Source organism: Mixophyes fleayi, chromosome 6 (genome assembly GCF_038048845.1).
Source record: "Mixophyes fleayi isolate aMixFle1 chromosome 6, aMixFle1.hap1, whole genome shotgun sequence".
Taxonomy (NCBI): Eukaryota; Metazoa; Chordata; class Amphibia; order Anura; family Limnodynastidae; genus Mixophyes; species Mixophyes fleayi.
In genome coordinates, this window is record NC_134407.1 from 28,440,740 (window position 1) to 28,729,097 (window position 288,358).

Here is a 288,358-nt window from a genome sequence, read left to right on the forward strand (position 1 = left end):
ATGTAGAGGTCACTAACAACAATTTCAGGTGGCTAAACCGTGCTTCTAAAGGTTTATATAGATATGTAGGCTATATTGGAATTAGTTGTACATTATAACCAACATTACCAAATCTCACATTACCATATGTTTAATTGTTTCTTTACTTAATGCATTGCTAATTGTGTAAATTATTATTAGTTTGTCATTAAAACATTTGCATCTGATCAGGTGAGAATACATTAAAGTAATATAGTCTTTATAGAAACGTTAGTGGATGTTATATATTTTTCTCTAATAAAAACAGAATTCAGTTTCTGCAAAAATCACTTAATTCTGAGGTTAGGTAATAGAATTAGTGATCTTTGCATCCCTTGTGTACAGTTTAGAACACACAATTTTTGGAAAATATTTAACAGAGGCACATGAACATTTTATAACATGTTGAAACAGCCAAGCAAATATTGACTGTGAGGGACTGTGAGGTTGCAGGACACCAAGATAAACACTTTTCCCCCCATGTTTTACAGAAATTCCTAAAACTGTTTAAGAATATTGTTGAAAGCATCAGTGTCTCCTACTAGTACATTGAGAACCCCCCTGGGCTTCTCTTTATAGTAGGAATATCTCCTATAGATGAAGATCGACTCGAGCCAAAGTAAAACAATATGGCTGCCGAAATCTGGAGTGTGAAGAAAAGAGGCGTTTCAATAAAATGATCATTTGAGTTCTCTGAAAATAGTGCATTCAGGACAAAATAAACCACAATATGTAGCTTATTTAATGCAATATTATAAGTAGAACATGTTCGGTAGATCAGAGCAACCAATCACATATAAAGTATTAGTCTGCACTAGACATCTTAAAGCGGATATCTTGTCATCAGTTGCTATTGATTACAGCCAGGGGCAGGCTGGGCTGGGTGGCAGTGAACATCTACCCCGGGCCGGTCCCATAGTGGGCTACTTTGGGCTGGGTCACTGGGCTACCTGCATTTTTTTTTATTTAAAATGGCTGCTGAGCCAAGTCTAGCCCCCTAGGCTTGCCAGCCCTCCCTTGATTATCGCACACCATTGCTCAAACCATGAAACTGGTTACTACTGCTGCATATAATAACAATATTTCTGCCTGTTTCCATCTTTTCAGAAGCCATTTGAATGAAATGAATAAAAAATGAATTCTAAACATGAAAGGGGACAATTGGAAAAAAAAAAATTGAATGATTATCTCTTTATTATTATTATTATTATTATCAGCCTTTATTTATAGGGTGCCGTACAGAGACAAACATAAGACCAAACAGGGTAGATACAGTACCAAACATTAAACAAATACTACCAGGACATCAAATACCCCAAACATAGCTTGTATAGTGACGTAGGAGCAGAAGAATAGGTAGAGAAACAAGAGGGAAGAGGGCCCTGCTCACAAGAGCTTACATTCTAGAGGGAGGGTAACAGACAGGAGGCTCAAAGGGAGTTAGAGGAGGGGATCAGCCACAAGAGAGGGGGAGAGAGAGGGTAAGGTAATCAAATATGGATAGAAAATTAGGTAGATGGCTGGTAGGCTTTGAGGAAAAAATGAGTTTTGAGTGCCCATTTGAAGGAGCCCAAATTAGGGGACAGTCAGATGGAGCGAGGGAGGTTGTTCCAATGAAGAGGGGCAGCCCGGGAGAAGTCTTGGATTCTGGAGTGGGATGCGGTGATCAAGGTGGAGGAGAGGTGACGGTCATTGGCCGACTGCAGGGAACGGGATGGAGTGTGAATGGAGAGGAGGTTAGAAATGTAAGGGCAGTGGAGTGGGAGGGAGCCTTGTAGGTGCGTAACACAATATCACATACAAAGCTGTCAGGATGCAACATGAACCTCTGCTCCAATGCTTTAACCTAAAAAGAATTGGCTTCCTCTGTTTTGTCACACGCTAACAAGAAACTGTCCGATGACAGTATGACAAAGGGTTTGGTTCAAAAACAGACGTTAAGGACTGTGCCACCTTTCCTGTAAATACTGCAATAAATGCACTTAAGACTTGGGCCTAAGGCAGCAGTGGGCAACAGATGGCCCACTGACCCCCTAACCAGCTGCTCTAGATCTTATTCTCCGCTTTGTTATAGCAGAGAACAGGGCAGACCGGGGAGGCCGGTTTCCACGTCATGTGACCTCCAGGGAGATCACACTGCATAATGGGGAAGGGAGTGCTGTACTCTTTCCTCCTTCCTGTCTGTGGCCATTTGTAAGGTTGGAGGACCGCAGATACAGACCTCGAAGAAGGAGATGTTGGCCTGTGAGAGAGGCAGGACCTTTTTGGGTGGCATTGTGTTGTCTTCTTGTGCGTTTTGCTGCGCAGCACTAAACGTGTGTGATGGAATTACTTGTGTGGCTTATAGCTAGGACCATTCTACCAGAGAATAATTTTCTTTCCATTTGTAGTATGAAGTGGACTCTACACAGTTGAAGCAGCCATTTATTTATATGAACCAGTATGCGGCCTATCTATCCATTGGCAACTAGTGACATCACTGAGGCATGAGAGAACCTGCTGAAATGATGGTCCCGACATTGGTTCATCCCACAGAATGGCTGGTTCCTTGGTTTGGAGGTTAAAGATGCACCTTAATATATAAGTGGACGTAGCAGATGCATATGTATACTCAACAGAGCTGGTGGAACCATTGTTTCTTATTTAATAAGCACAAATGAACTAGTGAAGAGCATTAATATATACTAAATGAAGTAATGAACGTACTTCAAATTTTGTTTGCCTGAATGACATGCATAACAAGCATCTCGTCCACAGGACTGCACATGAATGGAGTTTGTGTGCCCTCCTGGGGACCTGGTCCTCTGCCAAACACCTTCAAGCCACAGAATATGCTCCTAAATGCACAAATATGTTTTGGCAAACCCATCCTCCCTCTCTCTTGGAGTACACAGAGTGTCATATTTTCTCTCCCTGCGAAATTGCTGTGGGGGGTTTTTCGCAAAGGATGAGTCCGGGTTAAAGTGCAGGTTTTGATGTTATGCAAGTTTATTGAAGTGGGCTTCTATCCAGCCAGGACTGGCTGTAGTGGCAGCTTAAAACATAGGTCTTTTACCTTGTGCTGACGAAACTGTGTGTCTGCAGAACTGTATATAAGCCTCCCAGAAACTGTATTGCAGAGTTTCTTACATCTGGAGGCAGCAGGACACTGTGTACGTCAATCTACCTCTCTGGTAATTATTTCACTTGTAATAGCATATTGCACATACATTAGCAACAAATTTTACTTCTGGATTTTACAACATAGAATCATAATTTGAGATTAGTATTTTTAGACTTTGTTGGGAAAAAAATCATATACATAGTGATAAAAAAAAGTGTACCAAAATGTCAATTTCTCATTATTAGAAGTGGTATTATTTCAGCATACATTTTTAGGACACTTGTACAGTTATGGCTAAAAGTCAAACAGATTATATTATGCTTTTCCTTTTAACACAGTATTTAAATAGCTGTCTGTGTGCCGTTTGAAAGATGGACCTTAAGGTTTTTGGGCTTTTAATTGCCCTGTGCTACTGTGGGAGCTCCTTGGCATACAAATATCAGAGAGACTGCCGGGTGGACAACTTCAGAGTAATGCCAAATTTTGATAAATATCAGGTATGTGACACACTTTTATGACTCTTTAATTGGAACCTGCAACCTATTTATAAATCTGGCTGGATTTTATTTTTTTTACTAATTTTTTGTGAATATATAAGCATACGTTGTTCTGGAAAGAGAACCCCATTTCTCTGCATACGTGACATAACATTACTGCTTGCTTGGCTCAGGTTAGGTCAACATCCAGCGCCCCCTGTTGTCAAATTATCGTGAAAATGATAGAATGTTTGGCTGGCTTTATAAAGCACTAACTATTGAACCTAGTAATAATAAGCATGGTTTAGTATACTGTCTTTTTAATAATAATAATAATGTATTCTATGAAGGCACCTAGTGATGTCTAAAGTGTATTTAATAATTATATTTCATTAATTGTGTGACTATTCCACACAATGGGCTAGATTTACTAAACTGCGGGTTTGAAAAAGTGGAGATGTTGCCTATAGCAACCAATCAGATTCTAACTGTCATTTTGTAGAATGTACTAAACAAATAATAGCTAGAATCTGATTGGTTGCTATAGGCAACATCTCCACTTTTTCAAACCTGCAGTTTAGTAAATCTAGCCCAATATCTTGTTGCATTTTAGGAATTGCTTGTACACTTCCACTTGGTGAGATTATTCTGTTATAAGTGCTGAGCTTCTCCTGTACAGCATTCAATTATTGCCCCAATGTGGATTTCATAGGGGGGGCTAGAGTTTGTAATAATAGATTTTGTAAGGTACGCTATGCTCCCAATTTTTTCAATAAAGAATGAAATTGTTTTTGCATTTCCCTTTGGTAAAATAGCTACAAGACAATAACAACGGGTCTTAACTCCAGCATGATCACCATATGGTTCCTTTTGCCAATCAGAAAATGTTACACCAATGTTAGAAGTTCTTTTAAAAAAATGATTTCCACCAAAGATCTAATATGTTCTTTTATTGTTTACTATCTTTGGTAGAAGAAGTAAGGTGACTGTTCCCACTCACACTATGCTGTATAGAAATGAGGTTCACTGTGCAGAATAACTTGTGCTTCTAAGAGTCACTGAATATTTGTATAAAACAACCGGGGAGCTTTCTGAAAACTGGTGCAAAAACATTAACATTTATCTTATTAACTGTATTAGAAAAACAAGTCATATCGTTATGGGCAACAGTACTTTATTCCTGTGCACCAATTTGCAGAAAGGTCCACGATTTTGGGAATAAAAAATGCTTATTAAGAGGTAAATTTTGGGATCAGTTGTGTCCTCGGAAACTCCAGGTTTTAAATACAATAACCGTTAGGGTATATTACATCATTGCACAATGTATTGGTCAATCATCACCCTTCCTGGTTGAATATAAAGAGTAAAACTCCCATTAAGGTTTTCAATTCTGACTGGTGACAAGTAAACTGTTATTAAGATAATTTCAGTACCATATGCATGAATACACATCATCAGTGGACTCAGGGCCATCTTTTCCATTGGGCACAATGGGCAGCTGCCTGGGGGCCCCACGGGCAAGGGGGCCCCATAGGCATGGCTCTTAATGAGAATAAATAATCCTGCAAAAGAAAAAAACCTGCAAAGAAAACCTACAAGGGTCACTGAGCAAGTACATCTATCTATCTCTATATATCTATATCTGTATCTGTATACATCTATATATCTATATCTATATCTAGGGGCCCCGGTGCACTGCTTTGCCCGGGGGCCCATAATGTTGTTAAGATGGCCCTGAGTGGACTCCCCCAAATTTAATGACTACGGACCTGTTTGTTTCATTTATGCGTAGCTATAACTTTAGCTCATGGAAGAGTTGACTGAGTTTTGTGCACTAAAATTGTTGGAGACTCAAAATTCTTATTCAGCTTAAGCACAATGGGCCTGATTCATTAAAGAAAGGAAAGCAAAAAAATGAAACTTTGCACCTTGGCAAAACCATATTGCAATGCGAGGGGTGCAAATTAGTTTATTATTTTGCACATAAAGAAAATAATGGCTGTTTTTTCATGTAGGACACAAATACTTGATAGCTTTATTTTTACACTGACATTTGAAATTGATCAAGGACATGTCCTACCCCAACTAAAACTCTGTTCCCACATTTTAAATTGACCTCCCCCTCCAATGCAACATGGTTTTGCCAAGTTGAAAAGTTACTCATTTTTTTTTTACTTTCCTTTCTTTAATGAATCAGACCCAATGTTGGCAAAAAGTCTCTGTGATCAGATAAATCCTGGATTTGGTACATATACAGTTACAGTTCGACGTAAATAAAACATATGTTGAATTTCTTTTGATTATCAGTATGCTGGAACCTGGTACGCCGTAGCCAAGAAGGACCCAGAGGGACTCTTTCTCATTGACAACATTGTGGCTAAATTTTATGTTGATGAAAATGGAAAAATGACGGCAACTGCCAAAGGCAGAGTCGTAATCTTGACGTAAGAAACTTCTATTTTGTTAGCACAAATGTCTGCATAGAGCAAAACATAAGAATAACATAAGAATAATCTTGAATTTTCCTATAAACTCCTTTCATTCCAGTAGAGTTGAGCTAATATCCGTAGACACATTACACATGGACAAGTGGGAGCATGTATGTAACATATTCCTAGTACTTTAGCATGCACTAATTACACTACTCCCACTACACACATCTCGACTATGCACTGATAACTGTGCTGTGATTGGTAGTTATGGGGAAAGAGGGGAGGAGCTTGCAGCCTGCCTGTGAGGAATTATTAAGAGCTCCTTCTGCACTCATTCTCCCCTCTAGGAGGCCTGAAAAGTAAACATAAAGGTGTTTAATGCCCTCCAGAGATGGTGTTAGCCAGTGGCGGAACTACCATTGGTGTGCCAGGTGCCCATGGAGATAATAGGGCCAACTGCATGGCAGATGCAGAGGGTTGGGGGCCCCAGTTCCATCCTCCCCGTCTCCCTGCACTGGGGCCCACAGCTCACTAGTTCTGCCTCTGGCGTTAACTGCTACATAAATTGTCTGCCTTCGCTGTCCCCATAGAGTTCTAAGGAGACAGCGGTAATCTGCAATAACTGTGTCAACACCAGATCTGTCCGGCGTTAACCGTTTGATAAATTTAGTGAAGCACTCAGAGAGCCATTCCAGAGAAACATAGTTAAGGCTTAAAAACCAGAGATAAATAGACCCCTAAAATTATTTCTCCAGAAATGCCTCTTTAAGGGGCTGATTTATCCAAAGGCTAAAAGCCCTATTGCCCATGAAAACTGGATATAGGACTTTTTTTCGATTCACCCTATACATAAAAGGGTTATCGCTGCAGTTACACCAGAAAAAGCCTTGCCTTTGCACAGATAGTGATGACAGATTATAATCATTTAAAAAAAGCTTTATTCTTTGAATAAAGCATATTTCTAATGAATAGAGGTTTATGTTTTGTTTTTTTATAATTTTGTCTATTTTCAAACAACGCATTTTCCCCCACATTATTGGAACTGAAAGCCCAAATCTATGTGTCCAGTTCCACTGCGCATACATGAGGTGACAATCCAGTTCTTGCATGTGCATATATGCAGAGGGTGGCCCAGCGGAGCAGTAAGTTAATCCTTTCTGGTCTGGGCCGGTATCGTACAGCTGCCCTGATCATATTATTTTGCGGTGATAAGTGATTTTGTTTTTACTTACACAATATTCAGCTGTGAAAAGCTCAGGATATTTGAGTTAACGTCAAAAATTTAATTCTGTACCATAGCGCATTGTTCACTAGCAGAAAAAAATTATGCTCTTTTGGAAGACAACATTAATAGAAAATGACACAGTCTGGGCTTTCTCAAGGGCAAGTCAACTGTTGCAAATGCTGTTAAGAAATCACAGGAATTATGAGGTGATGTTGTAGTAGAACAATTTGGAGTTTATTGCAGTACATCACATATAATGATAGACAGAGCTCAACCACACTGGATTTGGCAGTAATCAAAAGGTAGACAGGTGATAACAGGTAATACAGGTGCAGCTCTCACACTCTTTTAGGAAATGCAGGAATAAAATAGTCCCTGAGGCAATACAGAAATATAACATTTAACATAATATAACATTTTTTATGATGCAATGCAGGAATATAACAAAGTCTCTGAGGCAATGCAGGAATATAACATATTTTCTGAGGCAATACAGGTGCAGATTTACACAGTCTTTTAGACAAAGCAGTAATATAACACATTGACTCTGAGGCAATGCTGGTGCAAATTTACAGAGTCTTCATGGAAATGCGGGACTACAACACAGTCCAGCAATCACTACGAAAGCCACAGAGCAAGCAATAGTTAATTACCGCAATCCATGCAGATTCAAAGACAGATATCAGGAGCCAGGAGAAAAGTGAAAGCAGAGCCAGGAACCAGCAAACTATAAGATGCATAGCCAAGTAAAAGGAACCAGGAAACAAACAAATGCAGACCCAGGGACTACTGATGCAAGGTCGGAAGCATACAGAACACTGATTCAGTAACCAGGAAGCTAGAGTGTAAAGCTATAACTGGCAATGAGTACATGACCGGTGAGAGCTTATAAAGTGTAGTCCTCAAATGAGCCGAGGGAGATACACCTGAATTGCATACCAGGTATGAGTAGAAACATAATAATTTCCCTCAGTTCAAAGGTGCTAAAGACCCCAAATAGCATATGAAGAGATTGTGAGAGAGGAAGTTCTGTATTATTTCCAGCTTGCTCACATTCACCTTGTTAGCAAGATGTTTCTATAAGCTCTTTATCAGAGCAGACTATTCGGTGGTTCACATACCCCCAAATGTCCCTTTTTTTTCAAAGTTCCCATAAGCAAAAAGATTGAGGACTGCCAACACAAAAAATTCCAGTGTCCAATTGGGAAGTGGCTGGGTAGATTAGGTGTGTACCTTTCTTGAAATGTTGGGTGGTACGGATGCACTGTAGATGTATTTCAGAGAGCAGAGGATCACCTGACTCGACCAGCAAATTGTTGAATGTTCTCCTTGGATACCCCTAGAGGTGGGCAGCTACCACATGGCAGTGTCAGACGTTTCCTATTTAGTTTTATTTATTAAATGCCTTCGACCATGGTCTACAACATTAATTCTTGCAAATTGAGGACACAGACAAAGAGAACATGCAGTGGGTGAAGGTTGAGCAACATGTAGTCAATGAGAACATTAGAATATTAACAGCAGCACATTCAGTTCAGCCAACTCTTGCTTGTCCATGTGGGTAGTGAACCATTATATAAGGAGCCTGTTATCACAATAACAATACCATAACAATTTGAATAACTAGTGAATATTGTAGAAAATATAATAATAATTATGCTACTTAGCTTTAGTATGTATCTAACCTCAGTAATGTGTGTGGTTCACCTTTAGTTCCATGGATATGTGCGCTGACATGGTGGGCACATTTCAAGAAACAGAGGACCCTGCTAAGATGAGGATGAAGTATCATGGTGTCATGTCCCTCCTTGAAAAAGGACGTAAGTAAAATATTTCCACACGCACATTTTCCTGAATGCTTTTAGAGTATAGAACCTCCTTACAATAGTCAACTCTACACAGCAGAGTTCATTCTCTATTGATTAACTGTTACAAGCTGAGGTTCCCGACTGCTCGCTCCTACCTGCGTCCTGGATGTCATGATAACAGCCAGGAAGTCACTTCCGGAACGCTGTTCTGATCAGCGCCGTGTCCAGGCAACGCTGGGCAGCCAGGCGCGTCCGCATTAGTTGTTAACGAGTCTGTGAGATAATTAAATAGCTGCTATTAATTATGCAGCCCCCTGGAGCTTATTATTAAACACCTCTCCCCTCTTCCCTTATTGGCCACCTTGTGTATTTGAGGCAGTGAGAGCTTAGCCTCCCTGCGGTTATAGCGTAGATTGTGTCTGTTGCTGACTTGCTCCTGTTCTGTTATCTGTGTTCCTGTGGATACTCTGCTTTTCTGCTGTTGGGCCTACCATTGTGACCCCTGGCCTGTTTCTGGATCCCGCTTATCTTCTGATTGCCCTGACCCTTTGTTTGTTATTCATATATCCCTGCTTGCTGTCAGCCCTGACCCTTTGGCCTGTCCCTGACAACTCTGCTCGCTTCAGACCCCTGACTTTGGCCTGCTTCTGACTACCCGCTACCATCCGGATTCCCTCTTCCTGCTTTTCCGCCGTGGTATTGTTTATAAACTTGCACTACATTAGAAATAAGACCTGGGGGCATTTAGGTACCTGTGAGCATGTCAAGCTCTACGGGAAAGGCGGCTGCTATAGGCAAAGCTAGTTCTGCAAGTTTATGAGAAGACCCGCCAGCCTAACATTAACTACCAAATGTGCGCTGACTCACAGCAAAATAATCAGACCTCTGTTTTCGTTGTCTAGCTTGTACTGTCATCAGCAACATTTATTTATGTAGCGCCAGCAAATTTCATAGCGGTTTACAAATGAGAACTAACACAGTCATAAAGCAATACTGGGTAATACAGTCAGAGAGATAAGAAGGGCCATTTTCGCAAGCTTGCAATCTAAAGCTGGGTACACACTACAGAATTTTCCACCAACTTTTTATGCCGATCGATTTTACATGCGATCGATGTTCCGATCGCTCGGTCCATGGACTGCATACACACTAGCCTTGTTTAGGAGGATAAAGGGAAGAGCGGACGTCCCTTTAGCGACTTTTCACAGCCATGTTGTCGTGAGCAATGACTGTAATTTCGTACTCACTGTTGTGGATCGGTCGGAAGTTTATACACACTACACAGCGGAAACGAGATTGTAACGAAAATATTAAATGGTACGACCAACCAAATGAGGCGATAATCGTCCATTTGGGCAGACTTTCGACCATCGTGTCACTGCACACACTGACCCGACTTTTAAACGAGCGGTCGTATGTCGGCTGATTTAACCGATTATTGGATGAAAACCGTGTAGTGTGTACCCAGCTTTAGGGACTATCTTGTAAAAGTTCATTGCTGCTAGATACTGTGGTTTGTATCTAAATCAGAGGTGTCCAAACTCGGTCCTCCAAGGCTACCAACAGTTCATGTTTTCAGGATTTCTTTAATTATGCACAGGTGAGTTTAATCTATTTGTCTGGATCAGCAATTATCCCACCTACAGACAGAAATCCTGAAAATATGACCTGTCGGTAGCCCTTGAGGACTGAACTTGGGCACCTCTGATCTAAATGCAATGTTAGTAAATAAGTGATTTTCTTTTTACCAGTAAATAAGTGATTCTTTTTACCAGTTACCTATGTGCAGCGAGGGCTTTCATGAGTAGCAAGCTAATAATTCCCTTTCAAACAGTGATATCACTGAGGAATAAGGACCAAAGTATCATCCTAATGTATTGACCGCCCCTTTTCTTAGGAACATTGGTCCAGCCCACAAAATGTGTATCGAGTGTAGGCGACGAATACACTTTAATGTGAAAATGAAGCGATGTCCAGAACATTGACATGAAGAGTAATTTATGACCAATATAAAGCGCAGGACAAATTACTTTATCTTACCCTCAAAGTACTACAGTTGTTAAATTAATCATTTATATTTAATGTGGTGTAATAAACATAGCTATAGCACTCAGTATTTAGATCCTTGTAACATTAACACTACTTTAATATATTGATGGACTAGGCATTATTGTATTGTGCACCCATTGTTACCCTCTAACTGTCTGTAAATCACATATGAACTCTTGTGTTTGCAGTGGATAATCATTGGGTGGTGGATACTGATTACGTCAACTACGCCATCCATTACTCGTGCCGCACGCAGAATGAAGATGGCACATGTAAAGACGGCTACTCCTTTATTTTCTCCCGCCATCTTGAAGGACTTACCCCAGAGACACAACGAATTGTGAGGAGGAGACAGGAAGAGCTCTGCTTGGACAGACAATACAGAGTCGTGGTCCACGATGGTAAGAATGGAACTTTACACGGGCTGGATTTTGAGTTGCTCGTATGTTAACTTTAGATCTAATATATAGATACTTTTGATGCAAAAAATGCATCCGTCATCATCATCAACTTAGAAACTTGCAACAGGCCTATGGGGTGCCTAAAGGTGTATTTTTAAGATACACGTATGTTAAAATCGGATGCATTGCTACTGGGCATGATTGACATGCGCCTACACTGTACTGAACTTACATGTGAACACCCCCGATCTGCCGCTTCAAGCACAATGGACGGCAGTTATAAGATACGCTTTACGTAAAATATGACGTAATTTGTTTCACGTCCAACTCTAAATCCAGGCAAGAGGTGCAACAAAGTTTATCTAATATGTTAAACAGCGCCTGTGGCTACACACAGTGGAGGCAGCCATTTTGTGACTGAACCAATGTTCATGGGAATGTAGTCTATGAATTCAGTACAACTTATGACATCACTAAGGCACTTTTTGTTTAATGGTTATTACCAGGGAAAACCAAATAAAGTTTCTAACATTGTTTAATGATACATTGGCAGCTGGGGTACTGTTCCACCGGATTCTGTTCATAATATTTTATTTTATTAATGTAAGTAATATGGCAACACCCAAACAGTAAATATTATAAATATACAGGAAAAAGGGGTTTCTGTGCAGATATATTTATCTGCTCTCTCCTTAATAAGAAAGCAAAATTAAAATAAATAATGCTTACAAACAATATATAATTTGCAGTTGTTTCATGCTTCCCAGAATGCATCTACCTGTCACCCACATGCAGAGGAGGCGGCCATTTTGTGCGCTGAATCAATATTCATTTGAATACAGCTTATCAGTACACCAAGAGCCAGTGGCATCAATGAGGCAGTTCATAGCTAACACTAAGGAGGTCAGGCATGGTTGCCTAGTGATGACTTAGTCTGCCGTCTACAGACTATATCAATAAATATTTATATAAACCACAAAATGGCTGCCTCTGCAATGTGTAGATGACAAGTGCATGTTACCTACACGGTCTGTATTTATTCACATTTCATCTTTTACCTTGTTTGGCAAGTATATTGGTGGAAAAATAACAAACCATCAAATCCAAACATCTCTGCCCCTGTTGTGGTAAACATGCTTTGTTGAACCAGGAGTTTCCCAACATGACCCAGTATGTACTTACCTACATTTTCTACCTCCCATCCGGGAAACCGCAGAGGGGTCTCCAAGGGGCAAGTGTGGAGATGTGATGATGCGATTCACGTCAATATGGCTATGCTTCCTGCTGTGATATGCTGCAAATTGTGTAATCGGGGTGGAGCCGTGATTCGCCAGAAGATTAGGTGGGATCCGGGAAAGTAGTCTACTCTTTCGGGAATCTGAGAGAACTCACAAAAGGTTTGGAGTCTCCCATACATTCCAGGAGAGTAGGCAATGCAGTAATATGACCCATTCCAATATCTGACAAAAAATTCCACCTTCTACTTGTAATCAGCTTCTTATCACACAAACATTACAATAGCATATGCCATTAATCTTATTTCCAACAAAACTGTCAATTTCACAGTCTTTGAAAGATAAGTTTAACATGTTCTTGAATCCCTAAAGGACTACTAAAAAAAAAGTTGTGCTTTTATAACAGAACATGGTAAAAATGTACTAAAAATAGATTCATGGGGATTGTTTAATACCTCGCACGCCGCACTTCCTGCGGACTCTATGATTAACCTGCTGGTCTTGTCTGTTTACAGGGCGCTGTGGTTAGTCCCACACAATATATACAAGCAGCCTGTTGATTTCCAGTTTACAAGAAGATCGATCACGCCACCTTCTGCATATTATTTTTTGCAAATTAATCCTTAATAAATGCTATTGGAATGATTATAGCACTAATGTACATATTTTATACTATGTTTAATTATATGTTTATAGCACTTCAGAAATAAGCTGTTTGATGCATTCTGTAGATCTATTTCCTTACATTTTTGATTAACATTTTGAGGAGTGAAGCAATAAACATTCATTTCTAATGTAACGAAACAAGCCTTTGTGATTACATTTATTTCATGTTGATCCAATATTATTATACACTACATATAGTATATTAACATTTGTTTGGCCTTTACATATTAGAACAGCAAACAAAAGAACTTTATTGTTTAGCTTGTTTACCTATGGCAACTTATGTGACCAGCTGTGGAAGCATATGAGAGCCTATGGTATCTTATGTGACTGGCTGTTGTAGCATATGTGAGAATGTGGCAACTTGTGTGACTGACAAGCTGCACCAACATACATCTCCTCTCTTGTCTCAAAATATCTCCCAACTCGGCAACTCCGTTCTGCACAAGATCTGTGTCTCTCATCCACCCTCATTACATTCTCCCATTCCCGGTTACAGGACTTTTTTTGGGCTGCACCCACTCTATGGAATTCTCTCCCTCGCACAATAAGACTCTCCTCTGGTCTACAAACTTTCAAACGTTCTCTGAAAACCCACCTCTTCAGACAAGCTTATAATATTCCTCAACCACCCTCTTAACCGCACTACATTACCCTATCACCATCAATTACACAATTTCACACAAGACAACTTCCCCCTGACCAGCGTTGTTGTGTGACAGGATCATTTAGCCTATGAGTCACTTTTACCTTTGCAGTCTGGCTGGGCCAAAATGCAAAATGTAGACTTAACCTCATGTGTCAAACTTCCATTGTCCCATAGATTGTAAGCTTGCGAGCAGGGCCTTCTCACCTCACCTCACCTTTGTCTGTTTTACCCAGTTTGCTTATTAGTTTACTGTGTTTGTCCCCAATTGTAGAGCGCTACGGAATATGTTGGCGCTATATAAATAAATGATGATGATTGTGGTAGCATATGGGAGCCTGCGACAACTTGTGTGACTGGCTGTGGTGGTCTATCTAAGGTGACAGACAATGCAAATTTGTGGATCTGTGTGCATCTGTGTACCTGTAGCCGTGCACATGTCTGTGTATATGTCTATTTTATGTGTGGGGCTGAATGCAAATTCATCTATGCGAGTGTATTAATTCCCAAATTCTGACCGGTTGATTGACCGTGTCATTGCCCCAGCCCTTCTGAATTTCCCATAACCCATAGCAACCATCAGATGATAGATTTCATGTACTATATAAATGGTGGCTATAATTTGACTATACTTGATCCTCGAAATTGTAAATTGCTCCATTTACAAATGTTAACTTTGTAACAAAATCGTGCACCATAAATAAGCATATACATACATACAATAAAAATAAACAGTAGACCTTTATAACAAAGAAAGAGTGTTATATCCTAGCAAGCCATTCCAAGGTGATTTTTCTTTACACAAACTTTTTTATTTGAACATTTAAAGAGATACAGAAGCAATAAGGGGACTTGGGGGAAATCAAAATCAAGTTGGTATTACAATGCCATACCCCCACAAAATAAAATACATCCATATTTACAGTTTTGACAGAACAGAAGATATAAGTACTCCAAAAAGATAAATGAGACATATTAAATATAGACATTAATGTATTGCAAGAACTATAAATCTTAAATAAAAAGTAACTTCTTCAAACCTTAGGTAACAAAGAAGGGTAGAGAAATAACAGCTAGATGTCAAACATTGAGTAAAACAGATAAGTGAGGTATGCACGTTATTGTTTGAGTGTTTATTGTGGGCATATAATGGTCACTGACTTGCAAGGCACCACAGTGCTCTACAGCGCCATACAGTGGGGAAAACAGGACATACATATAAAAGATGGGTGGGTATGGAGTGCCCCGCTCACAAGAGAGATATAGTCTAAGTGGAAGAGGGCACAGCTGAAACCAGAGCAGCGAGTGTGGCTCAGAGAGACTGGGACTGTTGTGTTGAAATAGTTTGTGGACTATTTTGTATTCAGACTTGTAGAATACTTTTCCTGGTTGAAGCTGAAATAATAGGCAAAAATTATTTTTTTTTAAGCCACTTCTGGATCACCTAGCTGTGGTAGTCAAAATCCCCAATAATGCCCTTTCAGCTGATAATGGTACATAGTTCAAGATGCTTTGTATGGTATATTTTTTTCGCCTAAAACCTTTGGGGGCAATCCCATAGGCAATAATAAAGGAAAGCATAGTCTGAATGACCTATACAAGGCCATGGACCTGGCTATACACAAGATGCATTACCTGATCATACACGTAATAGAACTATTTCCTGAGATACCACTAGTATTATTTAAATCAGGTATATAGTATAAGCGATGGCACCAAAACAAGATGTAGACTTGCAATAAATAGATATTCAATGCTAGGGAAGGGAAACGACAAACACTTATAATACTTTGAAAGGTATCATGTAATGGTCTTTGTGAATTGTGATTTTAAAAGAAAAACTTCCTGTGTTTCCAGAAGTGTTTGACACAATAGGAAGAATATTATTCAGTTTGGCTTTTTAAAACAATTTAATTGAAATATAGATTCTCTGAAGTAAATGAACTACTCAGTAGCATTACACAAATGTGCTTAGAGTGATGCAATATTGCACCTTGGCAAAACCTTATTGCCCAGCAGGACGGGGCGGAGATGTGCGGAGAGATTAGTAAGGGAGTAAAAATAAAGTTGCACAATATTTATCTACCGCATGCAAAAGTAGGCAGTATGTTCCCTATATGCAAATTGCATTTGCACCCTTACATCCCAACATGGTTTGTCCAAGTGCACCCTTTAGAGCAGTGGTGGGCCTGGCGAGCCATCGCCTGTGCCACCCAGCCTGCTGCTCACTATCCAACTTATTTTCTGCTTTATTTTAAAGCAGAGAATAAGACTAAATGGGAGTGGCCAACTCCAGGGTCACACCCATTTAGTCTCCTCTGCACAATACAGGGAGGCCATATAACGGGAGGGGGGGGGGGGGAGGGTGCAATGTGCTCCTTGCTTTGCAGGCTCCACCAATAAAAGTAAGTAACAGTGGGCGAGGAGGGAGACTCATTTTGGGGGATGTGTGAGAACAGGGGAGGGCTGGCAAGTTTCAGCCAGAGGGGCAAGACTCAACTCAGCAGCCTATTAGGAATATTTTAAAGGGGAAAAAATGAAGGTGCCCCAGCCCAAGGAAGCCCACTATGGGACTAGTCCGGGGGGCACATGCCCCTCTACCCCCCAGTCCAGCCTGTCCCTGTGTGAGAAGCATGTGTGTGTGTGAAGTCTGATGGGCATGTGGTGGATGTCTGGGGAGTATGTGAGGAGGTCTGTGTAGCATGTAAGGGGAGTGTTTTGAGTACATGTGGGATCTGAGAGCTTGTGGGTGCATTATGTGGCAAGTGGGGGCCTGAGGGCATGTGGGGCTATTTTGGAGCAAGTGGGAGGTCTGAGTGGCATGTGGCAGAATTTTGAAACAAGTGAGGGGCACATGGGGGTATTTTAGGATGAGTGAGGTATGAGTGTCCAGAACGTTTCCGAACTTTTTTCCATTCTTGAAATTAAGGGTAATGTGCGGCCCTTGAAGTATATCAGGTTGATCATGACTGCTTTAGATCGATTTGTCCTAACCCTAAATGTGTGTCAATTAGACTTATATAAAATTGGTAATGAGATGTTATTAATGCCGGTATAATGAGCATATTCATATTTATTTGTTATTTTATTAACTATCTATCGGGTGTTAACATTAATGGTGCACTTTGGCACAAACAAATGTTTATAACGGTGCAAAGTTAAAACAGCAAATAAAACACATGAAAAGAAATGTTTATTTGTTTGTAACTGGCTCAAAACAGTTTGTTGTTAGAGTAACAATTTAAAGGAGAACTGCATCAAAAGGAATAAGGTCTCCCTTCATCGACGCCAAAGTCTTGCCAATACCACCAGTCACATTACTCTATAGGCCATAGGCCCTAAGATTTTAGACTGTCAGTAAGTCTGAAGGCAGAAAGACGAGAGAGAATCTGATTGGATGACCTGCGGCGGCATCACCATAGTTTTCTCTTTTATATATACTGTGCTGCCTTAAAATACTAACTTTGCCGGTGTTCTCCCATAAAGGTTTAGAAATCCGTTAACTTAAGAGAAAGTTCCACTATTTATTGTCCAAGGAACCAGTTTGATTGTTATTCCGGTTGTTTGTTGTGTCTGTATCCACATTCTCCTCAGGGCTGCAACAGAAAACAATCCGCCACCATTTCTGCCTGAATAAATTGATATTGTACAAAATCGGATTGACGATGGAATTTGAAAACGTAAACACTAAAATCCAGAAGAAGACGGTCGGTGATAGAATGAAGTCCTTATCTAGGTTCTGAAGAAGGAGTAGAAGCACGATGATGAAGACAGGAGTCCACATGACAAAGAAAGAGATCATAAGAATGAAGAGGGTTCTGAAGAGTTTGTAGTCCCGTTGGGAGACACGGAGTTGGTGGATTTCTGAATAAGCCGTACTGGTGATCATCCGTTCCCTCATTTCTTTTGTGATCTGCAAATATCAAATTAAACAGGTTGGTTACATTGTACAATAGAGCATATTTCAAACAGTGGCGACAACCACTTTGGGTGCTAAACCAATATTAATTAATATACAGACTACCCCTTCACTGGGTCATAACTGACAATGGGTACTAATTAGCAAGCTATACACCATGCGGAAACAAGCCTAACGCAAAAGAAATTACAGATATCTCCTGCATTAGGCAAATTACTGCACAATACCGCAGTCCCCATAATACTCAATGGGGACTGCAGTGTGGGCTAATTAGTAAAATTAGTATAGGATCCAGGTCAGAACCCGGAATGTCTTTAGAAAAAAGTCATTGCCGGGACAGCCTCATACCAGACATACTTTTAATAGTAAATTGCACTATTAATTCATCTGTCATCGTTGCGATCACAGATAATTAAGGGGGCAAAAGTGCAAATAATAGTAAATAGGCCACATAAACTGGTAAAGGCCTCCATTATATGGTAGCAGGATGACCACGGACAGTGACGTAACCCTTTGATTCATGTCTGTTGCACTACATTGCATGCAAGTGCAGTCTTATTTGTACTGATAAAACTCTAACCTCACTTGATCTAAGAGACTTTTCACTATGAATTCGGGAGAATGCGGCCTATCAATTAATTTGGAACCAGTAACATCACTGTGGCAACCGTTGACTGGCTCCTTATGAATTAGAAGGCAGCCTTCTCATGTATATTGGTTGAGGCCACAATATGGCTGCCTCTAATGTGTGTAGTTGACAACTATACATTAATATTGTGGGTTAAATTATGGCAATAAGGGACTTTTTTATTGCTGCGATTAACAAAAAAATCAGTCTTATTGCCATGACCAGGGCTCTATTGATAAATAAAACCCTTCTACACATGCAGCAAACATCTGTTTTCCGACAAACGGGTGCTCATTTGTTCTAAATGCACATCTGTGAAGGGGACCTTAGTTGTAAAAACTGAACCATGGGAATTAGCTACATAAAAATTAGCTATATAAAAAATATTAAATCCACAAAACACAATAGTAGGTTAATCAGCTTCAGATGAAATTAATCCTAGTCTGTGTGTTCATATAGTGAGGCTGGGTACACACTGGAGCGTTTTCAACCAATAATCGGGCAAATCAGCCAACATACGACCGCCCGGTCGGAAGTCGGGTTAGTGTGTATAGTGACACAAAGGTTAAAAGTCATTCCAAAGTGTCAATTGTCGGCTCATTTTGTTGGTCGTACTGTTTAATATTTTCTGACCAATCATGTAGTGTGTATGCACTGATGCCCACGATCTCCATAGAGTTTACAGTGTTGGGCTCTTTTCAGCCGATACTAGCAATGAATGTCCCGGTGATTAAATGTAGAGAGTGCTGAAGAAGGAATAAATAATTTTTCCGTTCTGAAACGGAATGTTTCATTTCAGAGTCACAGAAGCCAACAAAATCCGTTAGGACATGTGGATAGCTATAACAAGGCGGTTTTAATCAGTGTGACAACGTGACAATAATGAATAAATTAATATTGTGCTGTCATTCTCTGAAGACTGTAGGACCAGATGAAGGACCAGATGAAGAGCACAGATCTGAAGGTAAATCATGTCAGTGTGTATGCAGGAATCGCCACACTGATCGGACTTTCAGTCGTAGGTAGAATCGTTGGAGATAACACTTTGGTCAGAAAATTCTTCAGTGTGTACCTAGCCTAAGGAGTAGAGGATCCACAAGGCAATAAACCAATCAATAATAGCAGAGATAAGGCAAATAAATCCTAGTTCCATTATTTAAATGATTGTCTACTTTTAGACAACCGATTCTCTTTCCATAGTGTCCCCTGGCAGTCTTATTGAAGTTGCTGGTACCGTAAGGAGGAGATGAAAACTTTCATAGCTGTGGACAAGCCTGTATGGGTAATTTAAACCTGTCTAGGCTAAGGACAATCCAGTTGCCACATTCATTACACACCCGTGGAGACCATGACAAAGAGGCACTTATTTACAAAATTCTATCTAAACATAAAAATAACAAGATTAAAGCTGCACTATCACCTAACTAATTTTCCTCCATCCTCACATCCCCTTGGTTTTTGGCCGGGGCTGTGAGAAGAGCCACAAGAGCCCCAGGAAAAGCGGTTGCATAGAGCAGCTCCCAGATCTATGACCAGGTCATGGAGAAGCTTAGTAAACTTTACATAATAAATTGGTTCTGCAGCTTTAAATATATAAATATACACACAGTATAAGTACACAAACTAAAAGTTCGGAAGTTGCATTTACCTGGAAGATTTTGGTGTAGCTGACTATAATGCTTAAACCAGGTATAAAAAAATCCAATATGATAAATGAAATGTCCCATACGATTTCTTCCGGAAGACCGGGCCACTGAAGAGTGCAAATCTGGACTTCCTGATGGGTAGAAATGAGAACGTGAATAAATGCAAAAAATACAAATTTAGAAAATAGTTTCACAGCAAATTAAAAAGAAGTGGCATAATAATAGAACTTGCATTTACACAATTTGTTCTGAAATATATCCTGTTTATTTTTATACCCTCCTTTAGCTAGAGTAGTACTTTGTACCTAACCTAAGACCCTTGCCCGTTTGCTCACTTCAGCAAGGTTGCGGTATTTACAATTAGCGGGGTGCTCTGCCGGCCCACATCCGGTATCATTCATAAGCATTGATGGAGGAAGCAATCTGACCCTGGACCACAAATGGCAGCCGACTTTGTGCCATGGTTTCAGGAGTTGGCTATCGCTTCTTGCAGTTTGTTGGATGGGCAGAAGTACTAACAAATGGGAGACTTGAGACAAGGGAGAGGGATAAGACTGGAACTTAAGAAAAACTTAGATCAGAAACTGACTCATTCAAAGAACAAACACAAAAGCTGCTTATTATGTCAACTGTAATGAAATCCTGAAAACATGTCCTGCTGGGAACACTTAAGATCAAGTTTGTTAATCAATTATCTACACATAAGCATAGCAAATTATAGGTTTCATGGGGCCACCAATGCATATGTGACAGGAACAACAACACTTTATCCAAAAGTATATTTTTTTTAGATGATCTTCCCCTTTTATAGCTTAGCAATAGCCTTCCAACAGTTTGAATTATTGCAATAATATTTATGTCATTTTATGTCTCGCTAGTTCTGATCATTGCTGACTGGGAACTAGGGGAAGAGCATGTTAAATCTGATAATGAGATTACAGCAAGGCAGCCGAAAAGTGGGCTGATCTCTAGGCTCAGTACAGACATTGAGACTTGTGGTTACAGACGTGTTTGGCCATTACTATTGTTTTGTTTCAGAGCTATTTAAAGGTGCTTTAAACCATTACGTCCACAGTTCTCCTATAATGAAACTTGTCTGAGGATAAATGAAACCATATGACTCAATCTGAACTCACCATAGTAAGAACCCTGTGCTAATGACTTGGTTTCCTTCCTCATTTGTCAGTTACTATTTTTAAAATGATCCCTCGGAACGCTGTATGAACAATGAAGACAGATTTTAATTAGATTTGTCTAAACAGACCTGACCTTCCAACCGTTAAACTTAATTTTGATACAACACAAATCTACTGTCGGACAACTCATGTATAAAATGTAAAAGTCATGATGCTACATCATTTAATGTTGTGTGACCATTCTTTGTTTGCATTTCAACACAAAGCATATTTATTATTATGTTTCAAATGGTACAGATGTGCAGCAACACAGAGCTATAATTAATCTAGTGCATCCTAGAAATCTATTAGGACATTGCTGTAGAATGCTGTTCTAAGGGTTTATAGGTTTGTGGTGCAAGATTGCGGCATTTGCGGAGGAGCAGAGTTGAGGTGTTGGTTGGATAAAGGCGTCCTAGCAAAGCACCGTTTTGCAGAGCAGCGCAGAAATCAGATTTCATTTCGTAGAGAGATTATTGCAGTGGGTGTCTAAAAAGGGCCCTGGTCAAGCACCTTGGTCTGTTTAGTTAGAAAGATTATCTATATTCCCCAATGCAAATTCATCCTCAGTGGCCAAATTATTGTGAGTAATAGTATAACTCTTGTATAACGTCATCATGCTGCAGACATTTCTCACATACAGGAATACCCATGTTTTTACTTGGCACACAAAGTCATGCAAAAGTAAATATAATGTTAAAAACTTCCAGAACAGCAAGTAAATTTTAATGGCTAGTTCTTAAACCAGGAGTACTTATCCTGTGTCTCCAGTCCTAAATAATGTGCCCAGTGTCTTCTGTGGTGGGTGTCCATTTTCTAGAAAACTATTGTGCACCACCATGTAATAAATGAATTATTGCTCATATACAATATCATCTTCCTCAAGCAACTAATTCACTATTACACTTAAATTAAACATTATATTCACCTTCAGGTCAACACTAAAGTAATTAAAAAATAATAATTTATTAATTTAAAACTAAATTGTGAGTTCTGAAGATGACAATCACACTTAACTAGCGACAATTAACATGAACCTGCCTTAGGCTGAGTACACACTACAGTGTTTTCAGCTGATTATCGGGCCAATCAAACGATAAACGACCGTTCAACCCAATATCACATTAGTGTGTACACTCCAACGATGAACGATTATCGTTCCACAGCACATCGTATCGTTTGATTCAATTTTTAAAGTTGACTTAAAAATTTTGTTCAACGATAGAACAATGTTGTTCCAATCCTGCAGTGTGTACGCACTCAGGACCGGCAGTGTCCATAGATCTGTATGGAGTGTGCAGAGACACAATCTTTTCAGCCAATGGTTATGACAGATGAAGAGCACAGATCTTTAATTGTTGGTAAAATCGTTCACTGTATTGCATTGGGAGAAATTTCCCATAGTGTGCAGCCAGCTTTAGACTGATACTGCACATAGAAAAACAATAGTCACCTTCTGTGACATAAGACAAATATTGCAATTGGGTGAAATGTAAAATCCAAATCTACTTGGATAAACGTTCATTGAGAGTGGGAGCATCTGACGACGTGCGTTACTTGTAACTCTTGAGCTTCCATCCCACGTCCCAGTGTGATATCCAGCACAGATAGGTCACCTGCAGATCCCAAAAAGACCTGTTCCAATTGCTGCTGACTTATCAGAGCCTGATATGGTGAAGATGAAACACAAGCAGTATAGAAGATGCCACAGTGTGATCACGACCAGGCTCAAAATGGGGGACTGAGCTGAGGGAGCCCTGAATTCTCCTTCAGAGAAGTGAGTACTGATTGCCTGGGGATCCCAGAGGGATCAAGGAGAGGCATGTCTTGCTCCTCAGGTATTGCTAATTAAGCAGGGCACTCATGGTATGAAAGAGGTGCTACTGTATCTTGAACTGTAATTATTTTAAGTAGCTGCAGTTGACTCACACTGATTGGACAGTTCGGTCCCTCATCATCGGTTTAAATTTACATCCTTGGACCAACTTCTTATAGATCTCACAGTGACTAAATGCACCTCTCTCTTTTATGTTCTTATGAGATAGCATAACAGGCAAATGTAGACATTTGCTACATGGAAGAGAGATGTACCTGGTTTTAGCAAAGAAAGTGTGATGGACATAGAAGGAGGGGTAATCTCTTCTAGGGATTCTGTACTGCAAGCTAAATATTAGTATTACACAGAGGCGTCTAAGGGGAGATATGATTACTATGTACAAATACATTAGGGGTCAATACAGAGAACTTTCATGGGAACTTTTTACTCCAAGGACTATACAAAGGACACGTGGTCAGGGCTGCCAAGAGGAATTCAGGGCCCGGGTACAACAAATTCATGGGGCCCCCCTCATAGTCGACTAAGCGCAAAAAAATTCGGGGGTGTGGTCATACATTTAGGGGCGTGTCAATGTGCCGTTGGGGCGTGGCTAGCCTACCGACGGCGCAAAATTTTTCGGAGGTGTGTTCATGCATTTGGGGGCGTGGTAAATGCGCCATTGGGGCGTGGCTAGCATCAAAATCACTAGGCTCTCAATTCGCTGGAGCGTCACATATGTCCAAGCACTCCTGACTTTCAGGACATCTAGCACCACAGTGTAGTATACAAAGAATGCAGTGTGTACACAAACAGTTCAGTCTTGGCCTGCACCTTACATTGGGCACAACACTCACCAAAAATTGGTATTGTCCCTACTAGAATCACAACATTTCACACACTGTGCTGCTCTCTCCTACCTGTTCTTCTCACTTTCTCCACCTGTGGCTGCTGCTTTCTTTTGTTGCGGCTTGTCCGGATCCTGCAATGTTGAAGGGCCTATTTGGAAAAAATGGCTACATTTAGAAAATTACAGCCAGCCCCGGCGTTAAATCAATAGCACCCACAATTGATAATTAGGTCTTCCTCCAGCCCCAACATTAAAATAATAGTATTCACATTTAATAAATAAACCTATTTCCCTTCCTGCAAACAGCCCCAGCAATACCTATTTCCTGCAACCATCACTGCCATTAAATAATTCATAGTCACATTTAATAAATAGACCTCATTCTCCCTAAACTCACCCCAACATTCAATAGCCCCCAAACCTCCCCATCTTAAATTAATAGTCCCCACTATTAAATTGCCTCATCATCACCCTACAAACAAAATAGCACCTATTAATTAGCCACCACCTACCTCACACACTACATTGCAACAAGCCCCCTGTGCCATCACACACATTACTGTGCCCCTTCATTACAACTACACTGTGCCCCCTTATGCTCACACTGTGCCCTCCATGCTGCTCTCCCCCCTTCTTTTTCCCTCTGTGCCTTTCTCCCCCTTTTTTTCACTCTGCGCCTCTCTCCCCCTATTTTTTTTCTTTGTGCCTCTCTTCCCATTTTATTTTCCTCTGTGCCTCTCTTTCCCTTTTATTTTCCTTTGTGCCTCTCTTTCCATTTTATTTTCCTCTGTGCCTCACTTCCCCTTTTATTTTCCTCTGTGCCTCTCTTCCCATTTTATTTTCCTTTGTGCTTCTCTTCCCCTTTTATTTTCCTTTGTGCCTCTTCCCATTTTATTTTCCTCTGTGCCTCTCTTCCCATTTTATTTTCCTCTGTGCCTCTCTTCCCCTTTTATTTTCCTTTGTGCCTCTTCCCATTTTATTTTCCTCTGTGCCTCTCTTCCCATTTTATTTTCCTCTGTGCCTCTCTTCCCATTTTATTTTCCTCTGTGCCTCTCTTCCCATTTTATTTTCCTCTGTGCCTCTCTTCCCCTTTTATTTTCCTTTGTGCCTCTCTTCCCCTTTTATTTTCCTTTGTGCCTCTCTTCCCCTTTTATTTTCCTTTGTGCCTCTCTTCCCCTTTTATTTTCCTTTGTGGCTCTCTTCCCATTTTATTTTCCTTTGTGCCTCTCTTCCCATTTTATTTTCCTCTGTGCCTCTCTTCCCCTTCTTTATAGTACTGTCCCTTTCTGTTCTTTCCTCCTCTTGCCTCTCCATTTCTTTGCTTACCTTTGTCAGCTTCTTTCTTTTCTTCTCTTCTCTTCTGTCTTCATGCTGCTTTCTTCATGCTGGCTGCGGCGCTCCTCACTGACTGACGGGCGTGACTTGATGACATCACGCCCGACAGTCAGTGTGAATGGTGCAGAGAAGAACGAGGAGGGACGCGGCGCCGATCACGTGAGTATTAATTTTTTTTGGTTTGTTTTTTTTGTCCCAGCTCCCCCCACCAACGATCTTGCCGGACCGACCCCCGCCCCCCCCCCCTCCCCCTCCCGCGGAAAAAAAAAAATTAAAATGAAAAGACGGAAGATGAAAAAAAAAACCAACAAAAAAAAACCAAACAAATTTGCAGCGAAGGCCCGGTCCGGGCCCCCTGGCAAGCCCGGGCCCGGGTAAAATGTACCCGCTCCCCCCCCCTCTCGGCGGCCCTGCACGTGGTCACCCTCTAAGGTTAGAGGAGAGGAAATTTCACAACCAGCAAAGGAAGGGGTTCTTTACAGTAAGGGCAGTCAAGATATGGAATTCATTGCCAAAGAAGGTTGTGATAGCAGATTCAATAGATATGTTTAAGAAAGGGTTAGACAAATTTTTAGCGGAAAGGTGTATCCAGGGATACGACCATTAATTAAAATGTAGGATAGTAGTGGAAATAGGGTAAAAATAGGACCTAGAGAGGAACTTCCTGAGACTATTTCTCTTGTATATTGACTGTGTCACTAATACTGTGTTACCCTGTGTAAATTCACGTTATAATTAGTGGTTGCCCAGCCAAGGATTTAGTTGTTATGAGTCATTACCGTGCTATATGTGATAATATCTCTGAGTGGCGAGTTTTCGATTTACATATCTATACGCAATGGAGTGGTCACCTCAGATCTCTGTGCCTGTATTGAGGTGCTCGTCTTCTGTAGCCCTTGTGGTTTACACTGGTTCCTGCATTATCCTATATCCGGTTAATGCGATTCTTCCTTGGATGTTGCAATAAAATTCACTAAAATGTGTAAATGTCTTCATGTGAATGGGGAATTTAAGGGAAGTTTATATTTTCTAATGTTGTTCTTTATTCTTTTTCAAAAAAAAAATCAATAAAACAAACATTTCCTTTCAAGATTGCTCAGACACAGTTATGCAGCTTGAAAACTGAAAGTAACAATATTTTAAAGGAGAATAGAAAAAAATACATCCTGCTGTATGCTGGAGAAATATTCAGCCAGAGTTCCAACACCAACAGAGAGTAAGCAGGAAACAGTCACTTCAAAAATGTCTCTGGATGAATAACATGCTTCCATCCTCAGCTGGGTCTTTCTCGCGTCCGGCCCCTCGCGGAGCATCTGCTGTCCTTTGATCTGCGCACAGGACTGGCGCCCCAGCTGACATCAGCAGGCTCCAGGTTCAAAAGTGCACTCACGGCACAACACTGCACAACAGGATTCATTGCTACTTGTGCTAAATTTTGTGGCAACTTTGTGATCTCCTATAACTGGCCTGGCCTGACAATGAGGCTCATTTTTCAGCTTGTCCTCAACTTCATTGTCTTGTTCCTTGGTGCTTCCTAGGGTTAGCCTTGGGGTCCAATGCCCATTGGTGTCGGTCCTTGGTGAAGACTGGACATCCATTAGACTCCAAACCTCAGACACGCGACATAACCCATAGTCTGTGACACCGACAACCCTTACCTGATGTCACTGACTTTATTTTCCAAGTGCTTAACCTCATTCATTTACAGGAAGATGGATTCACATTAATTGCACAAATGAAAATTAAGAGCAGACATAAAGGGCTTGATTCATTAAGGAAAGTTAAGTTAAAAAAAAAAAATGAGCAACTTTGCTCCTTGGCAAAACCATGTTGTATTGGAGGGGGAGACAAATTTAAAATGTGATGCCAGATTTATAGTTGGGGTAGGACATGTTCTAGATCAACTTTAAATTTCAGTGTATGAATATATCTTTTAAGTATTTGTATGCTACATGAAAAAACAGCCAGTATTTATCTTATGTGCAAAATAATAAACTAATTTGCACCCTTTGCATTGTAACATGGTTTTGTCCAAGAACAAAAAATTACTTATTTTTTTGCCTTACTTAATGAATCAGGCCTAATATGACCAATAAAATCAAAATATAAAATAATGCCAGTGGCTAATGGTTTACAATCAAGCTGTGTTCACACAACACAATCAGTCACATGTACCTGAATGAGGAATTGTTTGTGTAGCCCTAACCTTATCTTGGCCTTATCTCTTCTGAGATCTGCTTAAGTGACAATTTTATTGTTCTATAATACACAAGGGATGTTAACCCATGTGTATAAACTTCTATAAACAATGTCTGTATAAACAGTAAGCTGTGATGTCATCATATTAGAGTTCATTAGAAAAACTGGTGAATTGTAAGAAACATCTCAATATAATGTAATTAATCATAGATACACTGTTTATAGCCTTGTGCTTTGATAAGCTTACAGAAGTGCCCACTGACTTCATGTTCTAATATTCTTATCTGTGGGTAGTGTGTATGCGCTCCCCTTTGAGGTCTAAAGATGTCTAATATTAAAGAACAATTATTTTTTTCAATTGATTTCCTTGGTTTATAAGCAAATCATGGTTATCCTTTGCTGGTGTTTTACAGCTGAAAATCAATGGCCAGTTTGGTTCTTTTAAACCACATTTGCCACAAATTGCTGCATGTTTGGGCTCAAAAGATTAGTAACCAATGTTGAACATCTGGGGGTGAATGGATCAAGCTGAGAGTTTTCCAACTGGTTTACCAAAAGAAAAGTTCTAAGTCTGCAAAAGAAAAAGTTATTTAGCAAAGGTAGAAGACTTTTGGAGTGGTTTCATAAAGACAAAGGTGAGTACAGAGGAGGACTGGCAAATTATAGCCTGGGACACGGGGGAAGGGATGACAACACTCAACTCATTCATTTCAAAGGGGGAAAAAAAGCAGGTAAAAAAAGTAGGTGACCCAGCCCAATGTAGCCCAATATGAGACCAGCCCGGGGGGCAGATGCCCACCTGCCCCTGGGTGAGTATCAGTTTCAGCAACCCGGTTTTCAATCTGACCTTGGACACAGAAAAGTGTGAATATGAGAGAAAGGTGATTATCTAGTTAGCGCATTCATGTGCGGTCTTAGTGGTTAGCACTTCTACCTTACAGCACTGGGGCCATGAGTTCAATTACCGACCATGGCCTTACCTGTGTGGAGTTTGTATGTTCTCCCGATGTTTGCGTGGGTTTTCTCAGAGTGCTCCCATTTCTTCCCACACTCCAAAAACATACTGGTAGGCTAATTGACTGCTAACAGATTGGCTCTAGTGTGTGTGTGTCTATATGTTAGGGAATTTAGACTGTAAGCTCCAATGGGGCAGGGACTCATGTGAGCGAGTTCTCTGTACAGTGCGGAATTAGAGGCGCTAAATAAATAAATGATTATCTTTATAATCCTGCATATGTCCAGGTGATAACTGTTAGATCATACTTGCCAACTCTCCCGGAAAGTCCGGGAGACTCCCGAAATTTGGGTCAGTCTCCCGGGCTCTCACGAGAGCTGGCATTTCTTCCGCATCCCAGGAATTCACAGAGAATCACGTCAAATGATGCGATTCTCTGTGAATCGTGCCAAAAATGACACGCCCCCTCCCTCCAGTCACGCCCTCCGGGAGTAGGTAAGTATGTGTTAGATATTGTGATCTGGCTCTGCCAGATCCACATAGCTGCTCATGCCTGCAATACCATGTTTATACCATGTTTCTGTGCTGTTTTACAGTGTCATTTTGCAGCCTGCTGTTAAACATGTTACTTTATGTTTTGTTCTTCAGTTTAGTAAAAACTGGTCTCACAGCTCCGTCTTCTGCACAGACACTAAAAAAATTCCTATGTTATATAACATTTGTCACTGAGATAAACGGTGATACTCCCAGGGCTGTTAGATGCAATATTTAAATAACACTTAAACCCCCAAAAAAGCATAAAGGTAAAATGCACACAGACATTTTCTGCAGTTAAAAGTGCAATGGAGTTTTTCCACCCCTCTACCATAAACAATGTGACGAAATGTAGCATATCTAATGACTGATTGTTATTTTTTTATAGAATCTATGTATAACACCGTGAATATTTTATTTAACTGTTCAAAGTGTATTTGGTTGACTGACCCAAGTCTGTAGTAGGCAAGTGCCAATTGTCTTTTGAATGTAGCCAGGCCCAGAGACAGATATCTGAGTAGTTTATGTATCCAGAGGAGTTAGGCTTCAGAGGTGAGAGATCAGAGGTGAGAGATTCTCTCAGATACCCAAACATCTATCTTAGTGATAGATAATTTACTTCGGGAAAACTCATCACACAAAATGTGTCATTTTTTTAATAAATCTGAGTTAATTGAAAGTGTAAATTAAATTCCTAAGGGGGCGGTTAAGAGCCTGTAAGAAGGGTTTAAAATCTTCTTCTTTAGACAATAAGGTGTTCTTTTATTTGAGTCTGTCAAGACTGAAATGTGTCATTCTTCTCAATGTGTATTCCTCACATGCCAATTCCTGAACTTGTAAGTAGGGATTCTGGTTTTATTTCCTATTTTATTTTCTGAAACTTATGTGCAACCCATTGTATGTATGTTTTTTACCTTTTTGTAAATAAGCCTTGGAAATATTTTTCAGATTAAACATATTTAATCTAGCATATTTATTAGAGATGAGCGGGCTCGGATTCCGCTAATCCGAGCCCACCCGAACAGTGCGGATCCGAACGGGATCCAAGCACTGTTCGGATATTTCCGGCGGGCAAAAAAATTGAAAACGAGGCCCTGTCGTCCAAGTCTCGCGTTGAATCTCGCGAGGGGTAGGAGGGAGGGCCCAGAACAATTCCTCTTTTTTGGCATTATGTGCTCAAGCTACCTCGGTGCAACCTTTTGGCCTAAAAACAATATTGTGAGGTGTTCAGAATAGACTGGAAATTAGTGGAAATGATTGTTATTGAATGTTATTGAGGTTAATAATAGCGTAGGAGTGAAAAAAAAACAAAACACTTTAGCACTTTTTATGCTTTTTTAAAAATAAAATCAGAACCAAAACCTTTCGTCGGATGTTTTGGCAAAACAAATCAGAACCCAAAACCTCAAGCTAATCAGAACCCAAAACCCAAAACACTAAAAGTGGCCGGTGCGCACCCTTAATATTTATCCATGATTCTTTGTGAATTTTACGAAGCCCAGGGATGCTCATGCTACATATGTATGTGATTTAAGTGTGAAACATTAATAAGTGGTTCTGGTGAACGTAAGGACACCATAATAAATCCTTTGTGGTGGCAGAAAAGGTGTATTCATTGCTAAGTGACTAAGGTGACACCAGTCACGGCCAGCTGTTCAGATTGCTGCATCTGGGACAGGCTGGGTGTTCATGACAAATAGCAATGCCAACATCTCAGACTAGTTTGACAATGGCTAGATGAAAATTCTGACAAAAGCAAAGTATAACATGTCTTTATCTGTCCAAGATCGTCATGGCCTGTATGTGAATCCACCAATATTTACAGATCATTTTTGTTAACAAGGAAACTGCAAACTTACGTTACAGCGTCTACAATGCCCAGGGGTGTTGCAGAACAGAGACACTTTCCCTTACTAAACAGTTTATTAAAAATTATTGCAAAAAGAAGCAGAAGGGATGGGATACATTTAGTTACACAACAGTTCTGTTATGGAACTTTCTTATTGTATAAATTGTAACACCATAATACTAAAGCTTGATATCAAAGACCTTAGAAGAAAGCACATTTGTTTTGTAAGATCAAATAAACCCTCTAAGTATATTAAACACAGATATGTCTCTGATATCTACCTCTCACTTCCACTACCCACTAGTGGAATTCCTCACCACATTCAAATCCTCTCTGATTACCCATCGCCCACCTATACTACCCACACTAATACATAACCACAACTGTCCTACTCTCCACTCTGAGCTACATTCACTCACCTAGTATCAGCTGAGCCCTTTTCCTATTATACCCCATTCATACTGCACCAAAATCCCGGGTTTTTTGCCGGGGCGAGCTCAAACGACCCGGGTCTTGGTGCAGTATGAATGGTACAACTCAAAAATCCAGGGTCTAAAAACCCGGGTCTTCAACCCGGGATTTATCGAGGGGCAATTCCCGGGTCAGACCCGGGTGGCCTGCACTATGAATGGTGCAACCCGGGTTTTTCAACCCGGGTTGCACAGAAAACAAGCTGATTGGCTGTCTGCCTGTCTCTGGAGGATGATGTCATCGGTGGGAGCCCGTGGAAGATTCGAGAAGGAGTTTAGGAGAAATGGTGGATGGTGGAGTGCAGATCAAGCTGAAGCAGAATCGGAGTTTGTTGGAGAAAATTGCTTTTATTTCACTGAAATCACCACCCACTTTTGCATCATCTTTATGCGTCAAAAAACCAGTCACCTTTCAATGACATCACCATTTTTCAGCCAATGAAAACTGCTCTGGTGATGACTCCCACAAATTGCCAGGGCACAGACTTGTGCAGTATGAATGGGGTCAACCCGGGAAATTCCCGGGTCCGAGGTGCAGTATGAATGGTGTTTCTGAGCTGGGACGCTCCGAGCCCCGGCAAAAACCCGGCTTGAAAAACCCGGGATATTGCCGGGGCGGCAGTATGAAAGCCGTATTAGATTATAAGCTCTCTCATTACCAGGGCCCTCCCTATCTACATTTAATTCTGTCTGCCTTGTAAGTCCCTGTTTTGTGCGTGTCCTGCTCTCCCCTCTATCCAACATTGTGGCATTTTCCAAATCAACAACTGTAATAATATATGTTGGGGAGATACCTTAAAAGTGCATTCCTAATTAAATGTTAACTGAGCTGCTTCATCCCCTTAGTGGAACCCCAGGAACTGCACACGCTGAAGCACTAATTCCTGGTGCTCCTCAATTTCTGCAAAACAGTTCCTGGCTTATTCAGCTGGATAAAACACAGGGGTTTGACTGTAAAACATCTTAGACCAGTGATGGGCAACATAGAAGAGCTGGAAGGGCAGCAGAGGAAGGAGGACAGTGCACTCTCTCCTCCTCTGGGTTCTCGGGTGACCTCCCTGCTCAGTGCAGAGGAGGTCACTTATGCGGAAGTTGACTGCTCCCACTCTGGTAAAATCAGGAGCAGCCAGCTGGGGGACAGCAGGGGAAGGCTCGGTGGGCCGCTGTTGCCCACTGCTGTCTTACATTATAAACTTTTTTTTTCCTCCGGGTGCTCCGGCTTCCTTGCACAGTCGGGATCGGGAGAGAGGGAGAGTGTGTACATTGACCTATGTACACGCCAACACTGTGGGGACTTTGGTCGCAGTGGGGACAAAAAATTAGGTCCCCACAAAACTTACAAACACTTGTCAATGCAGACGACCTGGCTAATATACTCAGCATCAAAATCTGGCATATCCACGTGAGACACCAAAATTCTGTAAAAACACTGGAGGTGTAGGGGAAAGTGTGTGCACAACACCACTGGCTGTGGAGAAGCGCATGATCAAGTTTATCCAAAGATACCAGGTCCCCGCAATGTATGATTGAGTCGCATGTGTCATGGCTGAACTGAAAGATCAAAACTGGTCAGTTGAGAAATTCTATATAAAGAACCATACAACAACTGCAAAGAGAAATAACAATTTGTTGAAATGATACGCAGTGAGTGTAACCTCCATGGCTAGGTGTCGGTATATGTGGGTTTGTGGATGTCCTCAGACGGCCGAAATACATGAAACTTTCCCCACCATGCAGGCTGTGTCAGTACTTTGATCAAAGTCAAACGTGCAAAACAGAAATCTAATTTGCACCCCTTGCATTGTAACATGGTTTTGTCCAGGAGACTGAAATAAGATACATCTTCATTTAAGATCCTTAATGAATCTGGCCCCTGGTTCTCATCCTACTTATCTAATAGCTCTTTCAGTGTTAATATCTCTGGATCCACCTTTGCTCCACTTCCTTTATCAGATGGAGTACCACAAGGCTCAGTCTTAGGTCCTCTGCTATTATCTACACCACTTCTCTTGTCAGTAACATCTCTATGCGGATGATACACAAAATCTATCCTCTCCTGATTTTTCACCATCAGTGATGTCTCGCGTTACTGACCGTCTTTCTGCCATTTCATCTCGGATGTCTTCTCACCAACTCAAACTCAATCAAAAACTGAATAATATTCCCACCCCAAAACAGAAGCTTCCTACCTGACCTTTCTATTTCTGTTGAGAACATGACCATAAATCCCACTCCACAAGCTCGCTGCCTAGGTGTAATCCTTGACTCAGAACTATCATTTATTCCCCACATCGACACTATATCTAAATCACGTTACATACATCTAAAGAACACGCTCATATCTCACACAAGACACTGCAAAAACCTTAATTCATGCACTCATCATCACCCGCATTGACTATTGCAATCACCTCCTTACTGGTCATCCCAAAATCAGACTTGAACCCCTATAATCTATTTTGCACACAGCGGCTAGATTGATTTTTCTTGCAAACCGTTCTTCCTCTGCTGAGCCACTTTGTCAGTCTCTACATTGGTTGCCTGTATTTCAACAAATCCAATATAAAATTCTTCTACTAACATACAAGGCCATCAATAAAAAATTGCACCAACATACATTTCCTCACTTGTCTCAAAATATCTCCCAACTCGACACCTCCGTTCTGCACAACATCTGTTGTCTCTTCCACTCTCATTACTTCCTCCCATTCCCGGTTACAGGACTTTTTTCGAGCTGCACTCACTTTGAGGGAATTCCTCAGACTTTCCTGTAGTCTTGAAACCTTCAAGCGTTCTCTGAAAATCCACCTCTTCAGGCAAGCTTATGATATTCCTCAACCACCCTCTTAATCTCCCTAGGTTACCCTATTACCACCCTCTACACAGCTAACACAAGACAACAACTCTCTAACCAAAATTGCTGTGCGACTGATCACACAGCCCACTCAATACTTTTTTTTTTATCTTTGCATTCTAGCTGGACCAATGTGCAATATGATGTAGCACATGCCCTTTGTGTTTCAAACTCCCATTGTCCCATAGATTGTAAGCTTGCAAGCAGGGTTCTCTTACCTCTCTGTATGTATGTATTACCCAGTATTGTTTTATTAATGTTTGTTCCCAATAGTAAAGCACTACGGAATTTGCTGGCGCTATATAAATGTTGATGATGATGCATAAGATTTTTTATCACTCCTTGTGGAAGAGAACAGATTACACGTCCCTGGGTTATTGTGAAATAAGAAAAGCTTTGTAACAAACGTGTATGTTAAATAATCTCAAAATAAACACATTCCCCATGAGTCACTCAGATCTTGTGGATCAGTAAATTGATTTATATGTAGTATGTACTGGGAGTTCGTAAGCAAACATACATTTTGAAAAGGAGAGTGTCTAAGCTGTGTGTGATTTGGCACAATTAGCTCTAGTTTACGGCTTTGTCCATATCAGTGAACTTGTCGTATTTCCTGATAGCTGATATTATCCACCTCCCATCACGCGTTAGTACATTTAACTCTTTCAGAAACAAACAATTAATGCCCTTATCATAGAGTAGAGGAATATAAAACAAGAAAATCTACTATTTGATATAGATACGTACAAAGTATGTGATGGACTAAAAAAAATGTACATGAAATAAAAGGAATGTGGATACTGATAGGATTTCATGTATATTGCTTTATTTGTGCTGCAGATGGAGGATGTGACGTGTACACTCAGATGCACCAACAGCCTGCATCTGCAGGAGATTTAACAATTGGTCCAGCATGCCATCTGCTTTATAGTAACATTCAAATATTGTGATGCCCTCGTGTATGAGTAAAGGATACAATATAACTATGTAAACCATTGATGGGCAACAGACAACCCTCTGAGGCTTAACCTGTGGCCTAAAGCTTCCCTCTTAGTTATTGTCAGATTTGTTTGTCATTATTAATCTTTTTTTATAGGGCGTCACAAGATTTATACAGCGCCATACAGAGAAAGTGTAAAACAGGGAAAAACAGTACAGCATAACAAAAACTACCAGTACTACAATAGCTCCAAACAGATTGATCAGTGGAGTTGGAGGAGAAGAATAGGTAGAGAAAGGTGGGAAGAGGGTAAGAGGGCCCTGCTCGTAAGAACTTACATCCTAATGGGAGCGCAAACAGACAGTAGGCACAGTGGAGAGTCAGAGGGGATCAAACGCAAGATGAGGGAGTAGCAGGACAGGGGAAGAGAGGGAAGGAGATCAAGCATGGAGAGAAGGTTAGGTGGAAGGGTGGTAGGCTTTGAGGAACAGATGAGTTTTAAATGCCCGTTTGAAGGTGCACAAATTAGGGGACAGTCGGATGAAGCATGGGAGGTCATTCCAGTGCAGGGGCAGCCAGGGAGAAGTCTTGGATTCTGGTGTGGGATGAAGTGATCAGTGTAGAGGAGAGGCGACAATCATTCGCCAATTGCAGGGAACGGGAAGGAGCGTGAATTGAGAGGAGATTGGAGATGTATGGAGCAATGGAGTTATAGTAAGGGTGAGCAATTTGAAAAGGATTCTGTAGAGGAACCAGTGTAAGGTAAGGCAAAAGAGGAGAAGCAGGAGAGGAAAATAAGTCTTGCAGCCGCATTGAGTATAGATCTGAGGGGGCGAGGGGGATGCTGGTGAGGAGGTTACAGAAATCAAGACGGGAGATGGTGAGTGCATGGATAATGGTTTAGGTGGCATCCTGAGATAGGAAGGGCTAGAGGCGGGCAATGTTACGGAGTTGAAAGCGACGGGATTGCGTGAGAGATTGAAATGGGGGGGCGGGCAAAGGAGAGTTAGGATTCAAGGGTGACACCCAGGCAGCGGAGTTGGGGCACAGAAGAGATGGTAGTGTTGTTGACAGTGATAGAGAGGTCAAGTGTTCTAGTTTGTAACACTTGTTTAAAATGCTTGCTGATATGTTATTGCAGATACGTGTCTCTATTTGATTAAATGTATTACTTTAACTTATTACTGAGATTAAGGATAATGTGTGGCCCTTTTGAAGGTTAGAGGGACGCCCCTTGCAGCCCCTGAAGTGTATCAGATTGCCAATAACTGATATACACTTTGCCACATCTCCAGTAACTTAAGGGGGAAGTTATGGACACTATGTAAGCCTTAATAAACATTGAACAGACTGCAGCTGTTTTAACTTGCCCCTTAACTGTACTAATATTACTGTCTGCGCACACAGGCGCCTCTTTATGTGCCGTCAGCCTGCTTAATCAATCCACTTTACTACAAGTAAGTTTTTTAAACAATCAGAATAGTTTATAGGCGAAATAAGCATTCGCTGTAAACACGTCGCTGTAACTCTTGTCGGGAGTTACAGCATCGGAAAATAGTACCCAACCCCTAGGACAAATGCCGAAAATTGTATACGGGTTATCTACATCACTGTAAGAAATGATTATAATCTGCCATTTAGGCTCCAAAAAGTTCCCTGTTTTTCTCAATAGACACATCTAGACGATCAACCTGATAACAAAACAAACCTCTGTGTCTACGTCAAAAGTGTTCTCACTTGGGTGGAATATTAGGAATATCCGGTCATTCTGTGATCAGACTGATTAGCCAGCACCCACAGGGGCATTAGTGCAGGAGGATGATAAATTAACAACTAGAATGATTGTGGTCATGAATGAATTTTAATCATTTTCATCTATTACTTCTGCTCAGGTTTGTTCTATACCCACACACTTCAAACATAAAGGACGAGCAGGAGATGTGGGTAAAAAACAAACAAAAAAACCCCAACTAACTATAAAGGGTCATTGAACACTATGCTGTAAATGCATTGGTCTTTCCACTAACCAATATAGTACAAACATTTCACTGCATACATTAATGTGCTTAGGTCATGGGACTGTAATACTGTATACATACATTTACTCCATTTAGATCTGTGATCAATTTCCCTTCATCCCTCATAATACTCCAATTATGTCCATAGAACAGTTACCCTGTGTCACCATTTTGCTTTTCGGAGACCTGATCTAACATTTTTATTTCATAGCAGTCCATTATGTTGCCTACATGACACTTCTTTTAGATCTGTAGTTTGTTTCCCTACATCTATCATATTGATCTCCTGTTATGTCACAGCACACAGCATTTTCTCTATTTAGGTCAGTACTCATCACTTTGCATCATGTATACCGGTGGGGAGAATATGTATTTTTAGTTGTTCTTTACTATTGTTCAATAAAGGATGAAGAGACACCTTATATGTGGATCACTATTCTTTGTCTTGAAGGATTAAGGTGATCCTACTCTAAAACTCAGCTACCCCTAAAACTTGGAGATCTTATTCATAAGGTTGATGTTTAGCTATGTTTTAGACGCAGAGTATATCTGCAGCTTATAAATGCTCAAGAAATATTTAGTAACTTTTTCAAAAGCAATTTGATAGTCTGGGGGAAAAGTACAGCATTGATAAGTCAGTCGCTTTTTACATCTTATGTGCGACAGTCTAAATAGTTCTCCATTCTTTTCAATTAACCTGTATTTATTTTTTAAAATAGCAATATAAAAAAAACATAATAAAGCATTAGAAGCTTGAAAACTTAAAATTGCCAGTAAGGAGCCCAAACTCAAAGACTAACACCTGCTGTTCTTTAAGCAAAAGCTGGTTCTAAAATGCAGGTGTGACACTAACCTAAATTAAAAAAAATTTTTTACGCTTAAAAGTGTATTAATTTAGTTGACAATAAAAATAAAATAATAAAGTTAAAAACAGAGAAAATGCCTTTGAAAAGTGCTCACGACCTTGAGCATACTTGAGAATGTAAGTGAGACAAACTAGTTGCAATCTATAGCTTCAACATAAAAACATATTCTTAAGATACAAGATAAAATAATAACAAAAAGGAAGTTACAATCAGACAAGAAAAAAAATAATTAAAGAGAACAAATAGGGAGAGGGGGAAGGGAGTTAAAAAAAAATAAAAAATGAACGCCTCTCAAAGAAGAGGTCTATGTAATGTTAGCTGGTCTCAGTGCGTTATCAAAACTTGCTTTATATTGGATTCCTACATCCATGCAGTGATAAAGACATTGGTACAATTGGGAAGTGATAATTTCGTCTACAGCTTAGAGAAATTCTATTTTAATGAAGTTCCGAGTGTGTGGCTAAGAACGGAACAAGATCCAGAGAGGAACAGTTCAGGTTCTGGTGTTAAATTATTTCAAAAACCATTGTCAGCATCTTGACTATTTCCTGTCTGTGTTTGAGCCATCACACCACAAGCAGCAAGTGGGGAAATAATAGAAAAAACAGAGGGTTTTTGTTTTTTTTCTTAACAATGTTGAATTGGAAGCCCAAATAAGCCTCAAGTTTCCTTAGAGATCAAATTACATGGACAGACTTAATAGTTTAAGATAGCCTTTAGTTTGACTTCTTTTGGATAAAATGAAAGGCTTGCTCTGTAGTCAGTGAAAGAACAGTTTACACCAAATAGCAATAGGACAGATACTCCGCTATATGACCTAAACGGTCATTTGCTTTCCACACTTTTCACCCACCAAACATTGGCTATGCTGGTGATGTTTCTCCAAAATTGGACATCCCTTTTATATGCAAGGTTTTTTTTCCCCCCATGTGTATTGGCTTTTGTATGTCATCCTCCATCCTTTCATTACATGCATTGCTTTATACTTCTGTGACTTTATCCATTTCTTTCTATCATAGACAGAGGAAATATGTGGCTGATGAGCACAGAATAAAGCAAAAATATATTGCCTTGTACATGGAGTCTTGCAACTTTAAATACTTAAAGAAACCGCTTTAAGTGACAGATGCTGAAACCGCACATTTAAAAATCAATGAGTTGCATAATTCGGCTGGGGAATAAGAGTGACAAACATCCACATAGCAATGTGTGATGTTGGAGAATACAAGGGTTACAACCTCACGTATAAAATTACTTTTCATAATTCCATACATAAACTTTAGATCATATAACCAAGAAGCGACTTACCCTATTATTCACCCTCTCTGTTACCACTTCGAAGAATAAACATAGAGGCAAGGCGGTCATGGCGGAGAATCCCCAGATGATGAGAAGTCCCACCGCCACCACTTTGACATTACAGGTGGTGGTCTGGGTGACCTTCATGATACAGATCATCCTCTCCAGACTCACAGCAGACAGGGAGATCAGAATGACACAACCACTAAGGCACATAACGTAGAACAGCATGTGGCATACGAAGTCCCCTAGGATCCAAGCCTCTGACCAGCGGATGACCACGATGAAAGGTATCATGCTGATGAACAGCAGGTCGGAGCAAAACAGGTTTAATACAAAGCAGTTGGAGGTTACCAGTCTCTTCTTCCTGACCAGCAAGAGTATGGCACAGATATTTGCCAGGCATGAAAATGCAAACACCAAGCACAGGAACACAGTCTCCACCACTGTCACAGCAACCGTCTTGTTAAACTCAGAGTAGAAAGGAAAATGTGTTTTGTTTCCATGTTGTTCAGACTGGTAAGAAATAAACATTTTATGAAAGTACAGTTACCATTCCAAAATCAAAAACACAGCATGGTAAGAGCAACCATGTCCAGTGATCATTAAAAGACAAGATCATTTAAAAAATGCCCCTTATGTCAAGCACCAGGGGGGCTATGGTCAGCAGCCCAGGACAGATGAGGAGCAGCTCTGCATGGCTTTAGAGACTCCTGCAGTGTGAACAGCCGATCTCTCTGTGATTTGAAACAAGGAAGTCACACAGCATTCTTGTAAATATCCACCCATCTAAAACAAAGATGAAGGTGTTGTGTTTTTATGATCCCTTCACTTATACTACCGAATAATAGGGATGTTTCATTGTCTTACTCAATGTTTGCACAGTGTAAAATTCTCATTCATTTGCTTGTTCTTTTGCTCAGTACTTAAGATAAAATGTCAAAGTATTTCCCGTACGAAGGTGTGTTTAGCTTCCTACTGCAATAAACAGGTGCAAAGTTGTAGCAATTTGAGTGTATATATATATATATATATATATATATATTTATTTTATTTTTTCTAAGATAACTTTTGAACTATGAATACAAGAAGTTCACCTTCTAAAGAAACTGAATTTTTTTTTTTTTTTTTTTTTTTTAAGCCATGCCGTTTCCTTGCCTAGGACACATTTGCTTATACTAGGGAGTATTATAAATAATTAGTTCTTTCATTTTTTGGGGATTTAAAGAGTTTGAAACAAAGTGAATGTATGAACGGTTTCTTATAGAGGTGCAGATGACAACAGATGTCTGTATCAGTATGGCGGGAATCTCACACTTCACTGCTCTGTGCTGATGAGGATCCTGCTCCTTCCACTATCTAATAATCAGTCTGTGGTTCCCCGCTTACTACTATTCTCATCCCTCACATCATGGCTCTGCTGACTCCATTTTTTTATGGAGGGAAACTGGCCAGCCTATTGGCTAAGCAGAGACTCCTGTGTTCTCATTTAGTCCCCTACGTCCTCATGCACAGCTACTAAACAGAGGTGGGAGCAGGAATACAGAAAGAGAACTAAACAATGTGTGCAAGTCCTCTGGGTCATGGAGGAGAGGGAAGTGACAGCTGGTTATATCACATACACTATATGGACATATTGGCTGTCTAGAGCCATTGAGGCGAAGTGGACTTTTATTGCCACGTCAGGTTATATGTTGCCATATCAGCTAGAGGCAGTTGAAGGGTCAGTGGTGTCTGATGGGCATGGTATTTCTTTTGTATTTCTGCACCATATCATTTCTACCATAGTAAGCATGCAAAGCATTCCTCTTTCCCATAACCATATATGCCTGCTATACATTTCTTGATATACATTACATTACTTCTTGGTGTAATAGCACCCCAATATAAATGGTTTCTGCCATACTACTTTAAAAAGTTAATTTTGCCATGTGCAGCACATGTCATTTATGCCATAACAGAACTGTTTTGCTCTAATTTAAGACACTAATACAGCAGCACCAAAATAAATATATGCAATGTGATTTGTGTTCCATACTACTTCTCTCTTGGTGGCGCCATCTTGTTCCGTATTAAAGTGAAAACATGTTTATAACCATATTCAACAAAACAATGCCTGCTTTTTTTTTTTTGCAAAAAAAAATTTTTTTTATTAAATTCCCATTTCTCCTACTAATATACATTTTTAAAGGACTCCCATTTAAAAAACGAAATATATTACTGGCTCCGAGTCACAAATTTTGCATGAATATACATATATAAAAAAAGAATACACAGAAGCCATGAGCAGATTAGTTTAAACATGGGCATAAAAATAAAAGTGCAATGTTAGGAGTTAAGCAGACGGTTCATCGTTTAACTATCTAGCTAAAAACTTTCAAGTTACACTATTAAATAAAACCAGAGTCATAGCATTTAGCAGGGTGGCAAGACTGAAATCAGTGCATGGCAGTAGAAATTATTTCTTAGAACCTGACACGGAGAGGTGGGTGGATATACGTCAGAAAGTGCAAAATGCAAATCAAATACCAATCTTGTAATGTTCTGTCAGTTCAATAAACCCCAGGAGAAAAGATCACCACGACTGGTCAGTAGTTTAGTCCTTACATGTAATATCATACGATCCATCGCAATGTATTGACAGTAACTTGGAATATTTTATTCTGTCTGAATGAGCTTGATAATCGCAGCAATACAAACCCAGTAATGTATGCTTAAACCATAGGAATCAATGACTTTTTGTAAGACTTCAGTGCATACGGGCATAACAAAAAGAAAAAAAATAAATTTGTACATAATATAATTGCGATGAATGTATAAAAACAAAAAGCAAAATAAAAGGAGTGTAACAGAGGCACACCCTCTATGGACTTCCACATAAAGATACAGTATCTGTTTAGCCGGCGGTAATGGTTTTCTTCAGCTGGTGCAGAAATCTATGTGTGTGAGGAGCTCCCGGTGCTGGCTGGTGCGGTACACAGCTCGGCATCGGGGACACTCTAAGAAACTTTCATCCAAGAGATTTTTGTGCCTCTGAGATGGATGCTGCTCCCGCAGCTTCAGCTTGTCATCAAAGTCGGACACAAAGTTGCAGGATGTGTCAACGTAGTAAATGTCACGTTTCTGGTTATTAAAGAAGGAAGAAAAAAACAAAACATTAAAAAGGTAAGAAAAATTAGGTGTTCAAATTGCTCGTCGCCAACACACAGTGGAAGCAGTCATTTTGTGGGCACTCTGATGTCAGTAGCTCCTAGTGTACTCTTAGGCTGAATATTGGTCTAACCCAAAAAATGGCTGCACTGTGTGCAGGAGACAGGAAGCTGAAAAGTAAAGGGAAAATGATATCCAGCAAATATCTGAAACTGAGGCATAACTTTATACTGTATATTAGAAATATACTGCAAGTCACAATGGTCTTCTGTAATCTTATAAAAGCAGTACATATACCGCACTCTTGTTATGTCTCCATAACAAAATACCTTTATTACTGGAGATTAAAATTCTTTTTTTCTTATACCTTGTATTTTTCCTCCTACTGGTTCACCCTATTTTTTTATGTTTTTAGTTATGCCATTAAAATAAATCAATAAATATCAAAGCAGGAAATGAGAAGTCACTTTACAGTGATATTCCCTGGGACTGGTTTTCCTGCACAGATATAAGACTGTTAAACCTCCACCCTAATCCATCTGGCCAACCGCTTTTCTATACATTGTACAGGATAAGGAGGAAGTCCAACCCAAATAGATGTTCCCTAATCTGACCATATTATACTCTCAGACTAAACCCCTTATAAGGATTCACTATTTCCTATAGGTAGGATAATATCCTGGTACAGCAATGATTTGCTGGTTCTATATGTTCTCCCTGCATTTGCGCGAGTTGCCTCCGGGTGCTCCGGTTTCCTCCCACACTCCAAAAACATACTAGTAGGTTAATTGGCTGATATTAAATTGACCTTAGTCTCTCTCAGTCTGTGTGTGCGTGTGTATGTGTATATTTAGACTAAGCTCAAACAGAGCAGGGACTGATGTGAACGAGTTCTCTGCACAGCACTGCAGAATAAGTGACGCTATATAAATAACTTATGATATTACAGAAATTGTAGAACCCTGGGTAAAATGGCTGCATGGAGCAGCACAGGACTTTTATTAGGGGAAGGGGGTAGTGCAGCTTTCAAGAAATAGTAATGCCATTATCCTTAGCCATCTAACCTATCCAGCACTGGCCGCAATGTGAAATACTAAGGGAAAGCACACAACTTCCAGCTCATCTGCAGATCTTGATACGATTAGATGAAGAAAGGATTCTCTATGGTGCTGTCTGGCTGTCCCTGCCTCAACATTATGTGATAAGACACTAATGTATACTTTAGAAATATAGTACAGGTTAAATAGGTAAGGATAGTGGCACACTTAGTATTTACAGTAATTGTTGTAGAATTAACAGAGGACATTTAAAAGGTCTACTCTCAAAGTGGAGGCAATCCCATTTTGCATTGTTAAATACGTCACCCAACTAAAGTTTCTCAATGTTCTCTCTGCAAGTCTCCCTGAAGTTCCCTGGACTCACCACTGGCTCCAGCTTTGTAATCTGTTCTCGGGTCTTGTGCAGCTCTTTCAGTACTTTACGGAGTTGATGCTGTACGCTATGTCGGTCAATCTTCTCGTTTTCTAAATCAGAAGTGCACCTTTGGATCTGATAATACAAGAAGAAACTACTAAATCCGCTTTTTGAGAAACTAGGCTCTTTGATAGACTCAATACTAAAAATTCACCAAGGCTGGAGTGACAGGACCAACTAAATGCTGCGTTTACCCAACTAGAAAGCAGCAGTGTTCTGACAATCTTAATTGTTCTTGTAGTAATAATACATTATAGTGGGGAGGGTGGGGGGGGAAGCACATGCCACATCTTTTCTGTGAAGGGGAAAAAGCATATAACTAAAACTACTCCTCTGACTTATAACTACCCTGTCCTGCCCTGAACCGTCTGCCTCTTTGTACAACACACCCATCTCGACTCTGTCTGGTGCAGCGTGATGAGATTCAACCACGGCACCACACAGATCCCAGACTGCCGAGTGCCACCGGAGGAAATCTCGCTCCAACGTCAACTTCCTTCACAATAAAATGAATCCTTTCATCTTTCAGCACTGCCCTTACACTTCACAAGCAAATATACCTTACTTATCCAACATCCATAAAGTCTTCTAACTCGCAACAACTCTTTCCCACCTTCACCATTTCCTCCTCCTTCCCTCACAGCCCAAGTAATTTACACCTACTTCAAAAAAGACAAAATCCATGACATTTCATATCTGCTTATGCCAGACCCAGCACAACTCAACCACTTTCTCCTCATTCACCTTATGCCATTCATTCAGTCCCACAACTGAGGAAGAAGTCTCTATTTCTCCCCCTACAACCTTCCCCCTTAGCCATATTCCCTCCCATCCTCTGCACTCTCTCTTACCCACCACTAGCTCACCTCTTCAATCTGTTTGTCTCCCCTGGCACATTCCCAGCCCCTTCTCTTCCACTTCCATCATATATCTCTCTTCAAATGACTTGAGTGATAGAACTCACTTTCTCACCTCTTACTCTCTTTTCTACTCTTTACAAATCAGGCTTCAACAAAATAATTACAGCGAAGTCTAAGGGTTACTCCTTCATATTCATCCACATGGAACGCACTGTTGGTTTTGAGACTATTGCTCACCCTCTTCTCCTGCAAACCCTTTACTTCATTTGACCTTCAATACACAGTATTATCCTGGTGTACCTTCTATCTATCCAACCCCTCTATCTCTGGCACGTTCTTCCCCTCCACTCCCACCATCTGTTAGGGGTCTCAGCTTTGTCCTTGGTCCTCCTTTGTTACTGTACAACTCTTCATTTGAAAATCAAATTGCTTACACGGCTTCCAGTATCACCCAAATCTACCTCCCCTTCCCTGACCTCTAATTCTCAACCATCTCATATGCCTCTGCTATTGCTATTTTTACATGGTTGTCCCTAAAGCATATTAAGACCAAAACAGAGTTGATCATCTTCCCAGAGTCACCACCTATCCTCAAATCTAACAAAACCACCACATTTTTCTTTGTGTCCCGAGGCCGATGCCTCGGTGTCACCTTTGTATGTGAGAAGTAAAGCCTAGGGCAGACAGTCTCTCTTGCAGTGCTGTCGCCTACAGCTTCTAAATACTGTTACAATATGCTCTTTTCTTGTCGGAGATGCAATCAAATCCTCAATTTTCTCATCTCCCACAAAATATACTGCAGCCTCCCTGTGTCTGCCATTTCCCTCATCCACCCCTGCTTCAATCAGTCCAAAATGCTGCAGCAAGACGGTCCTTCCGCTCTCCCGCTACCTCTGTCTGTGTGCTATATTGTAATCGTCACCAATCTCTTCTAAATAGAAACTGGATCATGGTAATACCGGGAAGCATTTCTATATAAGGTATTTAGCTGCAAGCCAGAAATTCCATACACTGGGAAATACATACACACACACACACATATATATTCCTAAACAGAATGGGAAATAGGTCGGAGATTGTACCTGCTCTTCCAATGCAACCACCCGCAGTTGTTCTTCATTTTGTCTCAATACTGCCTTCTGAATCAACTCAACCTAAAATAAATATATTTCCATTCAGACATGGAGGGTAAAGTGAAGTTGAAATGCCATCAGCTTCAACCTTTCATAACTTGCAAATGCTGCTCAATATATAAAAGCAAAACCTTCAAGTGTAGTTATACCCTAATAAAATATATTAATATTGTTATTATTACTGTGAAGCGACATAAAACAGATACTGTATTATAAAGATATGGTTCGTCCTGCAACAGTTACTAGACTACTGTTAGGACATTTACATGTATAAACCACAATGTCAAATGTTTATTTTGTTTTTGTAAACATTGACACTAACCACATTGGGCCGGATACATTAAGGAAAGTAAGGCAAAGAAAGTAAGTTTTCTCCTGGACAAAACCATGTTACAATGCAAGGGGTGCAAGTTAGTTTATTATTTTGCACATAAGAAATACTGGCTGTTTTTCATGTAGCACACAAATACTTGATAGTTTGTTTATACACTGAAATTTAAAGTTGATCTAGAACATGCCCTACTCCAATTATAAATCTGTCCTCACATTTTAAATTTGCCTCCCCCTCCAACGCAACATGGTTTTGCCAAGGTTACTCATTTTGTGGCTTTACTTTCCTTTATGAATCTGCCCCATTAACATTAAGTGACATATTTAATTAGCCGCTCCGGAACAGTCGTGAAGGCACTCTGTGACAATGCAACATCTTGGCTTTCCCCTCAGGGGTGCCGAGAGAAATCCGCGATGATGAGGTACAATAGTTCCGGAAAAAGAACATTGCGGCTAATTGAATATGCTCCTAAGAGCGCTATACATTCAATATTATACATTCATATCCCCAATAGATGACATGTTTAATTGATTGCAAAACATTTTGTTTAAACTATTCTTCAAAAAAATATATATATAAAACAATAGTTGTGTCCGCTGAGCAAGTTCTATTGTAGTGAATAAGGAAGGGATGAAGTTTAGAGCTCAGATATCTGTTTTCAAACTGAATTGATACATGTCAGCTGAAATCTCAAGTAGATAGGTTAGAAACCACATTACATGGTTGTTTTTCTACTAAAACGTATCAGGAAAGTTGTTAAAAATTATTTGGGGTTATGAAAAAAAAAAAAAAAAAGTATGGAGCGCTCTTTAAAGGCCAACATTAATATTTATAAACATTACTATGATGTGGTGAAGTGTGCTATGTGGCCCCTGTACCTGATTTGAAAGTTCAGAGTTTTTATTCTTTTCCGCCTCATACTTCTCTCGATAAACATCAAGTTCATCCTTTAATCTTTGCATTTTTTCCTTAAAATGTTTCCTCTCTTCCTCTCGCCGCTGCCTCTCTGTTTCTCGCAGGGATTTTAGGGCTGTGGACAAGGTTCCCACCTCTTTCTTCTTATCCTCATACTTAATTCTCATGGCCGAAAGCTCAGAATTTAACTGGCCTGTCATTTGCCTTTCGCCTTCCAGATCTTTTTTTGCAGTGAGTAAAAGCTGATCGTAGTATTTTTGTTTCCCTTCATCTTTAGCTGAAACTACCAAAAAGGTCATTAAATTGGTGTCTGCAGTTTATATAACCGTAGATTTTGTTTAGTTTGTTAGTTGTGGAGAATTACAGTGTTGTTGTGTATAAATGGTTGGCTATGATGCATTAGTCTGAAATACACTACAGAGGTGTTGACCTACTTAAATTAAACATCATTTAGTTACGGCTATAGCTCATGTACACAATGGGAAGAAACATGTATTTGTAGGATTAAACCTTCTCAGCAAGACAAACAAACATTTGGGGTATCTTCACTAAACTGCAGGTTTGAAAAAGTGGAGATGTTGCCTATAGCAACCAATCAGATTTTAGTATCATCTTGTAGAATGTACTAAATTAATGGTAACTAGAATCTGATTGGTTGCTATAGACTTTAACTATATAAATAAAATCAGTCTGTGCTTAAGATTAGGACTGCTGGCCCCGATTCATATAGCAGTACGGGTAGCACATAACAGCGAATTAACCAGGATCTTGTGAACAGACCCTACTAGGTAATGATTACATGTGCTGCATGTGTAACCAACCTTTATACATACCCTAATTACACTTGATGTGACATTTTAGACACTAGGGCACCAGATTAATTCACAAATATTTTTATATGGCTGATAAGCATAGGCAGCCATCACTGAATACCCCTTCCATCTGACCCTTTACAGCTGCACCAATGATAATCGCCAGTGTGTATTTTGTGAAGCTTAACTGTTTTTACAGTGTCCTCAACACAGTACATATGAACGGATTTGTCCAGAGAACTATAAAACCATACCATCAGAGTTACTCTCCATTGCTTGTCGTTCAGTTTTCTTTGCATTGGCAACTTGCTGCTCAAGATCAAAGATGCGAGCCATTAACCCTTGCACAAAAGTCTCACGTTGCTGGTCATACACCAACCACTGCTGGTTCTTCTCCAGAGCCTAAATGACATGAAGGAATAAAAGGGGAAAATATTACACACACAGCGCACTATGGTAGGTGCATGATAGGTGATCAACTGCAAGCCTAATGACACCACCTCCTGCTAGCAGAGAATATTATTTACCCCAGGGGGTGCACTACTGAAAGAGGATGTGTCTGTATTGGGGGCTGCAATATTTCACCTAATAATGACTTTCTATGGGGCATAAGCCCAGGGTTAGACAAATCCTGGTTGCCATGGAAATTAAAACAAAACAGACCTGTGAAGTTCCCGTGTTCTGTTCGCTTGATCCCTGCACTGACGGCATGCTCTGGTAGATCTATCTGCTTCAGACATTTAGCATTTACAGATATAGTGCTCAGTGCAATACCATAAAATTGGGGACATGTACACTTAGTGCAACACTGTCATCCGGGGGGTTCACGGGCTTACTGCAATGCTATTACGGGGGCAAGTGTATAACTTGTGGGGCAAAATAAACAGAAAAGTGCTGTTACCTACTGTATACGGGAATGGGCGCAGTTTGTCATGACAATGTATGACAAGGAACTAACATTTACTAATTACTGGATGAAGACAAAGCAGGCAAGAGTTGGATAGATTATTTTAGGCGTGTGTAATGTTGTATAAGGATTAGAGGGAGGGGGAGGGGGGGTGGCGATTCTGACATCTAAAATCAATACCAATAAAAATACCTTAGAATTATTGTTGACATTTAATGTTTGTACAAAGCATCTGCTTCATGTATCCAGAATTTCAAGCAGAAAATGGACAGGCTAATGGGAGCTGGGAGAATGGGCCATAATGGGGCCATTAAAGCAAACAGAGCCAACATAATCTGACCAAATATGATTACACAAGGGCACAAATGATACATTTCAAGCCAGGTGGCTCTTATAAATCACCAAGTACAATAGTACAGGTGCCTAATTTCACAATGAAAACATAACAAAAACATTGCTAAGGAAGCTAAGGCATTAAACAGGCCATGATATTTTTGGCTGGCCAGTTATGTAGATTTGCAGTTTAGTGTCCCAATTTATTTTGGTCTGCTAAAACGTAATGTAAACTATTTTCCACTGAGTGCCAGTTGTTATACAGTATATTGGCCTGCCATTGGGAGGGGGCAGCAAATAAACGTCAACATACAAATATAAGTTTTTATATTATATTATATGAGAAAAAGATATTCTTAAGGATACAAACAGTAGTTGATATTATTCAAACAGCATCAGAGAGCAAAATATTAACTGGAGGTCAACAAACACATGTTATTAGACTTCAGAAAACAGATGTAGATCATGATCTACAAGTGCTAGGATGAACTGAATGCTAGTATGTTTGTAAACATCTTATCATCATCTGTGGGATGAGAACTACAGGCTTGCAGCTGATGGATCATACAGGAACTTGAGATTCCAAAGGCTGCCTGCTTCAATCTGTAATTTCACAAACATTATTTTATTCACCCTAATCTAACTCTTACTGAGCCAATGACTGAAATACTCACATCTTTTAGCTGACCCTCCAGGATATGGACATTACTCACAGCTTCTTCTTTGGGAGGATTCTTAAAGGAAAAACATATCAATACACCACACACAGGGTAATCAGTCATTTGTTTTCATAGTATAACATACACTAGTGAGACCAAAGCTAAATGCTGACTGATTGCTCTTTAAGTTATTTTTGCCCTTTAAAAACACTGACATTTGAGACTCATAGGGGCAGATTCAATTCCATTAAAAGTATAGGGAGGGAGAAGCGTTAAAAGCTATTCAGTTTTTTAACGCAGCGCGGTAAATAGTCAAATCTCCAGTTTTATCTCACACCTCTCATGGCTGTGCAAAAAATTAAAAACATAAAAAAAAAAAAACTAAATGTAATGTAAAAAATAAAAAAAAAAAAATTATGTCTATCAGTAATGCATAACATGAAAAAGGGAATTTTCTTTTACAAAACGCATGTAAAAAAAAAATCATAAAAATAAACACACTAATATATTTATGCATGTTATATATACCAATATGTATGTACTAATGTGTTTTTGTCATGGTATAGATGATTGTATAGTAAAAAAAAAAAAGTACTGTATGTAGAAATTATAAAATAAAAAGGTTGTATAATGCAATACAAATGTATACCATGCATTTTTTTTTAATTATAGATTGCTGCATTAAACCCTCCCCCCTTCACTCCCCTAAAAAAATAGTAAGTACCAATGATTAGTGCACGTGTGCTGCTTACCTGTTTTAGAATTGATTTGCACGATTTTTTTTTACACGACGGTTGCTAAAATGGTGGCGCCAGCGTGTTAAAACCCGCACGGGTATTTTTTTTTTGTTAACCCAGCGGGGGGAAAAAACCTGTGGTCAACTGAATTCCCCCCTATGCAGTGATTTTTTTACCAATTGAATTTGCCTCATAATAAACTGTGACCAAGTTTTTGTACCCTACTATTTAATATTCCTGACACAGCAAAAAAAAAAATAAAAAAAAAAATGTTTATAACTGATTGATTATCCTTTGAATCTGTGCTTTTGGTGTATGTTTAACCATTTATCTCAATTTGGGCTCTTGAAGCAGAGGCAGGGAAATATCGCCACCTAGTGGAATAAGCCTTGTCTAATATGGGGACAGTTTATGAAAAGGCAAAGTTTAGCGGAAATAAGCCACTAATATGTAAAAGCGGATCCATCGCCTACAGATAAATCTGCCTTAGCATATACCTCAATAAAACACAAGTAACCCTACATATAAATGCAACTTGTAACATTTACAAAAGATAGAACATCTCCATATTCTAAAATATACATATATTTTAATTTTAATTATGTTTATTGTAAGATCTTTTAGACAGAATGGTTTATTTCCAGGTCGCTCAATAGACAGGCAGCCTGGTGTGCATAGGAAAAATATTACCCACTTAAAGATTCAGCACAGACATCTTTAGTTCAGTTAATACAACTGGCACATTTATTTATCAACTTTATTAGCTTTTTTTCCTATTTAATATAAACATAAAAGGCTGTTACATTCACTGTGATCCTATTCCCATGTTGTGCTCCAACTACCTGCATTTCAACCTTTTTTATTTTATTTACCTTTGTTGATATTAAGACATCTTTTGTTTGATTTTTAAAGTTTATTAAGTGGTTAAACATTAAAAATAAAATATTGTACCTGCAAACAGTAAAACAAATGTAGTCTCATTATTTGACTTTATTTACAATGTTATAGAAGTAATTTTACCTGTTGTACTGTGAATGCAATATGTCATATTATTTTCAAATACATGTTTATTACGGCTATTTCAAGATATAAAATAAGGATTTGTCTAGAAAATAATCTGTTCTAACCAAAGATAGGTAGAAAGATTATATATCTATCTATATTTTTCTATATATCTCACAGCCGCGGAGGCAAAGGTTTTAATTTCAGTCTGAAAGTACCAGTCAACCAGGTATCATACCCGCGTATATATTTATTTACATATAAAGTTTGATTTGATCATCACAACTTTGTATAAAGCCAGATGGGCAGTGGTCGTCTACTGTAAACCCATAAGTGCCTGCTTTCAATAAAGAATAGGACTTTTTGGTTCTACAAAAATAGGTGTCTTGGCTGAAACAAAAATGTAAGCACCATCTCAAGGTTAGGGAATTGTGAACTTCACCGAGGCAGGGACTGATGTGAGAGAGTTCTCTGTACAGCGCTGCGGAATTAATGGCGCTATATAAATAGCTGCTGATGATGAAGGGTCTTCAGTGTTAACTGGGACAGACAATATCCATGAGCTGATTTCCGAGGCAGGTTGGGCTAGCTAAAAGAACCTTGCAAGGCTCAAACATCAAAGAGTTACATAGGATAGACAGTTCAAAGGAGGGATGGGGGCAAAACAGGGAGCATACCAGCATGAAACAAGCCTGTGCCCTAAAGCACTGGTACCACAAACAGGAACAGAGATATGACCAGACAAAAGATGCCCGAAATGGGTGAGCAGGCCGAGGTCTGCACATGAGGAGGATAGAGTGGGAAAAAGATAGGATCTTAGATTTTAGATAGGGAGGGAAGTGAGACATTGAGCTGCGAGACACAAATATTAAAAAAAAAAGTGAGGCTTGACAGAGGCAAGGGGATGGAGGATGCGAGACAGGAAAGGAGCAAGGTGATGGGAGCAATGACAGGGGTGGAGATATAGTGAGAGAAACGGGAATAGAGAGCAAAGAGCGCCAGTGTTATGCGGTGAGGGGGGGGACAGGGCAGGGGGGGCATAGGATAAATGAGGGAATGGAAAGCAGGGGCAGTCATAACCACGGTAGTAGAGTGGAGGGGGGCAGTGAGAAATTAAAGTAGGGGAGAGAGGGTGCAGGCAAGGAACAGGGAAGAGATGGACACAGAGCAGAACAGGGTGCTGGAGAGGTTAGGAAGGTGAAGGGGTGGGTAGAGAAATGAATGACAATAGAAATTAGGCGTAGCAACGACAATTCTACAGAATGAAGGCAGAGATTGGAAGAACAGTAATGTCAATTCAAACCAATGATGGAGGGTCATAGGGGGAGAGAGATCATCATCTATTTATTTATATAGCGCCACCAAGAGATGAGCAGCGACAAATGCAATTACAACATCACAGAGACAGATGTCACTGGATATTAAACCAATTGCAGTAATACAGCAAAGGGACATTTGTGTAGCTGTATCTTCTAAATAGTAAATTATTTTACAAATCCCTTTGAAAAAAAATATTTGTTTGGCGCACATGATTAGTTACAATCTTACTGAGGATGCCTATTCCCTTGAATGCCAGAAGGACATTTTTAATACATACAGGTTTCTACATAATCCTGGGGTCAGACAAGAACATGGGATAACTGCGCTCAATTTCCACATTTGCTCTGTACATAACTTGTATATTGTTTTACAATTAATAAAACATACTAGACATAAGTGCCCAGGTGCCTACAATATAATTAAAATGAACTAAGGGACTAAGATTTATTTATCATTTTCTCTGGCTAGCACATGAATGGATACCAGTATGTTCACATCACATTCATCACTGGTTGGTTCTGTCCATTTGCATTTTATATTTTTAGACACATTTAGATAAGGACATATTCTATATTTCAGTAGCTCCTGTACGCTATTTTTTTTTCTATTACTGGGTGTTTAGGTTTTGGGATCCCTTATTGTTATAGGCAGCACCAGGAAATCCAGTTTATAAAGCTTAATTTGTGATTGTCACAGATATAGACTGACACACAAAGGGACATATTCAGGTTACATTCTAAAAAAAATAAAAATCTCTTTATGCGCAATGAGAAAGATATTGTCGGGGTACCAAGTACATGAGTGCTGGACATACTGCATAATGTTTCTGTATTATTCCAAATGTGAATTTCGCTATTTATCACTACTGTACGGTGCTGGGGAATATGCAAGTATTTTATGAGAGTATAACTAACCCACACCAGATTATTCCACTTTCAGAGACCATGAGACAGATGAGTCACATAGATAGCTGATCGTACCTGGACATTTTGTTGTACTCTAGATTTGGATTCAGCTTTACGCCCTGGAACTTTTGCCAGTTGTTCCTGAATCTCTTGGGAAAGGTTTTCCAGTTTTCTGGCTTCCGTATCTACAGCTAGAACCTGGCAATTATTTTTAGCATTCAGCTCATTGTTACAATTCCGCATAACTTCGCCTTGTCTGGCCAGATCCTGACCGTTTTTTACCTTCTGAGTCTCCAGGTCAAGAATTGTCTGCATAAGAGAAACAACCCATTGTCAGCTTCATAAAAGAAAGAAATATTTGTAGAGGAACACATTTAGTCTGCCAATCAATGCAAAGAACTAATCAATTAACAGCCAGAAACTGTCGCTGAAAAGTATGTTGAATCTATACTACAGAATCCTTAACTATTCAACTAAGCCTGAAGTACAAGCGAATCCAATATTAAAAAAAACATTTTACCACATTTAATTTTTTTTTTTAAAAATGATTATATATATATATATATATATATATATATATATATATATATATATATATATATATATATATATATATATATATATATATATACATACATACACACACACACAAAGTTAACCCGTGCATGATACTCATGCATTCTAGTCAAATCAAGCTACTTAAGGTCTTAAAAAGGTTCTTGTCATGCATTTGGACCTAGCCCAGGCCTCCTCAGGGGAAGAGCGTTAGTTCCCGACGCAAGCGGCCTTTTTAATGTGTCTTCATGAGGTAAAATTACCTCACGAAAATGAGTTTGAGCCTTACCAAATTTCAGCCCTTTTCGAATTTTTTCCCCACACACACTAAGAATTTAGTAGGTCAGTGTATAACTCTGCCCAGCAGGTGGCGCTGCAACTTGGTTTTTTTTCCACATACAGACGCCACTAAGCATTTATTATATATATATATATATATATATATATATATATATATATATATATATATATATATATATATATATAAATAATAGTCCATGTAATGCTCCCTTGCTATTTAAATGAATGCAAGCTAAGGTCCTCTAATCAGTCATTGTAGGCCTTAAGGAAAGAAAGGCTGGTGCGCACAGAACAAAATGTATGTATATGTAATGTACATTGTTGAATTAAAACACTGAAAAGTAAAACATTTTCATATGTTTTAGAATGTAAAAACTGAAGGCTGCTGAAGTCACCAACTTCCATATGGTTCACTTGACTAGTACAGTAGCCTGCACCCATCCAGGACCACCCACCATTGATTGATGACATAAGCCTGTTATTTTCACAATTTCACATTTAGCACTAGAGGAATCTTATTATTGTAACCACAGTGCAAGACAGGAACTGCAGCCATCTCTTGATTTCCTCCAGACCAATATTCTAACTGACAGAGCCTCCAATCGCAAAGCTTCATGAGACATCTGGTCTTACAACAATTTAACTCTAGATGGTTGCAAGCTGTGGTTGGATGGGTGTAATGACATTACTGCTCAGCTCTCAGCTGGTACGGCCTACTAAGCACAACATTTAACCGGATCAGTTTGAAAAAAAATACACCACAATATACAAGAAAAACAGGTATTTTTGGAGAGGAAATAAGGGCAAAAAAAAAAAAAAAGGGGGGTGTACATAAATATATGCACACACTATATTTTTTTTATCCAGTGTGGAATTAAAATTGTTTACATTTCTCAGAAATTTTAGAGACAGAGAAAAGAGTTTTATACCAAAATTTGTGCTCCTGACTTCTTAGTCTGGCTAATAACTTTTGGTTAATGTTTTTGAGCCCTATAAAAAGGTCATACAAATACATTAAATTCTAAGTTCCCTCAAAGTTAAAACTTTTGTCCTGGGTGAAATTTCAGTCGTATTTAGGTCCCCCGATTTTACTTTACTATACAACTCATACTTTTAGTAGGACACACATATGAATTACACAGGTTCCAGATGAGATGGATGAATCATAAGTGTCCTGAGTTGGCAGCAAGCGATGGTATCACAGTGGAGGGCTACATAGATAGCAGGTTATCCAGGTGTTCTCCGAATATGCTGTGAAAGTTAAGCACTTCCCTTTAATCAAGAGAAAAGCAGATTTTTGCCTTTATATATAACACTGAGGTCTGGGCTCGTGACTACACATCAGTAAGTAGATTACCTCCAACAATCTGTTCCTTTCACCCTCTGACATTTTTGATTTGGACGATTCCGCCAGTTTCTTTTTTAAGACCGCATTCTCTTTCTTGAGTTTTTCCAATTCATTATCAGATTTTGAAACGGCAGTTTTTAAGCCCAGCCTGTTACTCAAGATTTTTGAGTTCATCTTTTATTTCTGCAAGGAAACAAAAATGAAGATGTCATAAAGAGGGTAAGTTTAAATACACTGCTTAAAGAGCAAACACACCATGAAAGAGATCTGTTACACCTAAATTGTGTATGCTACCTTCACATTCTGTTCCTAGATACGCTCATTATCCACTCTCACTTTTATACACTTTTCCTTAAATAATGTCACCTTATTCAGTCCTTTCACCACACGAACACTAAATCCTCACAGAATCATTCATCCAATACTTATTGTATAACAGTAATCTTTTACTTTATATACATACACCCATTATAAAAACAAAAAGACACTCACCGCAAGTATTCATTACTTATATTGATGGATATTCTTGTATATATACTGTAAGTGCAAGGTTTTCTGTGTTTATATGGGCATTCTTATGTTTAACAGTAAAATATAAGTATTTTACTGTTAAACATATGAATGCCCATATAAACACAGAAAACCTTGCACTTACAGTATATATATACACAAGAATATCCATCAATATCAGTAATTCAGGACATCAATACCAAATCTAAGCCTTTCTTCAGAACAGATATTGAAATGAATCCTACATTCACCAGCATTGCTTTCTTACACTGAGGCATTCCTATACTTACTCTAAATATATCTTTATTCACTTTCTCCGATATTGCAGAAATTAGTTAGAACCGATATCTATTAGTAACTGAAGTATAGCAGTACAGTACATTGTGAAATATATATATATATATATATATATATATATATATATATATATATATATATATATATATATATATATACACACACCTATATGAAATGGCTTGAAAATCCTATTACAAGTAAAGATTCTTCAACATGCAACAAAACATATATGACCTGGTTATTGTATACTTACAGCAGCCAGCACACTCTAAATTGTATACTGCACAAATACACACAATAACATTATCCGCTTTTTAACTGTGGAAGGAAACCCATGCAGGGAGAACATAGAAGCTCCACACAGGTGGTGCTCTGGTTTGAATAGAAGACATGGCCCCAATGCTGTGAAGCAGTAACACGAACCACCGCAATGGTAATCACAGTTTAAACGTTCCCCACACAACCACAAATACAGTCAATGCTGGGATAGGCAAATTAAAGCTGCAATACTTTTCTTTAGCCCAGAAGCTTCCTCTGATTTGAAACAATTCTCCCCTGAGTGATTTTCATAGAGACAGTATTTCATAAATAAATGCAATATATTTTAGCAATCCATTTTCTTTTCTATTCATTTTCTAATAATTTAATATAAGATAAAACAAAAACCTTTACTGAAAAGCTATAGCAAATTTACATTTTTATAGCCAAAAGCAGTTTTCCTCATTATTAAGTAGTACAGAATTTCAAACACACCTGATTCATAGCTTGTCAGGCATGTTCCTGCAATTAATTCTCCAGTTATCCATCTGACTAGTAGGCATTGGGATATTCATAGCAGTTTGCTCACTTTGTGTTCCATTCAGAACTGCAGCAAATCTTAACTCAACACTCACTAGACGCTCATCTAAACAATCCTTTAATATCCAGTCTCTGGATCTTTAAGCTGAACACTTGCAGTCAAGTAGTAAAGAATTGAGGTCTGTCAATTAAAGCAGATCTGACTAAGAGTGGTGGATAAAATACTGTAAAAGTCAGGAACCTGTCAGTACTAAACTGTCAGTGCTAAGGTTCAAGGAGCCAGAGAAGATGTGCAGCCATTGATCTCAATAGGCTCTAGGTTAAAAAGTGCCAAACATAATTAAAATACTATATATGATAGATGTAGCATACATAGAACCATATTTGCATTCCATCAGTCTCTTACATCAACACTTTTATAATGGTTCTTATTAAAGTAAGGAAAGGTGCCTCTCAACACCATCTCCTTAGCTCTGCAATTGCCAGAAACAGCTGAGCAGATTCATCCATGGAGGAGATCTAGTAAAGACAGAGGCTGGGTCCATTACTTTGTTTTCATAATGTCAAGTATTATATAATAAGTTCTAATAAAAACATATATTTTTGTTAGATAAAAGGCACATTTAAAAACCAATGTTGGATTGTCTTCACTTTTAACCACAAATACCTGAAGTACCAATTATTGCTTGATTATACTATCTGCCAGACAGAATACAAATACGGTTTTGGGAGCAGGAAGGTGTTGTTTTTGTTTGTTTGTTTTGGGAAGGGAGAGGAGAGAGGGGTATTAAGGCCTCTGGTCTTGTTTGGTCCTGTCATGCTGAATTGTTCAGTTAATCACATGCCTGCATTTATTATTCTACTCATGTTAATATGTAGACTATTTTCATGTCTGTCATGTCGTTATGTCAGGTGGTAGAGTCTGTGGTACCCAGTCAGCCTGCGGTACCTCTTGCAGCGGCGCCTCCTACAAGAAGTGATAATATAATGCCAGTGCAGACCTTACATTGAAAACAACAACGAATCATATTATTAGTCACCCCCCTGGAAGGAGTGTATAAGACCATATCTCACACAGCAGACATATTATACAGCACTTGTGTACATACAGCGAGCTCTGCGTTGTCGTCTCTCGGTCCCCTGGACGGCTCTAATGACACCAACCGAGAACTCCCATCACAGCGACAATCTCCACTTCCGGGCCGTTTGAAACACGCGCCGTGCTCACGCCACGTCCGCTCACGTGATGTCACACGCACGGATCGGGACCGCTTTTGTGACGTCACACGCACAGAGATTGGGAACCTCCCCCGGCACTATAACGTACAACTGTCATTATACGTATTATTATACGTTACTGTCCGCATCAGAGCGGTGCGTGCTTGTCACGTGTCTTCAAAATATGGCGCAGTAAGCTGCGCTATATGTGTTCTATCACAGTTATAATAGTTATGTATGAATAATGTGTGGCTACATTACTCCAGCTCCGTGGAAATATGGACAGTGACAGAAAAGTGATGGCAGGTACAATGTATTATATAACGAACCATGGCCGTCCCTAATTTTCAGAGATAGTTCTAGGTTCTGTTTTGTTTTGTTTCCATAGAAATGTCTCTATATCGACCATCTGCACATCACAGTTACCTCTTATGTATGCTATGTGCAGTTTTATCTCTAGGTGTTAGAAGTTAATATTTATTGAAAATAAGAATTTCAAACATAAAAATACACATTTAATTCAGTGAACATATCATGAAGCGGATTGTAGTGGTCCCAGGTCCTGTTGAGACATTAGAGTACATAACCTGAATGGACGGACTAGCTTGGCAGACACGCGTCCCTAGAAAATATTTGAAAGCGTTGCCAGCTGTGCTTAAGAAGAACAAAGTGTAAAGATGGCACTGACCCAACAACCAGAGCCGTAACTTATAATTCTAGCGCCCGGGGCGAGAAAGACAAATGCCGCCCCCCTAGCCCTCAATTTTAACCAAATTAACGTAAAATATTCCCAAATTGCGCCCCCCTTCAGCGTTACGCCCTGGGCGGTCGCACAGCCCTAGTTACGGCCCTACCAACAACATCTATGGTTTTATCACTATGTTAAATGTTAAGTATGTAACATTTATCGTCAATATATCAGACCCAACAGCTCAAGCCACATCCGGTTACAGAGCTTATTGAGTAGGGCTGTATTCATAACAGGTCATCTGCCACCTGCTCCAAAATGGAGCTCAGAATATTTACAATCAACGGAAGATTGTATCCATGGACAGATGCTTCCAAAGACAGCACAAACGAGAGACGTTGCAAAGCCGCCACTCATCAAGTATCCAAAAATACTGAAACAAAACCTGATGTACAATATTTTAAACCCCAACCATTCTCACACAGCAAATCAATTAGTTATGCATTGAAAAGCTCGACTCAAAGATACATAATATTAGAGAAGTATATACTCCTTTTATTGAGGGTGCAGACGAGGCTATTAGAATTCTTAAATGGATACAGAATCACTCCTTGGAAAAAGTAGCAGACATGGAAGCTATTAATCAATTCAAAATAAAATATGCAATCTGGGAAACCGATCCAGGCATAAACACATAAGACTACTGCATGTTCCAGAAACAGTTAAAGCTTAAGACTTTTTTTAATTAACTTCTACTTGGCTGCCGCAACAACTGGATTATGAGCTGACTATATTGCCTTTACACATAGAGAAGGCACACAGATTGAGCCCCCCACATGAGAATTTAAAAACTTGACCTAGACCGGTAATAAGCTAAATTGCTAAGTTATCAAAACAAAATAAAGCTATGCAAAGTTAAAAAAAAAAACAGTCCCAGTACAAATGAAGGGTCATTCCTTCTTCATTTTTTCTCACTGAGATAGAATTCTCCCCAATTTGTTCAGACCTGAACAAGAAGGATATTTGTTTCACCCTGGCCTCGCCAGCGACTCTGCAGATCTTTTTGCCTATTGAACAGAAATTTTTGCCTAATGAAGTGTAATTGTTCAGCTTCTGATGAACAAAACAACCAAAAAATAGCCTACATGTTTCTCCCATGCCTGTAGAAAGCAGCAGAACCAAGCTCAGTTTACCATAGTCTGCAGTCCCTGGATGGGATCTTTCATTCATTCATTGTCTACTACAGAAGATGGACTGGAGCTTCGCTATATAGTATCCAGTTTATCTAACACTTTCCACTTCAGCAGAATACTCAATTTAAAGAACCACTGCTGCCCTGATTGGGGGAAGAGCTCTTAAGAAAAAACAGATTATTTCGACGCAACCACCCAGCTTGGCCTGAGGATAGACTACCTCCATGGAAAGAATATGAAGTGACTTCCAAATTTTCCTCTACCTCGCCCCTTCAACTTCCACCTTTTCCCTTTGTTTTCATTATCACTTGGCAATATTCTCAGTTTTTCCTTTTATTGGTATGCAGCCATGCCTCCTGGAATCACCATTAAATCAGAATACCCATAACTCTTTGCTTTGTATCTTGGAATGTAAGTGGTGTTGACCTAACAGTTAAGTGGTCTTACGTTCTTCAGTCTTCAATGACAGATGTGTTACAAGAGACAAATCTGAATCATGCTGACAAGTTTAAACTGGTCCAATCATGGTGGCCTAAATGTTTTATTCCTGAGCAATACATAAAAAGCGAGGCACAATTTTACGAATTCTTCAAAAATAAAATACCAAGATAGTTTATCATGAAACTGATAAGGGCAGGTATGTTAAGACAAAAATTACCCACAATAACAATACATTCCACATTTGTAGCATCTATCTTCCCGTTGACTACAAATAAAATACTTTCACTAATATTGTTAGTAAAATTTCATGCCTCCCACAGAGAAAGGGATGAAATGAAAGGTATAGTGGATATGCGCTTGGATAGGCACAAAACAAAGATATGATAATCATAGCACAACTTTGCACAAGTACTAGATCTCTTTAATTCTGGCAGATTCTTCATCTGCATGGTAGAAATTCCTCCTTTTACTTACACGCAAAAACCAAACAGCTTCTAGCTTAGACATAAGTTGCCAAGTGGCTGATGCTTCCTACCTATTTCGATATTACATGCAATCCACCCCTTGAAATAAAGACACAAGACTGCGTTCAGAAAAAGGTCACAGTTTTTATTACAATTTGGAATAATTGGACCGGTGTTTAAAAAAACACACTACAAGACACCAGCCCCAGCCAAAAAATAAAAAAAGCCTATGCACATAATCTCAAAAGATCTCACTCATCACCTCCATAGCAGTGTTTAGAACCACCACTGAGGGTGATATTGTGAGCTTCAATTGCAGTTTGCAAGTCCAATTTTGTGAAATGCACTCCATTTTTTTATATAAATGGGCCTAACTGAATTGTATTTCCCTATAGAAGGCAATTTTCCCATCCCAAACAATGAACTCCACAACTGCTGAATTTACTTTTGAACATGTGTCGTATAAAGCCATGCAACCTATAGGGCCATGGCAATTTCTTCTAGATAGCATGTCGGACCACTTTTTATACCCCTTTAAATTGACCCTTGATCTGCTTTAATGCCACATATTAAGTCTTAAGTTTACAGATTTCCTTTTACCTATGTTGTTGTCACTCAGGTGAATTAGCCAAATTTCCTTCGTGCAGCACTTAACTTGTTATTGAAAGCACCCAGTACACACCTTGTGAGCTAGCTAGTGCTTCAGGTGATATGCCTCAGTGTCTCATACTAGGGCTTCTGGCAGCCAAGTGTCCAATTAACCATATTTCTTTGGTGAGATTGTCGCCAGACCTTTCAATGGATTATGTTGACATTAGGACCTTAAACACATATTATTGCAAATTAATTTTTGACATAAATTCATTAACTGTTAAATACTTGCATTCCTATACAACATACAAACAATCAAGCCATCTTTATATGCTACATTAGGTCAATTGCACCTGTAATCACCATTTAAATGGGGCAGGGTGGGAGAGTTGGATCCAGAGAAAGGCCAGAAAAAATTAACATGTTAATAAGGGAATAATGGAATGAATCCCATTCTGTTTCTGTAACAGAAAAAGCAACAAAAACAAAAAAGCGTAAAATGGATCCTATCTAAGGTAAAAAATACCACCGTAGAATTATATTGATATATAATAAATTTTATTTTAATCACAAAAAATAATAAGTTAAAAATCAATATCACATATATCAATAAAATATATATAAAAAACACCTCAAAACTAATGATCCAGACGAGTTGTAATCAGAGGATTTTTGTACTTATGTTAAATCCGTTTCTCTGATTCCATCTTGGGACACTGCTACCATGGGGTTGTATGAGGGTGCATGGAGTTGGCACTTAAATTGTTAATTCAACTGTTAATGCAACGGTTGACAGAAGCTCCTCCCCTCTGCAACCCCTGAAGCTCCTCAGTGTAATTGAAAAGCCCCAACGAAAGGAAACCGAATAGCATGCAACCAACAAGAGCGAAGGGCAGGAACACAGTGTCCCCCAGATGGAATCAGAGAAAAGGATTTAACATAAGTACAAAAATCCTATTTTCTCTTTCATCCAATCTGGGGGACACTGCTACCATGGGGACGTTCTAAAGTAGCTCCTCGAGGGAGGGAAAGCTCTGACAATACGGCCTGCAAAACTTTGCAGCCATAACTTGCGCCAGGAGACGCAAAAACATGAAAACGGTTAAAACGGGTAAAGTGTGGACAGAGAACCTGGTTGGCGTCAGGCAGAGCTGATCTGCCATAGAAAACAAAAAAATGCAGCAGTGAACTCTGAACCACAAAAACAAAAAATGTGTACTGCGGATATTCATAAATCAACTAATTTATTAAAATACTAAATTGCAACATAAAATCATGATACAAATATATTTCTCATATAGCCATAAACAAGTTCTAGCCTGGATATATAACTGACACTTATGAATGGTTATTGTTGTCAGTTCAGAGATTGTTGCTGTCTGTTTAGAGGTCTATGTGAATTTTACAGAATAGAATGTTGTTAAGTCACCACTTGATCAATATAGTCATCACATCCGAAACTTCCAATGTCTTTATTGCTCCAGATTAGACCAGACCCAGCATATTATTCATCCAACAAAGCCGTTTTTTGCCACCGAATAACAAACCACTATGAGTGAAATTCCAATAGATTATAGTCTGCAAAGGACCTGCAATATCAGCTTCCACTTATAAAAGCTTGCCGTAAAAATTGTTTTGAACAGTGGAGTTAAGCTGCATGAAAGATGTTGCTTATCAAAGTCCTGGAGATTTCAATTCACCTAATTACACAGCTCTGTGTGCTTCGGTAAAGTTACTCACATACTGTTTTGATCTTACAGCAGCTCCATAGCTCCTCCACATAGAGAAATGCTGTCAGCTGTCCACACGTTGTCTGTGCACATACAGGGCAGCTTACTCGGTACGATCTACACTCCAATTCTTGTATAATGGTCGGCTGTTATATATCACTTAGTCACGGCTCACAGACCTCAGCGCTTTCAATAGCTTAGTCCAGGCATCAAAAGGGAAATGTAATAAATCTGCCTGATGCGTTTTATCGCCTTAAGGGGATTTTCTCAGAGACATGTGTCAGACAGAGCTGATCTGCCGATGCACCGTTGCGTACATCCCAAGAGGTTCTTTACAGAATGGATGGAATGTGCAGCGACACGATCAAGTACAGGCCGATCAGAACTAATATAAGCTAATAATATTCCCACCCAAAAACAGTAGCTTCCTGTCTGACATTTCTATTTCTGTTGATAACATGACCATAAATCCCACCCCGCAAGCTCGTTGCATAGGTGTAATAATTGATTCACAACTGTCATTTATTCCCCACATCAACTCTAAATCTAAATCATGTTACATACACCTAAAGAACATTTCTAGAATACGCACATATCTGACACAAGACACCGCAAAAACATTAATTCATGCACTCATCATCTCCTGCATCGACTATTGCAATTCCCTCCTTACTGGTCTTCCCAAAGTCAGACTTGAACCCCTACAATCTATTTTGCACGCAGCGGCTAGATTGATTTTCCTTACTAACTGTTATTCCTCTGCTGAGCCACTCTGTCAATCTCTACATTGGCTGCCTGTATTTCAACGAATCCAATATAAAATTCTTCTACTAACATACAAGGCCATAAACAAAATTGCACCAACATACATTTCCTCACTTGTCTCGAAATATCTCCCAACTTGACACCTCCGTTCTGCACTAGATCTGCTTCTCTCTTCCACTCTCATAACATCCTCCCATTCTCGGTTACAGGACTTTTTTCGGGCTGAACCCACTTTGTGGAATTCCCTCCCTCGCACAGTAAGACTTTCCTCTAGTCTTCAAACCTTCAAGCGTTCACTGAAAACCCACATCTTCAGACAAGGTTATAATATACCTCAACCACCATCTTAATTTCCCTAGATTACCCTATTACCATCCTCTACACTGCTAATGCAAGACAACAACCCTCTGACCAACATTGCAACACACACAGCCCACTCAATACTTTTACCTTTGCGTTCTAGCTGGTCCATTGTGCAATATGATGTAACACATGCCCTTGTGTTTTAACTCCCATTGTCCTATAGATTGTAAGCTTGCGAGCAGGGTTCTCTTACCTCTCTGTCTGTATGTATTACCCAGTATTGTCTTATCAATGTTTGTTCCCAATTGTAAAGCGCTACGGAATTTGCTGGCGCTATATAAATAAATGATGATGATGATGAAGCTTGCCTACAGGGAACATTGTCCACCTAGCAGCAGTCTGTGTTGTAGCTAGCCAGCCACTCTTGTGAGCATCATACAAGAAGAAAAGGGAATCCGTCCTCCGCATAGCAGACGTCCTGTCCACATGCATTCTTAGAGCATGGACCTCATCCAATGAAGTTAAAGTTCCCTTATCTGAAGAGGCAGTCATCTCCTGGAAGACACACACAATCTCCTGATTAAGATAAAAACCAGACCACATTTGGTTGGAAGGAAGGTATCTTGCACAATACAGCCCTGTCCGTATGGAATACCAGATACGTTGAATGACAAGAGAGAACCCAAAGTTCTAAAACTCTCTTTGCAGAAGCGATGGCTAGGAGAAAAATCACCTTCCAAATTAGGATCTTGAGTTCATTCACTCCCAACGGTTCAAAGGGGAATGATTTAAGATCCCTAAATACCAACCTCAAATCTCAAGGTGCCTTAGGTGGTACATAAGGAGGCTGGATGTGTAGAACCCCTTGGAGGAAAGTCTGCACCTCCGGTATACCTGCTTGCCTTTTCTCAAAATGTATTGAAAGGGCTGATACCTGCACCTTCAGGGAACTATGGTCAAAGTCCGCCTTCAAACCATTCTGCGAAAAAGCCAAGAACCTGGGGAGTCGAAAAGCTGCCATATGACAACTCCTGCGTTTGCACCAAGTGACGTAGGTCTGCCACACTATGATAAATTAGGGCATAGACCAGTTTATTTGCCTTCAACATGGCATCAACAACCTTGGGGATGAGAGTGCTGAAATGGCCCCTGTAGCAGTAGATTGTCTCAATGTAGAAGTCGCCACCCTTTACCGACTGCCATGCGCGGTACGTCCGCATACCAGGCTCAACGTGACCAATCAGGATTACTGGAATTCCGCAGTGTCTGATGTCATGTCATGCTCATGACATCCACTGTGCACGCCAAGGGGTCCTGGGCACCTAGTGGTTTCGGCGAGACGCCATGAGGGCCACAACTGCAAGTTACATATTATATCACGATGTACTGTGTTTTACTTACTATTATCCTTTTTTATTAACACTGTATTTTATTATTATGTTATGTTACACTCTGATAAATCAACCAAATTAAAGGCCATAGAACGCTACCATCAACAAACTTCGATATTACAAGGTAATGTAGATAAAAATAATTACATAACATAATAGTTAAGAATTTATATGTGCATATGCAGTATCAAGTAAACATCATAAAATGAATAGAGATTATTATAATATCTAAGTATAAACATTTGAAATAATTGTTTATAGATGTATATATATATATATATATATATATATATATCTATATCTATATATATATATATTTCTAATTTTATATGATGAGTAAAGTAAAATATTATACATTTGTACATAGGGAAAGATAGTGGGTCATTCACAAAGCACACACACACATTATCGTCAATCAAAACCAATCATTTGCCCCCACTAAGAAACCAAACAAGTTTCAAATGTTCATTGATATAAACAAGTTCACTAGAAAACTAACGCTTGAGACACTTCGCTAGAAAAGAAACAGCCATAATCACTAACTATGAGAGTACATCTAAATCAGGTCTCAAACCAACTTCAAAGTTTTATCCACTGGAATCCAGAAGCAGTCACATAGATTTATTTCAGGAGTTAGTTATTAAGGATCTATGTCAGACTAACTATACTACCCCCAATAATTCAAATCTATCCAAACAAGAATTGCTAGCTGTAGACACCCTAACAAATAAAGAAATAATTATTAAACAAGCAGATAAAGGGGGAGGAGTTGTATTGCTTGACAGGTCAGCCTATATCGAAGAGGCTGAGAGACTTTTAAATAATGAGACATCATATATTAAACTACAGAATGATCCGACTAGTGATTACATATCTACCTTGAGGGATACACTCTTAAAAGGCCTACGTAAGCATATACTAACGAAAGATGAATACCAGTTCCTTCTTGTTTTGAACCCCATTATCCCCATCTTTTACTATCTCCCAAAAATTCATAAAGCCTTGAACAAACCTCATGGGAGATCCATCGTTGCTGGTATAGACTCTCTAACATCTCACTCGTCCGAATATGTTAACATATTCCTCAGCAAATACGTAACCAAACGAGTCTTATCTAAAAGATACCACTAGTGTGTTGCATATTTTTAAAGATTTTGAATGGAATTCTAATTATACATGGCTCACCATTGACGTGCAATCTCTTTACACAGCGATAGAACATACCAAAGGCATCAGCACAGGCCGAGAATTTTTAAACCCAGACCCGGAACTGTCTTTAAAACATAAAGATTTTATATGTGAATTAATTTTATTCGCACCCACAATTATTTAAAATTTTTAGATACCTTTTATCTCCAGGAGTGCGAAACCGCTATGGGGACGATTTTTATTTTTTTTTCAATTCTTTATTTTGCTTGGTCATATAAGCAAATACAGGGAATAAGACTGTTATTATTGAACAGACGTATAAAAACAGTCAGAACAATTGAATCAACATGTACATAGAAGCTTATAATGAGACAACCTTTTTTACAATTTTATATGCGGTATCAAATTGTATATAACTGTAGTGAAAGTGTGAAATGTGGGAGTGGGGGGAAGGGAGTCAGAGAGGAGGGGGGGGGGGAGACCACAAAGCAGGTATATGAAAGAGCTCAGGGGGTGGAGAGTGTGTAGACGACTCAAGAAGATAAGGGGGCAAAGTGTATAAGGGAGCCGGACTTACCACATGGGTCCTTATCACGGGGCTAATTGTTAGGGGGACGCGAGCTTTCCACAAACTGCCAAGGAGCCCAAACCTGGTTAAAAACATGGCCTCTATCATGGAGGTAATAGGTAATCTGTTCCATGGCTGCGACATGCCAGATTTGTTTTTTAAGGGCTGTTAGAGAGGGAGGGGACGCTTTTTTCCAGTTTAGGGCGATAAGGGATTTAGCCGCTGTCAGTATGTTGTCGAAGTCAGCAAATTGGATAAAGTCATTTCAATTAAAGTCTAGCAAACTTGGTTGTCTTTGTCTGAAAAGATGCGTACGGTACGCTATGACGTACAAGGGCACGCTACGGCGTGAAAGGGCGTACGCATCCACTACACGTGGCAGCAACAGTAATCGGTCTTTTACCATACATTCGCACAAACACGCATACTTATAAAATAGTACACATTAATGGTAATTGCAACACATAGTCAGTTATGTCGAAATATAGTAGTATTTATATGTTATATCAGAGTTACATGCATATTAGTGAAATACACGGAATGGGTTAAAGGAATAACATGAGTGGTATCATAATGAACCTTATTACATATCCTACTGTTTGGTTCACTCTGCGAGGGAATCGCAGAGTGCATACGCAAGTTATGAATGATAGGGAATTATGAACTACTTAAGACTAAGGAATCCGGGCGGGAAGAGCAGAGCATACCCCCTGCAGAGATGACCCCCTCCTTTGGATTCCTTAGGATGAACCAGCCAATGATTGACGACCCCTTGGACATTCCTGAGACCCGGAGAACCGCAGGTCGCGGCCCCCAGGTTAGCCTATTGACGTAAGGAGAGAATTCTATGAGATGGACAGGCAGAGGCATGGACAGATCTACAGGGAACTGATGACCAGGTTCACTAACCGTATATCTGGAAGATAGCAGCCTGGAGCGGAAGCTGGTTGGTACGCAGGAATCAGTCCACGATGTAGCACCAGGGGTGAGGCAGAAGAGTAGTCAGGAATACAGCCGGATCGGTACACAGGAGTCAGTCCAATATACGGTACCAGGGATGAGACAGGAGAGTAGTCAGGAATACAGCCGGTTCGGTACACAGAAGTCTGTCCAGTATGCAGTTTCAGGGATGAGGCAGGAAAGTAGTCAGGAATACAGTCGGTTCGGTACACAGAAGTGTGTAGCAGCACAGGGGAAAAGCACAAGGGAGATGGGAGCACAGGAAATGCAGCCAGATGCAGGTAACACGTTGCTCTGACACAGATAGTGTGTCAGAGCAGAGCTAAAGTAGGATTTGAATTCCCCTCCCAGAGAATCAGCTGACCTCCGCCGGGACCTACCCGGAAGTGCAGCGGTACGGAGCGGGGGATCGGCGCTGAGACAGGTAAGCACCGTGACAGACAGTTGACAAAAACAGTTTCCTGCATTTTAAAAGTGGCCATGTCAAAAAATGGAAGTCGAATATTCCTTTTTCACAATTTTCCAGAGTTAAACGAAACTGCAGTAACGAACCACAATGTAAAGAACAGCTCTCCTTGTACCCACAACGCTTTCTAAACAGAGGCTACCCATAACAACTAATAATCAGAAGCCCTAGCCAAAACTGAAAGGGTAACAAGGTCAGAATTAATGGTGTATAAGCATAGAGAGATCAAGACGGGATATGTTCCTTTCATTACAAACTACAATGCCTGTGAACAGAGGATCAGGTCTACATTATCCAAACATTGGGACATTTTAAGGATGGACCCCATATTAGCGAATATCTTACCTACTAAGCCTGATATAGTCTTTCGTAAGAGTAGGAATCTGAAGGATACTTTGACCCCCAGTATGATACCTGAGAGAAATCTTAATGTTAAGAAAACTTTTTTAGAAATCAAAGGTTTCAATAAATGCAATCATTGCAACGTATGCAAGTATACTAATACTGATAGAAAGGTGTTCTATAACCACAACAATAGCGTGAAATATAACATCAAACAATTTATGAACTGCCAGACAACTTCCGTCATCTACTTGAATGCACCTGCGGCCTGAAGTATATAGACAAAACCAAAAGACCACTGCAAATATGTATACAGGAGCATATTCGCAACATTAAAAATAAGATTGAATCACACTCAGTCTCTAGACACTTTATCAGTGTACATAACTCTGACCCCAACTACCTTACGTTTAAAGGAATAGAGAGTGTCTGTCTGGGTCCAAGAGGTGGTGACATCCAAATTAAACTATCCAGACGAGAAATGTTTTGGGTATTCTAACTTAACACCCTGGCCCCGGCTGGTCTTAATGAAGGTTATGAGATTGCACCGTTTTTATGATGATTACGTTTTTGTGATGATTATGTTTTTATGTTTTTTTTACTCTTAGGTTGTATTTATATTGTCATATTTTTATACTTAGTCTATATAGCCTTCACTAGGACACTGAGTCAGATTTAAGGCTTGAGACATACTATAATTAGTTTTACACTGCTGATTATGCAACATTTTGTATTGATGTACATGTTAATGTGTATATAGGATATACCTGCAGGTATATGCCTTTTATGTCCTTTTAGCCTTTTGGTAAAACATTTTCATATTTTAATATTATAATATGGTTAAACTATTATATGGGCTCTGTTTAATTTTTATTATGCCTGCTATTAAGTATTTGGTTATTATTGGTTTTATTGTTTCATTATTTAAGATCAAACTGTATCCCTTAACCAAAATGGCCCCCATAATGGAGCTGTTATGCCCATAATAAACCTGGGACTAGATCTGCCCAAAAACAATATGGCCGCCCGCAAAAATCGACGATTTTAACATTGTATATACCCTTTCTGGTGTCAAGCACCAGTTCCTATATGCCCCCATGAACTTATTTAACCATCCCTGTAGAAAAGAAAGGGACAACTTACTTAAATTACAGCTTAGTAATCGCGACTCGCCCGCGCATGCGCAGAAGCGATCGCGCAATGCGCATGTGCAAAATGGCGGCCGCCATATACAAATAACACTCCTGTAATGTAAGGAAGTGTTTTTCATTCCTCCTGAAGAAGTCATTAGACGAAATGCGTTGAGGCCTATTCCACTGATTGTACCTCGTCCTGAGTTTACCTGGATTATCTAAACATTGAGTTTTCTGTGCGGAGACTGTGGGAAGTTCCTGTGTACACCCGAGGGGTTGGTTCAACAGCAATCAGTGTAACCTGTATTACAGATAAGCTTGTTTTTGATTGATTTATTGTGAGTGCACATTTTATATGAATTGCTGATTAAATACCCGTTTTTTGAAATACTACACCATATGGTACATTATCTTGTTTCCCCATATCTGATGAGTGGAGGAGAGTTTTTGTGATTGGTGTATGACTGAGGAGCAGACATACAGATGTGCTGACTATGCGGATTTTCGGAGAAAAATCGTGATGCCTGGGAAGCTGGTTATATTATTATATTGAAAGCGGTTATACAGATAAGCGGTTCCTGCTTCTGAATAAGAACAATCTATGCAGATAAGCCATTTTATTAACTCTCTGTTGTGTTTACATATGGTGATGGGCTATCACGAACACACACTAGTTCTCTGATTTTTCTGTTTTTCTGTCTTTCCTATGTATACAAGACTGGACTTATAACCTTGGTCCAAGAGGACTATCCAGAATCTTGAGAGATTTTCTATTTATGATTTATATATATATCCACTGAACGTTGGCTAAATATCCAATATTGTCACACCATTGAGCGCCGATTCCTGCATTATACCTATCTAGATGTATATATATATATATATATATATATATCTATAATATAAATGCTTAGTGGCGTGTGTTAGTCTGTCTGTGTGTGTGTGTGTGTGTGTGTGTGTGTGTGTGGAAAAAATAAAACCAAGCTGCAGCGCCACCTGCTGGGCGGAGTTATACACTGACCTACTAAATTCTTAGTGTGTGTGAAAAAAAAAATCAGAAAGGGCTGAAATTTGGTATACTAAGATGTTTTTAATTTGTTAATTTAATTTGTTAATTGTTAAAAGTGTTTATAAAGATTTAAAAAAAATATATCTATATTTCTTGAAGGAGAAGTGACAGTTGGGAGTGGTTGGTGGTTGCCGGGGGTGACAGTGGGGAGTGGTTGGTGGTTGCCGGGGGTGACAGAGTGAGAGGAGTGTGATACTCAGGACCGATGAGAGAGATCCCTGTATCTGGATAGACATCTGGATAGATGTGGCGATGAAGATGAAGAATGAGGTGATGGAGAAGAATGATGAGGTGGTGACATGTGGACAAAACCACGTTAAAAAAGGGCGCTTATGTCGGGAAGTAACGCTCTTCCCCTAAGGAGGCCTGGGCTAGGCGCAAATGCATGACAAGAACCTTTTTAACACCTTAAGTAGCTTGATTTGACTAGAATGCATGAGTATCATGCACGGGTTAACTTGTATGTATATATATATATATATATTTCTAATTTTATATGATGAGTAAAGTAAAATATACATTTGTAAATAGGGAAAGATAGTGGGTCATCCACAAAACACACACATTATCGTCAATCAAAACCTTCTTTGGGTAAGTATATAATCTAGTTTAAAGTTCATTAAGTTTAAATGCATATGTTCAATACATTGCATAATGTTTTCCATTTCTCCAATAGATAAATGAGTTATCTAGCAATTAAAAATTAAAAAATTCGTTGATATGGGATATTAGGTTGTGAGGAAAGTCTTTGGGGCTGAATAGGTGCAGAATGATGTCATCCGCAAAGGCTGACAGTTTTATCTCCATATCGCCAATGCGGATGCCCCGGAATGGTTGCTATGTTTGTAGTACTCTGAGCATTGAGTCAAGGATCAAACTGAAAAGTAATGGCGACATGGGGCAGCCCTGTCGGGTGCCTCTGCCATGGGCACTAATTAAGCCATTAACAAGGAGAGAAGTGGACGGTTATGAATAGAAAAATCCAACTAGGTCAGTAAAGGAGGCACCGATAACCTTGTGTCTCAGAACCTCGAACGTATACGATCATGAAACAATATTGAACGCCTTATTAGTGTCCACTCAGAAGGACATTCGTAGAATTGGGTTGTGAAAAATCTACCGCGGCAATAGCAGTAAGTATACTGGTGGTGAGTCAAAAGTGATGGCAGGATAAATTGAAGGCGGGTGGCCATGATTTTAGCCAATAAATTGAAATCCAGGTTAAATAGAGTGAATGGGCAGTAGGGAATTACATATTGTGAGTCTTTTCCTGATTTTAATATAAGTGCTGTAAGTGTATTAATGGTAAGATAATATGGCTTCTCTGTGTGAACATGTCAAACAATTCAAGCAGTGTAGGTGTAATGTCGACTTGAAGACATTTGTAACTTTCAGAGGAGAAACCACCCCGGACCTGGGGATTTATGTAATTTGAGGTTAGTATTTACTGCAGTGAGTTCACATTCAGTGATATCACTATCTAGCATATCTTGCTGGGCCTCTGTTAGCTTAGGGAGCTTAGCTTCATCTAGGAGCGTATCAATTAGGCTAGGATCAGGGGGGGTCTTGGTTTACAGGGCTGATTAATAAGTGTGAAACATATTAGCAATGTCTTCTGATTTAGTCATGAGTGCACCATCCATCTCACGATGTATCATCATTATCATTTATTTATATAGCGCCAGCAAATTTCGTTGCGCTTTACAATTGGGAACAAACATTAATAAGACAATACTGGGTAATACATACAGACAGAGAGGTAAGAGGACCCTGCTCACAAGCTTACAATCTATAGGACAATGGGAGTTTGAAACACAAGGACATGTGCTACATCATATTGCACACTGAACCAGCTAGAACGCAAAGGTAAAAGTACTGAGTGGGCTGTGTGTGTTGCAATGTTGGTCAGAGGGTTGTTGTCTTGTGTTAGCTGTGTAGAGGGTGGTAACCTAGGGAGATTAAGATGCTGGTTGAGGAATATCAATTGCTTGTCTGAAGAGGTGGGTTTTCAGAGAACGCTTGAAGGTTTGGAGACTAGAGGAAAGTCTTACTGTGCGAGGGAGGGAATTCCACAAAGTGGGTGCAGCCCGAAAAAAGTCCTGTAGGGCAATTATGCGAATTTTGAGCTTGGTAGGTTTTGCTATGTTGGCAAGAAAGTTACCTACCCTGTTGTCCTAACGATAGAATTTAAGTTTTGTAAAATCCTTTTGGAGTTTTGCCTGTGGCATTCTAAAAGATGGCGGGCCTGTTTTTATGCATCTAGTCATTTGTCATTCGGGTCAGAAACATAGTCCTGGTAGCACTGAGACATATGGTGGTAAAGGAGTTGTATTTTCCCTTGTTTGCCATATTATAATTAGAGGTATAAGCAATAATGTGACCACGGAGAAGTCTCCCAGAATAAAATGGGATCATCCCAATGTTCTGTGTTATCGTCCATATATTCACACCACATGTGTTTAATGTGCCATTTAAATTTTTCCAAATGATATAGGTGAGAGGGAAATCGTCAAATGAGAGTGAGAGAAGGGCAATCAGATTATATCAGAGTCCATAGAATGATCCGATATTAGGATAGCACCAATTGTGGAGTCACAAACGGTTGTAGTAGCAGTATGGGGTGTCAAAATGTAATCAATGCGCGAAAACGATTTGGGTACTCCCATGTAGAATGTGAGGGAGCACTCTGTCAGATTACAGAATCTATAGCATAGTCTGTTTGGAATCTAGAGGGGTGATGATATTCGAGGCGTAAATTGCCTGGGGACCGGGGACCTATCCAGCAGGGGGTCATCAACCTGATTAAATTCCCCTCCCACAATCAAATGTATATATGTGTGTGTGTGTGTGTGTATATATATATATATATATATATATATACATATACCTCTGAATAGTTAATAATAATGTAATCAGATATATACTTTTTACGTGTATTTTGTACAGTGCACATTCAGGAGTCATTTATGCTATGGAATCTCTGATTTATTTCTATCAACAAGCATGTTCTATTAGAGCATTAACAATTTCTAAACATTCTTTTTAATCATTTTGCATGATTGAAATTATTCAGGCTTTAAATTTTTAAGAAAAAAAATAAAAATGGTGTTTATAATAATACCCCTGATTGATGTTTATTTATTGTGCACCAAATAAGCTGCTGCTGTGCACATGCGCAGACCTTTGCCGGTGTATGCTCTTCTGTGTTCCAGGGCTGCCATCATAAACTGTGGGGCCTAGTACTAATTAGTCTAGCAGGTCCCCCACTCCCAATACATGCCTCCTCCCTCTTTGCCGTTCATGCACCCCCTCCCTCATTACAGTTCATGACTTCCCCCACTTCCTCATCATAAATTTTCCCCTCCTACCCCATCCCATTACAGGAAATGTTCCTCCTCCCTTTCCCCCATCACATCACATCACAGTAAATGTTCACCCCCCACCCCCCCATCCAATTAACAGCGACGGACTAGGGTGGGCCCCAATGCTTGATAGCCCCACCCCCTTTGTTGGAGGGAGGGGGGCTGCCTATACTAAACTATAGGAAGGGGTGGGCTGCCTATGCTAAATTATAGGGAGGGAGGGGCTGTCTATGCCAAACTATAGGGAGAAGGAGCTGCCTATGCTAAACTATAGGGAGGGGGGATTGCACAGAGAACTATAGGAGGGGCTGTGTGAGGGAATGAGGAGGCTGTCTTAATAGTACATGGGTGGAAGGTATTAACTCAATGGTGGAGTTTATGTGGGGGCTAATTATTTAATGGATGTTATTTTATTTGTGGGGTGATAGTGGGGCAATTTAATTTATTGGTGGGGTAATTTAATTTATTGGTGGGGCCTATTAAATTAAGATGGGATGATGGGATCTTTAATTTAACGCTAGGGTGGTTTGGGTCTGTAATTGAATGTGGGGCTGAGTTTGGGCAGGAGGGCTATTTATTAAATGTGAATATTAATTATTTAATACCGTGGATGGTTGCGGGAAATGGCAATATTAAACATAAATGCTATTAATGTATTGCTGGGGCTGTTTGGAGGGAGGGTAATAGGTTTATTTATTAAATGGGAATGCTATTAATTTAATTTCCCCCTCCTTTTTCTATCAAACTTATGACCAATTAACTTACCTTCTCCGATACGATGTGCAGCTCCGGTCACTGATAGACTGGGAGCGTGGCATGCACTGATGATGTCACCGCGCCGCAGGCTCCCAGCCTATCAGAGCCTGGGAGCTGCAGCATCGCCTAGGAGAAGGGGCACAGTCGGTCAGACGGGCCCGTTCTGTCCAGGTCCCTCACAGATGTATCGGACGTACCCCCTCTGATGGCAGCCCTGCTGTGTTCTATTACATTGCCTCAGACTTCACTGATGCGCACTGTATGAGTGCACAACCTCCTCCTTTATCACAGCGGAGGGGGGGGTTTGCGCAACAGATGAAAAGCACGGGGAGCCGAAAATCATTATGTAGCACCCTGTCTGCAGCAATACATATTGATAGTTTCTGCAGCCCCACTGTCGCCATTAATGCATATGCCCCAAAGTCCCATCCAGATAGATTACAGCCGTATCCAGAGATCTTTCTCTGGTAATAAAGACATTGTGTACACTACTTACAAACCTTTAAGAATTATCTTTTTCATTTGTTGTTCACACGATTTATTAATTTTGAGTAGGAGTAATTCGTTTTAATCTTTTGAAATACAGATTGTGTTATGATGTGTTTTTTGATTTTCATTTCATTATATGTCACATTGGCGAAGAGGTGATTCTGAACAAGACAGAAGAAGAAAATATTTTGTACATCCACATTTTGAACTACGTGTGAATTGATTTCGCACAATGCAACTGTGAGAGATTAGAGACTTTTTTAATGAATTTTCTTCTTGCATTTTACAGTATATGTGATTGTATATGTTATTTTGTATATTTTCATTTACTTTATATCCCATTAGCGCCATCTACACCCCATTGCTGGAATTTGTTTTTAGTTTTCGTTTTTGTTTTAGATTATATCCCTGTTGTGGAGGGCTGCATTTGAGTATTTGCGCCAGACATCCTAGACTTTTTGTTTGGTTGTCATAAATGGGACCTGACTAATGAATCCTATACCGGTGTAGCAGTACGGTATTTTCCTTTTACTATGAAACAAGATGGAGTCTATCATTGATTTCTATGTGTCTCTTTATGAACAGATACTAAAGCTGGGTACACAGTACACTGTTTTCGTCCAATAATCGGCTCAAACAGTCGACATACGACCGCTTGTTCAAAAGTCGGGTCAGTGTGTGCAGTGACACGATGGTCGAAAGTCTGCCCAAATGGACGATTATCGCCTCATTTGGTTGGTCGTACCGTTTAATATTTTCGTTCCAATCTCGTTTCCGCTGTGTAGTGTGTATAAACTTCCGACCGATCCACAACAGTGAGTACGAAATTACAGTCATTGCTCACGACAACATGGCTGTAAAAAGTCGCTAAAGGGACGTCCGCTCTTCCCTTTACCGTCCTAAACAAGGCTATTGTGTATGCAGTCCATGGACCGAGCGATCAGACCATCGATCGCATGTAAAATCGCTCGGCATAAAAAGTTGGTCGAAATTTCTGTAGTGTGTACCCAGCTTAAGTCTGTGATGTTTCAGCACATTATTTATGTGTCTTTTATGGCCATGTTTTCCCTAAACCTAGTACAGTGGACTATGTCCTTCAACTGATCTCAAACAATGGTTATTTACCAACATAAGGTAATGTTGTGTTTACAACAGAGTATTTGTATATTCTTAAGTATTTGTTGTAATGTTTGTTGTTAAGCAATATATGGATATAATTGCTCAGTTTGCAAACGTAGCTGTTTTAATCAGAATGATACTGTCATCAACTGCCCATATTGCATCAGCATTCACTTTAGTGTAAGGAAAATTATTATATAAGGTGACATAGTTCAGACCTTCTTTAGACCTCGCTGGTGAGTCAGGAATGCTGTGCCAGATCTACTCCATCAAAGTATTCTAGGATGCATGATTCAACCTGCTTGTTGAATGTGGGGTCTCCATGCTGAAAATCCGGTGAATTACGTGTGTGTCTAACAACCTATCGAAGCTAAGTATTCTAATTGTCATATTATTAAATCTTTTTCTTATACATAGTTTGTGAGTGTATCATTCGTTCTTGGTGTTAGTATTTCATGATTGCAATCTTGCAACTTGATACAAACGGGAAGCACCTCAAGAGCTTACCTTTAATGGGGGCCGGACTAATGAGTGCAAGGATACACAGGGAGAATACAGTTCTCTAAGTGACCACTCGCAAAAATGGCTGCCAGGGATGATGGTTACCAGACCAGTTGTGGTCTCTAAATAAAACAGAGGCTAAGCTCCTACCAGATGGCAGGCCTATCATCTAAATTTCCCCCCACATCCGAATGACTGAAATATATGTGGCCTAAATCGGTGTCCTTCTTTTTCCCAGGCGGAGGCTAAACAATGCGGCATAGGCTGTTAGCCCAATAAAAATGAGCAGGCCTCTGATTTTGAGGGCTGCGTTTCTGAGCAACTTGCAGCTGAACCAGTAGCCAATCACGGCCTGATTACAAATTAGAAATAAAGCCAGCAAAGAGGTGTAAAACCATGTGATGCTGCTGGGAATAGGGGCAATATAAAGTGTGCAGCCTAATTTGGAGTTGGAATGGTCTGCATCCTAGCTCAGCTCTTCATCACAGTGTAGAAATAAAGCTGCGCAGTACTGGTGTGCTGCTTGCACTAGTATACAGGTGGCAGTTGTCCGTGTGGAGGGTGCACTGCCACATGTCATCTGATACTCGTGTTTTGGAGGATCCTAAAACAGCATCAGTGTTGGCACCTCTGTAGAAGGAACTGTGGCAGGTCCTGACTGATATCGTCACCTCTGTGGTGATTTCCATGTTCATCATTGAAAGCTGGAGCTGTGTTATGCTAAGGAGGGGGTGTGGCCACAGAGTTTGTAGCTTCTAATTGGTTGTCACAACTTAGTATAGCGTACCTGCTATCGTTGGCACTGCTCGAAGGAAGGTGCGGAATCTAGCGTGCCCCTGGTATTCACCAGGGACCCCCGCAAGGAGGAATGGACTCAGCTGCAGGGGACACGCAGGTCGCGGTCCTTCCACGAGTCAGATAGCGAAGCACGAGGAGAATTGTCAGACAAGCCGGTTTGGTAACGATGCGGGCAATGAAGGTATACAAGGAGAATCCTTGTATACCTTCATTGGGCCGGGTCAGTAGCGTTCTGGCAGCACGGTACAAAGGAAGATCCAAAAAGGGGTAGTCAAAGGCAATCCGGGTCACCAGGGTCACAGGCAGGCAAATATCAGGAGACAAGCAATGAACTGGAACAATGAGGAAAACGCTGGAGGCAGGTATGGACCTGAAACTCTGTCACTGGTAGGAGGGCCAGGAGGGGTTTAAATATAATTGTGGGCCAATAAGAGGTCAGTGCCGCAGTGCTGTCATAATTAGCGCCAGCGCTCTTCCGAGTATAGCGTCCTGTTGCCTAGCAACGGGAACGCTCTAATGTGTGGCCGGAAATTACGCACCAGACGCACTAGAGAGGAGGGACAGGCGGCTGTCCCGGGGATCGCAGGGGGCACCTGACATTTGTCCTAATCACAAACATCTCAGTGGCCATTTTCAAATGGTGAATGATAACCTGCATAGCTAACCTGGGTGTGTAACTGTAACTGCTTAACATTACAATTTGTTCTTTCCACCTTCACTAAGTATGCCAAGAGCTTACTAGGTTTATTACCATATTTGTGATATTTACATTTCTGGAATCCCATTGCTCTCTCTCTAGCTGCTCCATCATACAGTTAAATTACTTCTTTCTCCTAAGGTAAATTACTGATGTTGTTTACTTGGACATTACCACTGCTAGTTGTCAGTTTGTGCTTTAATAGAAGTACATTCAATTTCTTTACTTCACTTTGTAGTATATGAGATAATATTACCTCCCAATGCTGCCTTAGCAGCTTCCCAGAATTGATAGGATAATTAACGTGTTGCTGATTATCAGTTTAAAAAGAAACATCCTAAAATCTTTTAAGACTTCTCAAATCTAACTGGGAATCTCCAAGGTTTAAAAGTACTTCTGCCCATGTGTAAAGGAACATACCAAGGCGCGCTCTGAGAACAAAATTGGTTCAATCATAGCATAGACTATATTTGCAGACAAAAGCGTATCCACCAAAATGTAATGTAATATGGCTAATGTACTAAAAGTATTTAAGAAGTAAGTATATTCTCTATCATCAGAGTGTGTACTTCTCCAAGTGTCCACTAGCTGGAGCTAATAAACTCTATATATACCAACTTAGAGACATTTTCCAATTGTCTGCTGATCTAAAACTGCATGAGCTATATAATAAGTCACCACTTTTTGATACCCTGACCAGAGGGGAAGATTTGCATTTGTTTTAAAAGTTGTAGACATTTTTTATATATATTTGTTGGGAGCATAGCAGCTTTCATATTCATGTATGGTTATGTCTAATATAACATAACGGCATTCAGAATCAATAATGAAAGGTGGATCTCCATCCCTCTAGCTAGCAAGTGAGTTTCCTTCAATAGAGCCACATCAGTCTTCATTGTAAATAAATAAGGATTTTTCTTCCCTTAATTCAATAGTGTATGCTTCCCAAGTTCCATGTATCGCATCCAATCTCTGTCCTTGTGTCACTGAACAAAATAATAATGTAAAATGCGTAAATTAAATTGACCACTTTTGTGCCCATTGGAAAACATAGTTTCATAACTAACAAACAATAATGAATAACGTTCTGCATTTAATAAATTGCACACAAAAACACTTATTTGTGTTTTTGCCAAATAAAGGCGATATGCCAGCGTGTGGCACAGTGCCTGAGAATAATGCTGTTGAGATTGATTGGCTCATTTTTGTGAGTTGCCTGATCTCCTATAGGTCACTTGGCCAAAGTATTGAAAAGTTTGTCTAATTTGTATAAATTAGTAACCCATCATTTCGTACTTGGGCCAAGCAACAAGATCAGCCTGTGTGTAGCCAGCCCAATGCTGACAATTATGCAGCAATTCTACTTGGGATTTTAGCCAAATTAGTGGCATGTGTACATCACCACTGACCTCCAGGTCACCAAGAATGATTAAAGTCCATCCAGACTTTGTCCCTAGCTGAAAATGCAGATGGACGGTGACTAGGCATTATGTGTAAATGGCCAACCACACTTTGGTGCCCCATGGGATCTGTTTGCCTTACATATATGGCCAATTGGACATTCATCATCATCATCATCATCACCATTTATTTATTTAGCACCACTAATTCTGCAGCGCTGTACAGAGAACTCACATCAGTCCCTGCCCCATTGGAGCTTACAGTCTAAATTTCCAGACATAGAGAGATAGACTAGGGGCAATTTGATAGCAACCAATTAGCCCAGTATGTTTTTTTTTTTTGGGCGCGTTGGAGAAAACCGGAGCACCCGGAGGAAACCCACGCAAACACGGGGAGAACATACAAACTCCACACAGATAACGCCATGGTTAGGAATCGAACTCATGACTCCAGTGAAGTGCTAACCACTAAGCCACCGTGCTGCCCCACATTGATCCATTTGTTTGGCGATCAGTCCTGAGTTTATGGATCTTAACATGCTTGGCCATGTTAACTTTGACCTGCACTAACTTGTTATTCCTGTTATCTGTATAGGAATGACCTTTTCTAATTCCTTATTAATGTATGTATGTATGACCAGAGGACGTAAGAGGATACAATAAACATTTATTTTCTTATCTACACTGTGCGTAAATATTAGCTCAGCATTTACTAGCTGCTTCACTCATGAACAATAATATTGCTACCTCCTATTGAGATTATTTACAGTATGTTTATATACATAATCTCAATCTTCGTGTTCACATAAGGATATTTACATTTTTGCAAGGATATCATGCTCTGTTTTCATTGTGATACAATAGTCACTTTTCTTTTAAGTAAGGCCAAAAGTAAGCTCTGTAGCAAGTGACTTGTTAGCAGGACAGCAAAGTAGAAAGTAGTAAGATTTGGTGTTGATAGCTTGGCGAGAGATTCAAACTCCTGTACAGTATATATAGTGTTTAGTGAATGCGGCTCGTGATTGGATAAGAGCCACAGCCAATATAATCAGGAGCCGTTATTACTGTCTTCCAGCACTGACAGCAATCTGCCCTCCTCGTCAGCGATGCCAGGCAATGCAACCGCATGGTACTAAGGCAGGTAGTGAGACAGATGATATCACAATACAATAGTAGTACTGCAGTGGTACAGCTACTATGAGGTCTGGAGGTGGGTGGGGTCTAGCAGGTTCCCACTTACCCCTCTCTGAGCCCCCTGCTTCCACCAAAGTCCCCGTTCTCCAAAAGATCAGAGTGGTCTTCCAGACCGCACATGCTGGGATGAGGCTGTGCTCTATAACGGCTGTATACAGGTGAGGTCTCTTAGTCCTGATTGATTTGACCTTTAGCAGAAGTGCTGGTTGCAGTAAGCGATATAGTGAGTGCAGTTGTCAGTGTGGACAATGTACTGCCATCTGTTGTCTGTATCTGGTATTGTGGCGGATCCTCATATATCTTTTTTTAAAGATCATAGTGAGGGGTACTAGAGGCTAGAGCAGCATTGCCGGACCTCTAAACAAATTTTGCTATGAGGCTTGACGTTGCCCTGTTCCACCCCTGTCACTATACACTTGTGAAAATGATCGGGATAGACATGTTGTCTCACTTTTCCTCAATTTTCCAGTTACTTCCTTCCAGCTAGGAAAATTCTAGGTATATATAATATATACAGTATGATTACATCAGACTTTCCATGCATTGTCTGTGCTGCATATACTGAAAGCTGGTGAATTTGGTTATTAAAAAAACAGCTGTAGAATGATCTGTCGGTTACAGACAAATGGAAAGGAATAGTCTCCTAGTAGTTGTAGTGGAGGGACTCATACAGTAAAATAATTGAAGAATACATGGGACAAACATATTGCTATTGATATGATTTAGATATAAAATAGTAAGATAAACAGAAGGGCAGAGTAGACGGACCTTTAGGTTCATTTCTGCAGTCAAATTGTATGTTGTCATATAGTAATAAATCCAAGTTAATGACTTAACGTAGGAATTTAGGATAGACTGTTTACCCTCTTCTACAACATATTAGTTTTAGTAGTTTCGTTTCTCTTTAAATTGATGTTGAACTTGTGGTACTTAAACTACCTTTGGGAGAAAAAAAACTACAGAAGAGTTGGGAGATTGAAAAGAAGAGTGCAGAGCTCCTTGTAGCTGCTAATTCATTGATTCAATTAGGCAACAGTCTGAGATCAAAGAAGGAATGAAAAGAGCTCTCAACTGTCCCTATTAAGTATTGTGTGAATAAGACATAAGTAGCCTGCAGTCATTGTATATATAAAATGAATCACATGTTTGTTACTAGACAAGTTAGAAATTGTATTTGTTATTGAAAGGAATATAAAAAAAAGTTTGGATTTTCAATGCTGTTAAATAGAGTTTAGTGAACTGTAATCCATATAATTAAAAGTCAAGTTCACTTCCTGCTTCAATGTAGCCCGTTGGTGCGCTCACACTGGCCAATAGCATTGTCTACCAATGGCATTTTCCACCAGACCCAATAACGATCCTCTTGATTGCTATAGGATCATTACTGGACATCACACTAGGCCTCACAGGCTGTGGTAACAGGTCAATTGTATTACACGTACTTGCCAACTTTGGCAAGTTGGTCACCAGGGGAGGTGGGTGTGTGGAAGCAGGGCTCGGTGAATTGTCATTTGGCCTTGCCCCCTAAACTGACATTACCATTTCTAGCCTATTACAGCAGGGGGCAGTGCCACAACGATGCGTGACTCACGTCTTAAGTCCCACCATCGCCACATAACTCATAGGCAAACCCCCTCCAAGCCTGGGGCACTGTATAATTGAGGTGGCTGGACCCTGTTCCCGCTTCACACAGCTCTGCTTGAAATGGGAGAACTGTGTGCACCTAACAGTAGTGCATGCAGCATTGCCCATGTATATTATGGGGATAGGAAGAGTTGGAGAGCAGCCAAGCACTGTCTAAAATTATAGCCACGCCCCCATGCATGCTGGTCACGCCAATGGCGGCGTTGTGTGGAAACTCCCTCTACAAATACTGCATTTGCCCCTGTAACTAACAAAGTGGCCAGAAACCAGGAGGTTGCCCTGCTTTCCTGAAAGTCCAGGAGGACTCCCAAAAATTTGGGAGTGTCCCGGACATTCTGGTCGAGCAGGCAACTATGCCATTATATGTGGCTAACTTTAAGCCATTTGTATGGACTATGAATATGCCATAGATATCAATGATCACCTTTGTGATTTCTCTTTGAGCTCTGTTTGTGTGCACTGTCTCTACTAAGGCCACTAGTCACAGTGACAGCATTATAGGTAGGAATACACCATATCATTTGAACTGTTTTTATGTGTTGCTGCATGACTGCACAGAAAGAACATTATTACTAATTACTTTACTTCTTTTCTCCTCTATCTGCTGGCAGCGTACTCTCCTTCTATCCACTCATTGTCTCTCTCATTTCTGTTCTCACCCCTGAGTCAGTTCTCAAGAATAGGTGCAGAAGTTTGCTCAGCATCACATGTCAAACCAGTTAGAGGCCACAAGTCAATACATGTATTTTAGGAAATTTATTTAAATGCAGTTCTTTAAGTAAATATAACTCATGGTTTGTTTGTAATGCCTGCCATGCTTCAGCAGGATTGCATCATTGTAAAATAGTAATATTGGAATAAAGTAGCATAAATATAGAGTGCATTAGTTATAATGAAGTAAAAGTGTCAGTCTTACCACTGTCTCTTCCTTGTCCTGGAGTCCACACCTTACAGCGGTAAGGGGAGGGGAAGTTAAATCACCCATTCGTGTATAGACATTGCCTGATAGTTTTTACACGTATTGTCTACCTAGACTATTGACACCACTGTCAGCTGATCAGGAACATTATTATATAGGAGATCTTGTACTTCATATTCTGACAATTTTCCTTTTAAAATAAAATGTCCTGGACCTCCTGACTCTAGTACTGTGTGTCATCTCTTATTCACACTTGCTTACTCTTCCAGAATGCCCAGGCGAAGTTCGGACTACCGGGAGAATAGGCCCCCTTCATGCTTCTTTCTTGTGAAGTGGGCGGGGCCTTGAGGACGCAGATTGTGTTCTCATGCCCCCACCCACCAACACCAGCACCTCCCTCGCCCCCCTGTACCTCTCGTCAATGATTTCCCAGAGGGGAGGGGAGGGGAGATCCAAAAATTAGGCAAGTATGCTCATAGTATTTAAAATATGATCCACAGCCATATCACTTGAACAAAGGAGAAAAAAAATACAAATACATAGAGTGTAATTACATTTATTTATTTAATTCCCAAATGCGCATAATATTCAAATACTCACAAATGTGACGCTTCATAGTGACATGTCAGAAAATACCGAAGAGATCATGATATCCCAAAGAAAGCAGTGGTAATCGAGTGATTGGTGCTGTAAACACTGACACTCTTTAATCCTCCACAATTATTCCTATACTGAACAGAGCGACGAAGAAAAAATAACTACTTACTAGTAAAAAGACAGAGTAAATCCGAAGACAGGAGATCGCGACAGTTGATGTCATTTATCGCTGTGACTTGCAAAGTTCCGAATTTAAAGCGGCAACACACGGAACCAGTTAAGTATTAGCTTTACATTAACAGTTAGGGGTAGGGTTCTTTACTCTAAGTCCGTGATGGCGAACCTATGACACGCGTATCACTCGTGACACGCGGAGGCAGTTTGACTGACACGCCAGTTTTAAACATGCCCAACATTTTTTTCTATACAGCAGCCGTGGACGCTTCTTTCACAGCGCCGCGGCTGCTGTACATCTCCCCGTCTGTGAAATGGAGCTGCTGCGCATGCGCGGTCACATCAGCTCCTCCCTTGTGTATATCTCCCGGCATTACTTCAATAGCGCGCTTCCCTGGAGCACGGTAGGGCTTGTAAAGGCTATTTATAATATTTAATAGTAAAATAGTCTCAGATACTGGCCACCAGCAATGTTATGTAGTGTTTTTATTAATAGACAAAAGACTCCATTTCTGGTGAGCCTGCAGGGTATGCAGAGCTGTCTGATTATATATAAATATTGTATTATAGGATTAAAAAAGTAGAGGAATCCTTCATCCTCATGGTTACTGGGTGCAGAGGTCATATTTAAAAGACATCCACTATCTGAATGCTGCATACACTAAAGGGAAGATTCAGTTCTAAAAGAAATCGCCGCATAGTGTCCCGGAACGACCGCAAGACACTACGTGGCGATTTTTTCTTTTTAGTGAAAGTAACGCTCACTTTTGCTCACGCCCCATAGAGGTGTGAGCAAAAGTAAGCTTTACTTATTACCGTAAAAACAAATCTGCCCCTAAATGTATTAATACACCTGAGGTGTAGCAGGTGAGGCACTCCAGAATGCAAACAAAAGGGAGCTAGAGCCAATGAGAAGACACTCCTATTTATATATATATATTGTAGGACACTGCACAAGTACTTGCAATGGTTCCGCTTTGCATAATAGGGGCTGGGCAAACAGGCGATGTGGCCCCAATGGCTAAACGTCTATCTCTGGAGCTATTGCAAGTAATGTCTATTAAGAACTTGTGTAACTTAATATCCGTCAGAAGCAAAAAGATATAAGGTTGGCTGAAACTGCTCATATGACACCAGCTTTTAGAAATAGAAATATATTTAAAGTGCACAGACGAGAGGAATGTTTTACATATTACAACTATAGGTGTGAAATCCAGAAAATGAAAGTAACACACCCTGACTACATTGTTCAGTCTGGAAAATACACCTTAAGGCAAAGCAACTGATTACAGCTCTGTGTGTAACTACACAGCCAAACTAGCCTAAGACAAGAGTTGGATCAACTTTGAAACAGTATTCAAGTAGTTGAATTTTTTTATTTAAATGTATAAAAATAATTTAATGCATCCATAAATAAATAAAAAAAACTTATTTTATTATCTTCGAATGATGATAGCTAAAACCCAACTTAATAAATACATATGGTTAGGTGGACAGATATCTACATTTACACATAATACACTACAGAGGAGGACAACCAGCCTATTCCTACAACATATATTTTCCTCTATAGCTGGCTGGATAACACAACATATTGTACTTGTGTGTTGAGCTTGAGCCTGCTCTATAATAAGACATTGATTGTGCGAAACACTCTCCAAAGTATCATTCCACTATACACAACTGAACCCCATACATTGCAATAAGTGATTCTGGTCTGTGTCCTTCTGTGTTTATGACAAACAATCCCCTGAAGATGATGCCTATGATTGTGGTGATGGTGTGAACCAAAATAATTAATTTAATTGCATTAAATTTAAAATACCTTTTTTCCTGGCTCCACTCACTCTGTAGAATTCCCTCCCTCATACAACAAGACTTTCTTCCAGCCTCCAAACCTTCAAGCTTTTCCTGAAAACGCATCATCTTCTTAACCTCCCAATGCTAATCTACCCAATTACCACCACTCTACACAGTAAAAACTGTAAATAGACATATTGGGCCTGATTCATCAAGGCACATATTGAGCGCAACGCGTGTCGGTTTTAAAACCCGCGTAAAGCGGCTCTGCACACTCCTGAATTCAACAAGGAACGGACCTGAAGATAAGTGTGCTGATGACTCTGGGTGCAGGTCTGCTGTGCTCGACTACACAAGACACGGCAGGATACGTCCAATACCTATGTGGGTTATAGAGTAGCAAAAGAAAGCACAGAAATATAGGCATTAATGATAAAACATTTATTAGGATGTTCTTAATGTCTACTTAAATTTTTTTTTAACAGTTGCTACTGATTGCAAACACACATTAGAGCATGTGTAGGAGACTGTCGCTAGCGATCAGGACTTAGACTAGCCCTGTAGTTGGACAAGAGATATGGCAAAATAACAAGTAACTTTGCGATGACCAGAGCTTCATTTCGGGCATGGCTGTGTGCGCTTGAGTCTGGTACGCTTTTACTGTAAATTGACTACGGGCAATCGCCCCTTCCCTGCCTGAAAACATGGGCTGCAGTAAGTGTCCTTTGCGTATGAAGATGGACGGACAGGGCTGCATTTACTGGCATACGGTCCGGGTCAGGGCATGCGCAGAGTGATTTTGCGTACGATACGCTCAAAATCGGCAGATAAGCACCTTGGTCCATTGTTTGTATCATTACTTAACTTGTAATAAAAATGTTTATGTAAGTGGAGGTATAGAAGTAGAAATAAAACAGTGTAATGTAACAATAAAGGTGGTTTGGTAAAACGATGCAGAAAACAATTAGTGAAAATGTGTATCTATTTACCTAATGCTAAATCAGTTGTTGAAAATATATCCCAGGTAGAAATCAAGGGTTAGGCCTGTGGACCCCAAACCTTTTCAGTTCAAGGCACCCTTAGGGTTTCCATAATTTTTTCAAGGCACCCCTAAGCCAAAATAATTACCAAGGAGTCCCCCACCTTGCTTACCACTGGCCCTGGCCGAGACACCCCTGTGAGATTGCGAGGCACCCCAGGGAGCCTAAGCGCACAGTTTGGGAACCACTGGGTTAGGCCATTAGGGGATAGTGTAACTCATAAATTCATTACTTCTCTTCTTTAGAGATCTAGGAGGGTTAAAAGCAAATCAATCTACTCTCCCAATTTTCCAGCAATTATTTTTACTTAGTTAATGCCCATGAATACGATGCCAATTCACCCACTTCCCCACTGTCTACATAGAAATGCAACTAAGCGGTTGACCTCAAATAATACACTAGATCCCTCTCTGTTTACATTAACGCCCTTAAACAACCACTATAGTAGTAGCTGCCAAGCTCAGTTTTTGATCTTGCCACATAGAATGGTCATGTATCAGTTCCTAGTGGCTGCTTCATAGCACAGAGGAGAGAAGGTTGTACTGAGCATCCCTCTACTATGTCACACTGTAGTTGTGGTAGTGACAGGATACTATGGTTCTACACCACCTGCTCACCAAAGATATTGGGTATATTCCCAGAGGTGAATGAAATGGACCATGGCCTCTGGTCTGTTCTCCGCCCATGGGTTATACTTTATTGTGGCTACTCTCCCACTGACGTGGTCAGAATATTTTACCCTATTAATCAGTTTTGTTTTAAAACTTGCACGAGAACAAGCAGCATGTCCCTTACCCTATATGTATGGATATACACATCAGATCTAGTACTCCCAAATTTTAGAGTAAACAGAAAAAATGTCTCCCCCAAATTCATTGGAATACTCTTATTCCGGGGTATGTTTAGCCCAATGGTACCCAAACTGTGCGCCATGGCGATCCCATAGGGGTGCTCCGGCCATGGCTGGTGGTAAGCAAGGTGGGGGACTACTTGGTAATAATTTTGGTTTAGGAGCGCCTTGAAAAAATTATGGAGACCCTAAGGGTGCCTTGAACTAAGAAAGTTTGGGATCCACTGGTTTAGCCTCTTGTCCAGGTCATAGTTGCACCTCTGAGTTTGAGTAGGGTTGGTCTTGTCACCCTAACACACACAGGGCTCCAGGCTACCACTTAAACCACTCTCCTTCCTGATTATAATTACCCACTGGGCTAATTAAATGTATAAAAAAAAACATCATGTCATCAGGTATTGGCATGCAGAGGGGAGTTAGTGATTGCTCTGCGCCCACATCCCGCATGATCATCTACCCACAAATATAAGAAGTTTCAAATGTGTGAAAAGAGTGGGAAATAACACGGAAGTGTCATCACATCATGGTCTGGGCTGTTCAGAAGATTTGCTGAATGGGATCTATGTTCAGCTGTTGGACCCAGTGATTTCAGCTGTCTGTCATCTGCCACCTGCCTCCTTAGGGGTAGCAGCTGCCCCTGAATATGGAGAACAAGTGTCTTGGCTCTGATGCCAGCAGCGGCAGGCTGATCAAGATAAACCCTGGCACACAGCTACTCCGAGTCGGCATATAACCACAAGAGTGCCCATGCGGTGTGAATGCCTTCTCTAGAACCAGAGCCGGAAGAGGTTCAGTAAAGATAAATAGTGAAGGACATTATGAATGACAGCAGATGACTGTTTAACATTTCTACTGTGACTGGTTCATGTTTCTTGTCTCCACCTTTCGCTTTCTGTCCTCATTCCAACCATACAACACCGCTGGTAGCTGTTCAGAAATGTCAGTCCCTAATGACTGCTTTAATGTTTTTGTGTCACGATCCTCTTAAGGATAATAATATCACATGAAAATATATTAGTCCCAAATGATGGGCGCAGAGTTAATGTGGTGCCACACGAGCAGTTTGAACCCCCAGCACTCTTCCAGGGCCTAATTAGTGCATTTCAGGCCACCCACATTTAAACCTCCGAGATACACCGTGGAAGGACCCGCCCGCTGAGTATACCTAGGGGAAAGATTACTTTGAGAAGGTGATGTTCAAAAGCAATGCATTTTGACAGAGTCATTCATATTTTACCATTTGGTTTAGTTTGTGAGCTGAAAAATGCTGACAAATTTTTAGTTGCTAGTTTCCAGCACAGTTTGTCAGGCGAAAAAACTTTAAGCAAATTTTCTAAAAAAAAGAAAAATCAACTTCATTTATTTTCAGCCAACTCAAAACTGTTATGTCACGTTCACTTCTCCTAGTTGGAAATAGGGCTAACTAACCTGTGGAGAACACACAGGGCTGAGCATTAGGCGTAAATCCAGATACAAGGTGTACTTTTGCACCTTGCCATAACTATGCTGCATTGCAGAGAGGCAAATTTAAAATGCGCTGAGTGATTTAGAGCAGGGGAGGGGGGGGGGGGGGGACACATCCTAGTTCAACTCCAAGGGGTAAATGTATCAAGCTGCGAGTTTCCAGCGGGTTTGAAAAGTGGAGATGTTACCTATAGCAACCAATCAGATTACAGTTATCATTTACTTAGTACATTCTACAAAATGACAGCTCAGGGGCGGATCTAGAAAATTGCTATACCCCGGGCGATTTAGGGGAGGGTGATTTAGGCCCCGCACCCTTTCTGACATCTAAGGCTGCCGGCGGCTGCACACTATGTGCAGGTCCGCTCGGCAGCTGTCAAACGGACCTGCACATAGTGTGCAGCCGTCGGCAGCAAGTCCCTGCTAGGGGGGGGGCGATTGCCCCGATCACCCCCCTGGATCCGCCACTGTGACAGCTAGAATCTGATTGGTTGGTATAGGCAACATCTCCACTTTTCAAACTCGTCTGAAACTCGCTGCTCGATACATTTACCCCTAAATCACAGAGTTAATTAAAGCTGCCCAGTATGAGTGTGCTTCATACAAAAGGTAGGCAATATTCTCCCTGCAGGCAAAAATAAAATTGCACGTTGCACCCCAACATGGTTTGTCCTGGTGCAAATTTACAAACTTTAGCTGGATTTGCTCCTATAATAAGGCCCACAGTGTTTATATGGATGGAACATGACTGCAAAAAAATATACCAGGTAGCGACCATATTCTATCCAGCATTCAATATGAACTTCTGCAAACGGCTCTACTGCACATTAAGGGCTTGCTGCTTTCAGAAAGCAGCTACAAATGTTAACAGCAAAAAAAAAGTTAATTTAAAATAAATGTATATAATCTTGTATTATCATCTATGGGTTTGTAAATAAGCAAATAAATTGGTAACTAAATAATATTATATAATTAGATCACCAATATCTAACTATTTTCTTATTATTAATACCTGCATGCTTTAAAAGAAATGCAGTTCTCTGTGCTGGGAACAAACAACAGTTTATAGAGTATACTATTAAATCAAGTTTTCTATAACACAATAATTAATTAACAACCTCACATTCTACTACATAGAAGAAGGAAACATCGGGAAACCAGTGTTAATTCGAATCAATAATGCAGACATTTGTATGAGTTATATAAAGTGCTTATTAGTGAAACCAGCATGTTCTGCACAGTTAGAGCCGACAGGCTAAGACCTGTAGTCCCCGCCCGTGAGCGCAGAGAGATCATTTTACAGGTATTCTGTTCAGCCTTAAGTGAGTAATCACCAACAGATCCACCCAACTTTCTTTAAAGTAACAATCCTTTTATGCAGCTGCTTCCAGTCTCCACTCCCATCACTGCTGCCTATAGCTGAGCTGGTCAGGAAGCTGCTGCAGCTGATGCCAGTAACCGCTTTATTCCATATACAGACATTCCTCCTAAAACTTTGCAACCATGTTGAAGGTCTATGTAGATTCAGCTTCTAACATTCCTAAGACCAAACTTGGGAAGCCGGACCCTATAGTTACACTCACCTTCAGAGGTAAGACTTTAATGAACTTTGTTTGTGATTTTTCCTCTGACATCTGTTTTAAGCTCTACATTCTGGAAACTCATCTGTAGCATTTGTTAGTAATTCATAGTATTTTAAGGTTTTGGTACTTTCTGTCTTATAACAATTGTTCCCCCTGCAACCCAAGGACAAAACTGTGAATGCAACTTTGTAACGTGTCTGTGCTTCCACTGAATACATTAATGCAGTGACTGCCCTTGTGTAGTTTTCAGTCTATTGTTTTTACTACTGTCCCGATTTATCTGTCCCACTGGCAGGCAACCTTTGCCTCTCCAGCTGTTGTAGAATCTCAAGTCTGTGCATCACCTGCCAGCCTCATGCTGGGACTTGTAGTTCCACAAGAGTTGAAAGAGCCAGTTTGCTGAAGCCTGATGCATTGATTAGCATATTGCTCCTTGTAGCATTGCAGAATGATTAATCTTGTACTTCTTGAGTGTAGTTATAAAGCCTACATATACATTTCATTAAAATGCCATATTGCCCATAGCAATACTATGCTATAGAAGCCTGTAAATTAAAATTGTATATATGTGTGTGTGTGTGTGTATATATATATATATATATATTTTTGCAAGCCTTTGCAGATGTCCTGTCCTTACTCTGCTAACAGGGAAAGGGTTGGTATTGTTTGGGCCTGGGGGCTAAACACAAAGTGGCCCATAGTTCAGCCACACACTCACATCTACAACAGTTTGCACACATAACAACATATGATGCTGTGAGAGCACCTTCCACAGTAGGAGAATTCTATTTCCCTTACTAAGGCATTGTGGGTAACTTTGCTTTATGGGTGATCATTTTGGGGCACAGATAAAAATAAGTAGGTTTTCTTTACACCAGTGTTTCTCAAACCCAGTCCTCTGGATCCCTAACAGTGCAAATTTTCCAGGTGACAAAAGAAATAATTATACCACCTGTGGATCTGTTACAAAGTGTCAGTCAGTAATGAATACACCTGTGCTAAAGCTAGGAGATCTAGAAAACATGCACTGTTAGGGGTCCTGAGGACCAGGTTTAAGAAACACTTCTGTACACCGACTATGTAGTAATTACATCTGCAACAGTCCCACCTTTGATTACCATCCATCAGTTGTGGAAGTAAGAGTGGCCCTGGGGACAATTACCCTGCTGTCCACTTCAGCAACCTTTAAAAAAGCTGTCTTATAATCATTCTCCATAAAATTACACTGATCACACTTATACATGGAAGGGGTAGGTTGGGGTAACCATGTTTTCTATGCTGTACATCGATTAACCAGCACGAAACCTATAAGCTCTTCACAAATGCTTACTAGGAATATCTTACTATCTAAGTGGCCAGGAAGCCCTTGTGGCTGCCTCTTGTGTCATACTGCTGCAGTGTTGTTAGGCGGTGCCACATTCCAATGAGCTGCTTAACCTTAATTATTGTCGTTAACCATAGTTTATGCCCTGGGGTGCTTTATAGCTAAAGCCACTCTTATGGATACCTTCTAGTGCCAACATTCCTCTGACAAACTGAGATTAAACAATGTTTTATTTCATGGCCATGATAATATAACAATAGTAATGTCCTCCACAATGATACGTCTTCCAAACATTTGGAACTTAGATTTCTGTAAGATTCCGTCTCTTCATCTTTGGAAGATTTCAGAAGAAAGCTGACCTATTGCACCGTTCTGCCACGTGACTAAGATTTATTTGCAATATAGTTCTTAAATATTAATCTCCTGGTGTCATGCTCCTCTGGAGATTAAGTTTACACCAAATAAAATATCCTCAGTGTTTGTATCGCTTCCAGACTGGCATTATCAGAATCCAGCAGGGGGTGGCCTCAGTCTAACATTGAGTAGACTAGTCATTATCTTCTTTCCTGGCTCACAATTTGTTTCCCTATCTCGTAACAATATTTATTGTAACACTGTACATGTATTAAACCTAGCTGATGGCTATAAAAGATTGATATATTATTTTATATTTTGTTAAATTATTATTTTCACCATAATGTTTTTCATATGAATAACACTGAGCATTTTTCCTTGGGACTGACCACTATATGGAATTGCAGCTTTCACCATTAACTAACACTGGTGCCATCATTGAATCCCAGGGGCGCACGCAGGGGGGGGGGGGGGGGGTTCTGGTTCTCCACAAACCCCTCCCCTCCGCGAAGATCGGGGGCTAAACAGTGCACCTACATAGCGGCACTGTACTGTACAGCAGCCACGGTGCTGTCAAAGAAGCGTCCGAGGTGGTGCTGTATTGTAGTACAATACAGCACCACCGCAGAGGCTTCTTTGACAGCGCCGCGGCTGCTGTACAATACAGTGCTGCCGAAATGGAGCGTGCGCAGCAGCTCTCTATTTATTTTTTTTCTGGGTGGGGGAACCTTAAAAATCCTGCGTGCACCCCTGGAATCCCATAGTGAAGATTTATTGCTGCTCTGTATAACATCCTCTAGAAATCTTCTTTCTTTTTCTGATGTTGAAATCCCACAGAGCTGTTCCAGATTTTGTATCTTGCATAATTGTCTGTTGAGTCACTTTTTTTTTTTTTTTTTTTTTTTACTTTTTTTTAACATGGCTGGTAATGGAAAAAACATGTCTAATATACTCAGCTGTGGTGAAACTTTTCACTTTTTCTTTGATATTGTACTTGTGCTGTAAAGGGCAGTTCAGTCCACCGCCGGGCTGCAACAAGGAGGTTGACATAAATACAGTGTTGGATGAAAGCACAGAGATATACGCTGAGGTTGGTAACAAGACTCTGGGTCTGACTGCCGCCTCCTGTGTTTTGTTAGCTGATGCAAAGCATGCTGCACAGGGAGGAGGGTTTTTCCACTATGGTTCAGATCAGCTGGCGTAAAATACTAGTCTATCCACAAGGCCTAAATTTATCCTCTTGCATTTACACACTATAAATATAGGTATATAATCTATATACCCCTGCCATTCTACCATAGTGTTGGGCACTGTTGGCACCTAGTATGTGTTGGGTGGTAGAACCTATAGAAGCAGCAGGGTACGTGGAGTCGCACTGCCCGCCGTAGAGCACCTGGTAAGCGGGACCGCTCGGTCCCTATATCACACTTCCTCCTGCACTCCACTTTGAATCTAGACACCTAATGGTAACCAAGCACTGATGCCCGGGTTATGCACAGAATTAATGGAGGGGAGAGGGGTAGAGGGAGGGCAGACTAATTAAGCACTGGTCATGCAGAATACTATTTTGTGGACTGCTGCTGTCCATGATGGGCCCTTTATAAGCCAGTCTGATGCAGTTTCAAAAGCGGCCAGTTTCATATGTATTGTTCCCCTATCTGTCATGATAAATCCTCTTTTTAGCAATTTGTAGGAACTGCTCTGTTTAAAAAAGGTTGACCCTTTGATGCTTATATTTGCATTAGAGACAATGTCTTGTAAATGTACTTAATTTTGTCTCAGTAGAAACAATACCGTAGCTTTTATTTTTATTTATGTATTATGTTACTAAGTTTATACTGTCTGCAATGTTGCTAAGTGTTTTTTTTTCTTTTGCTATGTCACTCACAACCAATCATTACACCAGGGCTGTGCTCATCTGCAGGTGGGCCTGTTCAGCCATACATTGTCTCTCATCATCTTTCCCTTTGTTCTCAGCACATTCACAAAGCGCCACAGATTCCGTCCGTTGTTCCAGCAAGTCGCGCTGTGACGTCTAGTCTAACAAAACCTTATTTCTGCCTGTAGTGGAGCTATTTGTGTGAGGTGGTTGAGTTCTATTGTGACAGGCATTTCATCTTGTAGGTTAAGATCTTTTAGCTTTTCAATGAGTAAAGTATGTGTTAAAATATCTGAAATACACATTGAAATTGTTTAAAGTGGGTGTGTCAGCCATTGTGAAGTCACACTTGTGTGTTTCAAATATCTTGTGAGGTGGTTTTTATCTGATTGTGTAATGGAACTAGCTTGCTTTTTGTTTATTTTTATTAAACTACAAGTATGTCTATTTAAGGAAGATGAACAAGGTTAACTAACCGAGCAAACATTTCTGGAATACATGATGTTTGGGTAGATACACTTCTAATAAAACAAGGTGACAGGCCCTAATTAAATGATTATTCTAAATTTTTAGTTGGATAATTTTAATAACTAATCCCTATTACTCTTGCATGGTGTTACCACACTTCCTGGACCCGCCATTCCCAAACCGCCATGTGCTTTATGGGTTGCTGGAGATATCCGGCTCCCACAAAGGAGGGCTTGCTTTAGAGACTGCTGCAAACCAAGCCCAATGTCTGCCCCAAATCCTGTTCCCATGATTACTCCGCTCCAGGCCAATCCCAGCGCAATAATGATTGGTGCTTGCAGGGCCGGATTAACCCTAAGGTCTAACTGGGCTGCAGCCCAGGGGCCTCGGGCATCCAGGGGGCCCTTGAAAGTGCTCATCGATTTATTGATCAGGGCGGGGGCGCCCCCGGCCCGATCAATACTACTGAGCCTGGCACCTGTAGTCCTTCCGCGGTGCTCAGCAATCTCCTTACTGAGGGGATCTCGTGAGACTGAGTCTCACTCTTACGAGATCTCCTCAGTAAGGAGCTTACCGCGGAAGGACTACAGTGACAGGAGGACAGAAATTGGAAAGCGCTTGGGGGGCGGTGGTGGGCGGCTCACAGAGGAGGCCTCATGGGGGAATGAAGACCCCCTTAGCCCTGGGGCCTCCATTCCCTTAATTCGTCCCTGGGTGCTTGGTACAGTAGCTGTAGCAATGACCTACTGGGGGTAGACGGGTTCAACATACCGGGCCCCGGACCTGCCTGTGGGCCATGGCCTTCCTGTGTAGTGGAAGGAGCCACTAACATGGCATGGTCACACCCCTTTTGGCAGCTATGGAAGGGGCTCAAAAATGTTGCTGTACTCAAAATTCTTCCTGGAGGCCCTGCATACAGATAAGTGTGTGAGGGTAGACACTAAACTTTTTCACCAACAGGTAGAATTATAATTTTAAGGGCCTTTGATATGGGTATAATGCTCATGTTTGAGCCATGGTGACTCAGCTAGTGGGATACAAAATACTGCTCTTAACAATGCTTTTTAAACTCTACCTGTGTGAATGGCCCTGGAGTTATCACACAGGAATAATAATAGAACTGCTGCATATATTAATTTCCATTCCTGCTCGGTATGTGATCATTCTGGCAGTATATCGTGTACCGACATCCCAGTATGCTTTGGGTTTGACAGCTTTGTAAGTCCTTGTAGATTTTCCAGAAAGGCGCCCATGCGTGTTAATATCATTAGTGGTCTCGATATAAGGGTTACAGTAGGTTTGCCACAGACGAGAGACCCGCCCTCCTGCTGCCTAGACAGAGGTAAATCATATGGGAGTTGATGTCCATGTCCAGACTTGACCTTTAAAAGGAGTTCATTTCAAAACTTTAGTCTTTGGAATGGTCGTTCCCTCAACTCTATGCTCGTATATAATTGGTGTTAATATTCGATATATGAATCGCTGCCATATATATTTCTACATTCAGTAGTTGTGAAAATGTTCTCCAAGTTTTACGACTATGTGACTACTACAAAACTGTTCTTTGTTATTTGCAAAGCACTACCCTCAGGTGTTCTGGCATCTGTACAATCTTCATTCCGATCCCAGAGTGTTCTCTCTTCCTACTTGTAGGGGAAACGTAGAGCTGAGAGAAATATGATAAAATCACAGTGGCGAATTTGGTTTCTCGTTGGCATTTGATGATGCTTTATCACATCAAACAGAAGAATATTGTATTGCTTAATTGAAACAATATTAACCATAAAGAGTTAATATTGTGTCAATCAGGTTGGCTTCTACTGATGTAGAAGCCAACCTGATTGGCACAATATTAACTCTTTATGGTTAATATTATTTCAATTAAGCAATACAATATTATGTTTTATGTGTCCAATTCTGTTCTTTTCAGAATTAATCTGGAAGGGGTCAAAGGTTAACATGGTTTGAACAGATATATTCTTAGTGCAGAGGGACAATCTTATTTACTGATAGGTTTAAAGAACAATGAGAGAGCTAAATAAAGTGAAGTGAGATTTGCGATCCCAACAATTATAACAATGTTGGTTTATGTGGTTTCTTTATCTCAAGGTAGAAGGTTTAATAGAAAAATCTTTACCATATTAGCTTACTGTAAATAAGAGTATAGATCTTCACATGGTCTAAAAGGTGCTGTTAGAATGTATAATAGCTTGTACTTGTCTGCACAATGACACACTTCTCTCTGCTTGAGAGGTGTCCACATCTGATGTGAATGCAATAAAGACTTCATACTTCAGAAGACTTTGAAAATACTTTTTGCTTTAATATATATATTTATGCGCTTGTTGCACAATCGGTTCTTTATCAAGCTGCGGTCACCATAGTTTGAACGGCTGTGCAAATAGAGGGCGGTAATTTCTATTACGTCTGTCTGTCTGTATGTATTACCCAGTATTGTCTTGTTAATGTTTAATTGTAAAGTGCTACGGAATTTGCTGGCACTATATAAATAAATGATGATGATAGTGACCTATAAAGTTCTGAAATACCTAATGGACCATCTGCATTGACCACAGGGGGAGGGGACTGAGGGGAGCTCTGCATCGCCTTCTTACGCCATAGCATCTGCACCCCCTTACAATGGCGTGAGGATGACTGGTCACACAAGTTTACCTGGTATTTTAGTGAACAAATATATTGTGATCTCTGAAAATCATGTTGGGTTACTATAATTGTGATGCCACAATGTCAGCTACCATAGATTCACACTTTGGGTTTGAACATACTGGTAATGCAGAGTTGGACTTTAATCCACTTTGCGTAGTGTAATTTGCACTGCATGTGCTCCCAAAGAGAACGCGCACACATAAACACCAATGCAGAGTTGCCCACAACTGACCTCTTTATCAATGGAGAGGGGGGAACAGGGAGAGCAGGGGCTTGTAAATGCGGCTCGAGTACATCTGCAGATACGTCTGCCGATAGACTCTTGGCCTAGGCTGGTAGTGGAAAAATCGGGAAGACAAACCGCGTACGGTACGGTCCCTCTGAAAAGCCACTATAAGCACTATGCTATGACCGACTTAGCTGGTGACACTTCAACAGAAAAACCTGAAGCATGGGGTTCCCTCATCATAATGTCAACTAGCTCTAGCCTGTAGATCATAGGTCTGCATTTCCTAGTGGAATTGGACCTACAAAAAAAAAATGCCCCTCAAGCTAGAAGAAAACTGCCCCATGCAAATAGCACTAGGGCTCTACTCTTAGAGTGGTGAGTGTGTACAATAAAGTCTAATTAGTTAAATCAGTATTTTTTGTTGGTGCACTACAGGTCCAGCAAGCCCTGACATGCCTGAAGTGTTTGGGTATGCTAGCTATAGTAGAACTACAAGGGCCAGCATACCCACTAGTGTGTGTGTAAAAAAAAAAAAAAAAAACCTTTTTACATTAGTATTTCCTCATCGCTGCCTTTCCAGCAGGTTACATGAAGAAATTACGTCATTTCTATTGGCCGGGGAGAAAATTATGCACTTAAAGTGAAAATAGCGGACCCTACGCCTGTATAATGTAATCCAGACGTAGGGTCCACTATTGCTGTTTATAGTGCAGACTTCCCGAGTCAGACCTAGGAATTACCTCCCCAAAAGACGCGGGTCTAATTCCCGGGTCAGCCGACCTGGGAATTGGATCTGGAGTCATTCATACCACAGTCTCGCTGGGTTGCCGGGGCAAGGCTGCACAATGAAAGGGGTATTAATGGCTCACTATACTCAGTACTATCTACTGCCAAGCAGAGCCATAGCTAGGGCTTTGTGAAAGGGCAACCACCCAGGGCGCAGAGCTGAAAAGAGGTGCAGTGGAAAGTATAGAACAAAGGGAATCTGATACAGATAGACTTAGTAAATCGCAATAAAATTCCATAAATAAAAACTGAGGCAGAATTCACCCTTGCTATACCAGCCCCAGGATAGACCAGCTGGGCCAGTCCCGTCATAACAGGGAAACCCATGTTTGTGGATTTCCTGCTAGTCTGGGATAGGACCCAGTATTATCTAGCCTGAGGCTACTATGTCCGAGGAACTCCAAAGTTGTTTCCTCCATGTTATGTTACAAACTATGAAGACTGTATGGTGCTGTGGCTGATTGGCTTTCAGTTTGTTTATTTTCGTAGTCTCTCCCGCTGGGGACATGGCCGCATCATGATGGGGCACGCCTACCACTTATGAGACGTTGGGGCACTTGGGAGTCATGATGTAGCGCACACTGGAAACCCCATTGGAATGGATGTGCCATTGAAATGAATGAAAAGTTGCAAAATTTTAACAAAATGACTGTAGAATTCTTTTTATTTAAATTTAATCCAAATGGCCAACAATTTGTTTGATTTAGGGTCCAAAAACCTGCTATTTACTAGATTAGAGAGTTTGCATAATAAATGTGAATTTATTGTCCAAATTGTGATACATTTTTAAACTGAACAAAACAACAAATCTTTACTACATTTTCCCTGATAAACCTTAGTGTCTGCAAACACGGGCAGCTTACTACCCAGACCTTTTACAATGTTACTACTAAATACAATGAAAAGCCACAGTTTTGGATTCCTGAAGCAACATAAAAATAACTGTAGCCCGATCTGAATATGTGTGTGCTTCAACTCCACAAGTTTGGGTGTTGGCTTAGCTAACAACCTGTTTTATATCCTATGGGCATACAGAATTGACAACGCTACATCCACCTTTAGACTAAAATCAGTGCATGTTTCATTTTATATGTATATAGTATGCCTATTAAACCTCTATTGTTACTTTCATCTTCGTAGACTTATTGATCCCTTGCAGATAAGTGGCAAAAGGTTATTTAAATAGCAGCATGGTGTGAGTGTGCTTTTGATTAATTGTACATGGTTAATGATACAGTAATTTAGGTAAAGAATATTTAACTATTTCCTAAATTATTATATATATATATTTACTATAAGTGTCTTTTAAAGAGATAAATACAGAAAAAAATTGTTTACTTCATAAACAATGGAGTTTTTTTTAATGAAAATTGATGCACAGGTGGCTGTGTAGAGGAGGTGTAACCCACAACAACCTTGGATATCATTTCATTTTACAGCTGTACTGGAAAAACAGTGACTAGAATATTGATTAGTTACTATGGGTTACAATACATTTTTCCTGTGCATGAGTCTTTATAAGCGTGTACCAATATGTTTTGTAACTTGCCTTGCTGAGTATAGCAGTGGATATTTAATGTTTGAGGGGTGATTGGTAGACAAGCATGGTATATAGTAATTCCAATATATATTAATACCAATATGCACATTGACAACATTCAATACAGCTATACCCCAAAGTGATAGTCCATGTCCTTATGGCCTCTGAAAATGGATACTGTAGGGCTTTTTTTTTTTTTTTTTTTTTTTTTTTTGCGGTCATAGAACTTACCAGAACGGAGTTCCAGCACCTTTTTTCGACGTATTTTCCAAGTTTTAAAAGTAACTTTTGAATATTTGATGTTTGGACCACGTGGACTTGAATCGCCCTGTCGAGTGTAGCAGGTCGGTCGCACAATCATTAAAACGGTGCATGCGGGCTGCTTGTGTGTTGAGTCCGATGCATATGTTCTTTGTCCGTGCTGGTTGTGATGGCGCTGCTCTGCTTGTGGCGCTGCTCAGCTTGTGATTGGCCGTGTGGTCGCCCGCTGAGTGCTTACTGCAGGCGGCGACCCTTATGTTTCGTTATACAACTGACGTGTGTGTACAGTCATCGACTATGTGATGTGAGTTCCAGCACCTTTTTTCTTGCAAAAAAAGCACTGCTGTTGGGAATAAGGGGACTCTATGAAAACTTTAAGTCCCTCTATCATGACAACAGGCTTCAAAGACAAGATGTCCATCTATGATTTATGGGGAACTGTTAGGTGTTGGTGTATTACAGAATTAGAAAAGATAAATTGTGCGCCATCCGTTTTTATCTGCAATCACTTTTTATTGAAAGTCACTAAAAGCTGCACTACCACCTACAGTAACATTTTTACTAAAGAGTTCCTCCTCCTAGCTGGATTTCTGGGGGCTTCTATTGCAACCCTGGATGAAAATTAGTGGGAGGGGTGAATGTGTGGGTAGGACCAACTAGAAGCCCTAATCTCTTCATTGTGACTTCTGATTGGTTCTCCTGTTTACTCCGCCCCATCACATATCTGGATGATTCCTGGGAAAACACAATGGTGTATGCCGTACCTGCTTGTTGGTAAGGGATACTTACTAACCCTAAAAGGAGGTGTAGTGCATAGCAGAGTTTAAAGGAAATGTGGTAGGATCTATCTTCTCCTGACTCCTGCTACCTGGTCAGGAGAAGACACCTACCCATCCAACCCTCATAGAAGCAGGCTCACCACAGCAATATAAGGGGGAAATCAATAGTTTTATTAGTCTAACAGTTGTCAAAGCCATGTCATGAGCTTAACTGTATTTAGGTAAATAAATAATTTTGATTCTATACGTAGTGTAACCGCAAAATAATTGAGAACTAAAAAAAAATAAACCGTCATTTCTGTTTATTTTTGAGTATGTGGTGTACACAGAGGAATAGAAAATAAATTATTTGTTCCTCTATTCAATTCCCAACGTTCATGTTATAAAACATTACTTTGTGAGTGTCCAAAATAGAGATTGCGTTATTTTATTTATCAAACTTGATTACTTCATCTTTTGGCTTTCTTCTTCTTTCTGTTACTGTAACCAGAGACCAGCATCTAAATCCTCTTCTCTTTTTATTTGAATTACTTTTTGATTGGAGGGGTGAAATTTGTATTTTCTCAAAATTTGCAGATGACCGCATCCGTCTCCACAAAAAAGTTCCCCTTGCTCTCTTTCTTAAGATGTCAGCCTCTCGGCACAAACTGGATGCCAAATCTGCTTTCGTCTCTTTCTGTCAGAATGTTTGATGCCTTCTACGCTTTCTCGTGCTGTCACTTTCCTGTCAAACTCCTCGCCAACCAACTGCATACTTGCCAACTCTCCTGGAATGTCGCGAGAGTATCAGACTCCCGTGAGAGTGTGGCAATCTCCTGGATCTGCCCACTTCCTAGTGAAGTGGTCAGAATTAGGTCCAAAACGCCGAGTTTCACTGGGAATCGCTGCGTTTTTTCAGGTACTACAGTACCTCAAGTGCAGATTTGAGGTGAGCAGAAATCTGTGATGTTAAATTGCCACAAAATGTCTTTGCGACCGTTTCGGAGGCACTCTGCGGCTAGCTGAATTGCCCCCTAAAAAATAAGTTCCCAATGCCCACAAACTATTGGAAGCGCAAAGAGATAGTTTGCACTATATATTTTTTTTTTTTTTAATTATGATTACCTGGAAAAAAGAGGAACAAATCACTTCTTCAAGAGAGAAGATTACATCACTTTAAATAACTTATTCTACATTTAGTGGACACCATCTTTTCCACAGTATCACTTTGTTTAGGGTGTGGTGCACTTACTGATTGACATTTTTATATTTAAGATAGACATATCTCCATAAGCGTTATTGTACACCTATGATCTCTGTTGTTGGGACGATTCGCTCCAGCTCCCTCCAGACTTGCAAATCTTTCTTCCAAACTCTGATAAGGTATGGTCCTATCAGGCAAGACTGAGCATCAGAGCCGTAACTAGGGCTGTACGAGAGGGCAACCACCCAGGGTGCAGCACTGAAGAGGGAGGGGGGGTGCAGTTTACAAATATTTTAGGTCAATTTTTGGTAAAATTGAGATCAAGGAGGCGCCAGTTTTCCTTCTCGCCCCAGGCGCTAAAACTTTAAGCTATGGCACTGCTGGACATGTAAAATCTTCAGTGGATAGGAGGTGTATAGTTAATGTGAAGAGCAGTTAGTAATTAGAGGAGGGTAATGTCCAGGTGAACAATCCCTTTAAATATCTAGTGATCAGACCAGTACTACGAAAGGTTTCCCATTCTGGGTTCTAGTCCTATTACAGCATCCATGTTTGCTCTGACCAGCCAAATTACCCATAATCCCCTTCTTTTTTTTTTTTTTTGGAAGTTCTATCTGCTATTACTTGTTTCTGACATAAGGGAATTGGTCTGTGGGAAATACTTGTGTTCCCATAATTCCAACAACGGATAATGAGGAATCTGTAAAATGTGTTCAGTCTTGCCAACCTCTGTGTGACATACTGCGGTAAATAAAATAAAATCATCCCTGAGAGTCTACTGATATATTAAAGCGTCCCTTGACATGCCAAGAAGAGTACAGTAGCTTGCCATGGGTTGTTTATTCAAATTGAAAAATAAAAAAAAACTGCATCTAATGTCATTTGATGGTTGAGAACACGTGTAATCTTACACAGTCTGGACTTTTGATGCTAGAGTGAGTGTGGCCTACTGGACAAGGTTGGGTTGGGGCGTGTGGGCTAACTTCTAGTTTTGAGGTATGCAATAAGTACTTTAGGCAACCACTGTGCATGAGCTAGAATGCGAGGAAAGGAGAGATGTTTTGAATGACTGTGTATAATTATACATCTTTCAAGGTTAATGCCATCTATTGGTTGAACAGAGAGCTAACACTGATAAATGTGTACTTTATTATGCTTTTACTTATTTATTGAAATATTGTTTATATGCAAGAGATGATCTCTGTAGTGCTACCTATGGCATGTGTTCCTTCATACCTCTCGGAGCACTTTAGACACATTGGCGTTTAAAAGTCACTAAACAGAAAATGAGAATAATGCACCTGTTTTACGAGTGGTATTAACTGTACTTTCAGCGCCAAGCATGTCTGTGCACCACCTCCTCCTCCTCATTCAGCTGTCAATGTCCCTCCTTCCCGAACTTTCCATTAAGGGGAACAGGGAGATCAATAGATAGGGTATAGCCGCCCCTTGAGCTTGTGTCAAACAGTCTTACCGGCAAGAGAAGAATGAAGTTTGGTTGGACCCATTGCAGACACCATCAGATTCATTAGGCAGAGTTTTTTTTTTGTGTTTTTTTTATCTCCACTCCACTAATTTTCAGATCTTAACCAGAGCAAATTAACACATGGCATTAAAATATTACGGCATTCACAAATGTGCTATCTGCCAGACAGTCAATAATCCTTTTTCACCCATAGGCAAAATGAGGGGGGGGGGGGGGGGGCTGTTCATAGTGCCTGGAAACCCCCCTCCAAGCCTGGGGCACTGTATAATTGAGGTGGCTGGACCCTGTCCCCGCTTCACATGGCTCAGCTTGAAAAGAGAGCTGCGTGCACCTAACAGTAGTGCACACAGCATTACCCCTGTATATAATGGGGATAGGGAGAGTTGGAGAGCAGCCAAGCGCTCTCTAAAATTATAGCCCCCATATTAGGAAAACAGCCCATTGTTCAACAGGTGTCAGGTAAAACTATTAAATCTGCTGATTTTCACACCAATTGCCAAACACAGCATAACTTTCCCTACTCCCACCTATACAACTGACACTAATGCACCCTCACCAAGGCTGGTGCAAAATTTCAAACTAATCCAAGACACACCAAATACCTACTTCCCAGACCCTTGCACACTTCACTTTTGTTTACAAAAAAAAAAGATAGGCCTTACCTCCACTGCTGTCCAGGGGTAAACACAGGATTTCTAGGGGGAAAGTATCCAAGTGTTCGATATGGGAGCAACTTTTGAGAATGACCCATCACACTGCCCCCCCAAAGTTGCGTCTTTCATTTCAGCTGTGCTCTTTTCCAATTAGATTGCAAGCTCTTTTAAGAGCAGGGCCCTCCCTACCCTTCATTTTAATGTCTGCATTAATTTGCCTACCATTTGTCTGTTTTATGCATGTCTTGTTTTCCCTACTATCCAGTGCTGCGGAGCACTGAGGCACCTAACAAATCAATAATAATGAAAATAATGAGCGCTGGTACTCAGCAGCACACTGATGTCCATCAGTCTGTCTGCAATTTTATCCCGTAGTTAACACTCTAGACTCTAGGCACATTTGTTGGTTGTCACCTTATTGTATCCCATTTAACTTTTTAGATTGTCAGCTCTTTTGTGTAGGATTGTTGTAATATTTCTGCATAATGTACATGTTACATTTGCAAAGTGTATGTTATATAGACTGCTAACTGCTGTACGAAAATCTATAACATTCATAACTAGGCTAGAAATGGTTAAGTAAACCAACCCTGGTGAAATGGTTAATTTTAAACTTTTGCAAGCCCATGGTATGCTGGGAATCTAGGTTGTCCTGGCTAGTTGTATATATTTATATAGATATGGTGCTGACACTGCATTATCTTCTCCTATGAGATCACATAGGGCTGTATATTCTCAAATGGTATTCACTAAAGCCAATTATTTATATCCCTTCCCTGACCTAAGAGTTGTTTCTTCTCTCCTGTGTTTATTCATTGGACAATTGAGTTGTTTCCCTCCCAAGTGTAAACAGTGTCTGCTAACCGCACTGGAACTCTCACCGGTCTAGAGCAACAATACCTTAATTTGCTAATATTTGTTCTATTGCATTAGAACCAGGGAATGAAAATCTGCCAACACTGAGAAAAAGGCGCAACTATTTTTAGTTGCATATAAATGGTGTGTGTGCAATTTCAAATATATGTTTTGAATTTAGTGTTTTAATAGAAGCATACTAAGGATCGTAGTGGAGAGCGCTGATATTATCTAGGAGCTGTTAGACGAAGCTGAACGAAATGCATATTTATGGTGTGTGCAGATCCTGAAGATCTGCATAACAAACATGTCCTAGCTTGGACTGCTTAATATATCACTGCTTGGAAAAGTAAACGGAGAAACTCTGTTTAGGGTTAGGGGTTATTATCCTTTTATAAAGCGCCAATATATTACACAGCGCTGTACATTTGGGGGGGGGATTCTGGTACAAGTAACATACACTGACATGAAACCGGTTGTAAGCACATGTTAACTTCTATAACATCATACTTGCCAACTCAACTCTGAATGTCCGGGAGACTCCCGAAATTCGGGTTGGTCTCACGGACTCCCAGGAGAGCTGGTAAATCTCCCGCATCCCGTAATTGCGGGGCTAAGATGACGCGAATGGCGTCATTTTGGCCCCTCCCCCGCGACAAACGGCATATTTGTCATGAGGGGTGGGGCCAAAATGACGCGCTTGGTCGCGCCCTGCCCCTCACGCCCTCTAGACACACCCCTCTCTCGGATACACTTGCCAGATGTTGGCAAGTATGTATAACATGTGGCCTCCAGTGAAGGCTACCACCAGCAATACTCTACACTGGTCCGTGGGCTTTGTTAAACGTTTCCGCCGGGTCTAGGACTTTTCACCTAATAATAAATAGACCCCAGGAATCTATTCTCTACTGCAGGCAGGGCAAGCTGCAGCTCTTCAGGTATTGTGAAACTACAAGTCCCAGCATGCCCTGTCAGGTATCGTCTGGCTATCTACTGGCAAAGCATGCTGGGGCTTGTAGTTCCACAACACCTGTAGAGTCTGAGATTAGCCATGCGTGCTCTACTGCTCTGGTCTTCTCAGCGGTATGGGAGTTGGGTTCTTAAAATCCTCAATGGATTATTAATGTAACCCTGTCCAGTTTTTCCCGTGCACGACTTTAAACATTTTCAGTGATCAGGCTAATTTGATGCAATTGTGTTTTCCATCCGTTTGTATATGTGGCACTTACTCATCTCCATTGTAAATCTGTTGAAAAGAAGCCTTTATCTACGAAACTGTATGCAACCAAATATGATATTACATTTTGTAGACAATAACATGGAACATTAATATATATCTTTACAACAGTGCGTGCCTGTTTCCTACTCGGAGAACCTCCAAAAATAAAACGGCAATTACAGTGAGTCACGTCTGCCAGATTCCACAGGGACGTCCTTTTCTGCAGCGCTGACATTAGTGTGTATTACGTTTTGAACTAGTTCCTGCTTTTGAAGTGTTAATTTTATGTATTTATAGCTTTAAGAACAAACCACTTTTTTTTTTTTTTTTTTTTTTCCATTTGTATTTTGGACGTAATTTTCCCTCTTGGCTGCACACAGAGCAAAAGGTTGTCAGTGCTTCCTTAATAGCTTGGAGGCTCCATGCGATGGTTTCGTTTTTATAGAGCAAAGGGTAGTACAGGATTGTCCAATTAGATGTTTTGAGACCACATGTTATCGCCCTTGGTTTTTCAGCTGTGTTGGGGTTTGTGTGTGTGTGGTTTTTTTTTTTTATTTTATTTTTTCTTCATTTGAATTCCGGGGAGGGGGCTTGCACCCCTTACAGTTCACACATACACAAGCAGCTTTTTATCTAGCATCCGTTATATAATGGTGCATACATTTTATTACATGTTATGGGTTTTATGCATTTGATTTCCTAAAATCCTAGCATTCTTTCTGTGTGAAATCCTTGTAATCCTAAATAGATTATTAAAAAGTCCTTTTATTAGAACCCCATCTCCGCGATGAGCATTGTTGTCTACACTCCCGGAATGTCCAGGAGATTCCTGAATGTCTAGTAGCTCTCCCGGGAGCAGTGCAACCTTCCCCATACTGCCCACTTTAATGAAGTGGGTGTGCACGTGACTTAATAACATGATTCACAGCGAAACGTGTCATGTTGGCCACACTGGTTTCTGCCGTGACTTGCCCCATTAATAACTTGCCCATAAATCCGTTGTTTACAGAGCAGCAAAACATGTAAACTATGACTATTAAACTCATATTTTCAGTGTTCTTTTTATACGACTCCCTTGTGGCCGTGGCTCATAGAGGAACTGCTACTTTCTTAGGCTTGGTGACTTTTAGACGCATGACTGGTTATTAATGCTAGGTAGTCGTCCTAACAATGCTGAGATTATAGCATGAGGGTGACTTGTTTAGAAAAAAAGGAACAGAGGTTAAACTTGTCAATGGTTCCACCCATGTATTTCCTGTGCTTGTCAGTGATTCATGCTCTAATACAATCACAGCTTGTATGTCTGGTTAGTCAGAATACGTAGCACAAATGTTGAAGTTTATTTTCCAAACAATGGGCATTAATAAATGGAAGTGTTTCAATAACTGTTTGTATATGCATTGTGCCATAGGATAGTGTGGGATAGTGCACTCACTTAGACATCTGTCACATGACTTATTTTTAAAGTTCTTACAGATGTACTTTATAACTGTGGTTGAGGGAAAAACTGCTTGGATTGGAAAATTGCCTTTAAATCAGCCTGTTGCATTATTATTTACAATATTTTCCATTAAAGTTGACCTGTCGCCATATAGTAGAGGCATCCATTTTATGGGGGCTAAATCAATAATCTGGTGAATGCAGCCTCATTGATGTTACTAGTGAACTGGTTCAGCCACCCAATTGCCATCTGCACTGTGTGCAGGGGACTGGTACACTTTACTTAAAGGAAACTGCCAGATATACTTATGGAAGCCCATCCCCTCTCGTCACTCCTGTGAACACCACCACTGTCCGGAAACTTGCCCCTGTTGCCTCCTCAATCAGTGAAGAGGCTTCAGTCCGAGTATTGAGATGTACTTGATTGGACAGGCTGCAGTATGGTGCTGCCAATCAAGTGCATCCCAACACTTGCGTTCTCAGGACTGCGTCCTGGGAAAATTCTCCAGGCTTAAAGGCCTGGATACAACAGAATGAAGAGCGTCTGACAAACTGCTTGTGCTCCACGATATAGGTCCCACTGTTCCGCTAGGTGGGGAGCTGCGTGGTCTTTAGTTGTATAATGTCTTGCATACGTTTTGATTTATATTTTTACAGCATCCTTTTCTCACATTAAATATATTTACTATGCATTTACCATTTTACCTTTTGTCATTATTTGTTAATTGATTTTATTATTATTATTATTATTATTATTTATTTTTTATCTTTAAATCTATTCCTTTTCCAAGTAATTTGATTACCTACTGACTAACTACCCAGCAATGATTTGATAAGTCTGGACAGCCATGCTTAATTATACTGTGCTTCATGTATTTATGGCTTTATGCACCAAGCAGATATGTAAATCTGTTGAAGGCCATGTATAAACGTACTTCAAATAACTTAAATATCGCTGGTTGTACAATTTTCCATTTTTAAACACATCATTTCCCGGACAAGCTGTTTAAAATCGGGCCTGTGTAAATAGTCGCATTGTTCTAAGTGTTTGTTCCATCTGCCTGAGCAATGTGGAGTGCAAGGGACCACTTCCTGGAGGTCAAGCTGCGTTAAAACATTATACAGTCTCAAAGCAAACCCTTTAAATACATTTTTATTTTATTTTTATTTCACAGGGGAAAAAAAGAAAACCAAATCTATAGACAACGAACTCAATCCAGTATGGAAAGAGGTAATTGTTTCTGTAAACTTATAAGCAATAATTCTAAGTTGTGTAATTTGATTTTAACAATTTTGGCTGATTTTCTGAGAGCCGAAATTTGTCTACAACAGTAGAAATAATAACAAGTAACCTATTGGTAACCATTGGCATCAATTGTTGTCCTTGCATCATACATGTTTGCATTGGTCCTATAATAATGGTAACTGTCAGTCATAAGCAAGGCAGCACGGAGGTACGCATCTCTGCCTCACGGTGCTGGGGCCATTGACTTGATTTCATCTAGGGCACTACCTATGAGAAGTTTGTATGTTATCCCCTTGTTTGTGTAGGTTTTCTCCCACAGTCCAAAAAACATACTGGTAGATTAATTAGCTGCTGACAAATAGGGACCCTAGTGTATGTACGAATTATTAAAAATATTCTCTGTAAAGTGGAGTTTAAGATAGTGGTACTATGTAAATAAAGGATACTAAATAAAATAATAAGCTAGTGCGACGCTTTTGGATTATTACGGAAAGAAGCAAATTAACTTGGAACACCAAATGTACCACACTCACTTTTTCAATTTATATAAAATGCCTACAATATTTTATTAAATACAGTTTGAGATAATACAACATTGCTAGAAGGCCTATGAATAAAAAAAATGCACAATGGGCTTGATTGATTAAGGAAAGTAAAGCAAAACAAAGGAGTAACCGTTGCAGTGAAAAGAAAGGTAAATTTAAAATGTGGAGTAAGATTAGATTTATAGTTGGGATACAGAAAGTCCTAGACCTAAATTAACTTTTAAATATCGGTGTTAAAATAAAGCTATCAAGAATTTGTGTACTACATGAAAAAACAACCAGTATTTTTCTTACATGCAATGCAATAAACTAATTTGCACCCCTTGCACTGTAACTTGGTTTATCCAAGGTGCAAAGTTACTTTCTTCTTTTTTGCTTTACTTTCCTTAACAAATCAGGCCCAATGTTTTTTTAAATCAGCTGTAACTTCTTGGTTATGTGCAAAGAAAGAACACATTAAATTCCCCCTACACCCTACCAATAGACTACACAAGGAAATGCCTCACATTTAAAAAAACAAAACATTAAAAAAAAATGCTGAGGTTTTTTTTTTTTTTTTAATGAATAAAACGCATAATAAAATAACCAGAAAAAAATATGCCTTTCAGTACTGCTTTTGATGGTAAAACTTAAACACCCTTTCACACACAGGCTTCCGTATTTGTACAAAAATGTTCTGTTTATTTGTATCTTGTATGCAAATTGGATGAACCAAATAGATGGTTTTTGTTCTCTTTATAAATCCAGTCAAACCCCCATTTCACACACCCATTATCTTACACTTTCCTGGAATCAACTTGTCTCTAATAAGTTATCTATGTGCCAATAAGGTACTGTGCAAATATTTAAACTCTAACCACAGAACATTTGAAAAATAAGCGCCATTTTACCAGTAGCCAGGCCCCTGATTTGTGAACCTACCTTACTCTTTCTTCAGTGGATAGTAGCTGTAGCAGAAGAGGAGGATTCATGTCACTCATTATCCTGAACATGGGGTCTCCAACAACAATATGCACAAAAGCCTATGCCGATTGGCTATTGGTGTTCAAGAGAAGGGAGGTAGCCTGGTATTCCTACTAATCTGGAACAGCCACTGCTGCAATCAATAGGAATGTTAATGGCCATCCCTTTCTGGATGCCCGACAGCCAATTGTTGTCTTGATTACCTGTTGTAAATCAGAGAGAGGAATTCAGTATTTCCACCAATCACAGCGCTGGCTGCTTTTCTGTCTTTTTTCTAAAGGATTTCTAAAAAATGTTAATGATTATAAATGACAAACCATCTTATCCATTCAGGTACACGTGTTTTTGGTGTGTGTGCTGTTTTTTGTTTTACATTATCATTTGCATATGTGAGTATAAGTAATTTTATCCATTTGTAAACAATACCATATTTAAACAACTTGAGGTACTGCTCTACTGTAGGGCATTATAATAGCTGACCTAAGTACCAAAATAATATATAATAAATCCATGGAGAGCATGCAATACTTTAAGGCCTTATAGCTACTGTCATTTGGTTGGCGTTAAGTGTAGACAAAAATTACAGGCAAAACTGCATGTTGAATGTAGCATTATTAATTGCCAATATATGTTCATTCAGGTTACTTGATCTAGTCTATGCTTTCCCAACGCATTCACTTGCAGTAGACATTGGTGAAATCAGCCGACCGCATTTAGATAACCTCAGCGCTCCTGTTACAAGTGGGTAAAATGCTTCCAGTGTATTAGGTAGATGTGTTGTACTAGCACTTATAACAGTAGTACAGTACATGACAATGATGGCAGCTTGATTGAGACCTAACAGTTGCCATGATGCATGGAAGGCAATTGATTATTTTTTTTTTTTTTATTTTTTTTTTTTAGGTTTCCTTAGATATGTGTTTAGTGTGTGTGTGTGTGTGTGTGTGTGTGTGTGGTAAGTTTTGATACGGGAACTCTTTAGTTTGGAACTTTGCACCATGACAAAACTAATTAGATTTGAGGTCTCATGACAGGGGCTGGAGAATGAGACTTGTGTGAATCTCTCTCTCTCTCAGTGCTATGATATTTAAATAGTTGTGGTTTACATACTGCTACTTATAGTCTCTCTCCCTTTCTTTTTCAGCTTCTTGAGTTTGATCTGAAGGGATTACCCCTCGACTTCTCTTCATCGCTGGAGGTTGTGGTAAAAGACTTTGAAACGATTGGAAAAGACAAGTAGGTTATCGATCTCTACATATATTCTACTACTTATTTCTCTCTGCAGTTAAGGCTTTTAGTAAACCTAGTTTGCATTTGTACCTGATTGTTTATTTGGGATTTGTTTGTCTGTTATTGCAATGGAACCTGACAGTTTCTGTGCTTTGCTTCTGACAATGTTCTTTAAATTTGTTAGTTGCCTATAGGCGAAACAGAGTTTCTGGGAATATTTCCTTTTGGTTGCTGACCTTGTCAATCATGTATTGCATGTCCCTTGCTCCTTAGCACTTCCAGTTGTAGGTTACTACCAGAGGTTACCATGTTGTTGTTGTTGTTTTGTATTGGAGAATTTTTTTATTTCTGGTATCGTTGAGGCTCAGAAAAAATTGATTGTACACTGCTTTAGATGGCAGCCCTGATTGTTAAGATGCGCTCTTCAAGGACGTGAGGGGTTGGTGCATTTCCTCAGTGCCCAAACAAAGGGGATTGCACCTTTTTTATAAGTGGAATGATGGAAATATTCCCAGATCATCTGCTTCTTTGTTGGACAACAGACGCCAACATAAAAATATTGCAAAAAATGTTGTGTACCTAATATTGGGTACTTAGGGGGCTATTTATCACTATAAATCACCTGATGAATCTCCATTACCATGCCATAAGCAAGATAAAAATGACAATGCCTGTTGCAGACCAGATCAGTCTTCTGGAAATTCAAATCACTGGGAGAGAGAAAGATCTGGGAATATAAACATACAACAATATTTGACACACCAAGAACAAGCCATTTGTGCCATTTTGTGATGCTTAGAAAATTAACTGGTATTTTTTCTTGCATGCTTTTACTGACATGGCACTAAACTTTGCTTTGCCCCTTAAAGTGCAAACACTAGTTTCATTGTGTTACTGAAACCTCATACATCGAGGAAATTTGCTTTTTTTTTCTACTGATAACATGTCTTTGTTGACCAAGGAACAGGTTCAAACTTTAAAAACCAAGAGCTACTGTGGCCCTGACCAAACACTATCAAATAAATCTTTGTTTTTGTGACAGGATGGTCCGCCTATGCCTCCCTGTCTGTTGTGCTTGCTGGGGAACGGCTAGGCTTACATTCCCTTGCCACCGTTCCTTTTTCTTTATTCCAAACGCAGTAGGAGGAGCCTGCTGCCACCACTAAGCTCCTTAGCCAGCAGCTAGTACCAGTTTCTTCTGGGTAACTTCCTGTGCTAGTGTACCCCCTAGCTGGGCACCTGGGCTGGTACCCCTGACCTCCTTCCTTTTTAGATCCGGGTTGCTGTGGATGGTTCGCCCTGGCCTATCACACTGGCCACAGCTGCGAGGCAGCGGCAGAGCCTTGGCACTGGAATGCTGGGTCCCAACCTCAGGAACAGCTGGATAACGCATTAGATTGGCCTAATCTGTAGGTCACAGGAGTTGCTGCGGTTTTGATTTCCTAAAACTGGGTGTTAAGTTTCCTGTATTACTTGCATCCTGAATCTACATTGTTCAGACAGGTTCCTGTCTCTCTAACAAGACGTGACAACAGGTAACGACCTCCTTTTAGGCCAAAGCAGGTGTTTGTCACTTCTGAGATGAAAATAATTAATTAACTTAATTAGTCTGTCTTCAGAAGTTACAAAACAAAAAGTGAATTTCCAGTATATTCCCAGTATACAATTACAACTCTGTATCAAAATCGGTACCTTTGCAATGATATAAATTGTCACACCGCAGTAATAATTTAAAATATATTTATACAATAAGTTATTTATAAGGGATCCGGCCACAGTTTTATTCTTGCAATAAATTTGAGGTAACTATATGAGGCTGAGCTTCTCATCTGGCTGGAGTTTGGAGGATGACATCCATATGTTGGACCCTCTTTTCTAACCATAGTTCCTCCTTGACTTTTTTTCTAACGCTATAATCTCCCTGACCAGCATGTTTATTTTTTTTACTTTATCCTCTTGTGAATTAGCCAGGTAGGTCAAATATATTTGTTTATTTCCATCTTGTTCCTCTTTTGTATGTTACCCTGCCCCATCTCTTTTGTTCTCTGTTGTACACGTTTTTGTTATATACAGTGTAGTGGATTTAACTCTTCACTGGCTGCTAATAATGAAGTAATCCCCATCTAATCACTTTAATGGAAATGTCCATAACTGTTAGTTTCACAACTGAGAAACCATCCTTCCTCCACACTGGCAGAAGTGCGCCCCCCAATCCACACATGTGGAAAAAGTCACTCGTGCCAGTTGCTGTAAATAATACATTTCCTAAGGTTGACGCCTTGTGAAAGTTAAAATAATCTGCATTGATGAAGCCGATTTTAAGGAATATACTGCTCCGTGCACTGTGTCAATAACATTGACTGCTTCTGTGGCTTGTCCAAGCTGCTCCCAAGTCCCAAGTGTCTGTCCTGGAGAAATAACCATAACAGGTGCCAGCATGGGTGAGTTTTTCCAGAACTGTGGAACATACCTGGATGTAGAACCCCCACAGCTACTTGTTGGAATGGGAAGGTGGATGTCACGATCCAGCACTCGCCTGACCCTGTGTGATGTGTGTGACAAAGGGTTAATCAAAAAACTCCCTGGTCTATTTAAATGATTAAAACTTATAAAACCCTATATATGCCACACACCATGCTTTACCAGTTATGCCACCACCAAGTGTTTTTGTGATAGACTGTCCCTCTTACTCAGGAAGCCTTCGGTTCTCCCTTTAAGCTAATCTATTACAACTTGCTTTCATAAGAGTTATCATAAACCGAATGATCTCCTTGTTTTCAACTATGTAGCGTTATAACACCAAGCTAGGTCTGACATTTTAATTCGTAATAAGTTCAGGCCTTTGTGTTAAGTGTAATTTTAATATGACAAATCCACAATGCTTAAGATTAAAAACAATTAACAATGGACATCAAAAGATATAATGCTATAGTTTATTGTAAAATAAAAACAAAAAACAGAAATATAACCAACGAATGTTCCGTATTCTGCTTGCTGGGAGAAGCAGAAATAAAAGGACACTTCACAATATGAAATTGTCTCCCACAAAGTGACAATATCTTAGCATTACAGGACATTTTTAAACATGCTATGGGTAGCCACCACCCCCCTTATACTGTGATGTCATAACTAGAAAGTCTGTGTAATTGCAAATTAGGTGTTTATGACCTCTGTGCAAACACCTTTTAAGTCAGGTTTTTTATGCTGGCCTACATCTCGCCAGAATGTTTTCCAAAAATGCTTTTACCTCCACACAACAGGTACTAACTTTCCCTTCATAAGTATGATGCTAGAGAAAAAATGATGTGATATTTTCCTGTGTCCTCTTAAACTCGTTCACACTTATCCTAGCTGCTCTGCCCCTTCCCCGCCTGTTGAGGTCTGTATGTGACCTATCACTGATGAGACCTTTTTAAAGAGCGATTTCAAAGGATTTGACTTTTGTGACCCATGTCATAAATTGTTATTGGGCACTTATCTGCCACCAGTGTCTGAATTTCTCTATCCATAAACTCCTCCTGTGGAGAGTAGAGGAGTTTAACACAATCAAAGACATACATAGTTTAGCATTCCCCCTTTCAGGTTTTAACCAATAGCTGGACACAGCGTTCATATGAAAGCTAATACTTTGAACTTTGAATTAATTCACAAACATATATTTGCAGTTTTATGACTAGTAAACAGCTTGCATTTGACATCTGTATAAGAAATATTGTGGATGGCTATCATATTTTTTATTTTTTTTGTGTAATGGTCTCCAACAGAAGACCTCTCTCTTGCTTAGGTGGGCCTTGTTTGTAGTTGTCAATGCCCCTCACATTTGCATGACTGATGGGTGTCTCTGGTCATGGCTTTGCAAAACCATTGTGTACTGCCAACCAATAAAATAGAAATACATTATTTAAAATTGAACTATAGGGGTCCAGGGCTATCTCAACACTGGTTTTCCTCCCTCATTGTTGGTTGTGATTTATCCTTGGCACTCAGACTAGGAATCAACATGTTGGTTTTTTTTTTGTAATTCCTTGTGTGCCTTTCTAAATCCTATGGTATAACCAACTTTACGTCTGTATTCTCAGTTAAGCACCCAAGTAAGGTTTCGTTACCCATTACGATTACATATTACTGGTTACAATGTACAGTAAGTACATTTTCTGTCCTACTTACAGGGGCGCACAGGAGATTTTTAAGGGGGGTTTCCCCTCCACCCCAAAAAAACAAAAAGCGGCAGCAGCTCCGTTTCGGCAGCACTGTACTATACAGCAGCCGCGGCGCTGTCAAAGAAGCGTCCGCAGCAGTGCTGTACAATACACAAAGCGATTTTTGATCTGATATGATCATCATACAAGCAAATCTTACAATTATTATCACATCTGTAAGTAACATATGACAAAGATTCTTCTAAGAATAAAATCTTCTAAATCACATGGAAATATTTGCATGTCTCCTGCAATTGGTCCAAGAGTATTCAGATGTCGGTTTGATAATATGAAAACAAAAACATTGCTGTCATTATAAATGAATCCTTTATCCTTCTACAATGGTCATTGTAGAAAAAATGTTAAAGAATAACTAGGTTTTTTTATATGTCAATAGGTTTTTAATGTTGTCAAGAAAGTCATTTCCGTGCAATACATGTTGGTTACAGATGTGTTTATGTCTAGGTAGATGATTTTTATGCATGTATCTATATCTTACATATGCAATATTAGCATTTCATTCTTATACCATCTGGTTGTCTTTACTGCTTTTAGACATACCTATATATGCTTATGTCTCTGAACTACATTAAACACTTATTATCAGTATTTCTGCGCAACTCCATGTTTGTTTTTTGCGGTATTTATAGAATCCAAAACTTGTGAGATCCGACAATGTAACAATGACGTTTTGCCTCGTTTTCAATTCCGAAAGCGTGCGAAAGTACCGACTCAGTACTCGGATCTGCTCGGGTGTGTTTGGTTCTCGGGGAACCGAGCCTGAGCATCTCTAATAAACATTTAAACAAAATAAATGCAGACATGAAAACAAAGGGTAACAAGGGATCTGCTCATTAGTGCTTACATTCTAAGTGGAAGAGGGCACAACTGAAACAAGCAAGTGTGGCTCAGGGTGGAGATTGGGACAGTTGATGGTGCATTAGTTTGAATAGTGTCATTGGTGATAAGGTGGGCTCTACAAAGCTAGAAATGGCTTTTAAGAATGTTTAAAAACATGCAGGCTGTGGGAAAGCCTGATTGGGCATGATAGAGAACTGCATAAGTGGGTAGCAGCATGTTAGAAGTCTTGTAGGCGGAAGTGAGAGGTGGTAACCAGAGACGAGACAAGGTGTAGGTCAAAGGTAGATCTAAGAGGGCAGGAGGAAGAGTGTTTTTTTGCAAAGTGGTGGAGCAGTAAGAGCGGAAGATCAGTCTTGCAGCAGCATTTAGGATGGATTGAAGTGTGAAAATATGGAAAAAAGTGGAGTGCCAGATAGGAGAAGGTTGCAGTAGTCCAGTTGGGAGATGAGAGAATGGATGAGTTTTGGTAGCATGTTGGATAAGCAAAGGGGTATATTCTGGCAACGTTTACTTTGGGAGTAAAGCAGAGGGTGGAGTCAAGTGTGACACCAAGGCAGTGGGTAGACTCTTGCAGAAGGGAAGACCAGTTCTGTTTTGGACATGTTGAGCTTTAGGTAGCATTGGACATCCATATGGAGATAGCAGAAAGAGCGTTGGTTACACAAGAGCGTTCAGAAGGAGAGAGGTCAGAGGAAGAGATATAGATTTGGGTATCATCTTAGTGGTGGTACTGGAAGCCAAATGAGCAAATTGGTTTCACAAGAGAAGAGGTGTACAGGGAAAAATGTAAAGGTCCAAGAACAGAGCCTTGTGGGACCCCAGAAGATGGTAGAAGTGGAGGGGAGGATATGTCGGAGGTAGAAACAACAAAGGAGCTGCTTGATGGGTAGGAAGTGAACTGGAAAAGAACTGTCATAAAGGAGGATTGAGTGAAGAGGTCCAGGAGAATATGGGGAAATGACCCTTAGACTTTGCAGTAAGTAGATCATTGATCATTTTTGTAAGAGCGGTGTCAGTGGAATGTTGGGGGCAGAAGCCTGATCGCAGAGAGTCGAGAATGTAGTGTGAGGAGAGAAAGTGAGATAGGCAGTTGTACACCAATCGCTCAAGTTGTTTGGAGGCAAAGGGGAGGAGAGAAATAGGGTGGTAATTTGAGAGAGCGAGAGGCTGGATCAAGAGATGGTTTGTTTAGAATTGGTGAGATGAGTGCATATTTAAAGACGAAAATGTGCCAGTGGGGAGAGGCTGGTGAGCAAGAGGTGGCCATGCAGTGGTGCAGCGGTAGTGGAGAAATTGGAAGAGAATAGGGTCAAGTGGACAGGTTGTAGAGTGAGATGAGTGCAGAGACATCGTCTTCAGTTACTAGAGAGAATGGATTGTGGAGTGTATGGGAAGGTGGGTGGAAAGTGTGGAATATGTCATGAGGAAATATCTTGTCAAATGGTGTTGCGTGTTTTTTTTTTTTTTCTATGAAGTATGTAGCAAAATCATTGGCTGTGTGGAGGGAGGGGAAAGAGGTGCAAGTGGGCAGAGAAGTGGTAAAGGTGTTGTGGCTTAGACTGATATTAGAGATTTGAAGTATGTTTGTTTGGCATTTGTGGGGAGGAAAAGAAGTGAGGTAAGGCTGATAAAAGGATATTGGTCGGAGCGTGGGAAGGCTACATTGGAGGAAACTAGAGATTTAAGCAGTGGTGAGGGAAGATCAGGTCAAGGGAGTGTCCAGCACAGTGGGTGGGAGATGAGGTCCACTGGGAGAGAGTAAAGTAGGAAGTGATTGAAGATTAGTGGCAGATGAGACAGTAGAATTATCAATGAGCGTTAAAATTGCCTCATACGAAAAGACAGGTCAAAGGAATGAAGTGTGCCAGGCCGCAAAGTTTTCAAAGAATTGGGAATCTGGACATGGGGGGGATCATGAATGACAGCAACACGAAGGTGGAGTGGATGATATAGATGGATAGTGTGAAATTCGAGAAAGTAGAATGCCTACTTCACCTTGTCTGAGTGTGTGGCTGAGGGAGAGACACCTGTGCAGAGAGTATGGAGATATGTGTAGAAGTTTGGCAGGATGTACAGGGTGGATGGAAAGGTTTGGGGTTGAGAAAGGAGCGTGAGAAGATAATAATTGTATAGGCCCCAGGGTTAGGTTAGATGTCACCAGCAGCCATTAGAAGGAGCAGGGTGAGAAAGAGGACATGCAAGGATGATTTGTGGGTGTGAGGTGTATTTCTGTGTATGTAGGTGTGACAGGATGGACATCCGATGCCATCCTGTTGTAATGCTGAGGACTGTCTGGGCTTGCCTTGCCACCATCCCCTTTCTGTATCCAAATTGCAACCCTCTAAACGCAATAGGAGGGGCTCTACTGTCACCACTAGGTTCCTTCACTGGCACCTTGAACCGATTCCTTATGGGTAACTCTCGTTTCTAGTGTACCCCCTTGCTGGGCACCTGGGCTGATACCAATGACCTTTCTTTAGATCAGGGTCGCTGTGGATGGTTTTCCCTGGCCAGAGCTGCAGGGTAGCAGGCAAAGCGTTTGTACTAGATGCTGGGCCCCAACCTCAGAATAGCTAGATAACGGATTAGATTGGTTTAATCTGTAGGTCACAGGAATTACAGCAGGTAAGTAGATGTTAAAAGCAGGATCCTTAAGCAGTGGTGTGTGTGTGTGTGTGTGTGTGTGTTGGCTCAAGAAGTCCTTATAAGGACAGTTACACACTAGTTTAAGGTACTAGTGATCATCCAGAAGTTACAGATGGAACAATAAACAACATTGTCAAACAGGACTCCTTTCACACAGACTCTTGACACACATGTTGGCAGGGTGTAACCCAGCCTCCTTCCTAGCTGGCACAACAGTCTGAGTAATTACATCAGATATTTAGCATTGGGATGTAATATATTCTCTAATCTTGGATTTAACAAAATTTGCAGCAATCTATGATTTACTAAATTACTTGCTGTTAGGTTTTCTATCTCTCAGACACGGGATGAAACACTACACAGAATAGAAAGGCAACAACACCATGCTCTGCATTTATACTAAAAAGATACAGATAAAGACTTAATTAGCATGGGATTGGCTGCCTTCCTTCAGAAGTTACAAAAAACAAATTTTCCACTACATGGCATACAGCCTCATAAATCAAATCTCCAATACAAAAATCAGAACATTTGCAGTGATATACATTTGCGCACTGTACTACTAATTTAAGATTTATTTATACAGTAAGTTGTGTATAAGTGATTCACCCACGGTAGTCTGGTGAGTGTTGTGTTCAGGAGACAAAACCGTTCATGTGTGCAGACTAGCGAGGAGTGAAGTAGTGCAGGGCGAATAATAGTGGAGAGAGAAATAGGATGATGGAGAGAGAAGTGTGTTGAAAGTAAGAGTGTACATTGAGTAGGTGCATGATGGAGATGTGGATGTATGTATATTAGCTGGGGTAGGTAATGAGAGAGTGGGAATGAATAATTGATAAAAATTGTATGCATGCACCCACAATGCTATAGTTCAGAGGTATTCTAAGCTCTGAAATGGTTACTGACTAAGCATTGATGAGAGATTATAGGACTGTGTGTGTGTGTGTTAGGGAATTTAGACTGTAAGCTCCAATGAGGCTGGGACTGATGTGAATGAGTTCTCTGTACTGCACTGTGGAATCAGTGGCGCTATATAAGTAAATGATGATGATGATGACACATGTTGGTGTTTGGTTCCATGGCAAAATTGGATACCCTTCCCCCTCAATTAGTAGATGCCCAGTACCCCATGTTTTGTGAGCATTTCACCCATTGATATACCCCTTAATGCCTAGTGTAGGCCAGTAGCTTCTAAACTAGGGCGGTCTCTGTTTTCTAATAGATACGTGAAGGAGGTTTTATTGCTACATTATTTTTTTCATGTTACAAGACTACTTTTTCATATTGCTGTGACCTGTCTGCAAACCAAGAAAACATATTTGAAATACAGCATTTTTTTTTCTTCTCTTAATCCTGTTGCATTTTCACATTGTATAAATCGTTCACTCTGATAATATTGTTACAGAGAACTTATCTTTTGTATGTTCAATTTAATATTGGCAAATAGAATGGGTGGGGTGAGAGGTTCACGCCATATCTCTGTGTAACCAAACACAAAAGCTGTAGGCGTGGATCAGCTATTCCTGCATTTGGTCCTTGATTGGTTTTAGTTGCTGTTTGTACATGAGTCAGTATGTAACCAGAGATTAACATTAAAAAGAAGCAGTTAGACTTCAAACTGTGCTATACTGGGGAAGGCTGAAGAGGTGCTAACGCTTATTTTTATTTTTTTTTATTAACCTACTGGAATTTCTTGTTTTGAGTCCTCTATATTTGCATGTTCTCATTTGGCTGTATAAACTTGAACAATACAAGAGCCTGCGCTGGGGGATTAAGCACAAGTCTGTATTTACCAGGAAAACAGTGATCACCTATTTTGTGCCATTTATAACTAGTTTCGCTGCTCCATCTGTATCAAATAACCATTGTCCCTAATCACACACATTAGTTAATAGTCTCCATACCTCTGGCCCAGGAGATTCGGTGTCAAGGTATGGAAAGAGGTGGGAAGCTTGGTGACGGCATTCGTGTAGTCAAGTGGGAGGAGCAAGGTGCTTAATGATACCAATTGCCTCATTAGAACCCTGTCCATTCAGTGTTCACAAGTTGGTGGTGTTTCATGAAGAAATTTGCGTCCATGTAGCATGTCTTTGTCCCCGGGTAAGCACCACTGCAGGAGAATTTCCTGCTCTCCCCAGAGTGGGAAGTCTTCCCATAACTTGGTCTCTAGAACATTCTGTGAGAATAGGCAACTTTGCATTAGGTTGATATTAAATCAAGTGCAATAGTTCTGCACTGTGGCATCAAGCTGCTATAGAAACTAATGTTCTATTGTGTGCATCAACAGTTCTCAACCATTTTCTTATCCAATACCACTGTTGGTAAATTCTTAAAAACTATGTACTAAAAACAAAATACTTAACAGCTGCCCTTTTTAACAAGTGTATTTGTAAAGCTTCATTAAACTGTACTTAACTATTGCAATAAAAGTTGCCACAGTACATTACTTGATCTAATATATGCTTGTAGCTTTTTTTATACCTGTTTATAGATATTATTTTTTTATATTAATGAATGTACAGGACATGTAAATAACAGAGATCTTCTCTTTACTTTTAATCAAGAGCTCATATTGGCCACTTCTGTAAGATCACCTGAACAATCATTTGCACAGAAAAGTGTAGGCGCATACTCTTGGATATATAAGTCCCCTAACACTTGATGCCACCACCTCCCGTTTCTGTACCATATACCAATCCCCCATTTTTATCAAATGAAGACAAAAGACGTATCTGGTGAAGAGAGGTTGCGGCTTTATTTAACATTTTCAGCAGCAACCTGATTAGGATACCCTCATGGCACTGAATGCATCCACCTTGCTGTGACCTGTCTGTAAACTAAGAAAACATATTATTTACAATGCATAGACATTCCTCCGTTGTGGTAGCGTTCCATCTAGAAATGGACATTCAGAACATCCTGAATTCTTAGTGGGATTGTTTTAACAAGGTGCTGGAAACATTCATTAGAGGTTCTGGTCCACATTGACATGATGGCATCACGCAGTGACTGTAGGTTTGTCAGCTGCACATTCATGCTGTGACTCTCCTGTTCCACCACATCCCAAAGGTGCTCTATTAGATTAAGATCTGGTGACTGTAGAGGCCATTGGTGTACACTGAACTCATTGTCATGTTCATGGAACTAGTGTGAGATGTCTTGTGCTTTGTGAACAGGGCCGGATTAAGGGAATGGAGGCCCCTGGGCTAAGGGGGCCTCCATTCCCCCGTGAGACTTCCTGTGTAAAGGGATACCCATGGTCAGCAACAATACTCAGACTGTGGCATTCAAACGATGCTATTAAGGGACCTGTGTGCCAAAAAAAACATTCCTCACACGCCACTACCAGCCTGCACCACTGACAGGTAGACGTGATCCATTTATTCTTGTTTATAGCAAAGTCTGACCCTGCCATCTGCGTGTTGCGGCAGAAATCAAGACTGGTCAGAACAGGTGATGTTTTTCCAGTCTTCAGTTGTTCAGTTTTGGTGAGTCTGTGCCCACTGTAGCCTCAGATTCCTGTTCTTAGTTGGCAGGAGTAGAACCCGGTGTGGGCTGCTGCTGCTGTAGCCTATCCACTTCAAGGTCTGAAGGGATGTAGATTTAGAGATGTTCTTCTGCATACTACTGCTGTAACGCATGGTTATGAGTTACTGTCACCTTCCTGCCAGCTTGAACCCGTCTAGCCATTCTCTCCTAACCTCTCTCATTAACGTGCTGTTTTCACACACACAACTGCAGCTCACTGGATGATTATTGTTTTGCGCCCCATTGAAGGTAAACTAGACGTGTGTGTGAAAATCCCAGATGAGCAATTTCTGAGATGCTCAAACCGCCCTGTCTGACACAAACAATAATTCCATGGTCAGAGTCACTCAGAAAATGTGTGTATGTGTCATTTTTTTAAAACTGACCTGAAGCAGTTTTGCTATTTGAGCTATGACCAGAAAACCCATAGGAAAACTAGACGCCTGTTTACATGTTTTGTTTTCTCTCTATCACCGTAAACAAAAAGTTTGTGTGTGAGCATTTGATGTGCACATATTGCTAATTTAGTGCTTATTCACTCGATGCCTAAGATGGCGCCAACTCTAAAAAAAAATATGTTGTCCCTCAAAGGGGCTGGTACTGTGCCACATATATTGACAGAGCAAATAATCTTTACCATAGAATTTTCTTTTCTGACTTCTCTGTTGCTGGTTTGACTTTGTTTTAGTTTTGCTTTGTAAAATTGATATCCAAGCCGAAAAAGATGATGATAAAGACTGGTATGTAACTTACATGTGTATTTGTATTTAACAAGAACTCACATCTTCCTATTGGTTATTACCCTAACCCCCCCCCCCCGTACATCACCTTGTACAGCATACTTACCTACTTTCTTCAGCTCTCTTCCGGGAGCCAGCCAGTGGAGGGGGGCGTGAGGGGGCGGGGCGGCCAAAATCGCGTCATTTCGGCCCCGTCCCCTGTGACGTCATGACGCAAATTGCGTCATTTGACAGCGGGGGGCGGGGCTAAACGCCGCGATTCATCGGGAATCGCGGCGTTTGGGATCTAATTCTGCCCACTTCACTAGGAAGTGGGCACTTCCTAGTGAAGTGGGCAGAATTCGGGAGATTGCCACACTCGCCCGGGAGTCCGGGAGACTCTCGCAAAATGCGGGAGTCTCCCGGACATTCCGGGAGAGTTGGCAAGTATGTTGTACAGTGGGTCATCCTGATCAATCTGCTTCGGTATTTCCATACCGAACACAAAAAGTGGATTGCACAAAACATTGTATTAAAACTAAAAATACTGTTTTTTAGTTTTATCTTGTATTTAGGCTTCCCAGTGGCATACAAATGCATGCAGTTTTCACATTTCACTAGTTTACACCCAAGCAAACAGCCCTCTTGTCAAGAATAGCTACAACTTTTATAATAAAAGTGAAGCAAAATTGTATGTGGTTATTGGAGACTGTAGTGTTTGGTGTCCTAGTAACACTCAGAAATAGTGTACACCCCTCTGCTAGGATTAATGCCTGTGCATTCCTGTGCAGCTCGTTGTTTCCTGGCAGAGTGTGTCTGCAGTACATTTAAAGAGGAAGAGGCATACACATATCAAAGGGGTTGTGAACATTTGGACATCCCTTTCTATTTAGGGTCACCTCACTTTCTTTCTAGGGGGGTATCCCTCACCACGTCAGTGTACCAATTTGAAGACCGTATCCCGACACTCCCCAGACTACTCAATACTGATCCAGGTTTGACAGTACGAGTAGCTGTAACAGATTATAATGGTTGGCACTGTCTGAAACAATCAAGCGCTGCTTTCTCTATATGCACACTAAGCTTATTGACTTTGTTTACTATATATTAAAATTAAAAATGCTCTGAAATATTTATAGCTGTAGGCTCTTAACTCTCTCCTCTGGGCTCCTTCCCACATAGATGTTACCTTGCACTGTGCATGCATGAAGCATTGGATTTTAACTTGTGTGACTGGGGGAGCTGCCCTGGCATAGGAATCAATGGTCACATGTGTGAACGGACTCTAAGGTCTGCTTACCTATTGCTGCAGTGTAGTTTATGGCTGCTGCAAAGCAGTATATTCATTCTTTAAAAATTGTCCATTTAGGAAGCCATTAGGGAGCACTAAAATACACACCAAGGGGTAAATGTATGAACCTCCGGATTCTTCAACTCCGGCGAGTTCAGCGTCTTCAGCGCTTAAATTTAAAGCGGCGCTGCCTTGTAAAGGGAGACTTCCCTTTACAAGGCAGCGCCGCTTTAAATTTAAGCGCTGAAGACGCTGAACTCGCCAGAGTTGAAGAATCCGGAGGTTCTTACATTTGCCCCCAAATGTGTTATCGTCTATAAAAGAGCTATTTAAAAAAAAAAAAAAAAAAAAATCTATATATATTTATATTATATATAATTAGCTGGTCAAGGGGAGTATGGCCATGGTGCTCAACCGGAGCAATAGGAATAGTGTTCAATTTGGCCTGTGCATCATTATTTCCAATTTATAATAATCTGGTTGCCCTCCAATGTACACAAGTCATATAATGTCCCAGGTTATTGTTGTGTCATCATTTCTGATCCCATGACACTGAGCGATCATCTGTTTCCATACCGGCCACAAAGTGACTCACACAAAACACATTGTATTCGAAAATCTTTTAAACTGTTATACTTTTATGACCACACTGCAATATGAAGCCAATTGCAAAAATGCAGCAAGTATGTCCAGCGTAACAGTCCTTATCATGATGGAACTTGAGATGTTTCACATTCTGTATACATCTACTGTGCAGTTGGGTTCTAACCTCTATCAACCAATTCGCTAATAAAACAAATGGCTGTAGACTGCTATATATGCAGATATCTTCCTTTCTGCTAAGCTAATGGAGTCTTGCTCATTGTTCTTAGCTGCTCTTTTTTATATGGTGCGACCTATATTTTACATTTGGGGATAAATTTTATCAAACATTTTTAAAAGGGAAAAGGAGAGGTCTAGTCAGATTCAGGTTATTTATATAGTACATTGTTTGATGGCTAGAATCTGGTTCTTGTGGGCAACATCTGCCACATTTTTAGTGTATATTTAAAATGAACAAAAACAAACATTATCTATGTATAATATCGCTATAATTGTTTTTTTCTGAAAGCAATATTTAATGCGCTTGTGTTGCTGAATAAATGAGATATTGTGCCTGATTAATCCAAGAACACAACCTGCGCGTCAGTTGACTTTTTTTTAAAAAATTTTTTTTAAAGCTAACGCGGAACTTCAGCATACGTGGAAATGTATTCTAATCAAAGTGGATCTCCAGATACGTTTCCATTAGAATGTAGGCATAAGTACATTCTACCTAGTACTTGTCATATGTTAACAGAACACAGTGCAGGATATGCACATGTATATGTGCAATATAAAGTCCCATCAGAACACATTAAAAAAATAAATTACCAATTTATTAATGAATAAAATAAAAATAGGTTTTAAAAGATTGTCATGCAGAGCAGCAGTGAACAGAATACCTCCTAAATTTGGGACAAAGACAAATCTGTCCTGGTGGGGATGATGGGACATGGCCCTCATATCGGGACTGTCTTGTCTAAATACAAAGACTATGCAGTGTCGGTCATCACGATCAGTCAGCACCTGCACCTGCCTTGTAGCGGATGCAAATGATACAGCTAAAAAAAGTACTTTCGAGAAACGCTAGCCTTGATTCGGCCGCATCTGCTTTAGCACGCCCCTCGGCATGCCCTGATTGTACATTGCCTACGTTAGTCCGCCCCGTCTCTCTCTCGTTCCGACCTTCAAGTCGTAGACAGTCGTTTGCACTCAGACATGAATTGCATGTAATTGCATTCATTGGGGTAATGTCCATTTCTGTGCGTGCGCAAAGCTATATTGTGCAAGACACTGCACACAAACGGACTTGCGTCCAAACATGAATCGAGCCTATTGTTAGTCATTCCTTCAGTAAAGCTAAACTTTTTTTTTTTTTTTTTTTCCAGGATAATGTTGCCAGCTGTAACACTCTTCCTGTATATGGATAATCTTATTTTTTTCCTTTTTTTTTTTTTATTTTTTTTTATTTTTTTTTTAAACAATATTGAACACCCATTAGACACCCTTCTGTACCTTGGTGGGGCTTAATGATGCGATTCACATTATTGCACAGTTGGAGGTGGGGCCACGCACCCTCCCCCGGTTGCCACCTGAAGGGAGAATCTAAAAGTAGACTATGGGCCACAAAATGTTCATGGAAGAAAAATTGACCAATGATCATTCCCTCGTACCTGAAAGAAACATTCATACACAATTACAACCAACATATACCTTGCTTGTTATAGGTGGGTTGCATAGACATTACTAGATCATAGAAAATGCTACTTGTAGCCAATTTTATGCCAAGGAAACATGTACCCTTTTAGTATTTAGGGCCTAAGTTTACCCTTTTCTTTGCTATAAAGACCCTGTAAAACATATTAACATGTGGGTATGTACCTTGGTCCTCTGTATAATACTGCAGTGGAACTTTGCCTATGTGCTACTACTTTAATCATATTCTATATCTGAAAAGCGCCCCTGGTGGTTAGGACATAGACAAATGGCAGAGCATGTTCTTAACTTTTGGTAAGCAATCTCATTTTAGCTAAGTATCTCTGACATAGGCAAACCGAGAGGGGGGGGGGGTTACCTAGTGCCTGGAAACCCCACTGTAAGCCTGGGGCACTGTATAATTGAGGTTGCTGGACTCTGCCCCCGCTTCACACAGATCTGCTTGAAAAAGGAGAGCTGTGTGCACCTAATAGTAGTGCACGCAGCATTGCCCATGTATATTATGGGGATGGGAAGAGTTGGAGAGCAGCCAAGCACCAAAAATTATAGCCACGCCCCCATGCATGCTGGCCACACCCACTGGCAGTGTGGTGTGGAAACCCTCCTCTGCAAATCCTTCGTTTGCCCCTGTCTGACCCTTGGTTTGTTAGACTACAAAGAATACTGTGTTTTGAAATCTATATTGCTGTATTGTGATGTGCATATATAAGTGGTTGTGTAACTCAGCCCATTGCATACAAGATGTGAATATATTTAGCTGAGGAACAAGGATGCTTTGGGATTATACCACTTTCTTGCATGGATTAATTCAAATCAAATTTTAGATACTGCAAAAAATAAACTCTACAACCTTCTATTCAAGGTGTAACCCCACTAGGTGGTCCATCAGTGTACCGTCAACGCCCATTGTAACATGAACGAAAGACCTGGATACAACAGCAAAAACAAGAAGCTGCTATGTTTTGTGATTCTGAATAAATTGCTTCATGCTTTTGTGTCTCGATTCAGGTTTTGATTTATTTTTCTTCCACTAATGTTTGAGAAGCCTGGGTAAGCTCTCTCATGAGCAGGGTCTTCTCTACCCTTTTCATGTCTGTATTTTATCTACCTTGTATGTCACGTGCCCCTACACCCCTCCCCCCCCCCACTGTGCACACTGTATGGATCGGCGGAGCACTGTGGCGCCTTCCAAATTATTGACTATAATATCTTACTGGCTACCCCATCTATCACCTGACTTGTCTTTGTTGAAGGGTTGTGCAAGGGCCAAGCCCTCGGGAACCATTGTCCTGAGGCATAGTCCATTGTAGATCTCTTGATATAGGTGCACATACATAATGTGGTGCTTTACTATTTAGCAGATAACGGGACATATAGCACCTAAACCATGTTGAAACTGTTTTCACACGGTTTACTCATTTTTAAGTATCCTAGTAATTTAACAAAAGCCTATTCTATATCTCCTGCATTGGACTAACATCGGTGGTTAGTGGCTGGCAGTGAGAATACTTCTGTAATGCTGCATACCGCAGCGATACAGAACGTCCTGCTGCTGTAATTTGTTACATGTAAAGTAAAACCTTCATCGGCAGCCTAACACTGCTGGCGAATGGAGGATCTGGCCCGAGTTCAACTGCTCAAGTGTGGCTAAAGTTGTGCATGTACATTGTGGTGGGTGGCAAACACGAAGCAAAACTTTTCACTGCTTCTTAGAAGTCTATGGGGACTGCAGTGACCAATGATAAACAGGTTAAAACAGGATAAATCTCTAATTTCTACTGTTTATAACCCCTTAATAAATTAAAAGAGCTGCAATGGTCTCTCTCTAAACAAAATATGTTTTCTCCAGATTTTTGGCTCGCCACTTATTCGTAAATAGACCGCTTATTATCACAGGCTACCACAGTCCCCATAATTCTGAATGGGGACTGCGGCCTGGGCCAGTTTATAAAGCTTGACCCCAATGGGGGTAACGCATCAGAAGTTCTACAATTTTTTTTTAGTACAGTTTAGAAAACAAAAGCAAATGTTGGGTTATGAAGTCCTGGGTTTTCGCTATGGTGAATTCTGAGTGTGCTATGTAGATGTAATAGTTCTGCAGAATATTGTCCTGGGAATTTCAATGTTTGCAGCAACGGGAGTGTATATTGCTGTTTTTGTGGTCACTGCTTTTATGCTGGCTGTAAAATGTTCAGTAACATTGTTGGCTCTCATTATATAAGCAGGGAATGTGCTATATCTTGTTGACCTTGAGGTATGCTGATCTTGACATCACCATGCACTGGCACTTGTGTGGGGGAGTCTGTACATGGCAGAGATCTTACCCTTTACTCATTCAGTTACACTGAGGAATTTTCTTCCTTTCTGCTTCAGGGATCTTAATCGTAGGTCTACTGCTAGTTGTCTGGCTGCCTGCCCAGGCTGCTTTCCAAACAAAACTTCACTTGGTGTAGCACATACTGGGCATCTGTTCAAACTACACATATTAGTTTAGCTTCAACCTTTCAGTCAATTTAGGTTCACCGTCTAACGCCTGCAATTAACCCTCTTAATGGATTGCAAGTTTCTTGATGTGATATTGCTGAAATTAATGTTCATAGATATATTCTGGGCAGATTTGTCCAAGGGAGGAAAACCCTATAACAATAGGACTTTTTTTTATTTTGCATCCCTATACAGGAAATAGGGATGCTCTGAAATCAAAGCAAAACGTCATTGGCGTGTCGTCGGGTCTTGCGAGTTTTGGATTCCATAAGTACCATCCTCCACGGAGATCCGCCACCATTTCACAGATACGGGTAGAACTGGTCTTGGTAGAATTGGTCTTGGCAGTCTCCAGAGCTATTGGTCCGCATCATTGCTCATACAAAAACAGGAGGGGTGGTTGTGGTGTTGTCAGTCTCCAAAAAAAGCTTTTACCTTGGTAAAGAAAATAACGCCTGTAATCAAGGGAAAGCTAACTATATAAAAAAACATTAAATTGCCCACATGCCATTCTACACACACCGTGACAAGGAAAGAATCAGGCCTTCGCCCTTCTGTAGGCGTGCTACTTCTGCAACTGTCAATGAGGCATCTTATAAGGTCTGTCATGACGATGCAAGACCTTATGATTCTGAGTCCAAAAGAGGTGCCCAAAAACATTTGTGTAAAAGCCGAGCTGGAAAATACAGTAAGGCAGTAAAAGAAACTTTATGTTCAGAAATGACACAAATCCCTGAGGAGAGCCTATCCATGAGGGCTATGTCTAAGCCTGACCTTTCTGATACTGTATTCATAAAGAAGTCTCCTTTAACTATTTCTGCAAATGTGTGGATAAACAGCCCAAGTGTAGCCTGTGATACACAAATTGAGGATGCCACTTTGGATTTGAACAGGATGAGGGGGATATATGTCTAGCTGGTGACGGCACTAATAAGGATGTTCATGATTATGATGTTGTTTGTGTAAGTCCTGCACCAGTGGAAGCAGTTCTTGCCAGTGAAAACAAGGCCATAAGACCAAAAAGTCCACCTCTTATGTGTGGGTTATTTTTTTTTTTTTTACATCAGTCACATGATACGAATATATTACCGTATAGCCTAGTAACAGAAACTAGCATTATAATGACACCACCTTGGGTTTTATTTATTCCTCCACCCCTTTGATCTAGATGGGGAAAATACTTCTTCACCAGAGGATAATATTGACTGAATCTGCAAAATTGCACACTTGGTCAAAAATCCTCTTTCTTATTCCAATTTTACAGTTTTTGTATGAAATTTGGACATTTGAACCATTTTGGTGTATATGGAATACCTTTTATGTATAGTTAAATTTGCACTTCATCAACACCATCACCAATTCAGCAGCGCTGTGCAAAGAATTTATTTGGCATACACATCTGTCCCTTCCCATTGACATCTCTGTTTCTGTCTGTCTGGAACCCCAGAGGAAACCCATGCAAACACGGCAAGAAAATAGAAACTCCACAAAGATAAGACCATGGTCAGAAATCAAACTCATGATCCCAGTGCTGTGAAAGCTTTCCAATTAAGTGACCATATTAATTCTTTTGTTTTCAAGTTGTTCTCTTTCGGGTTAGATGGAATCCATGAATTAGTTGGGCTGCACTCACTTAGGAGTGCTATAAGAAGGATGCGTGTCAGGAAGGAAGTGTCAGGATGCAAGTATAAATCTGATATAATAAAATAGAAAAGCAAATGTCGGGGCCCAAATAAAATATTGCATTGATACATAAATGAACCTGATGTTCAACTCAGATAAATGTTTGACCAAATGTTGTATTCCACTTCCTAATTGACTTCCTTTCAATATGTAGTGTAAACACAAAGAACCACTAAATGTAAATGAGAGCCATATGCCTAGGTGAGAATCTTGGAGACAAAGACCACATTTGAATGCCTATACAGGTATGTAGAAATATGGGCTTCAAAGGAAAATGTCTTCATAGTTCATATTTTGGGAAATCTGGGTGGCACTCCATACCAAGGAGCAGAAATTAAACCAGGGTTGTGAATGACAGACACTAGTGGTATCCGAGAACAGCTATAATCACATATCTTTGGAAATGGTATCTCACATTGTCCTAATTCCATCATGTTTGGTATTTAAATTTGCAGCAGATTATGGCTGGTTTATTGAAGGGGGACTTATGTCTCTGGGATATATCTGAGAGAAGCTTCCAAAGGTCAAAACTTTAGGAATCATTTTGAATAAACCGTAGGTGACACCCAGGGGATATTTCCACCCCCACATTAACATCCACACTGCCTCTGTGAATGCCCTCCCATTTAATTTTGATTAAAAACCCTGGGTTGTGCAAGGACAAGTTGTCAGTTTCTTGGGGATCAATGTAATTGAAGGACTGTCCATCTTTTCTGCCTACCTCCAGGCGTACAGATTATGATAATTTATGCTCTCTACTTTCATCCCATTTGTTTTTATAACTGTTTGCAATTTTACTTGTATGTCAAATCTTTATCCAACTGTTTTTTTTTGTTTTTTTTTATTCTCTGTAATCATTGTACTCTTTGTATATTCAATCCATCAACTTAATAGTTCTGTCCTTATTGCTCTAAAACAAATGAATTGCCTGTTTAGAAGAGATTGCTTGGCTGGATTAATGCTTTAGAAACCAGTGTGTGAAGGGTTAAATGTTTAGCTACCAGAGCACAGAGTGTGCGCAATTGGCTGATTAAGTCATAGGTTTGCTACTGGCATTATTCGTAGCTGGTGGCAGCTGCTGAGAGGTGTGAAGTGTGAGTCTGTGTAGGGAAGGGACCAGCGAAATCTGTAGCCTTAAAGGAAGAGGTGAGTGAGATTTGGGTTGGAATCCTGTGTTACAGTGCGATTCCAAGTCACAAGTGCGCAGAGTGCGGTTTGTGACCGATAAAGGGGTTCAAGGAGTGGTTTCCTGACAATATATAGGTGATATATTGTGACTGTTGGAATATATGATAAGATATCTAATCAGGGAGTAGCTAGAGGAGCTTATCCCTGACAGAAGGTATTATAGTTTTGAAGTAGTTAACCTCATTAAAGAAGTTAACCTTCTTGCCCAGGGCCAGTATCGCTCAACATACTGAGCAATATTCATAAAATCAAGCAAATATTAGCAGTAGAATGGGTTGTATGGAAGAGGTCATTGACTTTCAATGTGGCATGGTCGTAGACTGCCACCTTTCTAACAAGTCAGTTCATCAAATCTCTGGCCTGCTAGAGCTGCATCAGTCAACTGTAAGAGCTGTTTTGTGAAGTTGAAATGTGTAAAAGAAACAGCGTAGTCACGAAGCGATAGGCCACAGAAGCTCACAGAGCAGCACCACCGATTGGTGAAACACACAGTGCGTAAAATCCTCTGTTCTCGGTTTCAACACTCAGTACCGACTTCCAAACTGCCTTTTGGAAGCAATGTCAGCGCAAGAACTATTAGTCAGAATCTTAATCCTAATTCAGCAGCCTACAATGACCTTTTAGAGATTTGTGTGCTTCCAACTTTGTGGCTACAGTTTGGGGAAATCCCTTTTCTTTTTCCAGCATTACAATGCCTCCATGCACAAAGTAAGGTCCATCAAAAAAATGGTTCCCGCATTTGGTTTTGAAGAACTTGACTGACCTGCACAGAGCCCTGACCTCAACCCTATCAAGCACCTTTGGGATGCAGACTGCGAGCCACACCGTATAGCCCAATATTAGTGTCTGACTTAACTAATGATTTTGTAGCTGAATGGTTGTGACTCCACAGTCTGGTTCAAAATCTAGTGAAAAGTCTGTCCAGAATAATGGAGGCTGTTCTAGCAGCAAAGGGGAGACCAGCTCCATATGAATGCCCATAGGTTTGGTTTGCAATGCGATGGACACCTGAACATCAATGTATGCTAGTTGAACATGTTCTTTTGCCATGTATTAAGTTAGTTTCAAAATATAAAATATTTGTGAGATTGGTTTGATCTGGGAAGATTCCTTCTGACCCCTCCATCCACCGACAACACTCCCATGGCCATTCAGTGTTTCTCTTTGTATGTCTACTGAAAAATACTGCTGGAAGGTTTGAAGAACCTACATTTACTGATAAGACCGGACAATGGCTGTTGCGTTTCTGTTCAACTTTGTCCCTATATCTACTATCTGCTCCCCAGTGTGCAATATAATTCTTAATACATTGACACAGTGGGATCCTCTGCAGAGTGACCGCAATGACATTACCATCTACATGTGAAGCCAGGGAGAGACCAAAACCAAAGTACCAGAAACTCTGTGCAAACTCTCGCACAGGAGAATTAGACTATCCAACTTTTTTATATCTTACTGGCAAAACCTATAATTTGTATATATGGCTCAAAATTACAGACAATACTGTTCAACATCTGATTAGGATTTTTCTGATGTTGACTGTGACTGGTGGAAAAGATGGTCCAATAATTTGTGAACTGAACGTATTTGTAGTCATGTGGGTCCCATTGTGTCCGGTCATTGAATCTTGAGTGCCAAATGGGCAGACTGGTCTGATTTGGGTGGACAATTTGAGCAGGCACCTCTAATGAGGAAAGACTGTTCTTCAGTTTGGTTACTTACAGGCTGTCCATTAGGTTGTATAATGTAGGATGCTCTCCATTCACCATCCTGTGAACACAACATAACCTCATCAGACCTCAGGCATATAACAACTATTTTTGTTTATGTAGATTTCTATTAAAACTATAGGTAAGGGTCATCTGAATATATTTTAAATACTATATTAAAGATTAAATGAATATAATGAATTCCCAATGAAGTGGTGACTTTAGAACCATATTTTGATATGTATAAGGGTTTTTAGTGTATTTTATAATTATTTTTAACTGTAAAAAAATAAACACCTTTTGATTTTGTAAACACAGAATGAAGAATGTTTCCTTTGAAATCATACAATGTTTTTGTTTTAACAGATTTATTGGAAGCACAACTATATCGCTTAAGGAGCTTGCAGGAGGACCAGGCCGATCCCTCCCATTTAAAGGAATTGCACTGATGAGTGAGAAGGGACAGCCCATTGGGGTAAGTTTTGGTTTCTAATTTTGTTAATATTCGTTTTATTAGTTTAATCATTTAAATGTTCATGACACAGCTACTAAAATCACCATCCAGGTGTGTGATAAACAAGGGGATGAACAAAGAGGAATGAAGGGCGAAAGGGGGTGGGGAAGGGAGGAACACCAAAAAATATCATCATGACTTATCACTTAACAAATGTACCATCATTCTAGTAACATCAGAGGCATACAGAGGTTACTTAACTGACTTTGATATAGAGGGAGAACTACCTGGCCAGTGTGAGGTTTAAGAAGGGTGGAATCCAGCCAAGAGACCTATACCTAGATGGGTTTTGGTTAAGAAAGGCAGTATTTTTCCGATTTCAGGTACCAATCAGATTGTATTAGTTCGTTCTGGAACTGAGAGTAATGCAGGTTGTTTCCAGGTTGAGATTCTAGTTGCCGACAGGTTACAAACCAGTTTCATGTTCTGTTTATTAATGTTGGCAATGTTTTAGTAAAAATACACTACAGGTCAAGCAGCAACTATGCTTGTAGAATTCGGGAGAAAAATAAGGACCTATTTCCATATGCTACTAATAAGATGACAATCGCACCAAATATGCTTAAATCGCTCTATTTGGTCGCATCGGCTTCAATAAAGAGAGGCGTTGAGAGAGAGCGTATGGAGCCTCAAGTTGGTCAAATATTATCAAAGTAGTTTTCAGAAGTTTTCCTTGATGATCTGGCATATTTGAACATTTCCTCACTGTATCACAAATCCTCACCCACTTTTTGATGTCTAAAGATTCCCATTTGATTTTTTTTTTCTTTTCCCATCATTTTGAGACATAATTGGACATTTTACTAGATGTTGCACCTTTTTGTGGACCCAAAATGAAACTTTGCCTTTCAGTAAAGTGATAAGTTGGAAAGCTCTATTTAGGTTTTAAAGAACCTATAACAGATCATTGAACGAAACAGAAAAACTACATATCTGGAATGTTATGTTTGTTATTAAAATCCTCAAAGTTTTGAATTGAGTTAAAGAGGGTTAAGTGTTGTCTGTGTTTTTTTTAATCCTTTCGATAACCAGGTATGAATTTGGTTACAGATTAAATCTGGTGGAAATAGCAGGTTTTGAAATAAGTGTCATGGGAAATGGAATCTTGATTAGATCATGCTACGTTATAAGGACGTCCTATAGAGTAAGGTTATTCCTAATTATTGTATCTTTTAAGTATGCAATAATCCTTTGGTATCGAAAAACATATGTTTGATTCAGAAATGCCTATTTCCTTAAATTCAGTCCTTTTCAATGTCTACGTCCAAGTATAACAATATCATCAGTTTTTTTGTTTGTTTTTTTTGTAAGATTAATTAGATTATTTTTATGGTATTGTGGAACTAAACCCACTCGGTATGAATTATTCTGGGAGGGTAACCACACATTTATCTATTCGCTAAAATATTACTATACCGCTGAAGTTCCCAGTTCTTTAGGTAGATGGCTCCATAGCTGTCACATGATTTATGGATCTCAGCCTTTTTTTTTATGACCGAATTAATAGTAGTTAGAAATTTGGAATCATTCTAATCCCAAAATGTACCGACTTTCTGAGTTGTGAATCCATCAGGACCAGATAATTTATTATTTTATAGTGATTTGTTGACTGGTAAGATCTCCATGAGAGAGAGGTTTGAAAGCCATTAAGAAACATTAAGTTCTGAACAGGGTGACAGAGTCTCAATGGTTTTACATGATTTTTGTGATTGCTTATGGGGAAGTAGATTAAAGATTTGTAGTAATTTTTAAAAGCTTTCTTTATGCTATGTAATGTCCTTGTCCTAAGTAAGAGAATCCTCGTTGTTTGGGGGGGGGGGGGGTTGTGTTTTTATAAAAATAGGTTCTATTTCTTTTGTAGTATTTTTGCATAGTCTATTTCAAAGGCTTCTGAATTATTATTTTTTTAGCTTAGATTGAGTTCAACACTACATTTGGACAATTCAGAGACTGACTGTGAGTGGGCAGTTTTTAAAGGGATGCTTATTTTTAGTTTGCACTTTATTCTGACTTTTTTTTGAGTCTCTATGAATAGGGAGTTTTGTTGGCATTCCGGTGGTTTATAATAATTTTAACTACAATTTGGTCAGATCTCTTCATATTTGTTTGAGATATTATTGACTAGTGTGGGGTGTATTAGAAAGTAATCAATCCCTGAAAAGCATTGATGAGAGTGGGATAAAAACTGTAATATTTTGTACAATGATAGTGATTAGTATACGGTCTAGACGAGTTAAGACAGATGCCATGTTAAAAAAAGATCTAATACTAAATTTAAGTCTCTACCCACAATAATACTATCAAGATATTGAGCAAGACTCAAACGCTTAACAAAGAGAGAATTGAAAGAGGTGTTGGGAGCATATATGGAAGCTAATGTGATTAGAATGATGTGCCCTGTTGTAATGATAACATGCCCATTTCTGTTTTCTTGGATGACAAAAACTGTAAGGAGACCTTGTTTAATAGGGTTGGGTACGGTTTAACGATTAAGAAAAATCGGACACCGAGGACACCTTCAAATAAAAACCAATTTCAATATAAATAGACTTGCCTCAAAACAGACGCTGCACCTCTCCGATGGGACCACCATGGTGACAGCAAGTTATTCCGACTGGACAGCTTTTCGGCAGTACAGATTGTCGTCATTGCGACTTGTATGAATGTTAATTTAAAGCGACAATGGCGGGACCAGGCAGGTTAAGTGATTAAATATTGAACCCTACATTGTCGCTTTAAATTTAACATTCATACAAGTCGCGATGACGACAATCTGTACTGCCGAAAAACTGTCCAGTCGGCATAACTTGCTGTCACCATGGTGGTCCCATCGGAGAGGTGCAGCGTCTGTTTTGAGGTAAGTCTATTTATATTGAAATTGGTTTTTCAAAAATTCTGGTTTTTATTTGTAGGTATCCTCTGTGTCGGAATTGTGTTAATCGTTAAAACGATTACCACCGGTTTAATAAGATACAGTTCTCTGTTTTATTCACACTTTAAGGTGTAAAGAAAGAGTGAGGGTAACGTTTGTTAAAATAGGAGTTCTGTTTCTTGTGTGAAAATGACGGCATGCTAATTTTTTTTTTTCATATTTTTGAATATGATCACAAAAATTGCTAACCCAGTTTAATCAAGCAGAGTTTTAGTGAGATTAGTGTGATAATCTATTAAAAAGCTCTCCAGGTAATGGGAACGCCTTGAACTATATATGTTTATGCAATTACCTAAAACGCCTTTGTATAAAACATTGGAGACTGACTAGTGGGGTCTGCTTAGTAATCAGTGATCTTCACCACTGTGTAAAAAATAAATAAAGCATGCATACATATATACATATCAGGGCATTGATAAACATCCGTTCAGTGGATGGAAGTCCTGAGTTGCTGGAGGGCGGCTGTGTGGTGTGTGAAAAATCCAATTCCGGCGTCCTGTTAGAAGATTTAGAAACCCTACGCATTTCACTGTTGCAGCTACTTCATGGATTCTGGAAAGAATCACTTGATAGTACCGAGAAGTCAGTAATTAAGGCGAAAAAAACACAAGTTTGAGAGACATCAACTACTACAAAACTAATTATAGAAGCCCACATCCCTTTTTTTTTTTTTTTAAGCCAAATAACCATGGCTGGACTTAGAACTAGTAGTTCAATTACAGATACAGAAAGACAATCCAGGAATTATGAAGAGAAAACCGAGACCAAGAGAAAACAAAAGATACGGGGGAGGGAAATTTTAGCAGCAAAACCGAAAATCGGGAAATAAAACCTAAGGGTATTATCAATCTAAGTGACGCAACACTCTCAGGTTCTCAAATAAGTCTACAAAATAAAATTTGCACCCACTAAACAAGTTTGAAATTTACATCCACCTGCGGAAATTGGCACTCAAAAAATTCTTTATGCAGAATAAAGTAATACCAAACACCACAACCTCTACAGAATTCCCCTATATCCACACCAACTTGAGAGGCAGAACAATCTTTCTTTCGCAAACCACCTTAAAGGCCTTTTTGTGGAAACATTCCAAGGAATGGTAGAGAGAGACCTGGAGAAACTGCAAATTGAAGAACGTAACACAAAGTGTAATTTGACACAGAATGAGAGGCTAGCCCTTATGTAGCGAACTAAAATGAGGGAGATCACTATCAAACCCACGGGTAAGGGTGTGGGGATAGAGATACAGAACAGAAACAATTACACCATAGAAGCTGAAAAGGTTGCTACAAGACAACCTATTAAAAACTCTGCAAAGACCCCTCGACTGGCTATCACAAGAAATAAGAATTTCTTCTCAAAGATGCTCTTATCAAATAGATTCTAAGCAAAAAGGAATATGATTTGTTCCGAAGATTCTCAAAAAATTGGAAATCCATCAGGAAGATTAATCGTCTCGGACATCAAATATACTACCTCCAATCTGTCGAAATACATTGATAAGATTCTTCAAACACTGGTCTCCTACCAAAGGGCTATCTTAAAGATACCACACAAGTGCTACAAATATTTGAAGGAATAACATGGCAGAACTGCTTTCTGATGACTTGTGACATATCTTCTCTATATTCGGTTATCGACAATTAGACAGGATGCAATCATATAGAATCCATCCTTAACATAAAATCCATTGCTTCAAATCAAAATCATCGTAGAATCTTTCATCCTTCAACATAACTATTTCTGGTTCAATGAGACGCACTACAGGCAAATATGTGGAACTGCAATGGGCACGAAATTCGCGCACGAGCTATGCAAATTTGTAATTCGCCCACTGAGAAAATGTATGCATTTTGGACCAATAGTCCATTTCGAGACATTGTTTTGTGGAAAAGATATTTGACTGTGATCTGCATCCATAAATGAGATCATCTGGGCCTAAAGCAATTTATTGAATACATCAATTCCAATAACCTCCAATCTAGAATTCACAGCAAGCATCAGCCAGAAAATCGTGTTCCTGGATCTGGAAATTTTCATTAAAGACAACCTCGCTACCAAGACCTATATAAAAGAGTTGATGGTAATGTCTTTATCCCAGTATCTTGCAATCATAACCCTCAATTGTTGAGCAACGTTCCCGTAGGACAATTCCACAGAATTAGAAAAAAATTGCTCCCACACCAGGGGCTACACTGGGCAAGTCAATACTCTGAAGCAAAATTGTTTAGAAAGAAACTTAAAGAGCTAGTACACAAGAAATTCAAGACTGTAGAGAGCCTTGACATGGTGCTCTGTCGCATCAGTAGTGACAAGTATCACCCTACCAATGATAACATCCTGTTCATCACGCAGTGGAGCAACCACTCAAGACCCATCTGAACAAACATTGGCATAGTTTACTAGGGGATAGCAGTACATCCTACCACACAAACCACATGTATTTTACAGGAGAGCACAAAATCTAAAAACCACACTAGTTTTAAATTGACCCAGACAAAGAAATCAAGAAAGAAATCTAGCTACAGAAGAACAAACCTGGGTTCTTCCATTAATGTATAGCATGCAAAACTCTAAACTACACAAACACCAAACAGCCAACTTCAAATCTCATACCACCCAGAAGGATTACCATGTCAAAGAGAATATCACATGCGAATCGAGCAAGGTCATTTATCTACTGTGGTCCAGGAACAAAATCCATTGGTTTTACAGCAATCTCTGGTTTGTATTGTTCATTTTACTACTTATTTGTTTGTCTATACTGTGGAGTGTAAATTATATTTTAATCCTATCCTGTGCTGTTATCAGATAATACCATACTCAAATAGGGGCAATCACATGACTAATTGCTTTAGGATTTTTCAGGATTACTGAGCTGCCTGTGACGTTTTTTATTAACTAAATTTAAATTTATGTTTATTCACAGGCAAATATTGATCTAATGATCTCCTATGAGCCTCCTGTGTCCCCTGTTAGCAATCCGAGTGACCCAGGAGGAACAAATGTACAAACAGAAGGGGGTAAGTGATGATGTTAAAATAAACGATCAATATACGTTCCTGACCAGGTTTAACAAAATATTCCCTTCTACTTCTCCCCTTTGTCCAGGTTGTTTTCTGCTTTTAATTTTCTTGAAACTGAAGTTTAGTTTTACATTTATGCTACCTGCACAGTATATAGTCAAAATGTAATAAGTCAGCACTGTGGCTAAGTGGTTAGCACTTGTGCTTCGCAGCACTGGCGTCATGAGTTCGATTCCCGACCATGGCCTTATCTGTGAGGAGTTTGTATGTTCTCCCTGTGTTTGCGTGGGTTTCCTCCGGGTGCTCCGGTTTCCTCCCATACTCCAAAAACATACTGGTAGGTTAATTGGCTGCTATCAAAAAAAAAAATTGACCCTAGTCTCTACCTCTCTGTCTGTATGTATATGTATATGTCTATGTGTGTGTGTGTGTCTATATTAGGGAATTTAGACTGTAAGCTCCAATGGGGCAGGGACTGATGTGAATGAGTTCTCTGTACAGCGCTGCGGAATTAGTGGCGCTATATAAATAAATGATGATGATAAGTCAATATGAGATAAAATTGATCACTCTAGAGAAAACCATACCATATGGAATACATGATAACGTGACTACAGGGAGACATTAGCCTTTGCAATTGTTGAAATCTTTCTAGAGTCAATGTAAAAAGCCGTTAAAACATTTTGAATTGCTTTCCCTACAGCCATATAGGCAGCACGGTGGCTAAGTGGTTAGCACTTCTGCCTCACAGCGCTGGGGTCATGAGTTCAATTCCCGACCATGGCCTTATCTGTGTGGAATTTGTATGTTCTCACCGTGTTTGCGTGGGTTTCCTCCGGGTGCTCCGGTTTCCTCCCACACTCCAAAAACATACTGGTAGGTTAATTGGCTGCTAACCAAAATTGACCTCTGTGTGTGTGTGTGTGTGTTAGGGAATTTAGACTGTAAGCTCCAGTGGGGCAGGGACTGATGTGAGTGAGTTCTCTGTACAGCTCTGCGGAAGCAGTGGAGCTATATAAATAAATGATGATGATGATTGGGAAGCAGGGCTCTAACCAGACCTCTGCAGGCCCTATAGCGAAATGTTCTAAAGGCCCACGTGTACCGCCTTTGAATGTGGTTTTGAAATGGAACCCACTGCTACTATTGTAGTTCCATCTTTACTGGGTGAAAACAGGGGCTGTATGGGGTTGACACAGGCATACTTTTTAAATTGTATTTAGTATTTACAGAAATGGGATCTCTTATATGATGTCAGTTTAAATGCTGCTTTTTATCAATAATGTCATAGACACAAACATGATGACTGAGCGCTTCCTTTCATAATGCCTTGAGAAGCTCTGCTAAGGGATAATGTGGGTACTGTCATTTTTTAATTCAGTTTAGTATGTTTTAGGCATAGTGCTCTAAATTACAGGAAAATAAAAGCCTTATTCAGAGAACCTCATGACCCAAGTATTCTGCAGAACGGATTGCATATATCTATATTAATGCTGAATTTTTCTTTATAAATGTGCTATATAAATGCAAAAGTCTCAGTAACTTATGTAAACAGAATATATATTTGGGGAATATTTTCTTTTATAGATACTGCTGACTTTGCATGTACAGTCTCATGGATAACCTAAACCTAACTGAAAGTGAATGGTTTATATGCAAGATTAGTTTTTATATTGGACCAAGCGGTCGTCTGAGTTTAGTTTCCCTTTGCTGTAGGGACCACTGCCATATTTCTCTGTATATGTATAGTGAAACAAATGGATGTAAGTCTGTCTTGTGACAGAAGCTCTGGGCAAGTGGTAAATACTGGGTACATAAGTCCCAGGTTCCAGTCGTTTGTACTTTAATACAGACTGATCAAGAGATGCACCTGGGAGGTGCCTGTAAAAAAGGCAGCTGGGATATGCAACCAGTCTCTCAGACCTGGGGAGGAGGTGAGTTGCCTCCTGAGATTCTCTGCTGCAGAGAATAATATGTTGTAGTTCTTAGAGAAGGTCTTGCTAAATGTATTGGCTAGTAGCCAGGCGGCTAGGATTTTGTTTATATTTTGTTGGTTTACAAGCTGGTAAATTAAACTTGTTGTGGTTATCCTGAACCCTCTGGGCTTGTGTGGTTACTGCTGCTGTTCACCAAGGAGATAGTACCTATTCCACTGATTATACTACAGTCTATACATGCGTATATACCCTTACTCATATGGACGGGAGGTGGTTTCTTTGCATGTATAAAATAAACTCATCGATCCCAATGGATGGCCAGTATGTAGAATGTGTAGTGTTAGAAAGAAATGACATTCAATATGATCTGACATGAAAGTATTGCTCCTTTATACAGCAAGAAGAGACCCACAGAAATATCAGTATAGTATAATAACTGTTCATCAGATAAGTGGTCGGGGAAACTTGCGGAGAGAGAGAGGAAGTTGGCTAAGTGTTTTCCAGAGTGATAACAATGTTCCAGCATTGAGGCTTTGAACTACTTCTGCCATCACAAATTATGTGTTGGTGCTATGTTGTAACTGTGTTTTCCATCTAGAGTCCTTCTTCCTGTCTTTGTATTTCATAGCCTGGAGAGGAAATATTTCAGAAATGACGAACCATAGTCTTGTTCTTCCTGTGTGGTATGGCAGGTATTTGAGGAAGGGCCTTATAAATTAGTTATTGTTTTTTTAAATTATTTGGGTATGTACTGTATTTGAGTAATATTGATACTGTGTGATAATGTCCACTATGGAAAGAGTTAAACCCCTTTCCATAGTGAAGGTTTTTAGACCACTGGAAAACTACAGATGGACAATTAAAGAGAGGGGTGCTGCAAAGTTTATGTCTCCATTGGATTTGTTTTTAGGTATCGTGTGTCGTACATTTTAGTTCTAGGCATTTTACTAGGGTCCAAGCACAAGAACAACTTGTAGCTAAACCAAATCAAAGGTGGTTGCTGTAGCACAGAGTATTTCAGGAATTTAGGATGCAGATCTACAGAGAGCATGTGGCCTGTCCTGACATGTGGCCTGTCCTGACATGTGGCCTGTCCTGACATGTGGCCTGTCCTGACATGTGGCTTTGTAACGGAGGTCAAGGCTGCATGAATAGGTTTGTGCTATGATGAAAGGAGAGGTACAGAGGAAAGCAGAAAGTCAGACAGTGGCAGGAGTTCCACAACAGCACACAGTAGTGATCCGATACTTCTGTCACACTGATAATTGTGGTGTCAAACACACCTGTGTGAAATGAAGTATATACTGTAAATCCAGCTTTGTTTTTATGCTTTTAGCCTTTAATGAATGCTAGTAAACTGAAATGATTCAGCTTGTGTCTTAAGGCAAAACAAAACCCTTGTTTGCAGTTGTCAAAACCTGTTTTTCTAGTTGGCTCTACTGGTCTTACATGATGATGTGCGAGTTTGGGTGTGTCCAGAAGACATGTGGCTATATAAACTGTTACCTTTACAGACATTTATTTTCTTCATAAATAACTATCGTGTATTCCATGCCAGTGTTTGAACCATTATTCTCTCGTTTGGATTTGTCTTGTGTATATAAGTAATGTCTTGTGGATGTCCGTCATCATCACCTTTTTATTTATATAGCAAAAAAGTCCTGCCCCAATAGTCTAAATCCCCTAAGTCTAAATTCTAATTTCCTAACACACACACACACACACACACACACACACACACACACACACACACACACACACACACACACACACACACACACACACACACACACACACACACACACACACACACAGACAGACTATGGTAAATTTGATAGCAGCCAATTAATGTACATATGTTTTTCATACTTACCTACTTTCTTCAGCTCCCTTCCGGGAGCCAGCCAGTGGAGGGGGGCGTGAAGGGGCGGGGTGGCCGAAATCGCGTCATTTCGGCCCCGCCCCCTGTGATGTCATGACGCAAATTGCGTCATTTGACAGCGGGGGCGGGGCCAAACGCCGCGATTCACCGGGAATCGCGGCGTTTGGGATCTAATTCTGCCCACTTCACTAGGAAGTGGGGCACTTCCTAGTGAAGTGGGCAGAATTCGGGAGATTGCCACACTCGCCCGGGAGTCCGGGAGACTCTCACAAAATGCGGGAGTCTCCCGGACATTCCGGGAGAGTTGGCAAGTATGATGTTTTTGGAGTGTGGGAGTAAACCGGAGCACCCAGAGGAAACTCACACAAACACAGGGAGAACATACAAACGCCACACAGATAAGGCCATTGTCGTAAATCAAACTCATGACCCCAGTGCTGTGAGGCAGAAGCACTAACCACTAAGCCACTGTCCTGCTATAAAGACCGGACCCTCTTCTAGATTCAATACTTCTAGTGACATAGTGATTCAACTCCCATAGTGTGTGATCTCCTATAGTTTGTAAAAATGTTATTGGGTCCAGCTGATGATATGGATGTTGGCTGCTTTAGCTATTCAGGACCTCTCTGAGCAACTGGAGAAATAGTAGGCCAAACATGTCCACATTATCCAGTTTCTTTAGGTATGCTATGCACTTGGACAAGCTTCAGACTCTATAGCTACTAGCATTGCACCAATAATTCTGTTCCTGAACCTTCTGGCTCTGTACAGCCATTTGCTTCCCTGTGCATTCTGGGCCTGATTCATTAGAGAACAAAATGTAGGTTGTTTTTTTTGTTTGTTAAAAAAATGCATGTACATGGAATGCACGTCTGTATTCAACAAGGAGCGGAACTGAAGACACGTCTCATAAATATGGGTCTAGGTCTGCTCTGCTCTAACAGACAATACATTGCAGGATACATCCGATACATATGTGGAATATCAAGTCCCAAAAGAACGCAAAAAAAACCTATTCCAATTAGTGTCACCTATTAATATAGTCAATAATAGCAAAACAATGAAAAATATATAAAAATAATTTATTAGGCTGTTCTTAATGTCTATTGCACATAAAATACATTTTACAGTTGCAACTGATTGCAAACGCATGTTCTAGCTGTATATACAGCCGTCATGGCTAGTAATCGGTACTACACCGGGTCTGCAAGTGTTATGACTGAAAATCACGTACCTTAGAGATGGCCACAGCTTGAATCGAACACTATTGTGTGAGCTTGGCAAGACCTTACTGTGCATTGACTATGTGCGTACGCCAATTCCCCTCCCCATTCTGCCTCTGTAAGACTGTAATAAGGGTCCTTTGAACTCGAAGATGAATTGGATGTGTTTGCATCCTCTGGCGTATGGTCTGGTTATGAGCATGCACAGAGTAACGTGTGCAAAACATGTGTACCGCCATTTACGCTTCTTAATGAAAAACCTCTAAGTTCACCTCATTACAGTGTTGATCATCAGAATAACAGTGTGAAATACAATTTGATCTCCACCCAGTGAACTTCATCTCTCAAAATGGCTTTATGCGACTTCTTTCTCATTCATTTTAGTGTTTTGATGCGCTCAGTTGGGTCCCTTATACAAGTTTGCTATGTTCATGTCCGCATACTTTGTTCATAGGTCAGTCAGTACACTATCCAATTTTGCTTCTTGGCCTCTGAACTTGGATGGAACAATGAAGCTCTGGCTGGGACTTCCTGAGAAAATGATGTGTGAATTGGCTGGCCGCCATATTCCTGCATCTCTTGATGAGCTTATTATTCATTATAATAGTATTTATGCTCTGAAAGCTTTCTCAGGACAGAGAACAAAGAAGATTCAGCCTTTATTTGCTTTCAAATTTCCAAAAACCTCCTTTTCATGTGAAGAAACTACACAGGTGGAACATATCCATCTTTCTGAGGAGGAACTTCCCTACACATAATCCATGCTCTGCATATGTATTGTGACACCAGACGCCATTTTGTCAGCCAGTGTCCCCTGACTTCAGGAAATGTCAAAGCCTGAATCTGAAGACTGCATTCTGGGCAACATTATCAGTTCTCAAACCACAAATTTCAGCAATTTTACTGAACAAACCTTGATTAAAAAATACTAGAGATCTGTAAGTCCTCTCAATAACCCCCTCTAGTCATTAGTCGGTCATGGGAGTGATTCCTGGGGGTTCTTTTTTTGTTTCAAAATTGTTCCTCTCAATTGACAAGTTGGGGTCCTGCTTGAGCAACACATCTCCATGTTATGCTGTTTGTAAGTTTAAGCCCTGTCCTTCCAGGGTTACTGTGGATTCGACATCATCACCTCCCAGTCATGTTTTGATACTTGCTTGGATAAGATTAAACCTGCTCTGTCTACACAACTGGAAGTCTCTAATCCACACTCTTTTTCAAAATATTTGCGGATTGCAGACATTTTCTATAAACACAAGGCCAAAACCTGCTCACCTCCTTTTGTTTGTGCCTTTTTGATTTAGCTGCTGCAAAGGCAGTATTATTATTTTATGTTGTTGTCGATGCCCCTCCTACCTGAAATTCCCAATCGTACAATATAGCTTAAGTATCGGGTACAGGAAAAAGTATACGTGACCCAGGTAGGCAAGGAAAGCTCTTATATTTTTTATTTACTTTTTAAATGGAATTCTTCTTTTGGTTGGGTATATTAGAGCTGTAGTCATTTTTTTGTTGTAAAAGTCTAGTGTATACTACCTTGTATGTCTAATAATGATGAAATTGATACTCTCTTTAGTGTGTGTATATAACACTATACTAGCAAATGTATGTGTTGGCTAGTTATACTGTGTTGTCCAATTTTACATTTTAGGTTCTAGCTACTGGCCACTTATAGGTGGGAGGAATTCAATTGCCGGTGATGTGGAGCACGAACATCGCCGGCAATTACGGTAGAAATCTTTCCGTCAGGTGTCTCGCGGACAATTGAATTCCCCCATAGAATTTAAGTACACCTGAGATACTGGGAGGGGGGATTGAGTCATTTTGCAGAGTGGATTGATGTTCATGACAATGCTACCTATCCTTTAATTGGGGCAGCACGGTGGCTCAGTGGTTAGCACTTCTGCCTCACAGCACTGGGGTCATGAGTTCGATTCCCGACCATGGCCTTATCTGTATGGAGTTTGTATACTCTCCCCGTATTTGTGTGGGTTTCCTCTGGGTGCTCTGGTTTCCTCCCACAATCCAAAAACATACTGGTAGGTTAATTGGCTGCTATCAAAATTGACCCTAGTCTCTCCCTCTCTCTCTCTGTGTCTGTGTGTGATTGTGTCTCTATATTGGGGAATTTAGACTGTAAGCTCCAGTGGGGCAGGGACTGATGTGAATGCGTTCTCTGTACAGCGCTGCGGAATTAGTGGCGCTATATAAATAAATGATGATGAGGATTAATTAGGAACCAGTCAGGCATCACTTGGCTGCCTCCAATATGTTCAGGTGATGTACTAAGCCCTTTGTCTCCCATTCTAACAATTAATGTTCATCTCCTGCCTATCTAGATAATGAGGAAGAAGATGGAGATGTTGTTGACTCGGGATTCAATCCATATATGCCAGCAGTTCCCGGTCAAGCTGAAAATCAACTTGCTCGACGTCTTACGAAAGGGAAAAAAACCAGGAGGATCCTGTCAAACAAGATTCAAGATTTCCAGGTAGTTTTGCATGCAGATATCTATGCTATGACTAGCGGGTATGGTCTGGTCATGTCATCCAAATTACGATGTAGGTCCCAAGCGTCAGTGGACCTCCTTAGCAGACATCTGTGTGTGATGTCACCTAACTTCTGTTTTTCGTGATTCCCTTCACAAGCCTAGCAGTGTTCAGCACGAAACTTTATTGCTACACACAGCGGACAACATTGTAAAAATGTGTTTGTAAGAGGTGTAAAAGTGAAAGCTTGGCATTCACGCTGTGATAAAAAAGGATCTGCTTCGTTCTCCAGCTCTGTGCTTAATGCAGTGACAAAGAAAATATTTAGCATACACAGTATGGCAAAGAAAAAAATATTGTGATCATTGGATACAACTTTCGATCATATACAGCCCATTGACAGCACACATATCTTATTGTCCACAACATACAGCCCAAATTCCCACCATATGTAGTTACACAGCCAGCTCCATGTCTCCATATAGGTACCACCATTACCAGAGTTTTCACCCCCATAGCCCTGCCTCTTCCACCGACAGCAGGGGACTACAACGTTTCCATCACCGAGAAAGAGAGGAGTATTTCACCTTTACAACAAGGACCCATTCCAGTATTTGATTAGCAGTCCCAGCTGTATTAATACAAGGCTGAAAGCTGAATCGCCCAACTTTTTTCTCTCATATAGACCTATCTGTCGGTCATCCAGAAATCTTATTGAACTGATTTGATCTGTCGTAATTTTAAAGTTTTAAGGTCAACCAACGTTAATATATACTTTGGAATGGTGTTTTAGTATTTTCTGTACCCATTCTGGTAACGAGCAGCATCAATAAACTCTTTAGCTGCTCCTATGATACAAAGCCGTACACATTTTTGCTGCAGCCTGCACTATTCGAGAAGCCTTTAAAAATGAAATTTCCTTTTAACAGATTCGCATTCGCGTAATTGAGGGGCGCCAGTTGTCTGGTAACAACATAAAACCTGTTGTGAAGGCCAGTGTGGGAGGCCAGACCCACAGGACGAGAATAAAAAGAGGAAACAACCCTTTCTTTGATGAGGTAAGTGCTCGGCTCACATTCCTGCTGTAGAATACATGTTCAATTCATGCCCTCTAGTGGTATGTAGATGTAGAGGCCAATGTTACTTTTTGATATAAAAGCACATGCTATGCCATGAAGCCGCGGCCCACTACCTGCAGGGGGCGTTTTCAGTATGGATGTTCTGCGCCTAGAGGTTAGCAAGCGCCATGCTTCTCTCCAGCCACCCACCCTCCCAGAATGTTGTATTAAGCTGAGCATGGTATATGTATGTATGTGTACAAATTCACCTTCTCGTCAATAGAATGTCCCTGATTTGTTGTTGTATGAACATTTTTAAATATGTAATCTAAATAATCCTCACTCAAACATAATATTTTACATATAACTGTATCATCCTGAACTTTCCTGTCAGCCATGTTTGTGGTTTTTTTTTATTGTTGTGGGTTCTTTTTTGTTTGACAGGTTTTCTTCTACAATGTCAACATGACTCCAACAGAACTGTTTGACGAGTCTGTAGTACTCCGGGTAATGTTGAAATGATTGAAATAAACTGTATATGTATTATATTATATTTATTCTCCCATATGATACTACAGCAGATATAGGCAGGCTGGGGCTCTGGGTGACTGTATCCAGGGGTGTTATCTATATTAGGTAGGGTTGGTGTTGGAAATTAATTCTAGGCAGCAGGTTAATCTTTAGAATAACTTCACTAATAGGCTGAGACTGTAAATTATAGATACCATGAGATTCACTTCAGTAGAATGTTTTTTAATGTTTCGAAATCCTATGATAGGTGACTTTATTTCCGTCTGATATCTCAAAATGATCAAATTATTGTAGATTATTTAGTATTCAGACGATCACATGTATGTACTGTACATATATTATTTTCAATTCTACACTGTGCACTTATTCTGACATCACTGGTTGGTCTTGTGTAGCTCATTACAACTCTGTGCCCCACGCAGAATAGCTTGGTCATGTGCATAGACTAATGTCAACAACGGGATCAGTGTCGCTGTACTGCAACTCCCATTATCCTTCTCTCATGTACAGGATTGTGTGTCCCAACTGTATCCTTTCTTCTTGATCACATCTAACGTGCCCCCTTCTTTCTCTGTTCTTCAGTTATACAACTCTGGGTCCATACGAGCTGACAGTTTAATTGGAGAATTCAAGGTAAGTGACGAGAGATCAAGTATAATTAATTGAACCACAATCACAGTTTTCGTTGATAGTTTTCCTATGTCTAGGATTAGGTTCCAGCTCCTTTTGTCCATCATTTATTAGAGTGTAAAGTGAACCGAGCTATCTTGATTTGGTTATGATGCATCATGGACCTTTTTGAGCAACATGCTGCCATATCGGGCAATTGGTTAATATGGTGGCAGTGATAATCTGTCTGCCTTGAGCCGCATGAGCCTCCCAGGGCTTCGTAAGTTCACTAAGAATCACGGAGAAATACGCTAGATTAAATGTTCGTTCTGAAAAATATTTCTAAGGCTTATTTACAAAAATTAATAACATGCATACAATATGTTGCACAAATGAGGTTCAAAAAATAAATTGGGAAATAAAATCAGAGTTTCTACTTACTAGTTAAGACCTGGTATGTGAGGGAACACAATTGACATATGGGACATTTCAGTCTTGATAGACTCCCTCAAAGAAATAAACACTGTACTTCTGATATAAACCATTTCTTATTGGCTCTTCACCCCCCACCTTAGGAATTTTATTTTCACCTAAGTTAGATAGATGCCCAAAATGACACAGGGCTTTCGAAGTAAATTATGGATGTCCTGAGACCTGGCATTTTCCCAAGACCTGAGTTCTTCACCTCTGCTCATTGGGCCTGTCTAACTCCTCTGCATAAACAAACTACTTGGAGATCTTATCTGTCTCTGGGCCTGGCTACTTTCAAAAGACCATTGACACTTGCCTAGGTCAGACTCAGGTCAGTTAACAAAATACACTTTGAAAGGTTACATAACCTATTCACAGTGTTATACATAAATTGAACAAAAAAAAACAATTCATTATTAGATATACTACATTTTGTCACACCCTACAATGTTAGTTGTGACTACAGACTGTTGGATCCAGTCTTACCACAACCCAGTCCAACATACCCACTCCATAACCCAAATTTAAAGGGATCCTTGATGGAGCACAGTGCCATTTTAAAAATTGTAATTGCTCAGTGGGTAATTGATATTCATTTAAATAATACAGCCAGCATTAGACGATCTGCCCACATTTGCCAATAGGCGTAAGAGGGAAAATCACAATGAAATGTGTAGCGTAGAGGCTGCATCCTGGACATTAGTTACTCACCAGACTTGTCAGAATCAGGAACTTCTACACCCGCACTGATAGGAGTTTATGTGACCTTGTGGCTGAGTGGGCATAGAAGTTTCTGAGTGTGACAACTAGTCCCATGTTTCTGGATGTCTCAATGCTGTGACACCCATATGTACCAGTCATGCAACAAATCCCACTTCAGTTACCAAATGTCCCCATTCACTTCTCACTCACCAGTGCACTCATCCACCACTGTCCTTGTCACCACCACTCATTATTACTGCGCAGTTAGCACAGTTATACTTGTGATTTATTTATTATAATGTTACAAAGAAGGTAAGTAGTTGTCTGGTGGGGGGTGGCAGGGGCAAACGCAGGATTTGTAGAGGGGGTTTTCACACCACGCCGCCAGTGGGCGTGACCAACATGCATGGGGGTGTGGCTATAATTTTAGACAGTGCTTGGCTGCTCTCCAACTCTTCCTATCCCCATAATATACATGGGCTCTCCCTTTTCAAACGGAGCCGTGTGAAGTGGGAGCAGGGTCCAGCCACCTCATATAGACAGTGCCCCAGGCACGGAGGAGGGTTTCCTGGCACTAGGAAACCCCCTCTCGGTTTGCCTATGGGTGGACACTATCTGAGATCTTTCTCCAGGAACCGCTAGCTACTCTTATGTGTTTAGTTCACAATGACATATGGGTGTTCTGTAATAAATTGTAATTATGTTCATTAATTGGCAATGTAAGAATATAATTGTGAATTTTCAAGTGCAAAGGATTCAGAATATAGACCTTGCTATATGTTCTGTGCTTGTATAATGGAATATGCTACACACTGTTACCTGATTTTGTACAATTTTTTTACATTTATTTATTTTTATTTTTATTTTTATTTTTTTTAGCTCGACATTGGGTTTATATATGATGAACCAGGTAAGAAACATTGTTTTATTTGTGGATGCTTATGAGTTTATCTAAAAATAAAAAACGGCCATTGGATCACATAAAACATATTAAACTGTATAAATAAAAACTGTAATATTGAACAAATGGGGATAAATTTATCGCTCTGCGGGTTTGAAAAAGTGGAGATGTTGCCTATAGCAACCAATCAGATTCTAGCTATCATTTATTTAGTACATGCTACAAAATGACAGCTAGAATCTGATTGGTTGCTATAGGCAACATCTCCACTTTTCAAACCTGCAGAGCGATAAATTTACCCCATTGTCTCAAATAGACATTGACCCTGTATTATTTTATCAGACTGCAACAGTTGTAAAGCAATATAAAGCCTGCTAAAGTGGCAGACAAATGGTCTAATTCTTTACTTATACGTAACATTGATATGATAGTCAGTGGCTGTATTGACAATATTAGTGACTAGAACATGATTAAGAGAGAGTTTGCAACATCAGTCAAGTTCTCTAATCCTCTAATTACAGGTCATGCTGTCATGCGAAAATGGGTTCTTCTCCAGGATCCAGATGACTTAAGTTCTGGGGCACGGGGATATCTAAAAGTCAGCATGTTTGTGATTGGTGCAGGAGACGACCCCCCTGTAAGTTGAACTGATGTATATACAATTGTATGCTGCAGTCACCGGGGCTAACTTTACTTTTTAGTAGGAGTTTTATGGCTGATGGAAGCTGCAGCTATGGTGAATAATTAGATGCAGCCAGGGCCGGATTAACCCGAGGTCTAACTAGGCTACAGCCCAGGGGCCTCGGGTATCCAGGGGCCCTTGACAGTGCTCAGGGGCATTATTGATCAGGATGGGGGCGCCCCCGGCCGATCAATGCTGCTGAGCACCGTCACTGTAGTCTATCCACGGCGCGCAGTAATCGCCTTACTGAGGAGGCTCTCTCTCCCGTAATCTCCTCAGTAAGGAGCTTGGTGTGCCGCAGAAAGACTACAGTGACAGGACAACAGAAATAAGCAGGTGAGGGGGCAGGGGGCTCACGCAGGAATGAGGGGCCCATTTGGCCAGGGGCCTCCATTCCTTTAATCCGGCCCTGGATGCAGCGGAGACGGTAGTTTTCTCCCATTGATAGGGCAATTAATATAGAATATGTTCACTACACAAGTCAGTGTTTTGTTTTTAACCTGATTATTAATATACACATATCTCATATGTTGTTTTCAGGTGGAAAAAAGGGAAAAAGACAGTGAGAGTGATGATGTTGAAAGCAACCTCCTGCTTCCTCCCGGCGTGGCACTGCGATGGGTTACCTTCTTGCTCAAAATCTACAGAGCTGAGGATATCCCACAGAGTATGTAGCTGTTTCTACATTGTACGGCCGTAGCTCAATGTGGTTGCACAACACGTAGATCCACAGTGATGCTGATGGAGGGCTATTTACTAACATTGGCTAAATATACAACTCTATATTAAGACCGTAGCGGGCAATCTCCTAATGTATTTTTAGTGCATGTTAGGCAATGAAAGCCAATGTCTGGTTGTTACGGTTTTCTTGCAGATTTGCTCCTTTGAGCAATGCTGTTAAATAACGCTCAGTGAAAAATATCTGTATGGTCCTTAAATAGAAAAACATAGACAAACGTAACACATGTCTGCTATAATCTACCTCATCGTACAAAATGTGTTTTTTCTCCCTAGTGGACGATGCCTTTGCGCAAACGGTAAAGGAAATTTTTGGAGCGGACTCGGACAAGAAAAATTTAGTTGACCCATTTGTGGAAGTGTCCTTTGCTGGAAAAAGGGTATTTCATTCACCCTTAATTGTACACAATATATGGTTTATCTGCACTTTATATTATTATTTATATATTTTTTTATATTTTTACAGGTCTCTACTAAAATAATAGAAAAAAATGCTAATCCGGAGTGGAATCAGGCTGTCAATCTTCAAATAAAGGTTAGATTTATTAAACAATACAGAAGAGCACCTCTACAGTCTGTGTGTTGTTTTTGTTGGGTAATTGTGTATATGTTTCTTGCAGTTCCCCTCGGTGTGTGAGAACATAAAGCTCACGGTATTTGACTGGTAAGTTTATCTGTGTGTCTTTGAAATCAACTGTTTGGTGGGTGTATAGGGAAAAGGCTCCCGGGGCCACAGAACAAGGGTCCCAAACATCAGAATGATACTGTCCTAAAATGTGGGAGGAGCTTCAGCTGCTTGTTGTAGACCCCTATGTCTTATATCTTTATATGTGTTCAATAGGAGAGGAAAAAGATATATTTTCATAGTGAAGGAATGGGTGTTTAGGTAGTAAAGATGAGATTTATTTTTAGGTAGGAGTTTCATACTGCATATATGCAGGGCCGGATTTACCCGGGGTCTAACTGGGCTATAGCCCAGGGGCCTCGGGCATCCAGGGGGCCCTTCAAACTCCTCAGCAGCATTATTGATCGGTCGGGGGCGGGGGCGCCCCCAGCCCGATCAATGCTGCTGAGTACTGTCAGTGCAGTCCTCCGTCCCGGCGTGCTGTAGTCTGCTTACTGAGGATATCTCCTCAGTAAGGAGCTTACAGCGCGCCGGGACGGAGGACTGCACTGACAGGTAAGTGCTTGGGGGGGTCCTCGCGGGGGGCTGCGGACGGCTCACATTGGGGGTCTCGCAGGGAATGGAGGGCCCCTTAGCCCAGGGGCCTCCATTCCCTTAATCCGGCCCTGCATATATGAAGGCTGCAAAAGTCTCTGTAAACAGCGAAAGCAACAGTGTCACATAGGCGGTCCTATCCTGAAAGAATATCAGCAGTTTTTGTTTTGTCATCATGTAATACATTGCATACACTTTTTTTTTTTTTTTTTTTTTGGGAATGTCAAACAATTTAGATTGCCTTTTGTATTGTTTATGGCAGTGCTTTTACATTTGTACGTTCTGAAACATTTCACATTACAGCATGTGCAACAATATCACTATTCTGTGGTTATAAAAAGTTTTTATTTCAAAGGAGATGTCCACTAACAAATAATATAATTAATGGGAAATGCTGTAGCATGGAAAACCACTTGGGACATTGCCCTATGTGTTACTGTTTTTGAGCGTGCAGCAATATTTTTGAAACACTGCAAAAATAAAAAAATAAAATGACCATCTACCATAATTGTTGGCTGCCGACTCAGTTTTATTATAAAGAACAGGGAACGGAGGGGTATTTGAGAGCACAGACGAACTTTCAAACTTGATTCTTGTCATCTGAAATCTCTAACCTACAAGTAGATGCAGTGTGTTCTAAACCACTATAATATATTGATTTTCCCATCAGAGAGGTTATTGATAATCATTATTTAATAAAGGATGAGTTGTTTTATTGAGTCTTTTTAAAGTATCTTTCTAATGAACTGTATCTGTTTTGCCTAATGCTCTGTACAGGGACAGACTCACCAAGAATGATGCTGTAGGAACAACCAATCTGAGTTTGTCGAAAATTGCTGCATCTGGTGGAGATATGGAGGGTGAGATAAGGTTCCTTTTGTTTCATAAGTGTAGGGTTTTATTTGGTGAATGTAACGTTTATTGTGTAAATGACCAGTATAGTAAGTGGGATTTGGATACCACGTACTGAGAGTAAACCTCAAATCTCTTTATATTTATTATGAGTGGAAACGGCAATACACACGCTCAACTAGGATAAAATGAAAAATTACCAGAATTTCCAATGTCACAATCCCCCACTGGTCAAAATGTCATGGAAAACAACAGAGCACTTGGAGGTTTGTTAACAGATATGCAGCGATTTATTTAACCGCCACCAAAAATAAAATTACTTGCCTCCCTAATTGATAAAATATTGTCCGGGCAGCGGTAAGGGTTGATGTACCACCTCTCCGGACCACTCTCACGGGGTATTTGCAGAATCTAGACCTGGGCTTCCAGTTTCATTCATTTAAAAATATTGATCATTGCAAAAAAAACTACATTAAAATATTTTTAGAAAAATATATTTTAAAAAATTGACCATGGGGGGGGTTGCTTTATTCAAAGAATACACAAAGTCCCATGTGAGCCTTGGGTGACGTTCACGTGCGCGCCCTTCCTGGTATTACGTTGAGTCAAAAATCAGATGTTTTGGTTCCCTAACATCCTGCGGATTCTCATCACGTGAGGCTCTGACGGGACTTTGCTAATAATTTCCCCCCTTTAGTGTGGGAGAAAGGGGGCTGAGGTTGGCGTAATATAATGGGGAGGGGGTTAGGGAGGGAATAAAAGATGGGTTTTTATTTTAGTTTGTTTTTATATATTCTATTTTTAAAACTTTTCGTTTTCTAAACACTTTGAGACCACCTAGTAAGGGATATTCTGATGGATCTCTACTGATTATTAACATTTGCAGATCCAGTGTTTGGATCTAATAGCAGCATATATATGAGCAGGTCACTCTGAATCTAATGTTATGGGTGTCAGGGGAAATCCTCTACACCTCTGTAAACTGTGACGTGTGTGCTGTTGATGGAGGAGGCAGGAAACAAGTCAATCCGTTCCAGCTCCTACGGGAGACCTTGGCTTGGCTCCATCAATGATGTGCAGCAGCTGTTGCTGGCCAGTGTACATCTGGTTAGAGAGAGCCTCCAACCTGCTGTAAAATGTTAGTTATGTTTGTGAACCGGGTAAAAGCTCATCTAGAACGAACAATGAGAGACAGTGATGTGGGAGCATTACTGTCATTGGGTTTCCTATCGGATTCGATCAACCGTCCATCCGTGGTAAGTACAATTTGTATATTGACTATTTGAACCACATTGATCCTTTTTAATCATACATTTGTGAATATGTTCAGTTAAAGTAAAGCAAAACATGGTTTGATCAATAATGGCCTAAAGGGGAATATACCGCCATGCAAATCTGGCAAGCAATCTATTGATCCCTATGCCTCACTATGTCCATTGTCCTGCAGACATTGATGAAATAATTGGCCACAATAAAATGGTGTCTGCATCATTTACTCTGTCACATACATGCCACGTATTTCATTGTTGTTTGTGTGCACAGTGTATGCGCATGAGTAAGGGACCAAGAGATACCAGTTTGCCAGTTTTTACATGACAACATACTCCAGTTAGAAAGTCAATGTTCGTATTCTGCTTGTGTGGACAAACCCTTAACAGTAAGGTCATTGTGTGGGTCCTTATGTCTGGGTGAGTCCCTGTGATTACAGCCTGGACAATTGGGGCCATAGACCTCAATGAGGAACCCTCTCAGGACTGTAATGTCTTTGGTTCCATGTGAATTCATAGTCTAGTTTTTGTAATGACTATTGGCCACAAAATGGTTATGTCCTCACTGTGGGCCGGTGAAGTGTACATGTGAACAAATGGATGCACTATAGCATGCACTCAAATTGTACACATATACACACACACACACAGCGGACTACACTAAGGTGCAAAACAAACAATTGTGTATTTGTTTGAATATGTGAATATTGTATTACTAAAAATTTTGTAACTTGCAAGCTGGGAAAATTGGCAATTTTATAGTAGAGGAAAAAGTCCCCTATTTGATACTAATGGAACAATCTACATTGGTTGTAATTTCAGATTGATTTATATTTTGTATATTTTAAAAAAAGTTTGATCTATAGCTTACTGTGTTTTTTATGTTTTTGTAATATATTTTTTCTCCCCTTGTAAAGTGTCACTGAGTTTCTTGCAGTTTATTGAGATTCTGTGTCAAACATAAACGGTTTAACCATTTTCTTTTTATAATATAGACTTTGAGCCTACGGGAGTTGGGTCTTCGGCATTGGAAGGTGTATATTGTGGTGTGATGTGATTTGATTTTTACAATCCACTGCCCAAACTGTAGCCCAGGGCTTTAGAAGCCAGATAAGAATAACGGAATCCTCAAAACAGTTTTGGCACTGGAAGCTGCATGACTTGTGCTGCTTATAAATGCATGTGTGGCTTTGTCTCTTCTCTGTACATTTTACTACTGACTGGATTTTTGTAGTCCTGTAGAGTGTCAACCAGAAGTTAGTTCCCAGCAGCTACAGCTGCCTATGTCCCAGTTGATGGCTGGCAGGGCATGCTGTAACTTGTAGTTCCACAGCAGCCATAGTGCAACACCCACTTTCCATTTTTGGACACTGGCCCAAAAATATCAGCTTGAGAATGGTGCACCCACATCCCACTTTTACCTAGGATTTCTCCTTACATCCCAGTGTCCACTATCAGAAGATGCGAAATTTTGCACTTCCCACAGACGCAGTCCTCTTAATACACCAATTAATGCCATACATAGTCACATGACATCATTAAATATCATATCCATTGTAGGGACATATTTTTGCACGTTGGTAAATGACCCTAGAAGTAGCAATACATTTATTTCAGTATCCTGGGAGGTCTGTGTTCCCCAAATTTGCTGCAATGTTTCAGTTTGAGGAGGTTAAATGGATGGATTATCAGTTCAAAGTATTTGTTGTAGTCTAGTTATCACAATATAGAATTAAGTAGAATCCAGGCTCAGAGTTGCCTTCTCTGGGGGCTATTGATAAATCTAAAAGCCACATGGCAAATGTATCTCAAATAAATAATACTTTGTCATTATTACAAGTGGATTCAATTATTGTATCCTAAGTATGTATGGAATATGCAGAATATGTATGGAATATGCAGAAATAGACACGCAGTTCTGCAAAAAGATCCTGTTCAGTCAATAATGCATGTTGTTTTTAATGTTACAATAAAAATGCTAATTCATGGGCACAGTCCCTATTGATTAACCCTAATTCTTAGATTTTCTGCTCTGCTCCGTAATCTAACATTTTCCAAAGTGAATTATAAGTGCTTTGATTTCACACAACAAAAATTCTTCCTTTCATCCTCTATATTGCCAATGTAGGTGCCTAGTTAGACTGGTATCGGGGTAGTTTCTGTTCTCCATAAGGGGTAATGAAGGAGTATATTCTTGTACACATAAGAGTTCAGGGTAGGGCAGGGTGTGAGGATTTGGAAACCGATATTGACAAAATAGTCTTGTGCCCTGCAGCTTAAAGGTAGCCCATTAAATCAAGTGATAGACAGCATGGTGACTTGTAACTACCAGCGCACCATAGCCATCTTCCACATTGTAGATCATGCAAGCCCTCCATGGTTGCTATTTTTTTAACATTAGGACCAGATATTTGAATGTCTGAGCCATGTAAGCTGACCAGAAACGTATATAATTGGGGTATGGTTGGTAGCTGTTTAGTGGGTCCGGGCATGTAATAAGAATTGTAAAGGTATCGGGCTTTGAGTAGTAATCTAAAGTTATAGATTGGGCTGAGTGTACAATTTGTTTAGCCTTTGAACAATGAGACTTCAGCCTCTGCAGACCCTCTTAAGGAATACACTGTATTAAGCAGTATCTTACTCTGAAACAACAATGGTTGAGTGACAACATGTTCCAAGTGGTTCTGCAGCCAAAACGGGATTAATGTCCTAATCCTTTACATGTGACCAGAGCATTCAATATTCATTTAAATATGGGTCAGTCCGAATGCCCACTCTTACTTGTCACCCGAGCACTGGACAGATTTTCCTGTGTTAAGCTGGGTACACACTATGGAAAAATACTTCAGATCCAATTTCTGTAATGACTTAACCAATGAGCATGCAGATTTAGGTGTACACAACTACACAATTTACCTTCAGATCTGTGCTCTTTATCTGTCATAACCATCTGCTGAAAAGATCTTGACTCTACATGTCCCATAGAGATCTGCCTACACTGCTGGTCGTGAGTGTGTCACACTTTCACATTTGCCCCACATCGTTCCATCGTTATGAGCCTAACCATTAAAATATAACAGTTGCATTTATTACTACCTTTGTACAAATGGAGATGTTCACCAATCTTTGGCAATACCATGGCATGACTTTTTTTTTTCACATTTTTAATCATATGCTTTAAAACCAGTTAAATAATCAAATCAATGAAAAACATAATGTAAATATCTGAAATACTTCTCATTTTGGCTTGCTGTGTCTGCTGTTTAACACTAATCACGTATGTCTGTCTTCAGTGTATTCTGTGTTTTATTTCAAAACCACTAATAATTGCTGCCATCTAAAGTCGTCAACGCTACAAGAAAAGGCTTCTGTTCCTGTGTTAAAGATTTCACCTGGCTGCACTTACAGCCGTTCTACGTAAAGCTGGATATTAAAAGTACTAATTGTGTGCGCAATTGTGTGTTATTTTGAAGACCATCTAATTTTAAAATATAATTTTCATTTCAACTAAAAAAATTTAAGGCCGTTTTATTCTGTAGACAGTTGTACCTCTGCTATTTAATTTGGGGGAAATGTTTTAACAAACAAGACAACAAGCATACAGAATAAAACAGCCTGTCTTTCATTGAGACTGATTTCTAAAATATAAGTTGCTCTTGTATGAAAAAAAAATATTTTGTACATGCGGATTTAATTGATTTGAAATGACATTTTTCCTGGGCCACTGTGTGCTCAGGTAGGAAGTGGTACAAAGTTAAATTGCCTCCTCTGAGAGTCTGCAAACAGCTCACAACAAATCTGATTGGATATAGTTGATAAACAATATAAACTATATAGGAGCAACTTATATTTCACCTATAGTTTTCCTCCGCCTATACTATACTAATCATGAGCCGTTCATTTCAAGGAGGCAGTAATGAAAAGGAAGTTGGATTTTTACCCACATTCGGACCTTGTTATCTGAACCTCTACGGGAGTCTGAGAGAATTCACTGGGTTCCCTGACCCATATGATGACCTAAACTTTGGCAAGGTACAAATATTGTATTATTGATAAATGTGACCTATTGCGTTATGATGTACAATTGGGGGAGGGGGTGGATAGACAAGCACACAAATATATTGGTATGATTACTATAGAAGAGCACAGTTTAAGCTTACACTCCAGGGGGTAAATGTATCAAGCTTGGAGTTTTCCGGTGGTTTTGAAAAACCAATCAGATTCTAGTTATCATTTATTTAGTACATTCTACAAAATGATAGCTAGAATCTGATTGGTTGCTATAGGCAACATCTCCACGCCATGTTGTACGCCAGGCTTGTGGTTACATACCTGGTCAAATGACTGTGTTTTAATGTAAACTAAAGAGGAGGCAGTCTTAGGAAGGGAAGGTATCCAGTATTTAAAAAAAAAAAAAAAGTTACATCATTTTAATGTTCAATATAATATCCATTATGTAGATTTGTTCAGTTAAGTAACATGTACAGAAAGAAATGCAATCTATTCCTCTAGTTTTGTGAAGAGGTCATTAAGGTTACCCACACATGCACCAATTTGTTAAATATTTTCTCTTTATTGAAGCAAGGCAAAATGACATTAGTGTCACGCAGTTTCCATAACAACCAGTGTCAACGATCAATACATCACTTTTCATACAACGTAGCCCGTATGATGGGATGGCTTCCTTTACAAACTAAATATGCTTCCTAGTTATTTACAAAGACATGTAAAAAGAGAACAGATGGAGATCTGCAAAGAGAAACTTGATACAATTTCTAAACCGTGTGCACCAGTTTTATGAATTTTAATCTAAAGAGTTTTAGACACAGGATCTGGTCATTCAATGACTTGTGGACAACAATGTAAATACGATCAACTTAGGGCGCATGTGCAGAAATTATTTAAAATCCTCCAATCCTCTCGCACTCAAATATACAATTGTCTTCAAGTTTTGTGCAATCCGAAGCATACAACCTGGTTGGATTGGAAAGAGCATGTTTCGGAAAGATCTTTTTGGGCAACTCACACTCACACATACGCTTTAGAAATATATTGTTCAATTTGAGCATTTTTGATTGCCCATCACTTGCAAACGGTTGTATCTTAATAGGTGTTGGCAGATTTGAAGATCGTTATTATGCAATCTCTTTTCTGTGCAGTCTTAAGATATCCAGTTTAACCAATTTTTAGAGTTTTCTGTGTGGGACTATTGTTCAATGAAAGATCATTAAGTATCTTAAAATGAAAAATTGTAAAATTTTGTGTGTGAGTACTTTATAATTCTAAATTTGTTGTGTGCCTCACATGTAGTGATTGTAGAATCAAATAACCCTAAAAAGTGCCCATGCACACACACATTTTTAGATGCGGAGAGTAATACACAACAATTTATATTTTCTTTCTATGTAGTAATATATGCGCTTTTAAAATGATTGCCAAGTGTGTGGCTCATGATGGATCTTATCTGTTCAATCTATTCAAAAAGATCTTTCCGAAATAGGATAGTTTTGAGCAGTCTGTACTGGATAACAAATTGTGTGGGCAGATTGAATAATCATAATTACTATTTTTCGACATTTTTTGCTTTTAATTGCGCTAACCGTTCTGGGTCAGGAAATTGAGGATTGGGAAGGTTGTGAGAGAATAATACACATATTGCACTTACAATGCATAAAGTTGAACAGCGTTTGTTCCCTGTACAAATTGTTGAAGGAGCAGTTAGTTACTGAAAATAACTGTCCATAAAAAGTCATATAATTTTTTGTGTGTGCTCCCATAAGACTAACACTGCTCAACATGAATGTATAATCTGTACAATTATGTCTGCTGTTACCAGTCCGTGTGTACACTGCATTGAGCTGGTCCATGTTTGTGGTTTTGAAGGTAAGACTATGTAACACATGTCTTTCACATGTTACATATGTAGCCTGTCCCCATCATTTATTATAACTTTAAATAAACAAAAATATTTTTTCTTTCTTATAATTCTTGAAAGTAGAGAATTATCTTTCAAGTGGCAAATATTTCAAACTAATGTTTTTGTTGATGTGCACATATATTTGTCTGTCTTTGAGGGTCATTTATTTAGTTATTTTTAGTTCTTTTGTCATGTAAATAGACAGAGGCGCTACCTAAAATTACCACATATACACACAATCTGCACCCCTGCACGCTGTTTTAAATATGTTCCACTGAAAAGTCTTTTTTTTTTTTTTCTTTTTTTTGTTTGTTTTTTATTGCTTATTCATGGACATATTAAGGTTTACTTTCGGCTTCCGTCCCACAGCTGTGAGACAATTGCACTGAGACTCTAGTTCTTAAATTACTCTTGGGGGTAGATTTGCAAAAACTTCTAAAGGGGAAGAGTCAATGTGTTGCTCATTGCAACCAATCAGATTCTAGCGATCACTTTCTAGAATGTACTAGACAAATAGAGCTAATCTGATAGGTTGCTATGGACAACACCTCGACTCTTCCTTTTTAGAAATTTTTGTAAACCTACTGCTTAATCTCTTTAATGAGACATATTTGCCCTGTATTATGCATGAAACATCACTTATGAATGTTCAGATATAGTTTGTAATTCCTACACGTATTTAGAGCCTACCCTTTTTAATGTAAACATATGTATTACCTCTGCAGGGTGAAGGTGTTGCTTACAGAGGAAGAGTCTTGGTTGAACTGACAACCAAACTTGATGGTTCTCCTGCTAAAAAGATTGAGGAAATCCCCAGTGATGATTTACTTGTTGTTGAGGTAATTCTAATCGCCACTTCTGTAAATGTGTTTATAAACTTACAACGCATTGAGAGCATAACGTCTGCCAGTAAAGTTTTCTTTTAGTGAGTGCATTGTGCTTACCTCCCTCTATTTTGCATTGTTACTCCAGAGAATTGTGTAAAATGTGGACCGGTCAGCTACACGCTCTGGAGGCGGCCATTTTTGGAGTGACCCCAATACCTGTACCATAGTGTTGTCACTAGATCTTGATGAAATGATAGACGGCATTCTCACTAACGTATATTCAACCCATGATATACATAGACATCAGAGGCAATGTTACACAGCGCAGAACTGTTTCCATTGGTCCTTTTTTACTAATTTGGTCAATTACAAGTTTTAGGAAATACTATGGACCTGATTCATAAAGGAAAGTAAAGCAAAAAATTTAGAAACTTTGCACCTTGGCAAAACCATGTTGCATTGGAGGGGGAGGTAAATTTAAAATGTGATGGCAGATTTATAGTTTGGGTAGGGTATGTCCTAGATCATCTTTAAATTTCAGTGTACAAATAAGCTAACAAATATTTGCGTGCTACATTATAAAAACATCCAGTATTTAACGAATGTACAAAATAAAAAAACTAATTTGCACCCCTTGCATTGTAAGATGGTTTTGTCTTGGAGAAAACTTTTTTCCTTTCCTTAATAAATCAGGCCCCATATATTTTATTGCTGGTGATATAATTGTTGGAAATAACTTTATTATTACAAGTGTGTCCAGCATTGTTTTAAAAAGACAATAGGAAACCCCAACCGCTAAGAACCGCTATATAAAGTGGCTGCTCTCCAGAGAACTGTTTGCTGTGGTTGTAATGTGTTAATTTGCTTTACCTACTGACATCCAGCTTATTCTCTTGTACAGAAATATCAGCGCAGGCGGAAGTTCAGCTTGTGCGCTGTCTTCCATTCAGCCTCCATGTTGCAAGACATTGGTGAAGCCATACAATTTGAAGTCAGCATTGGAAATTACGGAAATAAGTTTGATAGCACTTGTAAGCCCCTGGCATCCACAACTCAGTACAGCCGTGCAGTGTTTGATGGTACGTTTATGTAGTTGTTTTTCTTTTCTATGTATGGATAGCATACAGGGTTTTTTTGTATGGATTTAGATTTTTCAAAAGGGCATCGCAGGAACACTAGGATTAATATTATAGTTGGAGAAAAAGTCTAATTAAAATGTACAGTTGTTAAAAAATAATTGTCACTAATAAATTATTGCATGATGAGACGCTGCGGGATGTTAGGGTGCGAAAACATCACTTATTCTAAGCAATGTTTTATGTATCTTATTACACATGGCCTCAAGCTTAATTGAATCTGCCCCTATGTTTGCTTCTTGCATTTTCTGTATTATGCCTTATTTTTGTTGTGTACTTTCTATAGTATATCTTTTTGTATGCTGCTTAATGTTTTGTATTATTGTATTTATGCTTTTTGAATGTTCTGTATTTCGCTTTTTGGATCCCAATGTTTTACATACTTTACTCAACAGTATTTCCCCACTCTAAGATGATGTAGAGTTAAGGTATTTTATAAATAAACTATAATAATCGGCTTGTTGACTTGTTACTTGATGGTAAATACCAATGTGTTACTCTTTTAAAATGAAACAAAAAGAATTATTTTTTTATTTTGTGTCTCCCTTTCCTCAATCAACTGTGCCTTTTTAGTTGTATAGAGCAGTGGTTCCCAAACTTTTGCAGTTCGCGGCACACTTAGAGTCTCCATAATTTTTTCAAGGCGCCCCTCCAAAATAATTACCGAGCAGTCCTGTTTTAGAAATAGTTGGGTCAAAAAAATGTAATAAGTATTTAGGTCAGGACAGAAATATTTATTTGTATTCAAAAATGCCCCCTCTGCTTCCAGACACGCTGCCCCCTCTCACGCTGCCCCCTCTCACGCTGCCCCCTCCTCTGGCCTCTGTCACGCTCCCTCTCACTCTGCCCCGTCTGCCGCGGCCAGCCAGAGAAAAAACAAACAAAACATAAACTTGCCAATCCGCACGGCGCCGGGACCCAGCATTCTCCACACTCACGCAGCTTGTAACTGAATGTCTATATTCAGTGACAAGCTGCGTGAGAGAGTTGGATGCTGGGTCCCGGCGCCGTGCGGATTGGTAGGTTTGTTTTGTTTGTTTGTTCTCTGCCTTGCCCGCGGCACCCCTGTGACAGCGCCGTGGCACCCCTGGGAGCCGCGGCCCACACTTTGGGAACTGCTGGTATAGAGTATTCACTGAAGGGGTTCCTTCATGAACACCATGTTGCCCAAGAATGAAGGATTCTCCCCATCCCATTTTTTGGCTTCTTACATGGTTATATGTAAAAAGCAAATGGCAATCCCATATATAACCTGATGACTGGTTCTCATTAGAGCACATATCATTTTTGAGAGCCATCTATAAACTCGTGATTTATATATATTAGCTGTTGATGTGGGCTGAAGGTCATGTAACACTAATCTTATTTAGTCATGTGGTGGCCAATCGGTTGTCTGTTTTTTGAAAGGTAAGAGTTCCTACAATTTGCCTCCCAACTTTGGGGCACAGGGAATTTGGATAGGTAGTTGCTACATCACAATGGGGCGTGGTCATGATTGGGCATGTCCACACATCCTGGGGGCTTGCAGAGCAGACTTGTAGCATTAGGCTGCCCCTCCCCATTTACTGCCACATGCATGACACATGCAGAGCAGCGGTGAACAGGACCTATCTCCCAACCCTCTGTCCTGCGGAGCAAAGCTGTCCTGAATGGCACTGCAGGACGGGGCACTAAAGTTGGGACTGTCACACCTAAATTGGGATAGTTGGGGGAGGTATGGTTTGGTGAGGAGCACAGTGATCCTGCTCCTGGCATGTGCACATGTTTATAAATATTTTATTTATCTGACCAGAAGGTCATGAAAACATGTAAAAAGTTGAATATGGAAGAAAGTTGCAATATACTGTGTTACTCTTACTGATAGTTTATGTTGTATGTTCAGATATGTTTTTATTGTCTATTTGTGTGTAAATGACAAGTCTGATTTAAAAGGAAAAAACTCAGTAGAAAAACATTGACGATATATCTCCCTAAACTACTCACTGGGGGTGTGAAGCTCTCACCATTTTGCCAATGACTTGGAATGTTCATTTTATCATTATCTGACCTGAAGCAATCTCTCTTCTTTCTACAACTATTCATACAGTGAATGTTCTACCAGCCAGGAAGACAATATTGTGCAATAATTAGCCTCTAACCTCCACCTTCTCTACACTTGCAGGTAACCTCTATTACTATCTCCCCTGGTCAGACATTAAACCTGTGGTAACACTAACTTCCTTTTGGGAGGACATTAGTCACAGACTAGATTTCGTCAATATTTTACTGGCCATGACAGAGCGGCTGGTGAGTATATTGTTTTCTCGCTGTATGTATATCTACTATAGAATGACTGGGATTATATCCATGGGTAAATTGTCCAGCATTAAATTGGCACTTGTTTAGTCAAATCTATCAAGGCAAATCTGAAGCGATATTGCTCCATATAATAGCTCAGTGGGGAGTGACTGTATTACTCCAGCATATGCGCCATAAGGAATAAAATCAATTTAGCGTAGATAAAGGTACTATAATTCACCTGTGTACAAGCCCTCAGTCTACGGTTTTGTGGGTTTAATCAGCTCATGGAAATCTGTCGGTGGCCTCTAATCATTTTCTTTCTTCTGCAGCAAACCAACATCTCCGCTCTCAAATCAGCAATACAGTCAAAGGTCCCCGAGAATCGATTAGCAGAGATATGGCTGCAATTAATTGATCAGCTGATTGAAGATACTTTGTATGTATTACGATTTAAAATTTGTTATAGATCACCCAAATTGTAGGTAGATGATGTGTACATGTGTTTCTGTGCATGATAATTGGGATGTACACAACTGATTGAGTGTAGGGGGACAAAGTGGGCGGGGGGTGGGGGGCTTAGGGATGGCTTCAGTTGTGACAGAAAAAAACATGCATAAAACTGATAGCGTTCAACGGTTCTTATACAAGTTTTGTATAAGTAGTGCAGGAGTTGTAAGGTCTGCATGCAACTACCGCCAGCTGTTATTCATTAATGGGCCCATGTATTAATTAAATGCAACGATGACATGATCTTTCATAACCATTTATTAAAAAAAATCATTACAAGGACAGCACGTCTGATAGGAGGACGTCCCGGCGATGATTTAAAAACTCTGGTCACTGTCGCAAAGTGGATTTGCACATGTGATAATGACTGGAGGGGAGAGCAGGTAAGATGTGGTGAGAGATCTGAAGATCCCTCTACCACAATGCTTTCCCCCATAGAATTTAAAGGCTAATCCAGGGTTTCCCAAATCCAGTCCCCAGGGCTCCCCAGCAGTGCAGGTTTTCTGGATCGCATGTGACCTAATTAGGACCACCTGTGGATCTGTTACAATGTATCAGTTAGTAATGAATACACCTGTGCTCCAGCAAGGAGATATGACAAACCTGCACTGTTAGGGAGCCCTGAGGACTGGGTTTGGGAAACCCTGGGCTAATACATTCAGATGGCATTGGCCATCACAGGCAAGTTCCAAAAAGCTAAGCTTTTTTTCCTTTACTATTATGGAGATTGCAGCTTAATACGGTTATTGCATAATGCAGAGATATCGCCTGTGTTAGGCTTTCTTTAATGCCAATTTTATTTAAAAATGTCTAAACCATGCAGAAAACAGTCTCTGCATGGTGTAGGGCTTCAGTAATAGGCCTGTATGACATTAATGTCTAGCAATATGTCTGCTATATTCAGGGCCTGTGGAACACCGTAAGCCCGGTAACTGTGGCAGGAGGCCACGGCGCTTACAGGGGTGCCCCGCCACCCTGCCTGTGCCGTTGATATTCCCCCTTGTTCTGCTTCCTCGTTTTAAATAGAGCCGGTATTGGAGCAACTGCAGGGATGTAAGGGGTTGGCTCATGCACCATGAAGGGCAGGGGGCGCTGTAGAGCCCAGCACCGGCCCTGGTTGTATGGTATATTGATATCTACTTTAAGCTTTATTTATCAGGTATTCAATTAATTAACACATGGAAAACCCCCAGTTTTCAGTGTAAATTTATATAATATTACAAATGTTGGGTTTTTTTCGTGGTGGGGTGGGGGGTGTTATATGCGGTTATTGCTTTACTCAGTGCTGTGGTTTCAGGTGAGTCTCTGTCTCTTCTGCGCTACCAAAAGTCAACTTTGTACTACTGATCTTTAGGAAACAGCTGCCCTCTCTGGATGGGAGGTCCAATGTCACAATGCTGGACTTGCAGCTGCAGAAGCTCCGACAGAGTTCCCTCAAACTGATCGGAGAGGCCGCGGTGAGGATGAGGGGGGAAGCTACCGACGTAAAGACCACATTGGCAGAGATTGAGGACTGGCTTGAAAGACTGCAACAGATTTCGGAGGAGGTTAGTATTCGATCCCAGTGTGATTTATAAATACCCTACTAACACTACCAAGGTGCATATTATGTAGGGGAAAATGCGCTCACTACTATAAATGATATAGATATTAGAAGTCATTGAGGAGTTCTGTGACCATATAACATGACAGCTGTAGGCAGAACGCTTTTATAAAGGCCCGAGAAATTTGAGGTTTCTAATATATCCCTGTAATTTACAGGCTGAGATGCATTATTATAATACACAAGTTTTCTTAATGAACACTGAACTGATGACCTGAGAACATACTCTTTTATACAGATTATCCAGACATTTTTCCATAATAGCCTTACTTGTGTATTATAAAATAAATGATCTTTCTTAAGACATGGAACCATCTGTGTATATTTTATATAGAGATAAAGTCATAGGGGTAGATTTATCAAACCTTCTAAAAAGAAAAATTGATGTGTTGCCCATAGCAACCAATCAGATTCTAGCTATCCTTTATGTAGTGCATTCTAGAACAGAACTATAATCTGGTTGCTATGGGCAACACATCCATTTTCGTTTTTAGAAGGTTTGATAAGTCTGCCCCATAGCGAGGGAACAGATATATAATCAACAAATTGGTTGTTATTTAAGATCATTTAACAGGTCAATATTAATACATATAATGTGTATGGAAATTTCCAGTGCTGTGTTTTATTTTGGCAGAGAAAAAAGCAAATCCAATCTGAATATTTGACAATGTAACCTGCTGGGCAATAGTAAACCTTCTGATTCATGTGGACACTGACTTACTCCATAGGGACATAACTAATAAGGATGAATGGGTGCAACGGTGTCATCCTGAGGGGCCCAAATTATACACAGCTACCCTTTACTTCCTACCATTGTACGCTGGTTTATTGGACTATATCCTACGCCATATCTGCTCTTTACATGACACCTATGGGGATGTCCTGCACCCATTATACTGCTCGGTTATATCATAAATACAAGTTTAGGGGGCTCAGTAAGACACTTTACCCTGATGCCCTGTGAGTAGTACCATGGCAGTAACTAACTGTAGTATTTCATGGATACTATTGGGGAACGTGAGGAACTTTTCTGATCTTGTTTCCATCCAGCCACAAAACAGTATGCCAGATGTGATCATCTGGATGATTAGAGCGGAGAAGAGACTGGCGTACGCCCGTGTTCCTGCCCACAACGTGCTCTTCTCCTCCACCAGCCCAGAAGCCTGTGGGAAACACTGCGGAAAGACTCAGACCATCTTTCTACAGGTAGGAAATAAAAGGTTGATGTAATGAAGTGTAGATGTGGTGTCATGCTACAATATAAATGTACAATTCCACCATTGGAGGAAAGACATTGGGATATCTACCCTTCTCTACTGTTCTCCATGCTGCTGGTCACACTATTCTCAAATACCTATCAGGTTTTGGTGCTTTTCTTTATGCCTTGTGTGGGTGACAGTTGACCTATACTCAAATTGAAGGCAGCCATTTTTTGGGGATGACCCAGTGAGCGTTCATATAAAGGCTGACTAGAAATCATTGCCTCATGAATATTGACCAGAAAGTGACTCTGCGATGGCACTGGTTCGTAGTGAAGCGGTAGACAATGTTTTCTTGAATACAGTTTGTCCATAAAATGACTGCCTCCGCTGTGTGTGGATGACAAGTGCATTTTAGATACTCCTAATAGGTGTTGCATGGACCTTGTGAATAAAGACTTTGTAGGTCCACATGGAATGGTATTAAAATCCCCATATGGGGCACCTGGTGGTACTGCTGCATGAAATGGCACCTGTCTGGCTGAGCGTGTGCGAGATTCTAACGATTTTATGTTTTATCCGGAAATTTCTCTAGTACCCAATGGATAAAAACAAAGGTACTAAGATTCCTGTTCAGCTGAGAGCGAACATTTGGCTGGGGTTATCTGCAGTTGAAAAGAAATTTAACAGCTATGCGGAAGGGACCTTCAGTGTGTATGCAGAAATGGTGAGTGTGACACGTTCACAATATAGTTTAAAATTGCACATTTATTGCTGGGTACAGTACATCCTGCTATATCAGGCAAGCACAATAGGTGGTTCATGCTTTCAGGAAGACATTCTTAAAGGGCAATTCAATTATTAAACTAGATCTGTAATATAGCTTCTCTTTGCCCATGGAATGTGTGTTTTGCTGGTGTGAAAATAGTTGGTAAGACCTCATCTGGAATATGCAGTACAGTTCTGGGCACCACTCTATAAAAATGATAATTTGGAACTAGAAAAGGTTCAGAGAAGGGCGCCAAAATTGATAAAGGGAATGGAGTCATTAAGTTATGAGGAAAAGTTAGCCAGGTTAGGCATGTTTACTTTAGAAAATAGGCGTCTAAGAGGAGATATGATTACTATGTACAAATACATTAGGGGTCAATACAGAGAACTTTCATGGGAACTTTTTACCCCAAGGACTATACACAGGACACATGGTCACCCCCTAAGGTTAGAGGAGAGGACATTTCACAACCAGCAAAGGAAGGGGTTCTCTACAGTAAGGGCAGTCAAGATATGGAATTCATTGCCAGGGAAGGTTGTGATGGCAGATTCAATAGATAGGATTAAAATGAAGGATAGTAGTGGATATAGGGTAAAAATAGGACTGCAATATTGGGTCTGGGGGGATTTTCACAATTGAAACAGATTGGCTGTTGCTTACTCTGGATTAATTTCAAATATAAGTGAAGGATTGCAGGAGATCCAAAATAGGCTGAACTTGATGGACTGCATCAGCTGGTGTTTGAATCCTGCCTGAGCAGTTGCAGAGAAGGGAACACAGAACTCAGAGTGAAATGATAGGTGCCCCGGACTTGTATATTCACATAATGCCCATCTATTAAACTGGGTGCACACTTATGCAATTATCATTCAGATCACACGATAAACGACCCTTTGCTCATATATTGCAAATCATGATCCTGTTTTATCATGCCAAAGCACATCACATCTGTTGTTTTGATTTTCTAAACTTCCTAAAAATTACGATCAACGATGGAACGATGTCCAGCAAATGTAGAAGTGTGTACGCATTCACAACCAACCATGTAGGCAGATATCTATAGTGTACCATGGTATCTTCACTAGATGGTTATGAGAGACGAAGAGCACAGATCTGAAGGTAAATCATTTAGATGAGTACACATAGATTTGATTTCTGAAAATCCCAATGAGCATGCAGATCTGAGGTAAGATTGCCTAGGTGTGTACCCAGCTTTACATGGCCACATCCTGCATGCATTGTGAATTAATGCATTCTACTTTTTTTTTTTTTTTAAGAATGTAGTGGGGGTTTTTGGGGTCTTTTTATTTTGTTGTTGTTGTTCAATGGAATCCACAAACTTAAGTGTAACACTTCAATTTGTTTTATTTGTTTTTGAATAGTATGAAAACCAAGCCCTGATGTTCGGGAAATGGGGAACCACAGGTTTGCTGAAACGTCCAAAGTTTTCTGACGTCACTGGAACGATCAAACTGAAACAAGAGCATTTCCTCCCACCTAAGGGCTGGGAGTGGGAGGGGGAATGGATTGTGGACCCCCAGAGGAGGTGAGATTTCCTCTGGTTCTAACAAAAAATCCACATATGAAATCTAAGGCAATACTCTCCTGAGAATAAAGTACAATGTATTAAACGTAGCCTAATTTACAGACAGTTTGGGGGTTTCGCTCACTGTTGCTGTTACTGATTACTAGCGCTGCTTGGTCAAACCAGCTACTCGCCAACTGCACGAAGGGCATGGCTGGTAACATTTATCCTAGGGGACAAATATAAGGCCAGGGTCTAATATAAGCTCGGTTTTAAGTAGCCAAGATCTATAATGACAAGTATTCAATGCAGACTATTAAAGTGATCTCTGTGTAACACAGAGAGCATTCTAACAACCTACATACAATACACAGAACAGCCGTCTGACCAGGGGCGGACCCAGACATTTGCCCTACCCGGGGCGATTTTAGGGGGGGGGATTTAGGGCCCGCCCCCTTTCTGTGTTCTAAGGCTGCCGGCGGCTGCACAGTATGTGCAGGTCCGTTCAGCAGTGAAAGTGTGCTGTCCCGCTGCTCTGATTGTGTTTAAAACACAATCAGAGCAGCCTGGCAGCACACTGTCACTGCTGAACAGACCTGCACAGTGTGCAGCTGTCGGCAGCAAGCCCCTGCTAGGGGGGGCGATCGCCCCCCCCCCCTGGATCCGCCACTGCGTCTGACCAATGCACAATACAGAGAGCATTCTAACGATGTCTGTACACGTGAGAGCATCTTATTGACCCACATCCAATAGAGAACATCCGTCACTACCATCGTACTTCCCAAGAGCCGTCAAATTCGTCCCAATCTCCACTAGTGAGCTCTGCTTTCAATAAACATTTTTTTTACTCAAAACTTGTTTAAATATTATTACATACTTGCACAAGGCACCGTAGCTACAACCCTATACATTACATTTATACGTTTAATATTTTTCGGGGGGGGGACGGGGGACAACTAATTTATTGCTTTATATTGTTCTTGACAGTGATGTAACTGTATAGGATGAAATGCTGTCTCTAACAGCTGAGCTGGTGCAAGTTCAACTGTTTCTGCAGAATGGACATGGCTGCCCCCCCCCCCCCTTTCTCCTCCTTCCTGTCCCCTTCAAATACACATGAATGCTGCCTGTCCTAGATGAGCGTCCCTGCCGAGGGGGATCACACATGAATGTGTCCAGTGGTATCTTGATGGTATTGTTGGGTGGATCTCGGATTGGAAAAACCCATATGCCAAAATCGGTCACTCAAATACATACTTGCCTACTTCCTCTAACTCCCCTCCCCGGAGATCTCGGAGGAGAGGTTCGGTGGCCTCTGCGGTGGGGTGTTTGACATGGCAATTTGTGTCATTTTTCCCTATGCAGCACAAGGCCGAAACTCACGTCATTGAGGTCTCCATCCCGCCCACTTCACTAGCCGTACCATGTGACCAATTAGAGAGACTTCTATGCCAATAATAAGATTCACAACTGGGACAAGGGTTTCGTTGAAGCGATCTGTTGAATTGCTGATCTATGTCTCTGCAGTTTACTGACTGAAGCGGATGCTGGCCACAGTGAGTTTAACGATGAGGTGTATCAGAACGAGAGCCGATATCCTGGCGGTGACTGGAAACAAGCTGATGAGGCATACACCGATATTGTAAGAAACAATGAGATATGCAAACTTCCATATCATAAGATGCAATTATCCTTAGAGTAAGGGAATAATAGAATACTTTGTAAAGTTTATGGGCCGACCTGCACTGGCATTGGGGTAGGCAAAGCTTTGTACTATAACATTGCAATCAGAGGTATAACGCCTTATCTTGGCACTAGTCGTCTTTTATCAGGATAACAGAATCCTATGTGCAGAAACATTGTATTTACTCTGATCCAGTTTTTTAGCTGAAAAGCCGGCTGTCTTCTGTTCTGTTTCATAATTTGTTGTTCAATTTTCTTTCAGAATGGGGATAAAAACCCTTCTCCGGGAGAGTTTGAATGCCCAAGTGGATGGGTGTGGGAAGACGACGCTTGGGTCATTGATATTAATAGAGCTGTGGATGAGAAGGGTATGACATTTTGTTTGTGTAGATTGTTTTACATTATAATATGACAATTTAAAGAGACCGTGAAAAGGTCATTAAAAATCTAGTCTTCTGTGTAGTCCAATTTTGAACTCTTTATCACCAACTCCAATTTAACCATTTGGTCCATATCTCCACATTCTAAAGTTCATTCAAACGTCCGGTTTTCTGGGCATCTTGCACATTACACGTTTTAGTTAAGTGTCATCCGTTTTTGGTTTTTTTGGGTGCGGTGCTTGGCTGTAATATGGACATTTTTTTTCTGGACTCCATCTCTAGGGTCACTGAAGTTACTAATGGGTTATCCAGAGTTGACATGCTTTACACAACTCTACCCTGAGATGGTTAATGACCCTCTTAGGTGTTTGCAACCCTTTGTCCAAGTTAAATATGTCCATTATCCAATACTTAGCCAATAGCTATCTGTCTTTTTGTCAACTAATTACAATACTATTTTAAAGAATAATTCAGATATCTGCAGCTAATTTTGCTGGATACATTATTTAGACACGTGTTAGATTGATCAGAAGCTGAGGTTGTTGACTAAGATGAGCTTCCGTTCCAGGTTGGGAATATGGAATCACCATCCCTCCAGACAATAAACCTAAATCCTGGGTGGCTGCTGAGAAAATGTATCACACACACAGACGCCGGAGACTGGTGAGGAAAAGGAAGAAGGACACCAGTGTACCCACGGCTGTAAGAAAGGTAAGACGGGGTAGACAGTCTCCCAGCATGTAGTAAGTACTATAGTAAGTAGAGGTAACTACTGAGGAGGATTTCAAGAGGGGGCTTTCCAAAAGCTTGATTTCCAAATAAAGCAAAGGGTTTTTTGGGGAAACAGAAAACACCTCCCCTAAGTCTACACCTGTACACTACTGCATAAAACCATGAGGTACTAAAACACTATGTAGGGTAATATAGCCACACACAGACTTTGCAGCATATCACATAGTCACTCTTAAACTCCTATAGCGCATCACACAATATCTCCCCCTGTACTCTGCAGCGTATCGCCCAGTGCCTCTCCTTAGGAGTTCTAGGCACTCGTAGACCCACCTATGTGCGACCCTGCTCTACTAGTAAAAAATGGTCATGTGGGAAGAAATCCAAACAGTATTAAGGGGAAAGTTACTGATGAATGAGGGGATTTGTTTAAAAAAAAAAGACATTTTCCATACACCACCCGCAGTGAGAAGAAAAGGCGCAGACCATGCCCACCTCTGCTAGTAGTGGCCCTGCTACTGCTCTGGCATGTATCAGAATGTCACTTTAAAAAGCGAGTGCCCAACACGCTTATGCATCTTCTGTGACTTCCACCTCTGTCCCCTCCAATCAGTGCATTCAAAGAACACTGAGGCTAAAGGACAAATCAGCCATTCACAGAATCCTGAGGAGCATCTAAGGGTGTCTGAGTCCGATGTGTGAGTCTGATATTTCAGAATCTGAAGCTGAATTTATGATGATTTTAGACATAGAAATTGGGGATGCTACTTTGGAAGTTGCTAATGTTGAAAAAGATGAAGTGGATATTGGTGGATCTGACAATGATGAATGTGTTGGACTTGAACTAATAATAAGGATGATGTTGATTGTGACCTAGTAAGACAATCAGTGTCCAACTAGACATTTCTATTCTGTTACCTAATTTACATCGAGGTCATTAATGTTTTATCAAAAGCAGGAAAATGATTTATAGTAACGAGCAGTCCAGCATCAGCTAGTAGCAGAATGGATACACACCATGCAATCTTCACCGTAAACACCTCTTCATCATCAATATCCTCATTATTCTTAAAGTTCAGCATCCAATCCCAACCCCTAATGCAATCCATGATTCCCAAGAAGAATTCTTGTGCTCTTTAGCTATGTCTGCTGGGGGTGAAACTTCTGTACAGAAGGGGACCAAGACGGAAGAGTTTTCAAGAGGAACCAAGTATGACAGTCAGCATCTTGTTGCACAGCAGATCACTAAAGTCATGACGGCTATGTTGACATCCATTTTCCACCATCAATACATCAGGTTTTAGCAGATTAGTTGAGATCATGTGTCCACGCTAACAAATTCCATCTGAACTCCATTTCTCCTCAACAGAATTCCTCAGCAGTATCGGAAGGTTAAACAAAAAGTAATTTAGACTCTAGCCAATACCATGCACAGACTATGCACTTATCTAGGATATGTACAGCAGCGGTACTGGCCAAACAGAAGACTACATGACAGCAGCCGCACCTGTAGCATCATCCTCCTCTTCATCCTTTCAGCATAGTAATGATGGCACACAGTGCCAGGTCACTCACAGAGCAGCTACTCTCCGTATACCTGGCTTCACTAAGAAACATACCGGTGTCAATCTGTTGGCAAAGCTCAGGAATGTCCTAGCAGTATCACCCCACCAAGACCCTCCCCAGGATTCCTCATTGCCCATAAAGTAGCAAACATTGTATGTGCATTATGACTGGGTGAATTTCAACACGTTCCATGATTTGCACACACAATAATTTTTAAACAGAATTTTTAAAGAGATTCTGAAACTCCAAGTTTAGAGGTCTGTGCAGGAGATGTCTGAGCATTCTCAGCATTCAGCAACCACATGTAAAACATTGCAGAAGCTTAAAAAGAATATATAAAATATATAATATATATATATATATATATAATCTGTCATGCCACCAACTGAAGCAAGAGGTTGGGACAAGGGGGCACACTTCCATGCTTTATGTGCCAGGGGGACAGCAACAAGGCATCAAGACCTAGACAGCAAACCATGAGATAGGGATAGGGGGTCATGTTACCTTACTCCAGCAGATTGGAGAATCCTTAATGTTTTATGCAAGCTACTGAAACCATTTGAAATTGGAACAAGTGAAATGTGTTCTGACACCGCCCTTCACACAGTTCACACAAAACAACCCTCTGACCTATATTGCTGTAGATTATATAGCCCACTAAGCACTCTTTTTAACTTTGCAATCTGGCTGGTCCAATATGTAATATGTAGCACTTACCCTCATGTATCAAACTCCCTTTATCCCATAGATTGTAAACTTGCGAGCAGGGCCTTCTCACCTCTGTCTGTGTGTATGTATTACCCAGTATTGTTTTATTACTGTGTCTATTTCCAATTGTAGAGCTATAGGGAATTTGCTGCCGTTTTATAAATAAATGAGGTTGATGTTGCATTTTAGAAAAGTTTCAGGAGATGTGCAAGAAAATTCACTAGAGGGAGCTCTTGTCATACTTAATAAACCAGGACATGGAGCAAACACGCACATCCTGGCGATAGGCAACATTCCTCACTTAACAAATTGTTGCATTACAACTGTGTTGAGGCTGATGGGAGGTTCAGCTTAGTATTGGTGGACACCACAAACAGTGAGCCCCTTAAACCTTGTCAGAGCAGGTTAGCAGGAGGATCCCGATAATTCCGAATAAATTAGAGCTGAGGGGTTGTGTACAAAATTTTGAACTGTTTGTGCCTCATTGATGGCACAGATTCCTAATGAAGTCATAGGCTGGATTCTCATGAATGTTGGTTCATTGCACGTAATAACTTTCTCCATGAGTCCGACCCTGCTCCAGTCTCTTGTGATTTACTGACCGCTGTATGCTATATACAGTGTTGTATCTTGTCCAGTGTTAATTCTGAATAAACATGGTTTATAACGGGGTACACTGTTGACCATAGTATAGAGTTATGAAAATATTCAGGTAGATTTCAGGATTTTTGACCCCCCCCCCCCCCCCCCCCCCAATCCAGCTTCATAATCCTGTGTTTCTTTCTGGTCCTATCCAGGCCACCTTATCCGACGGTCAGGACACTTGGGAATATGCTGCGCTCATAGGCTGGAAGTTTCACCTGAAGGAACGCAGCTCTGACACTTTCCGTCGAAGGCGTTGGAGGAGGAAAATGGCTCCCGCTGAAAGTCTCGGTGCCTCTGCCATCTTCAAACTGGAGGGCGCTCTTGTAAGTAGTAAGAACAGGAACTGGGAGAGAGAGAAATGGGACCTTACTTATAAACATAAGGTTGTGTCTTCATGATAGCATCTAATAGGAACACTTGTGTATTTTAATATGCAATTTACTGTAGATTAGAGGAATATTCAAATATTCCTTCCCATTATAGGCCTTAAGAACACTTGTCTGAGTACCTAGGACAGAGTTGGCTAACCTGTGACACTCCAGGTGTTTATGAAACTGCAAGCCCTAGCATGCTTTGCCAATATATAGCAGCTTATTGCTGGAAGGTTATGCTGGGACTTGTAGTTTCACAACACCTGGAGTGTCACAGGTTAGCCAACACTGACCTAGGAACTCTGTGATTAGTAATATCACTGTAGTACAATGATGTGATGCATCATCCTATATGCAGTCTAACTCACACTTGCCAACATCTGTTCTTGGGCTTCCGGGAGATGCCGGCTGGGACGTGGGCGTGCAGGGGGCGGGGCGCCGAAATCGTGTCATTTTGACCGGGTGAATCGCGGCGTTTAAACCGCATTTTGCCCACTTCACTAGGAAGTGGGCAGATCAGGGAGATTGCCACACTCCTGGGAGTCCGGGAGACTCTTGCGAAATGCGGGAGTCTCCCGGACATTCCGGGAGAATTGGCAAGTATGGTCTAACTTAAAGATAATAGTCCACCTGATGTGTAAAGGGCTTGTACCACTCCCTCAATTGATGTATTTACTGTGATAAATGACAAGACACTCCACAGTGTGTTCTGGGATGAAAAGTGCGCACATGATTGGATGAGAGCTATAGCATGCATCATGTGACTGGCTCACACCAATAATATGGTGTGATCTTTGACCCAATGCTTTGTGCCATTTTTATTTCTGTGAAGTGTCTCCCACTGATTACATTGGATATAGATAAAAGTGTCTTTGTGAAACAATGCATTTTATTTGGTTATTTCCAAAATGGACCCAATACTGCTAAATTAATGGAACCATAAAACTCCAGGTAAGCTCTCATATGCCGGCCACACAGATGCTCTTCAAATAGGAGTCTTGAAACGGTAGATACTGGATGTCGGTCACTGCACTGTGTGGGATTGCTTTCAGAGGTTGTTCTTTTATAGTGTATAAATACATTGCGATGTCATATTACCGTTTGGCCACTTGGTGTCACTACTCTGCAGTTTATTGGATAGTAATTAAACTTGGTAGCCGAATCTCTAATTTCTGACTATTAATAATAAAAACATCAGGCCCATACTTCTGTGTACAGATAAACACAAGCAGATGTACTATAGAACCACATGAAAATAAGTTGTATTCTTTATGAGCCAATTCCTGTTAAACCCTCTATCCTGCTAGAGTATGCGATATTACATTGGTTACATGTGTCCTCACTGTATGTAGGGTGCTGATACAAGTACGGAGGAGGGAGAGGAGAAGAAAAGCTCTGAGAAGAAGGAATCCGCCACTGCTGTCTTTGGGGCAAACACACCCATTGTTTCCTGCAAGTTTGATCGTAAGAGCTCACTCCATAAAATACACTCACATGATAAACCTATGGACCTCTCATATTCAGATAGTCTTCAGTCTGTATGTTTAAATCGTTCATTGAAGCTTATGACACATAAGGCAGCTATTGTATATTTACTAAAAAGGAGATAGTCGCCAATCCCGTCTAGCGCACACATCCGACATTGAGTTATCAAACTCTAAGGGTTGCGTTACTTTATTCTTGGTGTTCCGTTTGGTTTGGCTGGAGGTGTTACACAGAAGAGACGGGTTAGAAAATGCCTTGCATTAACCCCCCCCCCCCCCCCCCCCCTTCCCCCCCTCTTTCGGTCACTGATAACCAGATTATGTTCTGTATAACATGAGGCCCTTACACATGCCACCACCTGACATTGACGGTTTCTTTCTTCTCTTTAAGGAGTGTTTAATTACCACCTTCGCTGTTACCTGTATCAAGCTCGCGGCCTCTCTGCCATGGATAAAGACAGTTTTTCTGGTAAGACTACGGACAATAGGAAAGGGCCTCCTTTTTTTTTTCTCCCCCAATTCTATTGTATATTATACAGAAAATAACAAAAGTGTAAAATATATTCAAGCACCAATCATACCGGTATACATTGTCTAGTAAATATTTCTCTGTAGAGTTCTTCCTTTTTTTTTTTTTTTTGTCAGACTATAATACTGTACTATTTGAACATTTTGAAAAGGGTTCATATATAATTATCAAGCTTAACCTTTTATATACGTAAAAGAAAATACATCAAAATAGAAACCAAAAGTAAACTACTACATAGGACAAGAAATGATCTTAGCCATTTTTATTTTTTTTAGATGTTGTTCACAAATCCATCCGCTAGTTTTACTAGAGCAGGGTAGGCAAACTCTGGCTTGACAACTGTTCATATCCTGCCAGCCATAGGTAGCCTGGGAATGGGGGAGTGGGTGTGTCCATGACACCAGTATGTTAAGTGAGTTAGGTTTACAGGAAACAAAGATGGCCGACTCACATAATTATTTGTTTTACTTTTAGATCCGTATGCACATGTATCGTTCCTTCATCGCAGTAAAACCACAGAAATCATCACTGCGACTCTGAATCCATCATGGGACCAAACCCTGATCTTCAATGAAGTTGAAATCTATGGCGATCCGCAAGCAGTAGCGCAGAATCCTCCCAATGTAGTAATTGAAATATTTGACAGTGACCAAGTGGTATGTAGGAGGCGTCACTCCAAGTAGCTTAATGATTTCTGATCCTCTCCAGCTCTGCCTTCAGGCTTTAGTTTCTTTTCTGATGTTTGTTTCAGGGAAAAGATGAATTTCTCGGCAGAAGTGTTTGCTCGCCAATAGTAAAGTTGAACCCCGGGATTGACATCACCCCGAAACTCCTCTGGTATCCTGTATTGAAATCCGATAAACACTGTGGGGACATCTTGGTGGCTGCAGAACTTATCCTCCGTGACAAGGTCTCATTTTTATAAATGTAATATCAATGGGGGTGAAATTATTGTCCCCTCAACAGAAATATCAGACAGATTTACTGTTATGTAACTTGTAATGAAGCCACGCCCCACCCGCACGCCACGCCACGCCCCACACACATGCCACGCCCCATCTGCACAGAGCCTTATGTAGTTCTCCAGTTCTGTGACAGGACAGAATATAGTGTCCCCCCTCCCTCTTTAGATAAATTCCAGTTACATCTTTATATGGACGATCATTTTTTTCCCCATTCACTTTGATATGGGTGTACCTGTGTGGTGGTTAGAGGTTATTACATTGACGAGGGGCATCAGATATGGGTGTACCTGTGTGATTGTGAGAGGTTATTACATTGACGAGGGCATCAGATATGGGTGTACCTGTGTGATTGTGAAGTTATTACATTGACGAGGGCAGTGTCAGTGAAGTCCTGTACATGAATAATCAGAGTTCTACCAGTGAGCGATCATATAGCTGCTCGCTAAACCTAGTATTTTTAAGGGAATTCTACAAACCGCTGTAACCCAAACGTACTCATTACTGTAAGAAGAGCACAGCTTATTGAAACAAAAAATAGTGATTTTATTCTCATTAAAGGAATTGAGGGAGACTTGCAAAAAGACTTGTATATCCTATTTGCTGATTTAATAGTATAGACACAGCCAGATAGGTATTTTATCCAGTTTCCAGACCAATATTATTTTGTGGGAGGGGTCTGAAGAAATCAGTGTAGAATGAAATGAATGCCCAATAGGCCTAGAAAATAAGAATTCCTTTAACCCCATTGTCTACAGGGCCGCCAAGAGAAATCTCAGCCCCGCTACAAGATCTTCTTGGGGCCTAATTCATAGCTACAGAATGGGGCGGGACATACCAGACTGGTGACTCCACCCATGACACAGGCAGGCCTGGGCCCCAATGCTTTTTGTACCTACCCTCATTCCTTCTCAACGCCCCTGAGTGACCGTAAGTCTCACTGGGAACAAGGGACTTAACGCTCCCTTTAAATACAAATCATTCAATCCTATTGTGGCGTTTTCCACTGTGATCATTGTGATGGGCAGTGTAGGGATTACTTGGGCAGTTTTAGGACTGCAGGTTAAGGGGAATTTTATTATATAAATCTTCTGGTAGTTCATTAGGTTCAGATTTAGAAGACGAAATAGAGATTTGATCATGTGCCTAAAATGTTCTCTCCCTTTATGGCTGAATGTCCACTCCAGTATTTGGCAACTACCAGGCTGTGAAAAATATAAATAAGGGACAGTTGAATACTACAAACTGTCCCAATTCAGGAGATTGTCCTGATTTCTTTCGACAAAATATGGACTGAGCTTTGTTATTCAGAAGATCACAATATAGGTACAAGGTTTGGCTGGATTGGGTGTTGAGAGATCTGAAATCTCTTATAGAAGGAAGCAGTGTGTGGTTACTTGTGGCTTTAACATTTTCTGCTCCCAAATTATCATCAAATAATAAATGGGGCATTACCTTGGGAGTGAAGAGAGGCCCTTGAACAATACGGGATAGTTTTATTTGTTAATGTGTAATATATGTCCATGCTTCCTTAGGATGGGTCAAATCTGCCAATATTGCCACCCCAGAGGGTTCCGAAACTGTACATGGTGCCTCAAGGCATCCGTCCCGTGGTTCAGCGCACCGCCATTGAGGTAAGCCTGTTTTCTTGTTATACAAATATGTCCTATCAAATACACATATAAAATGTCTGTGACACATATTAATATACTTCCCAATTCATTTTTTTCATTGCTACAGATCCTCACATGGGGATTACGCAACATGAAAAGCTTTCAAATGGCGTCTGTCACGTCACCCAGCCTCATTGTAGAGTGCGGTGGAGAAATCATCCAATCTGCAGTTATCAAGAACCTCAAAAGGACGCCCAACTTCCTGAGTTCCGTTCTCTTCATGCAAGTGGTAAGAGGGGAGTTTTATATAGTTGAGCTTCATATTATAAGGTTGATTTATTTTGGGAGGATATATAGTTCTCTAGTCTGTGTAGGAGGTGGCTACCTTCAACTTCTAATGGTCCTAAAATGCACAGCCATTAATTCTGTACCTTGGTTTCAGGAAGCTTATAGTATCAGTTATAAATAATGGTATGAATTTTGTTTTTCTTTCTGTAGTATCTACCAAAAGAAGAAATGTATGTGCCACCCATAATCATCAAAGTGGTTGACCATAGACCTTTTGGAAGGAAGCCGGTAGTGGGGCAATGTACAATTGAGTTGCTTGATGATTTCCGCTGTGATCCGTATAGTACAAAACCAGATGATGTTCCAGAATCAAGAGGTACTAGAAAAAAGATTTTTTTCATCTGCTGATAAATTAATTTCTTAATATAAAAATAAAACTTTAGCTATTCAAGGATAGTAAACTTAATATGCAGACCAAAAATATGTTTATGTAATCATTGCTATTATGATGTATTTGTGTTTAGGTGACTACAGAGGGACACAAAATTATTATTATTTATTATTATTATTATTATTATTATTATTATTATTATTATTATTATTATCTTTTATAAGGCCTCACAAAAGGTCTGCAGCATGGTACATGACTTGTACAGAAAGCAGTGATACATACACATTACATGGAGAACAAAATGCAAAATCAAGACATTATGGATAAATAAAAATACAGATAAGATGTTAATGTTAATGCAGATCAAAATATTTATGGACCGTGCGTGAGAGTGATGGTAATGATCAGCGTCAATAGGCCTGAGCTTAAGTAAACAGGGCTGGAGAAGCAGGCCAATAGGTACCAAGGGTGATGGAATAGTAGAAGAACACAAGGAGGGCCCAGCTTGTAACATCCTAAAGGAAAGGGGGAGAAACAAATGGTGCGGTATTGACTGGGGGAGTGGGAGTGAAAGCCGAGACAAGGGGGAAGAGGGCTGATAGGTTGAATGAAGAAATGAGTCTTAAGGACACGCTTGAAGCCTTTTGAGTAGTGACTAACCTTGTGGAATATGGGAGATTATTCCACAGCTGAGGAGCAACCCGAGCAAAGTCTTGGAGGCGTGAGTGGGAAGTGGTGACCAGTGAAGTAGTGAGGTGGCGGTCGTTGGCAGAACGAAGGGGCCGGCAAGGAGTGTAGGTAGATATATGGTTGAAGATGTAGGGGAGCGGGGGGGGGGGGGGATTGATTGAGAGGTTTGAAGGTGAAGAGTTTAAATTTATTTCTGTATGCCACGGTGAGCCAGTGTAGCAACTGGCAGAGAGGGACAGCAGAGAGAGTGTAGTGGAAGTGAACATTAAGGCGGGCAGCAGCATTGAGGATAAACTTAAGAGGGACAAGGTGAGTCAGGGAGGCCAGAGAGCAGGAGATTATAGTAATCAAGGCAAGAGATTACAAGTGCGTGAATAAGGGTTTTGGTGGCTTCTGTAGTAAGAGAGGGCCATATCTTGGATATGTTCCAGGGGTGGAAGTAGCAGGATTGTGACAGGGACAGAATGTGAGGTTTGAAGGAGAGGGAGGAGTTGAGGATGACCCTAAGGCATCGGACTTGAGGGACAGAAAGGTGAGGGAGCCCTGGCAGGGGGAAGACTATTAGTTCAGTCTTGGAAATTTTGAGTTTAAGAAAGTGCTGGGATAACCAAGATGAGATGGCTGAGAAACAGCCGGATACACAAGACCTAAGGGAAGGGTAGAGGTCAGGGGATGAAAGATATATTTTGGCATCATTAGCATAGAGGTGGTACTGGAGGCCAAAGGCGCAGAGGAGGTGTAGAGGGAGAAGAGCAGGGGGCTTTGAACGGAACCATGGGGAACTCTGACAGGTAAGGGAAGAGGGGGAGAAGTGGAGTCATCTGTAAAGACTGAAAAGGAGTCGTTGGTGAGGTAAGGGGTAAACCAGGAGAGGACAGTGTCACCGAGACCTATAGATTTGAGCGTTTGCAAAAGGAGGGAGTGGTCAACGGTATTAAAGGCAGCAGAGAGGTCAAGAAGTAGTGTCCTTTAGCTTTAGCGAAGAGGAGGTCATTAGTGACCTTAGTTTAGTTTTCTGTTCTTCTTAGTTTTACTATATATTCATAGACACATACATGCTTCGAGGTAATACAATACAAATATATTTAGAAAAATGGAGACATCTCATAGACTGTTCATAGTATTATACTGAGAGCATATGGCATCTAGGGGAAAAGGGTTTAAAAGCCAATAAAGGTGTGTGTTTATAAATCATTGGACTCTGATGTAAATATAAAACATAATTTCAACCTGTGGACCATTGTATTCTTTCACATGGCCAAATATGGCAATAAATATGCATATGGGAAGTATAGCCAATTAACTCAATGACCATGATTTTTATTTATGGCTGGATGATTTTTGCATATGTGACCCACAAAAAGAAAAGTGGGGAGATTTGGTTCAAAAACAGGGACAGCAGAGAAGTTGGTAAATATAGGTTTATTGTACTGTTACCATTAAAATAAATCATGTTTCATATTATTGTCTACAGAGGTTTTCACAGGGTCAAGGACTAGGAACATTTCAGGTGCACATTGGCCCCCTGTTGGATATCCTTAACGTGTTTCTTGTCCACTATCATACATATAGGGTCTTGTAAATCTTATTTGTTTTCTGAGCTTTATCAGGAAAAATAAAGGCTCTCCTTCCAACTGGTACTGTCCTAAGGATATTATCTATGTCCCAATAAGCGTTCTCACTTCTGGATTGGATTGGGAGGTGATAGCCATTTCATTTTTCCTTTTGTGAGCCCATCCCAACCGTATGGTCAAAGTGCACCTATCTTCAAGATGCAGTGGGGTGGAGTTACTACCAAAATGCAAATGTCCATGATCCCTTAGCAGCCAATCAGCAATAAGTGCAAAATAGACAATGAAAGCAAATGTCTGGTTGCTATCGGTGATTTCTTTCTTAGTGATTTCACCCCCACTGGAAGCAGACATTTTAGTTAAATCTCTGAATGATGAAGTAGGTCATATCACTTTTATACTGGTTACAACCAAAATTCAGAAGAGTTGTAAAAAATGGCCCATAGCAATATTTAGGGCTATGCATTACATGTGATAGACGTACAATTTGTAAAATATATATGTTAAACAAATTTGTTCTGAATTTCCAATTTGGTTGAGACCTTCTGATGAAATCGGGAGAGGTGGTCTCATAGTCCTACTTAAGTGCATCTTGGTGTCTTTTATTTCAGTGGCGCTCATGTCTTCTGCACCTCCTCGCGATGTAGTCATTGAGGTGGAGGACACCAAACCACTGCTGGCAACCCAGGTAATGTGTGTTCCTTTGTACTCTTATGTGTGTCTGCACATCTATTATTGCATGACTTCAGGTCCATCTCAGTTATTGTCATTTACAAAATTAACAGTGCACTCTCTGTAGTCTGTTCACTGCAATTTGTCGTTGCCGCTTCTGAACCTTCACAAATGTCTGGGTCAGTGACCCAATCTCACTGTCCACTATAATATCTGTTATCCTTATGTTAACAACACCAACCTTCAAATATGTCCATCTCTAACCCGGAACCTGGTGCTGTTGTTGTGTTATTAAACTCGGGGCTGACAAAGTGGTAGGTGAAAACCTAGTGTCTCTGCAATTACTGGTTGTTCCCTATTTAATACATTTAAGACTTATGCTTACCTTATTGTTACCACTTCCCACTACCTTCCTTGACGTATGTCTGTGTATATTAATGGACCCACGCCAACCCCATGTCATGTATAGCTAACCAGCCTTCATTACTAAATTGGAAAAAATGTAAATATTTATCACCCTGCTGGCATTCCTCTACAGCAGCAAGAGAAGTGGGGCCTGTCTCGCCTTACACAGGGCAGTCCAAGAAAGGTAGTAATGTATACAAGTGTCTGTCCTTCTATGTCAGTCTGTCGTCCTATCGTGACTGGGTTCAAGGGCTCATCTGTGCGCTCTGTCCCTGTTTTTCCTATGATACATTTTAGTGCAAACAACAGAGTCCCGCCCCCTCCCAATAAAATCCACCTTCTCCTCCTATGGGAATGTTTCATTAATTACTTTTTTTTTTAGTTTTCACTTCTGTGTAATATTACAATTCTGCATTATTTGGTTGTACAACTCTTATTACAAAACCACACTAAGATCCTCTATCTTTGGGGGTGATTTTTTTTCTTCATATGGTGCTTTGAAAGAAGTTCTTACCAAATAATTCAGTTTACATTCATGTGAATAGTATGGGCAAAAATCAGCCAGGTCAGCACCACCAAGGAGATCTTGTGGCACCAACGTTGATGTGTTTTTGTGGCAGTTAATTGCATTTAAAAAATACATACAACATTGTGCACCGTGGCTGGATTTTCCCCCCTCCATCAGATTGATTTTTATTTTCCAACCTTAACATTCTGACTATTTTTGGTACAATATATTTCATATATTTTTAAGCCTTTGACCTAAAATGTATTTGGTCTATTTGTGACTTTGCATCCGCATCATGAATGTAGCTCCGGATCACATTCATGACTGCACATACAGAGTTTTATGTAACTTTTTATTTTCATCCCGTGAGAATTATTTTTAACTTTGCATATAATGTGATACACTATGGGATGAGCTATGTGATCATGCACAAGTAAAATGTTACAATAACTTTATCTGTATTGCAGTGACATAAAAGCCACTTTTAGCATATGCGGGTTCTAGTTTTCTGCATGTTTTTTAATCTAGACTAATTTAACGCCTTTCAAAAGTACTAACCCTTTGGTAGTAAATAATGTTGGTGAGTTTACCTTGTCTTTGCTTAATGGTGTGGAGCAGCATCATAGTCATTTACACTAAACAGAAGGATTGTGTGTTTGTATTTGTACCATCTGCAGCCATTGCACTTATAGGTGATCACTGAAGCCTTGCCTACCCTGACTTCTAAATGGGAGTTATTTTTGAATTAATTATTTTTACAGTGTATATAACACCAGAACTGTTTGTAGAATTTCCTCTCCTACTGCCCAGAAGCAGAATGACAAATCTCCAACACGTGGAAACCCTACTTTCACCAGTTTTGCAATCCACACTTGAATAAAATGAGGATATAGTGAAGATATTGGATCAATAGAAATAATTATCTGGCCACTGTACGTGTACCCTAAAGGGTACAGTTAGTGTGGTCAGACAATGTGCACATGCGGATATGATGATCATCGTTCAACCACATTTTCCTCCATCCTGATTGACATGTGGAAATATCCCTATCAGAAATCGAATAGAATTATCAGTCGTTATGGGCTAACAGATGCTGCATTCACACAGTGTAATAGACCTTAAGATTTGTAGCATGTACAGGCACCTTTTAGATGGCTACATCCAATACATAGTTTGTCATATGCCTTTCTTCACTAGGATGGGTACCATGGTATTGGCAGAACACCCATTTCCAAAGTCTTCTGCAGGCTGCAATTAGGAATGGGGAGGGAAAAAGTTTTATAAAAATGTGTGTATTAGTTATAAGAAACCTTTCCAGCATAGATTACAAGCTGATTTTACTAACACACTTACAGCATAAGTTTTTAGGTCACTTCTTGCAAAGTGATGGAGCATATTTCAGAAGAAAATAAAAATGGTTTCCAAGTCCGTCATGTTTCTGAAGATAGACTTGTTTAATCTAATAGTTGATTGGAGCAGTCATTAATGTACTGTTGCCATAGACTCTTATGTCCCTTATTGAGTAGTGTGATATTATGATACACTGTGCATTCACAAATCGCTGGTAAGAACTCTACTCACTGAATTGAAAATTTAAAGGAAATAATTATTTGTTTTCTGGGCGATGATCATTTTGGTCTGTAGAAGTTGTTTTTTTTCCAGTATTGTAATGGTGAATAGTAAGATAACAATCCTGAGTTTCACAAGTTACATTCCAATTTCCAGCTGTTAAGCAGCATGTCAACAGCAGTCGGAAAGCTGGCCTCTCCTGCCGCAGTGCATGTATGTATGTCGTTCACTACACGCACTGACCCCCAGGGTTCATGATGACCAATGCCTGGGATTTTGCTTTGGAGAGATTTTGGAGAGTATTTTTTAATATACTGTGTAATTCTGCAACCCTCACTCAATGTGTTCTGAAACGAGTAAATACCGGCAAACCTAAAAGTCTTGCAGACTTTTTTTTCTTTTTTTATCATATTGGCAAAAAAAAACAAATCACTTCTCATACCAAGGTACACTTGAGAGATATATATGGGATTTTTCCTAATTAAGCTCTCCAAAATTTACACAAATGGCTTAATGGGGAATTATCACTTTAAAACAGCAACAAAAAAAAAGGATCACATTATATCACTGAGCAAATAATGGAACGTGTACAGCTGGCAGTACCATCACGATGGGTAATCTCCGTGTCATTACTCACCCTAACGTACTACTTTGAGCAGCTCATATGTTCAACAGAAATTGCTCCACGTGAAGCAGTAACTGCAGTGTACGTGTCTGCTGCACATAATGGATGTAGCCATTTTATTGGCTAAGCCAATATTTGAGGATACGCCGTATTATACCTCACTGTGCCCTTGGTGAATTCACATGGACTATAAATGGGCTCAGCCTTCGAAATTGCCGCCTCCACTGTGTGTTGGTGTCGGGTACACTTACAAGCATGACATTCGGAACATTAATGGTCTGTATAGCGGATGGTAGTGTTGGAAGTACAGTGCCATCAATTTGCTCACCCGTGTTGCAGCGGTGATTGATGTTTATGCTATCGCTGATGTTGAACTTGTTTCTGGGTGGCTCTTGGCCTGTCATTATTTGCCAGAGAGAGAGGGTCACAGTGTGATAACGTGTGTTGGATGAGAATACACCCTCCGCTAGCCCCAATATTTGGTTTGCCCTTCAGTATATTTTAAATGATTAGGTATACATTGTATAATTGAGAGCCTATTTCACATCTAAAAACACTAACTTGGTCTGAGCAAATACTTATAGTTTAACAGAACTTATTTTACTTTTTTTAAGAACATATGACATAGTTCTGTATTCTCTCTTTTCATCTTGTTCTGGCTCCATCCTACGACGACTATGCAGAGTCCATGTAGGATGAGGCTAGAATCTTTAGCCATTAAGTGCACTAGAAAGTTTACTGGGCTAGACCGACCTATTTCCTATCGGAGCATTAGAACATTTATAGGGCTACAACAACCTGTTTTCTATCCGGGTATTCGGATATTTACTGGGTTAGACCAACAGTTTTTATATCAGAGACTTGGAACGTTCACAGGGCTGGACATCCTGCATACTATCAGAACATAAAACTATTCACTTGACTAGACCATCCTGTATCCTACCCAAACATTAGTCACAGGGCTATAACCAATCTGTATACAGTCAGAATATTAGAATCCACATTGCTAAACCAACCTGTAGCCCATTAGAATGTTTATAAGACAAAGGTTTAAAAGACCCAGCTGCAATAGGGAAACCAAATGGTGACATTTAACCCCATATGAAATAAAGTTCCAGTATGGAATGAGTTTGGGGTTTCATAAGGCTATCTCTGCCTGGCAAAGTGGCTTTCCAATAAGGCCATTCAGGCACCTGCCATAGCATCCATCTTTTTTTTAAATTTATTTTTGTATTGGAAACGCGTACATACTCCGCCTGCATTATAATCCGCAGAAGACGTACATATCTCACAGGTTGTTAATAATTCGATCTTAGTGAGACCAAGAAAAGGTAATATTTTTTTATTTTGCTTGGTTGTGGATCAAAAGATATTGTCAATTCTGTGTTTCTAATTCACAACGCCAGTTTATTACATACATATGCAAATCATTTCTGAAAACAAAATGAACCCAAAAAATCGACCGTATTGTATATTACCCATACAATAGTCATGAATCATAGTTTGATTATTATGGTTCTGATTGCACTTTCAGTATGTAATAAACCTTTATACTTGCAACCTATAATTGTGTGCACTTGGTGATGTTGACTACAGCATTCTTTTTATATTATTAGTATTTTAGATCCTGCTCTAATGTGTGCTTTTGTTTTTTTTGTTTTCATATTTCTACTTTGGAATGGAACCAGCTCCAAGAAAAGGTAAGAATTCGATTTCATATTTTATGTTTCAAAATTAATTGATGTAGCACTAAGCTTTGGCCACCTGGTTATGTAATTTGTCGCAACCAATATGCAATAATCCATCGCAACCAAGATGCAATAATCCGTTGCAACCAAGATGCAAATATTGCCCATCAGCAAAGTGTTGGTGGGTAACAAGATATATATTTCAAGGCCCTCACAATTGGCTCTTGGTCCCGTAAGGTGTCACAGATTTACTCTGAAGTAACATCCGTTGGAATTATGTAATCAAAGCATATGTATGATGTGTGTTCAATCCTATGGCTAACCTGTTACATAAACTCTGTGTATAGCTCGATCTGTAATGCCAAAAACTTTAGGAACAGGCGGTTTACTTGGTAGGACCACATGTGACAAATTTTGCCAATTATATAAAATAGGAATCGTGTCATGTGGTTCCCTATAGGCCAAGTTGTGGCTCATTGCACCTACCGAGGAAAAAATTCTACGTGTTGGGAGGCAATAATCATAGAGAGAAATAAAAGTACAATTAAAAAATTATACGGTCAGAATGAATATTTTCGCCTATTAGCAAAGTTCTTTATCTCTTACGATGTCACTGGTTCCTGGTGAATTGATAGGCTCCATGCTCCTGTTTATTGGCTCAGCCCATAAAATAACTGCCTCCACTGTGTGTATGTGACTGGTCCACTTTATTAAATTAATAAAGGACAGTGGTATTATCAAGAGGAGTTTCTATATTAGATTATACTACAGGATCTATTTTAGTGCTAGATCCATTTAAAGTCTTGCAACAAATGTTTGTAGGTCGTTTCTAGTGGGTAATAGAGTTATCTCATGCAGAGGAGATGCTTTTGTTAAAGTTTGACTTCATTAAATTTTTACTTTTTTCACATTTTTTTTTATTTTTTTACAATTCTCAAAATCTTCAAATAACCCCATATTATATGTCAACTACCACTTGTGTGATATTATCATATTCCTGCATTCTTTCTGTTATAAAACAAAGCATAAATTCCCTTTGGCGCTAGATATGGCTATGGACACTGCTCACAAATCGCAAGAGGTCTGCCACCTCCACATAAAATAATGTAATAAAGTAATGCAATTGTAAGCCTGTGATCTCAAAAGGCCGTACACAAAAGTAAAATATATATAGATTTTATTATATTAATTTAAATCATTAAAATATTCCTATTAGCATAAAAACATCATAATATCATGCACATGTGTAACAATGGAAACTACATGCTAGTATTGAGTAACAATCCATTCTCCATATTGAGAAAAGGTGGTCAACCAAACAATGAAGTGCTCTAATACTGCGCCTACATGTACAATAGTAAATGCTTGATATCGTGTTGGAATTCCAAGGTACAACTCGGTGGGACTGGCTGATACTTTCTGGTATGCTATTTGTTCAGTCCTCTCCAAAATACTCACTCTTTTTAGGGGGGGGTGGGGTAATGGAAAAAGGTCGCAACTGTGTTCTTATTTCCAACAGACGTGACGTAGCACTGAGCTGATCCACAGCAGAGCTCTCTAAAGTGTTGCCTGAGGACCAGATGGGGCTTTCCACAGTTTTAATTAAAAAAATTTTGTGTCTTCAAGCTTTTTTAAACAATGCCACAGTAGGTATAAGCAAAATCACTCTGTTATTTCACGTTGATCGAGCTTCGCAGCAGAAAAAAACATTTCGTAGAGATGCCTTGTCTGGTGATTTTAAAATCTAAGACATCTGCTTTTTATTCACAGTTTCTCAAGCACGGTACCATAAATAAATATCAGTCGCCCCTCTCCTCAACCGCTCTCAACGTTAGACAGCCTGGACTGGTTTTCTCCAGAACAGGGAGACCAGGAGCTTAGAGCCCCCCTGCTGTAGTGAAAATCAGCCCCAGACTGCCCCTGTGGGATGGAAACACTGAGAACCCCTCACAGAGGCTACCAGTCCCTCGCTGAAAAACACTGGGGCTTTTCCTATGAGCAAGGATTGTGATACACAACACTGGGACTCCTGGTGAGACAAGTTTGTCAATTCTATATTCACCAAGACCCCTGACACACACACGAACACACACATTGATTTTATTGCATTGTGAGGACCCATGTCTGAAATATGGCGTATAGGGTCACCCATTTCCTAATGTCCTGTCGACAGAACAATCATAGGGGTTTGTGTAGGAGTGGTCACCAGTTACCACATGAGATTAACACTTTGACTTTGCATGAAGTACTGACACGGACTGCAAGATGGGAAAGTGTCATGTATTCTGGCCATCTGAGGACATCCACATGCCCGCTTACACAGACACCTAGCAATGGAGGTTACAGCCCTGTTCAACCACTGCGCATCATTTCAACAAGTTTGATCCCTCTTTAAAGCTGTAATGCGGTTCTTTATGTAGAATTTCATCTTCGATCAGCTCCGATCTTTCAGTATGGATGGTTCGGCCATGAGGCACGCAACAGTCTCGCTTTCCGGGCACCCAGAACGTGTGTATAAACCTTATCAGGTGTTTCTCCACAGCCTGGACCTCCTCTCTGTCCCAGGATTTCCTCCGCACTTCTTTGCAACCCGAAAGGAAGTAGAGTGGTCCATTATGGCTCTGCAAACTACAGAGAAGGCAAAGTTCTTCTGCCTAGCAAAACTGTGTGTTACACCTACCTGTGGAAGCCATGGCTGGGCACTGCTCCCGTGTTGCCAGGTCCATACACCGCCTCTCTTTTGACATGGAAGTGTCGACCAAACGTTTGGCCCTCTGTCACAGGGGATTGCTAATCATCCAACATGTCACTCTATAGCTGGACCGGTTCTGAAAAAAACAGATATGTAAATGACCGAGGTAAAAGTCAAAAGCAGACATCAGACACCAGATTTTCTACTTCCGTCTGCATCAATGTGTATCTCGTCCAAATTCTTGCCTTTGAATTTGGCCAGTCTGCCACTCTCGAGAGCCACTAACAGTTTGCTAATCTTAGCGAGTTGGAGGGTACCTTCTGGGAGGCGATAATACTGCCAGTGCACCCTGATGTCGTGCCCAAGGAAGTCTACCAACTGATCCAGTTCTGTGTCGTTTAGGTTGAGGACCTTCGAAAGAGTGACAATGTGCTTTTGAAGCTTGGTGGAAGACAGCGTGTGAGGATGTTTGGCCCCACACACTCTGGAAACAGTCATATGCAATTGGAGCCTCTGAAGTGTGACAAGGCAGCTGGTCTGGCGAAACTGTAGACAATTTAGCTATCCCTCCACAATAGTCATACTTTTCTGTGAGAAGTTCCATTGCAGCTTGCATGGCTGGTGTCGGCAGGATGGGGACTTTTCTCCCTCGGATTTCAATGCAAGTGAAGTGCCAGCAGAGCTGCTTCTCATCCTCAGAAAGCACAGGGACACATCTTCATGGTGATCCAAAGTATCTCTTGAGGAGAAGGTAGTCAGCAACATTTTTGAAACTTCCACTTTGCTTCTTCGACTTTTGCAAATAATGCCCAGTGGTTAACCGTAGGCTTGGTGGATAAACCACTTCGGTATGCTTGCTGCTTCTCATCGAGGTACAAGTGCATCTTTTTCACATTATCCGTGAAATGTAAGAGCTGAGGCATGTTCCATTTGGACTCCTAAAGAGTTTTCAAAGCAGCCGATGAGATCAACTCGTTCCCATCGCGCCTCATAGATATCTTTCTGAAATTTCGTGTTTTCAACCGCAGTGCAGCCCTCCATCTTGGCTTGGCACTCCACAATGCTCGCTATCTTTTGCAGGCCGCGCCCAACCTTGAGTGCCAGTGAAGGCAGTTTAAATTAACCTGTTTCCTCGTCATAGCCAGCTTCACAGCATCTACTACGTGCAGAAAGTTTGATGGAGCAGTAAAGTCTTCCAACCTCTCCAAAGGGGTAGCTCTTCTGGACTATAACAGTAGCCTGCCCATTTCTCTAAGCTTCTGACAGATGTACTCGTGCCTGCCAACATCTGATCCAACCCAGTTGACGAGATGCTACCCCATCTGCATGATGCATCGGTCCTTTTTTTAACTGTGAGTAAGACTTCATCCTTAATTCCTCCCTCTCCTTCAAGCCTCACATTATGTCCCTCTCAAAATTCTGCTACTTCCACCTTTGGAATATATCCAAAATTCGCCCCTTTCTCACCACAGAAGCTACAAAAAACTTCGTTCACTCGCTTGTAATCTCTCGCCTTGACTACTGTCACCTCCTTCTCTGTGGCCTACCTGATTCTCACCTTGAGCCTCTTAAGTCTATCCTCAATGCTGCTGCCCGCCTCATTTTTCTCTCCCACCACTCTATCTCTGCTGTCTTCCTCCAACAGTCACTACATTGGCTCCCCATGGCCTACAGAATTAAATTGAAACTTCTCACCTTCACCTTTAAAGATCTTAATCAATCCTCCCCTCCCTAAATCTCCAATCTCATCTCTACATAATCTCCTATCCGCCCCCCCCCCCCGCTCTGCTCTGACCGCCGCCTCACTGATCACCTCGTCTCACTCCTGTCTCCAGAACTTTGCCCGGGCTGCTCCCCAGCTGTGGAACGATCTTCCACGTTCCATCAGGTTAGCATCTACTCTCAAAGGCTTCACGCGTGCCCTTAAGACTCATTTCTTTATTCAAATCTATCAGTTCTCCTGCTGACTCTCTCCCCTAGTTAGTACCACCCTATTTGTGTCTCCCCTCTCCTTTAGGATGTAAGCGCTCAGGAGCAGGGCCCTCTTTCCTTGTGTGCTCCTTCTACTATTCCATCACCCTCTATACCTCTTGGCCTGCTTTCCTAGCCCTATTTTCTTAAGCTTCGGCCTACTTCTCACTGATTTCTAGCATCACTTTCCCTCATTGTCTCTGTGATAATTTGATTTGCATTACCATGTTACCTGTGTCTATTTATGTTAATTTTTGTTCTTTCTGTATCATGTTGTGTCATGGCTCACTGTTTTTGGTATGTTATGTACGGCGCTGCGGACCCTTTGTGGCGCCTTATAAATTAAAGATGATGATAATAACCCACCACCTTTGTGAATCCAGGACAAAGAGAGCATGATTCATGGTTGATGGTTGACCTACCTCAACATTCCCATCAGTTGGGATAAAAGTCCTAGCTGTCAGATGGCGAGACATTCCCAAAGAGAAGGGACTGTCTTGTCTAAATTCAAACATTCAGAGGTATGATATATTGTTGTTCTAAGTTATATTGGGACATTTTAAGGTTTCATGTTAGACAGAGTACAGTCGGCGCTGGTCTTGGTGGTAATTTTGTTGTACGTTCAGCATGTACTGATCACTGCCCATGCTAGAAGGAGAATAAGACCAATTGGCCTCTGTGGGTGGATTTCTCTAAATGTGATTTTACTTTTAGACCTACCCATTTAAAGATGTTACATATTTATACCCCATGGCATTCAAATGATCTATTGATGTTCCACTTTAAAAGGAACATTATATTGCAATAATATAATCTTTACAAGCGTTACATTGGAAACTTATCTTGACGATTAAGTGATTATATGGTAGTCATTAATGTATTCTATATTTTTTTTATAGTTTGATACATAGGACTGAAATTGTACATAAACCTTAGTGACCGCTTACATTCAATAGCTGCTTTAATTTATAGTATATGTTTATATAAACGTAATATTCATGTGTCCGGTGTAGTTGCTATGTACTGTGAGGAATACAAGAAACCAGATCTCACACACACACAAAGTATGTATTATTTTTATCATTATTTATTTAGAAATCACTAAATTATCCAATACATTCACATCCAAGCTAATTCACAACTTGCCAAGAAACAGCATGGATGTTAGGGAAGATGGATTTAACTCTGAAAAGAAAGATGGGAACTCAATACATGAAAACTAGTGTAAACTAACTCTAAAGCAACTGTTTGAGTATTGGATGTAGCTATTTTGTGGGTGAGCATGGATATGAACGAGAATATAAGCCTATATATTGCTATTTATCCGATGACTCAAAATCCCACAGTGTACAGTGAGGACATATTGCATAGTACAAAGACATAGAGGACCAACAGGTAAAATGTAAAACAAGAAAAGACAAAATACAGCGCATTCGGGAAGTATAACTACAAGAATAGGAAGAAATGAAGTATAACACAATATATAGGTAAGGTATTTAAGAAAAAAAAGTACTGTATAGAACATGCAGGAAGGATGATACAAGAAACATCCTGGTGCTTGAGGTGGGATTGGACATGAAGACCGGAGGAGAGAGGGCTCTGCTTGTGAGCAGAGACAGGGGGGTATCTGCCCCCCGGGCCGGTCCAATATTGGACTACAATGAGCTGGGTCACAGGGCTACCAGCATTTTTAATTTTTAATAGGCTGCTGAGCCAAGTCTCGTCCACCGGGCTAAAATATGCCAGCCCTCCCCTACTTGTGAGAGCTTACAATCTAATGGGAAAGGGCCAGTCTAAGATAAGAGGGGGCAACAGAGTTATGTGGGCACAGGCAAGATAAGCCAGTGAGAGTAGAATTAGGTGGTGGTAAGACTGCTAGGTTTAATGAACAGGTGGGGTTTTAAGTATAATTTCAAACTTTGGAATACACTTCCACACCCAACTGGTCTCCAAAGTTGGGGAGTGGCACTGGAGAAGTGCCAGAAATTGAGAGAGAGAGCAGGTAGAGTATGGAATTAGATTGGATAGGGCATGTAGGGGAGGGGGAGAGAGACAGGCCATAGAGGAGCATGTTACAGGTTTGAGATAATGTGAGCGTGGAAGAGTGTTTTGGTAGTGTCAGGCAGTGGACAAGAGGTGCAGAGAAGAGTGTAGTGTTGTCCACACAGAGAGATGTGGCGATGGTGGCTTGAAATCTTTTTAGGAGAGAAGATGATGATGATGATGATGATGCGTTCAGATGTAGATATGATGAGCTTTAGGTAGAGTTGGGACATCCATGAGGCTATAGCACAGACAAAGCTGGACACACAAAGAAGGTGAGAAGTCAGGGTAGCGGAGGTAGATTTGAGTGCCACCAGTGTAGTGGTGGTACCTGAAGTTTGTGTTTCACTGATTTCACTGGTCTCTAGTGAATTGATAAGTGGCGTTTCAGGAACAATGATTAAGCTCACAAAATTGCTTCCTGAATCAAGTTGTTCAGTGATGTCACTATGATAGGCTGCATTGTAGTGAATATTGGTTTATCCCAGAAATGGCTGCCTCTACTGTGTGTAAATGACTGAGGTACTAATAAAGAGACCAGCCACTGAGGTGCTGAATAATTGGGGGAATGGGGATGATAATGAATCTAAAGATTACATTTAATGTAGAGTTGGGAATATTTATTTCCCACCACTTCTCATATATCTGGTTGAGAGATTAATTGCTGCTCTTAAAATCAGTGATACTCCTACAAATGTCTTTATACCTCATCACATATAGAGGCACATGTGTAAGTGCGCCCTCTATAGGAAATGCATTTCATGCCTCCAATGTTTATTAATACAGTAAAGAAATCCTACAGCAAGATGTCATTATTGAATGTCTTTAATGTTCTGTGGAGACAGATGATTGAGAGGCAGCCATAGGAATATTTTAAGGTAATTGTGTGTAGCAAGTACACAAATTACTGCAGACCAGAGGAGGCTTTTTCCCCAAAGTGTCCAGTTAAGAGTTTAGCTTATTAATATTCATGCAGAAGAAACCACATCTGACTTGTATATCCAGGGGTTTGTAACTTTTGAAACCGTATTAGATATCTGGCAGACTTTCAGTGCTTTTTGAGTCTGATGATTTTTCCAATGTTTTCTCTGTAGGATTTTATAGACACACGATCCTGCGTTGAATGGATTTCAAGTGTATATAATTGAGAAGGGGGATTATAGTAAAACTAGGCAGACCAAGTCATTCTTATCTGCTGACTATGTTTATAATTATGCAGATATTCAGATACAGTGCGCTGGAACATAATCCTAAAGTGCGCCTCAATGAAATGGAATATTTCTTCAAAAAGTGACCGAAGATAAACAGTGAGCAGGAATCCCCTGTTCAATGTCATCATGTTGGCATTTGGGGTTTGTGTACGGGTGTCACACCGACACAGGCAGCAAGTATAGGAGGACTGACTGTTTTTATTATATTATTATTTGGTTGGTTATAGCCAGCATGGACACAACTTTTACAAGTTCTCCCATGCAGAAGCATGGGGGCCCAATTGCTTGTAGAACACCGTGAATAAATAGAGCAAAGCGAAACAAACAAAAAATTCTATTGCTGTGATAAATGGTTTATCATGTTGCTATGGCTTGATAAATTGGCCCTAAATTCTTTAACTATCAAATTTTAACATCCACATAAAATATATATATATATATATATATATATATATATATATATATATATATATATATATGTGTGTGTATATATGTATATATGTGTGTGTGTGTATATATGTATATATATGTGTGTGTGTATATATGTATATATATATGTGTGTGTGTATATATATATATATATATATATATATATATATATATATATATATATATATTTATTTATTTATTTATTTATTTATTTATTTTTTATTTGTATTATAGTGTGCTGGTAGTTCCAGGAGATTAGCCTACCTTCTCGGAGGACTCAGTGTTTTGTGAGAATAGGCAACTATGGCGTACACAGGTAGAGAGAGAGACACACACTCAGACAGGCGCACACAGAGGTACAGACAGACACACAGACGTATGTTCTGTGTGCAGGACAATTTTACTGGTCAGTTATCCTGAGGAAACACTTGGGTGAAAACTAAGAAATGGCTTGATACAATAGTCTGCTAGAAATCGGCGGACGTTTTCTTGTAGTACAGATCTATTTCCTAACATGTTACACAAACACATTGGAAACACTAGAGGAAAATTATTTTGTAACGACATCTGTCCCTGTTTATAGAGAGTGGCAGCCATTTTCCTGTGCAGGAGACACAGCAGGTAGAAATGCAGGAGATCTTCCAATATTCCTCCATGTCAATTAATATAATCCAAGCTTGTAAGAGGTTTAAATATTCTCCCGCCCTGCCTTACTTATGACCGCTAGATGGCCTTGACTATTGTAACCTCCTCCTCCCTGGCCTCCCCCACTCCCGTCTCTCCCCCCTCCGCTCTATAGTCAATGCGGCCGCAAGACTCCTCTTCCTCTCACGCCACTCCTCCTCTGCCTCGCCTTACACTGGCTCCCCTTCCCCCTACAGAATCCTTTTCAAACTCCTCACCACCACTTACAAGACTCTCTCCAACTCTACTGCCCCTTATATCTCTAACCTCCTCTCCATTCACACTCCTGCCCGCTCCCTGCGCTCGGCCAACGACCGCCGCCACCCTTATCACCTCTTCCCACTCCAGAATCCAAGACTTTTCCTGTGCAGCCCCCCTTCTCTGGAATGACCTCCCTCGTTCCATCCGGCTCTCTCCTACTCTGTGCTCCTTCAAACGTGCACTCAAAACTCACCTCTTCCTCAAAGCCTACCAACCATCTACTTAACCCCCATCTCCTCCCTTTAGCTCGTCCTCCCTTCTCTCCTCTTGCCTCAACTGGCTCCTCTTGTGCCTGGTCTGTTTACCCTCCCTTAGGATGTAAGCTCGTATGAGCAGGGCCCCCCCTCCCCTCCTGTCTCCATACCGGTTCTTCCGCTCCGTCTTTACTGCATATGACTAGCCGGAGTTTCTGAAGTATTGGTACTTTTTGTTCATTGTTCTGTATGGTTTCACCCTGTATAGTCTACTGTTAGTACTGTGTGCGGCGCTGCGGATACCTTGTGGCGCCTAACAAATAGATGATGATAATAATAATAATAATAATAATGGCAGGGTCCTACCATTCAAGCTGTATATGTAGTACTGTATCTACAATATAGTTTGTACACTTTACTAGGACATGATTTGTATAGATAGATATAGATGGCTATAGATATAGAGATAGATAGATAGATAGATGGATATATAATATTACACAATATAATACCTATAATCAAGGTATGGAGCATTTAAGAAGAGTTGGGCCAATGGAAATTCTTGTATTTGCATCACCTTCTAAATTTTTATGCTAGTCTGTAGAACCTAAAGTGGACAACACTATTTACTTTCATAAATAAGGTTTATAAACAATACAATAACAAGACAAAGAATAAAACAGTACAATAGGGGGGATTTAAGATAAGTGACCAGAACATATGTACATATATGTATATAGAAGGTACATTAAACAGACAGTTAACAGCACTTTGTGGAGTAAGCCATTCTGGAGAATGTAGCCTATTTATCAGCCATGAGTGACATCACTAGAACAGTCTGTAGTAACTGGTGCAATGTAAGGAAATCCTCAAAACATAGCTTGTTCAGGGAGCAGGAGGAGCAGCATGAGAAACACTGGCTTATAACTGAGGCAACCAGGTAGAACTGCAACTTGTATTATATCCAGCAGGTGGCAACCTTTACCTCTAACAAGAGTCCCACTTAAAGCAGAACAATGTCAGAAGTTCAACAGATGTACCTGTAGGCACATGTCTTATCCATTCCTATTTTCTCAACAGGAAGAAGAAGTTGTTGATTGGTGGAGCAAATACTATTCCTCAATAGGGGAACATGAAAAATGTGGCCAATACTTGCAGAAAGGTTATGACACTTTAAAGGTAAAAATAGCATTGATTTAATCTTTTTAAATGGATTTACATCTTCTTAAAGTAATAATTGCCTTTTAAGTATTTAATATTTGTAATCAACCTGCAGCAAAATGAATTATTTTAGTTGGACACAATCATTTTACAATGCAGTGCACCTACAAAGGCATACTTGCCAACTCTCCCGGAATGTCCAGGAGACTCCCGCATTTTGCGAGAGCCTCACGGACTCCCGGGAAAGTGTGGCAATCTCGGATCTGCCCACTTCACTAGGAAATGCCCAGTGAAGTGGGCAGAATTAGGTCCCAAACGCAGCGATTCACTGGGCCCCACCCCCCGCTGTCAAAAGACGCATTTGCGTCATTACATCACGGGGCGGGTTCAAAATGACACGCATTTTGGAGCCCAGACCCTCATCACGCCCACCTCCCCCGACAGGCTCCCGGAAACCAACTTTCTAAAGTTGGTAAGTATGTACAAAGGACGGACATTGTAATTGTGAGTGTGATTAGACTATGCCCTTTTGTGACACTTTTTTGATTCCTGAGTCGTCCTCTCCTCTCTCTCCATATCATGTTCCCTATCCTCCCTTATTTCTTCTCTTCTTTTATACCTCCTTATGTGTGTTTGTTTCTCCTTTTGTTACCCATCTCAGGGGCAAACGCAGAATTTGTAGAGGGGGATTTCCACGCCACGCCGCCAGTGGGCGTGCCCAGCATGCATAAGGGCGTGGCTATAATTTTAGACAGTGCTTGGCTGCTCTCCAACTCTTCCTATCCCCATAATATACATGGACAATGCTGCGTGGACTACTGTTAGGTGCACGTAGCTCTCCCTTTTCAAGCAGAGCCGTGTGAAGTGGGGGCAGGGTCCAGCCACCTCAATTATACAGTGCCTCAGGCTTGGAGGGGGGTTTCCAGGCACTAGGAAACCCCCCTCGGTTTGCCTATGCATCTGAGTAGTGTTCAGACAGGGTTGTTGTCATATTAGTAGAATAGACCATCCCCAAACCACTCAATTGTTCTATGTACTCTTCTGGGAGTATTATGCTTGAATACTGTCCTGCTGGCCTTGTTACAGGTGTACAACTGTGAGCTGGAAGAGGTTCCAGAATTTCGTGGACTAACAGATTTTTGCGAGACCTTTAAACTGTACAGAGGGAAGTCTGAAGAGGATGACGATCCCTCGGTTGTTGGAGAATTTAAGGTAGGCGGTTTCTGGTCAGAGCTAGACGTTTGTAGTTGTGGCACACAGAAGTGCCCGGTGACCAATCTTCTTACACACAAAATCTGGCATCAAAAGATGAACTTTAAATCTCCAGGGAATGTACCAAAGGTGACACTTTTTGTAAAAAAAAAAAAAAAAGCTTGCTTAGAGGAGAGTACCCTACTGTCTGCCACGGTTCAGGGTATACTCTTCTCACTCCTCAAGAGTAGCCTCGTCCATCAACAACCAGATGGTAGGAGGAAGAACCGCCTCCCCTGACCACGTTGAACATAGTAGGTACCAGTCGGGTTAGAGGGATCACCATCCAAATCTGAATTTTCTTTTTCCGCAAAATATATCGCCCATTGTTTTAGACATGGTCAGAATGTTGGATAAACAAGTGATATTGCATTTTTTTTTTCTATCCTTGTTAATTGCAGCATATTTATCTTTTCTATGTAACAATATATAATGGGGGGGGAAAAAAGTCTAAAAAATAAATAAAATAATGGTGTCGCTGCTTACAGGGATCCTTCCGTATATACCCTCTCTCGGATGACTCCAGCATCCCCTCCCCTCCACGACAGTTCCGCGAGCTGCCTGATAGCGGATCTCAGGAATGCATTGTCCGCATTTACATTGTTAGAGGGATTGATATGCAGCCGAAGGACAACAATGGGCTGGTGAGAAATTTACATCTGATGTTATCCACTCACTAATTATTACATGATCTACAAACTATATTTTATATATAGTACAATATAGTGTGTGTGTGTATATGTGTGTGTGTATATGTGTGTGTGTGTGTGTGTATGTATGTGTGTATGTATGTGTGTATGTATGTGTGTGTGTGTGTGTGTGTGTGTGTGTGTGTGTATATTTTTTATTTCATTCATATGCAATTCATTTTTGTACAAGTATTTCAATGTTTGATGCATGTGTTACTTTGTTTGCTTCTAGTGTGATCCTTACATTAAGATTACTTTGAGTAAGAAAGTGATTGAAGATCGGGATAACTATATACCTAATACTCTGAATCCAGTGTTTGGAAGGTATGGAATCATGTTTAGCACCTTCTGCATATGTCACTGTGCTTTGGCTATTTTAAGCTGCTAAGAAGAAAAATTATAGCCAATGTGGGAATCTGCTTTCTCCCTTTATTTCGAAGTTTACCTTCATGACATGTATACAATAGCGGTTTTATTTTAACTCCCCAAGTGCTCCACACATTAGACAACCTACTTGGATATGTACTTCTCCAAACATCTGGAGAACCACAGCTTGGCCAAGGTCTAGAACCTCAGCTGCTGTTGTACAGATGGTTAGCTGATCTCTTACCTTGCAGATCCTTAATCTACTAACATCTGTAGAGAGCTGCCCTCTTCCCGTTACCTCTTCTCTGAGACATTCATAGTGGATTTATTTAGAAACCAGAAGTTTCATAACAAACCAAAAACTATAGTCAAAAGTTCTCATTGAAGATTGTTCGCGAACCACAGAAGTTCAACTCTGCAGTTTGCGGAACTAGATTTTCTGGAGGAGCGCAGAGATTTGTGGGCAAGATGGAGGGATAGGATTATTTACAAGGGGTAAGGGTGTGTAAGTGGCGCAGTCACATGCGTATACCTGACTTTGTGGGAGGACACACAGGCTTTTTATCAGAGATCCTGGAGATAGGGTCTGGCCCTTCTGCTTCTAACAGGACTCGCTGTGCTCCTTCCATTTTCACACATTTCCACCTTTGTAATAAAATTCTACATGTAATCCAGTCCTGATGTCCTCTCACTCTCAGTATTCACCATCCCTCTGTTGACACATTTCTGCTGACCTATGCATTGAGCTGGAGGAAAGCTGCCGCTTAGTGTATTCCGCACCTATGCACAGGCCACCTGTGTTAAGTTAGCTCCCAAAATTCAGGAGCTAGAGCAGCATTTTTAGTGATGAAAGGGGACGGGGGGAGCTCAGCTTCTTGCCTTTCACCAAAATATCCATATTCTAAGTTTGTCTACTTCCTACAGAAAGGATATGGAGATATATATTATATATATATATATATATATATATATATATATATATATATATATATATATATATATATATATATATATATATATATATATATATATATATATATATATATAATATAGCGGAGTATGTACAAGTTCTTTTGTTGTGCTAAGGTTGGGAGTTTTACTCTACACTCTACAATTATATTGATGTTTGCATTAGGTCTGTCAGCTCATTTAATAGGCAAGAGCGGAGTACAGCTGGTAAATTAGTTTTGCGTTTAGTTCACAAAGTAAAAATTAAATACAAAGTACTTTTTTAATAACTTGTGACATTTGGTAAGGAATGTCTCCCATATGCTCCGACAGTCCCGCACCTCAATCTTCTTTCCTACCAAAGCTTGCCTTACGGGCAGCATCATTGTTCATGGTCCCCCCACGAATATACTTTGTTGGGGTCTGAATGTCCTCAATGTTTCTCTTTCCCCATAGTATTTCTGCAGCCTTTCAGTCCTTGCAGTAGGATCCTGATAAGCCGTCCTTGCTTCATACATTCATTGTAATAATTATAGTTCCAGATCCTTTTACCAGTTTTCAAGTTGTTTATCCTTTGGATCATATGGTAAATTTGCTTTTGGCTGCAACACAGATCTAAAAATCTAGAAGTAGGAAAAAAAATCCTGTGCCTGGTCTTGGAAAATATATATGTAACCTAAACATGTTTTCTTTAACTAAGTTCCTTAATCCTTATTCCTGCAGAATGTATGAGCTGAGCTGCTTCTTACCCCAAGAAAAAGATCTGAAGATCTCCGTGTACGATTACGACGCTGTGACACGGGATGAAAAAGTCGGAGAAACCAAAATAGACTTAGAAAACAGATTTCTTTCTCGGTTTGGGAGTCATTGTGGGCTGCCACAGACGTACTGTTTGTAAGTCTCTGAATATTTGTCTGCAAATAACAGTCCTGCTCCAACTCCATGAGTCATCAGTCCGTTTATCGCATGATTTGCCGAATGCAGGGACTGCCTATAGTCAGAGCTGGATTTACCGTTCAGGCCAATTGCTTAGGGCAGCAATAGTTTCACTTTAGTTTTTTCTTTGCCAGTTGGCATCTGTTAACCTGCACTGTAAAAATATCTGAGGGGGTTCTTGGAGAGAGGAATAGGACTGTGTGGGGTGCATAATTACTAATTTTAAAGAGTAAATATCCCTGATATCAAGGGCGACGTTGACACTAAATACTCCATTGCCTCTAATATTTACCTGATTCTCAGAGCCTGAGTAAGACCCCATGGGTCTTGGGCAAGTTAACGGTTTGGACCTTCATGTCTCGGCTGCCCCAACACACACAAACAGTTTAAGTATTTCTGGCTCCTCTGTGCCCACAGGGCCCTATGCAGGAGCCTAGGTTGCTTAATGGATGTTTTGGCTCTGTTTATAGGCACTGGATGTCATCGTTCCTATTGCATTGCAGGATATTCCTCTTCAGTGTCCTAAATTCAGAGTAAATGCATCCAACCTCCCACTATACTAGAAGTATTAGTGTTTTGTAATAGGTAAAACTTGCCTTTAAACACATTGCCGTTTTAAATTCGTCCGGCAAAGTTGCTGAATATCGTCTATGTGCCAGAATCGCTTCTTAATACATTTACCCCCTGGTGTCTGTTATGTTGTATGGTGTGGTCATGTTGGCTAGAAGAGGCGATGGGGCTGTATCTGCTGCTCCTGCTGTCCCTGATGTCTGCGGTGCTCCAGGGTGAAGGACTGGAGACCATCTTGGAAGGACTTCACTAATTTAGTAGAATGGGATGTTCAAAGGATATCTCCTATTAAGCTAATTATATATTTCAAAGTAATAATTGTTATGTATTTATGTGGGTGTTTTACTTGGAACATAATGGTAAGAACATCTAAACATCTGCCGTTGCCTCGAACATTCACTAACTTCCTGTTAATATTCTATTTCCCATTACAGATCTGGGATAAATCAGTGGAGGGATCAGCTGAAACCCACTCAGATCTTGCAGAACGTTGCCCGTTTAAAAGGAGCCCCACCACCCGTGTACTCAGAGAATGGAAATAAAGTCAGCTTTTTAGGGCGGGAGTACTCACTGGAAGATTTGGGTGAGCTGGTCCCCTGACCCCGATACTTAGTACTAATCCTCATACTATAGTTTACAATTATTCAAGACCACTTTCTAGTCGTTTAGCTATTTAGTACATTTTATTGTTTGTAGATCTTGTGTTTATAGGGTGAGAACAATCTATGTGCTTCTTATCGGATGAAAACGTGCATTAAAATGTATTTTAAAAAGAACACATGGGGGACATGTATGAAAAGCGCTCCGTTGTGACCTGCACAAAAGGGTTTGTAACTCACAGTATCACTCGGCGATCCGATTCCAACTCATTCCTCTGGTTTAAAAATGACAGCAAATGTCTGGTTGCTATGGGTTACAAAACATTTATGCACCAATTTGAGGTGGTTTGTTTATAACACTGGCATACTTCATTCATAAAACGTAAGTGACTCATCTGAAAATGTATCAAAACCATGTGCTCAGATCATGTATGTTACCTTTAGTACATGTACACGTGTAAAGCCAATAACGGACATGAATAGATAGAATATGATAAATTAGAATCTTTCTAATCTGCTTTTTTAGGGATATTTGCAGGTAGATAAGTTTTCAGAGAAAACCTTATTAACAACAAGTTATAATGTTTTATTTAGAAGCGAACAAAAAAATACATCAGCACCTTGGAACCCCCCAGGAGAGACTTGCTCTTCATGTGCTCAGAGGCCAAGGGCTTGTTCCAGAACATGTCGAAACCCGGACATTATATAGCACCTTCCAGCCAAACCTCTCACAAGTAAGTCTGGCTCACGCCGATCACTATTTATAGGTATCTTAACTATTGCGGTCCCTGAACTATCACAAGTGCTTTATAGCACTGGGCATACAGTGACTTTATCAGTTGGATTGGTATTTCTGCTGTAATCCATACAGCGTTCTAGGATGACACGATGGCCCCTGCACATTTCCTTCCCTGGTGAGCAGCTAGCGCTTCCCGGCACCTAGTGTGATATGTGCCTTTGTATGAATTCAGTTCTTGTGTCGGCTGTGGGCAGCACGGGTAGCTCAGTGGTTAGCACTTCTGTCTCTCAGCGCTGGGGTCATGAGTTTGATTCCTGACCATGGCCTTATCTGTGTGGCGTTTTGTATGTTCTTCCCATGTTTGCATGGGTTTCCTCTGGGTGCTCCCACACTCCAAAAACATACTAGTAGGGAATTTAGACTGTAAGCTCCAATGGGGCAGGGACTGATGTAAATGACAAATATTCTCTCTGTACGGCGTTGCGGAATTGTTGGCGCTATATAAATAAATGGTGATGACTCTCTAGAGCAAATTTTCCAAATTGTATTTTATTATAACAGGTCAACACTACAGTTTATTTACTCTATTTAACCTGACATTCCATACATTGAGTTCATTTAATTTCATGCAGGGAAAAATAGAGATGTGGGTTGATGTCTTCCCTAAGAGCATGGGTCTGCCAGGACCACCCTTCAATATCACACCCCGCAAAGCAAAAAAGTAAGTTTTATAAAGCTCTGGTATTGGCAAGATGCATAAAAGATACAAAGTGGTTTTATAATTTCATAGTATTACTCGGGTGCTATTCAGAAACCTGTCCGTGTAGAGTAGAACACTCGCACTGTTCTGGTCAATTTCAACATATCACCACAATGTTCCAGTCTGCCCCCTGGTCATTTTCATGTGTTTGAAAAGATATCAATTTGTTATAATCATTTGTAAAGACCTGGGGGTGGGGGTGGTTAAGGATTTATCTATGGCAATGTGTCTGGTTTTAATGCTGTCCTTCTGCATAGTACACTTTCTCTTGTTTATGCACAGTATCATTCTCAGAGTTTTCTACATATTGTATCGTGCAATGATTTTAGTGCATGAGTACACACGGATTGTCATTTTATAATGTTTTTGTCACTAGTTATGTCCTCCGTGTGATTGTTTGGAATACTAAAGATGTTTTGCTGGATGAGAAGAGTATTACTGGGGAAGAGATGAGTGATATTTATGTCAAAGGGTAAGTTTATCTATGTTTTTGTTAATTCATCATCTGCCCCCCCCCCCCCCTCCCAAATAATTAAGTTATATATAGTCAAGATCCTATTTTTTGACATGCCTATATAGATTGAACTATTTTATTGAAACACTGATTGGTTGCTATAGGCAACTTCTCCACTTTTTCAAACCCACAGTTTAGTAAATTTACCCCCTGGGCTCCTTAGTTTTCGAAGTAGCTGATCCAGAACTGTATAGTGAGAGTCTTTACCCCCGTCCCCCAAACCTACTCTTTGTGCACCAGAAAGACCTCTGAAGAAAGAGAACCCGATGCCCACAGAACACAATTTTGAGCCTGCCATCATTTAATAAATATTTTATTAATGTGTTTTTTAAATGTATGAACAACACAATATAATTAAAGGACATGACGTCTGTTGAAAATGTTATTTTGCACCCATACCTGTATCCGTTGGGTATAGTCCTCTAGTATTCCTCTGGGCCTCTACTTGGGTATTGTGCCTGAGATATTTTAGTATAGTAACTGATGACGCTCGGACATTCAAATCTCATTACAGGCACTCAACGTCTCTGCTCAGATTTTCTTTTTGTTGGGGTCCTGATTTCTCCATAGGTCCTTCTGCAACAGTAAAAAGGATCTCTATATAAATGTACCTTAATTTGAAATATGTAAATTGTAAAGGTGATTTGTAGTAGAAAAAAACAACTAGTTAGAAAGCAAAGGACCAGAACCCACTCTTTGAATTGCAGCGTGTGCTTTGTTGTATTTACTTTTCACTAAATGAGCACCAGATGGGCAATCGGAGACCGAGCCAATCCTGCGTCTAAAGATTTCAGCTTCCTACACTTGTTACTTGATTTCATGGCTGGTCTGAGATGATCAGCATGTGAAATAAGCCTGCACTCGACGCTTTTCTTGGTAAAACACGCTCATAGTTTGTAATCACTACAGCCCTTTTTTTTTTTTTTTTTTTTTTTTGGATGGTACCAAAAGCTCTAGTTAAGGAGGTCACATAAAACCCAAATATGTTTGCATATTACTTTCAGTTGGATTCCTGGCAATGAAGAAAATAAGCAGAAAACAGATGTGCACTATCGGTCACTGGACGGTGAAGGAAACTTTAACTGGCGATTTGTTTTCCCATTTGAATATCTTCCAGCGGAACAGCTCTGTGTTATTTCTAAAAAGGTGGGTGCTTAATACATTGTCGTGCCTGTATTAAATATGTTGAGCGTAAAACACCAGATTCCTCTGTGCGGTAGAGATTCACTCCTGCAGAAGTTTCAAGACTTCCTTAAAAGTTAAACTTTTAGCGTTGTCAGTTTTCCTAGTGCTGGTTATTAAAGCCAAGTGAAAGCTACAGGTTAAGTACAGAAAAACTTTTATATATTTTGTTAATCCATCCCATCCCGACCATAATGTTCTAAAGTCCGAACATACAGCAAATAACTCTCCATCATAACTGTTGCTACCAGTGACCTACAATATTGGAGGCTTGGTGGGCAGTTAGGTGACGACTAGTTTTTTGGGGTCAAGGAATTGCTTTTTGAATTAGTGATTATGAGCAAAGGAGCCAATATTTCCAAATAATTGGAGGTGCGCAAGTTACCACAACCACCCCCCACTATATCAGTATGTTTTACTAACATGTATTGCAGCTCTAGTATGTTTTCTAATCCCACTATTGTCCATGATTTTATATATGTTTTTGTTGGATATATTTTTTATCTTATTATGTTGTTTAAACACTCAGGAAATGTATCAAGCTGCTGTTTTTTTGCCGTTTTCTACCCCGTCGCACATCGCTGGTGACTATCACCTCCAAACCACCAAATGCATTATCCAGCTTGGAGGGTTAAATCTCAGATGTCCAGCAATTTATGGAGATTAGAAAAATGTCTAAACTGAACCAAAGTTGTTTTTTTGTTTTTTTTGTTTTTTTTTCTCATGTTTTTTTCTTAGACCTGCTTCTGATATACTAGACAGGTCAAATAGCAAGGTCTATCTTGCCATTGATAACATAAGAGAAGGAACCATTAAATTATGAATTTTGGGGCAAGCATATAAGGCAATATTTTAAAATGTAAAATAAGGGAGTAATATTTCAGAATTAAAATAAGAGAACAATATTTTAATTGGAAAATAATTATGATGGGGCAACACTTATTATTTCTTGATGGGGCATCATGTATATTGCACACTTGTGACAGCACAAGTACTAGCATGCACTTGTACCCATGTGCATTGTCCTCCTCATTGCCTTGTGTAGTGCAGTGACTGTAGGAGGAGGTACAGTGATGGTGCAGTGACTGTAGGAGGAGGTACAGTGATGGTGCAGTGACTGTAGGAGGAGGTACAGTGATGGTGCAGTGACTGTAGGAGGAGGTACAGTGATGGTGCAGTGACTGTAGGAGGAGGTACAGTGATGGTGCAGTGACTGTAGGAGGAGGTGCAGTGATGGCATAGCCATTGTAGGAGGAGGTGCTCGGTCATAATGTGTGTGAATATCGCCAAGAAGCAACAATTGTTTTTTTACTTCTTTTCTGATTATTCCTGAATCTTGGATCTCCTGATAAGATTCCATGCCTACATTTGCATTTGTATGAGCCATTGCTAACTAGCTATTTCCAGCTCCCTGTGATGTCTCGATAGGTCCTAAAATGTGGGTTAGGTGTAGTAGTCCTTTTATATATAGCGAGTTGGACTGTTCCATTGCCAGGGGACCTGTGACATATTAGATCATTGGAAGCACAATTGGCAAGAATCAGAATAAGAGTAACAGAATATTTGGCCTCCTTTACAGCTTCTCTGATATCTTACAATTTCAGGAACATTTCTGGAGCCTTGATAAAACGGAATTTAAGCTACCACCAAAACTATTACTTCAAATCTGGGACAATGACAAATTCTCCTTGGATGACTACTTAGGTATGGATTTCCAGGTTTTAATTGTGATGCATTGATGTTTGTGATTCATTTCCCCAATACACTTCATTAAAAGAACTTGAAGAATTAAAGCTAAGATTAATCTCCAGAGGTCTCCCCCCGCTTTCCAGGGAATGTTATGTGCCCAGCTGTGCTTTAATTTCTCAAATGATTTAAGGCTGATTAGAGATATGATGCTCAATTGTTGGGATTCGGTGGTCAGGCAGAGCGACAATGCCTCTTAATGCCATTGGTTTGGTTCTTATTTTATGAAATTACCACTTTTTAAGTTTTTATTAAGATCAAAGCCTGCTTTTAAATTTGTCAACAGCCAACCAGGTGAGTCATGTGATTCACATTAGTGAGACACAACTGGCCTTGAATCTGACCATTGGCGTCTCTAAAATACATGTACGGCAAGCCATATGTTCTCCATGCTTACAGGAGGGAAGGCGAGGCTCTCTAGGGGGAAGGTCGTAAATCAAAAAGACACTTTTACTAGTGTACTAATTGAGTCAGAGAAAGCTTTTACCAAAATTATTGTTTTGACAATAACCTGCTAGTGTGTGGATGTTTGACCTGGTCTACCACAAAGAGGTTCTGATGGCATTAATCGAAATGTATCTCTAGTAAAATGTCTAGGGAAATGCTCAAAGCTCAGGGATGTGGTCATGTGTTTTGGGTAAATGAAGACAAACAGAAATCTTTTATCTAGAAATGTATCAAAATAAAGATTTATGCAAACTCTTGAAGCAAAGCAATTCTCCTATAGAAACTACAGTTTTTCGCTATGAGAATGTAAGCATTCTATAGTGATATATCTGTATAGTCAGTGCTTAATTTGTATACAGTATATAAATAAAGTGGAACTGATATGCGGGAAGGGCATCTATAATTACCTTTAAACATTAAAGCCTAAGAATTGCCCAAAACTGTGTCCCAGCACAAATTAAAGCCCTGTATTCAGGACGTAGATCTTATTGTACTTTATTAACTTTTGCAAGATGCTCCAGATCCTAATTCAGGTTTCTTTTTTCCTTCTTTTTTTGTGTCCGTAAATAGTAGCTATAGGATCCAAATCCAAAATCGGTGTGCTGCAGTAGCACCCGCAACCATGTCCAGGTGCTTTAGGGGTACATGACATCATTTTCCTCTCCCTTTTTAGAATTGGGAGCACCATGTGATGACCTCACCAGATAGTTGTCCTCACTGGTGGTCCTACAATCACAGGTCTGAAGGGAGTACAACTAGAACCAGTTATGCAGGACAACAGAGGATAGACAAGGAGGGACAGATGAGCTACAAGAAATAGGGGGGGAGGGGGGAGGGGGCAGGCATGAGGGAGAACATACAAGAGACTAGGGGGGAACAAATGTTGGCAAGCCACCAGGAAGACAGGCAGTGCAGAGGAGATTTGAGAAGTTTGAGGCAGAGAAGATGCAGCTTATAGAGAATGAGAGTAAGTTATAGATGTTTGAAGCATCGTGATGATGTGTGTTGCTGAACTGTAGGAGAATAGAGCAAATGGCATAAGGCTGAGTTGGAACAGGTTATAGGAAGAAAGAATTTTGACAAGAGCTTGAAAGTTTGACTTTGAAAATGTGCGGTGTGGCTGTTATCAACCAATAGGGGAATATGTGTTTAGCCCATCACCCAATATTCTAGTGCCATCAAGAATTATATTTGAACAATGTAAAAGTCAGCTGTTGAAAAACGTATTGGCCATAAAAAGCTTACAGGATTATGATTTATAAAACTTAACCCAAACACTCTCTCTAGGTTTTGTCGAACTTGATTTACACCGCACGATAATCCCAGCAAAAAGCCCAGAAAAGTGCAATCTGGATATGACCGACCTGACCAAACACTCAAAGGTCGCCTCTCTATTCGAACAGAAATCCATGAAAGGGTGGTGGCCGTGTTATGCCGAAAAGGATGGGAAACGTATATTGGCTGTAAGCATACAAATTGATTCTGCGTTTTATTCCCATTCCAGTACTGAAGCCAATATGTATGTACAGTATCTGTTCACTAACTTCCGTTGGGGAAATCAAAATACTGAGGCTTCCACAAATTGCGAATGACCAGAGTCGCATTTATTTAGGAATCAGGTGCCCACCTGGTAGAATATTCATACTAGCATAGTTAAGGTCTAGTACCGTAATTGATAATCACACAAGTTTCTCCAGATGTGTCCACCTTTAACTATCCTCAATTTCTGAATGGAACCCTCTGTTATGAGACGGAGAAAGCGTTATGCTGTCACTAGTTGGACAAGCTGCAAAATGTATCGCTGTAATATTGTAGGTTCTTGGTAGCATTCTTGAGCCTGTGATAGTCCCCTCCACACCTCCTATGAGGGTCATGGCTTACAATCACCCATAAGATGGGTGGTGTGGACTGTTGGTGCACTGGGTAATAATACAAATAAATTTAAAAAACAGACAGTAAGCCCCCTCCCCACATCCTTAATCGGCATCGGTACTGGTTAGTCTGGGCTGCTTTCCTCCAAAATATTGAGATAAGAAGCTTGAGGCCCCCTCCCTGCTACAGTAAATTCAATCCAAGCTTTCTCTGCCGTTTGGCCAAGATCAAGTGTAGGATCTATTCTTTTCAGGACCTTCACAACCAAATTCAAAGGCAGTGGTTTTTTCAGAGGTTCTCCATACCAATCAATGTCTTTGAAATCAGACCATTTATATGTACCTTTCAGAAGTGATGTCCACGCCATCAGGATCCAGACACTCTAATAACTTAGCTTAACCTTTGAGAGGCACTTGTATACCCTGAGCTATAATGGGAACATTTTGAATCCTGCAAAGGTTGGAGAGCTGTGATGGCCACCCTAATCATCTACATCCCAGTGGTGGGCAAATGGAAAGACTTTGAGTTACCAGACTCTGGTTATTGGTACCTAATGGTCTTTGAAGATCTTGAAGATGTTTGGGCCCCACTAGAAAGATCTTCTGGTGTTTCTACTTCATAATTTCCAGGACCTAGGAGTTCCCTGTTTCAATGGTTACATGAAAGGGTTCAGCAGCACCCGCTAGTTTATAACCAATTGGATTTGGATGGCTACTCTGTGGCATGGGACCGGTGCTATTCTATCAGACTCTCTTGTTTGTGCAGCACAGGGCTTGGTCAAAACAAGCTTGCGTATTGGCCACTTGGCCATCACTACGTATTCTTTCCAAGTTCTAGAAGGTGGACTTTTGTTAAGACTCCTTTTTTCTGGAAAAGTCCTCCAGATGTCTGTTACTCAATGGTAGGGGAAAAATCCTTAGATTGACTTTTGGACATCCCATAATCTCTGCCCCCCCACTACAGATTTAATAGTAAATACAAAACAAAAATCCCATTTTCTCCATATGCACAGACCAGGTCACCCAGGAACACGGGGCCTCTCTCCTTGCTGCTCTTTTCTTGGTTTTGTCTTCTCGTTGGGCTAAACAAGAGGGAGCAGATTGTTGCAAGGGAGAGAAGACTGTTTTTATTTTTTTTTGTTTTGTCCAAACCCATCATCTGTGTTCACCTACAGCATTGGAATGATTTAATGGCAAGTACAAAATCCCATTTAAGCAGTTTGTAGGAGATAATTCTTGTGGGCATATGGAATAGAATTCACTGAAAAGCACAAACCTTTTATAAGTAAAATGAAAATAATTAGTTAATTTGTTGACTATTTGTGTTTATTAAGGGATAAAAGTATGTATTTCTGACCAATTACCAGTAGTATAATCCATATATTCGACCATATTCTATATTAACATGTTTAATAAAAGCAAATGGTATAATAAAAATGTGATTTATACTGATCAATCTTTAAAAGATATTAACATGAGGCTTGGAATATTACAAAATTGACAATTTAGCCCAGGAGATTTAACATTTGATACTTATGATTTTTTAAAGAGTTCATATAATGTCAAGTGTATGAACGCATGACCAATCCTGTACTTAGTTTGAGAAAGGCTTGTCCTAACAGGAGACCACTGCTGTATTAGTCTTGCAGTCCTTGTAAAGGAAGTTGTTTTCAGGTGAATTAAGCAATGTAAAATTGAATATATTTTTAGTTTTAGTTGTAATTACACTGATCATTGTGGAAAATGAGACTTTTCATATTGGTATATTAGTTTTTCCTTTTACATTTTAATGATCTCTTCTTTTACATCATTGACTAATTATGACCATTTTTTAGATCTGTTTTTTTTGTACTATAAACTTCAATACATTGGTAACTTGTATAATTGCACACATTAGATTACACTTGTAAACCTCTGTGTAAATGGAAGCTGTACGCTATAGCGATAACATAGTTGTATAACTGTTTACACATTTCTGCCATTCTTAAAAGATTGAAGACAACAATTTATGTCACTTAAAGACTAGTTAGCATTGTTGACATTTTATCTACCACAGCTGCTTTTAACACACAATGACCGGATAGAGCGCATGAGAAAGATTGATACTTGGCTAGAATGCATTATTTTTTCTAAACAATCAGAACAAGGTGTTTAGTGAAATGCCGTGAACTTGTTTTCATTTGCCAAAAGGGGAAAATTGAGCTGACTATGGAAGTTTTAAATGAAAAAGAGACAGAAGAACGGCCAGCTGGCAAAGGACGGGATGAACCCAACATGAATCCCAAGTTAGACCCACCAAAGTGAGACCTTTTTTTCATTGGTGTTTGAGAATGGCATACTTCCTTTTTGATCCTCTGCCAATTGGGGTCGGCATCTCATTCTGATTTGGCAACGATCTATGATTGCTTTATCATTTTCTGATTTGGCTCTTTCCCTTCTTCTTAGTCCTGCATTTTTATTCCTTTATTTTAAATCTTTGCTTTCCCTGTTCACAGGCTTATAGCTCCTTTCTTTTCACGTAGAGTTAATTATTAATTGAATCGCATTATTTTCCCCGGCTTAAAGTACCAAACTCTTTCTTTCTCTCTTGCTGTTTGTTAGTGTGATTAATATTGTTTCTTTCAATATGCAGCCGACCAGATACCTCCTTCCTTTGGTTCACAAACCCATGCAAGACAATGAAATTCATTGTGTGGCGCAGATTTAAATGGATTTTCATTGGCATCATCGTCCTGCTGATCGTACTCCTGTTCCTCGGAATATTCTTGTATTCATTGCCGGTAGGTTTGTGTGTTACCATACTTTTTATATTGCAGTTAATCAATTGAGTTAATATGTCATTTTTTTATATTTAGTAGTAACTTTGGTTATCACATATTCCCACCCCTCATCTGGTGAGGCCGATGAGAACAATGGTTTATGCTTTCATGTATACATATTTTTCTAAAGGTAGTGTCTGTAATATCTTATGGATAATCATTATTATTTGATTTATCCTATTATTTAAAGCTGTTATTATTTTCTTGTATATAAAACAAAATGTGTACTCGTACAGTTCTAAGCCCCCCCTTTTGTAATGTCTGCAATACAAAATGATGATCAATTTATTAATAACAAGTAAACTGTTAAAATGCAAGTGTGTGTGTTGCTATTGATTTTTATCTCTTATAATTGCAGGTGTTTTTACATATTTTTGTTTTTGTCACCAATCAATAAATATGTACATAAATAATGTTCATGATCGCTATCCTTTTTTATTTTTTTTTATTTGCAGAACTATATTTCAATGAAGATCGTGAAACCAAATGTATAGAGTACAGAAAATATAAATTACAGATGTACGTTCTTCAGAATAGTGTTTGGCCTCCGACGTTGGACCGGATCTTGGAAGACCCTTTTAATACATCTAACCTTGTCTGCTAAATATAATGAATGCGAGAGACCTAAAACCAAGGTTAAAGAAGGTTCACGGGGTCATGACTTGTGTAAAAAGTCTTTTTTTAAAATATATTTTTCACAAGTACACCTCAGGTGTGGGTTCATAACTTATTTACTATACTTTTTTTTTTTTCCCTTTGAAAACCGCATATTATTCCCTTTATTGAAAAGCTGAATGTAAAGCAGTGAAAGGGAAGGTATGTTTTATGAAAACATATGTGCAATAAAACAAGTCAGTATACATGTACAGGAGGAAAAATACAAAGCACCGATATATTCTATGTTTTATATAGTAATTTTACAATTATATTGAACTACTGTATACACTAAATAAATATCACTTTTTTCAACTTTTCTGTCCATAGTTTTTTGTTTTTTGTTTTTTCAGATGTGCGGTATAACGAATATTAAATTATAACTATTAGGTTTTTTTTCTAAGAGACTAAACACACCATCTTCTCTTGTCCAATGCCTAGGGCTATATATGGAGTTTAAGCTACCCTAGGTATTGAGTGAATATAAATTAAGTATATTTGCACATCAGATGCTTATGGATCAACAACCACTACTTAATTTTTTTTACTGGCAAATCCAGGTGCTTTGAAAAGCAAGCAACAAAATTATTATTAATTTTTATTTATAAGGCGCCACTAGGTGTCCGTGGCGCTGTACAGAGACAAACGAAATAACAATACGAGGAGAGACGGCACAGAACAGTAAACAATAATCACAGTAACTCAGTGAGCTCAAGGCACAGCTAGAGGGGCGGGGGAAGGTCAGCCAACAACGGCACCAAGGAGGGAGGGCACGGATTAGAGGGAGACCCCCAGGGGAAGAGGGACCTCAAGGAGTAAGGCTAGGTAGCTGGCGAGCAGAGTACAAGTGGTGAAGACAGGAGGAGAGAAGACCCTGCTCGAAGGAGCGTACAATCTAAGGATGTATAAAGTAGGTCGGGAGGTGAAGAATTTTTTTTTTTTTTTCTGTTTGCTGCCTCCTAAACAATGCTGCTGTATGCACAAGCCTAGTTTGTCTAAATAGTGTAAACAATCCTGCCAATGTCTAGGTTATTTTGCATGTACTTCATAATGAAGTCCCACTCCCCATACCACTATTTTAAGTGGTCTGTAGACAAATGCATTAACGACAATAGAGACAAAACAAACAAAGATTAAATTCGTAAAGCAATTTTTCTTTTTTTTTTTTTCTTTTTTAAAGTAATCCTTATTAAAGCATTACAGAATTTGCTGGCGCTATATAAACGTTGATTATTAAATTTCAATATATTTTTCAAGGAGTTTTTTGCCTTCAGATAACTTTTTACTTCCAAACTTAGTTGTTTTTTAATTGCTTTTAGCTATTACAGTAGATTTGCTGTGTAGATTGTTGTATCGGAGCATCTTTTTTTGTCATATCTGGGGGCAATGGTTATTTATATTATATTATATTATGTACTGTTATATACACACAAAGGTATCCTTCAGATTAGCCAGAAAAGCAACAGAAGCCTCGCGAAAAAGGTTAACTGCTATCCCTAGGTGATAACTACACCTATTGAAGTCATTTTAATAAATATTACTTTTAACAAAACACTTATAAAAAAAAAAAAATAAGATATAACTGCATATAGATAAATAAGAAAAAAAAATCATATACCTTACAGATCAGCTGGCAGTGATATGAATATTTTATTTATTTTTAAATATATATAAATGATCTAGATAAATATTTACAATTTAAATAATACAGTTGTGTTTTCACACTGGTTCATCTGTGTAACATTTGAACTCTTGAATAATATTTGTTTTCACACATGCTAGATACAGCTAACGCTGCTAATTTTGTTGGAAGATAAATATATCTAAAGATGGTTCTACCTTCAAAGCACCAACATATTCTGCAGTGATGGACAGTAGTGAAATAAAACAAGTAAACCTTGCTAATAATGTAGGAAAGTAGCATGAGACAAGATGTGAGCATGCCCTGCTCATTAGAACTTACACTCTAAGGAAAATAAGGTAATTGATACAAAATGTTCATTTTAAACAATGAACAGTCACATATGAAACAGGAATGAACATGTGCCACAGCTATCATGGATGGGCTCATTGTTATTGGCTGGGCTGCAATAATGACAAACGTCTTCAAGGGCTGATGCCCAATTCTACCTATTCACTATATGGTCCCGACGCAGGAACTTCTATTGTCCTTTAATTTGGGTCTGCTAGGTGAGTGCATGGAATACATTTTAAATACCTGACTTCCAGGCTCACATTAAGAAAAAACTCCCCATTTACTGGATTACTGGATTTACAGGTGTGTGTCTGGTGTGAAGCCTCCAGTTTAATTTCCAGAGTACTGGCGTCTTTAATCACTGAACCTTACCGGTTGTACTGCAGACTGTTCTATTGCGTAAGCTGCACTTGTTATCCTCCTAAAGCATTTGGAAACAATTGTTATTATTAGCATCTTTAATTTATAAGGTGCCACACAGGGTCCGCAGCACCGTACATGACATACAGAAAACAGTGAGCCATGACACAACATGATACAAACAGAACAAAAATATATACACAGACACAGGTAACATGGTAATACAAATCAAATTATTACTGGGCCAATGAGTGAAAGTAATGGTAGAAATCAGCAAAAAGTAGGCCGAAGCTTAAGAAAATAGGGCTAGGGAAGCAGGCCAAGAGGTACAGAGGGTGATGGAATAGTAGAAGGAGCACACAAGGAAAGAGGGCCCTGCTCCTGAGAGCTTACATCCTAAAGGGGAGGGTGAGACACAAATAGGGTGGTACTAACTGTACAATTCAGTATAATGCACTGGCATAAGTTACCTGTGCCCACCTACTGATTTTGTGTTCTTTCAATTATTTTATAGGTTGTTATTGCAGGTTCCAGTATCTGTCAGTGTTTTTCTTAATTTCAACTTTAATATCAGCCAGTGCCATACACACCGGAACTGATCCTGATGAATGAATGTTTCTGTTACTCTACACAGCCTTGTACATAATAGTACTGGGAACAGGGGACCTAAAGGATATCAAATTGCATTTTATAATTTAATATTTTCATTTTTATCCACCACCCCCAAGTGACCTCAAATACCACAAAATTGTAGGTTCTCAAACTCCAGTTGTCCTGTACTTTTCATCCTCTCATACCTTGCTAAATATTATTTTTTTTTTATTAACTCTTTCTTTTCTCTGTCTCTATAATAGATACTGTAAGTTCTGTTTCTTATTAACATTCTAGAATAAGTAACATGAGCTGACTATCTTATTACATATATGATATGATTTTATTTTACTCACACTTACTAAAGCTTTTAATGTTTCTATGTATAGAGGTTTCTGTTACAGAAGTGAGGGGTTTCTGAATTCTGTGAATAATTTCTGGGAATTAATGGAATATTTAAGCCTCGCTGTTATGATTACTTAACAGCCTTGTGACCTATAACAAAAGGTAAATCTTAGAAGCAAACGTAATTCAGATGGATTGTCACTTTAATATTGACAAAATTATACTCTGAGGCAATTAACCATTGATGCAGCTAAAATTTATGGCATTGATTAAGACATATAACAATAGGGAAATTGATGGCAAATAAATATTTTAGTTTTATTTAAATCAAGAAAATGAAAGCTCTAATATCGGAGGCAGATTGTATATATTTACGAAGAAACAAGAATTTTTTGTTTTTTTTTAATTGTCTTTTAAAATCAGATTTTTTATTTCTTAATAAATTTAAAATAAACCCCATGTGAAATATTAAAATGTTATATAGTGATTAACAATTTTGGAAAAATAAGTGACATAGATTAAAAATGATCAATTGCTATCCAATAAATTATTTGTTGGATATAGTGATAGGAACTTCACAGTATACAGCATCCATATAAAAATAAATATAGAGTATCGGGTAATGAATGGGGGATTTTTCTTTACCTTTTTTAATTTTTTTTATTTTTTGATTTTTTTTTTTTTTTTTTTTTTCAAAAACATTTAGTCACTATGTAACATTTTTAATATTGCACATTGGCTAACATAGCCCTATATCAAATCATTAAGATTATTTTATTTTCTTTCCTTTAATATTAATTAAAAAAAATTATAGTAAAAGGGAAAGGGGTACAGAAAAAAAGAAAAGGGGAGGGGGTGCATAGTGGGAGGCAGACATAACCGCCAAGATTATTATACATTTATTAAGGAATGAAAATTTAATTTTAATGACAATGAGAAATTATTTTGTCTTTGTATATATTTATTACCAGTACTACAGTATATGCCTCCGATGTTGGACCTTTTTTTTCTATTGCTTTATATACCACTACTATTCTAGGAGAGCACCTAACTAAAAAATAAAACTTGGGATATATTACCAGTGGGAAGTAACTATATTAAAGACAGTTCTGGTGCGGATAATTGAGATATATATATATATAATATATTATACTGCAGTTTTAGTTAAATGTTGGGTTTCCCATTTATTAAAGAGCTTTGGCTGTAGCAGTTTTAAAATAAACCTTTATAGTGTGGGTGGGAATCAAGAAGTGTGACTTTTGTTGGAGCAGTGAATTTTAAAAGTTGTAGCGTATAAAATAAACCAAGCTAAAGGTAGGATATAAATCAGAAAATGCTTTTTCCTGTACGTTTTTATCACTTGTCCTACGGTACAGTAAGTATTCTCAATGAACCTCACACATTAAAGAAACATTCCATCCTAAATAGTTACACGATAGGAAAATGAGGCTTCATCTTTCTTTCAGTTACTTATGGGCCATTACTTATAAAAATTATTGTGATTATTATTACTGAACATAATTGCTTTGCCAGCTTTAAAAGAGCAGACTACTAGACCTGTAGGACGCCGACGCTAAGACAACGGGTAAGCAGTCTTGTTAAAAGAAAAAAATATTGGAGTTTTCTTGAGCATGGAGGAATCCCACCAGTCCCATCTGGTACCGCCATACCTACGATCCCTTCAGGATCATGTGTTCTTACTGAACTAATGGAGCTCACTGCTGATGCCTGCAGAATCATTAAGGCGCAACATAGTCTGCTCCAATAAACTAATATGGGTGTGGGGTGTCGGCAGAAAATCAGGAAAGAGCACAGAGGGGTTCCTTCATCTTGGGAGACTGCTGGTATGATTTTTGCAGTATATACTTGTGCCCTCTTAAACGTGAGTGGATGTAAGCTTGTATCTCAATCTATTTCTTCCTAACTTCTCTGCTCCCCCTCCCCTGACTGCATGCCCACCTCTCGCTCACCTCAAACTGACTCTGTCCACTGGCGCACTTTTATCCTCCTTCAAATATGCGATCATCTTATCAATTCTAAACAAACCATCTCTCGATCCAGCGTATCTCTCCAACTACTGCCCTATTTCTCTCTTCCCCTCTAAACTACTTGAGCGATTAGTGTACAAACGCCTATCTCTTTTTTTTCTCTTGCACATACAGCTGGGGACACTGCTCACCTTGGAGGTATAGAGGGCGCTGTAGGAGTAATGGCACTAAAAACTTGTCTAGCCTGCTCCCATCCCCTCTATGCCCCCTCCAGCAGAAAGCTGTTTTTTTTTTAATAGTGCCTAACGAGTAAGGCACCTTTTTAGTCTAGTCTTAATTTTTACGTAATTTTTATTTAAAATAGGTTTATTTTTAGCCTCATCATTGCGGCGTTCATACTGTGAATGTTGCGGCTGTACTCAGGGAGAGCGCTTTCAGTGCCGGCCCCGCCTGAGGTAGTATGGGCTCCCGGTAAAAGGGTTATCTGACACTATAGTAGTGTCCAGGAGCCAAGCTCCTGTTCAGGGCAGTGTGAGTTTAAGCTGCTCCGGGAGCCGCGGCTGCAGCACCACTCCACCCTTGCGCAGCGGAGACAGTGCTGGTGGTGGTCTAAGCCTGCAATGTTCCAGTGACACTGCTGAGGACACACAGAGACTGGACATACAGGTAGCAGGGGCAAGTTTACTGGTAGAGAACTGGTGTTATCACAGCTCCCACCAGTTTTTTTTTTTCTGTATACAGGCACCGTTTTGTGAAGCTGACTAAGGGTAATGAGGAGCTTCACTGTAGGTTTATTCCTCAGTTTCCTGGGCTTTGCTAACTGTTTTTTCTAACTGACATTACAGCTCTCTGTGTCTGTGGATGCACAGATTACCCTGTGGAGGAACTATTCGATATATATATATATATATATATCTATGTTTATATGCATACACATTTGTTACAGTGCTTTCTGACAGTGTGACTGTTACTGTCTCTGTTGCATATTATATTCTTCTGTACTACTCTCTCGTCATCATAAGTGAAGTACAGTGGGTCCTGCATAGGTCACTACACACTAATGTATTCACATAATTGATGGTATTACCTCACAGAGCATAAATAGATTGTGCTTACTATAGATCACTCTCTGTGTTGGACTGTTTTCTGCAGTGTGTGTTCTGATGTTTTCTCTTTCTGTATCTATTCATCATGTCAGAAAGAGGGACAAGTTCCAGGTCCAAAACTGCCAGAACCGGTTCAGTAACGTATTTCACCTGTTGCCAATCCAAAATTGCGGGTGAACGGTCAGACCCGGATGGTCTCTGCACAGCCTGCGAGTCTGAGGACCTGAGTTAGCGTTCGTCTGGGGATGCTGCTGATGTGGTTGTACTGGCCTGGGCACGAGATCTTGCACGGTCTATTGCAGATCTCAAAAGAGATGCTCCATGTTTCAAAATGGTAGGTGCTGATGTTTTTCCTACCCTTTCACAGTCCAGAGATGTCTTTCCTTCGGGACAGGTATCTCAGTGACATTTAGACACCTCAGGGAAATCCCAAGGACCTGCCTGGGTGCAAAATCTAGAAAGATCTGTCCAGCGTTTGGTCAGGGTATCTTCCTCTCTTGAGAAATGTTGCAGCCATCTGCTGGTAGACAGCATAAACATCTGGCCCAGTCCCAGATTCAGGATCTGGGGGACTCTGATACAGAGCCGTCCTTTCAGGAGGACGGTGACATTCTGGAAGAATCTGATAATGAGGATGTGTCTGTCTGGGAGGAGGATCTCTCCCGTAGGTAGTGGGTAAAAGATCTGATTGTGGTGGTCAGACAGGCCCTTCATATCACTGACGTTGAACAGGCAGCACCAATGGGTTTCCTGTTTAAATGGGTAAACAAAAGAGCAGTGTCTTTTCAATCCTCTACTTAATTGTCAGAAATCTGACAGGAGGCCAAGTTTAAACCAGATAGCTGGTTTCTTATACCGTTAAGGTATTGCCTGTATTACCCCTTTCCAGAACAGGAGGTTGCGTCATGGTAGACAGCCCGAAGTGTGGATGCTCCCATCACGCATTTGGCAACCATTATTCATATTCCTAGCGCTGCAAATTTGAAAGACAGCAAGGACTGGAGATGTGAATGGTTGTTAAAATCCATTTGTTTAACATCTGGTGCTTCCCCCCTCCCTATTATGGCAACGACGTGTCGTTAAAGCCGTGGAAAAATAGGCTCTCACACTGTGTGATGGGCTCCAATCTTGTATCTTTTCAGCCAAAAGTGGTCTTGAGATTTCATATTAATCAGGACATTATTATTCCTGCATTGTCTCAGGATTCTCCATCCAGTAGTCAGCCCGGTTATACCTCTGGATGTGGTAAGTCGTGCGGATCTATGTGGGCTGTACAGCTTCCGTTAGGAAGATTGATGCTCTCATAGTGTTGTATGCTCGCAATTGTGGCTGGCCAGCCACTAATCACACAAAAGCTAGTTGTATAACGACAACTATTTGTCAGGATTATCTGTTGTAAGGTTCTCCAGTTCCTGATGGCCTCACGGCTTATTCTACAAGGTCAGTCAGCGCTGCTTGGGCAGTGCGACATTGGGCCTCAGTTGAGCAGTTATGTAGAGTGGCTATTTGGTCTTCTGTTCATTTGTTTACCAGAATTTACAGCTTCCATGTCTTTACATCCAAAACCTGCGTCTTTGGATGCAAAGTGTTACGTACAGCTCAGTCTGAGCGTACCAACCCTAGTGGCAGCTTTGGATCGTCCCCAATGTGAGCAGTGTACCCCCCCCCTCCCCAACCGTATGTGCAAGAGAAAACATGATTTTTGTACTTACCGTAAAATCTCTTTCTGTTAACACAGTTGGGGGACACTGTGCTCCCACCCTTTTGTTGTTCTGACAGTTCTGTTGAGTGTTCTATTGGTGTTTCACCCTCTCTTGTGGCTTTGTTAGTTCAACTGAGAGCTTCCTGCTGGATGAGGCTAGATGGGAGGGGTGCAGGTTAAACAAGTTATTAGTGCCATTACTCCCATAAGCATTTCTCCTCCTTGGCGTCTTCCTCTCAGGGAAAATTTTCTCAGCTATGGTTTGTTTTTCCATTAGGACCTTGCACGGCTACCTTTGACAACTTGGCGGTTGAATCCTTGATTCTTAGACAGAGGAATCTGTCGGAAAGGGTCATCAAGGCGATCATCAAAGCTCAGAAATCTGCATCTTCTAGGAATTACCATTGTATATGGAAAGCAGGTAACGGTTGGTCTGTGACAAAATAATACCCCCCTCTATGCCCCCGAGGTGAGCAGTGTCGCCCAACTGTGTTGAGAGAGAGATTTTACAGTTAAGTACAAAAATCTTGTTTTCTCTTCTCACATTCTTGAATCTCTGCAATCGGGATTCTGCCCCCCAACAGTCCACTGAAACTGCTCTCACAAGTGATCAATGATCTACTTATTGTAAAGTATAAGGATCATTTCTCATACTCCATTCTCCTGGGCTCTCTACTGCTTTTGACACTGTTGATTACTCTCTCATCCTACACACCCTTTACTCCATTGACCTTTGTGACATAGTTCTTTCCTGATTCACTTTCTACCTATCAAACCATTCCTTTAGTGTTTCCACCTTCGGCATATCGTCCCCTCCAATCTTACTGTTGGGGTCGCACAAGGCTCTGTTCTTTGCCCTTTACTTTTTACACCTCTTCTCTTGGGGAAATAATTCGCTCACTCCACCTCCAGTACCACTTCTACGCTGGCTACACCCAATTCTATATCTCTTCCCCTGACCTCTCCCTTTCTGTACTAGCTTGTGTAACCAACTGTCTTTCTGTTATCTCCACATGGATGCTCCAATGCTATCTAAAGCTCAACATGTCTAAAACAGAACTTATCATATTTCCTACCAGAGTCATCAGCTCCACTCAAATCTTCCTCACTATCAATAACGCCAGTTTCCTCAGTTTTCCTTGGTGTCACACTTGGCTCTGCCTTCTCTTTGTTCCTCAAATCTAGGCTTTCTCCCAGTCCTGTCGACTCCACCTTATAAACACTGCCAACCAATAAGAGTCAAAACTCTTATCCATCCACTCATCATATCCTGTCTTGTCTACTGTAGCCTCCTGCTAGTTGGCATTTCCGTTGCCCATATATCTCCACTTCAATCCATCCTAAATGCTGCTGCACCACATTGCAAATCCCTACACTGGTTCCTTGTGTCGAGTTGCCGATGGGGTTGTGAAAGAGAGGGTCGGGACGACGATCAAATACAATGGTGGCCAGTGGAAAGCAACAGGCAGCCAATCACGAGGCTGCCTGTTGCTTACTGGGGTCCACAATGCTGTGATGCTGCATGCTGCCAGGTAAGTGAAGGGAGGGAGGGGGGGGCTGCTCATATATATAAAAACTATTCTGGATGGGAAGGGGGCTGCTCATATATATATATAAAAACTATTCTGGATGGGTAGGGGCTGCTCATATATATAAAAACTATTCTGGATGGGAAGGGGGCTGCTCATATATATATATATAAAAACTATTCTGGATGGGTAGGGGCTGCTCATATATATAAAAACTATTCTGGATGGGAAGGGGCTGTAATGAGACATGAAGGGGGCAAAGGGAGAGCTGTGAGGGTATGTGGAGGCTGCTATATTACTACAATGTGCAAGGGATTGGGGGGGCTATGTTACTAAAATGTGTAAAGGAAAGAAAGGGGGGTCTTATTATGTGTGTGGTAGACTATACATTTAATGGTGAAGTGTAGGTGGGGGCTAATTTTTTAATGAGTGCTAATTTATTTTTTTATTTGTGGGGTGTTGAGGCTATATAATTTAATATCGGGGCTTAAAAATTTAAGGCGAGGTGACGGGACATTTAATGCTGGGATGGTATAGTGTTATTAAATGAGTATGAGGCAGAGGTTGGGTTGGAAGGCTGTTTATTAAATGTGAATATGAATTATCTAATGCCGGGGATGGTTGTAGGAAATGGTTATCTTTTTTAAACGTAAATACTATTAATTTATTGCTGGGGCTGTTTAGAGGGAGGGAGATAGGTTTATGTATTAAATGTGTATACTATTAATTTAATATCAGGTCTGGTTGGAGGGAAAAAGATCTATTTATTAAATGTGAGTACTATTTTAATGTTTGGGCTAGAAGGAGGCCTAATTATTGAATGTGGGTGCTATTGATTTAATGCTGGGGCTGGTTTGAGTTTTCTACATTTCATATACCCATTTTCTTTCCAAATAGAGCCCCCAACATTTCAGGATCCAGACAAGCAGCAACTAATCTAAAGAAACCAGTAGCTACAGATGGTGAAAGTGACAAGAACAGGTAGGAGAGAGCAACACAGTCTGCCAACTGTCCTGAATTTGTCAGGCCAATCGAGAATTTGTGTGACTAAAGCTGGGTACACACTACAGAAATTTCGACCCACTTTTTATGCCGAGCAATTTTACATGCGATCGATTGTCCGATCGCTCGGTCCATGGACTGCATACACACTAGCCTTGTTTAGGACGATAAAGGGAAGAGCGGACGTCCCTTTAGCGACTTTTTACAGCCATGTTGTCGTGAGCAATGACTGTAATTTCGTACTCACTGTTGTGGATCGGTCGGAAGTTTATACACACTACACAGCGGAAACGAGATTGGAACGAAAATATTAAACGGTATGACCAACCAAATGAGGCGAGAATCGTCCATTTGGGCAGACTTTCGACCATCGTGTAACTGCACACACTGACCCGACTTTTGAACGAGCGGTCGTATGTCGGCTGTTTGAGCCGATTATTGGATGAAAACAGTGTAGTGTATACCTAGCTTAAGTGAGACATTCATGATTTGGTCAAGAACAGTTAGGAAGTATGTTACCCTTCACATTGTACTGCTTGTGAAGGCAGAGCTGCATGTACTTTACAGTAGTGCACACTGCATTGCTTGAAATTAATCCAGCTCTGGTGATACTTTAATGGTTCTTGCATTTATCCCATTGCCTGCCTTCTACCTTGCCCTGGTCCCATGCTTAGATCACTTTGTTAAACATATGGCCAGCCCCCATTGTACTGATAATATCATTAATCCTTCCTCTTTTGCACTTTCTAGAAAACCCTTGATATTTGCTCTCCCCTTCACTTATGCCATTGTTAGCCCCCACTGTACTGATCTCATTGTCAATGCTCCCTGCACTGTTATTAATTAAAACCATCCACAGGGCACATTTAGAGCTAATACACAATTGTTACAAAAGTGTTTTGTTGCAGTTGCTTAAAGCATTTCACCTTGAACACACCTAGAAAGCCATTTAGTATAGCAATTGCTTGAAATGCATTTTTATGAAACACACAGTACACATATATATAATATATTATATAGAGAGAGAGATTTGACTGTTCTCTCATGACGTCAGGGGAAAGATGCAACAGTGCGTGAGGTTCTCATATGCTGCTCTGGCCGTCTGATCAAATACGATTTGTGCCAACATGTTTCATAATAGCTAAACTTATTAAATAAAGTCAAGTATGTTTCTATGAAGGGAATTTTGGAAGGATGTGTTAGGCAATTAAACAAGTTGGAGCACAGAAGCATAAACCAGTAGCAGATGATGCAAAAAGATTAATGTCATTTTATAACACAGGCCTGGCTGCTTTTTCCCTGTATTGATTTAGAAATGACCCACTGTGTATTAAGTTATCACATCTAGGTTTTCCTAAATAATATTACAACCAAATTCCAGTACTTCCAAATATCGCCCAGTTTTGTGTTGGCCCCGCCTACAGTTGCTTTGGTCTCGCCCACATGAGGCCACTTCAATAATTTTTTCCAGGGCCACCTTCAGTTCCCAATCCGCCCCTGTACACGTACACGCGGATGGAATTCCCTACCACGCCCAATCAGGCTTTCCTAAACTTTGACATTTTTAAATCTTTGGACGCTATCTGAAAACTTTTATTTTTATTTTTGTAGAGCTAACCTTATCCCCAATGACACTACTCACACTAATGCATACTCTCAACTGTCCCGATCTCCACCCTGAGCCACACTCACTCTTCTTGTTTCAGCTGTGCCCTGTTCCACTTAGACAAAATGAATGCAAACGTGAAAACAATGGGTCTGGAGGACCCTGCTCATTCTAACTTGTATGTCCCTGTTTTATGTATGCCCTGTTTTCCCTACTGTACAGCGCTGCGGATCACTGTGGTGCATCTACAATAATGATAATGTAAAAACACTTCTCGTTTCTTCTGCCCCACTCCAAAATTACATCTTTGGACAAGTGATTACAGCGGTCCTGCCTATACAGAGGCCTATCGCCCATGCATGCCCAGCTCTGCCTCTTTAATGCCAAGAAGCTGTTTATGCCCACTCCAACATTCATTGTTTATTTATAAGGTACCACAAAGCTCCGCACTGTCTGTATGCCTCCTTAAAGTCCAGGGCTTCCCAGTAGCGGCTACAGTAGAATGCCCTGAAAACCACTGTGCCTATGAATCGCAAAGAGGGTACTAAAGAAAGTGTGGTGGTGACTTGAAGTAGATTTCGCAAACTGTAGTTATAGCTGAAGGTAGGGAGAATATGACTATGTAGAATTATCTGTTATGATTGGAGGACTACAATATTTTACCCATACTTGCCTACTTTTGAGATGTCCCATCTCGGAAATATCCTGCACAGTGCAGTAGTTTCAAGAAAATTTTGCTTCTAAATATATTTCTGAAAGACCATAGCCAACCTCTTGAACGAGATACTACCTGATCGTACTTAGACCAGGTTGGCTTTGTACCAATGCAAGACGCCAGGTAAAACACAATTGAAACAACTGCTGCCTGTCCTCATAATATTCCTGCAAACAGATGCTAAAATTGATTTATCAAGGAATGAGATTTAGGGAGCACATGCTTAAGGGAATAAGGTTGGGAAACCTCATGATGGAAAGGATTTTGGCTCTTTATCACTTCCCCAAGGCTAGAATTAGGGGTATATTTACTAAACTGCGGGTTTGAAAAAGTGGAGATGTTGCCTTTAGCAACCAATCAGATTCTAGCTGTCATTTATTTAGTACATTCTACAAAATGACAGCTAGAATTTGATTGGTTGCTATAGGTAACATTTCCACTTTTTGAAACCCACAGTTTAGTAAATATACCCCTTAGAGTAAATTAATTTTTGTCCAATCAATTTCCCATTACAACTATGGAACATTTGGAAATCTCAGATAGTAAATACCCTGATGTGACTGGGTTACTGATTGTTGGCAGACCATACAAAATGGCAATATTTCTGGACAACTTACTACTACACATCGCTAATGCTCTCACATCGCTGTCAAACTTATGAATCTTTTTAACAATTTCGGCCAATTATCATCATTTAATATTTCTTACAAAGTCTTATAGTCTCAGCAGTGGTAGTTTTAAATCATTGGTTACCCATTAATAAGATGCAAAAGCACTGTAACATGAGGGTGCACTTGTGTGCGTCTAATTTGATTTTTTTAAATGGAACTGGAGTTCAGAATTATAGCCGCTACTGCAGCAACTTATACCTGCAAGTCCCCTCAGAGGCTTAATGTTTGCTCACTGCATGGAGCTGACTGAATATACCCGCACAGCAGCTTCTTGGATCAGCTCCAGTTCAGAAAACGGCTAGCAGTGAGGGTTCTGGAGATGCTTACATTATGGTTTTAATAAATATGTCAAAATCAAGGAGAAAGCTCCAAAAGTTAGAGCCATATATGTGCCGTCTCTAAAATGCCATATTTGGTGCCCAGTCAATATGCAGACCATTATCTGGTCTCGGTCTAATGTGCAGACCATTATCTGGTGCTTGGTCTAATGTGCAGACCATTATCTGATGCTCGGTCTAATGTGCAGACCATTATCTGGTGCTCGGTCTAATGTGCAGACCATTATCTGGTGCTCGGTCTAATGTGCAGACCATTATCTGGTGCTCGGTCTAATGTGCAGACCATTATCTGTTGCTCGGTCTAATGTGCAGACCATTATCTGTTGCTCGGTCTAATGTGCAGACCATTATCTGGTGCTCGGTCTAATGTGCAGACCATTATCTGGTGCTCGGTCTAATGTGCAGACCATTATTTTGGCATAGGGGTGCCTTCAAAAAGTTATGGAGACCCTACGGGTGCCTCAAACAGAGAAAGTTTGGGATCCACTGGATTAACCCATGTTTCTGTAACTATGACAGGGCTTAATTTACCAACAGTACGAAACATTCATGACCCAAAATGAATTATATAATTGATAAAGGATTTCCTGTAACTGGAAGTATTGTAATCTTCATAACCCAAACAAGTCAGACAAGTGCTCTCCAAAGAGCTGATTTAAAGGATAGCCTCTCATACTATGGAGTACTAACACTATGAAAAGTGATGGGAGCCTTAGTTGAGTCCTGGAGGCAAAAGTGGAGAGGTTGGCTATAGCAATCAATCAGATTCTAGTTATCATTTATTTAGTCATTTCTACAAAATGACAGCTAGAATCTGATTGGTTGCTGTAAGCAACATTTTCCCTTTTTCAAAGCCGCAGTTTAGTAAATATGTTTCTTGTTCTTGTCATTACTGGATCAAATGTGAAAACAGCATTAAATGAGTCCAGTGCTATATATAGTGAAAATAAAATAATAACAAAGCTTTTAAACACGTGACCTCTAGAGATGGCTTTTCTATACTGTAGATTATTGTTTAATATAAAGCAATCTATTCATCTATGACTCACAAGAGGTTTATTAATCAAACATTTAATGGCTGGGAATTGGGTGACTTGTCCAAGGTCACAAGTCGCCAATATCGGGCTGGGAACCCTTGCTCTTGGAGACCATTTGGCTTTATTTATGGTTGGAGTACTTGGCATGTTAGGTGGCTCGTTTACCACCTGGGACCAGCAAATGTTTTGGTTGATGATTGTGTAGTTTCTGCAGCTGGATGAAGGAAACGCTTTTGCCCTCATAGTTCAAACAAGACCGTACACTGAGCTGGCTAAGTTCTTCGCCTTTGGAGTACTGAAGCTGAGGAAAAAGGGTGACTACAATTTCAAACTTGCATAATAAGAAATATTTTATAGAGTAGGTTCTTATACTTGCAGGCAATATATTCAGAACTCACAGACAGGACAATAGCTCCTACATGTCAGGGTTTTAAATCTTGGACACATGGGTATTAGAGTGATTTTTTTTAAGGTCACAGGGAGCTGATACTGAGATTTGAACCTGTGTCTTCAAGTAGTCTACCACTTTCCCAGTTAACATCTGTAACCTCTATGCACATGAATATTATATATGTGACCTATATATAAACTCTTAATAAGGCTTCTAAATTCTGTTCAAGGAGTTGCCTTAAAGCTTAACTTCTCAGACTGTGAAGTGTTGGTGACACTAGTTTGAGACCTGCTGTATTTCTGGACTGTAGATAATAGTTCTACATAAACCGCTGTGAGACAGTCTGTTTATAGACACGATTATTATGCAAGCTGGCACGATATTAAGAACACCTTACAAAATGAAGAGTCCATGATCACTGGAAGCCAACACAGGATTTGAACCGATATCTCCAGGAAGCCTTCTGTGGTTTTATATATCATTAGAGAACTTCATCTGAGAACTATCTCCTGCAGCAGTCAACACCTGAAAACTTTTTGGAATACAAATATTGTTTCCTGTGACCAGGGGAGAAATCCTTGAATCTTAACAAGACAGATTATTTCCATCCATGGAGTTGACTTAAGTGCTTCTTTCTCAGACGATGGAGTGTTGACCCTGATGCTGATCCTAGTTCAAATTGTGCTCTTGTTGATGTTCCTCACTGTGCTCCAAAATTGAGTGATCGCCATAATATGCAGCCGCCGGCAGCCTTAGCCGTCTAAAAGTGGTCGGGGACTAAATCTCCCCCCGTAAAATAAAACTCTAGATCCGCCCCTGCTCACCACATAGAAAGGGTATATATTACAAGATACTTGACATATATTCATGACGCTTGTGTAAAATACAAAATTGACATATATATATATAGCCTTTTATTTGTAATATCACTGATTCTATTGGGAAAGACATGATGTCAATCCCGTAAAAACACGATGGTCGAAGTGCAGATTTAGAAGTGGCGGTATGGAAAATGTAAGTGAATGGAATGTGATAGTTTTATAATGAGGCCAGTAGAACAAGTGGCGGTATGGCATACCACCGTATACCAGCCCTCTTTGACCACTGTGTGTGTGTGTATATATATATTTTTATATATATATATATATATATATATATATATATATATATATATTTAAATACACAAAAGCAAAAGTAAACATAATAGGTTCTGTCCCTCCCTTGTTTGCGAATTAATTTAGGCAGCTGACAATTAGAAGTTTCATATGGGCATCATGGGAAGGATTATCTACACTGCAACCAGTTACTGAAGAAATGAAGCAGAGATCTTACTTGGCTTGCACAGAAAGAAGAGCCACTCACAAGCCCATTAGGATGTTGTCTAATAATAAACCTTGCTTTGGATGAAGCACAGTCCTCATGACAGACGCTTCTGTGCACTGAAAGCAGCAAATGGACGGTAACTGAAGACAACACGTATGTATGTATTTAAAAGTGTTGAAAAGAGCTTTGCAATAATTCTATGATTATATGCTCAATAACCTGCTTACTGGCTAATTTTCCTAAAAAAAAAAGTTCCTGAGATTGGAGGTCAAACAAGCCTAACTTAGACCTCACTCCTCTGCAGATAAACACAAGATTCTTGTAGCACAGAATATCAAATAGCATTAAGTGAGTTGGATGTTGTTCACGGGAAGATTGTGACTCTTATTCATCTATTTGCTAAATGGTGAAGCTCAAGTAGCATTACGATAAGGTAGATTGATAATCTATCCCCAGTGGAGATAGCAATTTCGTGGCTAAATCCCATACTTCTGTTATTGCAGCTTATTAATACACTATGAACTAGTAGCATTAATTCCTAGTGAATTATTAGGCTGAATATCATTTAAGTTTACATATTACCTGCTTAAAACATATGTACAGTCATGGCCAAAAGTTTTGAGAATGACACAAGTATTCGTTTTCACAAAATTTGCTGCTTCTGACCTTTTTGTCAGATGTTGCTATGGTATACTGAAGTAAAATTACAACTTTTCATAAGTGTCAAAGGCTTTTATTGACAATTACATTAAGTTTATGCAAAGAGTCAATATTTGCAGTGCTGACCCTTCTTTTTGAAGACCTCTGCAATTCGCCCTGGCATGCTGTCAGTCACTTCTGGGCCACATACTGACTGATGGCCGCCAATTCTTGCCTAATTAAGGCTTGGAGTTTGTCAGAATTTGGGGATTTCTGTTTGTTCACCCGCCTCTTGAGGATTGACCACAAGTTCTCTATGGGATTAAGGTCTGGGGAGTTTGGCGTAGATGTAGAACAATATGGTCGCAGTTGTCCAAACAAAGGAGCAGTATCTCCCTGGTATAGGGGCATCTTGAGCCACCTCCTGATTTAACTCCTTATAGTCTTTTTGTACAAAATCATGATCCAAACCAACCGGCACTTCCAGTAAAGAGTGTATGCTACCCGTTGTCTCTGTGTTGTGTCCATCGGCTGGAAACCCATTGAAGCCAAGTGTTGGTAACTTTTTTTAGGGACTTAGAACAGATTATAGCAGTGCCCAGTAAGCCCATATTACATTTAAGAACAGCACAAGTGTTATATTACAACAGTAGTAATACTGGCACTCATACAAGACTTTCTCAAACCTCCAAACATTCAAGCGTCCCATGAAATCTCACCTCTTTAGCCAAGCTTATAACATTATCAGGTATGGCCAACAGATGGCCCTAGGGCCACATGCGGCCCTTTGAACTTTATAGTTTGACTCCAAGCTCCTTCTTGATTTATTGCCAGATTTGCTTTTTATAGCTTGTAACACTTGTGTAAAATGCTGCCCCCTGAAATGTTTCAGGTTGTGTAGTATAACCTTAGGCTATACTGCACAATTACCATCCTTCTACACATAAAACTTGCATTTAGTCTCTTGCTATACTCAAACAAACTACTTTGTGGGGTGCAGCAATGCCAGGTCATAACAGAGGCTCCCCGCTTGCTCTTGGACACTAAGGGCTAGATTTACTAAGCTGCGGGTTTGAAAAAGTGGGGATGTTGCCTATAGCAACCAATCAGATTGTAGCTATCATTTTGTAGAAGGTACTAAATAAATGAAAGCTAGAATCTGATTGGTTGCTATAGGCAACATCCCCACTTTTTCAAACCCGCAGCTTAGTAAATCTAGCCCTAAGTCTCCACTTGCACTTTCAGTTCCGGTACAGGAAGCCCAAATGAGGCTTCACTGTTCATCATCAGCCTAGCAGGGCTGGTGTGGGTAGGTTCTCCTCAATCTTTTGAGAGCAAAGTGGGGTGTCTGGTGGGCGAGAGCAGCATCTTTTGTCTACCCAATAAATCAGAAAACGATACTATAAAGCACTAAGCTCATCAATTTCAGCAGAATTATTTAAGCATTTTAATAGCTAGGTTTAGAAAAATTGTGCTCGGTATCAGGATTCATTTAGTTAATGGTAATTAAGTATTCATTTTGCATAATGTATTGGTGTGAAACACTGAGGACTAGATTTATTTACTAAGGAACTGAGAGATATAACACGCAGGGTTATATTTACTAAACTGCGGGTTTGGAAAAGTGGAGATGTTGCCTATAGCAACCAATCAGATTCTAGCTGTCATTTATTTAGTGCATTCTACAAAATGACAGCTAGAATCTGATTGTCAACATCTCCACTTTTTCAAACCCGCAGTTTAGTAAATATAACCCTGCGTGTTATATCTCTCAGTTCCTTAGTAAATAACTTTTTGACCCCAAACTCATCATTCCGCAGAAAGAATTTTCTGGAAGTTTCAATGAACAACTAATATGCATCTAATGAATCTTTGAGGGTCAAAAGCCCGGGGCTTATCACACGGAATATGCAGGTATATCCATTTTTCATCTTGAATAATGATCAATGTACAGTAGCAAGAATTTAAAGGGCAGCTATATTCAGGTCAATTGAGTAATGTAAGAGTCTAGGAGACTCTTTGCTGAATCTGCAAAACTTTATCAATTTGTTAACATGCTTACTATGGCTTTTTGTTTTACTATATCAGATTGCTCTCCCACTCCTTTGCTAAGTGGCCCAGTTGTCTGCTTTCCCTATTTTCAAATTGCAATCTGGACTGGGTTTATATTAAAAATGTGACAGCGTAACCTTTAAAAAGAAATTCTAATTGTTATTCCAAGTAGTGACACTTGTATACTGTAGAAGTATAAGAACACCTTCCCTTACTGTCCACATTTCCTGTTGCAGGGGACTGAAACTTCCATTGCAAATCTCTATTCGCACTGTTATTCTGAGCCATCCTCTGCCATGTCAATACTAAGATATCGGGGAATGTAAAGCCTACATTTTAAGTGGAGATGTCCTTTATTCGTACATTTTAGAAAGGTATAGTTAGGTACACACTGGAAAATTTTTCGACCAATCTGTTATTGTCAAGCGCCGTCCCCGTGCTGTGTCGTCGCACAGGGACAGACGTCTGCTCTTGCTGCCGAGCACCCGGTTGCTAGGCAAGCGGGCGCACTTCCAGGTCGGCGGTCTTCCCATTAATTCCGGCGGTGGTGTTTAGCGTCACCACCGCCAATGATTGGCCTGTCTCCTGCATATAAGGATTAATCTGGCACTTGGAGAGTGCCAGAGTATTAGGTCCCACCTAGCTCCAGCATTCCTGTGAATTTCCTCTTGTGACTCCAGTGTATTACCCGGCCTGTTCCTGACTACCCCTATTCTGTGCTCCCTGTGAATTGACCTCGGCTTCGTGATTTTCCATTCTCTCCTGTGCTTCTGATACCTGACCCCGCTAGCCCCTGACTACGTATTCGGATTCTCCCTGTGGCATATCCTGATTTCTCAGTTCTGACCCGGCCTGCCTGACACCGCTTCCATCCTAACGCTTCACTGGTTGCTCCTTCTGAGGACCGCGACCTGCGTGTCTCCCGCAGCAAAGACCATACTCCCTTGCAGGGGTTCCTGGTGAAGACCTGGGACACGTTAGACTCCGCACCTCTTGGGTGAGTAGTGCTAAAACCAGTAAGCAGAATACCCTGAGTTTCGTGACAGTTATTTACACTGATTGTACCTACGACTGACGGTCCCACTGGTCGGGTGATTCATACATACACACTACACACGATTTACCTTCAGATCTGTGCTCTTCTCTGGCCCTATAGTCGTTTAGAGAATGACTTCACAATATGCATTCATTCATTCCTGTCACACTAATTAACCACCTTGTTATAGCTATCCACATGTCATAATGAATATTGTTAGATTCTGTGACTCTGAAACGAAATATTCAGCATCAGAACGAACTAATTATTCCATCTACAGCACTCTCTACGTTCAGTCACCGGGACATATTCATTGCCAACATCGGCTGAAAAGCCCATGACTCTGTAAACTCTATGGAGATCATGATCGGAAGTGCATACACACTACATGATCGAAAGGTTATTGGAACGAGATCATTAAACAGTACGACCAACCAAATGAAACGACTGTCATTCATCGTGTAAGTATACACACTAATGTGATATGTGGCCAAGTGGTCATTTATCGGGTGATTGGCCTGATGATTGGCTGAAAAACCTCCAGGGTGTACCTAGCCATATTATGTGGTGGTAGCAATCTGTGAGGATCTAAGAGCCATATCTTCTGTTGGATAATCATGGTTGTCTCAATTACCCCTCTCTCTTGTGACTATTCGTATGGGCCAGATGCCAGGTAAATATCAGCACAATCACTGTATAAAGCATATAGCTTCTTTAGACAGTAAATACCTCATTTAGAGTCGGATGCAATGTGCGTCTAAGAAGTGTAGGAGTGGGAGTGTGCCGCAGCTTGGTAGGGTGTTACGAGTGGCATGCGTCCCACTCATAATACTCTACTGAGTTGCGAGAAGTTCGTGCAGATAGCGAACTACTTGCACAGCCTAATTTCTGCGGCACATGTTTAGCCCTTTTTAGACGTGTATTGTGTCTGCGCCTTACTGCGTCTAGGATTTACTTACAGGGTCACACCTTCACAATTCCGCGTTCCGCCCTTTCACTCATAGTAAGCCGCAAGCTGTCGCAAGTGTAAATTGCATCCAAGATGCAGTCGGATATGGTGCTTGCTGCACATGCCTGATAGTGTTTTTTTGGTCAATGCACCTAAAATGGATTTTGCATCCGACTTTAAATGAGGCACTAACTATGCAAGTGCGGAACAGATGAAAGCCGCACCCTTTTCTTAATGTTGGCTCTCAGCCGTAAGACAAGGGAAGCAATTGCCCTCTTGCATCTCTTCTCTAAACTTTATTAAGATAACATTTTTTTTAGCTCTGTTCCATGTTCAAAGTGTAAACAATTAAATTCTGTAAACCGCAGTCTGCTCACACCGTGGCTATTTTGTTGAATTAAGTGACGACATACTTTGGGCAGACTTGCCGCAGAAATATGGCAGTATCAGCTTAGCAACTTGTTTTACCTTCCTGCTCTGTTTACTCAATCATCTACACCACATTATATCCCTCCCTAAAACGCAAATATTTTTTAGATGTATTTGCTCATGAACAGTACTGGTGAATTAATACATTTTCTTATACAGGAAAATCCACAGACCTATTCCACAAGTGTTACTTTAGGAGAATTGTTTGGGGGCACTAAGATGAATAATCGTTTTCATTTTGGGGCATTCATATCTCTACCAATCCGGTGCAAATATTTAATAGGGTTAAATATCAGGCAATTAATTTACATGTGGTTTGAGATTAAAGTCCTTCTAATGTTCAGTCAACTGACTAACGTGGCTGTGTTGGAAATCACCTGCAGATATGTACCTGTGTCAGTTCAATTAACAGGGATTAATCCAAGATCTGACACTGCATGAAAGATCTGCTCGTTACACCTGGATCTAATACCAGTTCTCAGTTTCCAATATCTTTCACCTCAGGTGTGAAACCTTCATTTCTTAGGCAAAAAATCAAAAGACGATCAAACATGATAGTTCTTACCATAGCATATGTTCCTACATGTACTTTGAAAGGACCACCAAACATAAAATACTTTTTTTAAAATAAATATAATAGGTTTACTAGAAATGTTTTGTTTCGTTCAGGAACCTGTCAGAAGTGAAGCTATTTCATTGGTACAATACTATGTGCACTGCAACTGGAAGCCCAAACTAGAAACATTTTCAAGGAAAACAAAAGAGAAAACAAAAGAGGAAAAGACATTTAAATAGTAGGAAAAAATAGTATAACAATAAAACCAAACAGAAAAATACTTTATTTTAATAAAAAAAAGTATTTGTTACTGAAGCCCAGCTATCACCATTCTTGGAATTTTATTAATACAGACAAACTGTACACTTTTTTTGTGTGGGATTTATATTGTTTTTACACATAATATATTTCTACACTTTTGGGTTTGTTCACACAGGTGTATTTTGGTCATTTTCATACTTTCTAAAACTTCAAATAGCAAAAAGGAATGTATAACATTTGTTATATAACTATTCTTTCTTCAAGTTTTCAAACAACTGAGTAGAATTCAAAATACAAATCATCAAAAGTCACCGTTAACTGACGGCTGCCAAGGTGTGTAATCTCCATGGAAAAGTTGGGGAATTTTGTTGTAAGATATGATTGCACTGATCACTCTACTAATACACCCCGGCCATTCACACATGGATATTAGCAAAAACATGAACTAAATTGGACAAAACTATCTATTAGGGAGCTACAATGTGTGGACTCTATGACGGAGATACTGGTATTAGAGTCCCACAATCCACCCAATATTGCAGTCATTCATTATCTATCCCCTGCTGCTACCAATCTTTCTAGGCACTGATCTGAGCTAAGATCCCTGCTTCCGGATTCCATGGCAAAGGGACACATTCGTCTGGGTGGAGAAGCACAGTCACATAGTCTGGCGAGAGCCTCAGCAGCCCCCGCTCAGCGGGCAGTATCACGATTTTGTTACCAGGACCTCTCCCCAGCCAGGACTGCACCCATTTATATCGAGCTGGCCCGGATGAACTAGCAGACAGGAGACAACAGATACCGGTCTGGGTGTCCAAAAAAAAAATACAGAAGCTGGCCTCCAGGTGGTCTCATAAGGCCATCGGCCTACCAGGAAAATTCCCAGTCTGTCCCCACTGGCTCCCACACTCACAACATAGACAGGCCTGCGTTCTCAAGAAAGACCAAGGCTATTTGTACCCTTCCCTCCACACATAACACCACCACCCATTTGCATCTGCATCCCCTCCCCTGTATTGGTTCTTTTTGTTTTAGCCATCACATATAACTTCCAATGTTATCCATTTCTAGCTTCTAAAAGTACGATTCTAAATTAATTGATCAGAGTAAAATTAAACATTGTTATCATTTCCACCCAGAGTACTGTAAGTAATTACAAATGTGCACTGTGTGAGAGGTGAAAGAGTTTGGACCAAGTTACAGTAAATGAGTGAAGAATGCCGAATCTTACCACTGGCAGAGTTATCACCAATGATAACCCTTTAGGAGAAGCAATAACAAGCCTATTGTTGATAAAAAAAACACCCATTTTTGACCACAAGTGCTCTTTGCCCATTGGTAAATTTGCCTGTGTCCCATAAATGTTTTATGCATTATTTAAAATAGCTGTTGGAGGGAGTTATTGTGATACTAATCCCATGTGATCATCCAGAGGAAATATACTGAAAGCTGGCAGCGTGATGATGATGTCACAGGATGTTTCTCAGGCATGCTGGGACTTTTAGTCCAAGGCAGTTAGGCTCTAACTGTTAGGGAGTCACAAAATGACTACCTCTGTGCTATTGTCTTCAGACCTTGGACTGCAGGTAACATCATCAAAAGTACAGTTGTCTCACAGCCTGTGCCTATCGTTTCTTCTCTGTGATACCCATGACAGGATACTGTACATGCAGTGCCAAAAAAATTACAGGCAGGGCCTACTCAGTGGACCCAGAGCAGGGACCTTGGGGAGAGGAGGCTTCACGGTACAAGCAGCTGCCTTTTCTGGGCATTGTGGCAGGGGTTTGATGAGCCACACCCACTCCAGTGGTTACTAATTGTGCCACCCATTTGATTATGCAACTCTCATCATCGAGCACCACCCACTTCCCCATCTCCAGGAAAAGAGAAAGGATAGGTAAGTATGATTACAGGACCCAATGATGAATAATCCTGTTTAGCTGATACATCAGAAACTGGTTTCCAGGAACATTGGTATAGTAATGTAAATACCAAGACACATGGGGGCACATTTATCAATCATCGGCAGAAATGAGAAATAGTTATCAATCCTTATCGCATGGATAAGGATTGAACTATTTCTCAAATTTATTAAAAACGGATCACAGAAACAGCAGTTCCGAAAAACTGCTGTTTCTGTGATAAAAAAAAATCATACTTACCCGGCTCTTCGGAACGCGCTGTCTCAGGATCTCCTACTGGTCATCTTCGTTCCTCTTCTTCCTTCAATTGTGCATGTGCAGTTCTTCGAACTGCACATGCGCACAAAGATCCCTGCTTTGCCTCTGCAATTCTGCGAGCGGTGAGTGACAGGGACGGATCATGTGATCCCTCCACACATGCGCTGTCCAGCTCTGCTTTTCGGAGCAGAGCTGACAGCATTGGATTTTTTCATTTCTGATAATGTACGCCAACTTATCAAGACAAGTTTCCGAAAAAAATGTTTTTTCGGAACTTGTTAGATTGCAGCCGGGAGCAGTCACCATACTGTTGAATGGTGACTGCTCCCAAAAACGGAGAGGAGTGCAAAGCAGCAGCTATCCACGATATCTGCTGCGATGCACCTTTAATAAATTAGCGGAGGACACGGAGGCACCTTATTTTGCCGGTAAGAGCACTATCGTGCTTTCTTAAATCTGCCCCATGGAATCACCAACTGTACGGCTCATATGATCACACAGGTGCAATTACTATTTCTACCAAGAACGGATGTTTCTTCTCACTTTTATCCAGTGTTTCTTATGTTGTTATCACTCACAAAGAGGATGTAGACTTGATGCTATCAGGTTCTCACAAACCAGTGAAGCGTCTGGTCTGTCCATCTGACCCTAGGTAAAACTCAGCTAAGACTGGCAGCAGCACAATCCCTGCAGCAGGAGCATCAAGAACTGAACGGAATATAAACAGAGAAATCAGAGACACAGGATGAGAAGTCTAATGTCACTTCCTGACTCCTTCCCCTGTAACAGGTAGAATTTCAAATAGCCTCATATCTGTCTCTCCGCTATATTAACTGATTTAAAATGACATCAACAGTTGATCGTAAAAACCCCTCACTAGAAAATTGTAAATGCGATTGACACCAATGGGTTTACTACACTAGCGATTCATCGTCTGCTACAAATTATTAGCCATAAATTGCGTGTTCCGTCACATTTGTCATATGGATCTAGCTAAACTACACATTGACTGTGGCTTTATATTGGACACTCTAAGTGTGTCATAGCATTTAGTCCATAATTCGTGGTTTTGGGACAAAATGTACCCATTGGGTCTTATCTAGATTTGGAAGCATTTGTACCTCGAACGTATATAGGAAAAGATGCACAAAGTAAAATGTGCATTTACGTGCATATGTTCAATTGGAAGCATATGTCCAGTTGTAAAATAGTATAATTTTCAACACACGTATGTCAGGCATACAAGTATGTATACTGACACCCCATGATAGCCAGAGCCGGATTAACAATAGGGCTAAAGGTGCTACAGCCCAGGGGCCTCGGGCAGCTGGGGGGCCTGCTGGCATTCATCGGGTCTGGGATGTCCCCGCCCCCGGCTCCGACTGTTACCTGTTCAAGGAGAATGGCAGGCAGCTAACAGCAAATGTTATGCTGTTAGCTGCCTGCTGTCACTGTAGTACTTACGCGGCGTGCAGTAATCTCCTTACTGAGGAGATCTTGTGAACTCAGTAAGGAGGGGGGGGGGGGGGGGGGGGGGGTTGGCTCATCAAGTGTAAAGATTTTACAGTATTAGTAGTAACTGCTGAAGTCGCCCACCCCTACCCTGCCCCGTTACACCTCTGCAGCCATAAGGCTGGGCACTCACTACAGGTTTTTCAGACGATTATCAGGCCAATCACACAATACATGACCATTTTGTCCGATATCACATTAGTGTATACACTCCAACGATGGACAATTATCGCTCCAAAGCACATTGTATCATTTAATTTGATTTTATAAATGGACTTAAAATCTTAGTCAACGATGGAACGATGTCGGGCAATTTCTGCAGTGTGTGTGCACTCACGACCAGCAGTGTAGGCAGATCTTTATGAAGTGTACAGAGTCACAATCTTTTCAGCTGATGGTTATGACAGATGAGGAGCACAGATCTGATGGTAAATCGTGTAAAACGTGTATAGTGTGTACACATCAATTGCATGCTGATTGGGACTTTCAGTCGTTGGTAAAATCGTTAAAGATGTCGCATCGGGAGAAATTTTCCGTAGTGTGTACCCAGCCTATGAGCTGTTTGTGGAAAATGTACAAAAATCTGGATTGCCACATAGGTGTATGTATACTTTTATATGTATGCGCGGCACGAAGTGCTTATATGATGCAAAAAAAAAATGTACATCCAACGCTACCTGAGTCCCATCGTCTTTAATGGGAATTGCAAATTTGGTGCAAACTACATGCAACACAAGAAAAGAATATAAAACAATAAATCAAAAAGGTCAGTTCCTATCTCGCCGCAGACGGTGCTATCCAAAACAGATCTGTTGCATATGATACACATTCCAAGTATAGCCCAGGCCTTAATGAATCCATAATTAAATCTGGATTGTTTAGTGCTGCAAGCATGGGTCTTAAACCCCGACCGGAGACGAGGACAAATTAGAACACGTTCCGCGTTTAATTGAGTAAATATTTGAAAGTAAAAAGCTACAGCTGGCATTCTCAATTTAGATTTACAGTGTGATGACCATGAATAAAAAAGTTCAAATTCCTTAAAGCAACTGGTCACGACCTCTAAGTAAGTCGTTGAAATCTAATTACTGCATCTTTGTTTCTGAAAGTGTCTCTTTCTAAGCTGAAAGGAAACACTGAACGAGCTTCCTGTACTTTGCCTTTCAATCCCCTGCCAGGACAAGTGGGGATAAGGTGAAGTTTGTTTTGAATAAAGTAATTTTACCTCTGATTTGTTTGCATAGAAAGACAGCGATCTTTATCTTCGTGGGTGTCATATAGGCCCACCGTAACCCATGGGATCCCGAAGGTTATCTTTCTGCTTTTAGCCGCGTGCAGGGAACCATACGGTAGCTGGAACATATAGCTGGAATACAAGGCTGCAGCACTAATATGTCAATGAACTATGATTTACCCTGATGCTCTTTGTGAACTTCTGGTCGCTCAGTGACCTGATGTTATCTATTGCTTTCCCACTCAGTGCAGCTTCTGGTTGTAATTACCCCATTTAAGGAGCATCCTTTTAAAATAGCTTACATGTTGGGATTGTCCTGAGATAATCATATTAACAACATACTGGAGAGGGGCAGATGCTACAGTCACAATACTTGGTGGTGGAGATAGAAAACAGACGGTAGTGGGAAAAGAAGAGGAATTACTATTTGGTCATAGTAAGATAAATGGCCACGTATCACAGAGGACATGGAAACCTAAAGGAAGAGGTTGTACTGTAGTAAATGGAATATATTTATAATAGTTCGATCTTGATAATTGTCTATTATTATATTGTTTAACAGGATCCTATAAAGCAGGGACATTAGTGATATCCTCAGAAATGACTTGTGACATAACTTTAATTATAATTAACATTATATTATAAGGAGTAACAAAGCTCTACTGCTCACTGTTGGTCTGAATCCTTAAGGAATGTGCCTATTTGTGCTGTGTATTGCGTAAAATCGCAGTGAACATGCCCAGAAACTAATCATACACCAGAGAACGCAACAACGTTCAATTCATCCCCGAGCGCAAAGGACCCTTACTACAGCCTATGATGTCAGGGGTGGAATGGAGGAGGGGAAGGGGCGTATGCAGGTAGTCAATGTACAGTAAGGGTGTGCCAACAGCGGCGTCCGATTTAAGCTTTGGGCGTCTCAAAGGTACGTGAATTTCAGTCGTATCACTTGCACCAACTACAAGTCTGGAGTAAGTGACGATTACTAGTGATGACGGCTGTGTATGTAAGTTAGAACATGTGTTTCCAATCAGTAGCAACTGTAAAATGTATTTTATGTACATTAGGCATTAATTACATCCTAATGAATGTATTTTCATGTAAAAAAAATATTAACGAAAACTTTTATTTTTTAATGTTTTGTCATTAATGACTATGGGCCTGATTCATTAAGAAAAGCAAAAAATTGAATAAGTTTTCTTACTTAAGTTTTCTGGACAAAACCATGTTGCAATGTAAGGGGTGCAAATGAGTTTATTATTTTGGACATATGGAAAATACTGTCTGTTTTTTCATGCACACAAATACCTGATAGCTTTATTTGTACACTGAAATTTAAAGTTGATCTAGGACATGCCCTATCCTAAATATATATCTACCATCACATTATAAATTGACCTCCCCCTCCAATACAACATGGTCTTGCCTTACTTACTCACTTTTGCTTAACTTTCCTTAATGAATCCGGTTCTATATTATTAACAGATGGCAGTAATTGAATTTTTTGAGTTTTTCACCACGTATCTTCAGATGCGCTCCTTGTTCAATACGGACGTGCGTATACCTGATGCGTTTGGCGATTATTGATGAATGAGGTCCAGTACGGATAGTTAAAGTTGCCACCACAATATAGAAACACAAACCAGTGCACGCAGACACACACTTGGTACACTTCATACTTACAGAAACATTTGGATCAAACACTATTAAAAGACAACTCTGCACAAATAAAGAAACCGTCCTTTGCACTACTTTAATTGAATTGTTTCAATGACAATTTCACAATGGACAACGTTTGGTACAATAAACATACACAGAAATAAATAGATAAAAAATACTAGCCCTCTAGACGACTTTCAATTAATAATAGTCACTAATACGAAACATTCTGGCTGTACAACATAAGCTGTTATAACACCAAATATATTATCAAATAACAAATTTATACTAACATCTCAATACCAGGAGAGACCCGCACACCAACGGAAAAGGCACTAAATGCTCCCGCCAGGTGACTACTTCAGGCATCAAATCCTATAATGTGTAAAAAAACACTGGTAGTCAGTAAATACCCATGACCACAAGAGCAAAAAGTGGGTATATGGTCATTGATCAATACATTCCATATCCATACCTGTTTACATGCTTTTACTGACTAGTAAAAACATGTTTTTATGTTGTTAGCTGGTAAGGTCCCTAAGGCCAAATAGTGAACTTTACCATAATGTTTCATTTGAATTTTTGAGCTTAACGATTGCTGTAGACGCCTCAAACTCAACAGAACAGGTGAAAGCATTATTTATGTTGCTCACCGTGTATAACTTATACCTGGAAGGGAGGTGAATTGGGAGAACAGAGGGTCGGCGCAGTGAATTGTGGCGGGGCCAAAATGATGCGATTCATCGCAAATCGCATCATGGAGGCTCCCATCCTCCCCACTTCATTAGGAAGAGATCAGGATGTGGGAGAGTGGCCTGCTCTACCGGAGTCCGAGAGACCTACCTGGAATCGGGAGTCTCCCGGACATTACAGGAGAGTGGGCAAGTATGGTATAAATAAATACTATATTTACTTTGTAACACAGCTCTATCTGATGGTATTTTAGTGCATCATTTTGTGCATATATTGCAGTACATAATTTTAAGAAACAATAGGTTACAATAGGTTGTGTCCTCTTTACACAATCCCCCTTTAAATTGCCAGCCTCACTTACCACCAGGTACATTCTTCTGCACAATAGTACATTACATGCAGTACAGTGCACTCCTTAGGGATAGTAGAATCATCATGGAGTTCTGTGACCATGTAAAACACAGGCGGTAGGCTGAGCGCTATCACACAGTTCATTAAATTCTGCCCTCAGTCATGTACGGTAGAAGAGCATTATGCCTAATAATACTGAAGTCATGACAGGGCCAGATTAAGATTTTTGCCTCAGGTCAATTAATTTGTGGGAGCCCCAGCCAATAAAATAGCCTGCTCAAGTCCTGTCAGAGACACCCGCCATGACCTACCAGCCAATCACAGGGGAGTCAGCTGGAGGGTGACTGGCGATCTAACTGCAGCAGCGCCTAAGCGCTCAGTCCGCCACCCGCTCTGCTCCCCATACTTACAGTGTAAGTAGAAGAGTTACATTCTTTTTATATCCTTTAATGGGATTGGGGGTGGGGCTGCATTACCAAAATATGACCTTTGAACTCCCTGTTTATACAGATATTATATACTGGAGGTTTTACATATATTAACATCACTTTGTGTATTCATTTTGTATTAAGTATTTCTATTAACTATGTATTGATTTCACTATATGACAACCTCTTTATAGCGACACCCTCACTACAATTCCAGTTGTTTTAAGTTGGCATTATTATTATTATTATTATATTTATTTATCAGAAACAAAGTGTAACATATTTATTACCAGTTTGAGTGTTATGGTGACTGAGAAGCAGTGACGTTCTGGTATGACACTACACAATGATATATGCACATTTTGACACCAATGTTTGCCTTAGGCAAACCCTAACTACTGAACGCGTTACCCAGTGTCTACAGTTTCAAGTACTACTTTTACTTGCAGAGAATCTATTGCCTGTGTCTTACATTAACTGCTAGTTCCACCAGGAATGTGTGGAGTAAGTGAGTGGTAGCTCAATGTGTGTCTAACACAGTCACACTGTCTATAACAATCTATAACCAGATGGTAGAGGACACTGAAGCTGTAATAATTTGCCAAGCAATGATAATTAAAAAATATTATTTTGCCACTAATGCTAGTTTTCTATTTTGCAAACATTTATCACTTTAATGGGATGTTAAACGGAAAAATAAATGGTTATAAGGTTGTTTGTTTGTTAGGTATTGCTGAAAAAAAAAAAATAGGTAACTCTATCACTAGTTACAAAGATATTTCTTATTAAGTCAAGCATGTATTCATATTTTCATGAAGATCTTGTCAGGGCGCTGCCCTATTCGAGATAAGCTGATAATAGCAGTAGAAATTAGAATTAATTTCCCCCTAAAATTTCATAGATAAAGGAAATGTACAACGTGTGGCATGAACGCATTTGTTATTGCCCGCAGTTATATGACAAGGTCTTCCACATATAACCTGATCACTAGACATGAACATGATACTATTACACTATACAGACATAGGACAGTACACTTACACAACAAGACATGACAACTGGATATGGTCATAATACAATTTTCCAAATACTCATCTTTATTGTACTTTAACTAATACAGATAACATCTGCTACTGAGAACTGCATCCAACAACCGAAACAAATGAAATTATGTGCATCTGGTGAATCTTAATGACCAACAAGATAGTCAGAAATAAATATTTACAGGTTGTCCTTGGCAATCAGGGCAGGCATTGGAACTTTCCCATCATGTGAGAGGTGTCTTAGGGGGATATTTACTAAGCTGCGGGCTTGAAAAAGTGGAGATGTTGCCTATAGCAACCAACCAGATTCTAGTTATTAATTTAGTACATTCTACAAAATGACAGCTAGAATCTGATTGGTTGCTATAGGCAACATCTCTACTTTTTCAAACCCGCAGTTTAGTAAATCTAGCCCCTAGTGTTTTATTAACCACAAAAAGGTAGAATTTTTATGCCCAGAATGGTGTCAGCGAGACCAATTTTCAATGGTTTGGCTGTTTCTGCCTTAGTTAGCCGTAAATGTGCCCCAAATCGCAGGTGCAAATTGTGTTCACTAAAAAAGCAGCAATAGCCGGCATTATGCAAAGCTATAGAACTGAACCTAATGTACAGCGCTGGGATTAATAGCATTATTACTCTAAAATAAACATTGTGATTACGTGGCAGAATGAAGAGTAATGGTCATATTAGTTCCAGCATTGTACATTTTCTTGTCATTGGGAATAATGCAGTTTCCCTGTACAGTAGTGAGATACATCACTTAATAAATTTTACTTATTTCATTTGTGCCATCAGCAGTTTTATTTGTTTATATTTTAATGCTTAGAACCATTTGATTTGTTTGCAAAATAGGTATTCACTAGTAAGCATCAATAAAGCTTCAAACATCTCTGTGATACAGCAGAAGCTTCTCCGATTAGTGTAGGGCCGCCGAGAGGGGGGGGGGGGAGCGGGTACATTTTACCCGGGCCCTCGCTGCTAATTAAATTTTATTTTTATTTTTTTTTAAATTTTCTCTTTTGCGATATTTTTTTTTACGTCCTTTATTTTTTTCCCCGCGGGGGGGGGGGGGGGGGGGGGGGTCTTGGTTTTCTTGGGAGCTGGAAGAAAAAAAAAACACCAAAAAACGATACTCACGTGATCGCGCGGCGCCGTGTCCCTCCTCTCCTCTTCTCCATTCACACTGACTGCCGGGCGTGACGTCATCAAGTCACGCCTGTCAGTCAGTGAGGAGCGCCGCAGCCAGCATGAAGAAAGAAGACAGAAGAGGAGACAGAAGAGCAGAAAAGAAAAGAAAGAAGTTGACAAAAGGTAAGTAAAGAAACTGAGAGGCTAGGGGAGGAAAACAGAGGGGGACAGTACTATAAAGAAAGGGGAGAGAGAAACAGAGGAAGAAGAAAAAGTGGGAGAGAGGAATAAAGGAGGGAAAAAAAGTGGGAGAGAGGAACAGAGGAGGAAAAAAAGGAGAGAGCCACAAAGGAATAAAAAAAAATTTGGGAGAGAGGAACAGAGGAGGAAAAAAAAGTGGGAGAGAGGAACAGAGGAGGAAAAAAAAGTGGGAGAGAGGAACAAAGGAGGGAAAAAAAGTGGGAGAGAGGAACAGAGGAGGAAAAAAAAGTGGGAGAGAGGAACAGAGGTGGAAAAAAAAAGTGGGAGAGAGGAACAAAGGAGGGAAAAAAAGTGGGAGAGAGGAACAGAGGAGGAAAAAAAAGTGGGAGAGAGGAAGAGAGTAGGAAAAAAAAGTGGGAGAGAGAAACAGAGGAAGAAAAAAAAGCGAGAGAGAGGAACAGAGGAGGAAAAAAAGGAGAGAGCCACAAAGGAATAAAAAAAAATTTGGGAGAGAGGAACAGAGGAGGAAAAAAAAGTGGGAGAGAGGAAAAGAGGAGGAAAAAAAAGTGGGAGAGAGGAACAAAGGAGGGAAAAAAAGTGGGAGAGAGGAACAGAGGAGGAAAAAAAAGTGGGAGAGAGGAACAGAGGTGGAAAAAAAAGTGGGAGAGAGGAACAAAGGAGGGAAAAAAAGTGGGAGAGAGGAACAGAGGAGGAAAAAAAAGTGGGAGAGAGGAACAGAGGTGGAAAAAAAAGTGGGAGAGAGGAACAGAGGAGGAAAAAAAGGAGAGAGCCACAGAGGAATAAAAAAAAATTTGGGAGAGCGGAACAGAGGAGGGAAAAAAAGTGGGAGAGAGGAACAGAGGAGGAAAAAAAAGTGGGAGAGAGGAACAGAGGAGGAAAAAAAGTGGGAGAGAGGAACAGAGGAGAAAAAAAAATTGGGGGAGAGGCACAAAGGAATAAAAAAAGTGGGAGAGAGGCACAGAGGGAAAAAGCAGGAGGGAAGGCAGCATGGAGGGCGCAGCGTGAGCATAAGGGGGCACAGTGTAGTTGTGAAGGGGCACAGTATTGTGTGTGTGACGGCACAGGGGGCTTGTTGCAATGTAGTGAGTGTGAGGTAGGTGGTGGATAATTAATGGGTGCTATTTTGTTTGTAGGGTGATGGTGGGGACTATTAATTTAAGATGGGGTGGTTTGGGGGCTATTGAATGTTGGGGTGAGTTTAGGGAGAATGAGGTCTATTTATTAAATGTGACTATGAAATATTTAATGGCAGTGATGGTTGCGGGAAATAGGTATTGCTGGGGCTGTTTGCAGGAAGGGAAATAGGTTTATTTATTAAATGTGAATAGTATTATTTTAATGTTGGGGCTGGAGGAAGGCCTAATTATTAATTGTGGGTGCTATTGATTTAACGCCAGGGCTGGCTGTATTTTCTAAATGTAGCCATTTTTTTTTCAAAATAGGTCCTTCAACATTTCTGGATCCGGACAAGCCACAACTAAAGAAACCAGCAGCCACAGGTGGAGGAGAAAGTGAGAAGAACAGGTAGGAGAGAGCAGTACAGTGTGTGAAATGTTGTGATTCTAGTAGGGACAATACCAATTTTTGGTGAATGTTGTGCCCAATGTAAGGTGTAGGCCAAGACTGAACTGTTTGTGTACACACTGCATTGTTTGTATACTACACTGTGGTGGTAGATGTCCTGAAAGTCAGGAGTGCTTGAACATATGTGACGCTCCGGCGAATTGAGAGCCTAGTGGTTTTGATGTTAGCCACGCCCCAATGGCACGTTTGCCACGTCCCAAATGCATGACCACACCTCCCCAAAAAAATTTGGGGCTTACTCGACTATGAGGGGGGGCCCCATGAATTTGTTGTACCCGGGCCCTGAATTCCTCTTGGCAGCCCTGCGTGTATGTGAAAAACATATTGCTCAAACACGTATATAAAAGCATTTTATATGTTCACACAAAATGAAGAAGGCACTTATAAGCTTTAGAGGTGGCTTCGCAAGCAGCCAATCCCAAGTAGTATGCTATTGCTGTTAGCCGTAATCATCATCATCATTTATTCATATAGCGCCACTAATTCCGCAGCGCTGTACAGAGAACTCACTCACATCAGTCCCTGCCCCATTGGAGCTTACAGTCTAAATTCCCTAACACACACACACACAAAGTAATCATCCGCTATTTGCACCTGCCCTTGACCATCCGCAAATAATACGTCTCAGGTATATATGCATCTACGTCCCTGTCTGCTTTTGCTCACAATTGTGCAAACCTACCTTTACAGTACTCGGCCTACGTTTGAACGACCTCCCCCCCCTCCACGTCTCGCTTCTCCCCTCTCCCACCTTTACTGGATCACACAAATCTGTACCAGAATTACGCAAATCTGCATAGTCAGTGTGGCCACTTTTCTGGGCTAGCACAGGGCAATTTCACACATGATCTACGCAAACCAGCACAGTACTCGTTCTGCATCAGCACTTTTGTGTTTAAAACACACACCTCTTGTCTCCTCAATCCCACAAGTTGTTCAAAAATAAACACAACCAGCAATGAATGCACAGAATGACAGGTAGATCTCACGCTGAGAGATTCCATCTATAATCCCTCTATATGCTGAACTCAGAGATGAGCTTGTACAAATATGATGGCACTTTTCCAAGGTCAGGGAGTTTTGGGAACAAGTCCATGGTTTCTAAAAGAGGAGATGGACTTCTTGATCCATCTTGCATTGAGAACGTTCCTCCAGGGCACCCACCACGTTCTCACATCTCTTCATGAACGTTTGTTAGTGCTTAGTTGAGGCTCAAAATGGTTAATCATGGATCCCCAAGTCCAGGATTGCATTGTAAATGTAAATACGACCCTCTCCTACAATGTAATCTATATGTATGGGCAACATTTGTCTCCTGTTACCAACTTCTTCTAAACTCTTATATGTCTGCAGAGCCCTGATTTCAGCTGAAGAGTAAGGCTGGGTACACACTACAGAAAGTTTCTCACGATGCGACACGGTACACGCTTTATAAGATTTACCTTCAGATCTGTGCTCTTCATCTGTCATAACCATCAGCTGAAAAGATCATAACTCTATAAACACTATGGAAATCTGGCCGTGACTGCATATACACTGCAGAATTGGCACAACATCGTTCCATCGTTTACAGAGATTTATAAAATCACATCAAGGGATACAATGTGCTTTGGAATGATAATTGTTGATCATGGGAGCGTACACACTAATGCAATGTCGGGGCAAACAGTCGTTTATCGTGTGATTGGCCCGATAATCGGGTGAAAAACCTGTAGTGTGTACCCAGCCTAACTCTCTGCAACAATTTACTTAACCATAGTGTATAGCAGTTGATAGTTGGCCTCCACTCCTAAGTTCCCCTCCTGTTACCTGAAGTTGAGAGATGGCGAATATCACTTTTGTCTCATTATAACTCAAACCCCTCTCCCAGGTGCACACTTTCTGTTATTCCCCCATGTCTGCTGACAACCTGCAACACCTCTCTGAAATCTGTTTTCACTGTGACATCCTTCTTCTCCCCCTTCTACCTTCACATGATATGCTGATAGCCTGAGAGTTTGTTTCTGTGTCTGGCAGCCATACTTGTTTTCCCTCCAGAGAGATTTTGAAAAGGAGATAATGATTTGTAGGAGGATAGCTAAGAAAAAAAAGGGTGAAACCATACAGAACAATGAACAAAAAGTACCAATAATTCAGAAACTCCGGCTAGTCATATGCAGTAAAGACGGAGCGGAAGAACAGGTATGGAGACTAGAGGGGAGGGGGCCCTGCTCATACGAGCTTACATCCTAAGGGAGGGTAAACAGACCAGGCACAAGAGGAGCCAACTGCTATATAATAATAATAGTAATAATAATAATACAATTATTTGCTATTACCTATGGTCTGCGATTTATTTAATTAAATTGGGTAACTTAAAATCAATAAAAACAAAACAAAGCATTCTCCCATCTTTCTTACTTAGCTTCAAGGGAGGTGAAGTTTAAAACGTGGATAAAAGGGTCTTCAAAAGACAACTGACACTTTACAAAATATTTAGTGAAAAACAAAGAAAAGAAAAGAGGTGTTTTTTTTCAATCAATTGAAAGGTCAAAGAGCTGGGGGCACATCTGAGCAGAGAAAGAGGGAGCCAAAGGCAAGAACAGCACAGCAGGTGTCATGTGGCCAAAAGGATTTGGCAGGTAAGCTTTGAATGGAAACCTTCTAGGCTCAGGTGATCCCTATTGTTCTGCTCACATACTCATATGGATTATTTAAATGTAAGGCACACATGAGTACATCTGCATAGTTCCAGCCAAATGTGCAAGGGGAGCGCAGTTAAAGTAGAAAAGTAACCATTAATAGGTTTAAGTTCTGTCTGCATTGTAGGCTACCACTAAGGATCCAGCAGAATCCTTAGCCAGGTGTTGCTAAATCATCTATTTGTATGTCTACAGATCCTGGAAGAAAATATCTACAGGGAAGAGCTCAGCGGACAGGAAGAAAAGGGCAGAAGAATATCAAGTTTTGTGCCTAAACCTGACTTCTAATAGGAGTCCAGCAAAATATACCACTATGTATATATAAAAGATAGCATGGCCACTATTTGTTAGAAGTATGGGATTGGACATCTGTTTGTTTCTCTGTAACTTCTACTTGCATGATCTTAATTGTATATTCTACATTGTTATGAACTGCCAACCTCAATAAAAATTATTGTTTAAAAAAGAGAAAAGATAGCATGACATGTGTCTCAGCATTTCTAAGTAATCCTTGGTATCTAATAAAGCTGGCGTTATGTACTACATGACGGTCTGGATAGCACAATTCCATATCTCCCAATCATCCGCAATCATCCCAGATACCCACATCATCCACCATTTTCACTTGCCCCTGATACCCACATCATCCGCTATTTTCACTTGCCCCTGATACCCACATCATCCGCAATCATCCCAGATACCCACATCATCCGCCATTTTCACTTCCCCAGATACCCACATCATCCGCCATTTTCACTTCCCCAGATATCCACATCATCCGCCATTTTCACTTGCCCCTGATACCCACATCATCCACCATTTTCACTTCCCCAGATACCCACATCATCCGCCATTTTCACTTCCCCAGATACCCACATCATCCGTTATTTTCACTTCCCCAGATACCCACATCATCCGTTATTTTCACTTGCCCCTGATACCCACATCATCCGCAATCATCCCAGATATCCACATCATCCCAGATACCCACATCATCCACTATTTTCACTTCCCCAGATACCCACATCATCCGCTACTTTCACTTGCCCCCAAGTGACAAATAATACGGCTTTCTTAGGCATATTTATCTGTTATTATTACTAAAATCTTCATAATCACATATACCAGGATTCAGTATATGATGTATTACATTTTGTCTTTTGCTGATTACCAGCTTCCTTTATCGAAATTTTAGGTGGAGTTTGGTCAAAAGGCAAGAGACAAGAGACACCTAGTACCTCATTTACTAAGCGCACTGGATGTGCATCATGTTGGTTTTACACTTTTTGTTTCCCATCGGTACAACCATCTAGATCTACCATCTAGGTCTACCCCACGCACTTCAGAGTGAATCCTTCCTCTTTGTTCCTGGGAGATGCCTCAGCAGACAAGAAACTACATTTTCGGGGAGGTGGAAAAATCTTATAATCCAAGAGTTTATTTCAAATTTCACTTTAGAGATGATTCGATTTGACGGTTTGAGAACCACTTTGAAGCAAATTAAAGCAGCTCTACTTGGAAGTACACATTAATCCAGTTTTATACTACATCCTTTCCTAGCAGGGCTTAAGATCTGGCACAGTTAAAATGCACTTTGTTAGCTTGTAGTACAAGGAGTGACCTTCCATCATCATCCTCAGACAGAAGACTCCTTGACCTGCAGGACCCTTTGATGGTAAACTGAAGACATAAATCACTAATTGTGCAAAAAACAACATTGCAGGTGTCTGTCACATTCAAGAATGAAGTCTATCCAGTTATGTTTAGTTCTGCATTTACTGCATGTATGTGCAAACAGATGCCCAGCACACAAGGTGTTACTTTAACTGGAGAACTTTCACTTGTCTTCTTTCAGGACACTGCAAAATACATAGCCGTCCTCTCAGGACAAGAAACAATTATGGTTGTAGCCCATGATGAGAGCTCTTCAGAAAATACTGTTACAACTTGCAAATTCCATAACATGATCGTTTTTTGTTTGCAGATTCCAACATTTAAAAGGGAAGCAAAATAAAATAAATATTTATTACGGCGTCTAGTAATAATCTATGTAATCTATGTAAGTAGCAACAATTGCAACTTTTGACATAATGTCACTTGCAGATCACATGTAAATGTGAAGGGAATGGAAAGGTGGAGATAATAATCCCCGAAATGCAGTGACTGGGAGGGGGGGGGGGGCAGCTGGTACATTGTGAGACACCAATGTTAAAATATTTTAACTAACGAAACCAGCGCGATTAAAGACGTGCAATAAAGATGTGATGTGCATTGTTTTAAAGAAATGCACTCGCGTCAGGGATACGCATGTCCCTATTCAACAAGGATCGGACCTGAAGATATGTCTTGTTTATGAATACGGGTCTAGGTGCGCTCTGCTCTCACAGACAACACACTGCAGGATACGTCCAATACATATTATCATCATCATCATTTATTTATATAGCGCCAGCAGATTCCGTACAATTGGGAACAAACAGTAATAAAACATTACTGGGTAATACATACAGAGAGGTAAGAGGGCTCTGCTTGCAAGCTTACAATCTATGGGTTTGATACACAAGTGTAAGTTTTACATCATATTGAATATTTGTCCAGCTAGAATGCAAAGGTTACAAAGTGTGGAATATCAAGTCAAAAAAGAACTCACGGAAAAAAAAAAATATACAACTAATGTCACCGGTTAAAAATATAGTCATTAATGACCAAATATAAAAAATAAAATAAAAATGTCGTCCCCCCCATAAAATACATTTATTTGGATGTTAGGAATGTCTACTGTACATAAAATAAATTTTTTCAGGTCCTCCTGATAAATAAAAGCAACTCTTAATTTAAATGTTGTAACTGTAATTAAAACTCAACTTGCGTTCATCGATTGAGTTAACAAACAAATCTACTGAAAGCTTGAGAACAGGAGCCTAAAACACCAAGGCCTAAGGAGATAATTCCTCTTCCATTCTGACAAGTGGCTGCTCACTGACCAGACAACACCACTACTGTAGACTACCACTGGTCTCCCGACAGTAGGAAACATGTTGAGGCTTGGACGGTACATTGTGTTGTATTACAGTCCTCCAAGCTTGGCCTCCTATTGTAGTCAATCAAGCAGTATTCAGAAGAGTCATACAAACTTCACCAAAACATATCTCTCAGATTTAAATGAGAGACACTTTAAAGACCAGTGCCTGATTGCGTTAGTAGGCACAGGGTTTAGCTCATTATACAAAGCCACAAACAATAACACTCACAGTAAGACAGGCATATGGTGACATAGTGTTGAATTTAGGACTTAATGGACACTTGGACGCCAGTTGTATAGTTTATCCAACTATACATAAAGACCAAAAGAAAGACAATAATAATATATGATAATAATATATGTTATGAACATTTATTTACATAGTGTCACCATACTCCACAGCACCTTATAATTGGGAACAAACACAGTAATAAAACAAGACTGTATATTAATAGACAAAGAGGCAAGAGGGTGCTGCTCACATGCTTACTATCTATGGGGAAATAGGTACAATGGATATATAGTGCCAGAGAATGCATATTAGTTCAACCAGAAAGCAATGGGAAAAAGTGCTTTGCTGGCATACATATTCCGTTTGCACAGCCATGTTGCTTTGGGAGTCAAAGCGGTTGTACTTGAACTGTGTAGGGGTGATGATCGAGAAGGATTTTTAGAGAGGTTACGAACATGGTCCAGGAATTTGATAAGCTTGCCTGAAGAGCTGAGTGTTCAGGAAATGCTTGAAGTTTTGGACACTAAGGAAAGTCTTGTTGTACGAAGGAGGGAATTCCACAGAGCGGGTGCAGCTTGAGACTAGTCCGGTAACCGGGAATGAGAGCTGGGATTGGTGTGGATGAGAGACGCAGATTTTAGAAAGAGTTGAGGTGTCAATTTGGGATATTTTAAGGCAATTGAAGAGACGTAAGTTGGTGGTTTTAATAATTGATTTTTGTGTTAGTAAAATTATTTTAAATTGGATTTGGTAAAGTACATGCAACCAATGTTAGAATTGGCAGAGCAGCAGAATATTGTTTGCGGAGCACATTAGTGTGCTTTGTGAATGAGGTCCATTATATTCACTCTATGTTGCAGGCTAATCAGTGATTGGATTGTGAGTATTAACCATGTAAGTCCTCTACAGAGTTACTGCGGGCACGGGACTAGATTTTACTCTGAACCACATAATTTTTGCCATGGCTCATTATAGAATTTATGGTAATAATATGCAGGTCACACCTTCCAAGCTGCAGCAGCACATGTGGGTGTTATTGGCAACACAGGACTCCAGGGATACGGCCAGAAGGTAATTACCTTCCTTTGTCCCATGGTCAAATGCAGTATGTGGGACTGCTGACTCTGGGAAAACCCTTATGAAGACATTGGGGACCACCCTGATGAAGGGAGAACTAGATCAGCCCAGATTAACCTGCGATACATCAGCTCCAACTAGAAAAATCAGGAGCTGTAAAAATTGAGGTCTATTCTAACCAATGTTGGACAAGCACCTATAAAGAAGTAATAAAAAATCAGATAAAACTCTGTAAAATACAGCCATACTCAGGGATGGCGCCACCATCATCAAGTGTTTTCAATGCTCCCACAACACCCCCACAAAGTGTGAGTGCCGCCAACTGACTTTAATGGGAAGCAGCCAACAGCTTATTACATGTGAAGCTGCTGCCCTTCCATGGCAGGGTTATTATTATTAAACTTTATTTACAGGGTACCACATGAGGTCCGCAGAGCGGTACATAGGGTAAACAGCAAGACAGTTCATGGTATAACAGTACAATACAATAAACAAATATCACTACAACTCTCAACGCAGCTACTGGGGTGCAAGGGGTATATTCAGCGCAGGCCGAAACCTGTGCCCATTAATGTGGGCACCACTAACAGGTTTAGAGCCACTGAAAGAGATGCAAGGACAAAGGAGGAGTGGAGTCAATGGGCAGAGAGCCCAAGGAGGAGGTGAGCAGTGTAGCTGGTGAGCAAAAGTTATAGGTGACGAGAACAGGAGGTCTCTGCTCACTAGAGCTTACAATCTAAAGGGAAAGGGGCAAACAAACATTTGACAAATGGGATGATCCAATGTAAGGGGATCTGAGTGCAAGAAGCAGGAGTGGTAGAAATGGAGGATGAAAGAGGGTGAGGTATATTACATGGTGAAATGGTGAAGTGGAGGACTGGTAGGCTGGAAGTATTCCTGGAGAGAAAAGTACAGATACAACAAAACCACATCCCACTATTAAGGTAAACAATTACCATGTACCAGCCCATATAAGGATATCTCTTGTCACTAAGGACTCTCCCTATAAATGAAACATATTTCTGATCAGGTGGGTTTTCAATGACCGTTTGAAGGTATACCGGCTAGGGGATAGTCTGATGATAGTCTACGGCATGAGGTAGATTGTTCCAGTGGCGGGGGGCAGCACGGGAGAAATCTTGGATAAGGAATTGAGATGTGGTTACCAGAGGGGAGGAAAGGCGATGGTCATCGGTCAACCGGAGAGGTCGGGAGGGAGTATGTATGAAGATGAGGTTGGAGATGTAGGGAGCAGTGGAGTTGGAGAGAGCCTTGTACGTGAAGAGTTATATGACTATTATGTCCCAGCCAAGTGCCACACTCCCAGTCCGTGGAGACGAGGATGCCGCCACCTCCTCCAATGATAACAAACAACAGGGCGCAATGCCTAAGGGAGGGGTACCAAATCCAAAAGGGGGGATATGCACCTAGGGAAACAATTGAGTTCCTAAGACTAATTAAACACAAAATTTATTTTATTAAAACACAAAAGTATATATTAGACAATTGTCTAAAGTAATACTGACTGAAGATTCATAATTAACTTACTACTTGGCAGTACATTTTTGGGGTCACAAGGCGTTATAAACGGCTGATTTAAGTAAACATGGAATTATTTAAAAACATGTTGCCAAGGGGATTATTTACAAACAAATGCAGATTGCCAATTGTACCGCATTCCACAGTAACCAGTCGGTATTTCACTTATCTATCTAGTTCAAAATAGATATTGGCAGCAAATGTCTAATTGGCTGCAAAGGGTAAATATTTCCCACTATCATACAACATATCGGAACGTTGAATATTGGGGACAGTTCCCAAAACACAATAATTTGACCTTTTGTTTCAACCACCAGAGCAGGAGACAAACTTTTAAGAGTAATATTTATGAAAGCTCCAGTATTACTGGTACAGAGTGTAACGTCCCCTGATGCGCACCTCTAAATATCTAGGTCTGAAGAGTTGCCGTTAAATTGAGGAAGTGTTTCCCTCCTGCACCAGGGGTCACCCTTTTAATGAACCATGGATTCAATCGCAGGAACAGCTGCTTCTTTTATAAGCAAAACGAGTTCATGTACAGTTCAGTGTAACGTAATAATTTAAGGAACGAGGATGCACCTTCCCCTCTCCATATTTCTGGTTCTAGGATACAAACTTTCTGTCATCCGACTGCCTGCGGCAGAGTTTCCTGCATTTACTCTGAGTTATCACATACAGAAATGAACATGGTCTGAATCAATAAACCAGGGAAGGTGTGATATGGTTGCATAACAGCACAGTAACTGAAGCAGTTTGTTTTGGTAAGGGTAATTTGAGAGCTCCGATAACTGGAGACGAGTAACGCTCCTTTCTCTGCGCCAGCGCGGTCTGCGCTTACATGTGCAAGTAATTTAAACTTTTGTTTTTTGTGAAAGGTCATTGGGAATGTGTATTAACTGTTGCACTTTTTATGTTTAAAGGGTTTTTTTACATTGCTCACAGAGCGCCTTTCGTATACCTCCCAAGTTTTGAAAATGTTTAGTCAATGCAGGGCGTGGTACCACAAACCAGTGGCGTGTCTGAAGCGCTAGGCCATCCCTTCCCCTAAAATTTCACATGCAGTGCCGCACGCACCAGCATAATCTGCTGTAGGTGTTATTAAAATACAGCTCCCATTATCCTGGTTAATGAGGATAAGAGAAGAATGAAGCTCCTACAGTACAGTTTGCTGGATGATTCACTACTTCAGACAAATAGTTTAATTTCTGTAAATCACTTCATGAATTATTTAATAAAGGTTCCACAAACACACACAAAAACCCTTTTATGTGAACGGAATTTTGGAGAGAAGTCACAGAAGTGGTGTTGCTTTTACTGTTAATACCCTTAAATCCATAACATAAGATATGTTCATTTGTGAATACATCGCTAACAAGCTGAGAAAAATAAATCAAGCTTTTAATATAAAACTTTTCTTATTTAGTAAATATGTGTTTTTATATTGGTGGTAGGTTTTCATTAATAAAATTAGTGAGAATATGAAAACATATTTATACAAATATCTAAATATTATTAAAGGAATAAGTATACAAGTAAGCTCAATAAGACTAATTTGCAATCCTAAAGAGTTAAAAACGGTATAAGTTTAACAAAATTATGATTGCCTAAATTATTATTATGCTATATAATGAAAATTACTAATGCATATTGATATATATATATATATACGATTTATCTATCGTTCATTCAATAATATTAGTTGTTCAGTATTTAAAAAAAAAAATTATTTACATTTTTTGAAATTCTGGTGAAATTCTGGAAAGCGTATTATTTATTTTTTTATATTAAATTGGCCATGCTCACTTTATTTTGATTCAAAATTGCCGTCCATGGTGTTAAATGCATTATTTCTCTCTTATTATAACATTCATTAAACAAACATCATTAATAGTGGAGAAGACTCATAAAGCTGTTTTTGTGATTTACATTTTGAAAGGGTATAATCATCATCATCATCATCTATTTTATAGCGCCACTGATTCCGCAGCGCTGTACAGAGAACTCACTCATATCAGTCTCTGCCCCATTGGAGCTTACAGTCTAAATTCCCTAATATAGACACACACTCACACACACACACACACACACACACACACACAGAGTAGGGTCAATTTTTTTAGCAGCCAATTAACCTACCAGTATGTTTTTGGAATGTGGGAGGAAACCGGAGCACCCGGAGGAAACCCACGCATATATAAACCTGTTTAGAATGCATATTTTTTTAATTTGGGGTTCATTTTGACTTTTTTGCAATAGAATGTTTTGCTCGAAATCATTTTTTTTTTTTTTTTTTTTTGCTAAAAGTGGCAAAATCTAATTTTGTTTCGACATACGAAATTCTGCCAAGCGCACCTTTTTTAAACCTATTTACCACCCGTGAAATGCTGATATTTACAGAAAGTTGACATTTTGACAAAACATTGCACTCATCTCTAAGTGGGAATCATAGTTTGCTAAATGAAACAACGTCAATGAATATTACAGGAAATAAATAGCCAGCAATTTTAGTAGATAAAATACAATCCTTTATCTACCTTTTAGGAATCATCTGCTCAGCCTTAGGTACCTTTTTAAAATTTGTGTTCCAAAGATTTCATGGGACACGTTATTACACTGAGCAGTAATAGGTTTAGAAAAGATGTATGGTTACTGTTTAAACAAATGAAAATAAAAGAATCTTGCAATTGAATCCTCACCGTAGAATGTCCCCTGAAAGGGTTACAGCATTATAGTTTGTGTAGCATCTTTTGAGGGACTTTTCACTCCCATATTTCATGTGCAGTCATTGAAAAGCAAGCACTGTCTGTGTGGTAAAGTATGCTGACAGTTTTAAGGTGAAGTCTGGGTCACATCTCTGATACTGTAATTTTAGCACTTCAGTTTCTGCCATAGTTCAGTGCTGCAGGGGACTAGGTTTCTGCAGAAGATAAAAGCACATAAAGGTATGGAACGGAGTGTGCTGATTCACGTACGACAAAGACATTATCATGCTTATCCCAAGCCCCCTCCACTCCCATATCATCTTATACTTACTCGAAGAGGATAGCTCCTCATTTTTATAATTTATGTCCTTCAATTAATAATAAGGAAATTGTTATTATGCTTTAGTTAATAGCATTTACATATATATGCTTTATTTCAGCAATAAGGGTTAACGTTTCAGAATCTTACAGTAGTCTGAAAGCTATGAGAGCTGGCGACCTGCCATGTCTGTTGGTCAAAGGAAGGTAGGAGCTGATTTTTTAAGTTCATTAAAAAAATAGCTATGGTAGTTTCTCCTGGTAACACAGCTTTAGTAAATGCTTTATTTCTTCCAGGAGGCAATAGGAAAACAAATATACAAAATAATAACAATGATTTACAAATAATCGTATTAACAATTTGGGGCTATGAATTAAAATATTAGTTGATATAGATTTTAATTAAAACTGTCACATTATTGTATGTGTACATGCTTAATTGTGATCTGCTTTGTAATGCTAATCAGAAATAAACTAAGAATTATTTCCATAGATATTATGACAGCAATATCACCTGACAATAAAAAGACCAAAAGATGCAGTAATGCCAGCAGCACACAAAATCACAGCAGCCAATAACAAAACATATATTAAAGGCAGAGAATAACATGGATAATTATAAGGTTTATAGACAGTGCTTTATTTTAGGGACACAAAAATTCAATAAATCCTCATTGGCTTTAATGGGTAGTGTTGGTCATTTCTTAATCCAAACCAAAAGGTGGATAATTTTACACCCAGAACTAGATCATATCACCTATGGTTTAGTAGTATTTTGGGCTATATTAACCACCCAAATCAAGAAATCTAGTTTAGTAGGTTATGAAAACGACACACATTTCTATGTGATCTTGTAACAATACCATTTGTTGGTATATTTACTAAACTGCGGGTTTGAAAAAGTGGAGATGTTGCCTATAGCAACCAATCAGATTCTAGTTGTCATTTATTTAGTACATTCTACAAAATGGTAACTAGAATCTGATTGGTTGCTACAACCAACATCTCCACTTTTTCAAACCAGCAGTTTAGTAAATATACCCCTTGGACTTAAAATGAACTATGTTATTCAATGGATAATGTGCAGGATTCCTCAACCCTTTTGTAATATGTGCCCCCTATGGGGTGGGGGGTACTCCTTAAAGTGTGTTTGCTTATACCAAGTATGAACCTGATGATTATAATTGTGTCGAGTCTCCATTGGCTTCTTTACTATATCTCTTGAACAATCCATGAACAGATCCACATACTATCATGTTTTCATTGTAAATTTGATTTTGTCATGATTTTACATGAAATACATGTTTACAATTCTGTTGCTAAACATAGTAAATAAAAATAATACATTAATGTAATGCACGTATTCAATTACAAAACGGAATTCAAACTTCCAAAACAATACCTGATGAATAGCTCAATATCGCTTCATAGCACACGATTAATGAGTACAAATACACACATCCACACTTACCCTCTGTGCTGTACACTGTGCTTATAATCCTTAATTAAAATAAACACCGTCGACATTATATTCCAAGAATGCACCAAAATGTATTACATTCTGCAGAATATGATACAGATAATATAATAAGAGCATTATACAGTCCTGCACCTATAGCTACTTTTAGAAGATGAGATAACGCTCTGATGACCTTTTGCCCTCTAGTGGCAGAATTGGGTCCAAAACGCCGCGATTCACCGAGAATCGCTGCATTTGGCCCCGCTGTAAAATGATGCGGTTGGCGTCATTACGTCACAGGGGTGGGGCCAAAATGACACAATTTTTGGAGCCCCGCCCCCTGCATGCCCACCTTCCCCGGCAGGCTCCCAGATCATACTTGCCATAAGTTGGCAAGTATGCTATATGCAGGACCCCCATCAGGGGGGTACAGGGAGTACCGCAGTATGGGGCCCAACAGCAGAGAGGGGCCCCACCAGCCCCTGGCCCAAACAAATGTATTAGGGGAGGGGGGTTTCCACAGTGAATTAAGTGAGGTAGCGGGCACCATTTCTAGGCAGCAGCTGCACCTGAGATGTGAGAGGTGGTGTGGACAGAGACGTCTGCTTGTAAATTAAGGATGTGGCAGTGGGTCCCCTCTTGTAGGCAGCATGCCTGCCTCCTCTCCCAAGATGTCGGGGCCCCACAGCTGCCGCCATTTGCTCCAGACCAAGCCTCCCAGGTGCCTGGCTCCCGGACAGAGAGCCGCGACAAGACAGAGAGGCTCCCTGCAGCATCGCTGACGTCATGTAATTAATTATGTCACAGCGCTGTCAATAGAGAGAAGCCGAACGGAGCCCGCAAGAAGACGCAGAGAGGTAAGTAACCTACTGCAGGGGTTAGATGGAACCGGGGATGGGGGGTGACGATAGAGACTGCGGAGGAGGCAAAATGTTGGGTAGAGAGTAATTTAAAAATGATGGTGGGGTGAGAGAAGAAAGGATAGGGGCCCTGCCTCTTACACTGGGCCCCGCAATATCTGGTAGCAGTCCTGTCTACATGATCACCAATTAGAAATTTCCAGTGCAAATACGGTCAATCTAGCTCTATCAGTGACATCTCCACAACCAGCTGAATACACTGAAAGAGGAGACAGCGGCGGTGAATACGGGCTTACTACTGGGCACCTAACCAATACCGGTCACCTTATTGGACACTATAACAGACATTAAAAAGGATTTCTCCTCCCTCTGGGCCTGATTCATCAAGACACGTATCTGCCAATTTTGAGCGTCATCTGCAAAATCACTCTGCGCATGCCCAAAACCAGGAGATACGTCCGTGAACGCAGCCCTGTCCGCTGCGTCTTCTAACACAAAGGGCACTTACTACAGCCTATGATTTTGAGGTGTAAATGTGACAGGGAAGGGGTTCTTGCTGTAGTCAATGTACTCTAGAGGAGTGCCAAACTCAAGCCCACACAGCCAGGTCCGAATCCAGCTCTGAGCATCTCAGTTACTTGTTTTTCTGCCGTATCTCTTGCTCCCGCTAAAGGGCTAGTCTAAGTCCTGAGTAGTGATGAGTCTCGTATGCATGCTATAACATGTGTTTGCAACCAGGAGCAACTGTAAAAATTTATTTTATGTTCAGTAGACATTAACAATATTCTAATAAATGTATTTAATGGAAAAGAAAGACTTTTTTTGTAACTGTTTTATCATTAATACCTTTATTACTACAGGTGACATTAATTCAATATTTTTTTATTTTCCTTTGTTCATTTACAAATTTATAATCCACATAGGTATTGGACGTATCCTGCAGCGGTCTCTGTCTGTCTCCCTGTCTGTATGTGAATGTGTCTATATTAGGGAATTTAAACTGTAAGCTCCGATGGGGCAGGGACTGATGTGAGTGAGTTCTCTGTACAGCACTGCGTAAAAAGTGGCGCTATATAAATACATGATGATGACGAATTCGGGAGTGCACAAAGCCTAAATACGTGTGCATAATACTGAACGCGACTTGCGCTCAGTATGCGTGCGTTGATGAACCAGACCCTTTATGTCTTTGCTGCCAACTACTTGATGTTATTTTTCAAAGGCTAAATTACTACACAAGTATTTGAGAGCATTGCCCACTACCAACTCCTTTACATGGAACAGAATCTGATAACTAAACATTTCTTTATACATCAATATAAAGTATATACAGGGTGATTCAAAAGTCGCAGTACACCCTTTTATTTCACAAACTCTACAGGAAATTGGGAAACCTGAATACTCCAGTAAGGTATGGGTGGCGTGGTACGGTATGTACCAAACATGAGCGCCATCTTGAAATCGGCCAATCGGCCCAATTCCTGTAGAGTTTTTGAAATAAAAGGTAATGTAAGTGAATGGAATTTGATAGTTTTACAAGGAAGGCGGTAGGAGTATACACCCCCACGTTGACCACTGTGTATATATTATATATAGGTACGACGAGGGTGCTGATACAAATATCTTGGGTGGAACTGTGCAATTGCAATTGATTTTCAAAAAGAGGGTAAAATCTCTTATCAAGGACTAATTTTAGAGCATCTTCTCTTGTTTGCCCTTCTAAATCTAAGCTACTAGGTAGTCGGTTTGCAAGTTAAACTCTTTAAATTTAAAAAAAAAAACCCATATAAAACTGAGATATAAGGGATAACTAATACAGTAGATATTGTTTGCTGACTTTATAAGTCTGGGATCTGTTGGACTGGACTTCAATTCTATTCCACAATCAGTTATTTCCTTCTTATAAAAAACAAAGGTCTGTGGGTCTGTCTTGTGTTTTGACCTTGACAATGTGGGCTGGGACCTGGGGGGCAAGTGATAGCCTTTCTAAGGAACTTTTTCTTTTATTGTAACTCATAACAGGTTGACTGCCCTTGACTTTCCCACTCATCTTAGACTTCCCCTTTTCTACTCCACATCTTTCTTTGTATAGTGATATAAGTAAAAAACAGACAATGTGTACCCAGCCTAAGTGTATCTCTTTAGCAAAGGTTTTTTCTTAAATTACTATAGTAGTGCTGGGTCATAGTAGAACAACTGAAAAAAATACAAACTCTACCATTTTATAAGAGGCAAAAGGGCAAAGGTGAGATTAAAAATATATCCGTCATCTAACCCAATAGCAAAACACATTATAAATGAACAACGCATAAACGGTTATCTACTTGTTCTTGTAACATGTGATACGATCTTCCATACTCTTTGCTTTTACATCTGCCTTTATTTTGTCTGCCTTGTATGTCCTTGTTTTACGTATGTCCTATTTTCCCTACAGTACGGCCCGGTGGAGCACTGTGGCACCTTACAAATCTACGATAATAATAATAATAATAATAATAATAATAATAATAATAATAATAATAATAATAATATGACAGGTTAATCTTTATAAAAAAATTTAAATATCCAACTTTTAGTCTGCGGATATAAATTATTTTGGGTCCCTATTAATGTTGTTCAAAACAATATTTTTCATTGATTCGTCATGATCTGACAAGAACTCTCATATAGTTTAGGACGTGCTGTAGGTAAAACCAAAAAACATATATCATATACATGCAGTTATGCGCCAAAGTCTTAGCATGCAGCAAGGTTGAGTATTGATGCATAGAGTAATTCTTCACACTACGGGTACATTTAGGGAGGAATTCAAATGGCCGAGTTACTGTAAAAAGTAACGCAGCCTGCGCACTATTACTGATATTACGGTAATAGTGCGCATAATTGCAGTTAATACGGTAATTTAAACTCTGGCTTATTGTGAGTAGAAATATGTGTTAAAATTACCGTATTAACAGTAACACTAACATTTAGCGCAGAATTATTCTGGAAGGAATTGAATTCCCCCCAATAATCTGCATTTTGTGACATAGGCCCTGACAAGTTGGATGCATGTTGAGCATAGTATCATCAATTATTTATAAAGTGTCACTAATTCCGCAGCGCTGTACAGAGAACTCACTCACATCAGTCCCTGCCCTAACAGAGCTTACAGTCTAAATTGCATAACACACAAACTTGGGTCAATTTGATAGCAGCCAATTAACCTACTAGTATGTTTTTGGAGTGTGGGAAGAAACCAGAGCACCTGGAGGAAACCCCACGAAAACACGGTGAGAACATACAAACTCCACACAGATAAGGCCATGGTCAGGAATTGAACTCATGACCACAGTGGTGTAAGGCAGAAGTGCTAACCTCTGAGCTACCACGCTGCCCATAGAGTAAGTTCAAAATACCATCCATACAAATAGAGTATTTACGCCCATATGCTGAATCACAGCAAGGTGCATCCAGCTGTTTACCTGTAGCATATATGGATACAGACAACCAGGTCATAAGCACAAGAAAAGTTTGTTAGCACTTATTTTGATAGTGAAAAAAAGCATTCGCTTTTAGACTTGTTATTGTGCAGCAGATATAATATTCCTTCTCGCTTACAAATGAACGTAGGCCACAAAATCCTATAACATATGTACGATCAATGAAGAAAGAGCCTATCAGTATGAGAGGTTAATTTACAATCAGCCAATCAGAATCCAGTAGCTTGTGCTGACGACCATCATCAACGCGTATCTGCACCCGCCCCCTGAGGCACACACAAGATTTGCGTGTGCATCTGTTCGCAATGACGCAAACTCACCCGTACTGCACTCGACCAATGTTAGACTGCCCCTTTCCTCCACTCCACGTCCAGTCACAAGTAGGCGCAAGTGTGGATGCGTGAAGTTCTGCAGACTCGCATATATGCATGCAGCTTTTTATTTTTGTGCCCATGCGCGGTGCAATTATACGCTATGCAAACAGGCGTAGATCCAACTCAGCATCAGGCTCATTGTGTGCCTATTTGTGCATTAGTGTGCCTGATTTTCAGAACAATTTGTTTCTAATTACATTTATTTGGTGTTAAATAGGCAAAGAGTATTCCCTGTTTGTGTTAGGAGATTGTACTCAAGTAATACCCCAGGCAGTGAGCAATTACTTTTCCTTTTTTTCGGAATGTTGGAAGGGGACTGACAGAGGATATGAGGAATTGAGGTGAAGTACTGTAGTCTAAGGGGTATATTTACTAAACTGCAGGTTTGAAAAAGTGGAGATGTTGCCTATAGCAACCAATCAGATTCTAGTTATCATTTACATAGTACATTCTACAAAATGACAGCTAGGGTCTGATTGGTTGCTATAGGCAACATCTCCACTAAATATACCCCTATGTCTATGTTTTGTACTAGCTTGATACTATTTATCCAGCTGTACATGCACATAATATTAGGTGATACTTAATCAAAGATAAATTAAACAAATAGCACTACCTTAAAGAACATTAGCTCTGATTACAATATCATATGTAATATGTAAGAATGTAATATTAATCAACAAACTAAAATATAGTTTCCTATAATACCTTTTATCTCAGCGATACCTTTTATTTTACATATCTAAACGGTGATTAATTTTACAAATAGTGTTGAAAGCACATAATACACACAATCATAATCGTGAACACTTTTTAAAAATGGGTTTAACAGTAAGTGTCAATTCAAATTATTTATTGTTTATACAAATCTCATCTCCTACTAACGAAGCTGAACATTTTTATACACTTGGGATACATGAATTGAAATTATCTTTTTCTTCTTTTTAAGTCGTAACAACAATGTTTGAATACCCAATTTTCAGTTCATGCCGATACAATTTGATTTGGATCCCTCATAGTGTACTTCAAATGTATTTATTATCAGGTATTTGTAGAGCACATTACTCAAAGCTCTACAGAGAAAGTTTTAACAAGTCACATCGGTCTCTGCCCCACTGGAGCTTACAATCTATATCTCTATCACTCAGACACACAAGGTTAAATTCACCAGTAGCCAATTATCCTACCGGTATGTCTTTGGAGTGTAGGAAGAGAGCACCCGGATGAAACAAACTCCACATAAATAGGGCCATGGTCGGGATCGAACCCGTGATCCCAGTACTGTGAGGCAGCAATGCTAACCACTGTGCTCAGTCATAATTGTATACTACATCTGCCACATAGTTATCTGAAGACATAATGTAGGCTATCACATTAAATACATGTATTTATGGGTCAATATGTTATCATACAGCAAGGCTGAATATTACTGTGTAGGGCCGTGATGGCCAATAGGCAGCCTTCCATGCCTTCACCTGTGGCCCCCAGCTCCTTTCTGCGGCCCCTCAGGGTAATTCCTCCTATTAAGTCTCATTTACACAGCTGCAAAAGTGTTGAAAAGTATTGTAAATGTTTTCGTATTTTTGCATGAATGCACCAATTATATGAGTAGGTGTGTGAATCGTGTGTCAGAAAGCGGCAACTGAGTGTGAACCGGGCACAGGAATACACCTCGTATAGGTCCCATATGCAAGCTTCATGCAGTAGACACTGAGCATTCACAGAGGGGATCTCGGTTTTACCTGTGATAAACAAGCCGCTGCTCGCACTGCGTCGGAGGTGCTGTAGATTGGGCATCGGACAAATATCAGTGTAATAAAAACACTAAAATGTACAAATGTGACACCTTTCCTGGCCTGACATATTTAACATATATAAGTCTTCAGGCGGTTCTTACCTGCCGTCAAATTCTATGTTTCTACCCTTAGCCATGAATGAGTTAATATATGTATTCTAATGTGAATCTAGTCATCCTGCATGAAGTGAATTTGAAAAGATACCAGTCTGGGCTTCTTCCCATGCGATATCCATAACGATTTTACCAACAATCAAAAAACATGCCAACTTTCAAAACGTCTCTCCCGGGAGATCCTGGGGGAGAAGTTATGTAACAGGGGGTAAGAGGGGGCGTGGTGATGTTGTTGCGTCACCATAGCCCCGCCCCCACTATAAAATGCCGAAATTCACGGCATTGAATGGCGGGGGCTTAATAATAAGCGATTAAGCCCTGCCCCCGCCATTCAATGCCGTGAATTTCGGCGACTCCGGGAGGTTTGCCTACCTTTACGGGAGTCTGGGAGGACTCCCCGAAATTAATGAGCGTGCCGGGAATTCAGGGAGAGTAGCCAAGTATGATTTTACAAGATATATCTTCAGAACTGTGCTCTTCATCTGTCATAACCATCAGCTGAAAAGATCGTGACTGCACACTCCATAGAGATATATGGACACTGCTGGTCATGAGTGTATACACACTGCAGGATTGCAACAACATAGTTCCATTGATTTTTAGTCCAGTTTAAAATTAAATGAAACAATACAATGTGCTTTGGAATGATAATCGCTCATCGTTGCAGTGTACACACTAGTGCAAGTGTAAAGCACTACGGACTATGCTGGCGCTATATAAATAAATGATGATGATGTTTAATACAATGACCAAAAACGTGCCCTTTCTTCCTTCAGACACCACCACATCGTTTCTGAGTGTGGAATTGGTGTAATAGTTATTCTCTGTAAAAAAAAAGTAATGTACCCTGTATATTTATATCTTATGCTCCACGGATAGACTTTATGGGGTTCTGATTACTGCTGGTTATATATGTTTTTTGGGCTTCAATTGCTTTTTCTTTACTTCTCGGAGACTGTTAAAACACCTGCAGTGAAGTGAAGCATTCAGTTTTCCATCAGAGGGGTTGCTGTACTATTTCGGAATGAAGGACTGCGATTCATTGGAATGAACAGGCTCGTCTGACATAAGGATGAACCCAACGAGTACGGAAAGTAAAACAAAGGGGGCTAAAATAGGAGTGAAATGTTGCAAGGAACATTTCTCCTTAATGAATTATAGGGAGATTTGTAGGAATAGGATAGTCAGAGAGACGTCTATCAACATGTGCAAGCAGAAGTGTCAAGTACTGGCTGCACTATATCCTTATTGCCCTCTCTGTGAACTGGGCAGTTTCCTTTCACTGAAGTTTATTTTCACTTCTAATCTGGCAGCTGGTTTCACCCTGTACACATTTGTTTTAAATAATTTGCTACTTGTTTTGGAATTCTTGCCAGCTGAAAAAAAAAAAAGGAGGGGGGGACGATGCGCTCTTTGCTGGACTGCTATGTAAATGACGCAACAATCACCGGTTTGTCTGGTCATGACTGGTGCCCGGCACTTCCAGATGGGACTGCAGATTTTCCACTACTTCGCCAGAGGAAATCCCTCTGTGACATAAGTAATGTGGAATTAAAAGACCAAACAGCAGATATTCTGATATCTGTTGGAGCACAAGGTCACAGCTACAAGCAAATGCAAAAGAGTGCATTAAAGGCAGTGAATACAAATAAAACCAGAAGCTAAATACTACAGCAGGTCTATGGTCCGTTGTCCTCTTATTTCTAGCCACTTGAGGTCCTGAACAGAGTGTAGGAAACGTTTCTATGGATTTGGGACAGAGAGCTAGTTCTTCATCGGAAAATGTTGGAAGTCCATGAGTGTAGGGGAAAATCCACATTATCTTCTGGACTCGTGAGAAAGTCCGCACTTCTCCTGGATGGTGGGGGAACTGGATGGGGTGAGGGCACGATCATGCCAGTGCAGTGTTGGAGGCCTGCAGTGATGTATATTGAGTTATTCTGCCCACTGATGCTCAATGACACTTTTAACATCATTGAATATCAGCCAAATAGCCTTTTCTGCCACTCAGCCCAAGAGCTCAATTATAGGAATGATTGGAAAATTGGTAATACGCCTGCAGCCAAATTGGATAGATTAGCACAGTGATGGGCAACAGACAGTCCTAGGGCTGAATGTGGCCCTCCTGCGCCTTCCTCTGTGGCCCCCAGCTCTTTCCTCCTTTATTATCACATTTGTTTGTTATAGCTTGTAACACTTATTAACACAATTATTACAGATAGGTGTCTCTTTCTTTGATTAAATGTATTGTTTTAACTTGTTACTGAGATTAAGGGTAATGTGTGGCCCCTTTGAAGGTTAGAGGGCCCCTATGTATATCAGGTTACCTATCACTGTAGTAGTAGTTCAGCGTGCGGTCAATGCACTCAGTTCACATATGATCTTGTGGTTAATAACAATCACACACACAGACTGACAGCTGTCATCTGAAGATACAATTTTCATGTCTGAATGATCCGATTCCTCTCTGATACCTTATTTAATGGTGTAGATGAACCCTGGATTCAGTGCATCCAGACTAACAAGTCAAATGGTGGCAATAAGACAGAGTTCATGAACTGGACACTGGAAACCCTGGGGAAGTGCCGGTATTCCAAGCATCGCTCGTTACAAATGATTTGCTGAAAGATTGTGAGCACTGAAACTCAAATACCCCAGTGACATCTTATGCAATGCAGAGGAAGTCAGAAGTTCAGAGATACAGGTGAAAATTACATTAACGTGGCTTCTGGAGAATGTACAAGTTACTGACTTAGTCATTTGAAAGTGGAATCTTCTCTGACGTTAAAAAAAATCACACATTGGTCTCATTACACTCCATGTAAATCACATCTCAAACATCCTAATCAAATAGCGAAAAAATGATGAAAATAAATCGTTTTGAAGGTAAAAGTCATATTACTTATGGTAATAATAACAGCATGCAGGGAACAGGTTACAACAATGTCGCACTGAGGTTCACGCATACCTTTACACATATTTTAAGACTGTTTTATTATGTTATTGCTCTGTTAACTCAGTTGTTTTTCTTTCCTGCCCTAAAATGAGCCCAAGGCATGTTTAAGTGGACCCATAAAACGTGTCCTGGAGTGCCTCATTGCAGCTGATAGGGTTAGTATGCCAGCCCTTCGGTCAGCCTCCCAGAATGTTCTCCAGGAGGTCTTTGTGAACAAGTTAACAACCTTGTACAGGCTACATGAATGAGCACCAACGTGAACTTTGAAAATAAAATTAGAGTAAAAGGTTCATAATATTGTTTTTCAGAGGTGAACCACGCTAAGTCCTTCCAAGTCCTTCTCAGGTCACATAAGTCCTATCATAATATCCTTTCGTGTTCACATCATTAAATTTACAGCGTAGCAGATATATTTGCACTTATACTTGAAAATGGGGAGAAAGGGCAAGATTGTCTCACTAGATTCCTCCACAGTGATATCACCGCCATAGTTATGAAGGACGATGCTCATTGTTTCCTAAAGACAAATTGTGCAACAACAGTCATGAAATGAGGTATGTTTCAGCAATCATAGGACCTTAGTATATTGCCTAATGATTAAATGTCTTTAAATACAATTTAAAATAAGAGATTAAACAGTTTTTTAAATTTAAATTGCTAGTCTGTTCTCACATTATAATGGTCATGATAGTGTCCATTCATAACGGACTGGTTTAAGTCCCGTGCCATTACCAAACCATATTTCCCAAAGATCACAGCAGTTAAGCGACCAAGAGTAGTTCACATATATCCTGTGCCATCTACCTACCCATAAACTCATTTTTAATCACTTTAAGGCACTTTACACAGAACGTGTAGTGCTTGTGGTGCATTTACCATGGACAAGCAAAATGCTTACAAGATTAAAAAGGCCACCACAAAGATCGTTGATCGCTATGGCAGCTGGTCTTCCGCATCCACATCTTAACATATTGAGAACATGCTTTCTGACTTGCATCTGCTAACCTACAACCTAAACATACCATTCTCACATGCCAGAGTCTCCATCATATAAACCAGCACTGGTCTATTTCTAGTGGCTCCTCATTTCCTCACATCCATACCAGCATGACAGTATCTTTCTGTATCACGCTTAATGAAAGGTCTTAAAAGGAACCACTCTTTCTATTAAGTCCACACAACTCTCAAAACTAGCACACCAAGGAAACCAGATTTCTCCCATTATTCTTCCATGGGGCTGATCTGCAGTAGAGGAAATTACACTCATGTTTTCAGATGCCCTTCAGTACACCACCGACTTCACCCTGAGTTAACCTATTTCTGATCGCTTACATCCTATACCAATATTCTAAAACACTTGTCACAAGAACCTCTGTTGGTATCTTAATGTTCTACTACATAGTTTCTTGTGCACTATATAAATGGCAAAAAATGGTGAAACTGGCTGCGCAGGAGAGAGCATTAAACATGTGTATTCTTCATGTGCTGTGTTCTCTCCCAACCTGGAAATCAGGAAAACAGAGTTATAGAGGAAGCTGGTCCAGGAGCTAGCTATCCATGCCGACAGCCCAACTCTCCCTACATGCCCAGCTATCAAACTAGGATTAGGGTTAACCCTAATGATGAACCCTAATATCCCTAACACCACTAACTCCGAAAATAGTACTTACACGTCATAAATGACAGGTGACTCGGTCCATCGCCGCCTTAAAGGCAAGTCGCGCTTGAGGATCACGTCATTTTCGGGAGCCGGCAACACAGCGAGTCGTCATCTGAAGACATCTGCATTCCGGTAAGTACCTCTTTTTGCATGTCGGCCTACTCTTCAGTCGGACTCCTCATATTGTGCTGTTATCTGTGGTGGTAGTCAGTACCGTCAAACTGACTACCACCGATTATCACAGTATATGTAGCGTTTCTCTCCTGGGACATTACAGACAGACTTGTTGACAAAGCAAAATGATTTACTTGTAAATATAATGGGTACAGTATCAGGGGAGGGCTGGCAAATTTTAACCTGGGGGGCAAAACTTTACGTAGCAGCCTATTTTAAAGGAAGAAAAATGCAGGTGGACCAGTGACCCATCCCAAGGTAGCCCACTATTGGACCGGCCCAGGGGGCAGATACCCACCTGCCGCCCAGCCCATTCTACCCCTGTACATTATTCACCCATATAGACCTGCTGATATTTGCTTTGTAACTGCAGTTAATTTATCAAGGTTAAAACATTGTCCTAAGAGTGTCTGATGATATATCATGTTATTTGCAATGTATAGAAAAGTTTTCAGAACTAGTTGTAACTGAACTGTAGGAGTTATGAGAGTGGGTCTGGCACATTAAACCAAAAACATAATATATGTGACAACTGACTTCTCATTCATAGCAGAAGAGAACAAATTATTTAGAAGAGAACAAGATTGATGAGGTGATATAATTAGAGATGCTCTGGCTCGGTTTTCCGAGAACCATGCCCACCCGAACTTTGCCGACCCAAGTATCACACACCCTCAGAAGTGAAAACGAGGCAAAATGTCATTTTGTAAGCACTGCCCCCAAAACCGACGATCCAGCACCATTTCATAGAGAGACACAAAAGGGGTAGCACGGTTCTTGGCAGTCTCTAGTGCAGTTGGGCAGCGTCTTATCTAAAACAGAAAGAGGAGGGGGTGGCAGTTTTCTTAAAAGTCTCCAGTGACATTCTACAGAGTTATAGCTCACACAGAAACAGGAGAGGTCCATTGCTCCATTGCTAGTTGTCACTGCTGAAATAGAAATAATAGGGCTGGCAGTGTTCTTCAAAATCTGCAGTCACATTGTACTGTGTTATTATAGGTCACACAGAAACAGGACAGGTCCATTGCTAATTGTCATTGCTGAAATAGTAATAATAGGGCTGGCAGTGGTCTTCAAAATCTGCAGTGATTTTAACAGTCGCCAGTGACATTCTACTGTGCCATAGCTCATACAGAAACAGGAGGGGTGGCATTGTTCTTGTCACTCTCCAGTCTCAGTCATGATGATATTAATCCCACTACCTCATGTGCTAAAGTCTATGTTCAAGTGCATAGTGGTTTTAAGTCAGGGAAACACAAAATGTAAAAAAAAAACCTTTTACCTTTTTAAAGAAAAAAAACACCTCTCTAATAAAGGTGAAAGCTTACTGTAGTAAAACATAAAATTGCCAACATGCCATTCTACCTAAAATATTAACAAGCATTCCAGCCACAGCTAGCACCATTCTCTCAGCTAGATCCCAGCATCTGCAATCTACACTGTCATCATCCTCACCCTCATCAGTGTGTACATCATCCTCAGACAATACTAATTCATCCACACTGGAATCCACTATTACAGAATCTCTGTACTTTTTTGTAATTGCCAGTAATGGCCTTCCCCGTGGAAATTGTAGTTCATTTTACGGAAGAGCTGTCACGATTTTTGGGCAATTCTTTTACACCAGACTAAATGTCAAAATGTTGTGCTGACTCATCTGCATCACCACTTGATGTCTTGGGAAAGCTAAGTTATTTTACTAGCAGTAGTTGTCAAAGAAACTGAGGGAGGATGAGTCGTCATGTCATGTACTACTTGAGCTGTCAGCTTGCTGACCAGGAGCTCATTGCATCTCTTGAGATCTGAGTCAGCTGGAAAGAAAGAGAAGACATAGCTTTTAACCTAGGATCATGCACAGTTGCCAAAATGTATTGATCTGATTTCAAGATGTTGATAACTCTTGGATCCTTGCAAAGCGAATAAAGTACTTGATCTACAAGCATGTAGGAGATTGCAGCTGCTGCAAGAAGAATTGAATTTGAGGGGGAATGTACTTTAGTCCAGCGCAGTGGAGAATACTTTCCGTGTTGTGCAAGGTGCTGAAATGATTCAAAGTAGTCACCTGTGAACTGAATTCAGACACTTATAGCTTGAGCAAAGTGATTCCCTTAATTAGACTTTTGGAAAAGCACCTTTAAAGATTAAAGGAGGAGATGAAACAAAGAAATTACGCTATGTCGGACTTGTAGATGAAGTACTTTAATCGCTTCGCTAGGATCAAAGAGTTATCAACTTCTAGAAATTGTATCACTACATTTTGGCGACTATGCTTGATCCTAGGTTTAAGAGCTATGTCTTCTCTTTATTTCCCACTGTCCCAGATCACAAGAGATGCAATGAGCTCCTGGTAAGCAAATTGACAGCTGGGAGTGGTACCTGACATGACGGCGTCCCCTCCTTCAGTTTTTCATGCTACTGCTGCTAGGAAAAACCTAAGCTTTTCTAAGAGACCCAAGAATGATGCAGATGATTCAGCAGAACATTTTTCATTTGGTTTGATCTAAAAGAATTGCCCAAAACTCGTGACAGCTCTGTCATAAAATGAACTACAAATTCCATGAGGAAGGCCTTTACTGGCATTTAGATCAAAGAACAGAGACATCTGTAATGGTGGATTCCAGCCAGGATTAATTAGTGCTTGCTTAGTTAAAATGTACACGTCCTTTTAAATATCTTACATACCCAAGGACAATTCCATCTTGCGCCACTTTTCTTTTCTGCCACTGCTATGTGGCAATGTTTCCTAGATGTGCTATGAACTGTCATGTGTTTGTGTCATTGCTCTGTTGCTTAGCATCCAGCCAGGTCGCTGCAGTATTTGTCTGAAAGTGTATGAAAATAATAATGTGACCTGTGAGGTGGTCAAAATTGACTGAAAATGACTGGAAATTAGTGCTATTGAGGTTAATAATAATGTAGGAACAAAAAAAGAGCACAATTATGTGATTTTAGCATATTTTAGCTATTTTTCTAAAAAAATACAGATCCAAAACCAAAACCAAAACACGGGATCATATCAAGGATCACACAATGTTTAAGAGCAGCCATTCTCTCAGCAACTAGAACCCCAACCTAGTCGCTCAGTTTGGCTGCATTCTGCTTGGTCCATAACACAACACACAAATGCATTTATCATCCAACTAAACTTAGTACCATATTCTAGTAACATCCCAGTGGGAAACCACAGACTATTAGTTTGATAGTGGAAGCTTCTCTCCTGTTGCCATCCCCTGGGTCAGATGCTGTAAGCCCTCCCTTGCAGTATGTCCAACTGTTCTCCACATATTCATTAACCAGACTCACTGAAAGTTCTAGGATCTGACATTTCGACAACACCATCAAGTTTGAGCAGCTATCTGAATGAACACCAAGGCGAAAATCAAACTAAAACACAAAACAATCTACTTTAAGAACAGTTATGTAACAAATTGAGCGTTGTCCTTTTATTTTATAAATTCATCTCCTTATACATTTTGGACTGACATGTATCCTATTTATTTTTCCTGCCTATTGTTCTCAGTTGCTATGGAATTTCACTCGTTGTACAATTATAAAACACTCAGAGAGCTGAAGGCAGGCAATCTGGAAATTATATTCGATATGTAGGTGATAGAAGAAGAAATAGTATGGGTTATATAAAGTTCAACGAGACAGACAGGGGTATGCTGACTGGGAAATAACTATGCATTTTAGTGAAAGAATACTATAAAAAATATTGGACGGGTTTCAAATGCGGAGAATGTGTAAAAGGGACAGATTTTTTCGGCTTAGATTCCTGTATAAACTCTCTCATGCCGTTTACACAAGAGTTGAAGACTTTGGCAGATAGTTTGCATAGGAAGCTAAGCCTACGAAATCCACCCCTTTTACATATTTTTAAAATGTGATACCTACTCACAATCTGTCTTTGTAGCACACAGAGAAAATGTAATTAACTGTATGGTAATCTGTCCAGTGTTCACTGCGTCAGAAAAATTGAAATTTCCCATGTTAGAAGTCGGTTAGTAACACATTTGTGACAAGTTTGGCAGCAGCAAGATGCGTGTACTAAATTAGACTAGGGCTGTACTGGGAAACAACCATCCATCAGACTAGTGGTAATAAAATGATTTTTTGGCGCCTTTGAACACACACGCTACCAGTGCGGGAGAACCAATCATATCACGCGCACAATCAAACCCCCATTTATTGTTTTCTAAGGCCTCAAGAAAAACTGGACTCAAAGTAAACTGAAAAGTGGGAACTTCAAGTACAAAAAGCGATAACACACACAAGGCCATTTGTAATCGACAACAATGATTAATTGTGTAAAACAGTTTCTTTGAGCGTGTAAAAAGTGTACTCATGGTGAACCATTGTACAAAAAAACAAAACACCTGTATTGTAAAATAATGTTAATTCTACCAAACCTGAGCAAACAAAGTCCTGTATAGGGTATGTACATTATTTTGGAATGTTTGCAATGTGGAGATGTGAAGTACTGGGCTGAACACTTCCAGTAATACACCATGTGATGTGGACAGGGGAAGACTTATAAGCAGAATGTAAGGGGCAACAAACTGTAGAGATCCAATTTTAAAAATGCCATTTTTCTTACTGTGTGAAGCAGTAGTATCAGGCACTGTCTCCGCTGCCAGGGACAGCCATTCGTCTGGCTTAGCGACAGGACGCAGTAGTTCCCAGCCGACTTCTCCCTTCTGCGTGCATCCGCGTTGGTTGAGTCCACGTTACTTACCAGCAAGGATTCTCTCCTCTATAGTATCAGCCATCAGTGGTGTCACTGGCCGCCAGGGGCCACCAATCAGGAGTTCCCAGCCTCTATTTAAACTAGCCTCAGGTCCTGGTTTGACTCGGCTTGTTCCTGACCTTTCTACTAGATCCTGATTTGGCACTGTATCTCCCTCCTGGTATAACTTTGACTTTCCTAACTAGTCTTCCATCTCCTGATTTGGTACCACTTTGCCTGGCTGCATTTGACGCTGGATTATCTGACTACTCTCAGGTCACCCCTATCTCGCCAGTAACGGTCTTGGAGAACCGCGACCTCTGCACCTCTTGCAGCCAAGCCCAAACCTCTTTGCAGGGGTCCGTTGTGAACACCAGACGTGCATGAGACTCCGCACCTCACTGTTCAGTTGCGTTACTACTGGCTGATAGCCTCCATTTCACTCCCATTCGTGACAGGTAGTTTGTCAATACTTGCCCTCATACCAGGTAGACTTCCTGGATGAGCAGGACGTTCTCCCGCATCCTTGAAGATGTGACTCATTGTAAAGAGGATCATTTTTACCCCGCCCTGCAATGAACTTATGCTATCACATCATTTGCTGCAGGAGGTGGGGCCAAAATGACACGATAATATATATATATATATATTTATAAAATATCCAATAAGATAGTTCTTGGACTAAAAGAACTAACTTTACTGGCTTATATTTGGAATAAGAGGGTGCCATTTTAGTTATCGCCATTCCCAGGTTATCGGATTAGTTTCACCCTTACTTGAGGGCAAAATATCTCCCACTGTTTTCTCAAGGGGGTTGGGCCTTACACATTTGGGGTGTGATGTAGACAAAATGAGAGCATGGCTTGGCATTCAGTGATGTGGCTTGTGATTTGGGGCATGTTCATTTTGGGGGCAGTATTGAGTGACCATTGCTGGCTAAATGTGGAATAACAAATATATTACAAGAAAACATTCATCAGCATGACCATATAAATGTATATATACCACACTTCTCTGGAGCCTAGAAACATGGTTTGTACAAAGCATGACAGTAAAAGAAGGGTGACTATTGGTGCATAGAGGAGATTAAGAGATTTTTAATAAAAGTCTCTATAGTGGTTTTGACACTGAACTTAAATTAAAAAAAGACATAGTAAGCATTATACTGAACAACTTATTTTTAATGCACAGAATTCCTAATTGGGACATGCTCTTTCATGCATCTCATTGTCACAAGCATGATCTAAATTTACATTGGTCATATCTCCAATAAAACGGTCTCTCATGAACCAGCACCATTGCAGGGGTGCATGGTCACACCTTCATTCTGTAGCGACCAACCATGAAAATAGCCATTCAGATATTATACATGTGAGGAGTAAATCTTCACCCTCTGCACTGTAAACTGCTTCACTGATGTGTATTATATAATCTGTCTATTATAACATACAGAGCACACTTTCATGTTGCTTATTCATGTGGACCTACAAATCCCAGCTCAACAGTTGGCTAAGCAAGCTTGTATAGATCAGCTATGCAACATGTCGATTATTTTGTTGAGAGTCCTTGAATTCATTGTACAGATGGAGTAAACTTGCCAATATTCAATAACTTTTTTAAACTCTTTTTAAAAGGGTTAGTACCATGCACTATTTCTAGAGACAGAGGTTCATAAATAAACAAAAACTATCATTAATAGAAAATACCTAAAATGATTTGGATTTTCTTAATATTATCAAATATTGAAATAATCGTACAAGGGAAATATGCTGGGCCTGATTCATTAAGGATCTTAAATTAAGAAGTTTCTTATTGGAGTCTCCTGGACAAAACCATGTTACAATGCAAGGGGTGCAAATTAGTTTTCTGTTTTGCAAGCCCACTCCTTGGAGATTGGCAGTGGTGTTCACTGTTCTCCAGCCTTAACCATACTTACTCTCTTTACTACTATGGATTTCAAATTTTTTTCATACTGCAAGAGAGAGAAACCATTGTTTCTCTGAAATCAATGCAGATGTCTTTTCTCCTTGGAGTGGTATTAACAAAAACCTAAATGCTCCAGACCGAGTCTATACAGAGGTGGTAGCACTTCCTGATCAAACAATGAAGTGCACTTGATTAGCAGCACCTGGCTCAAATGACCTCTACTGATCTGGAACCAGTAAGGGTGGACTTACGTTTTCACAGGGATTCTTTTTGCTGGCTTACTTTTTGTTTATTAAATAATCACATAAGATTAGATAAGTTTTAAGAATTGGCAAGGCCTTGATGATTGTTAATTATGCACAGATATGTAAAAACATAGATTTGAAAGAGGTTGTATTTTTCTTTCACATGTTCCATTGTGCCATCGTTCTCTCCACTGATACAAAACAACATCATTATAGTGTTTATATTGGTGGTTTATTCACCATTAGAGTTCTCTTTAGGGGAGAAGGGGAAGATGTCACGTCATTGGAAAACGCATAAAATTGTTATTTTAAAGTTCCAGTGCTTCTAACCCAGCAATGCCCCCGTAGGACATCTCATCTACAAAGCAAAAGACTAAGAAACCCTATAAGGCTAAAAATGCTTAAATAAACCCTATGCACTATGTGCCAATTTGTCATTTTTTTTTTATAAATACCTATAACTCACAGAAGAATATTTTCCTGCTGTTACTACTGTATTCTCTGGAAGCATAATCAAAATAATGGGTGTTATAAGATATGTCTTATATAAGAGGCTTCTGGTTACTTACAAATAGGGATGTGCACCGGCGACTTTTGAGGTCTCGTGTTTTGTGTTTTGGATCCGGATTTTCGTTATTTTTGAGGTTCGGATTTGTCTCGCAAAACACTTGACGAAAGGTCTCGGTTCGGATTTAAGGTATTGGATTCGGATTTTTTTTGAAAAAAACATAAAAAGTTTAAAAATCAAGTTTTTGGGCTTATTTTCACTCCTAGGCTATTATTAACCTCAATAACATTCAATAACAAGCATTTCCACTAATTTACAGTGTATTCTGAACACCTCACAATATAGTTATTAGTCCAAAACGTTGCAAAAAGGTATCTTTCTGGACTGCGTAGAGGAGTGGGTCACCACAATATATATTAAAAACCCTGAACTTTTATGATTCGCACCAATAATTGTACCTGGACTGCGTAGAGGAGTGGGTCACCACAATATCTTAAAAACCCTGAACTTTTATGAATCGCACCAATAAATGTACCTGGACTGCCTAGAGGAGTGGGCACTGGGCACCACAATAAAATATATAAAAAACCTTCAACAGGTCTGCATTACACTACACATACGGCTGCTCCTCCATCCTCTCCATCATATACATGTTGGAGTTTTAGCGTGTGACAACCTCTTGTTTTTGATAATGTCAGTGCATTTTGAATATTTTTCAATTTGCCCCACACCACTGAATGTACTTTATCTATGATACGCATCTATCTATCTTGACTGCGTAGTGTGGTGGCCCCGGTACACAATTTGGTACCGAGGCCACAATATAATTAAAAAACCCTCCACGTGTCAGAATTCCACCAAACAAGTATCTGGACTGCGTAGTGGGGTGGCCCCGGTACCCAATTTGATACCGGGGCCACAATAAAATAAATAC

At 40.1% G+C, this 288,358-nt stretch overlaps 4 protein-coding genes and 1 long non-coding RNA gene across 12 annotated transcripts; 3 read left to right on the forward strand and 2 right to left on the reverse strand.

Moving 5' to 3' along the window:
- The first annotated feature begins 3,084 nt into the window (after window positions 1-3,084).
- RBP4 (retinol binding protein 4) lies at window positions 3,085-13,554 on the forward strand. Of its 2 annotated transcripts, none has more exons than XM_075216140.1 (6): window positions 3,085-3,191; window positions 3,460-3,618; window positions 5,905-6,041; window positions 8,968-9,074; window positions 11,300-11,512; window positions 13,263-13,554. In XM_075216140.1, exons 2-6 carry the CDS (start codon window positions 3,493-3,495, stop codon window positions 13,274-13,276), a joined length of 597 nt encoding a protein of 198 aa, XP_075072241.1. In that variant the 5' UTR covers window positions 3,085-3,191; window positions 3,460-3,492; the 3' UTR covers window positions 13,277-13,554. The 2 variants fall into 2 exon arrangements, with proteins under 2 accessions (XP_075072241.1, XP_075072242.1); XM_075216141.1 differs by having other exon boundaries at window positions 3,092-3,170.
- Window positions 13,555-17,235: 3,681 nt separating this feature from the next.
- Window positions 17,236-40,387, reverse strand: FFAR4 (free fatty acid receptor 4). Its single transcript, XM_075216138.1, has 3 exons — window positions 39,419-40,387; window positions 20,255-20,383; window positions 17,236-17,972 (listed from the first exon to the last, which is right to left on the reverse strand). The coding sequence occupies exons 1-3, from the start codon at window positions 39,941-39,943 to the stop codon at window positions 17,580-17,582; spliced, it is 1,047 nt and encodes a 348-aa protein (XP_075072239.1). The 5' UTR covers window positions 39,944-40,387; the 3' UTR covers window positions 17,236-17,579.
- A 1,151-nt stretch (window positions 40,388-41,538) lies between these two features.
- On the reverse strand, window positions 41,539-58,994 carry CEP55 (centrosomal protein 55). Of its 2 annotated transcripts, none has more exons than XM_075216126.1 (9): window positions 58,864-58,994; window positions 56,159-56,332; window positions 54,022-54,255; window positions 49,998-50,057; window positions 48,338-48,485; window positions 47,235-47,554; window positions 45,975-46,046; window positions 43,982-44,107; window positions 41,539-42,532 (listed from the first exon to the last, which is right to left on the reverse strand). In XM_075216126.1, exons 2-9 carry the CDS (start codon window positions 56,321-56,323, stop codon window positions 42,329-42,331), a joined length of 1,329 nt encoding a protein of 442 aa, XP_075072227.1. In that variant the 5' UTR covers window positions 56,324-56,332; window positions 58,864-58,994; the 3' UTR covers window positions 41,539-42,328. The 2 variants fall into 2 exon arrangements, with proteins under 2 accessions (XP_075072227.1, XP_075072228.1); XM_075216127.1 differs by having other exon boundaries at window positions 58,852-58,994.
- A 33,399-nt stretch (window positions 58,995-92,393) lies between these two features.
- Window positions 92,394-221,254, forward strand: MYOF (myoferlin). 5 transcript variants are annotated; one of them, XM_075216128.1, is made up of 55 exons: window positions 92,394-92,620; window positions 110,911-110,966; window positions 113,634-113,725; window positions 136,692-136,800; window positions 142,701-142,794; window positions 150,179-150,330; window positions 151,258-151,386; window positions 151,831-151,893; window positions 152,500-152,550; window positions 154,579-154,609; window positions 155,122-155,237; window positions 155,823-155,949; window positions 156,297-156,400; window positions 156,487-156,555; window positions 156,641-156,684; window positions 158,017-158,099; window positions 160,355-160,393; window positions 163,267-163,391; window positions 166,002-166,115; window positions 167,005-167,182; window positions 169,401-169,525; window positions 169,849-169,955; window positions 171,381-171,573; window positions 172,680-172,835; window positions 173,424-173,555; window positions 174,983-175,146; window positions 176,653-176,767; window positions 177,071-177,176; window positions 177,757-177,899; window positions 180,989-181,159; window positions 182,560-182,671; window positions 183,083-183,160; window positions 183,695-183,876; window positions 183,972-184,130; window positions 185,718-185,816; window positions 185,923-186,084; window positions 186,294-186,459; window positions 189,347-189,423; window positions 189,946-189,996; window positions 194,203-194,214; window positions 204,768-204,866; window positions 205,935-206,060; window positions 206,588-206,743; window positions 207,021-207,112; window positions 208,826-208,996; window positions 210,043-210,191; window positions 210,802-210,941; window positions 211,579-211,667; window positions 212,083-212,178; window positions 213,225-213,366; window positions 215,007-215,106; window positions 216,883-217,058; window positions 219,657-219,766; window positions 220,099-220,246; window positions 220,741-221,254. In XM_075216128.1, the coding sequence occupies exons 1-55, from the start codon at window positions 92,533-92,535 to the stop codon at window positions 220,777-220,779; spliced, it is 6,207 nt and encodes a 2,068-aa protein (XP_075072229.1). In that variant the 5' UTR covers window positions 92,394-92,532; the 3' UTR covers window positions 220,780-221,254. The 5 variants fall into 5 exon arrangements, with proteins under 5 accessions (XP_075072229.1, XP_075072230.1, XP_075072232.1 ...); XM_075216129.1 differs by lacking the exon at window positions 194,203-194,214 and having other exon boundaries at window positions 189,946-190,012; window positions 204,772-204,866; XM_075216131.1 differs by lacking the exon at window positions 189,946-189,996.
- A 23,782-nt stretch (window positions 221,255-245,036) lies between these two features.
- On the forward strand, window positions 245,037-258,687 carry LOC142160219 (uncharacterized). Of its 2 annotated transcripts, none has more exons than XR_012693102.1 (3): window positions 245,037-245,126; window positions 257,979-258,195; window positions 258,451-258,687. It is a non-coding gene; the product is annotated as an uncharacterized LOC142160219 (long non-coding RNA). The 2 variants fall into 2 exon arrangements; XR_012693101.1 differs by lacking the exon at window positions 245,037-245,126 and adding an exon at window positions 257,685-257,755.
- The last annotated feature ends 29,671 nt before the right edge of the window (window positions 258,688-288,358 follow it).

Excerpts from the sequence above, each read along its gene's own strand:
- RBP4 (XM_075216140.1), top strand. The coding sequence starts at position 3,493 with ATGGACCTTAAGGTTTTTGGGCTTTTAATTGCCCTGTGCTACTGTGGG. Across the intron at positions 3,619-5,904 it reads CAAATTTTGATAAATATCAG|TATGCTGGAACCTGGTACGC; the intron begins GTATGTGACACA and ends TTTGATTATCAG. Across the intron at positions 9,075-11,299 it reads GTCCCTCCTTGAAAAAGGAC|TGGATAATCATTGGGTGGTG; the intron begins GTAAGTAAAATA and ends TTGTGTTTGCAG.
- FFAR4 (XM_075216138.1), bottom strand. The coding sequence starts at position 39,943 with ATGTTTATTTCTTACCAGTCTGAACAACATGGAAACAAAACACATTTT. Across the intron at positions 20,384-39,418 it reads CAGAGAGGGTGAATAATAGG|GAAGTCCAGATTTGCACTCT; the intron begins GTAAGTCGCTTC and ends TCTACCCATCAG. Across the intron at positions 17,973-20,254 it reads GCTACACCAAAATCTTCCAG|ATCACAAAAGAAATGAGGGA; the intron begins GTAAATGCAACT and ends TGATATTTGCAG.
- CEP55 (XM_075216126.1), bottom strand. The coding sequence starts at position 56,323 with ATGAACTCAAAAATCTTGAGTAACAGGCTGGGCTTAAAAACTGCCGTT. Across the intron at positions 46,047-47,234 it reads ACTCTGAACTTTCAAATCAG|GTTGAGTTGATTCAGAAGGC; the intron begins GTACAGGGGCCA and ends TATTTATTTTAG. Across the intron at positions 42,533-43,981 it reads TTACAAAGCTGGAGCCAGTG|AAACGTGACATTTACTACGT; the intron begins GTGAGTCCAGGG and ends TTTAATAACCAG.
- MYOF (XM_075216129.1), top strand. The coding sequence starts at position 92,533 with ATGTTGAAGGTCTATGTAGATTCAGCTTCTAACATTCCTAAGACCAAA. Across the intron at positions 151,894-152,499 it reads ACGAGTCTGTAGTACTCCGG|TTATACAACTCTGGGTCCAT; the intron begins GTAATGTTGAAA and ends TCTGTTCTTCAG. Across the intron at positions 186,460-189,346 it reads TGATGTTCCAGAATCAAGAG|TGGCGCTCATGTCTTCTGCA; the intron begins GTACTAGAAAAA and ends CTTTTATTTCAG.